Source organism: Dasypus novemcinctus, chromosome 1 (assembly GCF_030445035.2).
Source record: "Dasypus novemcinctus isolate mDasNov1 chromosome 1, mDasNov1.1.hap2, whole genome shotgun sequence".
NCBI lineage: Eukaryota > Metazoa > Chordata > Mammalia > Cingulata > Dasypodidae > Dasypus > Dasypus novemcinctus.
The window spans coordinates 24,363,939-24,652,296 of NC_080673.1; the positions used below are offsets into that span (position 1 = coordinate 24,363,939).

The 288,358-nt window shown below is 35.3% G+C and overlaps 1 protein-coding gene and 1 non-coding gene across 2 annotated transcripts; both read right to left on the bottom strand.

Moving 5' to 3' along the window:
• Window positions 1–34,124: 34,124 nt before the first annotated feature.
• On the bottom strand, window positions 34,125–241,522 carry TLL1 (tolloid like 1). Its single transcript, XM_058274933.2, has 21 exons — window positions 241,282–241,522; window positions 144,280–144,390; window positions 140,384–140,464; window positions 138,404–138,556; window positions 137,771–137,888; window positions 128,908–129,086; window positions 124,193–124,298; window positions 119,948–120,072; window positions 112,511–112,626; window positions 94,828–94,930; window positions 92,415–92,531; window positions 91,107–91,252; window positions 82,023–82,218; window positions 80,191–80,316; window positions 78,111–78,271; window positions 74,910–75,090; window positions 65,956–66,081; window positions 62,600–62,727; window positions 45,118–45,331; window positions 38,312–38,562; window positions 34,125–37,159 (listed from the first exon to the last, which is right to left on the bottom strand). The coding sequence occupies exons 1-21, from the start codon at window positions 241,448–241,450 to the stop codon at window positions 37,025–37,027; spliced, it is 3,042 nt and encodes a 1,013-aa protein (XP_058130916.1). The 5' UTR covers window positions 241,451–241,522; the 3' UTR covers window positions 34,125–37,024.
• Window positions 241,523–255,053: 13,531 nt separating this feature from the next.
• TRNAK-CUU (transfer RNA lysine (anticodon CUU)) lies at window positions 255,054–255,126 on the bottom strand. The gene has a single exon. It is a non-coding gene; the product is annotated as a tRNA-Lys (tRNA).
• Window positions 255,127–288,358: the final 33,232 nt, after the last annotated feature.

Sequence of the window (288,358 nt, forward strand, 5' to 3'; positions counted from 1 at the left end):
ATGTGCCATATGCACAGAGGACTTAAAATCAAACTATAACAAATATAATCATTTCTAAAGCAGACCATGTGAATTTTCTTCTCCCTCAGGAGTGGCGAGCTGAAAGAATGAAATTAATAATATAGAACCAATTTGAGGGACTTTCATATTATTCTCTAGAAGCTTTCTTCTTGGAGGGCTTATTTTCTTTAGGAAAAGGCCACTGAGAGGTGGCTACACATCATGTCCCTTCCTGTGTCCTACAAACTATTAACTGGTAGAAAATACAAACCTAATGATTTCTAATCTAATTAGCTGTCTCATAAATTGAAATAAAGTGGATGTTTTACACAACTCTGCGCCATCTAATATACTAATTATTTCTTATGAAACCCTTCCATGGGCAAATGGTAGTTTATTGGGTTATTTGGCCCTCATACCTAACTTTGCATCTAGAAAAACATTGATAAACTAAACTTATTTAGTATTTGAAATTTTGGAACATATCAAATTACTTACTACTGAAATCTACCCATGTGTCTAACCTCATGGTAGTGAATTGGTCCTGTTCTGGATTATAACCAGGTCTCTAGGCCATTATCACAGTATATGACCCTCTCATGTGCAGTTCCCCATATAATCTAGAAAAATGAACAGAAACGGGCAGAGTCATCTCCTTCAAAACTCAGAAAAACAGTTAAAGGCTTTTAGTAACTACACAAGTGCAGACTCAAGAAAACACAGCTTTAAAACAGCAAAAGAAGCATCAGGTGCCTTTGCTTGCCCTTCCCTCACCCACTTCCTGGAATTATGAGGAACAGCCTATGCTCCCATTGTAGATCCTTGACCATGTTCCAGAGGGAGCAGAGTAACCACATGTGCATACTTGGGGTGTCTGTATGTCAGTGCCACCCTAATAGATGCCAACCTGAAAGACTGAACCAGGATACTTGTCTCAAGCTACCCTTCCAAGAACTTGCCCTACAGACAGAAATAGCTTATAGATAGCTAAAGCAACATAAAACAATTAAGTAAAGTAGCCTGGGGCAAAAGATTACCTGCTTTATGTTATATAATAGATTACCTGTGGGAGGGAAAAGTTATATTTTATAGGTGGGGGGGGGGGCATTCAAATTCATATAGGTGGAAGAATCCCTAAGGATATGAGCAAACCCAGGAAGAGATGTCGGCTCAGAATAGACAGAGAGGACACTGGACTTCGCATTTGACCTGGGCTGATCTTGATTGGGTGGTTGAAATTTGAAGTAAAGCATCAGCAAAAACAGAACCAATTTTCAAACACTGTGAAAAGTGTTTTTTATTTCTTTTTGTTGTTTTTGTTAACAGTTGGTAATCAAGGAAATCTCTGCCTTGTATGTAGTTGGATACAAACTCAGGTAATGGTAAGCTCAGGATCTAAATCCCGGAAATAAACCTTTAAAATATTAAAAGAAGAGTGCAAGACAAAGTAACAGGAAATGATGGCCCATGCAAAGGAGTAAGATAAAATATGGGGAATATCAAGGAAAAAGACTAAACATATATGAAAAAAGACTTTAAATTTAAAAAGAAACGCTCACAGAGATAAAAGAAAATATGGAAAAGAACTAAAAGGTATCAGGAAAGCAACCAATGAACAATACAAGACAATCAATAAAGAGATAGAAATTTTTAAAAGTAACCAAACAGAAATTCTGGAGTTAAAAACCACAATAACAGAAATAAAATATTGCCCAGAGAGTTTTAGCAGATTGGAGCTGGCAGAAGAAAACATCTGTGATATTGAAGACAAGACAATTGAGAGGGTTTGAGCTGAGGAGCAGAAAGAAAAAAGAATTGACAATAGCAAACAGAGGCTGAGTGAAGTATTGAATACCATCAAGCATAACAATGTAAATATGGAAATCCCAGAAGGACAAGAAAGAAAGGGGCAGAAAGAATCCATAAAGAAATACTGGATGAAAAATTTGCCATTCAAATTTAAAAAGCAAAAAGAACCCAAACCAGGATAAACTCAAAGAGTACCATCCTCAGACACATAGTTGTCAAATTGTCAAATCAAGACAAGAAGAGCTCTCTGAAAGCTGCAAGAGAAAAACCAACATATTATATACAAAGGGGTTCCAATAAAATTAAGAGCCAATTTCTTATTAGAAACAAGGAGGCAAGGAGGCAGTATGATCAAATATTTAAAGTACTGAAAGAAAACAATTGCCAACCAAGAATTTTATATCTGCTGAGACTGTTTTTCAAACATGACAACAAGACTAAGCATTTCCACATAAACAGAAGCTGAGAGAATTTGTTATCACTAGACCTTCCTTATGATAAAAGGAGTCCTTCAGACTGAAAAGAAAGGTCACTAGACAGTGGATCAAAGCAACATAAAGAATAAAGACCTCCAGTAAATGTAACCATCTGGATCTATACAAATGTCAGTACTATTGTACTGTATTTTTGGTATGTAAATTCATTTCTCACAGGTTCTAAAAAGTAATGTATTAAAAGTAATGATAAATTGATGATGTTGGCCATGCAATGTATAAAGATATGATATGTTATAATCACCAAAAAATGTTGAGGAGGTAAAGGAGTATAGGAAAAATATATATGTATGCTATTGAAGTTAAGTCAATGTGAAATGAAACAGGCTTGTTATAGATTTAGAATGTTAATAGTAACAGTTAAAGATATCAAATACCTCGGAATAAATTTAAACAAAGATGCTTTGTAGAAAACTACAAAACATTATTAAAAGAAATCAAAGACAATTCTAAATAAATGGAAGGGCACTGGAAGACTACGTATTGTTAAGATGTCAATTCTACCTTAAGAGATTTACAGATTCAATGCAATGGCAATCAAGATTCCAAAATCCTTCTTTTTCAGAAAAGGAAAAGAAAAGTCAATTATCAAATTTATATGGAAGCTTTCTGAATTGCCAAAACCATCTTGAAAAAAAGGAACCAAGCCAGAAGACATGCATGTCTCAATATTAAAACCCATTACAAAACTGTGTGATACTAGCACAAGAACAGACACAGAGCCCAACAGAATCAAATTCAGAGTTCAGAACTACACTGTCACATATATGCCCAAATGATTTTAAGGAGTCATATTGACTCAATGAGGAAAAGGGAGGCATTCAATAAATGGTGCTGGGAAAAGTGGATATCCTTATGAAAAAGGGAGAATGTGGAGTCTAACACCATACACAAAAATTAACTCAAAATTGATTAAAAACAGAAATGTAAGAACCAAAACTATAAAACTGCTAGAAGAAAACACAGAGAAGCATCTCAGGGCCTTGTAGTAGGCCATGGTTTCTTAGGCTTTACAACAAAACATGAACAACAGAAGAAAAAAATAGATAATGGAACTTTATCAAAATTAACAATTTTTGTGCTTCAAAGTGCTGCATAATAAAAGTAAAAGGATGATCTGAAGAACTGGAAAAATATTTAGCAATCAAGTATCTGATAAAGGTTTCATATCCAGAATACATAAAGAAATCCTACAATTCAATAGTTAAAAGAAATAACCTAATTTAAGAATGGGCAAAAGACATGAAAAAACATTTCTCCAAAGATATACAAATGTCTGAAATGCACATGAAAAGATGTTCAACATCATTAGCCATTATGTAAATGCAAATCAAAACCAGTGAGATACCATTTCACAGTGGCTAAATGGCTACTATTTTTTTTAATGGAAAATAGCAAGTCTTGAGAGAATTATGGTAAAAAGAACACTTACTCATAGTTAATAGGACTATAAAATGTACAAATGCTCTAGAGAAGAATTCGATGGGTCCTCAGCATATTAAGAATAGAATTACTTTATGTCCCAGCAATTGCACTTCTGGATATATCCTAAAAACAATTGTAAGCAGGGACTCAAACAGATATTTGTACACCAATGTTCATGATCAAATTTTTCATAATTGCCAAAGGATGGAAACAATCCAATGTCCATCTACAGAAGAATGATTAAACAAAATATGCTATACACATACAATGGAGTATTATTTACCTGTAAAAGGGATGAAAATTTGATACATACCACAACATGGATGAATATTGAAGACATTGTGTTGTGTGGAATAAGTCAGACACAAAAGGACAAATACTGTATGATCTCACTGATAAGAAAAAAGTAGAATAAGCAAATTCATAGCATCACAATCTAGAATACAGGTTACTAGGGGTTGGGATGAGGGTAAAGAATAGGGACTTTAAGCTTATTTAGTACAGAATTTCTGTTTGAAATGATGGAAAGTTTTAGTGATCAATGGTGGTGATGGTAGCACAACATGCAAATGTAATTAAAACCACTAAAATATATATTTGAATATGGTTGTATAATATGCTACTAGAATAATTTTAAAAACCATAGGTCTGTACCATGCAAACAGTGAACCCTAATGTAAATTATGGACTACAGCTAACAATGTAATCCTAACAATATTTTTTAGTCAATATTAACAAAGTTACCACACAAATGTTAAGTGTTAATAACAGGGAAAACTCTGAGTGTGAGGGAGGTATATTAGAATTCTGAATTTTCTGCATAATTTTTCTATCATACAATAATAAAATTGTAGAAACTAAAAAAAAAGTTCTTTAAGAACTAGGCAATAAATATATACCAAACCCATTATAAAAACACAGGCAATAACATTCTGATCCAGGTTTGTAATAACTTTTCCCATAGATTTATGAGGTGGTTAACAGATGGGAATAATAATATTTCATAAAATTAAACTATACTGTTTTCCCACCCATTAATACAGTAGCTGTATGTTGCATGCATGCATGCATGCATATATATATCCTATCCTTTATGAAGCAATGACGCCAACTTAATTTAAAACTTTGAACCCTGGATCATATGAAATTAATTTTAACATGTAGTTATTTAAAACTTATGTAGAGCTCTGTGCCAATTTAATATTCTCAAGCAGTGTTCGAAGTATTTCCCCAATCTGGTCCTGCTGGCCAGCCCGCTGTCTCACAGAAGCTTTCCAGCCCACACAATTCCCCTACTTTCCTTAATGTCCTTTTTAACTACTTTCTCTTGAATAATAGCCTAGCATTTAGCCTCAGCATTTAATATTTCATCCTTTTGGAATGCCCTCTCTTCTATTTTCTACTGATTCAGTTCCCATTTATAATACAAAAACTTGCTCAAACCTCATGACCACCCAGGAGCAAAAAGATTGTTCCTTTATCTTCAGTCTCATCTCATTTATTATTCACATGACACAGTCCTACACCACCTGTTGTTTCTTTTTCTTTTTGTTGTATATAATCAGTTTTCTCATCATGATTTACCTTTTATTTTAAATATTTCAACCCATTTCACCAACTGCTTTGTATAATGTTAATGTCTTTAATTTGCTTCAGTTCTCTGAACTTGCAGATATTATTTTCCTAGTAAATACCTGTTGCAGGGACAGGAATTCTACCAATTTCTCATAAAATTTAAAAATTAATGTTTTTGTACATTGAAATAAAATTACTAGTTTAGCCAGCAGATGACTCAATCTGATATATTTTTAATTATTACATCACTTCTTCTGTGAGGTCAACTAAAGCATGTGTCACATCTACAAAATAATGCTCTATTTATTAGATTCACTATGTCTTTAAAGAATTTTTTAAAATGTGTGCCTCAAATTTGGAGAAGCATTTTGGAAGATGACACTTGTAAGAACACATCCAAATGGTTTGGGTAAGGATAGAGCTGATACTGTAACTCATACACTGGTGGTCATACCATTCAAAGAAAATGTCTCCAAATGAATTAAAGCCAAACTCCACTATAATTCTAGAAAATTGTTTCAATTTTAATGTTTCTTAGTAGAATGATAGTAAGAAAAATTAGTGTTCAAGTTGTATATGGGGAAGACAGTAAAACGTACCACTTATTCAGCTTTCAGAGTGGCAAATTGTTCAAAATAATGCCGCTAAATGAAATTTTTGGGGCACCATTAGTTTTACAGGAGAGTTTAATTTTAGTGTCCATAAAAATGGCAACATTTACTTATATACATAAATAAATATGGCAAAAATGATTCCAAATATATGTTTTCATTATTAATATTCATAATATTCATACTTACCTTTACTGAAGCCTTAGTATATCCCAAACACTGTACCTTATCTTTCATTAGACCCATTTTATAAATAACAGAACCGAGCCCTAAATAGTGGGTGTGGATTAAGGTACAGATTGTCTGACTCCAAACTATTTGTAGACAATAACCAAGCTCTGTGATAGACTGACAATTTCTCTTCATTAAATATTAAAAATTGATAATTAAAGTTATAGAGTCATTCAGAAGCTGAGATTAACACACAGTGCATCAATATTTTACTTTTTATTAATTGCCCAATATAATTTTCTTCCAATTAAAACTGTTCTAGATTTATTCACATCGTATTGTATGAGATAGTTATGTAATTATAACGAATTGTTTCACTTATACAATTAATATTTGTTGTAATCATTATGATTTTTCTTTGGCCAAAAAACTTATTTTATTGTTGAAGTGTGATAAAAATACTTTGTTCTCAGTAGACTTATATATTAACAGGTACTAACGGTCAAGAACACCAGGAAAAAATAACTGATTGGCATGTTCAAGTTTTAACTTCTGTTAAGTAGACATAAAAAGAGGATCTGAGAATATATGGGCTCTATACATTCACACATAGTCTGAATTAGTGTTAATTTCCATGGATGTCTACAAGAATCAAATTATTTTCCCCCTATCCAGCACAAAAATAGATAAATGTAAGGTTATATTTGGTTACTTCACAAAGTATAAGAAATTCTCACTCTCTTATAAATGAAAGAAATATTTTGAAATCTAATTATGACAATTTTATAAATAATTGTAGTAATAACAACAATCATTACAGTGGATTAGCCTTCTCTTGCTCTCATGAGAGATCTTTTAAGTTACATATCCAATGAAAGAAAAAGTAGAATCAAATTACTTTGGACTCTTCCAAGACCCAAATAACACCATTTTTTACATTTGATAATTTTCCCTGTCAGCAGCCTGTTCTATTGTTTCTTTTTGCATATGGAGTGGGCGAAGAAGTTTCCATTTTGGAAAATAGTCCAAAGTTAAAGAAGTGTTCTTACCACAATATTAATAATAGACAGAATTTTGTTAGCAGAGCACATATCTTCTCTTCTTTCCTTCTTACCCACTCTGGATTTTTTTTTTCCCTCTGTGGATCTTAAGTGAGTGGGAAAGGAAACGTGAGTGCAGAATAGAGGCAGACTCAGTGAAGTGACTGTGAAAGGTTTACTGAAGTCTCCAACTACAATAATGTCCTTGTCTATATCTCCTGGAATTTCTATGAGTTTCTGCTTCATGTATTTTGATACATTTTTGTTAGATACTAGATACATACACATTATGAATGGTTATATCTTCTTGGAGACTGATACCACCTTGATAACAGGTTTTGATATTTGCCAGAGTGTTCAGAAAACTTCAAATGAAGGATTTTGTTCAGTAAATATAAAACTATGACATGTAGGTCTAATATTAGAGAAGAAAGTGAGAATCTGATATTTACAAAACTGAAATCCATTATGTTTTGATATTGAGTGTGGAAACACAAGTAGACATTTGAAAATACTTTGGAATGATTGAAATAGATTTCATATCATGAAAGACTGAATATATTATATATTGCAAAATCTTAACATTTAAAAAGAACAATCAAGCAAAGAACTAACACAGCAAAGTGTAAAGAACTTTAAATTGAAAGCTGTGGAACCTTGGGCAAGTCACTTAAAAACATGGATTGTTTCTTCCCTTCTCTATAATGAAATGATTGAATTATCTATGAAGTCCCTTAAACCTGTAAAATTATATAATTCTAAAAAGAAATGCACTATTGAAAAAAATGTTCCTGATATAAGCACTTTAGCAAAAAGAGCCTTTTCTTATAAATTCTGAGAAGTGATAGAAATAATAGAAAACTGGAGTAATGAATGATGGAAATAGTTTCTTTAATCCAAGGGAAATAGTAAATAAAATTGAGCAAAATAAAAGATGACTTCTTGAAATATTTAGATATTGGTTCCACTATTAGAAGATTCTCTCTTATAATAGGAACATTTTACTATATAATATTGAAGCACCTAAAATATCATTCAATTTAAAATGATGTGTAAACTCACAGAGGTAAACTCTAGAGTATAGACTGCTAGGAAATTGAATGTGGTTGAGAATGGGAGCTAATGCTTAATGTATGTAGAATTTTAAATAAGGTTTATTGTAAATGTGTGGAAATGAATATAGTTTATGGTAATACATTATAGTGAGTATAACTAACACTGCCGATTTATAAACGTGAGTGTGGCTGAAAGGGGAGTCTGTGGATGTACTATTTCAATTGAAAGGAAACTAGAGATAATGTAAGGACTGCATAAAGGTGATTTTGGTTGTGGATAACAAGGTTTTTTGTCTATGAAGTGTTAATGGCTATGGTATATACATGGGAAAAGTACAACTAATGTAACTTATGGTTTATAGTTAATAATTTTGCAATATTTTTACAGCAATAGCAAATATTATATTCATTCTAAGGGACAAGAATGGAGGGGTAAAAAGGGGTATGGGGTTTTTCCTTTTGTAGTCATGAAAATGTTCTAAAATTGATTGAGATGATGATAGCACAAGTCTGTGATGAATATGAGCCACTGCGCCTACACTTTGAATGGGTTGTACAAAGCATGAAACTGTATCACACAATGAATCCTGTGGTGGAAGATGTTGGGATGTGGTTAACAGAACAAACATGAAAACATTTACTCATGAACTGTAACAAGTATTTAATACTAAAACAGGGTATCAAGAACCAGGTGAGCTGAGGAAAAACACACCAAATATAAGATATTGGCTAAAGTTAGTAGTATGTTTTAACAATGTTCTTTCATAGTTCGTAACAATTGTGTTACAACAATACCAGGTGTTGGTGGTGGTGTGATGTGAGGGATCCTATATGATGATGTGCATGTTAGTTTTATAAGTTCACAACTTTTACTATACACTTATTGTTTATGGATATTCATGTATGAATGAGAAACTTCAATTAAAAAGTTTACAAAATCATCAACAAATATTTATTGAACATCTACTTTGCCAAAAAGTATGTTTGGGGTCACTGTTTTAAGTACTTGGAATACAGTAGTGAAAAAAAAATCCCTGCCTTCAAGAATCCTACATTCTAACTTTACACATATACACAGACACATGTACACATATGCATAAATATATTTGGGGCACCATGAGGCTATGTACTAGAAAGATGTTGTAGTCAAACAAACAGTCCAACAATATCCAAAGAAATTAAATTATATAGATCTGTACATCCAAAATGCATCTTTAAATCCCCTGTAGCAGTTTGATATGGTTATGAATTCCAAAAATAGATATTGGATTATGTTTGTAATCTGGTCTGTACCTGGGCATGATAAAGTTATGATTAGGGCTTTGATTGGGTCACGTCATTAGGCGTTGAATCCCCACCCCTTGGTGGGTGGGGACTCACAGATAAAAGACATGACATGACAAAGGACAGAGTTGAGGGTTTCTGATGTTGGAGATTCGATGTTGAGGTTTGATGCTGAAGCCTTAAACTGGAACCCTAGGAAGTAAGCTCACAGAAGAAACAGAAGCAAGCCACAGGACGAGAGGAACTCTGAGTCCAGGAAGAAACAAGCCCTGGGAAGAAAAGAACCCTGAACCCAGAGAGAAGCAAGACCTTGGAAGGGAGGAACCCAGGAAGCCTGAACCCTCGCAGACATCGGCAGCCATCTTGCTCCAACACGTGAAAATAGACTTTAGTGAGGGAAGTAACTTATGCTTTATGGCCTGGTATCTGTAAGCTCCTACCCCAAATGAATACCCTTTATAAAAACCAACCAATTTCTGGTATTTTGCATCAGCACTCCTTTCCAATCTTCTTAAGCTTCAAAACTCTTCTAATCTTTCATTCTCCAAACCCTTCACCTTTGGTTCTCAATTTCATTTCATCCTAATTCCAAGCATAGGTTAATTTTTCTTTTTTCCTTTATCACCTCCATCTCACAGTCTATTTTAGGATAATGAATGTTTTGTAATGATGATGCTATATCATATCTTCTCTATTCCCAAGTTTCTTATGTAGATTCATCTATTGTTTGACTGGTATCTTTGCAAGAATATTTAGTAGGTGATATATTTATTGAGTTGCTTCATATTTCAGAATGTGCCTTATATTTAAGTAGAATTTGACTGACTAATATATTCTGTAGCCACTCAGGATATTGTATTCATTCATTCATTCACTCATTCATTCAACAAGTATTTTGTGCTATGTGCCAGGCACCATTACAGATGCTACAGATAAACCAGTGAACTTAGATTTCATTCCTGCTCTTATAGGAATCTTCCATAGAAGGACTACAGAAACTCAGCTCCATTCTCTTCTGACGTCGACGTGAAGATAGGTAAGGCCTAATTAATTTTTGCTCTTTCAAATTTCTTACTTTTTTCAGTTTAAATATTTGAATAATTACATTTTCACAGTTATGAATTTGATAGCTTTGACAAAATAGGATTTAGTGTGTGTGTGTCCTTTAAATTTGAAGATCAAATCATTCCTTCATTTCAGGGAAATGTTTCTGTGCTGTATCATTGCATGTTTTCCCTTTCATGTAGATTATCTATTTCAGAGACAATTATTCTTTCTGTGTGAGATTATTTTGTGTGATCTTCTCCACCTTTTCTTCTATTTCATCAATTTAATTGCAGCTGGGCCTATTCTCCTCTTTGAGGTTTTATTTTTTCTGTAGGCTGCTATTTTGATAGGATGGTATTTTGACATCATTTCTTGTTCCATTGCTGGCTCTTAATGTGGGGAACTTTCTCTGGAATTTCCAATTATTATAATAGAGTGTGGCAGAATTTTAGATTTTAAGGGACTCCATTTCCAATTCATATGAGATCTTTTAGTCTTCTGTGGCTACAACAGTTTGAGGACTATTACATTATACTCATTGTGAAAAATGAAAGAGGTGCTGAACTGGAGCTGTGTGATTATTGTTCATAGAATGGGGTTCTGCTTCCTCCTCTGCTACTGAAAAGTTTTCTTCCAAAACTTCTCTATCCTGTGACAGATTGTCCTGTTTCTGGGGCAGTGCATACATTGCAATTCGTGAAGCTTCTCTAGTCTGGATCCCTGAAAATAATACTTCTTTATAAAAAGGCAGCCATGCTTCCATAAAAAAAAGGCTACCCTATATGCTATTTTTTCAACGATATCTACAAAGCTAGCATTTCCATAATCTATCAAAATAGGAATTAGGTAAGTACAAATCTTAAGTTACCTCTTTCCAAACTTTGAACATTGTTAAAAATTCTTATATCCAGTCATCACAATGGCATAGGGCCAGCAATGGGGAGAGGAAACATGCAGGTTTCCTCTACTTGTATGCATAAATGCCATAGACTATGAATTAAATTTTTATCTAATACCTTTATCTAAATAAAATAACTCAAGTGAGACACTTAGAAATGAAAGCAGGAAGGCCTAAGCTTATAAAAAGAAATGAAAGCAGATACCTTTACTAGCTCTGACTTTATAGATATACATGTGAAGGTCATTAAATATGAGACTTCACCCTGCACTCACAGTCAGTATATTGGGGATCTAGACTATGCTTCAGAGCTCAAAAAAAAAAAAAAAAAAACAAACTCTAAAGAGATGCAGAATCAGGATACCCTTTCAATTTTACATTGGGTATTGTATGAATGCCACTGGGGAGCTCACCAAGTTTTCCTCATGTCCTGTGAATTAAGCTAGAGAGTGCCTTAGTGACCTAGAAGCTGCTAGAAATGGGAGTCACAAGAAGGGCCAACTCAGTGGAAAGCAGATACTGTGAGTTGTCACAACTATTGACAACTCAATAAAAAAATAAAGTAAGCTATTGAGAACCCTGCAGGCTTCTATAACCCTGCATCTGAGAAAAAGCAAGAGCTGATGTGTTAAACAGTTGGACGTGGCTCAACTGATAGAGCATCCATCTACCATATGGAGGGTCCAGGGTTCAATCCCCACGGCCTCCTGACTCATGTGGTAAGCCGGCCCACATGCAGTGCTGCCACGCACAAGGAGTGCTGTGCCACGCAGGGTGCCCCCGCATAGGGGTGCCCCATGTGCAAGGTGTGCGCCCCACAAGGAGAGCAGTCCTACAAAAAATAGTGCAACCTGCCCAGGAGTGGTGCCACACACACGGAGAGCTGACACATCAAGATGATGTAAAATAAAGAGATGCAGATTCCCAGTGGAGCCTAATAATGCAAGTAGACCCAGCACACACAGCGAATGGACACAGAGAGCAGACAACAGGGGGAAATAAATAAATAAAATAAATCTCAAAAAAAAAAAAAAAAGGCAGCCACCTAACTGGGAGACCCAAAGAAAGCAGAGCTGGCAGACTTATCAGCAGACTGGAGATACAGTAATGGAAGACAGGACATTGGAGAACTCCTGGAGGAGAAAACATAAATTGCTGATTTTTTTCAAAAAAAAAAACAAACCCTACTCTAGAGAGAAAACAAGATGTCTCTTCCAGGAAAACTGGATTTCAGGGCTTCATAAGTCTAGATTTAATCTCAACCATCAACAGAGATTTTAATTTTAAACTCATCCATTGTAAACTCATCCATTGTAAGCTTATGTAGTACAAAGTAAAATAATGTTACTTTTAATTAAAGCAGTCAAATAAATCTGCAGACCATCACAGAGCCCACCTCTGTGTCATTAACTCCAGGAAGTAACACAGTTTCCTCAGTTTTCAAACTAGGATATCATGTCTGCCTTTAGCCCATCTGATGCCTCAATCACATGGAGATTTCTATAATCAACAGGTGTAGAAGTGCCGCACTTCAGTTACTTGTCAAAAGATTCAACGATAAATAGGTTGTGATGCAGCACTTGCCTGAGGCTTATTTGAGAGGGTTGATGGATGACAGACGCAGTCTAAGATGATGTGAACTCATCATTCCTTGAGTTTCTCCAAACATTTTCCTTTTGTTAAGTCAAGTGTCAAGTTATAGAAAAAAGTAGACCTGGACCATTTTCTTAGTTCCCTGTAGAAAGAACTTCCTTGAGCTATCATTTAATGTTCTATCTTCCATCTTGCTCAGCGTCATAATTTAAAGAACTCCACTATAAAAAAGATTAATTTCTATTTTATAAAAAGATCTTGAATTGAAGACACTTGAGACAACATATTAAATTATAAGCAATCCATTTTTTCATCGGAAGCAGAGTTAATTAAATATTTGTTTCTCTAGATTAGATTCTATAATCTTATGTGTAAGAGCATAGACTCAGGAACCTAGTAGACTGGGTCCAAATTCCAGCTATTCCACTTACTGGTTGTGTGATATTAAGCAAGCAACCTCATGTGTGAAATGAGGCTAATGGTAGTACTGGCTCTATAAGGCAAGCGTTAAATAAGTTATTATATGTAAAAGGCTTAAATAGGTGGCACAGAGTAAGCAATTGAAAAAGGGCAGGGAAGACATGACAGTAGCTTGCACTCAGCAAGTAGCAATAGAGGTGAAGATCAGGAGAACAGATTTGAGAGAGAGTTTCAAGGTAATATTGGCAGGTTTGTTACTGAATTGAATATGGACTATAAAAGAGGAGGATTTCAAATGTAGCATCTATGTTTCAGCCTTAACTGCAGGAGTGATGGTATCATACAGAGATATAGTGTAACTGAAAGAGGACCACACTTGAGGGGTAAAATTCTGATTTTGATTTAGGCATATTGAGTTTTAGGTGCCTTCAAATACCTAGTTGACAGATAGATATTCAGGTCCAGACTGGCTGTATAAATCTGAAAGTCATCAGTTTACAGATGAGGATAAGTTTGACCAGGGAGAGAATTTCAAATAAAAAGAAAATGGAACAAGGACTAAGATCTAGAAACTTCTGAGACTATTATAACATTATCACACCAAGACACTAATTTATATTCTTTACACATGAACACACCCATCCCATTTAAGTCAACTCTTAAATATCCACAGGAATAGGAAGCAGACATGGTGGACTAGATTACCCTGAATTGAAAGAAGCAAGGCAGAACTTTTCAAAACATTTATAAAATGGGTTTAATATAAATGTATTTTGTTTGCGTGTGTCCTCTCAGAATTTCTTTCCTTTTTTTAAAATTTTTTGTCTTTATTTGTTTTTTTATGTTACATTAAAAATAATATGAGGTTCCCATATACCCCCACCCTCCTCACCACACTCCTACTCGCAAAACAACAACCTCCTCCATCATCATGAGACATTCATTGCATTTGGTGAATACATCTCTGAGCACCGCTGCACCTCATGGTCAATGGTCCACACCATAGCCCACACTTTCCCACAGTCCACCCAGTGGGCCATGGGAGGACAAACAATGTCCAGTAACTATCCCTGCAGCACCACCCAGGACAACTCCAACCCCTGAAAATGTCCCCACGTCACATCTCTTCCTCCCACTCTCTACCCCCAGCAGCCACCATGACCACTTTCTCCACATCAATGCCACATTTTCTTCTATTACTAATCATAATAGATCATGAATAGAATATCAGTAAGTACACTCTAATCCATACTCTATGCCTCCATCCTGTGGACCTTAGAATGGTTGTGTTCACTCCACATCTATATCAAGAGGGGGCTTAGATTCCACATGGATGCAGGATACAATTCTCCTGGTTCATTTGTAGGCACTCTTGGCTCCCTGGTGTGGTGGTTGACCTTCTTCACCTCCATGTTAGCTGAGTGGGGTAAGTCCCATAAACCAGAGTGTAGGAATTGCAAGTGTGTTGAGGCTCAGGGTCTGGCTATCACATGGTCAGTCCAGAGATTCAGGTCACCTGGGTATACATTAAACCCCAGCACCAGCTACAGTTCTGGTAAAAGTAATAGGAGAGGCTTGTGGACAAAGATCACATCTGAGTCCAGCTCCATCACACAGAAACACAAACTCCAAAATAGGGCCAACTGACATGGCACTGAACTCCATCTGCCATGACCATAGAACCTGTGGGTCTTTGTAGTCCTCAGAAGAACCAGTACTTGGGGTTGTATCTCCTTTATCTGTCTCTGGGACTCTGCTGAGGTGTGCATAAGGGCAACCCCTCTGATAACCTCCTGGCTCTTTTTGGAGACTCATAGCCATATAAACTCATTTGTCCTTTCCATTTCCCCTTTTTGTTCAGGTCAAAAGCATTTTTAACTCCTGGTATTATATGTAGATTGAGATATTCTGCTGGTCCATGTTGACCCTTTTATTCAAGGTCATTTTCTAGTTACATCATCAGCTGGTACTTGATAATTCCTCGGCACCAGGAAGGCTCATCCCCAGAAGTCATGTCCCATGCTGGGGGGAAGGCAACACATTTACATGCTGAGTTTGGCATCGAGACTGACCACATTTGAGCAACACAGAGGCTCTCAGGAGGTAACTCTTAGGCACCCTGCAGCTCTAGGCCTTGTTCTTATTTCAGGTGCACAGGCTTACAAGCATAGTCATTAGTGTCAAGGGTTCATTGTTGGACCTTCCTTTTTTGGTCTTTGCTGTTGCACTTGGGGGATTGTTGCTGTTCCTTTAGGGACTGTGATAGACCTCCCTTGGCTAGGAACTCAGCACTCCCTCAGTTGTTGTTTTTAATTGTAAAATACTAAGAAAATATCCAAACATTTTTGTGTACCCTGGATATATGCCATGGAGAAATCCCTGCCAACCATGTGTCCCCAGTCAATAACATCCCACACCACTATTCCACCCCTGCCATTACTGAACCTCTCTGTGATCCAAAACTTCTTCAAAAATGAGACCCAATATATTGCCAGGTTCCATTAATAGTAAAATGGGATATAGCGATGAGTTTAAAGGTTGGATATAGAATACATATTAATTTAGAAAAATTAAGGTAAAAATAAATTGGGGTATCAAAAAATTTAAAAATGCAAAACTTTGTTTTGATGTTTTGCCTTCCATCACTGCAATAAGTGTTGCCCTGTGTGCAAATTGGTAAGGCAACTTCTTGCATCTTTTCCTCAGTGTCTACGTCCTTTCTTTTTCTTTTTTTTTCCTAATTATTAAGCTTATCTTCACAAGTTTTAGATCACAGTAATATAAATGTATTTTAATAATTATTTCCAATATTGAGAAATTAAGAACACTGGATGATTATATGTAACACCATAAAAGAACATTTTACTGCCATTTTCTCTAATCCAGGTGACTTCACAATTGGTCAACCTGTAATGAAAGAATTATCTGATTACTCATAATTCGGCTTCTCCTAGTTTGTTATTCCCAAATACAAATTTTTTAAATAAAGTTTCTGATTTTATTAACCATTTTCTCAAACTTCATTTGCGTAAGCCTTTTAAATAAATGTGAAATGAGTTAATAACCTTACGTTCAATGCATCTATGGCTTTTTAATGCATGTAAATACCAGAAAAAAAGTTAGCACCACATTAAATGTATATCTCTAGGAAAAATAGCTAGATCTTTCTATGAAAGATTGTGGAAGACTGAGAATTAATGAAGTGGTTATTACTTTTTTTAAAATGCCACAGTTTTGCCACAAGTCAGAATGAATAATGTAATAGTATTTGTCTTATGAGATTGTTCTGATTAAATAAAATAATATATAAGATCATAAAATAGTACCTGTCACATGGAAGGGATTGAATAAATGTAAATATAAAAATTACATGATGAAGGATTTTTGCTGTGCTTCTCAGTAAACAAATGCCTACTTTTAAGGAAATATTTTCTTAAAAACTCTTATGCACTCAGATATTAATTTTAGAAAGAAAATAGTCAAGAAACAAGGTTGGCTCCAATTTATCAGTAGTGAAACTAGCTCTTGACTCTACTGAAAATAAAATACTAAGCCAAAAGTAAATAATCACAAGGTGCTTATATAAAATTTAAAATATATTTAGGGAAGCAGATATGGCTCAAGCATTTGGGTACTTGCCTACCAAGGGAAGTCCTAGGTTCAGTTCTTGATGCCTCCTAGGACTCAGAGAGCACAAACAATGAGATGGGGGTAAGAAATAAAGAAAATAAACATTTTAAAAAATTATAAATATATATATTTTTGAAGAACTGAATGAAATGCATGGTCCTTGATGAGATAATTAATTGGGGGAGAAAACCATCTATTACAGACAAGATGTTATAATAGGGATAACATTATTCAAAATATATAGGTAGATATATGGATATAGAGATAGAGAAATAGAGATAGAGGATAGTTAGATGATAGATAAATATATAGATAGATAGATGCCTGTATCTATTTTTTTCCTTTTTTTCCCCCTCAAGATCACTGCAATAAAGTGAATAGTGCAAGAAAGCCAACCACATGAATTTTTTTTATTTCCCAGAGCATATAAAAGTTATGTTTACACTATACTATTAATATTAAGTATGCAATAGCATTATGTAAAAAAAAGAATGTACATACCTTAATTAAAATTACTTTATTGCTAAAAAATGGCAACCATCATCTGAACCTTTACTGAGCTGTAATCTTTTACTGGTGGAGGGTTTTGCTTCATTGTTGATGGCTGCTGATTGATCAGAATGTTAATTAATGAAGGTTAGGATGGCTGTGGTAATTTCTTAAAATCAGACAACAGTGAAGTTTGCCAAACCAATAGACTTTCTTCCATGAAAAATTTCTCTGTATCATGTGATGCTGCTTGATAGCATTTTACAACAGTAGAAATTATTTAAAAATGAAGTAAATCCTCTCAAAACCTGCTGCTGTTTTATCAACTAAGTTTATGTAATATTCTCAATCCTTTGCTGTCATCTCAACAATGTTCACAGCATCTTCACCAGGAGCAGATTCCATCTCAAGAAACCACTTTCTTTGCTTATGTAGAAGAAGCAACTCCCCATCCATTCAAATTTTATCTTGGGATTGCAGCAATTCAGTCACATATTCGGGCTCCACTTCTTATCCCAGTTCTCTTGTTATTTCCACCACATCAGCAGGTTCTTCCTCCACTGAAGTCTTGAAACCATCAAAGTCAACCATGAGAGTTGGAATCAACATCTGCCAAACTCTTACTAATGTTGGTATTTTGGCCTCTTTCCATGACTCATGAAGAATGGTGTAGAATGGTGAAACCTTTCTACAAAAGATTTTCAATTGACTTTGCCCAGATTCATCTGAGGAATCAGTATTTATGGTAGCTATAGTCTTATGAAGTGTATTTTTTAAATAACAAGATCTATAAGTTGAAACTGTTCCTTGATTCATGGGCTGCAGAATGGATGTTGTGTTAGCCAGCATAAAAACAACATTCATTTTCCTGTACATCTCCATCAGAGATTTTGTGTGACTAAGTGCACTGTCAATGAGCAGTAATCTTTTGAAAGGAATCTTATTTTCTGAGCAATAGTTCTTAACAGTAGGTTTAAGCTTTTCAGTCAACTATGTTGTAAACAGATGTGCTGTATGCAGGATTCATTGTTACATTTATAGGGCACAAGCAGAAAAAACTTAGCATAATTCTTAAGGGCTCTAGGATTTCCAGGATATTAAATGAGCCTTGGCTTCAACTTCAACTCACAAACTGTATTAGTCCCTAACAAGAGAATCAGCCTGTTCTTTGAAGCTTTGAAGCTAGGCATTGACTTCTCCTCTTAGCTGAGAAAGTCCCAGATGGCATCATCTTCCAATGTAAGGCTGTTTCATCTTCATTGAAAATCTGTTGTTTCGTGTAGCCACTCTCATCATTTATCTTAGCGAGATTTCCTGGGTAGGTTGCTGTGGCTTGTACATCAACACTTGCTGCTTCACCTTGCACATTGATATTATGGTGACAGCATCATTCCTTTAACTTCATGAACCAACCTCTGTCAGTTTCAATTTTTCTTCTGCAGCTTCTTCACCTCTCTCTGCCTTCATAGATTTGAAGAAAATTAGGGTCTTACTTGGATTAGGCTTTGGATTAAAGGAAGGTTGTGACTGGTTTGACAACCTATCCAGACCACAGAAATTTCCCCCATATCAGCATTAAGGTTGTTTTGCTTTCTTATCATTTGTGTCTTCACTAGAATAGCACTTTCATTTCCTTCAAGAACTTTACATTTGCATTCAGAATGTGGAAATTGTTTGGTCCAAGAGGTCTAACTTTCAGCTTGTCTTAGCTTTCGACATGCTTTCCTCACAAAGCTTAATAATTTCTAGTATGTGATTTAAAGTGAGAGACCATCTACTCTTCCTTTCACTTGAATAGTTAGAGGTCATTGTAGGATTATTAATTGGCCTAATTTCAATAATGTTGTGTCTCAGGAGATAGGGAGGTCTAAGGAAAGGGAAAGAGATATGGGAATGGGTAGTTGATGGAGCAGTCAGAACACACACAACATTTATTACTTACGTTTGCCACTTTATATGGGTGTGTTTTGTGGCATCTCAAATCAATTACATTAGTAGCAGCAAAGATCACAAATTACAGATCACCACAACATATATTAATAATGAAATAGTTTAAAATACTGTGTTAATTACCAAAATGTGACACAGAGACAGGAGGTAATCACATGCTGTTGGAAAAATGGCACTGATAGACTTGCTAAATGCAGGGGTCCAACAAATCTTCAATTGGTAAAATGTACAGTATCTGTGAAGAGCATTAAAGCAAATTACAATCAAAAACAGTATGTCTATAATTCTCTAAGCAAAACCAACTCTTGTAATAAGAATTGGGGATTTTCAACACTGACCATATTAAATAAGAACATTGTGTCAATGTTAAATTTTCTGAAAGACATAATCACATTATGATCTTTGTAGACTATTCTTGCTTTAAGGCAATACATGCTGAACTATTTGGCATGAAGTGTCATGATATCTGCAACTTATTCTCAAATCACAGACACGCAAATAAAGACAAATCAAATATGGTAAAGTGTTACCAACTAGTGAATCAAACAATAAAGTAAAGTAAAATATAATAAAATGAAATGAATGGCATATTTACTTCATATTATGCCAATCAGTGATACCTATTGTTTTATGAAATCTTTTATTACATTTCAAATATTTCTTACAAGTCCATACCTTTATTCTTGGAATATAAGCTCTTGTCTATATGTTATGTTCCCTACTACAAAACAATACAAACAGTAAGATCTCAAGAAACACTCATTTATATTAATTATCATCTATTTCATCAATGTCCATTTAGAGATCACCTCAGGATTTTGTCAATGTATAAAAATCTAGAATATTGTAGGGGACCCTGCAGATGCCCTGTCCAGATCCCTGATCCCCTTGGATATCTTTTAATCATTCTGTTGGTCCATCCTCTTGCTTCTAAGTCCTTTAGCTTCTGATGGTTCATACCTTCAACCTCCATCCAGGAACTGACTGCCCTTGGGCTGTGAACACACTTTAATCACAAGCCACAAAGCCAGAAGTGCCTGGGAGTTTACCTTCACAACACCACCATGCTAGGATGGTCCTTAGTCAATGATTCACCAGCGGGCCATTAATGAATGTTTGCTCCCTTGACTCAGCTGAGACCCACTCTGAGATGTAATTTACATTCCATATCTTCCTAAAAATCATACCCATTACTTGTTCTCTTCCCCTTTCCTGCTCTGCTTACTCCACTCTCTTTCCCAGGTTTCTCCTGGGAGCATTTTATTAGTAAACCACTTGTACCCAAATTCTTGTCTCAGACTCTGCACCATTGTAAGATAAATATATTTCATTGCAGAATTTATTCTGAGACTTTTGTACTAAAATAAGCATTTTTATATTCCCTTAATAGGTTAAAATAAATACTCAGAAACCAATATTTTTCAAAACAGTATACCTATTTTGATTTTTCCTCTCTCACTTTAAGTTTTATTTTACCATAATGATGTCTCTCAAAGACACATAAGTTTAAATTCAAAAGTCTTAGGCATGGGGACTTCTTAAAAAGTTAATAGAGGGAGAAATTACACTAAAAAAACATGCAGAAGAGGTTAAAATGAATCCTTTTTACCCATTCGTCTTTCAAAATTTCCATACCTCATGGCAGCTTTCTTGTTTTCAACAACGCTTCTCCACCTCTGCCCTCACAAAATCAACTTACAATGATTCTGCTGTCTCAATACCCCTCCTTTCATTCCTCTCTTCTCACTTCCAGATATTTTCTAATTATGCATGCACACCCTCACTTTCATACCAAATATATATATATATACACAGTCATATGTAATATTCAAATACACTTTATTTAATTATATATACATACTTATTTTAATGCAGTGATTGTTTAGCTTAAATAACATAATATATACAATTTTCCAACCATAATAGCCTGGCATTATGTCTTCATCAAGAAAAATTTATGCCACTGATATTAAGAAAATATATAACTGAAATTAATTATTTTTCTCTGTTTCTTATACTTAATTCACAGAAAAAGAGCTGCCTACAGGAATACATAAAATAAAGTGAAACAAATAAAATAAAAAATGTTGAGAAAAAATAAAAGAAAATATGTAGAAAGGGGTATAAAACAGAGGAGGGAAAACTAATTTTACTATGGAAAAAGAAAGAACAGATGACTCTTGGACAGGGACGCACAAAAGTAAGATGTAAATAGTATGCATACTATGTTGGCGTCTGCCTAATTCCATTTTCCTAAGTCCCTCTTATGTACCAGGAAGAGCACTAGTGCAAAACACATTTCTCCTGCAGTCACATCATTTCAAAAAGTGTTGCTAAATCTTTCCTCTTAATTAAATTGGTATAACTCAGAAAAAGACACATAAAGAGAGAATAATAGCTTTTTAAAAATCATGCTAAAAAAGTGTTTACCACCCAGCATCTAAGATTAAAAATCATTTTTATCTTTAATAACTAGAAAAATAAGAATTGCATATTAAATAAAGTATTTTTACCACTTTTGAATTAAACCCTGGTTCATAATATCCTTCCCCTTAAAGGTTGCAGCAATGGGAAATAATATGACATTTATCAACGATAATTTTATAAAGCTTGGTAAAATAGTCTAAATATTTTGAAATTATTTGTAAAAGTAAAGTTTGATAGTTGCATTAAACCTACTTTTATCCTGGGTAGTCTCTTTCAAGGTCATATCTTTAAAATATCATTAAAAGATTGAAGAAATGCTAGGATTTATCTAGAAACAGCCAGCAAAAAACTCCCAACCAAACCATTGCCTGAAATTTGATCCCCTTTCTTGCTTCTTCTCTCAGCCCACCTATCCCAACCAAATAAATCCCCAGCTGCTCTTGCCATGGCTCTGATGTTTCTCAAGATTATGTTGCTTTTTTGCTATAGTAATTACACTGCTTATTTTTTTAGTGTTTTTTTTTTCAATATTAAAAACAGCTGGAGTGAAATGGTCTAACAAGAAACAGCAATTAGCTGCAAATCATGTAATAACATGCAGTGTTTCTCTTGTTTCTGTTTGGCTCAGAAACATCACAAGGAACATTATATGAAAAGGTGGAAAACTGGTAAGAAACACTAGGATGTTGGCATCTGTTCTAGATGGCAACAGCATGTGTATACTACCAAAATCTCTCTCATTTGTAAGTTCAAATAAGCAAATAGAATGGAAAATTTAAACAAAGCAAAACAACCACTATGACTCTTTCCAGGACCTATATTCTTGGTAAACATCTATGATCCCCAGATAGCTGTCAGCAATGCCTTCACACATCTTTTGATTTCATTTTCATTTTTTTCCCAGTTGTCTACAACAAGGGATGCCACGTCCAGTAACCTACAGTTGAAACACAGTTAATGCCCCAATGGAGATGAAAAGAAAAAGTCAGTTACTAAAAGTAAATCTAACCACTTCCAATTCAGTATTTCTTTTTATGTTGAAAGTTCTTTAGAAAATTTAAGGTGATATTACAATAGTGAAAACACAATTAAAAAAAAAAAAACAGGGAAACGGACTTTGGCCCAGTGGTTAGGGCGTCCGTCTACCACATGGGAGGTCCGCGGTTCAAGCCCCGGGCCTCCTTGACCCGTGTGGAGCTGGCCCTTGCGCAGAGCTGATGCGTGCAAGGAGTGCTGTGCTACACAGGGGTGTCCCCCGCGTAGGGGAGCCCCACGCGCAAGGAGTGCACCCATAAGGAGAGCCGCCCAGCGCGAAGGAGGGAGCAGCTTGCCGAGGAATGGCGCCGCCCACACTTCCCCTGCCGCTGACGACAACAGAAGCGGACAAAGAAACAAGACGCAGCAAAAAGACACAGAAAACAGACAACCGGGGAAGGGGAGGGGAATTAAATAAATAAAAATAAATCTTTAAAAAAAAAAAAACACAACAAACTTGTACCAATTACCCAAAAACACGTCTTATGTTTGAACATGTTGTTTTAAAAATCACTGAAATTCTTATTTTCCCACATTATGTTTTCTAATTTGTAAAAGAAAAAAATACTGGATAGATTAGATTGGAAAGGAAGCCAAGAGTGATACTTAAAGAAATCCACCCTGCTCATTTGGTTAATTTTTTAAAAACTTGTCTTATCTAGGAGATAAAAAATTGCAAGTATTTTTACTGATTTAATTTTGTTAATTTTTCAGCATCTTTCTACATGTATAAATGCTGTATATGAAAAAAATTAGAAAAAATTATAGCAATTAACCAAAATTGCTACTTGGAAGATTTATCCCACAAGAATATGTTTCTCTTTCTGAGCTATTCCAGATTTGAGATTATATTTTAATCTTGTCAAATAATTCATAAAATAAGCTTCACATGAACTGTAATTGACACAAACATGCTTGCTATTAAAGACAGTTTTATCGCTGAAAATCTTTTTTTCATGGTTTGCCACATCTTTATACCATTTCAATTCCTAATACTTTCCTCTCATGTGTCCAGAAAATTGAGAATTCCTCTAGGAATACAAATGAATAGATGTAGTTCTAAAATATCTAAAAAAATATTAACAACATATATTCATTTTCAGGTTTGCTGAAGGTTAAGTTAGAATAGAAATGGAATATTTGGGTAGGAATGACATCTTAACAATATTTAGTCATCCAATCCAGAACCACAGATTTTCCTTCTCTTTATTTAGGCCTTTTAAATTTTTTGGCAATATATTGTAGCTTCCAAGTACAGGTCCTTTACATCCTTGGCTAAAGTTATTCCTGGATTTTGGATTATTTTAGTTGCAATTCTAAATGGAATACTTACCTTGATTTCCTTTTCAGACTGTTCACTACTAGTGTATAGAAACACCTATTATATTTACATGTTGATCTGGTACCATGCCACTTGCTGAAATCATTTATTAGCTCTAGAATCTTTGTACATTTTCTGGGATTTTCAATATTGAATCAGATCATCTGCAAATAGGGAAAGTCTTACTTCTTTCTGTACAATAGGATGCCTTTTAAAATCTTTTTCTTGCCTAATTGCTCTAGTTAGAACTTATAATACAGTTTTAAATAGCAGTAGTGAGAGTGGACATATTTTTCTTGTTCCTAATCTTGGGCAGAAAGCTCCAGTCTTTCACCACTGAGTAAGATTTAACTGGGGATTTGATACATGTACTCTAACATGTTGAGAAAGTTTCCTTCTATTCTTCGTGTTCCAGGTGTTTTAATAAATAAGTGGTGCTGGATTTTGTCAAAGGCCTTTTCTGCATCAATTGAGATGACCATACACTTTTTCCTTTGTTTTGTTAATGTGGCTTATTATATCAATTGACTTTCTTATGTTGAACCACACATGCATTTCTAGGATAAATCCCATTTGCTCATGGTATAAAATTCTATTGAGATACAGTTGGATTTTGGTGTCCTAGTATTTTGTTGAGGATTTTTGTGTCTATATTCACAAGGGATATAGAGCTGTAATTCTTTCCTTGTGGTGTCTTTATCTGAGTAGATATTAGGATGATTCTGGCTTCATAAAATGTGTTAGGAAGTATTTCCACCCTCGCAATTTTGGAATAGTTTGGGCAGTATTGATGTTAATTCTTCTTTGAATGTTTGATAAAATTCTTCAATAAATCCATCTAGTCCTGTACATTTCTTTTTTGGGAGGTTTTTGAGTACTGATTTAATCTCTGTTATTGGTCTTCTGAGATTTTCTATTTCATCTTGGGTAAGTGTAGGCAGTTTATACGCTTCTAGGAACTTGTCCACTAGATTTTCTAATTTGTTAGTGTGCAGTTGTTCACACTATCCTCTTATAGTCCCTTTATGTCTGTGGGCATAAATAGTAATGACCCCCTTTGATTTCTGATTTTAATTATTTTAATACTCTCCTTTTTTCTTTATCAGTTTAGCTAATGTTTTATTGATCTTTTCAAAGAAATAACTTCTGGTTTCATTGATTTTCTCTATTGTGCTTCTATTCCCTATTTCATTTCTCTGTGTTCTAATTTGTTTTCTTCCTTCTGCTCACTTCAGGTTTAGTTTACTCTTCTTTTTCTAGAATCCAGTTGTGATGTTTGGACAGCTCTCTTTTTTTATCATTTAACCAGAAAGAGGTATAATTTTCCCTCTCAAAACTTGTATCCCATAAATTTTGGTATGCTGTGTTCTCATTTTCATTATTCTGATGCTATTTCCTATTTTCCCTAGTGACTTCTTCTTTGCCTTTTTGACTGTTTAAATGTATGTTTTTATTAACTTCTACATATTTCCAGTTCTCTCTTTATTTTTTATTTCTACCTTCATCCCATTGTTGTTGGAGATGAGACATTGTATGATTTCAATAAATTTATTGAGACCATTTTGTGACCTAATATATTGTCTATTCTAGGAATGTCCCAAGTGCATTAGGAAAGAATGTGTTTTCTGTTGCTGATGGCTGATGTGTTCTGTATATGTATATGAGGACTCAATGATTTACAGCATCATTTCCATCTTTTATTTCCTTACTGATCTTCCGTCTAGATATTCTATCCATTATTGAAAGTGATTTATGGGGCTCAGATTTTGCATTGAGAAGCTCTGAGCCCAGCTAATCATAAATAAATCATTTTCCCTTCACAAAAATTATTCCTGTGTCCTGGCCTTTCTGTACGCAAATAATTGAACCTCTCAACTTCTACAACATTCATGGGGGCTCATCTGGGATTGCAAATGAAGGCCAGAGATGGTAGTATTTTGCTGCCCCTTCCAGATCCTTGAGGAAGCCAGGAGGACTCAGGTGAACCCCAGTCTGGGTGCCCCTGGATTACATTTAATCCAGAAAAGCTTTGGGCTCCACTGGAATCTTCCCAACGAAAATCAAGGGCAATAGAAGGTCTGAAGAGAAAAAATTCTGGGAATGAAAAAAAACTCCAAACATGGAAGAAGAATGAACATCTTATTAACCATATGAAAACTTCATCCAGCTTCATACAGAATGCCAGATCCATCTTCCTCCATTCAAAATAAAATAAAGTTTTTACACCTTGTTAGATTGAACGTCCAAAATGCCCCAAGATGCAGCCTCCTTCTGTTTTCTCTCCAGCTTCTGCAAGTTTTGCTCTTTTCTCTTCTGGGCCCAGTGAGGGAGGCTCCCTCCTCCCTCCCTCCTTGCCTCCCTGGGGCAAGGAAAACACAGCTCCATGGGCACAGTGGCTCAGGAACCCTTACCAGGCCCCCCCAGATCCAGGCAGCGGGTACCAATTTTATGTGTATAGTATGTTACTAAAAACCGGTATTCACATTTAAAATATCCATATACACTAGAAACAAATATACTTAAATACTTACAATTAATGAAAGCACACACAAAATGTAGTAGAATCAGAAGATAAACTGATAATGTTAATATAAGTAGATATATACCATATTCAAGGATTGTAACATCTGATATTTTAAGGGGTCAATTCTCCATAAATTAATTGAAGGGGAGCTCAGATATCAAACCTGTAGACATTCATGGATTGAGATTGACATGTTCATCCATGAATTTCAATGGAAATACAAAGAAAGGAAAACAGCCAAGGCAATATTGATATAAGACCTGAAAGCCTGAAAGGACAGGGCAGAAGTTGACCCACAGTTTAAAAACAGTGCTCACACAATTGGAGGGTTACCCTGAAACACAAAAAGGAAACTTGGCCTCTACTTTGCACCATACATATAAACTTATTTTAGTTGTATAAGAGTCCTACATGTTAAACCTAAAACTCTAATGTTTTAGAAGTAATTTGAAAACTATCCTGGTCACCTAGTGAACTGCAATGATTTCTTAAACAGGAATCATAAACCAAAAATTATAAATTCATCAAACTTGGAACATACTTTCATCAAAAGATGAGATTTAGGAAAATGAAAACAAAAGCCAAAAAATAGATAAAAGTTTACAGGACTTACATCTTGAATTTAATAACAAGTTCTAAAATCCAATGATAAAAGAAAAATCATTGCAAAACAATGAAGAAAGTAAGATCTATGAATGGCCAATAGGCAAGTCTAAACATTTATAAGTCACAACCAGGTTATTTACACAATAGAAACCTGTGCATAGTTGGGAGTAAATAAATTTTCATACTGCTACATGAGTAAATCCTCAAAGAAAAATGTTGTTATGATATTGAAAAAGAAAAAATGAGTTCTTCACAAAGAACATATTTACATTCATTTAGAAACCCACTCACAAAGCCAGAGTTAAATAAGTCAAAGATAAGCATAAGATGAAACAAGAGGTCATATGATTTTTGTACTTAAGGATTATCCTCAGACTCCGTTGACTTAGGGTCCAGGGATGAGGTTTCTTAAAAATGTAAAGGAATTGAAGGTGTTGCCTTGAACACAGATGATGGAGCATCAACTAATCTGTAGCATAGAGAAGACTATTATTTTTTCCCACTTTTGGTAAAATCTCTGCAGAATTGGTTAAAAGATGTTTTGTAAGTCTTTGGAAATGAATGGAAATGTTGAGAGCATGTCATGCTGTTTGTGAGTAGCAGAGCTCTTATATGGGTATGATTTTTGCTGAAAGAAAAATCCCAAGGACATTTATATTAGTAGAAGGAAAGCTAAAATATATAATATGTGACTGTGTAACATAGTGGAACCTCATATAAGCTATGAATATGTGTAAATGCACATATAAGACAGTTTTTATAAAATGTAAGTACAAATAAGCTAGAGAGAAGGAAACAGAATAGCAGCTATGTACAGTAGGGGAAGCATAGATAGATTGACAGATGATGAATTTTGTTTGGTTGTTTGGCTGGTTTTTGGTTTTTAGTATTATTATTATTACTGGAATAATGAATATACTCTAAAAATGACTGAAGGGATGAATGTACAACATTGTGATTATATTGAATACCATTGGTTGCAAACTTTGGGTGGTTTTATGCTTTTCTAATATGTATCAATAAAATTGATTTGTTAAAAAAATTAAATTTTTAAAAAGTGATTTATGGAAGTCTTCTGCCATTAATGTAGAACTACTTTTTCTTTCAAATCTGTCAATACTTGCTTCACATATTTTAGAGCTCTGCTGTTATATGCACATGTATTTATAATTGTTTTAGCTTCTTATTTAACTGGCCCCTTTATCACTGTATAATGTTCTTTTACTCTCATAAAAATTTTTGGCTTAAAGCCTATTTTTTGTGGTATTAGAATATTACTTCAGTTCTTTTTTGGTTACTGTTCGCATGGAATATTTTTTTCCAACCTTTCACTTTTAACCTATTTTTGTCTTTAAATTTAAGATTAGTTTCCTGGGTCATGCTATTTTATCCATTCTGCCAATTTGGCCCTTTTGATCGGGCTGTTAAATCCATTTTACATTTAAAATAAGTACTGATAATGCAGGACTTCCTTCTGCCATTTTACTACTTGTTTTTTGTAGTTCTTATAACATTTCTGTCCATTGAGTCTTCCTACTTTCATTTAACTCAGTCTTTTTATCCTGAACAATTTTGAGTTCCTTTTCATTTCCTTTGGATTATGTTTTTCATTTATTTTTTTGTGGTTAACATGGGGCTTAAATTTAAGAACCTAAATCTATAACAACTTCAGTTGATTTAACACCAACTTAACTTCAATATCACAAAAATTTCTTTGTTCCTATACCACTGCGTCTCTCTACTTATTTTGTAAAAAATTACCTCATTTTACATTATTTCCAAAGCCATATTTATTTTTCATGAATTTGCATTTTAAATCCTGTAAGAAGTATAAAGTGGAATTACATTCTAAATATACATAGCACACCTTTACATAAGATCTTTAATTTCTTTATGCTGCTTTGATCTATCATCTAGTGTCTTTCTGTTCCTCTGAAGAACTTCCATTAGCATTGTTTATTTGGGAAGATCTAATGGTGGCAACCTCCCTTCAGCTTTTGTTTATCTAGGGACAATTTAATATCTCAGTCATGTTTTACTCACTTTCAAGAATATAGAATTCTTGGTTGGCAAATATTTTCTTCTAGCACCTTAATTATTTTTCCCTAATGCCTTCTTACCTCCATATTTTCTAATGAGAAATCAAAACTTAATCTTGTTGGGACTCCCTTGTCCATAGTATATTGCTTCTCTTATGCAGCTTTCAGGATTCTCTGTCTTTGGTATTCAAAAGTTGAATAATTATGTGTCTGAGCATGGTTCTCTTTGGGTTTATCCTGTTAGGGGTTAGTTGAATTTCTTCAGTGTGTATATTCAGGACTTTTGTTAAATCTGGAAAGTTTTCTGCAATCATTTCTTTGAATATTTCTTTTGCTCCTTTATCTCTTTCTTCTTCTTATGGGAATACTCTACTGCTAAATTGGCATGCTTGATAGTGTCCCACAGGTTCCTCAGGCTCTGTTCACTTTTCTTCACTCTTTCCTCTTTTAGTTCCTCAGCCTCAGTGACCTCAATAGTCTTATATTTCAGTTCAATGACTCTTTCTCCTACCAGTTCCAATCCACTGTTGAACCCTTCCAGGTAATTTTTTATTTCAGTTATTGTGTTCTTTAACTCTAGTATTCTGTTTGTTTCCTTTTTATAATTCTTATTGCTTTATTGAGATCTCAGTTTGTTCATTTATTGTTTTCCTGATATACTTTAGTTCTTTCTCTCTGTTTTCCTTTAGCTCTTTGAGCATATTTAAGATCATTTTTTATAGTCTTTGTCTGGTATATTCAATGTCTGCTTCTCTTTTTGACTAATTCTGATGTTTCATGTTTTTCCTTAGGAAAGACCATCATTTCCTGTTTCCTTATTTGTATTTTAATATCTTGGTGCACACTATACATTTTAATATTTTAATGAATAAACTCTGAAGTTTAGCCCCTGAGCTGTCTCTTTGTAATATATGTATCTAGTGATATGATATATATTTTTTGAGTCTAATAAAACAAACCAATGCAAAAAATCATCTTTCAAAGTCTTTGCAAATTGGCTCTGTGTTAGTGGTACTCTGCTATAGAATTTAGCTTTCCTTGCAAGATCAGTCTGGGGCAAAAGTGCTGGATCCTCTCTGGTCCTTCTGAGCATGCATACAGGAATCCGAATGCACCCACTTCTGCCCACGAAATAGATGTTGCCCTTTTAGGGATTCTTTATTGTACATCTAAAATCCAATAATTGTTTGCCGAAGGCCACTGAGAGTTGACTATTTATTAAGATTTAGCTGTCTGCAAGCTGCTTCTGCCTGTAGGGCAAGTTCTTAAATGACAAGTCAGAGAGGAGTGACCTGGTTCAGTCTTTCAGACTGCCATCAGCTAGATGGGTACAGATAGACATAGCCAGTATGTGTATAGGGTTTCTCTCATCCCTCAGGGAAAGCCAGGAAGTGAAAGCTGACTCCATGACAAGCTGGGGACAGGTATGTGAGGGGCCAGGAAGTGCATCATGAGATTTTCCTACTGTTTCTAAATTGAGTTTTCTTCATTTGGCACTTACCCAGTTATAGCAATCCACTAAATATTTTCTGGAATTCAGGGAAAGATGACTCTACCAGATGTTGCTAGTTGTTTAAAGGGTCTGTGGGAGAATGGAACCCTGGAGAGTGTCATGCTGTCATCTTGGTTGACTGGAATTCCCTAAACTAGCCCTTTGTAAGGGATTAAAAAATCTTTATTTTTTATTCAGTTAAAGCTCAAAGACAGTGTTATTTCAAACGATAGTTAAATCACCCTAATACCAAAGCCAGTTAAAGATACTACAAGAAAATTAAGTATCAGTTATGAATATAGATGCAAAAATCTTCAACAAACTTCTAGCAAACTAAATTCAACAGTACATTAAGAGTTATACACCATGATCAAGTGAGATGTATCTCATATATGCAAGCATGTTTCAGCATAAGAGTATCAATTAATGTAATATACCACATTAACAGAATGAAGGGCAAAACTTCATTTTGATCATCTCAATTGACGCATAAAAGGGATTTGACAAAATCCAACATTTCTTGACAAAAAAACACTAGAAAAATTGGAATAGAAGGAATTGTCCTCAACATGATAAAAAGCATGTATGAGAAAACCACTGCTAACATAAAAATGATAAAAAACTGAGCTCTTTCCCTCTAAAACTGGAACAAGGCAAGGATGCCCACTGTAACCACTGTTATTCTACATTATACTGGAAGTTCTATTCTGAGTAATTAGGCAAGAAAAATGAATCAAAAGCCTCCAAACTGGAAAGGAAGAAACAAAACTTTCACTATTCGCAGATGACAAGATCCTGAAAGTCCTAAAAAGTCCACTTGAGTTAATAAATTCACAAAAGCAGTGGGGTACAAGATCAACAAGAAAAAAATCTGTAGTGATTCCATACACTAGTAATGAACAATCTGAGCAGAAAATAAAGAAAAAATCAATTTACAATACCAACTAAGTCAGATATCTAGAAATATCTATAACCAAGGATGTAAATGCCTTATACATGGAAAATTACAAACCTTTGCTAAAAGAAATCAAAGATCTAAATAAATGAAGCACACCTTTGCTCACAGTTTGGAAGACTATATATTGTCAAATTGAATATTAAAAAACATCATGAAAAAAGAATAAAGAGGAAGGACTCACACTTCCCAAATTTAAAACTTATTACAAAGTTACATTGGTCAAAACAGCATGTTACTGGAACAAGGATAGATATATAGACCAGTGGAGTTGAATTGCATCAAAGGGCTTCATCAATAAAGTAAAAAGATGACCTACAGAATGGGAGAAATTTTGGAAACCACATATCTACAAAAGTTTAATTTTAAGACTCTATAAAGAAATCCCCACAACAAGAAAAGGACAAATAACCCATTCAAAGAGTGGTCAAAAAACTTGAGTAGGAGTTTCTCTAGAAAAGCTATACAAATGGCCAAAAAGCCCATGAAAAGATGCTCAACATTATTAGCCACCACCAGTGAAATGTAAGTCAAAACCACAATGAGATATCACTTTAAACCCACTAGAATGGCTACTCTTAAAAAAAAATAATGTGGAGAAACTAGAAACTCATGCATTGTGATGGGAATGTAAAATGGTATAACTGCTGTGGAAAAGTTTGGTAGTGCTTCATAATATTAAATACAGGATTACTAAATGAACCAGCAATCTTATTTCTGGGTATATACTCAAAATAATTGAAAGCAATGACTTGGACAGATATTTGCATACCAATGTTCATAGCAGCATTCTTCACAATTGCCAAAAGATGGAAGTAGCCCAAGTGCCCATTGGAGAGAGGAATGGATAAGCAAAATGTGGTGTATACAAACAATAGAATACTGTGCAGCCATGAAAGGAATGAGGTTCTGATGCACCCCACATGAATGAAGCTTGAAGATATAATCTTGAGAGCAGGGAAAAGGCAGAGAGATGGTAAAACCATTAGCTTGTATTCATATAGAAATAACACAATGCATTATTTACTCACTCCTCCCACTGTCGGTTTCTTAGGTTTTCTTTCTTCATTGGCTTCTTACCCAAATATACACCTTCCTACCTGACTTGTAAAGTAAGAAGCTCCTATTTATTTTATTAGTATTTATTTTAAATATTGGATAAGAGGGACTTTATAAATGCTGAGATGTGTGTATAACCCCCTTGGAATAATCCTACACCAGGTAAGACTTCATGGCAGGGCTAGCATCACAAGGACAGCTGGGATTTAGGTTGCAATATTGAGTGTGAGTAGGTGGGAGGGTGAAGGCTGATCAGTAAAAAAATTGGTTGTCAAAAGAAAAGTTTGGAGACAAATAATAATATTTCACAATGTATCAAAGTCAGCCTTTCCAACAAACGTTTCCTAAACTAATGACAAAATTTCTAAATTTTGCAACTATGAGAACTGAAAACCCATAAAGTAAATATTCAATGGTAACCATTTATGAAGCATTGAAAACTAAAAAGTTTCAATTTATTTACATAGCAGCATGTTTTCTTTCTGTAGATTTATATTGCATGCACTACTTTTGTAAACTAGAAGACATTAATATAATTCAAATATAAATCTCCTTTTGGAGGTAATTATTTTTCCTACATTTTTCTTCTCTGGCTGTATTTAACAAGTGATATCAAGATTAAAAAAAAAATTTAAAAACCTATGTTCATTATCACTAAAAAAAGTTTCAAATGCCTGCATTTTGATCATTGTAAGTAAAAGTTATTTTTAATGTTATGCACGTTTATTGTCCCACTTAATCTAAATGAGAATGTCGTGTTTCTTTTAAAAACATAACTTCTACATTGAAAAAAAAAGAAGTTCTTAGTTCCTTACAGAGATTTCCTCCATAAGACTTGGGTATTTAAAAAAAAAAAAAAAAAAAGAAGACCACAATTTGAAGTTGGTACTGTGAAGTTAAAGTTAGTCGTGCAGAGCAGCAATCCACCTAGTCCATGCTTGGGTTGTTTGGGGGCTTTGGTAAAACAATTGTTTCTCACACATTCATTTGATATTTCAGTTATAGTTATTATCTCCATAATAATCTAGATTTATTTCAGAAATTGATTTTTAAAATAATTTTAAATTATGTCACAAGGGAGCAGTTTTTGGTTTTTTTCTGAATATAGTCAATGAGGATATTACAGGGGAGTTAGAACTTCGGCAAACATAAAGTACAATCAATATGCTGATGTAGGGGTTGATAATAATTGTAAAAAATTAATTTAATAAAATGCCTAGCACAGTAACAATTGTTAATAAAAGAATGAAGCTATATTTTCATTTTCATTTAACAACATATATAAGGCAAATATAGAGTCAATATAAAACAAACATTAGGTAGTAAATTCCTATCTGATACATGATAAAATAAAAATTGAAGCCAAGGTTGTGACAGCATCTCTATATGCCTTCCAAAACCTTCTTACTTCAAATTTTCAGTTGGTTTGAGCACAGCTCACTGTGGTCTAATATGATTGCAATTGGAATATCCAGAATATTTTTGAAAATAGAATACCCTACATTTCCCCTTCCATGCCAGATAAAATAACTTAATGTATTTATTAAAATAAGAGGACCCTGGTTACTAATACCAAACCAGAGTAGTTTTTGTTGTTCCTTTAAATTTCTAGCAAGAACTATGGTTCTACAATTTATATTCTAACTCTCATATTGTTTCTAAAAGGAGAAATATATTTACCCTGAATGTTTTACTGTAATTCATCTTTAAGATTTAATTCATGTGGTAAAGTTTCATCATAAAAAATCTACTATTTATAAATATAAAGACTGCTTGCAGAACAAGCAGGGATTTCAATGTCAGATGAGTTGGAGTTCAACAGCCGACTCTACACGGCGACCCTAGATGGTACATAACCTCTTTGAACTTCAGTTCCTGAATGACAAAATGAGAACATTATCAAAGTTCTTAAACAGCAGCATGATGTTTAAAAAGAGCTAGTGCATGAACATAACCCAGAAGCCAGTACAATATAGGTGTTGAGTAAATGTCTGTTCTTCTTCTTTTCCCCATTCCTAGTATATTTTGGTTAATCACAATTAATGAAAAAATATGGAAGAAGTTACTGGGATAAATCAGCTCCACTAAAAAGCCATCTATATTGCAGGCAATAATTACACAGTTCCAAAGTAGCAATCAATGAAATCAAAAGATTGTTTTTTTAAAAAATAGTTACATTTTATAATTCATATGCAAGAAAATATTTTCAGGGGAACAATGACAGGAAAACAAATAAACCACATCTCTATTTATGGTTTAATTTCATTTAAAAAAGAAGAAAAATGCCCAATTTTATTAAATATGGAATGTTCATGGACAGGTAACAGAAATAATGCTACTTCATTTAGTAATCTAAATCAATGTCAAATAATATCAAAATAGAGTTTCTGCTAAGGAAAGAGCCTTTTATTTAATGGGTGAATAATAATTAGAAGTTCCCATTATTTGTCCATGAAACCATCTAAGAAAGCTGTTACTTCAAAGAGAAATCGAGAAGAGCTTGGCACATAAATTTTAACTTTTCAACAATCTACTATGTTTCATCTTCCTGTAGTTTCACTCATTCAGACAATCTTACATATACATATATTAATATTAAAAACAAACATGACTTTATAGCAGAAAATTCACTCTAAAATTACATTTTCTACAACAAAAGCAGGTCATCATATTTATACCCAAAGTTCTCAGTCATGGGAATGGATTTTTCCCATAAAGCTGATAATTAAAATACACTATCCTGTTGAACATTTCAATAAGACTATCTATAGGAGGACCTGTTTTGGTCATATGCAAGAATTCCAAGGCATTATAAGTAGTTGTTCCACAGGACAAGTGCTTCCACTGCAAGGATATACTCTGGATAGATTTAACAAATCTTTATTCTTCAAATGCCACCAGCCAGACATAGGGAGATATTCATAGTCTACAGGTTGTTGGCTCATTTTCTTGTTTAAAAAATGTTTATGGAATAGCACCATAGAAAGTCTTTCAAAAACAAATCCTTTTTCCCAAAATGCTCTTTCTTTTTTTAACTGAATCCCAATAGAAGAAATAAGGAGTTCTTATAATTTTTATAAGACCCACTTCTGGGTCATTTCATTTTTTTTTTTTAAATACAACATTAACCATGACAACAGCAACAATAACAACTATAACAACAGGTCCACAAAATCATCAAAAGAAAGACAATAGCAGCAGTGATAACTTGAGTATGAACCATCCAGGAGTTGTTTTGAAGAATCCTGCTCACACCTCTTGGGAGTTTTTCTATAAGGTCCATAAGACATCACAAGGCTTCTTTGATTTGGGCTGCAGTGGCAGCACTTCTACAGAAAGAGCTGTTTACCAATGAACTGGGCACTTTCTGATACTTAAATAAATGTTGTCTAGAGTTTAACTGCGATTATATAGACACTACTGACATTTCAAACTTGTCAAAATGTCAGTAAAATGAAGTCGTTTCAGGATCATTTGTGTTTCAAAGATGTTAAGCTGGGCTGCAAGTGAAAATAATGAAGCTGATATACTCCACTTTCTAAACTCCAGACAAACACATATTTAAAGTACAAACCACCCTTAAAAAGCTCCCATTTCATATCATCTTTATGGCTGTGGTTTGTACAGTATCCTAGATACAAAGCACTTAGACTAAGATACAAGTAGAGGGTTTTCCAGTTTGTGACCTGCGAGATCATTTTATTTCCGCCAAATCTTGAAAACTTGTCAACGTTTCACTCTGCAGTGTCACAGTCCCTGAATCACACTATCTGAACTGAGAGGCATCCATGTCAAACTATGAATGAAAGCTTTTAGAGTCTTCCTTGAAGCACATGATGTCTTTTCACCAACTTTATTAATACTGCCAAGCAAGAAATTCAATTATCTTAGTAATGATGATCTAGGTTAGCCAGAAACTTCTTTTAATACACAATTCTGGTCTTTCTTTCATTCTTTCATTTTTTTGGTTGTTCAAACTCATTATATAAAACATTTGTACTAATATCTTCAGTTTAAAAAAATACATCTTCTCCCCATTATGTGCATCTCTATAGTTCTGATGGAGATTTTGGTGTTATTTTTTGGTATGCATGGTCTCTGGATATCTTATGCTTTTGTATCTTATATGAAATCCTTTCTTGTTGATTGTGTCATCAGTGTGAAAATGAATTAAAACTGCATCCCCAATTGAATAGATCTCTTCTGGTGGCTGAAGGAAAAAAACACAAATAAACAAATAAACAAACAGTAAAATGTGTCACTTTTTATTCAGTATAATTCATGTTTGGTAAAACTTTTTCTTTATCAATCCTCCCAACAACCTTGCAAAATACATATGGTTGACTACTTCATTTTACAGTAGAAAAAATGTGTGCTTCTGGGAAGCAAACGACATGATAAGATCACAGGGCTAGTCAGTGATGTAGCTGGGTGATGAGCACACCATCAGTCAGTTGCCAAGCTCTGCATACTTTCCTCTCTAGAACTTGGTGTTTTTCCCAGATTTTTACAGGAAGTTCCTTCAATTTACAAATAAGTAAACTGAGATTCAGAGTTGGCAACGAATTATTACAGTTTGTTTCAGAAGCTGCTCTGAGGCAGAACCACTTCCAGAATCCAAATCATCCACTACCAAGGAAATTGGCATTTTATTTAAGAGGCTATTATTTGAATTATTTGAATGCAGACAGTAAAAAAAAACTTGGGACTAATGTCTTCTGAGCACAATATGTACTCAGTAGACTGATATTAATGCAGTGAGTTCTGGGTACAAAGCACTGAAAATATTTAGCTTTTCTTTTTGTTTCTCCTGGTGCCATCCTCTGCCTTGTGTCTGGCACCCTGTTCCAGGCCCAAATGACAGAATGTGCAATGGAATAGCATTCCTATGGCACCAGCAGAGCATAAACAGCAGTGGCTGGCCCTGCCACTCCCACCAAATATGTTTGATAAGAAGGTTATGTCAATTTGAATGGTGTGTATGTTCTTTTTTCCTTTATGGTTTAATTTAGGAAGGTTGTACCATTCTCAAAGATGTGTTTTAAGTAAATTGAGTTTAGATTATTAAATAGTCAAATATTTTTTGCACCAATAAAAGTGTGAATAAAAATATTAGAATATGGAAAATAACGAGACATTACAACTACTTATTTTACCATCCCATAGGATATTATGGAACAAATTCATTAGAGCTGGAGAAGTGGTAAGGAAGGAAGAGGTGTGCTATACTTTGTCAAGTTATTAAGACGTTACGACAATTTTTTAAACAAGTACTGTCAATTTGTATGTGTTACACTATCAATTATGAATCAATGGGCAGATTTTAATCACGTCTTTGGTATCCTACTAGCAATGTATTTACCCCTGATCCACAAAATCGACCAAGCCCCACAGCTGCTGAGTCGAGACCATCAAAGAGTTCAATGTAGTCATAGCCACAGTCAGCTTCTTCTTCCACTTCAAACGTCTGGAAGGATAACTCAAGGCGAGAGCCCCGTTCTGACACCAAGAGCCATTCACAGTCAACCTGTCCTGGGTAATTGTTATCACCAAACTGAGCATGTGAGTACAGATCTCTGGGTTTGGAGTCTGCTTTCAGTCGGCCACCACATTCTGTCCAGGAGAGAAAAACGAAACACAAGTAAGCTGAAGGAGCTTTAACAGAGCCAAGGCCAATTTCGACTGAGTCAAATCATTCTCTGACTTGTGCTTCCATCCCCATCATCAGATGTATTTTCTGTAATCGGGGGGAGAGAGAGTACACTGGTATTGGCATAGGTTCTGGGCACAGCCTGTCTAGGTTGGAATCTCAGTTTTGATATTTGCTAGCTCTGTGAGACTAAGATATTTCACCTTTCTGGAGACATGGTTTTCTCAATTGTAAAAAAATCCAGATGGTAATAGTAGTGCCTATCTCAGTGGGTTTTTAATATTTAATTAATACATGAATATTACTTAGAACAGTGCCTGCCACAGAGTAACTCTCAATAAATATTTTAAATTTTTATACCTAATATTATTTTTAGCCTCATAAATAAAGAAGTTAAGGTTTTAGCTATACTTTAATCTTAATAACTGAAGAACCCAGAATCCAAAGGAATAACTGAAAATTCAACAAAATATATAAGACTCCCATGCATGTATGTAGAAAAATAAATCTTTATTGAGACTACAACGAACACTATCACTTTCCATAGGATTCCTTAGCAATATTTACCTAACTGGAGTGGGAAACAAACACACCTCATTAATTAATGTTACCTTTGTAATTCCAGAACCTATTCAGTTGTATTTTATGATTTTGTTATAATAAAACAATTAAAGCTCTCTTTATAACTTCTCTTTCAGAGAGATATTATGGAACGCATGCTCCACCAGTCTTTCTTTAAAAAGCTAAAGAAACAGTTGTGTGCATAAAGATTTAAAGGTAGTGTAATTTAGAGAATAAAAAGTTTCAAAAAAGTTTCTCAGCATCAAGCTTCTATACTAACTAGAGATTAACCCAAGGCAGAGGAGGTGTGCAGTGCCGCACCAAACACGTGCAGACGTGTGAGAAAGAAAGAAAGAGTCAGACAGAGGCAGAGGGAGAAAGAATAGGATATGAAAAGTGTCAGAATGAGAAAGTAGGGTGACCATCCATCCCAGTTTTCCAAAGACCTAGAGGATTCCTGGGAAGTAGGAATTTCAGTGCTAAACCCAGGAAAGTCCTAGTAAAACCATTATAAGTTGAGAGGGGCTTAAAAGCCAAGATCCGGACAAGCTCAGCCACTGCTATTAAAACGCAATTTGGATGCTGTCGGGGTTGTCTGTGATTCTCTCTGAGGATGGATTAGGCAGCTGAAATTCTTACTTGGAGTTCTCAGTAAATTCGTACATGGTTTACCCATATTGGGATTTGATGATTTCAAACATTAAATGTTTCTAAATTTCCAGGTATGGAACCCCATTCAGGTGTGCCTGAACACATGGGGACTCAATCAAACATGCAGGCACTGCCAGAGACAACTGCTCTTTGAGAGACGTTAGTGTCACTGACAACTCAAAAACCTTCCAGCTAGGGTTCCAGTCCACAAACGCCTTCCTCGTTGGGCTGTTACACGATCGATTTAAATGTCCGTCTACCGGTGGGGTCTCTTGCATAATCATTAACCAAACCAGGTGCCAATCTTGCTAATGTATACGTGTGCGAAACCGCTTTGAACACTTAAAACCACTTCTGAAGCCTGGAATGAGGATCAGTTTGGGGGTGTCATGTCCTGGGCTCCACAGACCTGAAGCCAAGGTTCTCCCTTTACCACCATGCTGCTTCTCTTACCCCAGTAACTCCAGAAATTACTGTCCTGTCCCTGAGACAGGATTCCAGAACCAAATTGCCTGAGTCCAAATTCCAGCTCTGCCCTTCATCAGACATGAGACTTTGTCCCAATCACTTCATTTCTAAAAGAGGGAAAGTACATAATCCCACATCACAGGCTCTAGGTAAGGAGCAAATGAGTTAATATGTATAAAATGCATAGAAGGTGCCTGGCACATCGTAAAAGCCATATAACTGTGAGCTATCATCATTGTTGTTATTTTCCAGTGAGAACATCTAAATGCTGTAATCTATACTTCCAGGGATTCACTCAGGTATGAAATTAAAAACCAGAAATACTGAACACAATTTAAAACACTATTAGTCTGTTATCAGGAAGGAAGCATGGCATTTTTGAAAGCCAGGAAAATATTTTGTAAAAAATATTTCTAAAATTCAATACATTTATATCTCTATAGATATATAGATAGAGATAGAGATATACTCATGTAATCTCATTTACAGGTTAAAGAAAAACTCAGCCTATTCTCAAATCTTGATAAAATTAATTGAATTATTTTTGTTTCCAACTTTTAAAAAGTGGTCTATGAATTTACTACTTTCATTCCACCTCCCAGAAGAGCTGAAGGGGAAGAATATCACAGGGAAGAGGCACTTGCTTTTGTGAGCCTCCTTAGCAGAAACAAGGTAGCAAAACAAAGACCAAGATACAAGCGACAATTTTCAGCCAGCCCAAGACTGGAACAAGCATAAAACAGGAAATGAGGTATTTAAACTAAATGGGAAAAGGGATTTCCCAAAGCCTTTGTAAATCTGAAAACCACAGTAAGGTGTCATTATTAGAATTTATTGAAAATCTCTAGAAAATGGCACATATTCAAAAACAAATGACTTGAACTACAGTTGAGGACAAATTGAAATGTTTCAAAAAGTTCCACCATTTGGTTTATCTGTTTCGAGCACACTCTGCATTCCTATGGATCACTGCTCCAGCTAATGCATCTGGACTTAATACTTCAGTAATGAAAAAACTGAAGGCATTTAGTCCACAGGCTTAAATTTTTTTTTAAGGATGAACATTTGAATATTAGATGCATAAGAGGTATTTTAACATGCCCTCAGAAATTCCTTGAGCAGAAAATAATAGGCAGCACGAGGGCAATTGCTTATGAGTGTTTTGGGGAAGCTCTGTGGGTATTCTTTAAATGTGGTCAATATATCAACAGTTCCTTTAAAGTGATTTGTAAATATCCCTATTAATTTACCAAGTCAGAGAATTTAAAAAGCAATTGTTTAGCGTGTTAGTCATACTACTTTTAAATCAATCATCTGAAATTCAGTTGTTTGACTATATGAGCTTCCTGTGTGAAGAATTCTGGAAAAGAGAAAATGAAGCTGAACAAGAGTGTAACAGGGAAGGGAAGAAAAGTGTGGGGGCAACTTTCATGTCATGTGCTTATTTATTTCCTGGTAAAGTATTAAATCCCAGTAGTGGTGCTGTATGCTAACCTACAAATTATTTTAGTAGGCATTTTGAGTTAGATCAAAATCATTTTAAGTTGCTTAATAATATATCATTTGATTTTTAAATGGCATTGACAAATAGCATGATGCTTTATGTCACAAGAAAGTCCTTCAAGAGAAAATACAATGTTTCAAAAAAATAATTTGTCCTTGTTTCCCCTTACTTTCTGTACTCCAGCTGTATCCTTCTCAGGGAAAAGAAGGTTTGTTTGTTTTTTCCTGGAAAATTTGTTTCCTTCAATTAGTTTACTTAAAAGCAGAGTAATACCATTTTTTACCTGATGAAAATTAACTTGGGCTTAGAATTTGGACCAAATGAAAGAGGAAAAGAATGACTCTTTCTAATAAAGTCTAGTCTCTATGTAAATTTAATGTTATTTTAAGATTCTATACAGTTTCTTGAGAAAAAGTAACATGAAAGCTACCTTGGAACAATATTTCTAATCATCAGATTTCAAAATTACGGAATGAGAAGATTTTCTTATGGATACAATTAAAATTGCATGCAGAAATATAAAATTTAAGCAAATTAAAATTTCGTGCCCATCAATAATAGCAGGTATATTTTAGAAGGCAGAAATAATGGATAAATGCTTTGCATATATAGCAAAAGTTGATAGATGTGGTCCTTGATTTGGCGGTCTTTATGTACAGCAGCAGAAACTGAGAGGTAAACTGATGATCAGGAGCTTAACTTAGCCTGTCTTAGCTGCCAAAAGGTAGGAATTCCTTTTATTTTTCCATAAATTTCACAAATTCCTAGTTTTTCCCTACAGATCACTAATGCAATACAATATCTATCCAGGCAGGTATTTGATGAAATACTGAGGAATAAATAAACATGTTAAAGAGAAAGATTTAAGGAGAAAAAAATAGCAGGCATTAAATAGAATATTTCAGCATTTGTAGCTATTAGAAAACAATAGTATAAAGGAGTTAAACCCAGAAAATTCCAAGAGAGTCCATTAAAAGTGACCAGAATTTACATGTGAAGGAAAAACAGAATGAAACAAACAGGTATTATCTAAAATTTTGATAAAAGCAATTGAGCAGAAGTTGGGAAGACAGTGCTCTAATCTCAACCATCACTTTTTGTGCTACCTTGATTGTCATTTAAGTTTTTAATCTTGGATTCCTCATTTCTAAAATGAAAGAGGCTGAACTAAAGAATATCCAAGTCACATTTGGCCAACAAAATGTGACTGAGTTTACTTATCTGAATACCTATAGAACAGCTGAGAATAAAAACAGTCAAGTCACTTATACATTTTGAGCATAGACTTTGCTTAATGTTTATACAAGGAAGCATTTAATGTCTACCTTTTCTTCGATAAAGATAACATTTTGTATGAGTTTTCCTCCTAAGCTAGAATGTAAGAAAATGTATTATCATAGAAAGTATGTGACCTTAAGAGACAATCAGAATTAGGATAAAATCCAGACTTTGACTCTATTTTAGAAATCTTTGTTAATTACTTAATCCTCCAAATTCCAATTTCTTCATCTGTAAGGTAAAGACAAGAATCCCTACCTCACAGGGTTCTTTGGCTAATACAATGCATGTAAACTGTATGTAAACTATTGCAAGTACCTAAAATGCCTAGTGCAAGGTGAACCATGGGATCTCAATATGTGATTTCTATTATAATATAATTAGATCATAGAAGTGGAATCAATGGTCATATAAGTACTTTGAATAGGGTGCATAGGCAGAATCAGGCAAACTGGGAAGGCATGGAGTTTTATAGAAAATTATAAAACTGATATCCACAGAAATGAACAGGTGATAAAACTAATATCCACAGAAATGAACTGTTCCAAAGTTCTTAACTAGGTCGTGGCATACCTGAACTAAGAACCAAACTTGCTGACACCCTGTAGCATAATATAATGTTAATCCTTCCTCTCTTAAAGGGCAAAAAGATACACTGTAAAGTTAAATTTTATAAAAGTGAAAAAAAAGAATTTATATATATATAGTAATTTTGAAACACTGTATCATCAGTTATTTCAAAAGTTTTACAGCATATTTTCACACTGCATTCTTGCAGCCTGTGAAGCCAGGATATTAAAATACATATCACAAACTCTGTGCTATCAGAAAAGAATACTGACGGAGTAATAGGATTTCAGTTTTTTCCTTCATTGGATATTGACAGGAAATCAGAAAAAATATTTAAAGAATAAACATCAAATGGAAGAAAAATCCCTCCAAGGGTTTGCATGAAATTTCTATGGTTCATGAAAGATTTTTCTTAAAAGCATAACATTTTAATGAATTAGTAGAAATAATTAATTTTCATTATTGATAGGAGTATAAACATTAATGATATGGATAAGATCAATATCCTCACAATATCTGCTTTCTCACAAACACACTGCAGTATAGATCTAAGGCTCATAATATATACAAGAGTGAAGGATAATATTCAGCAATGAAATTGTTAAAATTCTGATTTCTAAAGCAAAATGAAACAAAAGAAAACAAAATAATCAGGATACCATAATAAAAATGCTTTACTAAAATTAATTTATGGAAGAATTCGTAGTTTGTTTTTTTTACTGTATTATACATTGTAAAGAGTTCTCCGTGTCTCAACAGTCTATGTATAGCATTGCCACTAGGTGTCACTGTAAGCTAAATGACTAGCAAATGGTAACTTCTGACCGAATGAAAAAAGGGCTATTCTCTAGACAGCTTATGGACCATAGTGTTAATATGGCTCTATTTTATAAACAATTTCACATATTTCTGCCTAAAATTTTCTATATTTTTCTAAATTAAAATGTATTTCTTAAAAAATCCCTGACTAGCTGACAACATTCTCTTTCAGAATGGGACTAGGGAAAAGAAAAGTGTTCCGTACCAAATAAGAGAAAGAAAAATGAGTTTCTGTAAACAGAGACAAATCTCAAACTTAATTTACAAAATATATTAATACAAAGGCTAGATAACCAGGAAAGGTATTAGATTAAACATATTTTTAAATACCAAGCTATAGATTTCTGGAAAAAGGTACATATAAATCAAATTGTTAACGTGAATATGTATTAAATTACATACATTTCTAGAGATCTACTTGATGATAATGCATGGATCATGAATAAGATCAGAACTTTTGGATTTCTTTTTAAATACTGAATAACAGCAAAGATACTTAGGTAAAATGCTGCATGATTCTGTAAATATTTCACACAGGGCTTAAATGAGATTTCACCTGTTATGCTTTGAGATTCATTTATGTTTCTGTTATTGGACCAAATGTACTCACTCACTGAAAGAGGAACCTATATCCTAGAAAAAAGAAGCATGGCCCTAATTTGCTGACCTGTAGAATGTGTGGCTTGAAAGCCTTTTCTTTGAACAGATGCATCAGAAACAAACCGAACAAACATTTTATTTCCAGTAGCCATAAGGGGATCTGGTAACTTGTTGCCACATAGTCGTCCAAGAATTGGCGATTTTTCTGTTTCTCCATCAAATACTTCCAAGTGATCATAAGCACATTCTTGATGTTGCTCAATCTCAAACTCACTAAAGGACTAGTAAAAAGAAAAAAATAAAATAAAAAACAAGCAAGGAAAAAAAACAATCAAAATGGGTTCTTTTCTTTGGGGCAGAAATTCATATCAATAGAATATATTCAGGGTTTACAAATCATTTAATCCATACAGCAAATTATTGAAAGGGTTGTGAAATCAATAGAATATATAAACTCTGGGGGAAAAAAAACATGATGAGGAAAACAATGTAATAGCTTCACTTGAAATTCTACTATTGCAACTTCAGAATTTAGACAGGTTATAATAGCAAAATGCTGTTTTATTCCAGAAGATACATCAGAAAATTTTAAACAATCGAATTAAAAGATTGAGTCCTTTTGGTGTTGATGATATTAATACTTTATTTCAACTCCAATATAAATTATTGAACATCAACCAACTTTGGGTACTTATATGAAGCATAAAACCACATAAATTATATTTTTGAAAAAAATTATTGTAGCTTAAGTAAGACAACGGGGATTTTCATTACATATTTCTTTATTTGTATCTTATAGGCCATATTGTTAGAGAAATACGACTTTAGACTAGATAATTTTAATTTACTTTTCCAATGGATAGGACACTACTAGTTGGAGCCTAATGTATCTTGCATAATATTTTATATGTGATTCTTGGCATATCTGTAAAATAAAAATTCATTAAATGTTAAACACAGTAAAGATCATATAAGAAGGTTTAATTGGGATGGGCTTCAAATATCATTGTACAAACTTAATAATTTCAGAAATTCCAGGTATTTGCCATTGCCAATTAATGTTCTACCCTTTTCCCAGAAAAACCATCATAAATTCAAGAAACAAATCATCACTCCCTCTTGACTATATAGAGCCAAGCTAAACATTTATTTAACAATAAGCCTGAAGAATATGAAATATTCTGCAACCTTTATTATTTTAAGATTCTTGCTGCACAAAATATTTGCACGTAAACATTTATATACCATGTTTTCTTTAATGCTATTTTGTGAAGTGATCATAATTCTAAGTTTAATTGAAGACACTCATTTTTAAGTTAGGAAAAATAAACAAGAATGGTTCTCTCTCAGTGCTGGTTACACTTATCTATCACACACTACCACACTAGACCACCACCTACTATCACTTCTGACTTTGGAGGAGTAAGTGAAGAAATGAAAGGAGCAATTTCCATTTATTAGGGAGTAGGAGAAAGGAATGAAAGCTACTTAAAGAAACCAAAGCAAAGAGAGAGGATTGATCTCTCTCATATCTCATTCCAATGTACCCTAGTTAAAAAGTATAAAGAAAAATGTTATACTAAATGAGTAGCTGAGAGCTATTATTAAAATCATTATGCCTAACAAGGGTTGTGCCTTTCATTTGACCAAAGATACTGGTCAGTGCAAAAGAGACTAAGCAGAACACTGGAAACAAACAACAGTACAGGGAAATATGGTGAACAAGGAGAATTTAGCAGAGTTTATTTATCCTGAAGCACAGTATGCAAGGATTTTGTCATTTGTTAATTTCTGTAACTAGTGGCAGAGAGTGGAATAAAGTATAAGTAGTGGTTGCGCTGCAGACATTTAAATGGATTGTCAGATGTCTGGATGTCTGTCCATCGATCTACCTGCCTACCTACCTCATGTTTATGGACAACCTCATGCATGAAAATGATGCACAAATGGCAAACCAAAACTGGTTTTCTTCTTCTCATGATAGGGAGTCAATCAGACCCTATAATGTTTGCACATAAACATCCTTAGTATCAGTTTGTCACTCTCTAGAGGAAAACCTGTAAGAGAAAATGGATTCAACTGCACCCAGAGTTGTTGAAATTCATTAGCTATGAAACCAAGTTACTGAATAATGAATAATGTTATTTCAAGAAAAAAAAAAGCTTCAGGAAAATAGCAATATCTGAAGACCACTGTAAGTGGGGTGATTAATTGTCTCTTTTGAATGTTTTGCATACATTCATCTATAAATATAAGGAGCAAGGAAACCCATAGTGTTGAGAGAAAATTGGAAGGAAGGTGGTAGTAGTAATATTGTAAAGTATATCCCATAAGCAAATGATAAAAATTGGATTTGGATTTAAAGGCCACACACATTCAGCCCATTGATTGGTCCATCGAAAAATAAGTGAATGAGATAAAGGTCTATCTCATCCAGAGATGCAGGATATCTGGAGTGGGTCACAACATCTGTTTAACAGAACAGAGCAACAGCACACAAAGTGAGGTCGGGCTGGCAGGCTGGGAGGATGAGAGGGCATTGCTGAAACCTGGTCTGGAGCCAACTGGTTCCAGCTTTTATCAAATTGCTAATGGAATCTCACTGAATCTATGAGTCAAATTAGGCAAAAGTCCTGTTGCTGACATATATTCAAGTAATGCAAAGAGCTCTCATTCATGAATGGATTAATGAATTTTCCTTCTGGAATCAGGATCATTTAGGTCAAGTGCAAAGATTGGGTGGTCCATTTCCAGAAATCAGCCTACCTCAAAACTCCACCACCCACAGGCGAAAGCGTCATTTACTCACAGGCTGCAATCTCCTAAGTCTGGCTGTTAGTATCACAGACATCCACATACAGATATCTTCATATACAGTTATTTTGCCACAATTAAAAAGAAAACCAAAACGTTTATTTTTTAGGGTACAGAAATGTATTATAGGAGACCAGTGGAAGTTGGCATAACCTTTTTCTATTTGTTAGGGTCCCCAATGAAAATGTGAAATGCACAATTTATTGCTTTAATCCGTAACACATGCTGAGCAATGAAGTTCTGTATCTAAATGATACAGAATGTGAAAATTTCCAGATGCCACAGAAATTACTCTGGAGGACACTTAGGTTTGTATGAAGTCACTCAGGCTCACAATGAGGACAAGTCAACTAGTGAAGTTGAGTGTATGGCTCTGTATGGAAGTCTAATTTATGCTGAAACACTGCTCCTCCTTTTTGGGCTGAGATTTTAGGCATTTAGGTATTAAAAACATTTAAATCTTATTCATTCCATGATTACATTTCTATGATTGCAGGGTTGCTAATCCAGGTTGTAGAAAGATCAAAAAAGAGCAAATTTCCTTGGGCTCTAGGCAGAAAACCGAATACATTTCTCACATAGTAAACTAAAAGATTAAGAAGTCCAAATCAAAGGAATAAAATTGAACTTATTATAGACTATGGAAATAATAACTGTGTATTTCTGGGACACTCAAGCAAGCCTAATCTGCCTGGATGGCCACTAGCCAGGCCCCCATATGCAGTCCTCTCATGTGATAAAAGAGCTGCTTTTATCAAAAAATGGGCATTGGCGAAAGGATAAGGCCACACAGAGTAACTACATATATTCATGAAGGACAAGATAACATAATAACACTTAATGCAGTCACAAATTTAGCCACAGTGAACATGTATACAAAGAAAATTAAAGACACTGATGCAATTTAAGCAACTGTGGGGTAAACCTTACAGCTTCCTCGTCCCAGCCATCTTTTACGTTTTCCTGTCTTTTACAAGAACTATCTATTTGGGTTCCTACAAGATATGTGAAAGATTAGAGGCCACTGGAAAAAATAGCAAAGTAGAATGCAAACTCTGGTCTTCTGATTAATAATCAAATTCCCTTTCCTTTCTGTGATTCCTTTTTAGTTGTGATCAAATATAATTTGTGGATTTATGATTAAGTAATATATGACATTTATAGTTGTTTTTGTTTTCCAAATATCCCATATATGAAACTATATGTTACTTTGCAACTATATGTTACTTTGAGAAACTTTAAGATATGATAAATCAAACAAAAGGGACATGAGCACATTAGCTGGTTGGTATCCTCCTATGTCTAGAACTTGATTTATTCTGTTTTTTATTTTGTTTTGATTTGTTAGTGAAGATTAGTTTTAAAAAAATGAAAAAATGCACCAAAATATAATGATTGCCTCAGTTTCTCAGAACCAAGAGACAGGATAAAGCTAGGAATACTAGACCTTGTCCTTAATCATTCAGTGCTTTAACAAATCTACAAAGTAGATTGTTTTTTTAAGCAGTTATTGACCAAGGTCCTTTGTACTTTAAAGCTATTATCACAGATCCAACACCTTATGATTTAAAGCACATATTTAATATATATGTGTATATAAACATGTATATTTTATACATATATGTATATATATATTCACACATACATTCTAAACAAGTGCATTAGTTTCCTATTGTTGCTGTAACAAACTACTGCAAACTTAAAGACTGAAAACAATACCACCTTACAACAGTGCCATGTAAGGTAACTGATTTACAGGTTTGGGAAATTAGGACATGGATATCATCAGTAAGGACTGAATATTTCTACCCTATTAATACTCATGATTTTTAAGGTAAATGAGCATGGATGCTTATAAATACATGATTTCAAACTCTTTTTCCATGATCTTCTTAGCTCAGGGATCAGCAAACTGTGGGTTAAATATGCTTGAAATCTGTTTTTGTAATTATAGTTCTATTATGGAACACCCTAGATTTTCATCAATGTACTGTCATGGCTGTTTTCATACTACAAGAACTTAGTCAAGCTATTTCAACAGAGACCACATGGACAACAAAGCCTATAACATCATTAGCTCCATTTTTAATTGTTAGGATTGAATTTAAAATTCATAATGCTATGCAAAAACTCCCACTGATCACTGTTGAATTATGCAATAAAATGGTATATAATTTTATCATTGCCATTATCATATTATTATTTTGCTACTATATAGTATCAATGTGTATTGGATTTAGTAAGTCACTATGCCGAGGGCTTTATATGTAAGATCATTATATACACACACGCGCACACAAATTCATGACTGAGTATTATCTCCAATTGCAAGATGAAGGAATAAATGATTTTAAGAAAGAAGTAATATTCCCAAAATAATATAGCTAATAAGTAGAAGTGTTAGGATATAGACTCTAGACTCTGAGTTCAAAATCTTTGTTCTTAATCTCTCTCTATTTTTCTTAACTATATATCTATTTTTACTTCATTATTTTTCATTTGCCTTCTTGATACTCTTATTTTCCATCTAAATTATTAAATCTGCACACACACTTCCATTATGGATCTCTTTCCTGGTTGAAAACAGCATAATGGAAATAACATGAATGTAAAGAGATAATACTAGGATCCAAAGGTGTTCAAATTCTTATTGACTTTATAATCTCACTGAGTCATGCTAAACTCCCTAGTACTGCTTTCTTATCTATCCGTGTTATTTATAATATCAAATTGATATGATACACATCGTGCCACTTTGAAACCATTAGGCACACATTAGCTCTTGTTGTTTAGCACAAGTAAGTTTGCTGCAATACAAGATGGTCCTACTCATGCTACATTTTACAAGTTGGAGGGGAGCAGTACTTTTAAGAAATGGAAAAATTTAGAGCATTCATATTTTATTTGTAGAATTACACATGAGATTAGGGTACATTTTGTTTTAATTTAAAAGTTACTCCCAGGATTTCTGCATCAAAACTCTCCAGGTTATTGAATTTATAGAAGAGTAGATTCCAGGATTTTATAAAGACCAGAATATATCAGAAAAGTTATAGGCAAGAATACAAAAAGTTCTCAAGAACTGTTATTCTCAGTTAAAAAAAATAAAGCTCCACTCCTTAACTCTCATATTTATAGTACCTAGCTTTATCATGAGAAAAAACTCACTGAGGAATTAAAAATAGTATATCTATTATGTAGCTGCGGTGGACTGAAATATGTACCTTAGTTTGGACATGTTCTTGGTCTTTGTCTGCATTCTGATAGGTGTGGACTCATCCTAAATATGATCTCCTCATGATGGTACTTCACTCAACAGTGGGGCATGGCCCACTGAATCGAGTTAGTCTCAATTCAGATCACTGGGGTCCTTAATAGGCAGAAGGAAACTCAGATGGAGAGAAACACCAGGAGAGGCGACCATGTGCATTGCCATGTGTCAGAAAAGCTAAGGATTGCCAGCAACCAGTCCCAGAATACCAGTTTTTGGGAAGAAAGCATTGCCTTTCTGACACCTCGATTTTGGACTTTTCCTAGCCTCAAAACTGTGAGCCAATAAATTACCATCAATTAAGCCAACCACCTGTATAGGATTTGTTCTAGCATCTGGGAAGCTAAAACAGTAGCATACACATAATTTAGGCCAGTATTATATTCAAATTATTGTTTCATATTTCTGAACACTATTTAAGATGCCATTTTTTAAAAATTACCTTTAAGATTTTCCCTTTTGAATACCAGCTGATATAATTCAACCTATTAGTATTTTGCTAAACACTCTGGACTTTACCTAGAGAGAACTCATCAAGAGATTACACACCTTACCTCATTTGTGTTATTTCTAATTCTTTGAATATGTGATGTCTCATATCTTTAAGTGCATGTGGAAAATAAAAGATGGCTGCACACTCCTTGCTATTGCAAGAGTAAATTGAGAAGTAAAGCCTCGTTCTCCTCCCATTGAGAAATAAAGTCTCGTCCTCCTCTCCCTGATTTCTGGCTAACCTTAGTAATTTGCTTTATCAGTAGAAAGTGGCAAACATAACGTTCAGAGACTTCTGAGGTTTCTTTCAGGCCCTCTTGTAACACTCTGTCTGCGAACCCTGGGCTGTCATGCAGAGTCTGGCTCCCCTGAGACCACCTAGCTAGTAGGACTACATGTAAAGTCTGGGTTTGACAGACCCAGCTGAGCCAAGTTTTAAAGCCATCTGCACCAAGGTGACAGACATACAATCAAGGACATTTTGACCCTCCTCATCAGACTATCCATTAGGTGAATATTACTGAGCAACTTCCACCAATGCCATGTGCAGCAGAAAAGCTGCCAGCAAAGCACTACTCAAATCCTGACCTACTGCCAAAAATGAGATATAATAAAATGGGGCTTGTTTAGGTCATGAGGTTTCATGTTAGTTTTTCACACAGCAATGGATAATTAGAAATAGTGCATAAATGAAAATAATTGCATTATTATGCCAAAAGTCTTACATCTATGTAAATCTGTAATAAACCACTACTGATGGTTCATTCCATTTATTATTATAAAATAATAATAGAGGTGAGTAATCACACAGTAAATTGAATATATGTAAGGTGAGTAAACACTATGAACAAGAATAATCGTTTTTCACAAAGAGCACTGATCTTATCACATTTCTTCTTACTCCATAATTACTAGATTATTTAAATAATCTTGAGATTATAATCTTACAGATAAACTAAATTAGCAGACAAAAAATGTTACCTCAGAAATAGTAATAAAAGGCATGCTTTGACCCATAAACTACTACTTCCATGTTACTCAACGCAAATGTATATCAAGTTAAAAAAACACTTAGAAAGAATATTAAGATGCCAAAAATGTACAAATTAAGTATTTTAATAGTCTCCTGAAATTGTTTTGAGAGACAGTTAACTATTCTTTACTTCTATATGCGTAGATGAAACATTTAGAAATATCTCCTTACTTTCCCACCCAGACTGAGGGAAGAGGGCTAGCATCTATGAGTAAAGAAAGCTTGATTGTATATGTAGGTGCACCAAATGCTTTCTTTGCCCTTCCTCTCTGCCCTGGCTCAAAAAGTACTGGTTTGTAACTAAGCATCTATCAATAGCAATTAGTCTAAGGGGATTAAAAGATTTAAGAATTTTCCACATGGTTGGGTTGAAGTTCTGCAATGAAAATTAAGGAACCCAAAGAACTTAGCCAAAATGCTCTTATTTTAAATAATGTGGCTTTCTGATGAAATTTCCTATTTAAAAATGCCAAAGTTTATACCTAAGTGATTGGGTGATTTAAACTGGTATACACAGCTGATGACCAAATATCCACTGTCTGATGCCTGCACTAAAGAGTGATTTCAGTTTTAAAGTAGTTAACATTAGTAAATAGTTAATAATAGGGAGAAAATTGCAGTAACCATGAAAAACCATAATGTCAAAATGTTAAGTGTTAAAAGAAGAACTAAAATATCACTTGGAGTTGATAGCTAATCTGTCATGAAACACTTTCTGCTGACTCTGACCTTAGAATGATATTGAATGTCAGCTTTTTTATGAATTTGATTAATGGGGTTGGAAAGTGCCAATCAATATTATGCTCTGAATTAGAAACATTGGAGGGTCAGTAACCTTCCAGGCAATCCTTACACATGCTAATGTTTGCGAAACCTGGCTTAGACCAAACTAAATTCCACAAAGATCATAACAGGCAAATATTTATTTAGTTTTGCTTCTGGAAATCACTTTTTAGAATACTAGCAAGTATGGCCTGTGCTGAACAGGCATGCTTTATGCCCTGATTCTCAAATAGAATATTGGCATAGAATATAAAGCCTGTAATTTATGAAGAAATAGACCATCCTAGAGTTAGAGCGGATGTTCAATAAGCTTAAAGGTTTGCAACTGAGAATTAATAAAATATTGTCACTTTTAACTTGGAATATATTGGGAGTTTTATTTCCTCTGGGAAGTAGATATTGACTGCTGGAAATAAAGCTACTCCTATGCTAAAAACTATTATATACTAAAAATTCAAAACTTTTACTGAAGCCTTCAAAGAGCTGAATTCACAAATCAACCAAGTATTCTGAAATCCACTGAATGCCTAGCTCGTCCTCTAGGTAGAAATAGGGCCCAAGCACTGGCTTACAATGAGGTAGAAGAGATGCTAGATAGAGGTTAAGGGGTTGCTGGAGGTAAATGGAAAAACCTGAAGTCATACTGAGACCCTTCCTTTCTGTAGAAAAAAGCCTTAAGTCTCTTGGGGAGGGTTTTGCAAACCCATATCACCCCCAGCACAAAGGTAGAAATTTATTGTAGCTAGGGTAACAGTAAAAGTAAACTTGCCTTCTACTGCTGGAGAAGAGGCAAGAAGAAGGAAAGAAAACTCTCCTGCAGAAGACTCATGAGAGATTTGAGGCCAAGACTGGTTGACTTGGAGAGGAGATGTAAGATCACTGAGAAAGCCCAACCCTAATTCCTAAACATATAGGAACTGTGTAAGATAGAGGCTGTTCTCCCACAACAGAGAGCCCTCTTCCCACATAACTAGACTATCAAGGACCAAGTAACAAGCACCCATGTTTTACAATGGAGGAAGGAAAAAGAGTGACGAGACATGCCTTCTGTTGTAGAGATGAGTAGGAAAGCTGAAGCTGAACAAAAGCACTGAAAGAATACCTCTAGCACAGTAATTTCTATTTAGTGGTGAACTGAATGTAACCATAATAGGAAAATACAAACTCAGCTTACTAACTGACCAGAGTCACTCAACTCCACTCTTACAGACCTTTACATACACACTAATAGTCTAGCAGTATAAAACATGGGCCTACTTCCAGACATAAAATCTTTACTGCTCTACACACAATGGCTGGCATTTAATTTAAAAAAAAACCCAAAAACATGACACACAACAAAAACAAGAAGAAATAACACACTATGAAGAGACAAAGCAATCAAAAGAACAGATTCAGACATGACCCTGGTATTGAAACTATAAAACAAAATTTCAATAAACTTTAGTGAAAAATGTAGACAGCATGCAAGAACAGATGGCTAATTTAAGCAATGTGATGAAAGCTATAATAAAGTCAAATGGGATTGATAGAAATAAGAAATGCCATAAACAGAGATAAAGAATGCCTTTGACAACGTCATCAGTAGACTCAAGAAATTCCAAGAAAGAATCACTGAATTTGAAGACAGATCGATATAAATTACTTAAATTCAAAACTTAAACACATAGAGAATAAAATAAATAAATAATTAAAAATAAAGAAGAACAGAGCATACAGAGGCAAATAATTGGGAGAAGGAACTTTGCAGGCTTATGGAAATGTTCTGCAACTTGATATACATTTACCAAACTGACAGAATTGGCTAAAGAGCAGAGCATTTCACTCAATGCAAATGATACCTCAAAAAACAAACAAACAAACAAAAAAAAAGAGTTGTAGGGCCTTATCAAACAATCCAGCATGGGTATAATTTGAATTCAAGATCCCATGGAAGAGAAGAGAGACAATAAGGCTGAAGAATTACTTGAAGAAACAACGGTTGAAAATTTTCAAAAATTAATGGCAGATCTTAGGATATAACAGAGATAACCAGCAGGATGGCAGCAGAGTAAGGAGCTCCTAGAGTCAGCTCATGCTACAGGGCAGCTAGTAATCACCCAGAGCTATCTAAAGCACCTGTTTGGGGGCTCCAGGAGAACAGAAGAGCATCCTGCAACATCCTTGAAGGAATGGAAGGAGGAGACTGCCCATCTGCAGAGAGGATCTGTAAGTAGAGCACTCCATGCTCCGGAGGCCAGGGCCCATTCTCCACTGGTGGCACAAACCACCTCTAGACCTATTCCGTGGCTGGAAGCTCCACTTCCCAAAAATGGTGGAGGAAGAGACGATTGGGCACCAACTTCAGCTACTGATTAGTAAATTCAGGAGGCTAAAGTAAAATCCTAAGAGCAGTTAAAGTTTGAACCTGTCCAAGTCAGAATGAGGTAGCAAACAGCCCTTTTAACTTCACCCCTAGCATGAGAGGAAGCAGAGTGGATGGAAAATCACAATACTGGTAGGGACTAGGCTTCTTCCCATCCATATCAGACTATAGCTCTAGCCTACGCTCCAGCCCCACCTCTGCCAGGGAGGAAGCTGGGGGGAACTGCCCAGCCTCTCCGGGATACAGGCCATGCCACAGAGGCCAGTGATCATCCTAGTTGGGCAGAGCAAGCCACCTCAGGAGCTATACTGTGGTGGGAATTGGAAGCTCTATTTCCCAAAAAGAGGGGAGGAAGAGAGAGTTTGTCATTGGTTTTACCTACTAATTAGTAAATTATGTTGGCTAAAGTATAACCCTAAAAATAGCTAAAGTTTGAACCTATCCAAGTCAGAAAAAGGTGGGTGGTTGTCATTTTGTCTCAACCCCCAGCATGAGGGGAAGTCAGGTTGACTGAAAATCACAGTGATGGTAGAGACTGGCTTCTTTCATGCATATTGGCCAACAGCCCTAGCCCAGGCTACAGCCCCACCTCTAGCAGAGATGAAGCTGGTGGGCCCCACATCACCATCTTCGGGTAATTGAAGGTAAATTTGGCAAGCACAAACTGAACAGTTGGAAGTCCACTGGGGCAACTGCAGTCATTTTGGACCCATATGGCATAGATTGCTGCACACACCTGCAGCTCCATCACCACTCCAGGCAGGAGAGAAAGGAGCTTGAAGCTTCATCAGTCTCTCTGGGTAACTACAGTCTGGGCCTGCATGACTTGGATTAGTATATACAGCTGTGGCTCTGTCTCAAACCCTGGCAAAGGAGAAAGTTGGGAGAAGCTTCATTGATCCCTGGGGCAATGAGGGCAGCTTGAGCCTCCACAGCTTATAGCACCAATTACATCCTTGGCTCCAACCATACAACCAGCAAGAGAAAAAGGGCAGGAAGACCTAAACTAAAGAGAAAAACTGCACCCAGAATAAATACTCTAATAAGCCAAATGCCAAGACACCAAAAAAAAAAAGAAAAAAAAAAAAAATTACAAACCACACCAAGAAACAGGAAGATATGGCCCAGCTAAAGGAACAAGATAAGCCTCCAGATAACATAAAGGAGTTGAGAAAACTAATCACAGAAGTTCAAACAAATCTCTTTGATAAATTCAATGAGACGGTGGAAGAGATTAAGAATATTAAAAAGACATTGGATGAGCACAAAGAAGAATTTGAAAGCATACACAGAAATATAGCAGGTTTTATGGGCATGAAAGGCACAATAAATGAAATTAAAAATACACTGGAATCATATAATAGCAGATTTGAGGAGAAAGAAGGAAGGATTGGTAAGCTTGAAGAAATGGCCTCTGAAAGCAAACATACAAAAGGACAGATAAAAAAAAGAATGAAAAATTGAACAAGGTCTCAGGGAACAAAACGACAGCAAGAGATACGCAAACATACATGTCCTGGGTATTCCAGAAGAGCAGGGAAAGAGGGCAGAAGGAATATTTGAAGAAATAATGGTAGAAAATTTCCCAATCCTATTTAGGGGCATAGATATCCATGTCCAAGAAGCACAATACGCTCCCATCTAAATAAATCTGAATAGACCAACTCTGAGACACAAACTAATCAGAATGTCAAATGCCAAAGACAGAGAATTCTGAGAGCAGCAAAAGAAAAGCAATGCATCACATATAAGAGATACCTAACAAGATTAAGTACTGATTTCTCATCAGAAACCATGATGGCAAGAAGACAGTGTTGTGATATATTTAAGATACTGCAAGAGAAAAACTTCCAAGAACAAAACAGTCAAGAATCTTATATCTGGCAAGACTGTCTTTCAAAAATGATGGCAAGTTTAGAATATTCACAGATAAACAGAAACTGAGAGAGCTTGTAACCAAGAGACTGGGTTTGCAGGAAATACTAAAGGGTGTGTTACAGCCTGAAAATAAAAGATAGGAGAGAGAGGCATGGAAGAGAGTCTAGAGATGAGGATTATATTAATAAAAGTAACTAAAAGTGTCAAAAGAGTCATGAAAAAATATGACAGATAAAACCCAAATATTCAGTAATAAAACTTAACCAATGATGTAAGAAACTTGTATTCAAGACTACAACTCATTGCTAAAAGAAATAAAAAAAGACCTGAATAACTGGAAGAATATTACATGCTCAAGGATTGAAAGACGAAATATCATTAAAATGTCAATTCTACTCAAATTGATACACAGATTCAATGCAATCCTGATAAAAATTCCACAAGCATTTTTTAAATAGAAAACATGATTATCAAATTTATTTGGGAGGGTAAGGGGTCCTGAATAGCCAGAAACATCTTAAAAAGGAATAGCAAAGTTGGAGGACTCTCATTTCTGGACTTTAAATAACATTACCTAGCTACAGTGGTAAAAACAGCATGGTACTGGCATAAAGACAGACACTTAGACCAATGAAACAGAACTGGCAGTTGAGAAACACCTTCACATCTATGGTCAAATGTTTTTTGACTAGCCTGTCAAACCTACCCAGCTCAGGCAGAACCATCCATTCAATAAATGGTGCTGAAAGGAGAGGATATCCATAGCCCAAAGAAGGAAAGAGGACCCCTATCTCACACCTTGTACAAAAATTAACTCACAATGAATCAAAAACCTATATAAAAGCAAGACCCATACAACTTCCAGAAGAAAATGTATAAAAATATCTTCAAGACCTGGTGGTAGGTGATGGATTCTGAAAGGTGATAAGAAGATGACTGAGATGGACTACTGATGTTTAATGCATATACAAGTTTTAATTAACTGTACTGTAAAAGTGTGGAAATGTATAGAGTTGATGGTAACACATTATAATGAGTAACAGCTGGTTTATAAATGGGAATGTGGCTGAAAATGGTATTCTAGGGATGTAAATTCCAATTGACAGGAAGCTAGAGAATAATTTAGGGACTAAATAGCCCAGTAAACCCAGAGGTAGAGGAGAATCGTGGTTGATGGTACAGATGCAAGTGCCCTTTGTGAGCTAGAGCAGATTTACATCACTATTGCAGGGTGGTGGGAATGTGGAGAAGCATGGGAAAGATACAACTGGTGTGACCTATGGACTATGGTTAACAGTAGCAATTTAATATTCATACATCTATGCCAAAGATGTACTGTGTTGATAATGAGGGAGTATGGAAAAAGTATGCCAAATGTACACTATGGACATGGTAATAATCTGATTATATTATCTCATAATCTGTAACAAATGTTCCACCACCAAGTGGTGTGTTGATAGAGGTTTGTTGTATGGGAATTCTGTACATGTGGATGATTGTTTTGTAAGTTTACAACTTCTTCCATAAAAATATATTTAAAGAATAACAACAGTGTGGGCTGGAGGAAAAATACACCAAATGTAAGATAAGCACAATAGTTGGTAGTAAGATTTTGACAATATTCTTTTATAATTTGTACCAAATGTCTCACAACAATGCAAGGTGTTGGTGGAGGGTTGATGTATGCGACCCTATATGATGTTATGCATGTTTGCTTTGTAAGTTCCCAACTTTTACTATACATTTATTGTTTATGTATAAATGATATGAAAAATAATAATAATAGGGTGGGTTGGAGAAAATACTTTGTTTTGTAGCAATATTGTGAGGATGCTCTTTAATCATTAGTTAAAAATGTTTCACAACAATGCAAGGTATTGATGGTAGGGTAAGGTATAAGAACCCTGTATGATGTTATGTATGCTTGTTTTATAGGTTCACAACTGTTTCTCTACACTTATTGTTTATGTATGTTTAGTGTGAATGATATACTTCAATAAATTTTAAAAAATGATAAAAAAATTAATGGCAGATGTCGTAACACAGATCTAAGAAGTATGGAAACTTCTGAGCAGAATAAATACCATAAAATTAAACACCCACACACACATGCACACGCATGCAGACACACGTTCTATTCAAATTGTTGACAACAAAAGGTAAAATGGAAATTTTGAAGGCAGCCAGAGAAAAATGAAACCTTACTTATGCAAGTAAGTAAAAAGGATAAAATTTACAACAGATTTTTCATCTGAAACTCTGCAAGCCAGAACTTAATGGAGTGAAATGTTTAAAGTGCAGAAAGAAAAACAAAACTTTCATAACTGAATTCATTATCCAATGAAAATACCTTTCTAAAGGGAAGGTGAAATAATGAAGTTTTCAGAAAAAGAAAAGCTGAGAGAATTACCAGCAGCCATGTACTGTAAAAATATATAAGGGAAAATCTTCAAGCAGAAGGAATATGACGCCAGAATGAAACCTGAGTCTACACAAATAAATGTCTTCAGGAAAATCCACTTTTTCAACTCAGTCAGTAAACTTAATTGCTGAAAATTGCAGACTCTATATCTCAGCCCTTAAGCGTCAAACAGAGAATGTCCCTTTCAGTCAGGACCTTGGACAGGACTGGAAAGCAATCAAGTTCCTACAGTTCTAGGATCTTAGCACCCAACATCCTTCAAAAGAGTTGCTGAAATGAATGGATGTCTCTGTCCGCAGAGTTACTTCCTGATGTATCATAAGCATGCCAAATGGAAGGAATCCATAATAGGAATATTACTGTCTTAATGAAAGTCTTTCATTTTATTTTTTAATACCATATGGCCTCTTTCCTGGACAAAAATACTGAAAATAAGGGTCCCAGAAGGGAATTTTTAAAAACAGTTCTATTCCTGGACTGGTCCCATTAGCTGTCCTGGACTACTAGTCTCATTCTCTAGTCAATTTCTTTGTTCTCTATCATGGTGCACACTGGTCTCTGTCATGGTCCTTTCTAGCTGGCATTACCCCTGCATCTGATATAGGATATTCTGCCCAGATTTCTTCTTTGTCAAAGTGTCAGCAGAAGTGGAGATAAATATGTTCAGATTTAGGAAATATACTTGAAGGTAGAGCCATAGATCTTACTGACAAATTGAATGTGAGGAGTGAAGGAAAGAGTGGCAATAATGATGACTCCAAGTTTTCTGCCTTAGGAACTGGAACAATGGAGTTGACAGTTACTGAGATGAGAAAGAGCATGTACCTGGTTATCATTTGTGTCGGTGAAGGTAGTGACGGTAGAGAATCACAATTTTCATTTTGGAAATAAAAGTTTGAAAGAGGCTCATAGATATATAAGAAGCAGTCATCTAAGTAAATGATAAAGATGTACATGGGAAATAACATCATATATATGTATGTGTGTATATATGTACAAGTAGCATTTCATAGTTCACCTTTCACAGTTTAATTCTCAATCTGATTTTAGTTTTTGCTTTCAAACTTAGAATTTGAAACAGAATTTTTATGGACAGTGTGGAGAAAAATAAATAGATATCTAAATGTAAATATTTGTTCAAGCTCTATTGTATTTTGTTAAATAGGATTTTGTATATTCAGTGATACAGAAGGCCTACCATCTTAAGGAAAAGAAGAGTCATTTCAAAGCCAGAGAAGAACATCAGGTTAGCTAGAATTCAAGGAAAGATTATGCTTCCGGGAAAAAAAATTTTTAGTTTGATGAGAGATTCTGGACCTGTGTCCAAAAGCCTTGAAAAGAATGGTGACTAATCAATAAAACTCTATTGATAGGGAAATGAAATCATTCTAAGGAGAAAATATCCAGTCCTAACAAAAGGTCCATCAAAACTTTGGAGGTAAGCAAAGACAGATTCATTTCCCACAACAAGTTATTCTTTCATTATTCCTGCTAACACTTAAATATAATTATAAAAATAATAACAAAAGTACAATGAGAAGGGATGATCTGATAAATCCCTGTTCTTCCGAGTCATGCACATTTGTAGTAAGTCTAACCACTGGACCTTTACTAAACTAAATAAGAACAAATAACTTACCTGCTGACATCTACCAGCATGCAAATTTAAAACTTATGAAGAGATATACTGTTTCATTTACCAGTTCCACATATTTGGAAACAACCCAACTATGGAAAAAGTAGTTTTTCTTTAGGGTAGTCAGTGTTAAATTTTCTATACTCTTTTAGATTTATTTCTTTAAATGATATTCTTCAAGTGCACATAACCAATGATAAAATTTAATATTTACTCTCAGGTGACCTGGCAAAGAATCAAAGACTATGGGAAGGATGACAAACATCATATTTGTATTGAAATTATGCACATGGAGAAACATGTGGCAGTAGACTAAGAACTGAGGATAACAGCAAGCCTATAAAAAAGGCAACTATGTCGTGCAGAAATAATATTCTATGAACTGCAAGACAAAATTCATTTTATTCCAGAAAATACATATGCTTTGTAATTGAGGCATGCATAATTGACACAACCAGTTCTTTGTTTAATTGAATGATCATTCTTTTGCTTTCCTGCTGAATTTCTGATTTATTTTTTGTTCCTTCATTTAGTCTCTCCCTTTAGAAGCATCATTACCAATATCATATTAGGAAGTGGAGCACACTGTGTTGCAGTAAGTTTTGTAATACATTTTAGAGCATGCAGGAAAAGAAAACTATGGCAGAACAATGCACTGCTACTATTACTATCATCTTGATCTAGGAAAGCAAGGATTTGTTTGGTGTAAGTGGGACAGCATGAGAAAAAAAAAATCTTTTTCAGCTGCCTACTAATTCAATTAAATTACATAAACATTCATTTTATTTCCATGTGCTAGCCATGACAGACATGGACAGTCAGCTTAAAAGGAAGAAGAAAGATGTGCTCACTTACTAATTTGATTCGGTGGCCTGGAGTGGCACTAATTTCCCATGTGCATTCCTTCCTGCTTGGGTACTTGTCTGGCCAGTTGGGACTGGTGATGATCCCACTTGGACTGTGGATCTTCTGTTCACACTCAGCTGTGCCAATAACGATAATATCAGTCAGTGTGGAAATCTAGCCTGGGAATGAGCCAGAAAGCAAGCAGCCTATTTACCCACTACCCTGTTGTAAGATTTTCCTGAATGCTAGCTAATCATCACTCCAGTCTCTGTTATATCCATCTGCTTTGGCAAATATGTTGCTGAGCATAATCAGGCAATGTTTGTTTTCTTGCTCAAGTAAAATTAAGCATTTACCATGAATCACAGAAATGTCTGAAAAATAAAGAACTCCCTACTTTAAACTGCTCTATCTGTAAACTGAGACTTTAACAGAGCAACATATATTGACAATCAAGGAAATCAACTGTTGGCATATGTAAAATATTTAATATAAGGCCACAAACAAAAATCAATGGACTGTGCCATTTTCAATTCATATTTTTAGTAACAGAAACATCATTTACAGTTAACCAAGATCATTATGCCATTTTATGAATCATATGCTTACATTTTCTCTCTCCCTTAGTCATCCTAACTTACAGCATATATTTCAACATCTAAACCATAATTTGATCAGCTAAAGTAAATGAACTCTAATTTCATTAAGTCAAAAAATGAAGCACTTAGAGGGAAAAGGATTGAACAGTTACTAGTTATGGAGATAGCTTCTGAATTAAATTCAAAGAATATCTCATTCAACTGACATGACACTTGGTTAGGTTTTTCACAATTAAGATAGCCTGGCCTTAAAAGGGCCAAGCCTACAGCCTTAATATCAAATGTCAAAACTACCTATTACCTTCAGGCTTTGTTTATGCTATATAATTTATTTAGGATGAAGCAACACCCTATGAATACTGCATTAGGCTAGGATTGTTCGTTTATCCTGTTCTATCATACAATAAATTATCTGTAATTTTCCAAAATCAGTGTCTGGGGTAATTCTTGACTATTTGGAAAACACACCTACTACAGTGCAGACCTGCCTAATAAAAATAATATGCCCATATTAATAATATTGTTTTTGTTGCTACTGCTATTGTATTCTTCATACTAGACTTCTTTTGTTAACAAAAGGCTTTTATTTTTTTAAATGTTACATTAAAAAAATATGAGGTCCCCATATACCCCACCACCACCCTCACCTCACTCCCCCCCTAACAACAACCTCCTCCATCATCATGAGACATTCATTGCACTTGGTGAATACATCTCTGAGCACTGCTGCACCTCATGGTCAATGGTCCACATTATAGTTTACACTATCCCCCAGTCCACCCAGTGGGCCATGGGAGGACATACAATGTCCAGTATCTGTCCCTGCAGTACCACCCAGGACAACTCCAAGTCCTGAAAATGCCCCCACATTACATCTCTTCTTCCCACTCCCTACTCTCAGCAGCTACCATGGCCACTTTCTCCACATCAATGCTACATTTTCTTTGATTACTAATCATAATAGTTCATGAATAGAATATCAGTAAGTCCACTCTAATCCATACTCTATTCCTCCATCCTGTGGACCCTGGAATGGTTGTGTCCACTCCACCTCTATATTGAGAGGGGGCTTAGATTCCACATGGATGATGGATGCAATTCTGCTTTCAGTTGTAGGCACTCTTGGCTCCCTGGTGTGTTGGTTGACCTTCTTCATACTAGACTTTTATCTTAATGGTGCTAGGCTTCCCTGGGGAGATGTGGATTTGTAACAGAGGAATACAAAAAAAAAGAGAAATTTAGCTCCTGTCAAAAATAAAAAAAGATCATATAGCAAGATAATAGCCTTAAACCTTAAACGTCTGTATCCTATCTTGATGGAGGTTTTCTGAATTCCATTATTCCTGTCCTTGCCTTGATAGATGAAATGTTGAGTCTGCAGGATCTGGCAAATAGCCTATGAGACAAAGCCAAGAGGCTTGCTGCTAAAATGTAGACAGTTCATATACTATAAGTTAGAAGGAAACCCAACCTTTCTTCTGGAAATTAAAAAATGAACTTTATAAAGGGACACCTGTATATTTTTCTTTCTAAAAGGAAGTTTCTTTTAAAATCATTTCTTGAAAATATTAACTACTGAGATGAACAGAGACTTAGGGGACCTAAACTATATTTTGGCTACATGAACAGTCTATGAAGTCTGCTTTGTTTTCTTCTGAATAACTTTCTACATCTCCCAAATAACTGAGCCTATTCCTCAGCTTATTGATTTAATAATATACCAGATTACAAATATCATAATTCTTATGGGCTCATGCTCATACTTGAAAGTAGAGAGAGAAAAAAATTCCTGCTTGTATTTGGTTCTTGGAAATGCCATTAACTCAATGAAAAAAAGTATTCAGGTATGTGACAATATTTGGGTCATAAACTGAATGGAACAAAGGTAAATTCAGGATATTTTGTACTATTCTAATGTGCATACAAAGAGTTATCTAACTGTTATCTAACTGTTGTTCTAGTCAGGTACCTACTAATCTTCATGCTCTGATGACCAAATTTATGAAATCTGCCTTATTATCCCCTTTCAAAACAGGCATAAATCCAATTTATTGGATTTAAGATTGGATTGGAGGAGACCCTCAAAGGGAGAAATAACAACTGGATAACTATTGCTTGTTCCTGTCTAGTTCACAGTGACTGAAGTGATTAAGATAATTGTTTTATAAACAATCTTGGAATTATGTAATGCCTTGGGGATAAAAACTGTTGGCCTACTACTGTGCTACTCTTAAGCTATGACTATGCTTCATTTGGTCAAAACTGTGACTTAAAATTATAAATGGCAATGGTCTATGCCATTTTCAAATGTCTTTCTTCTGGTAGGCATTTGAATTTAATACTACTGGTATTTAAAGCGACATCACTCATATAACACATATATGAGATATTTTTGGGAGGGAAATCTCACAAATGCAAAACATTTGGCAGAAGTTAAGTTAAATATAGACACTGTTGCAAGGTCTGTTCTTCAAGGACCTGGGGATAATGTGGTGTTTTTCTGTTAGCTAGATAGCATCTTAACTCCTTTGTCTCTTATATAAAGTTATTCTAATGCCACACATGTGTTGAAATGCAGGACCTTTAGGTAATATAACGGGTTCCCAGTAGTATGCCTGAATCTTTGAACATTCCACAGAATTCTTTTTTTTGACAGTCTACGATGATATCACTCACACATATGACTAACTCTACTAGGTAGCACTGCTTTACCCCAACTGCATAAAATCTAGATGTTATGAAGAAAAACACACTCTTCCTTCATACCTTCCTTGCAGTCATGTTTATTTTCATGTAGCACAAATCCATTACGACATTGACAAACGTAGCTTCCCATTGTGTTGACGCATTCATGTTGACACCCACCATTGTCCTTAGAACATTCATCTTTGTCTGGCAAGAGAATAACCCCAAAGTTTAGTAAGTAGCTTTAAAAACAAAGCATTCCAGAAGAGATTCATTTAGTTGAGGTCAAAGCTAGCACATGGTAAATTAAGTCACAGCCTTCACTTTTTCCAGCATAACACAGACAACCTATTGTGGCTTAGTTTTACCCATTCTTTGGTTAGCTTGGTGGCTTGTGTCATGGATTGAGTTTCCAAGACTCTGTGTTATGATTGCATATTGTACTCTTTTACTCCTATGCTGGAATAGGAGTTTGGGTAGGGGAAGGGAGATCAACTGGTCTTTTGGCAACTAATCCTAAACACTTATCAATTTTTTTAATTAATAAAAAGAGTGAGTAGTTTGAAGAAAGGCAAGGTATGGCGTTTATGTAGGGAGAAATACTTCAGTAAATTAACCATGGTATATAGACAGAGGCTAAACACAATTCCAAGATTTGTGAGTACTCAGATTTAAAAACCACTTAGTACGATGATTGTAGTGGATTTTTTTTTTAATTAGCTCTTTAATTGTGCTTACTGGTAATGAATCTGAACATTTCATAGCATTCCTAAACATGAAAAGGAATTAGTTGCTGGACTATCTTAAAGGAGATACTAAATTTATATATTTTATATAAATTACTCTGGCAGAACTGTTTATTAGTAAATAATCCCCTAAAAGGCCTTTTGATGTTGTAGAAGTAAAGCTGAGGTTAGAATAGGAAATAAGAGCTTTAAGAAATAGCCAACAATTTCAGTGCAGGGAAGAAAGCCAAACTAGATTAGCATGCAGTCAATCTAGTGAGAGGCATCTGCCAGCACACTGTGTCACTCAGTTGTCATTCCTTGGCTCGTTTATCCATTAAAGTCAAAACTGCCAGATTGCTCCTCCTGACACCCTTATATGATGGCACATCACTCAGACTTTCATCACTCCCACACTTAGAGAAGGAAAAGGACACATTACTATCATGTCAGACTTTAGGCTGATTCCAAAGTTTACCCTGTCAACTAATTTTTCTACTAAAAATTACTGAGCTCATGGTGGCATACAAAGCATGCTTTCCTTAAAAGTCAAATTAATTTTCATTCTACGGATATGTTTTAAGGAAGACATTTTATCAAAGAATCAAACAGTAATTTTTAAGGATGCATCTGTTGTTCCTCCTTAGGATATTTATTACATGACACAACACACTCATGTTTAATGTGGTAATCTCATACAGAACTTTTCAAATGCGTACAGACAACCCCAAAGTTTTAAAAAATCTAACAGAATCAGTATTTGTGTGGTTAATGTATTCTCTACCTGGGCTTGAAACTTCTTTTAATCTTTTAATACATACTATGGAGTGTCAGCAAGCACAAAAATTGTCATAAAAGAAAATTATTCTCTAAAAATGAATCAAGTGCAAAAACATATAACAACTCAGGGCAGTTTTAGGAATTAACCTTGTATAACTAATTGTAGACCAATTTATAATACATTTGGAAGCCCAGTTTCCTTTTTAACTATATCAATGATGAGTGTTAAGGTTTATGAGTTATGAACAGGTAGAGAAGGGGCGGGTGGAAAATCATACTTCTTACTACCACTACCATCATGTCAGTTAGCTGCACTTTTGAAATCATACCGTTTAGGAGAAAATTATTTAAATGTATTACCTTTAATGTGACTTTCCAGGGGCTCTGTATTTAAGAAGCTTTAGAAAACTACTTCCACCTGAGGAGCTACAGAGGTGCATCTTATCTTTTTGAAAAGGAAGGAACCAATTTAAATTTTCTGGTCTCAAAGATAGACATCCTTTCCTATGAAAATGGTTATATAATTATAGTTTGGTATACTTAAAATACTCTCTGATAGAGTGAGCTTCAGTTGTGTTATTGGGCAACCAGGCCTTTGAGAGTGGTTTGGAAACCTAAGGACTGTAAGCAGGAAAATGAGTTCACATTTGCAGTTGCCTGATATGCAGATGAACTGTTCACTGGCCAACCCTCTGGTGTCAGGGACTGTCTGCATCATCCTTTTATCTCTCTCTACTACATACAAGAAATATATAAAAATGTTAAAATACAATATGAACACAATTTAACACTGCTGAGTTTTTAAATCCATAGATGTTTTATAATGTACACATTTCTAATACATAAAATACTTTTAACATCTAAACCTTTTAGTAGAAATATTGCCAATAGCTTATATTTCTAGGTATAATTTTTTTTTTTTAATATTTGATGGAACACAATATGACCTGTGGGAATGGTTACTAAAGAGAGAGAAAATTAAGCATAATTCCAATCAAATTTTAGTAGTAGCTTTTTTATAGCAAATTATTCATGTTTCTATTGTGCTGGTAAAATAAGAAGAGGAAGAAGAGGAGAAGGCAGTAGAGGAAAAAGAATTTATACAGTTATCGTTAAGCTATCTACCTAGTGTTTACTTTCTCAACTGTTCAGTGTCTCCTGCCTCCATTCTAACATCTGACATTACCTAATTTAATCAAGGTCACATGAAAATTAAGAGTTAGCAAATGGCTGCTAGAATATATGTATGGAGCCAATCTAAATTTTACCTAAAATTCTAACTGGACTAACCAAAATAGTAACTAAAAGCACCAAAAAAAAAAAAAAAAAAAAAAAAGACATGTAGAAATGTGCTTTTCTATGTGAAATAGTCATTTGAATAGAAAAAATTCAGTAAATCCTCTGAATACTTAAAATGTACCAGTGTTTTACATCAAAAGCTTTACATTTAACTTAAAATTTCAAGTTTTCTCGGGAGTAGTGGAGAGAGCGTATTCTTTTAAAGTTACTTGTTGAATGAAGTAAATAGACTATTGCAATTTTGGACTACCTATGCAGACTGATAGAGCAACATCTTCAACATCTTACAAGATGAGCTTCTTATATATGACAATCATAAAACTAGGGGGTTAAAAGCTATTATCTAACATAAATGACCTCTATTTTTACTTCCCTTTCTTAGGTAATAAGCTCTATGGATATTTTAAACAAGGAAAATTCAAGAAATGATAGAGAAGGGAAAGGATACAGGGTTTCAAGTATTTCTCATAATGCCTGCACAATAAATTTAATAATTGACCATTCATCCAACAAATGATTTGAAATTTAGTAACATTTTTAGATTGTAGGCACGAAAGTAAATAATTTTGTTAGTGATGGAAGCAAATGATTTTTTGAGTAGAAATGAAAACATTTATTTTCTGCAGGTGGAAATTAGCTTCTCTTCCTTTGAATGGATTATTTGCTTTTCATTTCCTCATATTAGGGGAAGGAAAGGCCCATTATTGGGAAAATGGGGTCCCTTTTCCCATTCGAGGCCTGAAGTATACCTCTGAGGCTATCAAAAGGCGTCAGTCTATGAATAATACATACTGGATGGAACTGAAGAGGTAACCTGTATCAAAAACAAAAATGCTATCTTTGCAGAAACCTTTCTTATCTATCTGTAGGAAAAAGAAGTAAACTGGTCCATGCCCCAGAATTAAAAGAGAAACAGGATCTAAAATTAATACACATTTGTACATTCATGCCTATACACACTCCCATGCCTGTGTGCACACATCAAGCAGAGTCATAGGTCAAAACAAATTATTGAATAATGACCACCATCAGAAAGACACTAATAAACTCTACTGAAATCTACACAAAAATCAATTTGCTCTTTTCCTAAATATGCAATATAAAAATGCATTAATATATGAAAACTGGGAAACAGGATTTAAAACCATATAGGCAAGTTTTAATCTGGTACTATAGGTGATTAATCACACTAATAAAGTATCGTTTGAAAAAAATGTCAGACTGAATTTCCTCTACAAATATCTGAGACACTTGTATTAGTCAGCCAGAGGGGTGCTGATACTAAATACGAGAAATCAGTTGGTTTTTAGAAAGGCTATTTATTTGGGGTAGAAGCTTAGAGTTACCAGGCCATAAAGCATAAGTTACTTCCTTTCACCAAAGTCTTTTGCCTTGTGTTGGAGCAAGGTGGCTGCTGATATCTGCCAGAGTTCAGGCTTCCTGGGTTCCTCTCTTCCTGAGGTTCATTTCTCTCCAGGCTCAGCTCCCCTGTTTTCTCCACAAGGTCAGCTGTAGACTACAAGGCTCTCTAGGCTTTGCCGCTCTTCAAGAAGCAAGCTGTAGATTATCAGATGACTGGCCATGTTCTCTTCCCAGGGCTTCTGCCAAGTCTAAGGAGCTGTCTCTAATCCTCTGTGTTCTTATCCTGTGTGTTTGCTTCCTGGACTCCAGCTCATAATTCCAGCACCAAAACTCTAACTCTGTCCTTTGCCATTTCTTTTATCTGTGAGTTCCCACCCACCAAGGAGCAGGGACTCAACACCCTACTGACATGGCCCAATCACTGATATGGCCCAATCAAAGCCCTAATCATAATTGAATTATGCCCAAGTACAGACCAGTTTACAAACATAATCCAATATCTATTTTCAGAATTCATGAACCATATCAAACTTCCACGACACTCCATGAGAGAAATGATGTATAACAGAAACACTTTTAAATAAATATCTGTACATAGTGAGAAGAGGTTAAAATGGGGAGCTGATAATTAAGATTGCTAGTATCTAGAACTCAGAAAACTTGAGTTTTTATTTTTATTCACTTTTTCCACTGAGAAATCAGTTTATCAGTTATATTTAGAATGCAGCCCCATTTAATTAATCCCTAAGAAAGGTTTATTCTTCAAATTTTCCATTCTCACTATTGCAGAAGTTGCCATAATTGAAACTTTTTGTTAACACAGGACTGCCTAAAGAACATGGAATCCTACACTTAGCTCTCATTGCCTAAAATAATTTGTTATATTATTTCCAAATAAAAAAGACTACACTTAAACTTTTAAAAGCATGTAGTTTCCCAAATGTTGATATTTTTACTTTCATAACAGTTAAACTTTGTTCCAAGATGAATACAATTAACTTTGTTTCACCACTTAATATAAGTAAATTGAAGCATGTACACCTGCACAAAATTTTATTTTAATGTACAAACTAAGTTTGATTAACCATCATGTAAATTAAGCAATTATTACTATTTTAATGAACTCATTCATGCCAAGAAAATAATAGTAATATGTTGTTGGACAAGAAATATCCTAGAAAATATCATATTGCTCTATTCTAAATTAGTTACAAGTTTGAATAGACACCTAGTGTAGCAGTTGGATATGGTTTATATTCCAAAAATAGATTGTTTGTAAATTTGTGTAAGGTTTCACTTTTCCTTGATTAAATTATTAGGGCTTTGATTGGGCCATGTTAGTAGGGTGTTGAGTCCCCGCCCCTTGGTGGGGGGGAACCCAAAGAGAAAAGACATGGAAAAGGACAGAATTGGGAGTTTGTTGAGCTGGAGCCCAGGAAATAAGCACACAGAGGAGAAGAGGAGCTCAGACTGGAGAGAATCGAGCCCTAGGGAGGGAGATAGAGCCAGTACCTGGTAGTCTAAAGCTGGCCTTTTGGAGAGAACAGGGCAGCTCAGCCCAGAGAGAAACAAGCTCCTGGGAAGAGAGGAGCCCAGGAAGCCTGAACTCATGGCAGATGTAGGCAGTCATCTTGCTCCAACACATGGCAACAGACTTTGGTGAGGGAAGTAACTTATGCTTTATGGTCTGGTAACTGTATGTTTCTACCCCTAAATAAATATCCTTCATAAAAGCCAACAGATTTCTGGTATTTTGCATCAGTACCCCTTTGGTTAACAACAAACCTAGAGCTATATAATGTCCAAATAGCCTTACTTTGATATTTTTGTTCCCTTACTTCATTGTATTGCTCTGTAATATACCCTGGAATCAGCACAGTATATACCCCTTGGATTTTTTGGTGGAGCTTGTACATTTTCTGCTGTACAGTATAATAACTTTCAAAATTTCAAACTATGACCATTTTATGACTAATTTATATGATATTTAGTCCTAGTTGATATATAACATTTTCTTAATTTTATGAACATGGAAGTGACAGAGATAACTGATGGTAATTATTCTGCTTATAAATTTTCAGAGTTATTCTTCCAATTCCATTTCTTAAATTCAGAGTGCTTATTTAAAATTTGAGGGTATGTGCAAAAATAGCTAAAATTTCTATGTGAATATTTTATTAGATAACTATGTTTTAAAACTGTTTTATCTAATAAAATAACTTAATAATATTCATGGCAGCTATACTACTAATATTTATGCTACAATTTCCCATTGCACTACATTGTTCAGTTTACTTACCTTAAATAATCTACACTCCAACAATCTAGGCTAGGCTCTTTCAAATTGAAGTATTGTCACCCGATTGATTTATACATTTTTAAAAGCTTTGATGAATACTGAAAACAAACAAAAAGAAACTATTTCCTAAGATGACTTGTCCATGAATATTACTTTTAACAAAAAACCTTTTGAGATTTCTGCTATATTTTTTCAATTGTAATAAATTCTCTATAAGTGAAAAGCTGTATTTTCTGGCTATTTACGGTTTAATTTTCATCTTCTCATGATAAAGTCTGACCTCATCATCTACTGTTATTAAAGTTCAATGTTTCTTTTCTAGAAATTTCAACAAACTTTTGTTCTAATTTTAATGAACATAATAAACATTCTTTCCCTTAAGGAAGGAAAAAATACATTCTTTCAATAGATAACATGCTTTAATATTCAAAGCCTGTTTCTGAAATTTTTCTTTAATTTGCTGCTTATTAAACCACAGAACTTTAAGCTATAATGCCATTTGTATTTTGTTAAATTATATTCGACTGTTGCTAGGGGATAATTTTAAACCATCTTTCAAATAATATGTATATATTATAGCTGTTTCTATAGAGTTTGTGCTTTTATAATTATCTGGAACCTGCACTCATTTAAAATAAATCATATGAGGTTAACTATGCTGGTATTGAGCTTATTGCATTGAATATGAATATTCATTGGCTATGTGTATATACTCTTTTATACACATATTGACTATATAGTGTTTCAAATTTGATTATAAAATGTAATTTGATGACAATATTATGGCCAGCAGCATTCAGCAAGAGGATAGTTCTAAAGAGAGAAAGTCAACTTTCACACACACACACAAAAAACATGCAATTAGCTTTTATAGTTTCAGGGACTCACCAACATACACAGTTAATTACACCAAGAGACACTGCCAAACAGACATAGGAATAAAGACTATATACTCCCATGTGTTTGGGAATAACATCCTTTCTGTATGTACTTCAATAATGTAGTATAAGAATTACAGAGGCATGCCTTATATTTCAATATTATAAGTCTAAAGACACAAAATAAATAAACCGTATAGCTTATATAGAAAATTTTGAATTACTTAATATATCAGAAATTGATTTTCACTTAAATTTTCTGGGTAGCATTAAATTTAATCATACTTGGTATATGGTGCACATAGCACAAACCATTTTTTATATTTATTAAATGAAGTTTATGACTAAAGTAAAAAGGATTCTGATGTTTTGGTAGTGTGGTTATGCTTATTAACTTCATAATTTCAATTTTTAAAATCTATATTCAGGTGTTTCTATATAGTCTTATTTCTAGCTCACTAGTAGATCACCTAAAAGTTAGAAAACATATGATATTTATAAAAATAGTGAAGTCTGAGAAAGTCTACGTTTTATAAAATGGAATATTAAAGTGTTGCTTTGAATGAGATAAATCTTAAATGGATGCTTAAGAAGAATTTTCAAAAAGTAATTAAATAAGCTGAAATTCAGGGAAAAGGAAGGGAAGGAGAACAAGGGGCCAAGACCCATTGTATTTTGAATGTGCTTTGTGGATGACTTGGACCTCAATGGAGCACATGAACCATTAATTTAATTATACTGAAAATTCCAAATGCACCCTGGGCACTGTAAATCTCATTAATTTTAAACACATGGGAACTGGAATAAATGGACTTTGAATGAAATCAATCCAAATTACCTAATAATAAAATATAATTGGAATGCAGTTGCTTTAAATTGCTTTCCAGTTTGAAAAGCAGAATATATTGTTATACTAAGGTTTATAAGAATTTTATATATCTTTGAAGTTTCAGAGTTGTTTTATAATAAAGCAGTGGTTCTGAAGTTGAGAAAGTAATGCTGTTTCTCAATATTCTCTTAAAATTTTAAAATGTTTTTATCAAATTTCAGTCTAACGCAGAAATTATACTTCAAGGTGGTTAAACTAAACATTAAAATCTATACATAAATGTACCAACCATTAAGTATATCACTTAACATAGTGTCTGTAATAAAATTATAATTTCCTTATTTCTGGGTCTCTTATCAAAGCACTTTGGTTTTAATATCAATCAAATAGTAAGAATGAAACTATAACAATAAAAGGCAGATAAAGAGAGATATTTTGCTAAATAACAAGAAGAATGAAAAATATGTTTCTAAAATAAGGCCACATGTTCCTAAAGCAAAGATAAATTATTTTGAAAAATCTGTCACTTCCTGCAAGTTGGATATCAGTACTCCCACCTAGTTACAAAAAGTGAAGTCACTGAATGAAAATATAATTATTTTTGTGTTATTTTTACCTGACTTGATAATATTTTATTAAATCTTGTACAAAATCTAAGTGTTTAGGAGCTACTTTTCATTGGTATCCCTATTATTAATATACTAATTTTAAGTAAAAATTTGTTAAACGTCGGATACATGTTGATGCACTCTATATATCTCCGAGTTACATGTATAGAATACTGTGGAAAATAGATAAAAATATACTTTAAGCCAACCCTTGGAAATCTGTAAGATACATATAAAGCACGTGAATATTCATACCTGAGAAGAAATGGGCTTTGAAGCCCTTCTTGGAAACAGTATTGTCTGATTTGAATTCGATTCTCATATTGTTGAACTGGGATGTGATCACATCAGGCACTTCGATACCACAGAATTTTCCATGCAGTTTAGATTCAGAGGAAATGCCACTCCAGATCTCCACATAATCGTATTTGCAAACCTACAAAAGGAATAATTAATAAAGTCACCAGATTTGAAAATATCAATGGCCGACATTTATTTTTCTAAATATTTATCATGTTCATCCCTCTTTATTTCTGTGGCAGTCAAACTGGAACTGATAGGTAAAGCAAAAAAAAAAAAAAAAAAAATTGAGAAAATAATTCAAATATGGGTACAAGGTATGGAAAACTGATTAGGGAAGAATTTTGCTCTGAGTATCTCCAAGAAATGTATATACAAATGTATATGTGTTTGCATATATTTATACAAAGAGATAAGTAGAACAGAGATAGATGTTGTTGAGGAGCTGGTGCTGGCCATGAGAAAAGCAGCAGTGAAGTAATGCTCACAACAACTACATGAAATTGGTGTAATTACTCTGTGAAGCAAGTGTAAGCAATAGAAGCAACCCTTTCCATTGTAGAGATGAGAGATGTTTATATAACTTGTCCAAAATAGGGGAAAGTATGGGAATTCACAGCATGGAGTTTGGCTTAGTCTAATACTCTCTCCCAGAAAAACTATATTCTAATCAGGATGGCCCCATTTGTAATCAGGACAAACAGTAGATAATAAAAAGGATCCTCTAACCTTTCAAACTTATTTTAAAAAATTAATATTTCTTATTTCTTTGAATTCCTAGGTACTATGAAGTTACTCTGTAGAAGTGCTGCAATGAAAACAAATGGCAATGGTATTTCAAGGGATGGAGGCAAGAGTTTGGACTAAAATGGCATAAATTCATTCCTTTTATATTTAATGTACTAACACCACAAAAATGGAAGAAGTTAAGTGAATGCCAAATACTTTTATGCAATTTTATGGTCACTAACAGATGTTTCCATAATACACTTTTCCAATTTCCTGTAGAGCACGTTCTAGAGAACACATCTTACATGATTGATGTTACCACATAAATGTGTAATTAGCAAAGTTTAACAATGCGTATAATTGTACCCTGAGGCATGATCTATACTTTGCAATTTGTCACCTTAAATTACTTGTTCTCATTATATTAATTAGGAGATAAATAAGCAACATTTTGCTAGGAATAATGAAATAACTTTTCTATTTACTTTATTACAACTGCAATTTTTGTTTTGAGTGAGTACAGGAGAATATATCCAAGGCTAATGTTGCCTGCCATTGACCCTTTTTTTTTTTTTTGAATAACAATATAATGAATAAAATAGTGAAATTTTAAACTTACCCATGTTTTCTACATGTCAAGATTTTCTCATTTTTTAAAAGTTTATTTTAACCAGCTAAGTTATAAAACTATGAAAATAGAGAAAATTCTGTGACAACCTTGTGCACAGTAATACCATTATAAATTAAAGAGTCCTGGGATATGTGATAACTATCACATATGGGTGAAATGGATGAGAACCACTACCACAAGTATAATCCTTTTGGAACACAACCCTTATTTATGTAAAAACACCTAGCCTCGGTTTTCCTGAACACAATATCCTAGCCTTCTTAGCAACATCTATGAATAAGTGAACGACAATATCATACCTACCCCCACTTATAGCTTTAGCAAAAACTGAATATAGAAGACATTTTTCAACACTAATTTCATTTCAAATTACAGAATTGGTAGGGAAGTTGTCATTTTCAAAACATCTACCTAACATGAAAGCTTTTCTACAAAATACTACAGTAATTATTTTATTCACTTCAATCTCTCCCCCAAATTTGAGATAATTATTAAAGGAATGGTATTTCACGAGTAGAAAGTATATAAAATATAAAATGCAGCCTTTTTCCATCATTAAACTTATATGTGATATAAAGACTATCTCAAAAGACTAATGAGCTCCAAGATTCTACTACTGTCTGACAAATATAAATTTGTAAGATTTCAGTCTTTACTTGATTTTAAGGAAACTCAAAATCCAGCCACTTTTTTTTTTACTTCAAAGTCACTAGTAAGAGACTGAGAGAGGTGCTATAGGTAGAAAATGTTTTGGGTATGGAAGGAAGAATTATGAGAAAAAAGAAATGAGCGTTGTTGAAGATGAAAATGAAAGAGGTAAAAATAAAAAGGAAAGATACATATGCAAGGGGAAAATTATGGCATAGAGCCCACAAATATGAAGAATTGTTGCTCCCAGGGTACAGATATATCACAGTCTATTCTCTCACTTCTTCATAAATGTTCCATACAATTACATTAACAAAAATAATCTGAGTTAATTTAACATTTGAAAATTCTGAAACATGTTCATGTTAAAATAAATACAAATAAGGTGTTGGGAGAAAGGATGGAGGAGTTAGAAAAAAGAAAAGAAGGAAAGCTAAAACAAAACAAACATTTTTAATGTTTTCTCTGGAATTAAACCAATATTGGTCAGTCATAGTAAGGGCATATTTCTAAATGTTCTCATTTCAAAGTCTGCCATTCTTTATCAATAGGGGTGTGTGCCTAACACATAGGCATTTTCAAAATATGTTTCCTTTAACCATGGCCATGTCACCTGACAGAAGACTCTACATTTACCACAGTAAGTTATATGTCATTAACAAAAAATAGCTTCAAGTAAATGCACCTTTTATTGAGGTTTAAAATTGTTCTTTATGAACCATGAATACATTCAAAATGAAAAACTACTTATATAATGTAAATAAACCTATTTCCACAAGTAAAATATGCCAAGTTGCCCCAAATGGATATTTTTGTTATGACTTAACCAGTGGATTCCAGTTTACATTTTCAAGAAATTCTATGGGATAGGATGCTGACCGTAAATATTTCAGAGTTCCTTAATAAATCAAGAATGTTGTGTTTATTAAGTATGGTGAGAAAAACTGCTTCTGGGTAATTTCCAATCTTTCAGAAACAGTATGAAATATCTTCCAATCCCAACAAAATTCATAAGCAGTTATAGAAATGAACAGTAAAGAAAACATCTACCCTGTTTTAATGCTGAAATACATTCCTAAATTCCTTGTTTTAGTTTGCCTTCAGAGATTCCCAAAACATGATATAGGACAAATTATATTTTTACTTACTTCATTGCCTTCCAATTCAAAAAACTCAAACTTCATAGAAATTCTGTACTGAGTTGGGGCAACCACTTGCCACACACAGTTTTTGTTAGGAGGATACTCCTTGGGCCAGCCTGGAGTGGTTATGGTGCCGTTAAGTTTGGTAAGGAGTCCTCCACAAGCAGCTAGAAGGAAGGAAAAAGAAAAGGTTTTCCCTTATTAATTAAATCACCCCTTCTAAATGCCTTTCTTATGATGCTTAAACATCTCAGGATTAAATTTCAACCATGTTCCAGGTCTGAAAATGCAAGAAGTTGAAATCTCTGTGTTGTCTTTCATCATTTCTTATTCTCTACTTCAACTAAAATAAAAGTCAATCTCACTTTTGAAGGATTATTTTGTAGCCTTGGAGCCCAGCAATTATGACTGTACTACCACCTTTCAGATCGGTTTCAAGCTGGGCAAGCAATAAAAAGAAAGCAGCGCATGGTTTTCTTATATTTTAAATGGATATGGACTGTTGTGAGAATTAATGAAGATATTTTTAAAGCACTATAAAATCTGATGTGACAAAACTAAAATCAATTGTTTTTATCTTGAAATTCTTCTTTCAAAGGCAACCAACTCTATCACCTGAGCTAGCAGGCAAGATAAACTATGGTAATATATTAATTATTCCAAAAACCTCATTCTAACAACAGGGTTTAATCTTTTTACCTTTTAAATGTGAACCACTTAGAAGAGGTACTATTTGTTTTCTTTCTTCCATATTGGAGATTCTAAATTATGATGGAATTAGCAAAATGAGGGTATCCAAAAGCAAATAAAGTACAAAGACAATGTATTGTACACTCCTAGGGGGTGTACTCCTAGGGGGTCAAGAGTTACCTTAGTATTTTTACTTGAATTGCCTTTGTGTGTGTGTGTATACATATATGTGTCTGTGTGTTTATATGCATTGCTAATACATTTATAAATTTATAAAAACAGTATCTCACTTTCACTCTTTGTTAAATTATTTTGAAGCAAAATACATATTTCTAGTGCCACACAGAAATAATGGCCTTCTTAATTAATAATTGCCTGGTATATTAAGTCCTCTTTTTTTAAGCACTGCATTTTGTTTCTTAATTATGTTAATTTTATTCTAGTATAGGGAGAAGATTAAGTTTAATAGGTAGGATGTAAACTTGTGAAGTTCCAAGAGCCGAGTTCAAACTTTTAAATAGATTTAGAGCATCCCTGATTTTTAAATAGGTCTGCAAGCATGGGGGACTTACTTATTAAGCAAATAATTCTGCCACTTTTGCCATATATTACATCCTCTGCTACATACATAGCAGAAAACAAGGTACTTAGTTTCAAGAAGCTTATGCTTTGGTGGGAGACACTAAGAGTAAGCTAGTAAATATAAATACACAAATAAGGTTAAATTGTAACAAGTTCTATGAAGATGAATTAGGAAGAAATTTTAATAGAGGAATAAAGGAGAAATAGACTAGAGACAGTAAGATCAGTTAACTTGTTTTGTCTTTAATTTGAGGGTTGGCGCCTGTAATATGGGGGTGATAGGAGCTGAAAAAAGCCAACTCTAAATTTGGAAGAAATAGTCATAGAGCATGGTAACACAACATTTTACAAGACAGTTTCATCTTAGAATTAAAGAAGAAATATAGGTATACATAACAGAATGTCTTTGTTTAGTTCATCATTTCTTAATAAAACACATAGCTCCTGCTTTATGCCTGATTGTGCTCAATACTGGAGATAAAAGATGATGCAAATTAAGGCAAATTAGGACAGCTCACTTTAATAGATACATTGATTGACATGTGCATAAACGTGTAGATATGTACATATATACATATGTATGTGTCACATATATAAACAGAAAGAGGAAAGGACTGTTTCCATAACAAGGATACAGGCCAGGTTTGCCATTCGTTGAGACTATGACTTGAGTTTTACTAGATGAGGAAAAAAGTCATTGTAGAGTAAAGGGAAGAAAAGAGAGCAGAAAAGAGCATGAGAATATGGGAAAGAAAGAAAAAAATGGGGAAGGGAATTTCCAGGCAGGTAACAATGTGAGCAAGTCAAGTCACACCTTCACAACTCCTTTTGTCAGGTCCCAGCTCATAGCCTGGCTCACACGTGCACTGATAGCTGCCCAAAGTGTTGAGACAACGCTGCTCGCAGCCTCCACGGTCAGGTTTGGCACACTCGTCTTCCTCTAACAAAGATGGCAACAGTTACAGAACAGCCAGAAAATTTTGTTTCTATATACTGGATTGTAACATTTTTAGAAAACATGAAGTTAATGGCTGTGAATGAAACTGAACAAAGGTGAAACAGCAATTGATAAGCCCTTTGTGGATGGCATACAAGAATTTGTGTTGCTGCAGTCTAAGAATTGTAAAAAACCTAAGAGAAAGACTAGAAACCTACCACTTAGCTAACTGAGGATTGCCTTATTGTAGATATAATGTGTTTTTTTCTTAATTCAAGGTCAAATAGGGATTGTTAAAATTTAGGAGTTTCAGAATGAAACAGAAAAACAGAAAAACCATAGGTTTACTTGTTGATTTCATAGTATAGTTTGCTAGATATTTCCTGAAAAAAATCCTTTTAAAAAATGCTAATATTAATAGTGGTGAATAAAAGCTAAAAAGAAGTAAAACTCAGAACTGATGGTACCTATTTAATTTTATTATTTCTTATATGTACATTTGGATTCAAAAACATAATAATTGGACATTTTTATAAATATATATCCTATTTTAACTGTATATAGAAACATGAAAAATGTATATGATATATATATGAAAAATGTAAACTATCTTTTAATGTATGTGATGGTGTATTCCATAATCTCAATCTTCAAGAATAACTTAATAAGAGGTAAATGGTAAGATGCATCTCCTGACAAAAATGTGCATCTACAAAACATTAGGAGGTCTTCATCACCAAGTATATGAATATCACAAAAAAGAATCTTGATGGCATGTTTCATCTATATTTACACATACATAATGTGTAAAACTTGTAAATGTCTATTTTAATGAATGCATTTAATGCAAATTAGTATCAAGGAACTCTGCCTTTCAATTCATATGGTAAATACCAAGTAATTTTCAGGGTATTTTACGTATGCTTTTTCTCTTTAATTAAAAAAAATGTCTAAACATCCATGATTCTAAAGTTTTGAATATACTGAAAGTCTGAATATACTGTTTTTCCAAAAACAAATCATTGTAGAGAAAATTTGGTTGTCTCTTTCCACAGAATTTTTTTTCTCCATTGACAACATAAGTGCCTATGAATGTTCTAAAAGCATATATTAATATATTGTTTCTCTTTGCACTAAAATAACTTTCCTTTTACCTCAGCAATATATACTAAATATGGAGTATGAAAATAAACTAAAATTTAGTTATGTGATTCAAAATTACAGGTGATAATCAGTAATAATTCTGTCAGAAAAAAACGTATATTTTAGGCATCAGAATCTTCTGCTAAGAAGGCCATCAACTATTTCCAGTGGTAGAGAACACTATTCTGCAAGGGATCATTTAGAAATGCTGCCACGTGGAAAAAAACTGATGGACTACACATCAGTAAACCACTTTTTGTTTATGAATGTCTTGTTGAATATATGTATTACAAATATTTTCTGTCTTTAAATTCCTTTCTGGATTTTGCTATTTTGACTATTTCATTAAAAAAATAAAAGACGGTGGAGTATTCTAATGTTCCTACCATGTGCTACAAAGTTCCAAATTCCAGTATTTTACCAAAACCTTTTTAAATATCCATATAAAAAGTATATACTTCAACTTTCAATGCAATTTTACTCTGGTTTTCTCCTAACTCAAACCTAAATCGACATTTAATCCCTGACAAAGGAAAGCTCACACTTATACATTATTTTATATGTACCTTTGAAAAAATTAGCAGCAAACCCTGCCTTGTTAACAGTTCCATCAGAAGCAAACTTCATCCACAGGGCATTGGAGGTAGATTTGATATCATCAGGTTTATCATAACCACAGAAACGACCTATCAAAGGGCTAATTTCACTGGTTCCATCCCGAACTTCTAGATAATCATAGGCACAGTTGTCATGTCTTTCAATCTGCAGGAGAAGAAATATGTGAGTACATATGCCATTCCTAGATAAAAAACAATTTGTATGGAAATATTATTATGCATTCTCAGTGCTATAAGGTTGACATGTTAATATAAAAAATACATCAAATGAGAGCATTTCTCATGAGTGTATATAAGTGATATCTATACTGCACATGAACAAAGCATGTATTATTCTGCTAGAGAGAGAAAAGTAAAAAAATCTATAGAACAGTACAGCCACATGAATCAGGTTCAACAGATGTTAACTACCTTTCATTAAAAAAAAAGAAAAAATGCAAGTAATGATTCTTTAGTAAATAGAATAAAAAAAATACCTAGAGTTCATAATAAAAAAATATGGTCCAGGTAGCATAAGCAACGTATAATTTGCTCGGAACCATAGGCATAAAAATTGTTCACAGTTCATCTACAAAACCATTATTTTATTTAAAGAGAAGTTGGACTCAAATTCTACCAACACACATAGCATTATTTTAGGTTATATATCTCTTACTGAAAGGAAAATATGCTAATATGGGATTATATTTCTGTCTTGATTATGAATCTACCCATAATCAGTGTAATTATATGTAGAAAGCCATGTATTATAGAATCAGCACTGGCTTTCTCTTTTTCCAGATAATATAATTTTGTTTGGATAAGCCCTTTCACCTCAACTCACTCCGCTCACCTCCTATAACCCGAAGGAACTCAATTACTTTCCTTAACAACTAAATTCAAATATTAGGTCAGATTATTGGCCTATGAAACTTTATGGAACTATATATTTACAGATTTACATTTTGGCCCTGAAGATCCTCTGCAAACAACAGAACCTAAATTTAACTATAAATTGTTTAAAAAATTACAAGACCATTTCCAAAAAAAAATTCTTGCCTTTTTTTTTTTTGCAGAAACTAATACTAACTCTGAGGTCTTAAGAGGGTTAGCTGTTTATTAGATATTTAAAGCTAGAGAGCAAAAATATCTATAATCCTAAAATCATGAAAAAATCACATCTTATAAAACTATCTTTCAACATAAAATTTAATATTCATGGAATTATTCTGTTCAGAACTAATGTCAGGGAATACAATTGTTCCATGCAAATACAACCTAACTGCATGAAACTGCTGGCATTGTTGGTTGAAGAATTTTGTTTCCTGATTTATCAATGCATCAACAGAGATGGTCTTCAAAGCAGTTGCATAAGGGTGAACAGGATTAAAAGAAAGAAAAAAAAAAGACTTTAAAATACAGGTTTTGTTAGGACTTAGTACTACATTTGCTTCTTTTTCTCTAATCAAAAAATAGGATTCATTCATTCCTTCAACAAATATTCAGTATCAAGTCTAGGCTAGGTATGCTTGGGATGCATCATTGAGCAAAATCAACAAAAAGCCTTGTTCTTCTGAAGCTTATACTCTACTGGTGGAGAGACAGAAAAAGAACGATAAATGAAAATAATTACATCATAAAAAAGGATAAAGTAATACAGTCTGTGGTAAAATATAAAGTGAACCCAGATAAGAAGTATGAGAGTACAGGGTCGGGGATTCAGGTTGCAATTTTTAATTATACTGGTCAGTAGGGGCTCATTGAATATGACTCATAAATCCAGATTTTCTCTACAAAATTGATTCTTCTGAAGAACAGAATTATGGGAATTAATAGAAAATATTTAATGTAATGAATACCCCATTTTAACATATATTTTCAAGAATACCCCATTTTAACATGTATTTTAAACAGAGAGATTGTGAGGGGTGTTCGGCAGTGGCTCTGGTAACACAATTAGTCAGAGGGATGTCTAGCCCAATCTTACTAGCTATATATCTACCCTCTTGTTCCACTGTTTAATATATACCCTGCAAAACAGAATTCTCCATAAATATGACAACACTTCCAGGTGGACAAAACTGTTTTGAATCAAGCAAATGTAAAGCCATATCTAAAACTCATGTACAGCTTGATAAAGGAATAAGCAACACTGAACTAGTGACAAAACTGAAATGATCAGAGTCTCTGCAAGCCAACCTATCCTCACTTGCATAGAGCAGCAGGTAATGAACTGTTCCTAATTCATAACTCACACTGGAAGAGAGGAAGAATAAGGTAGATGAAGAAAGATGGCAGAACACATGAAGAAAAAAGTTCCTTTTAGTAAGTCAGTTAACGAAAAAAATTACATTCTTATTTCCTATCAGAAACCATGCTAGAATAAAGATTGTTAATTAAATAGGTTCTGTTTAATTTGAGTAGATAGCTTTTCTGCTTTTAAAAATAATAGTACTAACAATGAAGAAAACAAGAATTAATGGAAGCAAAACAAAACATTTGTACATTTCCTCAGTTATTAGAAGAACTAGGTAATGGATATTTCCCTGTACATAAAACTCTCTTTTTCTTTTAATAGATATACAACAGATCACTTCAAAGTTTAATTTTTAATAGAGTTTATTAGTAAAAATCAGGTGTTTAAATATTTTATCTGATACAAAAAGTATAACTTTTTCATGGATAAAATGCATAGAGGATCAATTTTAGGATTAATTTCACTAGTACATGTCTACAAATGATTACGTTATCCATATATTATTTTATTTATCTAATAATGCTATATTACTGGTATTGTGTAGAACACATTAATAGTGTTCGCTGTATTCTCACTTAGTAAATACAACAGCTGTTGAGTTGCTTAGAAAATAAATTTTCTATGAATTTATGATATTCAGAAATATATTGGCACTGCTCAGCATGATCCTAGACAGCTTATCAATGACCTGAATGGTCTTTGTTTCCATATTTTTCCAGTTAAATTGCATTAATCCTAATGGCAATTCTGCATGATGAATCTGCCATAATCGGTTAATTATATTGCTTCAAATACATTTATATAGAAGGACAAATGAAATTTCAGTTTTTTTAATTTTTAAAGATTTTTTGTCATCTGTGTAAACTTTCTTCTGCTATATCAAATTACTTCATCAATTAGTATATGGAATGGATAGAAATAAATATGTTAGAAACTGAAAGTAGATATAAAATCCATTGATGTTATGCCAGTAACCTTAAGCTCCATAAGAAATGAACACAAAAGTCAATGATTTATAAAAATAAAGAAAAAGCAGTTTCTTCTCTAGTTAAAGCAATGGACACAATTCAGAGAGCAGGGAGCTTCATGCACTATTACACCTATAATAAATTTGTTTTGATAGTGATGGTGCTGATTCATTACAGACTTCAAGGTAATCAGCGCAAACCACATACAAACATGGCAAGTTTATTGCAACGTAAACAAAGACTTTATATGTACACAGAAAAAAAATGAAAGTGGTAATCAGCTCTGAACATTTCTCAGGAAACTGATATATAAATGATTTTGGAAGTAGATCCAAATATACAAAGAAGAAGGAACAGACTAACCGGAGGGGTTGACTTTACTTTTCATTACTAAGTGGCAAGTAGAGAGGAATCATAGAAGAAGTGAATGCACTTTCTTTTGAACGAGAACTAAAGTCAATTAAACTGGCCCTCCTAAAGGCCATCAGTCAGTGCAGAGCTTTGTGGCAATGCGTGTGGTGAGCACTAGAGCCCTGGAGGGAAGCCAGGCCTGGGGGAGGCCAGCGGCCCCAGCTCGGGATACTTTCACATTCTTTGCCTTAATTTTTAACCAAATTTCCAAATAAGAATAACATGGCAAAAACATTTATTACAGTATCTAGTTGTTTACATAAGCTTTATGAACTCCAAAATTTCTAGATAATGGTTTCAATAAAAACTCTCCCATGACTATTAAAATGTACATTCAAAATTTAATGCATGCAAACAACCATATAAATGGTAGGTTTTTATATATCGTATAATTTAAAATTACATACACTTAGAACAATACCAAAGCTATGCTTTGCTCTGTGGACAATGTTAAAGAAGAGCACGATTAATAAAAAGAATAGAAATGGTCATATTATCATTTTTAAAAATTAATTTTAATAATGAGAAAAACACAGTATGGTCTATGAAATGATAAGAGCAAAAATTAATTTCTAATAAAAAGGGAGAAAAGCTTAATATTTAGAATATTTTAATTGTACTATGATTAACACATTTAATATTTCATTATTTAATATGATTTATTATTAACTTAATATAAATACATAGATAATTAAACTCCAAAAATGGCAAGAAAGAAAACAAATGTGTACAACCATGTAGAAATAACAAAACCTTTGGATCTTGGTAGGGTTTACTCTCATGGGGATAGTATATCAAATACTTTCTCTTCATTTTTTTAATTTGACATAATACTTTTTCATTCATTTATGTACTTAATAAGTATTTATTGGAAATCCAGTAGCATCAGGTAACATGCACTTGACAGTAAGTAAACAATAGTGAATAAGAGAGACATGTCCCTTGACAGGCAGATATATACTACTTAAACTACACAAAATATTCCAAATGAATATAGCTATGAAGGAAAAAATTGAATGCTATCGATGCCTCCTTTTACTACTAGAACCTGAACACAGACATGGACATGTACCGGCCATAGAAGAGGTTAAAATCACTGTGCCAGTTGGGGATTTTGTGATCTTGGGCAAGTTTACTTAAACAAGTTCTAATCTTTCAGAATACAATTATAGCCAAAACCATAATTCATGGATAACTTCCTAATTCTGAAGTCATTAAGCAGTATACATTCTCAGTCAAACACCCAAAAATAGAACATGACAAACAGAAAAAAGGTTAACAAATTAATATCTCCTTATCTTGTCTTCTTAGTTCATTGACAAAGACTAGACTACTTATCTTAAAATAACGTAAAATATTTAAGGGAATTAAAGGATTTCTTTTACTCAGGCAGTCCACCAAGTACCAAGATAAAAACCACTGGACGTAGTTTAAAATGTTGCAGCTTGCAGTGGTGATGGGTAAAGTTACTGATATCTCTGGTTTTCATAAGGAACCAAATCGGAATGTGTAGAAATGTTGACAAGTATCTCAAACTTAATCCCATTTGAATTAATGCATGTTGGTATTCCAATTTAAACATTTGTTATCTCCATGTTTATATCACTTCTTTTTTCTTTCTTGATATTTCTTTAGTGCTGTTACAATAAACATTTCCAGTCTTCCCATGTTTTCTCTTCTGTATTTCTGCATTACTGAAAGTTCTCAAACTAGTAGCACTAGAGCAGGGGTTCTTAACCTTTTTGGTTCCATGTACCCTTTTGCTGGGCAGGTGAAAACCATGGACCCCTTACTAAATACACACTCTACTCTGTATTATTTAATAAATGTATCACACCTGCACCAACACATCTCCACAAGAATAATGCTTTTATTTAATTCAATTCAAGTTCACATACCCGGGGATAAGAATTCCTGCACTAGAGGCTTCTTAACAGACAACAGTGTTGCTGAAATAGGCAACAGTCTCTCCAAAATGATTTCAGACATGATCTATATTCACATGCAAACTCAATTCAGTGTATTTGTATTAATAAGCAATACATCCAGTCATTGCTAAAGAAGGGAAATCTTCCAAATTGGTATGATTCCAGAATGTCAGGGAAGACTCTCTTACCCTCCAATAATTTCCCTTCCTGCTTCAAATGCCTGAAAGTCATAAACAAAGGCATTTACTCAGATTTTCTTTCTGTATTTACGTTAAAGTACAAGTAGCACTGGGTGAGGCAAAACCATCACTTAAATGCACAGAAAGGGATAAATGATGGGTAGTTAGTAAGGTATTTACAGTAGATTTCAACAGAATAATGGACATGTTTATCATAGGGCCCTTTTATCTGAGGAATGACAGAGTGTTATAAAGAATAAAAATGTTACAAAAGTAGAAAGTTTTTGAAAAAGAACAAAAACACATGAGTGAATAAGAACTGTGTGAGACAAACCATAAAATACTAAAAATGTGGAGTGCTTTTTTCTTTATACATTTTTAATATAAAATGCCAAAGGTGCATAGTGCAAACATATTATACCAACAAAAATATATCGATATAAACAGATAACTCAGTGACTACATTTAAAAAGCCACCTAATCACTGCTAGGCCAAGTAAAACAAAACAAAACAGTATACCTGATTCCAACACTGGTTTAGCACTTACTTGTATTTGGTAAACGGGAAAAGCTCAGTTTTCTTATCTAGAAGACTTAAATTGCATATAGGATACCTTTAAATTCCACATCCCTTCTGAATTTCTTGGAACCCAGGATCTCTAGTTTAACTTCAGCCACACAGCATAGTATACCAGGCCCTCCCTACCTAAACCATCCCTACCTATTCAGAATGGTCTCCCCGCATGTGGAATCTTACATACCTTTGATTTAAAAAAAAGGGTACCTTAATCTCCACCCTCCCAAAAACCATACACTTAAACATTTTCTTACAAATAATCCACCCATTCCTTCATCCCTTCGATTATCAAATATTAATTTAGCATCTATTGGTGCTCTTAGAGATATAGTGATCAATAACACTGGTAAGCTCCTTACTCTTTGGTGGTAAAAATTCTACTGAGGGAGAAGGTCTATAAACATGCAAACAAACAGATGCACAACATAAAATTTAGTAGTTATAAGTGCAGTGAGTGAAAATAAAGTCATGGTCTAGAGACTAACATAGATAGGAAAATATTTGAAGTAGAGCTATCAAGTAAGGACTTTACAAAGAGGTTATGAATAAGCAGAGACCTGAATGAAGTGAGACGGGCATCTAAGCAAAGTTACAGAGGTAGAAGAACATCGGCAGCAAACACCGTGATGTGGGAGCAAACCCACCGTTTTTGAGGAAAGGAAGTCGAGAGGGGCTGCTCAGAGGGTCTGAGGAGTCTGGGCAGCTTTCAATTCAAGAGCTCTGATAGATTGGCTGTGGGCTTTAAGAGAAAACGTGGAACTAGGGATACTCCTTATTTAAACAGTGACACCAAATACTGAAACAGGGGACACTGAAGAGGAAAAAGTGTAGTGCGTAAGACAAGGTTTGGGCCATTTTAAGTTGTGAGGCCTTTAGGTAATCAAATATGTCAAGCATATAAATGAAGGAGTCAGAAACATAAGGAAATAAAGCAAAATGATGTAAAATGGCACTAATTATTTCTCTAGATTTATTTTAATAACAGAAAGGGTAGAATCTAATGATATGAAAAATTTGTCAAATTATGACATGACTTTTCCCCATTCCAAATTTTAGTAGTCACTTATTCATTCAATCAAAAAATATTTATTAAATAACTAGTAAGTGAAAGATATGGTTTTAAGTACCTGAGAGGCAAATATTCCCTATTTGTCCTTACGCAATCCTATTTTAGAAGAATATCATAGTGAATATGTTGAAAAAAATATAAAACTGCAAAACCAACAAGATAAACCAGAAATTTTATGCTGGCTTAGATGTATGGAATGAATGTATTCTCTGATATCACTTCCACAAGAGGAGATTCCCTAAAAATTTAAATTACATGTTGAAAGACCTTTAAAATCTTAATTCTTATAATATCACAAAACACAGGTAGCACCACCATTGGGTATACTTTTTTCAATGAACCAGTTGTTTTGGTCTAAATAGTGGATAAAATCCTTCTATCCAATTACAGATTAGTGTTACCAATAAACTGGTCTATTTGAATAATGTTTGCGATCTCATTGGCTCATTGAAATGACAAAATTCAAATGTGAACTAATCAATAGCAGAACCAAAGTCTCTAAAAATGCAAAATGGTTAGCAGTATAAAATAAAACATGATCAAAGTAAAAAAATATATGTATATATTTTTCGTGATAAAAAGAAATGTATCTAGGAAATTAAGTTGTACATGAAAGGAGGCAGAGAAAAGAACCAAAGAAACACACTGCACAGACCTTCGGGAGGTCCCATGAGATTCTCTAGGCTTGTAAGTGATGCCTAAATTCCCCTGGTGCACTTCTGTGTGGACAAAAATGTTGCCACAATCACTGCACTCCGTGATATGCACACACTGACATGGAATGCGGCTCTCTACTGCCTTCTGACCACTTGGATGATAAATCAGCCTTCTCATCCTTAAAGAGGCAAATGATCACCAAAAATGGTCCCTGGATTTCTACCCTTGCCTAACCTACCACAATCATCTCCTTGTTCATGCCCACTTCACTTTGTGCTCTTAATTTCAAGACCAAGTCTTGGATTTAAATGTACTTAAAGTTTAAACCATCTCTTGCCTTCTCATCACTAACTCAGGCCCTCCTACCCTGCAAAAAAGACTCATTACTAATCTTGGTAGTTTGGGTCCCTCACTTTGATCCAGAATTCTGACTGACCTTTCGTTTATTCTGTCTCCACGTCTAATAAAGTCTGGTACTAATCTCCTCCCTGGCAAATATTTTTGTTGAGATTGAAAGCTCCAAAGAGCTCTTAAATCCTTGTTTGTGATATAAACAATTTTCTGTGTAACAGTAAAAAGGTTTTTAAAAAAATGGATTTTTCCCCTAACAACAAAAACAACGAAAAGACTGTCTATCTTTTAACCTCTTGGTTTAGATGAGAAATAAAAGTTCAATTATTTAAAGGAAACTTCAGGCAGTCTTGTGAAACAAGCCTGTGCATTTGTCAAAAGAAACTATTGTCAGTACTTCAAACATTCCAATTCAAATAGCACAGATAATGTAAACTCACTTTAATCTTCCTGGAAATGTCTGCAACCAGACAAAAAGAAAGGAAAAAAAAAAAAACAACTTTGCTCTTGATGTTACATTTTATAGGCAATCCTTTACTTCTTTGCTGATTAAAAGGCTGATTCTCTGTTTTCTTCGCTTATTTAATGAGGATTCTTTTAAATGCCAATGCCATTTATCGAGGATATGCTCAGTGAAGGTTGCCTGAAAGGCTTTACCTCAAAGGCCTGAAAGGTCAATCCAACATAGTAGTCCTCCGCCACTGTTATTTTCCACACACATTCTTTCATTGGTCTATAGTCATCAGGATAATTAGGAGACTGAATCTGTCCTTCATTTCTTCGTATCTCACCTCCGCAGATTGCTGAGGAGGGCAAAATAAATAAATAAACAAACCTCAACATGCGATTTCATTTCCATTTTCTTTTAAGGTCACATTGTAGTTCAGTTCATGTAGTTGAGCACAGGAACAGCCGGTTATAAAAATCAAAGCTGGCTGGTTGTCCTGTTGCAAATACTAGATAATAAAGAACCTAGTCACAACTGTAAATATCAGATCATGGCTAGCAAAGGAATATATGATTTTCAAGTCACTATTATTTCACATCTTTACACAAAAGCCTTTTCTTTTTTACTTTTAAAAACCTTGAAGGATTTTGTCGATCTATTTTATGTGAGTCTGCTCTGTGATTCCTTGAACTGTTCTGCCTACTGATATCTGATAAAACAGCTGATCAGGAAAGGAGCTTCACCAGCCACAGAACTCCCTGGACCTCTGGCAGTGAGCTAGTGTCATGTGCTCATCATCTCATCATCTGTGACTCCCTCCAAATAATTCACTTCACCTGCTATATAATCTTTAAAACAAAATGCTTCCGTTACTTGAACATTTAAGATCAGCAGATATCTGCTCTCTTCTAAATTACTTAAACACCTAGACAAGCAGAAGGAACACAGGGTCTCCTCCACTCACAACCAGGCAAGAAGGAGTTATAGTTAAGCCTGGAAACACAATGCCATTTTAAAAATTTTTTGATTCAGTTTAGAGAAGTATAGAAGCATTTAATAAATTCTTCTTTTAACACTGACTCTTTTAGAGAAAGCATGCTCCAGAAATGTATACATTACTTTCTGTGCAGTTTCTTATAACAGTTACTATTTCAGCAGTACAGGGAACAAATAGACACAAAATCAATACAAGGGAAAAATGACCATTTCTTCCTAAATTTTGGTATTGTAATGAAAAAACAAACTTAGGAATTCTTGCACCATTAGGGAACTTTTTCTTACACATCTCTAAGCACATTCATTGTTACTACATCACCAATACTTGGAAAATAGATTGTCTTGTAATTTAAATTTACTGAGGATTTTATTAATATCATCCTTTTAAATATTATAATATAGCTTCGGAAATCTTCATATTGTAAGGTACAGTTGCAATATCATTCTAATGGAATTTGGTGAAAGGACATTTCTATTAACAGATTCAAGATGAAGTAATCCTTAAAATTCATGTGACTTGCCTTCATAGACAGCTGCAAAACCTTTTCCCACCCAATTACTGCTGCTACGAAACTCAATCCACATTCTGCTGTCTGTAGAAGTGAGAATATCAGGCAATTTGTCCCCACAGAATCTACCTAAAAGAAATAAAAGAATAAAGCGAGACTTCTAAATATGACTCTGTGTACTAAACACTTTCCACATTAGCTACAAACTATATATATATAACCTGGTTTACCAGGTTCATATCTCTATCTTTAGGGACGACAGCCATGTCTGTGCCTTAATACTTATTTAATAAAGGAGATAAATAAAACAATCTCTTCTATGCATTTATAAGGTATTTGAACATTTCATTCTTGGATTAAATGACTGATAATAGCATTATTATTATCTGTAGAATTAAGAAACAGTTAGGTCAAAGAACATATTTGTAAAAGATCACATGACATTTCAAGGTGGGAAATACTATTCTCTGGGACATAGATAAAGGCACAAATCACCCTGGAAAAATAATTCAAATTGTCAGTCTTATCCTTAGCAGGAAAGAAACTTGGTTAAGGATGTACTCTCAGCCCAACATGAACTTTTTTGTCTTGTAAGTTCAAAGAAACCCCACAAGAAAATCCTCCAGCTACTCCAAGTGTCTTATAAAATTGCATGCATTCTATCTTGTCCATGTGGTTATAATCTGAAGTGTAGTAAGCAGAATAAGAAAGAGTATCAGAAGACTCGAGTATGAGTTCTTATTTTTCTAATTCTGTATTCACAGGCAAGTAGAACAGCAAAGGACTATAAAAATACATGTAGTCCATTCCTTTCTTCCCTCTACCTTCCACAGATATTTATTGCTTATGTACATTTGCCACTATGCTCTAAGCATTCACAGTATGACAAAATGGTTAACTGTGACACTGCATATCAAATTATTCTACAAGCAACAGTACATTTTCATTCTCTTGCTTGCTTGTTGCAATAATGTCATACATAGTTGTAGGACATGAAAAACAGCTGTCAAGTAAAACAAATGTATACTAATGGTGGTCAGGTAAAGAAATATCTTCCTGAACTGTAAGTGCATTAGGGGCATGTGGCATAGAGCAGTGCTAATTAAACTGTAATGGGCATATGAATTGCTTGGGGAATATTTGTGGGACCTGAGTTTCTAAAATACTAACAACCTTCCCAGTGATTCTGATGCTGCCATTCTGAGGGTCACACTTTGAGGAGCAAGAAGATCTGCTCAGCACATCAACTGAGCAAAAGTACTTTTAATATAAATGGAAAGTCACAATTTCAGAAAGTCACAATCTCAAAAAATCAATATAGAGCAGGTTCTTACGTGTTCACACAGCTCTCACCTTTAAGTAAAACCGATTGCAGCAGTTAACTGCATTGTGCAAGTTAATGGTGTGGTCTGTGGTTCACTGCTGGCAGCAGACTTTCACCAAGTCTGAACTGCAATTTATTACATGGATTACAAATGCCTTTTCTCAGCCACAAACGACTCTGAGAGGCAAAATGGTGACATCTAATGTAAAAGTTAATATACTTGACACACGAAGCCAGCTACTAAACATGTACCTAGCAGCTCACGCTCTATTACGTTAGCCAAAAAAAACCCCAACAAAACCAAAACAAACAATCCACAGTAATTTATCTGGTTTTCTCATCAAAGCTATGATTTTTAAATTAAGAATACAGAAACAGTTTAAAGAGCAGTAATTATAAGGATCATAAATGAGGAAACTATCTTCAATCATTATCAGATCCAAGGATCTACCTCCCAAGTTAAATTAATTTAAATTACTTTATTTATGTAAAATTGAGTACTTTTACTGTGACTAAAAAAAGAAAAAGAAATATAAATACAATGTTGGTGAGATGGTTAGGCTAATGTGTTAACTCGGCCAGGTAATTGTGCCCAGTTGTTTGGTCAAGCAAGTACTGGGTTAATTGTAATACAAGGACATTTATGGGCTTCAGTCATCTGTGAGTTTACTACACAGATGGCTGATTACATCTGCATCAACTAGGGAGATTGCCATCAGCAATGAGTGATGCTTTATTCAAACAGTTGAATGCCTTAAACAGGAAGTGATTTCAGCATTCAGAGAGAATTTCCCAGCTGTTTCTGTACAACCAATGTCTCCTGGAATTCATCAAGGACCTTCACTGAACTTTCATCGGAGCCCCTGGTTTGAAGTCTGCCTGCGGAACCTGGACTTGTGCATACCCATGGTCATGTGATAGACTCATAAAATCATACACTATTGACAGATACCTCATGTTGGTTCTGTTTCCCAAAAGAACCCTGACCAATATAGTTGGCCCCACATATTTGTAATTCTAAGATGATTCTTGAAAGAATCAATTGTTTTTAGATAGGACAGGAAATATTGTAGCAACATAAGTAGGTAAATAATCTCATACCAATGAGAGGTGATTTCCTCCAGTACCCATCTCTAACTTCAATGTAGTCATACCAGCACAAACTACTTTTGTATAGGTCCATTGTAGTAAAATTTAAAACAATCTGCAAAACAGAGCAAAACCACGTGATATTGAGCAAAAAATGACGAACTACTCCCGGCAATTTGATTCCTAGAGGCAAGGAACTCAGGATTGCAGTGAAAATGAATTTAAAACAAATTAGTTCTTTTTTCTATATTAGAATCATCCTGATAGTTTTTCTTAATAGCAAATGGTTCAAAGTAACATTTTCTCATTCTCCTATAATGTTAATAGTTGAACAAAGTAAATATTTTAGCAATTAACCAGGAGCTTCTGTAAAGTTAATTCAAACAATTGTGAAACAAACAGAATCTTTATTCAAATAGTTTGTTTTTATATTACTAAGATAAATACAACTTATACCATGGAAAATTCTGATTTTCCCAGAAATGCCTTTTTTAAAATAATTTATTTCAAAGACCAGTCAGACATCTATAATTATGTTAAAAATAACCACCATGTGCCATATTCCAAGAACATAATATCATTGTATATATTGAAATGTTTTAAATACAGCCCTAGAATTTGAATGTATCCATCTAAGTATAATCAAATACAGATGTAACTATGCTTCTCTAAATCCAAGAATATATATTCAAAGACCCTTAAAGTTAGAAGACTGTGACCATGATCCTTTATTCTGTATTTTGTTTTGAAATAACAATGCTTTTTCTTAAGATAATTCATGCATAATTCTAAGAAAATTAGCCTTCTTATTGTTTTGTAAATGGACTTTACTGTGCAAATAGCTAACTCTGTTTACTTGATTACAGCATAAGTAGAGCTAAACTAAGAAGAGAAATACACTTACCTCATGAAGTAAAATTCATTTAGGAAATAATATTTTACATTCAAAAATTCATTCTAACTCTATAATGCTTGAGATATCTAAAACTAAAACCCTTAAGGCTCATATGAACTTGTGCTTTACTCTGGAAACTAAAGCAGATTTCTGCCAAAAGCAACAAATTATTGAGTGATTGAAACACTAAACTACCATAGTTTATATCAATAATGAAAGAACTCCTTTGCAACAATACAAAAGGCTGATCATAAGAGAATTCTCTCAAGAAATCATACACACACACACACACACACACACATACACACAAAGGGAAACAAATTATAAGTAATCAATCCTGAATAAAGATTCCAGAAAAGGACAGCACCCATTCTGTGCTGGAAGCATATATTTTTTCCCCATTTCTTGGGCAAAATATTTAACCAAAAACTAAATACTTATAATGGCAAATCAGTCCTTAACCAGTTTACTCCTTCCCTGAGTAAAGATACAGTACAACTATAAATATTTCACATGCTATCTTGTATAGGCACCATAACAAAGTCATCAATAAAACTGTACCCCAAAGTTGGTTTTAATTGTCCTTCTTTTGATTACTATAAATTTGTATATAAATACTATAAATTGAGAATTTATCTATGCATAATGAAAATTAATTATTCCTTATAATGGCATCAAAATATATCATTAAGTCAATGAACTTCAACATATTTCAGTTTCTTAAGCATGCATTTTCTTGAGCTGAAATCCACCAAGAATAAGAAAATAGAGACACACATTTTTTAAAAAGTGTAAAACATTAAGTTGTGGCATAAATTGGTTTTGTTCAATAGAATTTTTAAAATTTATTTTTGTCTTCCTTATTTGCCTTTTCCTTCTTCCTTGTTTGACATTTCCTTTGCCTAATTTTATACTTCTAAATATTCTCCAAAAATGTTTGCAACATTTTCCAAATTATCCAAGGGCAAACCACTAATCCTTCTTTCCTCTCTTTCAATAATCTTCAATTTGTGATCATCAAAATGCTTTAGTTTCTAAACTATTTTATGAAGTCCCCAATATATATTCTCTCCTCCACTTCTGAATACCCATGCAACAACAGATTATCCATAGGATTCAACTGGGAAATAATTTCTACCTTTTTCTCTTGACTTTGTGCTTACTATAAGTCTGATACAAATGGGGGTTACTATCACTTTTTGATATTGTTTCATTCCATCTTTATATTCTTTATTTAGTAACCATGAGGATTTCAACTGTATATGATAATATGAGAAATTGTTTATTATATCAGAGACAGCAAAACTAGAACACAGACACAATGATCCCAAGTTTTGATTTGTGGCTTCCCTCTTGGATTTAAAGAGGAGTTTTATCATGGAATGCCCATAGTTTCAACTTCTTCCTAAAAGGGGAAAAAGTGGCTAAATTAGAATTATGTATATCATTAAAAGTTACCCAAAATTGAAAACAATGTTTAGATCGTCAACCAATAGTTAACATTGAAGCCTTCAACACAAATACACATACACACACTCACATTTACATACACATTTGGAAGGAGGATAACTATAAACAGAAAAGTTTCCTATCTTGTTTTTAATCTTCTATTTTAAATGTCAAGCACCATGGAGGATCAAAACTGGCCTGACTTTAATATAAAACACAGAATCCTTTACAAGCAGAAAATGTAATAAAGATAGGTCTCCAAAAATCAAATCATAGTCTTCTGACTGTAAAAATAAAATTCTGGCCATTGACTAAGATTGTTAGCAAAATTCATACTTGAATTACAAATCAAAAGCATTCGGAAAATACTTGGTTCCCTTATATTATCTTATTTTATGTAAACATGTGTTGCCTTTTGCCAAAAAAATAACAAAATGAAAACTACATAATATAATTATATAAATCTTTCATTTCTGATGTCAAATATATGTATTTACTTCAAATTTATCATAACTTACTTGAATCATGGAATTGAGGGAAATGTAAGGAACAGTTCTAAGATTTCCTGAAATCTGTTAGGAATCTTAGTTTCAATTCAGAAAAGTGGATAAGATAGCTGCTGAATTTGCTTACTAAGAACTATTTTGTAATGTGGCAAAGTAAATAATCTTGAAAAAAGGCAGACCAACATTTCAAGGAACTGAATGGTTGCAAGTCTCCAGAAAATATTATAATCAATGAATTTTTTTCAGCACAATTAAGACATTATTGCCTACCTAAAAAAGTTCTACAGCTCCATAGAACAGCTATTAGAATAACTTCATACCTTACTGTGTTGAGGACAGGAAAGACACAGACTATGACAATTAGACAGATGTTTTTGTCTCTTTAGAGAAAGAGATTAGAAGCAAAGCACCATGTTAAAATAGATTGCTGGCAGAAGGGTTCACAGTTTTGGCAGGGGAGGATCACTGGTGTGGGGTGTTGGTGATAGGGGAATATGTTGGGAGGGGTGCACTTGAGGCATGCCTCTAAGGCATATGAATATATTCAAGTGTTCATGGGGTGTTGTTTCAGTGTGTGGAGACCCACACAATACTGAAAGAATATTGAATTTCCATCCTAAGGAGTCCTGCTACATTCTCAAATAGAATGGCAGTGTCTAGTGAAGGAAGACAGACCATTATGACAGGCCCTTGATATTGATGATTGTATTTACAAGCCTTTTCTTATGAAATTGAAACTGAGCCTAGAATTAAATACTGCCTAAGAATTATCTCCTGAAAGCTGACTTGTTGCTCAAATGTGGCCATTCTCTAAACCAAACAGCATATATATGCACTACACCACCTCCCCTCCCCCATCATGGGACATGATTCCCAGGGATGAGCTTCCCTGGTACCAAGGGATTATTATCAAGCACCAACTAACAATGACTCTGGAAAAATACTTTAACTAAAGGGGAAATATTAAATACAAATGAGTTTTTCTGGCTAAAAGACTTCAAAGTGAACTGGGCAGTCAGTCCAGAGGATATGTTTACGCACGTCTCAGCAGGATCATATTAACTATTACAGTCAACAGTGCCTCAAACAGCAGGGATCCTGAGGGCTCTAGACATCTAGACACTATAAACAGGGCAGACAAGCTCAGGAATTAGGCACCCTGTCAGTGGACCTTATTTTGAAATTTATATTCCCCAGTGCAACAGAGTTTCTTATTTATAGTTTCCCTACATATGGCTCTTCTGCCTCTTTTATTTTATCCTATAATTAGCATTATATTTGTTAAATATATGGCCCAGAGACTTAAATCTTTGATCTATTCATGTGCCAGGTGAGCCCTGAATCTCAACAGAGTTGCAACACCTACTCTCCAGTTCATTGGACTCACCCAGGACAACTAACAAGGAGACAATGATGGAGAATGCCCATCCCAAGGAACAGTGAGCATCTCCAACTACAAGCAAGATACTTCCACCATCTGCCCCATAGAATCTAAGCCCCTTCTCAATTAAAAACAGAGTCATAATCACCATCCCAAGATCCTCAAGATTGGGGAATGAACAATGGACTAAAGAAGACTTATTATTATTCTATGTTAAACTTACTATTATTCTAGCAATGGAAGAATTATTATCATTGATATAAAGGCAGGGACCATCAGAAATTCTGAAGGGAGGGAAAGGGAAGAAAAAGTGTAACATGGGGGCATTTCTGGGACATTGGAATTGCCTGCATAACATTGCAATGACAGATACAGGTCATTATACACTGTCATAACCTATAAAATTGTAAGGTGCAGAATGTAAACTATAATGTAAACTATAGTCCACGGTTAGTAGCAATGCTTCAATATGTCTTCATCAATTGTAACAAATGTACCACACTAAAGAAAGATGTTGTTAATGTGGGAAAGTATGGGAGGGGTGGGGGTTGGCATATGGCAATCCCCTATATTTTTTATGTAACATTTATGCAATCTAAAGACTTTATTGAAAAAAAATAGTTGCTGGGCTACCATCCAGATGCTTGGGCAAGCTTCTTTTTGTAAATAAAGTTTACTGAAACACAGCTATACTTACTTATTTACAGTATTGTTTATGGCTACACTTAACGCTATAAAATGGTAGTGCTGAATATTTGCGACAAAGACTGTATGGACTGCAATCAAAAGATCTTATTAACTGTCTTTTCAAAAAAATTTGCTGATGTCTGGATTAGTTGATTCTTTTAAGGTTTTATTCAGATCTGAAGTTGTATAATATTAAAAGGGGAATAATTTCACCTTACCGTACAAGTAGAAGTTGAGACTCAGGAGGTCTGCATTCAAAGCCATGCTTCTAAATTTGCTAATTTGGTTAATGTTTCTGAGGTTGAATGCATTTTCTTGTTATAAAATACAGAGGTCATAATACCAGGCTTACATAATGTGTAGGAAAATATTCAGAAAACGTTAAAGCATTTAGACTCTCATGTATTATTATTTTCGAGGTATATAATCGGACATCCCTTACCACGTAACCCCTACAAATATAAAGTAAAGCAATAATCCTATTTACATAATGAGAAACCGAAAATTTAACCTTAATTTAAAGTTTCACTGGGAAGTCACCATGTTAAAACCAAGGATGACAAAATCCAAAGAATAGACAGGAAGGCTTGGAGCTTTGGTTTAAGTCCCTCCCTTACATTGACTAGTTGTGTGACCTCAGGCAGATCACTAATTCCATCAGGGCCTAATTATTCAACAAGTTAAAAATGGGAGTTGGATTATGCTATTGGAAGTCATCTTCTGCTTAAAACTTATATGAAAGTATCTGGATTTAGCCATTTTGACTTGTCTTAGCCAACCATTCATTCGGGTTGAAGAGTCAATGGCACACTTTTCATACCTCACTTTCCTTTAGCTCCACTCCACCCATATATCTATGCAATTTTCAGCTGATACAGGTAATACTCTGAAATGTATTTTAAAAAACGCCACCACCTTCCTTTTTCTCTGTCAATGCTTTCCCTACTCCCTTCCTGGGTATACTGCAATAGCTTTGTAAATATGCTTTCAGTTTTCAGTTTCATTCTTCTCCAATTCATCTTATACCCCATGGTTTCTTCAAACTCACTACAGCCTGGATCCCATTCTGGCATTGTGACTTCACACTTAACTCAGTATAAATTATTAGCCCGGGTATCAAAGTCTTTCAGGTTATAACCCTCCTTTGTTTTCTTATCTTTCCCTATCTCATACACATACCTTTGTCCTGCTCATCCTGAAATTCCTGCTGTCATGACCTGACAATCACCCCACAATCAGCTTCATTCCTCAGCCAAAGTGCTCATACTTCTACCTGAGTTCTACTTTCCCAGCCCTTGTTTCTTGTAACTCTTCATTTCTCTCAATGCCACATCAAATCTCTTCAGTCATGTGTGGATCTCCCAACAAAACCTTGGATCTCATGCTTCAATGAATCCATGACAAATTATACTTTGATTTCTACAGTTATTTTTGAGAGTTTGGCCTATAATGGGCCATGTTCATGTTATAAGTTCACAAGATTCTTGACAGCAAGAATTTCTTTCACACACCAGAAGATACTTTAATTTAATGGAAATAATGATTTACTATATATTAATTACTAGATTAAAATGATGCCTTGGTAGTATAAATGCTATATTGTAAATTACTCCATAGGTGAGTGGTTAAAAAGAAATTTTCCCAAAAATTAAAATCATCAAAGGATAGCTATTGAAAGGGTAATGTAGAAAATGAGAAAATATTAACTGTATTATTAATATAAGCAGCCTGCCCTTATTCAAAGGTTAATCAAGTTTTCGGGATTTTTGCAGGGCAGAAGTGCCTGGACATCGATTGGGGGGAAAGTGAACTTAACCAACAACAAGAAACTAGAATAAGAAGAAAAAAGTGACAAAGAGAAGATATAACACCTATGCAAAAATAACAGCTAATTAACCTCCAAGAGCAGACAAAGAACCTAAGGAACTGATTAAATCCGTCAAGATAAAGAGATGACCAGAAAGCAACAAAAATCTACAAACCAAACCAGTAATCAGGAAAACATGGCTGAATCCAATCAACAAACCAATAATCACGAAGGGGAGCAAAACTTGGCACAAGCAATGAAAGATCTCAGAACATTTATCACCGACAAATTTGACGAAGTAATGAAAGAGGTTAACAACATGAAGACATCACTTGGAGGGGAAATTGCAGACATACGAAAAAACATAACAGATATGATGGGAATGAACACCACAGTTCAAGAAATCAAAAATACACTTGCAGCAAATATCAGCAGACTAGAAGAGACAGAGCAGAGAATTAGTGATGTGGAAGACAGTACTTCAGAAATCAAGCAGATAGTAGAAGGGGTCAATAAGAAGATAGAAAAAATCCAATTAGGATTTAGGGACCTGAAGGACAATGCAAAACGCTCAAACATACGTATTATAGGCATTCCAGAAGGTGAAGAGAAGGGAAAGGGGTCAGAAGGAATGTTGCAGGAAATAATGGCTGAAAACTTCCCAAATCTACTGAAAGAGACAGATGTACATATCCAAGAAGCACAGCGCACTCCACAAGTCATAAACCCCAACAGGCCCACCCCAAGACATATACTTGTCAAATTATCCAATGCTCAAGACAAAGAGAAAATCCTAAAAGCAGCAAGAGAAAAGAAAACCATCACATACAAGGGAAGCTCAATTAGATTAAGTGCTGATTTCTCTTCTGAAACCATGGAGGCAAGAAGGCAGTGGTATGATATAGTCAAGGTACTAAAGGAAAGAAATTTCCAACCAAGAATACTCTATCCAGCTAAATTAGCATTCAAACATGATGGAGAGTTCAAAACATTCGCAGACAAACAGAAACTGAAAGAGTATACCAACAAGAAACCTCCCCTTCAAGAAATTCTAAAGGGAGTTCTACAGGAAGAAAGGAAAAAACAGGAAAGGCAGAGTTGGAGGAGAGTATAAGACCAACAACAATAACAAAAAAGACAAAAAAAATATACAAATGAAATATGACAAACACAAATCCAATCAAAATATGGCTAGCACAAATAATTCCTTGATAGTAATAACACTGAATGTCAATGGATTAAACTCACCTATCAAAAGATTCAGACTGGGACATTGGATAAGGAAATATGACCCATCCATATGCTGTCTACAAGAGACACATCTTAGACCCAGAGACGCATGGAGATTGAAAGTGAATGGCTGGAAAACAATCATACAAGCTAACAATAACCAGAAAAAGGCAGGAGTAGCTATATTAATATCAGACAAAATAGACTTTAAATGTGAAACAATTGTGAGAGACAAAGAAGGATACTACATTTTAGTCCAAGGGAAAATCTGTCAAGAAGATCGAACAATCATAAATATCTATGCCCCTAACAAGGGTGCCTCTAAATACGTCAGGCAAACGCTGGAAAAACTAAGTGAAAGAATAGATACATCTACAATTATAGTGGGGGATTTTAATACACCACTATCAACTCTGGACAGAACATCTCAAAAGAGAATCACCAAAGAAACAAAACATCTGAATAGTATATTAGAGGAGCTGGATCTAATAGATATATATAGATCGCTACACCCAAACACAGCAGGATATACATTTTTCTCAAGCGCACATGGATCATTCTCCAAGATAGATCATATGCTAGGCCACAAAGAAAGGCTGAATGAATTCAGAAAGATTGAAATCATACAAAACATTATCTCTGACCACAGTGGAGTCAAGCTGGAGATTTGCAAGGGACAGAAGCCCAGATTTCACACCACGATTTGGAAATTAAACAGCACACTCTTAGAAAAACAGTGGGTCAAAGAGGAAATCTCAAAAGAAATCAATGACTACCTTGAAACAAATGATAATGATAACACAACATACCAAAATTTATGGGATGCAGCAAAAGCAGTACTGAGAGGGAAGTTTATAGCCATAAATTCATATATCAAAAAAGAAGAAAGAGCAAAAATCGAAGAACTAACTGCACATTTGAAGGAATTAGAAAAACAACAACAAAATAACCCAACAGGAAGAAGAAGGAAGGAAATAACAAAGATAAGAGCAGAACTAAATGAAATAGAAAATAAGAAAGCACTTGAACAGATAAACAAGACCAAGAGCTGGTTTTTTGAGAAGATTAACAAAATTGGCAAACCTTTAGCAACACTAACAAAGAAAAAAAGAGAGAAGATGCAAATACACAAAATAAGAAATGAGAAAGGCGATATCACCACTGACCCAACAGAAATAAAGTCTATCATAAGAGGATATTTTGAAAAACTATATTCCAACAAAAATGACAATCTAGAGGAAATGGACAAATTCCTAGAAACACATAAGCAGCCCATATTGACGAAAGAAGAAATTGATGATCTTAACAAACCAATCACAAGCAGAGAGATAGAATCAGTTATCAAAAATCTCCCAACTAAGAAGAGCCCAGGGCCAGATGGCTTCACAGGTGAATTCTACAAAACATTCCGGAAAGAACTGACACCAATCCTGCTGAAACTATTCCAAAACATCGAAACGGAAAGAACATTACCCAACTCCTTCTATGATGCCAACATTACCCTAGTACCAAAGCCAAACAAAGACATCACAAGAAAGGAAAATTACAGACCAATTTCTCTGATGAACCTAGACGCAAAAATACTTAACAAAATACTTGCTAATCGTATTCAACAATACATTAAACGTATTATACACCACGACCAAGTGGGATTCATCCCAGGTATGCAAGGATGGTTCAACATAAGAAAATCAATCAACGTAATACACCATATAAACAGATTGAAGGAAAAAAATCACATGATTATATCTATTGATGCAGAAAAAGCATTTGACAAAATACAGCACCCTTTCTTGATAAAAACACTCCAAAAGATTGGAATACAAGGGAATTTTTTGAACATGATAAAGAGTATATATGAAAAACCTAAAGCCAATATTGTTTACAATGGAGAAATCCTAGACTCCTTCCCTCTAAACTCAGGAACAAGACAAGGATGCCCACTGTCTCCGCTCCTATTTAACATTGTCTTAGAAGTACTTGCACGAGCACTGAGGCAAGAACCAGAAATAAAAGGCATTCAAATTGGAAAGGAAGAAGTCAAAATTTCATTATTTGCAGATGACATGATCCTATACATAGAAAACCCTGAGAGATCTACAACGAAGATTCTAGAACACATAAATGAGTTTAGTAAAGTCGCAGGTTATAAGATCAATGCGCAAAAATCAGTAGCATTTCTGTACACCAATAATGAGCAAGATCAGGAGGAAATCAAGAAACAAATACCATTCACAATAGTAAATAAAATAATCAAATACTTAGGAATAAATTTAACTAAAGAGGTAAAGAACTTATACACCGAGAACTATACAAGATTGTTCAAGGAAATCAAAGAAGACCTGAATAAATGGAAGACTATTCCTTGTTCATGGATAGGAAGACTGAATATTATTAAGATGTCTATCCTACCAAAACTGATCTACACATTCAATGCAATCCCAATAAAAATCAATGCAGCCTTCTTTAAGGAACTAGAAAAACTAACTATGAAATTTATTTGGAAAGGAAAGAGACCCCGAATAGCCAAAGACATACTGAAAAAGAAAAACGAAATTGGAGGAATCACACTACCTGACTTCAAAACATACTACAAAGCTACGGTGGTGAAAACAGCATGGTATTGGCATAAGGAGAGACACATAGACCAATGGAATCGAATTGAAAGCTCTGATATAGAACCTCACATATACAGCCACATAATATTCGATAAAGCCACCAAACCCTCTCAACTGGGAGAGAGTTGCCTATTCAACAAATGGTGTCTGGAGAACTGGATAGCCATATGTAGAAGAATGAAAGAGGATTACCATCTCACACCTTATACAAAGATCAACTCAAGATGGATCAAAGACCTAAATATAAGAGCCAAGACCATAAAAACCCTAGAAAGCAGTGTAGGGAAACATCTACAGGACCTTGTAATAGGAAATGGATTTATGAATATCTCACCAAAAGCACGAGCAGCAAAAGAACTAATAGATAAATGGGACTACCTCAAAATTAAAGCCTTCTGCACCTCAAAGGAGTTTGTCAAGAAAGTAAAAAGGGAGCCCACACAGTGGGAGAAAATATTTGGCAATCATATATCTGATAAGAAACTTATAACGTGCATATATAAAGAACTTCTATATCTTGAAAATAAAAAGATAAACAACCCATTTAAAAAATGGGAAAAAGACTTAAACAGACACTTCTCCGAAGAAGAAATACAAATGGCAAAAAAGCACATGAAAAAATGTTCCAAATCTCTAGCTATCAGGGAAATGCAAATTAAAACCACAATGAGATACCATCTTACACCCATAAGATTGGCAGCTATGAAAAAAACAGAAGAATACAAGTGCTGGAGAGGATGTGAAGGAAGGGGAACACTCATCCACTGCTGGTGGGAATGCAGAAGGATCCAACCATTCTGGAGGACAGTATGGCGGTTTCTCAAAAAACTAGCCATAGATTTGCCATATGACCCAGCAATACCACTGCTGGGTATATACCCAGCAGAACTGAAAACAAGGACACAAACAGATATATGTACATCAATGTTCATAGCAGCATTGTTCACTATTGCCAAAAGTTGGAATCAACCCAAATGCCCATCAACAGATGAATGGATCAATAAAATGTGGTATATACACACAATGGAATACTACTCGGCTGTAAGAACAAACACACTACAAACACATGTGATAACATGGATGAATCTTGAGAACCTTATGTTGAGTGAAGCAACCCAAACATTGAAGGACAAATACTACATGACCTCAATGATATGAAATAAACAAGCTGCCTTAGATAGCAAGAGACTGAACGATAGGCTTACAGGAAATCGGAGGGTGGAGGAAGGATATGAGCCGATGTCTGCAGGGGTGGAATTTAAGATGAGATGGTGGTAAGTATGAACACAAAGAAGAGATAAAAGGGGGGCAAGGTGTTGCCTTTGGTTGGGGCTTTGCGGGTTTGAGGGTGGCTGGGGAGGGACAGATGGGTAACATTGCCCAAAAGTGGGGGGAGGGAGGGGTAGCATACGAACACAGGAGAGGGTCAGATGTTGGTGGAGAGTAAAATGCCGAGAAAATCATATCAAAATATAATAAAGAGGGTTACCTGTTTAGAATGCTCGGAGGGGAGGGTCTGATGCAGGACGGGCTCCTGGGGAAAGTCTAAATGCTCATTCTGCCAGAGTGGGTGTCACCATGGGGTAGAAACCCAAGTAGTGAGAGTGGGGGTGGACCCACATCCTGGGGAGGACTAATGCCACCAAATAGAGGGAACTGTATCCCTCGAGAGAAAGGGTGGCTCCCAGGGCATTGGGGCAGTTGAGCAAGTTAGGCCCTGAACACTATTCCATCTATCTCTGGAAGTGGCTCCTCAGGAAACGGAGGTTGGCTGTCACTGTGGGCACCAAGGTGGAAGGGAAAATGGACGTTAAATGTGTGGAACCAAGGTAAATGGGGGGTAAGAGAGGAGTTTCTTGAGAGTACACAAGGATGGATATAAAACATGTAATATTACACCATAACATATAGGAGATGACAGACTGATAATGTAAACCATAATGTAAAACATAGGATAACTAAGAATGTAAAGAACTGTGTATCCTAAAGTATGCACCATAATGTAAGCACAGATGTCACCTTGTTAGAAAGCTAATGTCTCAGACTCTGTACATCACGTTAAGTAAATATGATGTGAATAGGGTGTAAGAGTATCGCTGTGGAAGGAAAAAGGTTTTGTGGTGGATGTATGGGAGTGCTGTATATTATATATATGCATTGCTGTGGTCTAGGACTCCTGTGAAGAGAAGCTGAATAATTAGGGGGGGAAAAAAAAAAAAAAAAAAAAAAGGATGTAGAATTTTTTCAAGTCAGCATTCTTTATCTAAGTTCTTTATCTAACTTTATCCAAGTTCTTTATCTATCCTTTAAACCCATCGCTATATGCCATTCCCTAGTAAGGGACCATGACATTATATTGGGCTTCAAATTTCGGGGAGTTCTGGATCACAGAGTGTTTCAACAATGGCAATGGAGGGATACTGGTATGGGATACCAATGACAGGTGATATATGGCTGACAGGGAGCTGTACAGAACATATGTCCAGGGTGCATGGTAATGTTTGGATATACTCATAGTGGCAACAATTAAAAACCACAGCAGGGGGGGTACAGGGTTCCTGGCCAGTGGTGCTCTGTTGTGGTCCCTAGGGGAGCAGCGACAGTCTCCCAGGTACAGCAGCGGGGACCGGGAGGGAGTGAGGGTTCTACAGTGAGCCCCTGATGCTAATGACTATGCTTGTGAGCTGATAAGCCTAAAATAAGAACAAGGCCTAGAGCAACATTGTGCCTGGGAATTTCCTCCTGTCAGCCTTCATGTTACTCAAATGTGGCCAGTCTCGAAGCCAAACTCAGCATGTAAATGCAATGCCTTCCCCCCAGCGTGGGACATGACACCCGGGGATGAGCCTCCCTGGCACCGAGGGACCACTATCAACTACCAACTGATGATGCAACTGGAAAATGACCTTATATGGAAGGTTCAATGTGGATCAGCAGAATATCCCTGTCTACATAAAATAACATGACTTTAAAATGCTGTTTGACCTAAAGTAAGGGGGAAATGGAAAAGAGAAATGAGTTTATATGGCTACGAGTTTCTAAAAAAGAGTCTGGAGGCTGGCAGAAGGATTGCCCTCATGCACAACTGAGCAGAGTCAGAGAGACAGATAAAGCAGATACAACCCCCAGATATCGGTTCCTTCGAGGGCTAAAGAGACCCATGGGAATTATGGTCATGGCCAATGGGGTTAACTACCAGGTCAGATGGCCCCTTTTTGGAACTGGTGTTTATGTGTGATGAATCTGGACTCAGATGGGATCTTCCTTCATAAGACTTTCATGCTAATGTGCTGGAGGTGCAGTTAATATTGGGGTTTAAGATATATTTAGGGGATTTGAATCTCTGGACTGACAATGTGATAGCCAGGTCCTGAGCCTCAACAGACTCCAGCACCTACAATATGATGTATTGGACTTACCACACTCAGCTAAGATGGAGCTGAAGAAGGACAACCACCACACCATGGAGCCTAGAGTGATTACAACTGAAAGTGGGAGGATTGCATCCAACATCCATGTGGAATCTGAGCCTCCTCTTGACATAGAGGTGCAATGGACACAACCAATCCGATGTCCACATAGAAGAGGTGGCATTGGATTGGGAAAAGTGGACATGGTGGCTGATGGGTATGGGGAAAGGCAGGAAGAGATGAGAGGTGGAGGCGTCTTTGGGACATGGAGCTGCCCTGGATGGTGCTTCAGAGGCAATCACCGGACATTGTAAATCCTCACAGGGCCCACTGGATGGAATGGAGGAGAGTATGGGCCATGATGTGGACCATTGACTATGAGGTGCAGAGGTGCCCAAAGATGTACTTACCAAATCCAATGGATGTGTCATGATGATGGGAACGAGTGTTGCTGGGGGGGGGGGGGAGAGGTGGGGTGGGGGGGTGGGGTTGAATGGGACCTCACATATATATTTTTAATGTAATATTATTACAAAATCAATAAAAAAAAAAAGTAAAAAAATAAATAAATAAATAAAAAAACAAAAAAAAAAAAAAGGTTAATCAATTCTAAGGGATTAAAGAATCATTATCATATGCTTCTGCAGTTCAACACAGCTACATTGATACATTGTTGGCTGCATATTATGGGTTGTTACCAGCATAAACTGTGCAAAATCAAGAATGGCCTTAGATTTTATAAGAATCCATCTTTATTTTGGGAAACTCAATCCTAGATAGACATACATGTGAAATGATAACCTAATTTTGTAAAAGAATACTGTTTCCTAAAGAAACTAATATGTTTATTGTAGAAAACAGAGAAAAGAATGAAGTAAAAAAAAAAAAAAGAATGAAGTAAAAAAAAACAAAATTATTTTTAACCCTATCAGGTAGAAATAAACAATCATTTTGGTATACTTCCATAATTTTTTAAAAAATACATAATTTTAATATTAGATATTTTCCTACTTTTGATTTTTAACCTGCTTTTAAAATTTCACAAAACATTAAGCATTTCCTCAAGTCACTATTTGCTTTTTAGTTTTCAAAATGTATTTTCTTTCCAACTTCCCATATTATAAATAAATCTATCCTTATACACATTTCAGATAATTGCAGTAAAAGTACAGGCAGATTTTAAAAGATGTGGTATAGGTTACCAAATGTCATTCAGAAACGTTATTTCAATTTCTACTTCTAGGAGCTAGGTAGCCTCATGGTCACATGATATTATCATTGTGTTTCATCTTTGCCAACCAAGACTTATAATGTTGAATTAAAAAAAAAAAAACTATTAGTAACTATCTACATAGTCATGTGATCAGTTCAGTTATAACTTTTTATGTATAATAATTATTCATTAAACAAAAGCGCTCCATTCAAAGAGTGTTGGATTGTGATACTGCAACAGCCTGGACAGCTCCATGCCCATGCCATCTCCTAACAACACTCAAGGATCAAGGATATCAAACTTGCCTTTAACTACAAATCGCAGGCTGAGACTACCTGTCAAAGGCTAGCATCCGGGAATGAATCTAGAAAGTAACAAACTCATTGATTTCAGTTCTTAATAATGTTAAATTCCATAATCAAACAAACCAACTAAATCTGATAAAAGGAATTTGATGTCTTCCTTTACAATCCTTTTAAGTTTTTATTCCATTTCCTTGCCTTAATATGCTAGCTAGGACTTCCCCAAAAAGGTTAAAAGGAAGTGATGAGGGTGAACATCTGTGTTTGTCTCCTTCTGGCAAAGGAAATACTTCTGGGATTTGCTGAAATAGTGTGGTGGTTTGGAGCTCAGGAGCGCAGAAAAATATAAACTTGTTCTTAAACTTATTTCCATTCCTGTGGGTGTGTGAACCCATGGTAAGTAGGACATTTTGAGGAGGGTACTTCTGTTAAGGTGTAGCCAACTCAATCTGGACAGATCTTAATCCTATTATTGGAGACCTTTATAAGCAGAATGAAATTCAGACAGATAAAAGCCAGAGAGAGAGCAGCCAGATGCTAAAAGGAAGAGAAGGCAGAAGCCAGGATGGGGCACCACGTGCACTGCCATATTAGAGAGGAGCCCAGGACGAAGGATTGCCTGCAGTCAGCTCCAGAATGCCAGTCTTTTGGAAGAAAGCATGGCCTTGCTGTGGACTTTTCCTGGCTTCACAACCATGAGCCCATAAATTCACACTCTAAACCATCCCAACACATGGCATTTGCTTTAGAAACAAAGGAACAAAATAAATTGTTTTTGCTATAATTTTTTGTTTCCCTTTCCCAGACTAAGGAAGCATCTTTTCATTCCTAATTTGCTGAGGTTTCTTTGTTGCTGCTGCTGCTGTTGTTTAATTAATAAGATTTTTTCTTGATCTAATTGAGATAGTCATCTAATCTGTTAGTATGCTAAATTATATCAATTTTCTAATAACACTATTCTTGTATTCCTGAAATAAAAACAACTCCTTGATATGGTGTTGTGTATATGTATGTGTGTGTATGTATACATGCTTGTACTTGGCTTAATCATTTTGGGGGCATTTTTGGATCCCTATTCATTTGTGAGTCTGGTTACCTTTCTTATATTGTCCTTATCACTGGGTTAAAAGGTTTGTTAGCCACACAGTAGGAAAGCATCCTCCTTTTTTATTTCTTAGAAGAGTTTATAAAATATTTTAATTATTTCCTACTTGGTAAAGTAGGAAAATCTTACCTATGAAGATATCTGACCCTGGATTTTCTTTGTTGAAACAATTTTGACTAATAATTCAATTACAATAATTCAGTTTCTTTAATGGTTATAGGAATATTCAAGCCTTTTTTATGGAAGAATTTAGTGAGTAACATATTTATTGGAATTTCACTCAAATTTTTTAATTTATTGGCATAAATTAATTTAATTCTCATCTTGGTACCTAAATCATCTATGTTTATAATAAACTTTTATTCCAAGCACTAGATAACTGTATTTTCTCTATTATATTTTTATCTTTCTAAATATACCTTCTCATCTGTTTTTCTTGTTTTTTAAGAATAATTCAAATAATTGTTCATTCTTTGTATTATATAATTATTTTCATGTCAATAAATTCATATTTTATTTATTATCCCCTTTACATACCTTTCCATTTTTACCATCATTTTTCTATCTCTTCTATAAGGATATTTAAGCTCATTATAGTGCTGAACCAATGTTATTTCCTAATGGTAACATTTCAGACTGTCAATTTCCTTTAAATACTGCTTTAGTTGCCTCCTACAAGATTGATACATACCATTTTTGTTGTAATACAATTCAAAATAATTTATAGTTACCATTATACTTTCTTCTTAGCTGAAAAGGATAGTTAGACTTCATATTTCTTAATTTTAAACTTGATGGGAATTTTTCTAATTATCTTTGTGATGCTTAGTTTTACCTTAATTAAGTGCACTGGGTCTGAGAATACACTATGTACTGTTTCAACCATTTTATATCACTTTTTTAACTTTAAAATTAATAGCTATCAAATAAATCCTGGAGTCCAACTAATTGCCATTATAAATTTTCTGAAATTTTGAGTCTTATATTTAAATCATCAGATAAAAAGAAAAATAGAGAAGAGTGTATTTACAAGATGACTGAAGCTTTGTCCTTGAATGAGCCTAAAATGAAACCCTTGAGGGAATAAACTACCTTCTCTCCGGGGGTCACAGAAACTCTCCAGATGCAGTGTGTGTAAGAAGGGTAGCCGTTTGGAAATCCCGGGGAGGAAAGGTTGCCGTTGGAATCCTGTAGGGTTTCTCCACAGACTGAAAAGGGAAAACATATAGACACGTTTGATTTTTAAAAGGCAGGCAACTTACCCATAGTTGCTGAAAAGGAAGAAGAAGATCATTCTTTAATTTTAGGAAGTACACAGTTATCATTAAAAAAATCCTTGAGTAGTTTTAGTATCAGACAAGTGTATATAGCTGGTTTTTAAAAAAGGCCTTTCTTTTCTCTGTCAGTTTCTTTTCATGTTTTGCTTTGGGTTTTTTCACCAACATTTCAGTGTACTTAATTCTGTCCCGAGGACTAGGTATGAGGCAAGCTTCTGCGTAATCTGCTATCCATCACACTCTTCCCCATTCATTGTCAAGCAGTCAGGAACCATTTTAAAGTTCACTCATATTCCCACTCAGGCTGGAAATACCTAGGTGATGTGGGTCTGGGACGATATGACACATTCCATTAATATATTCAGTCTGAAGGGAGGCTAAATTTAATAACTGATACCATATCAATGTTTTAAAAAGAAATCTTAATAATAGCTAATAAGTAGTCAATTGAAGAAATACAAAAGTGCCATACACAATGAAAATTTTTCTCAAACTAAGCAAAAAAATGGAAGACAAAACTCAAGGTAATGTAAAGATCCAAACTTTCCAACAAGATGTAGACATTTATATCCCTTTTCTGTTGGTCATATGTAGAAATTTCTGGAAAAGAAGTTATTATATTTTCTTCTTACTGAATCTAATGTCTTGAAAGCAATTAACAGTCTTTGAAATAGCAAATTATCAATTATGTGGCCTTGGACTCTGTGTGATTTATATATCCAGGGCCTTTTCTGTACAGGCAGAGGCAAAGTGTAATTAGCTCGTTGTTTCAGCCGAGAGTGGTGGTTCCACAAGGTGTGGAATGAGGGCCAGATTAACCTAAATGGATCCAGTATCCTTAATTCGAGAATGGTTCCCTCAGTGCAGCCAGTTAGCTTTATAACCTTCACTCAACAATTGGAAAGCACAGTTTTCTCTGAAGGAGACTGCAATTGAAACTCGGATATTATCATGTTACAGAGCCATAGCTACCAGCAGGTGAACTCATCTCATCAAATCCTCAATAAATTATAAATGGTTCTGCATATCTGGAGTTCAATGGAAAAAGAAGATAACTTGAAAACACAAAAAAGAACTGTACAACAGTCTTATTTGATGTAAATATTTCTTTAGAGCACAGATAAGATGAAGGCACATGAGCTAAATTTAATGCAGGAGTAGGCAGTGTTTATTCTGATGATCAGGGAGATACAAGGAGTGTAGAACAAGACAAAAATGCTCAAGGTCAAAACACATAGTTAAACACCATTCTTTGACTCATCTAGGGCACTAGATAAATGTAACATTACAAGAAGCCAGATAAAAATTAAAATCTGTTAAGGATGTTATTATGCAAACAATATATTTCTAAATAAGATTCAGTTTAGATGCTAAATAATCATTTGGGAGCTGAGCATGTTTCAGTGAAAAAGTTATATTTCACAGAATTTTAAAAATAAATACTGTAATGATAAAAAAAAGGTCCTTGTACTAGATTTCAAGTGGAACTAAAACAAATATATTTAATCCACAAACTTATACAAACAATACTGTTCTAATTTAAAAGATAAAATGAAAGACTTTAAGACCTAAAACAGAATACTGCATATCATTTAAAAATTAAATAAACATATACTATAGCGTCTTGCTTATTAATGTAATAAGTGCAGATACCTATCATTAAGTTTCAGAGATAATTTGTGAATTTCCCTCAATAAATGTGGTAGTTCCAGGCTACTTGTCTTTTACTACAAAAATATCAGTATTCCTGGTCATTTGTTTATTTATGCTCAGTTAAGGCAAACTTTATTATTCAAAGACCTAAAGGAAAACTAGAAAGGAAAATATGGTACTACTATAACCAAGTTAAAATATGCAGTCTGTCCATTGACTCAGCAAGGTATGTGGGAAAAGAAGAGACGAGTTTGAGTTTTGGCATTGCCACTTAATAATTATGTCAACATAAGTAAGTCTCAAAATCTTCAGCCCCAGATTTCTCTTATGCAAAATAGCTATCTTATTAGCATATATCTCGTAAGGTTATTTTGTAAGGATCTAATGAAAATATGCTTATGAGTGAATTTTATCAGAACTATTTTATGAATGTTCTGTATATCTTTTTAATCCTTAACTACCTTCTCGCACAGGCAGGAGACTCTGTTCCTAAGAATTAGACAGCATCATTGAACTACAACTACTTCTTTCGTCATATATGAGGGGGGCAGGGAGATAAAGAGCTATAAAGAGGCAAATTTTTATTACTGTTTTTATCAAAATTACTCTAAAACAAAACATAACTAAGAAGTTAAAATTAAAAATCTTGATTATGTAATCTCACTTTTGAATTAGATAATCTTTCTTCTGGCATAGAAAACTGAGCTTGATTTGTACAAATGCCACTTAGCTTGTATGTTGGTGAGGACTGATTACAAATTTTTATCCTTTTCATAATATGGATAAATTCACAGCTGACTGAATTTTCATCTACAAATATTTTCCCCATCAATATGTGTGTAACATCCACTACATATCAAATGTTGAGAACTTTCCCTTCACGTTTTGTAGAAACATGATTTTAATTTTACCAGAGTTAAAGTAAACAAAGGTAGCTCTAAGTCTCTTTCCAAAGAATCCTGAACAAACTCTAGGGGAAGAAATACAATTAAATCTAATTACATTAGCAGTACCTAATAAATTAAAAGAAATGTATACTCAGGCAAACACTTTAAAAACATAACTTTAGAACTGTATGGAGCTTTTTAATGATGGGTAAACATTGTACAATAAATAATCGAGGTTTCTCATACAAATCTAATTTATATTTTATTTGGCATATATTAACAAAATAAATATAATACTGGATCACATATTATTTATCAGCCATAAAGTCCCATAAAAAGAACAGGTAATTTTATTATAAAGGAAATTAAAATAGACATATTTATTGTCTATTCATCTCCTGATAGGTGAAAACACATTTTTCTATATTCTTTAAAGAGGAGCAACAGTTTTTGTACCCTTCCTATTATTACCCTTCTTAGAAACTTGCGTTCTTGAACTTGGGGTTTTCATTCATCATAGACATAAATGCTACAAACTTGTATATCTCTAGGTGTGAATGAGGTCAGTATTCCTTTCAAGATTAAACAGTAAGGGGCAGTTTTATAAAATGCAGCTCTAATAGAGCTTTGGGCATAAACTGATCAGGAATAAGTATCTGTGGCCAAATCCATCTTTTTGGCTCTATTAACCAGAAATTTCTAACAAAAGAAAAAAAAAAAAAGGACAAACTCCAAAGGATTATTCCATCTTAAAACTTCCTTCTCTCAGAATTAAAGCCAAAACACAACCACATTTTACTTTACAAACTCATACTCTTTCTAGGTGATTCTCAGATAAAGTCATCTTATTTAGACTTTTATACATAGTTATGCATCTTTAATACTATCCCATTGGTATACTTGAAGTTATTGGTAAACCTATTGCATTAGTATAACTTAGCTTCATTTGGAAAGTATATTTATACTTCATTTGGTGGGACTATGTATACCACCATTGTCCTTATTCAGATAGAATAGCGTTTTGTATAGTATGGGAATGAAGAACTTTAAAAATATAATCATTGGTAAGGCTCTCCAGGTTAACAACTTCAGAGATAGAGGGTTAGGAAAAACTTTCACACAGATGCAGACACACACACACAGAGGCAAAAAGGAGAAAGACACAGAGAAAGAGAGAGACAAAAAAGAGAAGGAGGGGGCATTCATTGTTGAGCATTAAGACCAAGATTGGGGGTGGGGGGGGGAAAAGGGAGTCATCCACCATCATTTTACCACTTTGGGAGCTAAAACTTAAGGTATTTTTTATTTCAAAATATATATCTTTAGCTCTGCACACAAGTTATAAGCATAGATTTGCTTTCTATGCCACTTTAGAAATACAAGTATCTCTCTAGGTAAATAACAATGACAACCAAACTCTCTACAATCTTCAGAGAGGACCAAGCATTCTTTTTTAACTATAAAGTAAAAATTAAGTTGCTCAAACCTCATTCAATTGTTAAGAATTACATGTAGTCTCTAATATCACACAATTATTCAAGCACTAAAAAACAACTTGGTTACGCACAAGATCCCACCTGCTCTCTCCTACTTAGCACTCTTGTCCTGTCCTTGTGCAGCATTGCCAGCATCTGCACTGGATCACTCTGCCAGCATCATTCTCCAGGCCCCACCACTCTCTCCAGATTCTGTCCCATTTCTCTCCATCCCATTAAGGCAAAAATCCTCAGAAGTGCTGTCATTTTTTACTATAGCACTTTTTTCTTATTCCAATCCAGAATTCCAACCCACTTCATAAATCTCTCTACAGTAGCCTATGACTTCAATCTTGCTGAATTGAAAGTATACATTTCAATCCTCGTCTGCAGCAGCAATGACACTGTTGACAGGGCCCTCTGCCTTGTATTTTTTTCACTTGTATTTCTTAGACAACAATGGACTCAACTTCCTTTATTTCCTTGGCAGTCATTCCTCTATGTTTTCCTGAGTTCTTCTTCAATTCCTATAAATCACATTCATTCACCAAGTCTGGTAAGGTTTAGAGTCTCTTCTTCTCTGTCGTATGCTCTCAGATTCTTCCCCTTTGTTCTAGATCTGCTGCAAATCTCTCTGCTTATATCATCATCATCTCTCATCTGAATAAATACATTGTCTTCTTACTGGTCTCACTGCTTCCCCTTTGTACTACTCCCGTTTACTCCACACTGCAGTCAAGCATGTCTACTCATATCCTTTCAAAAGCCAAGAAACCTAATCTAGAACATTCTGCATTATGTCAGGTCTCTACTTACCTCTCTTTTCTTATCCCCACTTCAGTCCTTTTCTCCCTCACATGCTACGCTCCAGGTGTACTGAAATTCATTCAGTTCTTCCAAAGCAAAAAAGTCCTCCTGTGTCTGTGACTTTGTTCATACTATTCTTTGGCCTGATCACCTTCCCTGAATGACTGCCTCTTCTCTAACCTCTTCTGGGAAATCTGCTCTAGGAACTCAGATTAGGATGCAGCACCTCACCTATATACTTTTAATTTTTACCTTTTATTTTATTTTTTATAAACTTTATTCTTTACCTTTCCAACAAAAGACAAATCACATTGCATTTTATTTTCCTGTTTTCTCATCTATATTTTAATTCGATTATGAGCTCTATGATCAGAGACTGCATTCAGTTTGTTCTGCTTATTGCCCCAAAGGTGAGCAAAATGCCTGGTATGTAGCAATAACCTCATAAATGTTTATTGAAGAAATTCATTAAGTAATTAATGGCTTATTTGAAGTAATATAGGAAAAATATTTTGAATTAGTTAATGCATGGTTAGAAGAAAACAGGCAAGCTTTCAGAGGTTAATAGCTGTTATGATTGAAGAAGCATTTATTATTAAATGAATTTGCATTCTATATACAGGTTCTTAAAGTTTTAAAAAATATTTTTCTTAAAATATTATTACATATTGAAATCATTACAATATATAATGTATATTACATATTGAATATATTATAGTCATATTCCATATAATTACCTATTCATATCAATATTACATATTGAAATCAATAACATATTGGATCATTTCCCCTATCAATTTATTTAGTGAATTTCACATAGATGATGATGTATGAATGTGGTTTAATTATATTAAAGAAAGCAATAGCATGTTTGCTATTTCTAAATTTCAAGTAAGAATATGGTCCATTTATTTTACACAATTAAAATCTCAATTGGAAACTATACCTACTAATTGTCTTCTTGTTAATAACTGAAATGTTCAAGAGCAATAGGCTGATAATTAAATTACATGTCATAAATTTGAGTACTTTCTAATTGATTCCTACTGATTGCTACAATTCACTGTGCAAATGCATCTCCTGTGTGCTTCTAAATAAGAAATACATTACACATATATTCAGAGACAATCAAAATAGCTTTAAATGTAAACTTCTTATTTCCTTAATTGCTATCAATTCACATAATCTTTTCCCAAATTCTCAACTATGAAAGTGAAAAAGCATAATATTTTCAGTGCTGCTAGAAATTAGTCAAGGAGCACCAGGTCTTTTGTAATAGTGGCATCATTTGCTTAGAAATTGATCTTTCCTCTGGAAACTTGAATTAAAAAAATAAATTATTACCACATGTGTGTATTTTACATATATGCAAATAACATTCTTTTAAAGGCATTTATTCAAATATTATTCTAACCTAAATAAACATGCATGAAATGAGTGAATTGATGAATATTAAGTAGAAGTTTTAGTTCTCTTTAGAAACATGGGAAAATTAGATAAATAGATAGCTACTGATAAGCATATAAATGAAGGACATTTTAAAACTTAATCTCAATATCACATCATTAAAATGCAAAAGGTGTTATATACAGCTTTAGATTTCAATTGTTCTTACACGTACTTCTGAAAACCTGGGAGGCCAGGATTATAAGAAAACTAACTTCAAAATAAAATTGGAAAAAGCATCACTTAATATTTTTCCTTAGCAAATTTTATCTTAAGGAAGAGAAATACCTTCTCTACACAGAAGTTTCAAAAGAATCCATCAGTTTGAATCCATGACTTAGATGCTATGACCCATATTGAGTCATGAACTCCCTAGATATTTCCTGTAATCATTTGACTAAATTATTTTCCTTGCTTGCACTAGATTCTTGATCCGCTCAACAAAAGGGGTTTATACTCTATATACTTTATACTGTATATACTTTTTGAGAATAAATTAGCTAGTGTTCTCGGTACCCTAAAGGGAAAGTTTCCTGGACTGGCACTAGAGACCATAGTAAAACTAATTAATACACCTCCTTATAATTTACTACACATAAATGAATTTTAAACATAATTATCTACATAAAACTTCAATGATTAATGTACCCACCATATCCCTGATTTTTCTGCAAAAATTCTTAGAATAGCAGCCAAAGTTATTTTACCAAATGCAACCTTAGAATTTCGAACAATATTTTCCGAAGTTAATGCTAAAAAAGGTTTCTTTGCACAAGTAATTTTGGAAAAGATTTGTTAAGCAAAGTTAAACATGTTTCTTTGATATAGTTATTTCAAAGCTTTTTTTGATTAATGACTTTGACCTGTATATGTCACTTGCTAGCATGGAGAGAGACGAGTAAACAGTTGAGTAAACTGTAGCTCATTCATCTGAAAGAGCCCACTTGAATACAGTCATGGTTCTGAGTTTGTGTGGTACAATACCTGGACATCTATACAGCTTTCTTGCCTGTGCAATATCTCCTTTGCTTAAGCGGGTACGCTGACCGATTGCCGGACGTATGCCGTTGTCATCACGGGAAGGGAGAATGGTATCCAGAAACATCCCCCTGAAAAAAATCAGAAGCAAGCTGCACCTAAGTCATCAAATTAAGTCTCTTATATTCCTTCTAAAGATAGTTATTTTTTCAAACTCAAGTTAATCAAAGGGGAACTCTAACAGTGTTGAGCATCAAACAGCATGAGGTTTTCAAATCACTTTCATCAAAGTTGAAAAAAAAAGTATGTGTTAAATATGTGTGCCTAGCATAAATTCAATAATGACAACCACATTTTTCTAAGATATGTACAGTAAATGTTTTTCAAAAATCTGGATTAGTATGTAGTCCCCCAACAAGTATTTTCTTTGATCTCCCAAACAGACCAAGAATCTGTTAAGAGTACAAGTTTGTAAAACAATTCTTCTTCATGGAAGTCTGTACTTTAAGAACAAGCTACAGTAAATATATTTGAAGTTGCTAAAATTCTAAAGTCAAATGAAATATTGGTGAGGTAAATTTTTGAGTTATGCTGCTAATTTAACCTAAATATTCTTAGAAGTCTAAGAACTATATATAGCACATGTCCTAAAAAAAAAACAAAACAAAACAAGGAAAGGCACAGGATGTCAAAACTTAGGGCAGTTTAAAGCAAAATAATTGTTATACATTCATAAATTTAAAGATTTTTTTCATGGTAAATTAATATGCAAAAAACAAAGACTTAAGCAATGTCCCATAATTATAAGCTACAGATACTGAGTTATTTTGTCTTCAATGTTATAAGAGACTTGTTATTGTTCTTAAAATGAAAGACCAAAAATCATGAATATAGAGTACTAAAGATAGAGCCCAATTTTGCTATATATATATATACACCAAATATTAATGGCTCTAAAGGAAGTAGTGAACTTGAAATTTAAATGGACTAAGAAAATATTGCTAGTGATGGGAAGGACAGAATGGGTGAACGTGGATTTTCAAAAAAAAAGCTTCAAAAGTAGGTTTTATTATAACAGTATTTTTAAATTAAGAAATATAATTTTTAAAACCATTTAGATTGAGATGAATGATGGAACACTCCTCTTCAAAAGTTATAAAGAAATGAATTGTATTTAAATTACCAGGCAAAAGAATATTTTTCACTCTACTTTTCCTTCCTTTAGGGAATATTTACTAAATACTGTTCTAAGGCTGGATTTATAGCAGTAAATATACAAAAATCCTTCCCTTAATGAATTGCACATTCTAATAGGGGGAGAAAAACATTAAACAAAAAATGATAACTCAGACAGTGAAAAGTAGTAAGGAGAAAAATAATGGAGAGAAGATGGTTATTGATTGTGGGGTGATGGGTTAGCTTTTAAATAGGGAGATCAAAGAACAATTCACTTGGAATTTGACATTTTGGCTAAGCATGTTGGCAAGGAGGACAGAGTAACATAGATAGCTGGAAACAGAGAGTTCTCATGCAGAAAGAATTAGAAATACAGTGATCCAGAAATAGAAGCCCCAGCCAGCGCACCAGCCAGAGAATTTAACATTCACCATGAGAACAATTTGTTAAGCCCTTAGAAGATGGTACTCTGAGAGTGTCATGATCTGAGTTATTTATGACTGGCCTCCATAGCTTCCAGATAAGGAAGAAGGTGGTGGCTTTTAGATATAACCTGGGCAACTCATAGAGAGAGACTATCTAAGCATCTACAGAACTCTGTATATATACTGCCTGGGATAAAGTTTGGAAGTGGGAGAGAAACTATTTCTGGGATTGATCACCAAACTGAAGAATTGCACATACTTAATAAGATGTAGCTCCGTCTAGGCCATGTAGCTGAAAGCGGACGTTTATTGATAAGTTTGCATTAAATGAAGCCATTTCTCTCCTATTCAGCCTGAATCAACAGATATTTTACTTAGGTAAATCCAAATAGTGTCATGAATTATGCAGTACGCTCATTTTACCGGAGGAATTTTCTATTTCTACTTTTAAAAACAAATCTTTGAAAAAGTTTCATTTCTCTAGCTTTCAAAGGAAATTCAATTTTTAAAAAGGTCAAGGACATCTTGCAGTGGATATATTCAATCTCAAACAATAGCATGGTGAACTTTGGTGTGGTAACCTCCCTTCTACCCCAAAGGGGATAAGTCACCAACTCTTCTCTTCTTTCCTTGTGGCCAGGAAATGAACACCGCCCTCCCTCCCACATCCTAGTTATTAAACACTTCAAGCCCTTCTTGGACCTCCTTAGTGAGGCACTATCAATAGGCCAGAGACAGATCAAACTGCGGCCAATTTACTAATCTTCATTTGTTTTAGCTACATTAAAAGAGCAAATTAATTATGTTTTTAAGAAACTTGATAAAATTTTATAGCTCTTTTCATAATGTAAAATGGGCAGTCCCTGGTTTGCAAACAACCACATTATAAAAGTTTCCATAGGTGCAGTACTATTCTTTCCACAAGTGAGTTCCTAAATCTGCTGACCGACTACTTTGATGAAAACAATTGGAACATTTATAGACTTTGTGGGTTCAGATTAGAAGGAACTATAAAGTTCAAATGCTTTGGAAGATGAAACTGAGAGCTAGACCAATTATTTCACCTCCTGAATTCAGTCATTTCGATATGTGTACGAATTAATAAACATCCTCTTTAAAGATTCACAACAGCAAAATAATGTGAGCCGGCTCAATGAGACCACTATCCTTCTAACACCTGGATATGATCACATGTGCTATAGGGACATAAGTTCCCTTAGGAAAAATAAATGGGAGAAGTTTAAAAGATAAAAGAGGATAATATGTCAAAGGTGGTTGGCATGCAACACAAAGTTGAGTGTAGGGCAAGAGGAGCTGCAGCTGGCAAGAGAAGAGTTGTTACTGGGAAAGAAATATCTGCCATTTACAGAATAAGGGAAAATTTATATCTCAAACTTTGGTATAGACTCAGCATCCATCAATAATAAAAGAATAAATCACTTTCTATACTCTCTAGTACCTCTTGTGTTCCAAATAATCAAAACTCAGGTTAGTTTTGAATAATATAGTTCAGCAGCATAACAGAGGCTCCTTGCCTGAATTTGGGCACAAATACCTGCTTGCCACATATTTCTATGGAAAACTGAATTCATGCATTGACCTATAAATAAAGTTTTGTTACTCTTTATAATTAATTTCAGGTGAAATCTCTGGGTGTATTTCTATCAAAACTTAAATTCTCATTCTAGAAATTTTGTTTGGATAGTTACTATATTCGAATAAAGAAATAAACTATATATGATAACTTTAAGAGACAACTTTTAGAATACAGTTAACACTCATTTTTTTAAAATAGTAAAATTTGGTCTCAGAAAAAGCATACTTTAAAAATGTGTCATTTACACATTGCTCTCTACTTTTTACCAGGAATTTTTTAAAAACATGGGCCTTAACTGAAATATTTTCTCTTCTTAACACTACCTTTAGAAGCCAGATAGTAAGGGATTGTGAAATGGACAGAAAGTGGGCAAAAGGAATGAACTGAAGTGGGCATATGAGAGTAAAATAGGCAAAACTGGGAAAATGGTATGAATTCAATGGCTTAATGGTCCAAATTTCTTACCTGGGAACTATTTGCTTGCTCTCATCATCTTTAGAATGAAGTAGATCAAGACCCAAATTTATAACACTTTTAAAAAATAACATTTGTTATTAATTAAATAATTTTAATAGTTAAATATATTTCTAAATTATATGAAGTGAAATATCTTCCTAATATGTTCTTTAAGAATGAATTTAGTAATATCATAATTGAAACACAAGCAATGGAAAATACACAGTAGAAAGGTAAAGTTGCCTAGAGAGTAAAACATTCAAATTCAATAATTCAGTACCCTATTTGACTTAGGAAGGCCTACTTTCTATTAAGTAAGTCTGCGCCAATTAAACATGCTAATTGTTTTGGTAATAATTTTAATTGAATTTTTAGGTTTTAAAATATAAAATGGTTCAAAAAATCTATGCTACTAAATCATTATTTTGGATTTATATATTAATAGGAAATAGGAAAATATGTATTTCTCTACTTTACTCCTGCCATAAGACAGAAGTATTTGCAAGTGGTTCTAGTCCTAATGTAAACACAACTTTGTGACGAAACCACACAGAGGAAAATAATTAAAAGTCAAAAGGTATAACCTGAGACTCCAACCTTGAGAAGGTGTTCCTGGCATAGTGCATGATGCTGTCAAAATCATATCTTTCTCCAAGTGAGTTCACTTCTCCAGGCTCCATCTTCAGAAAATTGTACTCTTGACCTATGAATCAGGTATAAACACCACCTCAGAAGTCCTTTAACAGATTGAAAAGAGAGCAGAAGAGCCCTTCCGAGGCCTGTATCTTCTCTTTACTGAATGACTGATCATTGCGCCGAGTAGTGCTTAAATGGTAATACCCTGGCAAGTGCAACAGTATATATCCAGCGTCACTGCCTTTACTTTAATTTTGAAGTTAATTTACTCAAAGGGTAGACTACCAAAAACATACATTTGTATCTAAGTATACTCTTTTACCTTTTATGCATATTCTTTACCTTTTACATATGTATTTAACATGCTATTGCATTTTTTGGTACTGTACACATGATTATAAAAAGTTACATTTTTACCTTTTCCACCTTTCTCTTTTGACTATTTGTGACAGCACCAACAAAAATCAACTTACTATTTGCTTTTGATCCTTTACATAAAACACTGGAAAAGTATAAAAAACAGTATTAGCAGGTACACACAATTCTGCAGGCTTTAGCTTTGTGAGTTGTAACTTCTTTCAGAAAAATCACAGCAGCTTATCCTCTATTTTCATTCAAAAATGAAAAAGGCTCTTTACTTCTTTGATGAAAAAGAAGTTCTACTTTGATGGTAAAAAACTTAATTACTGTTCATTTCTTTCATACCTGCTATTTTAACTTCTGGACATTTTCATTTTTAATAGCTTTCTCAACTGCCAGTTTCTATCTGTATTTTAATACTATTCTTTGAAACTTGAAAAAAAAACCACAGATTTTAAATATGTAGTTCTATGTCAGTAGTTTCAGAAACAGAGAATTTCATCTGATACAGTTTAGGTTTCAGTGACTTAGTCTTTCCAATTTAAGTCCAAAGATGGTACAAATCATCTCATTTATATAACTTCAAAAGCTTTGAAATATCAAAAAATAAAAGTGAGCTACTAGAATTCCACATTCGAGTCCCAAAATGGAACTATTAACATTTATCTAGGAACTATTAACATACCTAGGATATTGTGTGTTATAGCCATTATCCAGCAATATCCTGTATTCTCTTCAACTACTGATACAAACAATTGCTAAAACTTTCAACATCAGAAGGAATTCTACTTATATTATAACATATCACATTATAAGATGAGATTTTCAAAAAGCTATGGACCTGATTTTATAGATATAAATCCATACCTGCTGAAGTTTTCAATTTAGAACAGGATATGGGAACATATTCTCCAATTAAACAAAAGGTTTTGTAAACATTTCTCAAAGTGGAAGGTGGTGGTTTAGAGCTGTGCATCACAGAAAAACATGTTCTTAAACGTAATCCATTCCTGTGGGTGTGAACCCATTGTAAACAGGTCTTTCTGATGAGGTTAGTCTGTTAAGGTGTGGCCCAACTCAAACAGAATATGTCTTAATCCTTTTCGGGATTCTTTTTTAAGCGAAATGAAATTCAGACAGATGAAGAAAAAGCTACTGAAAGCCAGAAGCAGAAAAGCAACAAGACCAGGAAGAGAACAGAGAGGCTGGGAGAGGCCACCATGTGCATTGCCATGTGACAGAGTCAAGGTCCAAGGATCTTCAGCAGCCAGTTACAGAATGCCAGTCTTGGGGAAAAAAGAACCACCCTGATGATGCCTTGATTTGGACTTTCTCTTAACCGCAACACTGTGAGCTAATATATTCTCGTCAATTTAACCAACCCATTGTAGGGCATTTGCTTGAGTAGGCCAGAAAACTGAAACAGAACATTAAGCCACCTTAGTAAACATTTCAAAGGGAACAGTAGAGAGTTTAACATGTATACAATACCATGTTCTGTGCTAGTTAAAAAGAGCATGAAGTCAACAAAATAACCAAATACAATTAATAAGAAAATGAAATAATAAGGATAGTTTAAAAAACAACATACGGCAAACAAGAGTCACATCCATCTGTCCCATGGGATCTAAGCCCCTCTCAATTAAAGGCAGAGTGGGCATCACCATCCCAGAATCTCAGGACTAGGGGATGAACGATGGAGTAGACGTGACTTAACTGTTATTCTACTACAGACTTATCGTGATTCAAGCAATGGAAGTAGTATTTTTATCACTGATGTGGAGGCAGTGGTCACCAGAGGTTCTGAGGAGAGGGAGAGGGAAAAATAGGTGTAATACGGGGACATTTTCAGGACTTGCGAATTGCACGGAATGACACTGCAATGACAGATACTGGCCAATATACCTATCATAACTTGCAAAATAGTGCGGGAGAGAGTGTAAACTATAATTCATGCTTATTGGCAATGCTTCAAAATGTGCTCATCAGTTGTAACAAATGTACCACACTAATGAAGGATGTTGTTAATGTGGGAAATGTGGGAGGGGTAGGGAATCCCCTATATATATATTTTTTTTTATCCCCCACCCCTTGCGGCTTTTTGTGTGCTGTCTGTTGTCTGTGTCCATTCACTGTGCATTCTTATGTGTCCGTATTTATTTATTTCATTTCCCTTTCCTCCTTGTGGCTTGCTTGCTGTCTGCTTTCTGTGTCCATTTGCTGTGGGCTCTTCTGTGTTCTCGCGTCTCCCTTCTTTTTTTCTGTTGTGTCACCTTGCTGAGTCAGCTCTCTGTGGCGTCTGTGGGCGGGTGGCATACCACAGCGTGCAGGCCAGCCTGCCTTCACAAGGAGGCCCTGGGACACAAACTGAGGGCCTCCCATATGGTAGATGGGAGCCCAGCTGATTGAGCCACAGCTGCTTCCCAATCCCCTATATTTTTTATGTAACGTTTATGTAATCTAAGTATCTTTAAAAAATTTTTTTATGTATATAAAATGTATATGTACCCTAAAATTTGTAAAAAATATTTTTTAAAAAAGAGCATGGACATAGTCCAAATAAAAGAAAATTAAATGTATTTCATTAACAAAGGGAAGCGAATCAGAGTTATTGAGCAAAAAGGGAACCCTAACAAAAAACAATATAAGCCCCCTTATTGATGGCATTGTCTAATATGGATTAAAATAATCCAATTCTGATATTAAAGTGTTTCCTACCAGAGTCATCAATTCTGCATATAAATGTGAAGCTAAATCTGCCCTTACTAGATGTCACCCAAATTTAGCACTTGATTTTAAGATTCTGAGCCAGGGCAAGTCAGTAATCTTTTGAAGATTAATCTACAACGTGAACACTTTGATACTAGAATTACTTGACTATTCAATTACTCAAGTAATCTTACCCAAAAAATCATTTTTTCATTGGCCTGAATGTTTAGTCAACAAAAGTATTACTAGCTATAATTTGCCTAGTAATTTAGGTATCATACATTTTTATACTATTTTTATATATTTTGCCTTGCTTTAGGTACTATTAATTTTAAACAGGCACCCATGTTTAAGACTAAAAACCATTCTTGAAAATTACTTTCTTTATAAGTTCTTTGTTGTTGTTCCACATAGTAAAACCTTTAGGAAATAGAGGAGACTAAATAACCCTGGTTAATGGCAAGCTCCTTCTCATTTACTTGATAGTTGAAATAATTTATTTGATCATCACTCATTTGCCCACCTAGAATATTTCTACTTTACTTCTACTTTATTTCTAAATTTCAGTGCCTTTGTATCATCTCTCTTGACTCACCAAGACTCATTTAATCACATATTGCTTGGCCTGTCCAGTATTCTCAACATTTGGCTATTACTTTTCTCTCTCATTGACAATTGTTTGTATATATGCTCATATCCCACAGGAGGCTTTGAGAGCAGGGACTGGATTTTCAGATCTGTATCTTTATCACCTAACAAATAATTAATACTAAATATGTGATGATCAAATCAACAGGTCAGTCCTACTTGTCACAGGACATTCTAAGGAATTCAATATTTCTAATTTAAAACTGACCATAAAAAAGGAAATAAGAATAAATTTTCACTTTGCTCATGCTTAAAACTCAAACTTCCTTAAATGAAATTTCCCTTTGGCAGGATTCTTGTTTTGTCATTGGCATTAAAAATGGATTGAATTTTATGAGTGTCGAAGTTAAACAAACAAAAAACTCTAGAATAAGGTTCTTATCACATATTAACTGTCAGAAAAAATTGTATTTTAATTATAAATTATATTTCAACAACTGACAACATTTCTTAATTTTTCTTTGGACTGTGTATTTAAGGAGAAAATCTCAAAAAACATTACATAGACTGTCCTAGAGAGTGACTCAACTCCCTGAAAATTTTTTCAGAAATTTTTCTTAGTTGAATATAGACTCCTATGGCAAATTCTGCACTCTTATCACTACAACATAATTCTAGAGTTAAGTACAGAAAATGCTTAAAGAAGAAACATTAAAAATATTAAGTTACGGTTCAAGAGCACATACTCGGGCTTGAAAAGCAGAAAATGGATTTAGAAATTTAAAAAATTGTTTTAAGGAAACAAGAAAACCTAAAAGACACATAAAAGCTTTCTTGCTCTAGGAAAAAATTAAAAGAATAAAGCCATCATGAGTAATTTTTAATCAAACAAAATGTTGATTCTACCATATCAGAAATCAATTTACACTTTTTAAAAAGTATTTAAGTGCTAAAAAGTATAAATACGATTTAAAGAAGTCAGTCGGCCTTTAAATCCAGTGCATTTTGAAGATTCTCACCTGGCTGGATGTTTTCTCTTATGATGGTTACATGGTTATCTCGATCTGGTCTTGTGTGTTCATGCCAAAAGCCTATGACATGGCCCAATTCATGAACTACAATTCCAAATTTATCGCAGTTCTTGCCAATAGAGATGGCCTGAGGTCCATTTCCTCGCCGACCTACATAGGAGCAGCATCTGGAATAAAATGGCAAGTTGAGATGCTGGTAGAAAGAATTATGCTTCATGAACTACAACATGGTGAAATTTTTGTAAAGAATTGTAATATCTATGAGGTTTATCACATTCAAAGGCATAACATCCTTTCACTACTAAATACACCTAATTTCGAGTATCCTAAGTTATGCAGAACAAAATTTTCAAAACGATTATTTCAAGTGCTTACTAATTACCCATTTATTAGGAGATAGACCTTAAATTATTTTAGAAATGTTCAGAACATAAATCAGAAAATAAAATAATTATGAAGATGACAATGTGCTTTTATATAAAGAGACAGAGTTAAACTCAAAAATTTGTGTTTATTTATCCTCACAATCCATGTAAATTATGTAGGTAACTACTGTGTCAGTGGAGTTATATGGCAATAATCCAATACTATTTCAATATTAAATATAAAACTAAGAGAATATATTTTACCTCCGAGAAAAAAGTGAAAATAACTTTATTTATGAAAGAAGTTTAATAAAAAAATGAATTACTTTTCACTTGTGGGAATATTTTTAAGGAAACAATTAGAAAGCAATGGAAATTATTTTCAAAAAATATATTACTGAAGGTTAATGGCTAACTGATGAAGGAAAATTGAAGGCCAAAAATTAGTTCAAAGAATTATCAGACTTATGTCAAATGGTTAGGCCAATATTTGAGTCTGATATTATATTGTCTCAAACAATCTCCTGGACTACCAAATAACTGGAAAGTAAAACATCCAGGAATGGCTTTCTGAAAACTGCCTCAACTTACTGTTATTAACACGTGCACTATGATGGTTTTCTACCAAAAATACCGAAGTTCCACGTGTTCATTTATCGTGTGTATGTGAATGTCCGTGGTCACTGGAGTGGGCGTGTGAGAGCGGGCATGCTGGCGCACCCACTTTAATATGCTTTAAATGGTAGAGTATTGCAGTGACTACATTTACAAACACAATTATAACTAAAACTTCAATAATTATAACTTACAGTAAAATAGCTTATTTATGGAACCACCCTCTTAGATAGCAATTAAAGTCTCCAAATACTTGCTCATTTATAGCTGGAATCATAGTGCAAAAGACACTACCAAACACCTTTAGTAATTTATTAAATTAATATAGAAAATTACCAAATTAATCATCCAAATGCTTAAAAGGAATTTCATTATTTCTATTTCCAGGGTAAGCATATTTAACAGACTTTTTGATTGTCCACATATTCAAATCTTTGTCCCCTCCACCCTTTCTTCAAAATAAACCTTTCTATTGCCTTTAAACTAGTAAGTATTTAAAACCCCATACTATGCCACTTAGATGAATTAATAAATCCTCATTATGTATAAGCAAAGTTACTTAGCTTAATAAATCAATGAACAGAAAGAAGAGAGAAGTAACCTGAATGGGAAAAATTGAGTGAATTTTACATTTAGCACCCAGGTAGGTAGTTAACGTTTTTAATAGTATGTTTTCATTCACACAAATTTTTTTTTTGTCACAAACCCAAATAGTAAAGTATTAGATGAAGAGAAACACAAAATCTGAAATTCTGCATAGATGTAAACCTAAATACTTGCTACCTTAAAGCAACAGTAGTGAAACTGAAATGTCTGATAATTATATAGCAACTAAATTACCAGCATTGAGTCATTCTTGCTTGTTATATTCAGAGAAGAAAATGCTTTGGAACTCAAAATTCAGGAGATAAACAATGTGGTCAAGACATTTAGTCAAAAACACCCTTCTCAGCATACTTTAACCCATAGAAATTTCCTATAAAAAGGTAGAGTTTCAAAATAGAAAGGAAGAATACATTTCACATTGTCTTGTTTGTATACCTATTATTTTACAATAGTCTTTTTAAAAAGAGGAAAATTTTGGTGAGTTTGACCCCTGACTAATCTAAGGGTCTTAGGAATAGAAGAATGCTAGGTACTCAGATGGATAAAGGAGCAAATACATATACAAATTCTAGGCTGGAATGACCAGGTAACATTTATAATTTATAAAAACATGGTTTATGCATGTCTAGACATTATTTATTTTCCACAGTTTCCCAGGTTTAATACCATTTTTTTGTACATGCTTTTGAATTTTTTCTAATTTGTGTGCTACTCAAAGCTTGGCTATTATATGGTCTATTTGCCCTCTCAAGAGAAATGTTCATCATCTAAGAAAATCTGACCTCTCCCTGAGCCATAAAGAGCCATCAGGTAATCCAAGGTCTGCTACTGATTACTTCTGCTTTGGATGGATGGGCCAAAGAATCTTTGAAACTTGCTTACAACCTCATCCATCAGGACATCCATAAAACTGGGATTAGTCCTACCTTTTCAACTGCTTCCAATTATTTACGTTAATTACAATATAAAGTATTATTTTCTATTTATCTACATTCATTCCTTTGGTGATCTCATACAATTCAATGACTTCAAATACCATTTTTATGCTGTGACCACCAGATTATATTTCTATCCCAAACTTCTCCCATGAACATCACCCTGAAGTATCCACCACCTTTCTTTACCTCTCCACTTGGATGACTAATAGGCATTTTAATTTAATATGTCCCCAATTTTGTTCTGCAAAAATGCTCTTCATCCCTCATCTCCTGCCTTTCCCATTCCAGTTAACAGCAACTCCTTTGCCAAATAATTTGCAGTTGTTCTTGAATCTGCCCTTTCTCTCTCAACAGCAATCTTGTTGGCTTTACTTTCAATATGTACTGAGAATCAATCTACTTCTCACCACCTCCAGTGTTGACATCCTGGTCCAACCCATCATCTCTCACATGGTTTATTGGAAAAATCTACTAACTGTTCCCTTTGTTTCTATTCTTGCTGCTCTACAATCTTTTCAAAACAGAGAGATAATTTGAAAACATGAGTCAAATTATGCCACTCTACTCGATATTCTCCAAAGGCTCTGTGGTAACTTGAGTCAGTTTAAAAACATTCATTACTCCTCTGGAGGAGATGATTCTTTTTCCCTCACACTCTGGTGCTGGACTTTGTCGTGTGAATTGCTCTGGACGGTGTCATGTGAGCACAACATGTATGTGTCATTTCTGGAAAGAACCTTTAAGAGAAAGCATTTGGTTGGCCATATTCTCTCTCTTCCATCTGCCACCAGAACTCTAATGTTCCAAAAGGGCTTCTCCAATAGACTGGATACCAGAGTGAAAATTCTGTGGAGCAGAGCCACAGTCAATGAGTGATGAACATGTAGAATGGGTAAGAAATAAATAGGTGTTGCTGTAAGTCACTGAGGGGTGGGGATCATTTGCTACCATGGCATCACTTGCCCAAGCTGAATGGTATCAGCTCTCTATCCTACCCAGAGGAAAATCTAAAGTCCTTACAAAAAACTCCAAGACACTAAATGACCTTCACACACAAATACCTTACCACAAGGATGTCATCTCTCATCACTCTTCCTTTCACTCACTCTACTCTGGACATCCTTGTCTCTGTGCTCTGCCTTGAAAATGACAGACATGCTCCTGCCTCAAAGGTGTTTTCACTATCTAGTCTCTCTACCAGGAACTTTGCTTTCCCAGATAGCCAGAGACGGGTTTTCTTCATCTTTTTCTGCTCAAATGCCCCCTCCATCTTGCTTACTTAGCTTTCTTCTTACTTCTTGAATTTATGTTCTATTAATAAACTATAAATTTCACTTAATGTTGTGTTTTTCTTTTTCACTTTCTGACTCCTTACCTTAGAATGTAAGTTTTGTGTGGGAAAAGGACTTATTTCTGATTTTCACTGCTATATCCCTAGCTACTCCAGGCTGGACAGAAAGCAGAGTTCAATAAATATTTGCTGAAAGAAGAGGTTTTATTTTGATAAGTGTGGTGTAGATGTAAGACCCCAAACAGGAAGCATACAAAGAAGTGGTGATAATTCTGGTGGTGAGGGATTAAACCGATTATTCCTAAGATTCATTCCTCAACCTAGCTCTCCATTTTTTCACTGGTGTGAGTGAATGAATTATCTCAAACCTCAGCCTAACTGAGCTGGTCTCTGTGGTTTGTAAAAAGAACTCCTGGAAGCAAAGCCTACTCTGGCTGACTATAACTTCCTTGCAGAGAGAAAATATCTTATGTTCAATTTTATATTCTTCATACTTAGCATAGTAAGTGACACAAATGAGTATTCAGTAAGTGTAGGAAGAATAAGCAACTAATATTGTAACCTAAAGAACCAAATAAACCAAAGTTAAATACAATTTTAAAAATAAAACCTGGAAAATAGTTAAATAAGTTAACTCTAAGTTTGTTGCTTGTCAATCATTAAAACTTGGAAGATGGGAGAAAACTAAGATCATTAAGAAATTACTAGAAGAATGAGAAAACTAGTGTTAAATAGAGGATACTCCATTGTATAATGTTACATAACAGACGAGGTAATAAATTCACTTCCACACATCTGTGACATATGAAGAATGATACCAAACCACCCCTGTTATAAAATGGTCTCACATTTTGCTAATAAAAATTTTACATTTTGCCTGTTAAATTTTAAAATGCCACCAAATACAAGGGATATTTATAGCTCAGTTCAAATTTTTTACTAATATGGGGAGGGGTGTTAAAGTGTAAGTCCCACTGAAGATGGATCAGAAATATTACAGACCTAGAAATGTGGTGCACATATACACAATATACATTCAAATACACAAATAACAAATGTATAATGAAAGTATAATTTAAGAACAGATATTTGCTGGTGCTAAATGAAAAAATTTTCTGATCCCTACCCTTTGCTTATTATATTTTCCCACCTACCAAAAGGCCTGGCATGGAATAGGTGTCCAAAAAATAGTTTTTGCATTAGAGCTAACTGTATCAGAATAAGGTGGGAAATACAATGTTCTAAATGATACAGGTAGTTCTGTATTTAACAGTCCCTCCTATAAATAACCACCATATGGAGTATTATTTTCTATCTATCTGCTATTTTAGCAGTACTTTTAAAAAAATTCACGAGAGTTACAATTTGCCTAACTTACTAGGCACACTAAACCATACTGATAAAAGTGATATTAAATAACCAGATGCATTTGTCTACCAGATTAAAGTTAGAAATAAAACTGTCAAATGCCATTATCAATTTCAATGGCATCACACCTTGCAGACAATGTAAAATGCCATAAACTATGTGTCTCAGCTCTTATGAAGTCTAAAAGGACTTTTAAATTCATGTCTTGATTGTATCTTCTGGTTGGCTCTCAGTGTTTTGCATACCACCAAGTATCAAGCTCATTAATAATTTAAATTATTTTTTTCTGATGTGGAAAAAGCAACATTACCATACCAAAACAAAAAATATATTTAAAATGAAATAATAATTTCGTGAAATTGTGGACAATAGAGCAATTGCTGACTACATTTTGAAGTCACAACATGACTGTCAATGATCAATCCTATAAAAATTATCATCCTTCCTATTACTGAAAAGCTAGCAGGGCAAACTTCTAAAAGTAAAATGAGAACCAAGACAAATTACAAAAAAGCAGCATTACTACTATGCTATTAAAAGTAATAAGGAGCAGATGTGGCTCAAGAAACTGAGCGCTTCCCACTTGGGAGGTCATGGGTTCAGTTTCTGGTGCCTCCTGAAAAAACAAAAACAAACAACAAGCAAAACAAACGATAAAACCAACTGTGGGAAGCCTATGTGGCTCAGTGGTTGAGCACTGACTTCCCACACACAAGGTCCAAGAATCAATCCCCAGCCCCTGGTATCTCAATAAATAAATAAGTTATATGTCATGACAGTCACAAATATATGTGTGTGTGTATGTGTGTGTATATATATATACACATAATACTGAGAACGGCCACATTAAGTTCCAGTATCACTGGGGGCAAGTTACATCTTTAAAATAGTGGAGTGGGGTGAGGTGTGAGATATATGGGAACCTCATATTTTTTAATGTAACATTTTTTGTGATCTATGCATCTTTTTTTAAAAAAGACAATAAAAAATAAACAAAATTTTAAAAAATGCCATGAATCCCTGAAAAAAAAAAGTGTATATATATCCTGTCATTAGCTACTTTTGGTTATCCTTTGGAAATTTTTATGACTCTATTTCTAACTTATCTTAGTTTATGAACTTTATTTCTTATTTGAGAATCAGAAATAAAGAATAAAGCAGGTGAAATGGAAAACTATGAAGAGAGCCAAGTTAATATGGGAAAATGAATATAATAAGGATTTGTGATAAATAAAAGTTGAGTAGTGCTTTGGATGTTTTTAGTTTACAAAACTGAAAGGTGGGAAGGAGGAAAGATGTACTGCTCTGAATCATAGAAATATATAAGCTGAGCTAAAACAAGTCCTATTCAATAACAAGAAGGAAGGAAGAACAGACTAAATTTGCACCTTTTAAATATTAAATAGATGTTAATAATAGGAATTAGAAGTATCTTAAATGTAACCAAAACTATTAAAGCCAAAATCAGGAATAATTTAGAAGAACACATTATTTGAATAAAACATAACTAAAAATTATGGAACTATCTGAAAATATCTAGGAAGGTAATAATAGATAAGTTTGCTTAATACCATTCAGATAGGACTAAAATTAAAATCCACTACTTTTAAAAAATTAACTTACATGTTCTGGGTAAATAAAGTAGAACAAAGCTGGTGCCATAATCTTGCCCTTCCAATGCATAGTGAAATAAACACAGTTCTATGTAATTTTCTCACATTGGGCATGAGAGTAAGAATTATTTCCTTCCAGAAAGAATTTAAGCATTTATTTTGATTGCCTTATATGAACTACACATCAGGATATTTAAATAATTCTAGCTGATTAAAGAAAATACTTTTTACAAAAGAATTTCAGTGAATTAATATAAAAGGAAAGAAAGAATAGAATTAGAAAATCACCATTTGCAATGCTCATCACTGAATAGTAAAACCATCAGGAGAAAAGTTGATAGATTATTTTATAATGAAAGCAACTGGCCACTTCCTCTTGGATCCACTGCTGAATTGTAGCATCACTAAAATGGGAGTCCCAGGCACAGGTACCTCCTGACATGGTGCCATGTAAAGTAGATAGTACAGCCTATGACGTATTCTTACGATAGCGGCCAAGCAGAATTTAATAAAATCTTTATATATAAATTCCAATTTATTCAAAACACAGGGATGAAAGGAGGAAATAAAATGCACAATGAGGAAGAAATCAGACAAATATAGAATATAGGAAAATCTTTAGGAGAACTGCCTTTCTTCAACAGATCAATACGACAGACAAAACAACAACAAAGTTATTTGGAGGTGGAGGTGGGAACAGATGGACTGTTCAAGGGTAAAAGAGACTTCAGAGACATAAAGATGAAAAGCCATGAATGGAGTTTATTTGGATCCTGATTCAAGCAAATCAACTATCAAGAAACATTTTTGAGATAATTGGGGAACACGTATATGGACTTGATATTAGAAAATATTAAGGAATATATTTAAACTTTAAAAGTTATGATAATAATTCTATAGTTATGTAAAAATAGCTTGCCTTTCAGAGAAAGTTATTAAACATTTGGAAGTACAATTATATGATGGCAGATATTTATTTTAAAACAGGATAGCAACTACTTCAATAATAAAGAAGAGTTTAAAAGAAGGAAGGGAAAGAGAAAAAATGGGGAAAAAAGCTATTGTACCAAAAAGTTGATAATTCTTGAATCTGACAGCCTGGTACAAGGGGGTTTGTAAGTAAAAACTTTCACAATAGAATGTACAACATTTTTTGGAGAACTGCTATTATTCTATCAAGGCTGGATTATGGGATTTGTGAAGAGATGTGGTAAGAGAAGAAGCTGAAAATGGAAGTTGTGGTAAGTTCATGGCATTCCTTAAATGCTGCATCAAGGAATTTGGATTTTATTCTCAGACCAGCATTTCCCAAAATAATGTATTCTTCACTTTGTGAGGGACAATACTGAGGGAATTCCATTTTTAAATAAGTTTTAAAAGTCTGTATTTTATATCCCTTTCAAAGGGATGGATATTATAAATGTTCATTAGTATAATGCTATAGAAATCCTATTGAAATTTAACATGATGTTTTCTCAACTTACAGGACATTTTCTTTTTGGGGGTGGATAATTTGCTATCTTTTGAGCAGCAAATCTAGAAAACAAACTGTAGGAGGAAACACTGAAGAATGATTTTTAAAAACTGATATCTTGCCCTATACTGTATTTTAAGAAAATAATATAGTGGCAGTGAATCAGTGAGTGAGAAAGAGAGCATTTGGTGAGATAAATAAAGATGTGAATGGAACAGACAGAATTCCAAAAGATAACAGCTATGATCATTAGAATAGATTTTGGAGAAAGGAGACCAGAATCAATGGGCAACTCTACTGAAATTTCTACCTGGGATAAGTGGGATGTTGGCAAACTCACTGTTCAAGAGAATACCAGAGAAAGTAGCTCTATGGTACAGGAAAAAACTTGTAGTAGATGCATGAAGGTCTGTAATCAAAGACTATATTACCTAAAAGTTCATCTTTTATTAGGTAAAATTAGGCTTTCTTAGGGGCAAAATGCTAAGCAAATATGAGGAAATGAATCTTATCTACGGTGTTTTAAACATTTAATGTTTTTATTCCCTTCTGAATCTAAGTCACTGCCGGGTCCTACTTACCCACATGGCCTGTACGTGAATACAATGTAGCTCTCTTCATCACTTCTTTCAATGAACGTCACACACGTGTGCTTTTCCCAGTGCCTCATGGCCTGCTTAAACATGGCTCGCTGGCTGCCTGGAAAATTGTATGAAGTTAATAAAACAATGTTGGCTCCCGGGAGGAGTGCTTCAGGCTGGCTCCTCTCTCCCTGCGCTGTTCAGAATGCCACCACTGCTATCAAACCAAAGAATGCCAGCCTATAGCATATGAAGGAGTCACTGTTAAGAACGGACGCTCATAACCAGACAGTTAAAGACTGTTATCTCTACAAATATGTGTGTACAAGGCTCTAAAGACGGGGCATACATTCTTCCTGTCCGTTGAGGAGAGATCACCCTCCCAGATTTAACGGGCCCATTTGAAACACAGTTTAAAATCCAAAACAAAATTTTAGATTCATAGGACACAAATTAAAGATATTTTTTTCCATTTCAAAAGTTATTCTAAACCAAAAACCTTGGTCAGGGGGATATTTTTAAAGTTGTATTTAATGCTACTATATTTTATACATTTATTCTATACAACTTATGTCTCATCTGCATGAAAGTTATTATTTCTTGATTTAAATTGTCCCTCTGGGAATATCTTACCAGTGAAGTTGCCTCCAATAACATAAGGAATAACGCCTCCAGGCCATATTCTTTGAGTTCTTGATGTAGCAGCTCTGGGAACTCGATTTTTCTCATTTTGCCCTGAGAATTTTAGAGGAACTTTTCCTTTAACTGTGTTATTTTGCTCCAAGCCTGCAGTGACATTTAAAATATTCTGTGAAACAGAAGTCCTTGGTCAAGGAATCATTTACCTCTTAAAGGTTAAAATATGTAAATGTCTTATTTACATATTTATACAGATATGCTTAAATTCAATATACATTTATATAGATATGCCTAAATTTAATATACATTAAATTCAATATAAAAATTTCACTCATATTACAAACCTGAAAAAAGCATTAAAATATTTAAGTATCTCATGTTAAAATAATATTTCTTAATGTTCTACGAGCAAATTTTTATGAATTTCTATATAATAGCCTACAACAGAGAAAAGCCACACAGGCTTGTAGGCCACTTGTGGTAGTTTTGAGGCTTTTGTGGATCCCAGAAATTTATGCTCCTAAATTGGTCTGTTCTTGTGGGTGTGAACCCATTGTGAACCTTTGATTAGATTAGATTCCGTTAAGGGCCATTTGATTAGATTATTCTAGTAATGCATAGTCCAGGATGAGCCTTTAATCCTTTTACTGGGGTCCTTTAAAAACTGAATCTGTGGAGGCCACAAAGACAGAGAAAAACTCCCACAGCCTCCTAGAGAGGAAATCGCAGAAGCCAGAAGCTGAAAACAACAGAGCCTGAAGGAGATGCAGAGACCAGAAGAAAGCGACATTTTGCCCCACCATGTGGCCTGATTGCCCACAGCAGCAGCTTGGAGGAGAATGCATCTCCTGATGATGTCTCATTAGGACTGGTTTTCTCAGTCTTGGAACTGTAAGCTTATAAATTAATAAATCCCCATTGTAAAAGTTGACCCACTTCTGATATATTGCCTTAGCAGCCTTTAGCTAACTGAAACAGCCACTAAAGTTGTTTTATATATTCTTATTCAGCAACATATGATAAAACAGATACAATTCAATAATGTCAAGTGATAATCAAAATTTTCTGACTCCTTCTAAATTCCTACTTCTTTAAATCAGGATTGATATTTTGTAGTACAGTCTGAAACTATGAATATTACACTATACAAATATGCAATGAAATATCATAGACAGGCATGATCACAAATATCTAAGTCAGGAAACAGATATAGAGATATGCATAACTATTTGGTCAAAAATGTTTTAATTATTTTTTAACTAATAAATCACTTTGGCAATTGACTTTAAGCAGATTTTATTTAAAACCTAATAGCCACAATATTTCCTTATTTAATTAAAATTTTATAACTCCATGTTTGATGAAAATACCTTATTGAGCTACCAAATTAACTTGAAATAAAAATCCCCAGTAAAGAATGGCAGGAAGAGATGAGATGTGGAGGCGCCTTTGGGACTTGGAGTTGCCCTGGATGGTGCTTCAGGGGCAATCACCGGACATTGTAAATCCTCCCAGGACCCACTGGATGGAATGGGGGAGAGTGTGGGCCATGATGTGGACCAATGACCATGAGGTGCAGAGATACCCAGAGATGTACTTACCAAATTAATGGATGTGTCATGATGATGGGAGTGAGTGTTGCTGGGGGGGGAGGGGTGCGGTGGGGGTGGTGGGGTCGAATGGGACCTCATATTGTTTTTTTAATGTAATATTTTTACAAAATCAATTAAAAAAAAAAAACCCCAGTAAAACAACACCAAATATATCTTAATAAGGAGATGCTTAAAATAAACTGAAAAACATTTCTATTTTCTCAAATTATGTTCTAAAACATTTACATGAAATATGAGCTCACAAAATAAAAACAAATAAAGGACTCTATCAGAGTATGTCTTCACATATTTTGCATCATAATGTACACTGGTTTAATAAACTGATCAAGGCAAGCATCTGCAACTTTAAACATTGGTATACCAGAGCCAATTCTTCTTATCCTCTCAATCAGTTGGTAGAGGGCCCCTCGTTTCTTTGACATACCATGGTCTCCAAATTCACCTTAAAGAATAAAATAAAATAATTTTCTTTAAATATCTTGTAAATAAACTATGCTTTTCCTCTCTTTGGAAATTACTATGTGTTTAAATGGTATTAGGCTGCTAGAGTTATGAACATCCTTGAATATGTGAAGAGGGTAAAAAATTCCACAGCAACAAATTTTGGTAACTCAAAAAAACAACAAAAAGGCTTGGGAGAGCAAAGAGATTCAGAGAGCAATCTAACATGACTTTATTTGGACATCATGACAATTGAGTCATCGATTGCTAATTTGAAACATTTTTCTTCACTGTGACCTTAACATCACATAGTGTTACATAGGATGACAGACAGCAAGCTGTTCTGCCCTGTTGACTGCATTCCAGCTATTTCCCTAATGCAAACTGAATACTTCAGATCTGAAAGCAGCAAATGGAAATTTTTAAAAAAATTAGTAGAGCAAATGTACAGGGCAAGCTCCGTTCTAAATTTTCTGTCAATTTTGAAATCTTTTTGAAAGCACATCAAATTTTATAATATATTCAACTAAGTATTGAAAATTAGTTCTCTATAATTCATTATCTAAGAGCACATAATCAGAAAAATATTGCAAAGTAAAAGTGTAAAGAATTTTACAGCTCAAAAGAGGAGGAAAAGAGCATAAGGAATTATTTCTCCTCACCATGTTACCAATAACAACTAGAAAAGGCAGATTCTTCTCCAGAGTCAAAAAGCAGGCCCTTTGACTAAAATCCAAGTCCTCTTACTCTCATTCTGGGGCTTTTAATAAAATGTTGCTCCCAAATTTTGTCCCCTGTTTTTCCTATTCTCCTTGAAATTTAATAGACAAATAATAAAGGGGTATCATCAAAGAAACAACCAATATAACCACTCATGACTCTTGAACAAGTGCAGATGAATTTGTACCACTAAGAGTGTGGCTTACGAATATGTGTGGGCCAGGACAACAAAGGAAGGCCAGAAATCTATGAAGACAACAATGTTCTTTCCAATATCTTCTTTTTTGTCTCTTTGAAATTAATACTCAAAGTTAATTAATGAGATTGAAGCTAATGAAAAAACAAAGTTATATAAAAACTATTGCCACAAAAGCCTCTTAAAGGAAAGAGCAAACAAATCCTTATAAGGCAAATAAATCAGAGTGCTTGTTCACTGACTAATAATCTGTTAATTATTTGTATTACATGGTCACATTTTTTGCTGTGTCCCTGAGAAAAATTTTTGAAATTTTTTCATTGAACATTTTAGAAAGATGAGGTAATATTTAAATGCATTCATTCCTAAACAGTTAAAAGGAATATTTCTAAAATATGGAAACTATAAGCTAGTAAGGACCATTATGTAACGGTTATATTTGATATTAGACCTAAAATGCATACAAATAGATTTACAAGGAGGCTAATTATGAGAAAAAAGGAAATATGTTAGTTAATATTAAGTTAATAATAAAGATAAGAGTAATTATATAATTGAAAAAACAAAGTTTGAAGCCTATCCAAGGCAAAAATATTTCTAATAATACAATTTAAGCAATTTTAGAAAATTTAGCAATTTTTAATAATTTTTATAGCAATTGTTATAAAATTCTGCGTAGGGGATTCATTGAAATAGAAAAAAGGGAAGATTCCTAAAATATGAGCTAATTTTTAACACATTCTAAAAACAAAGCAAAATTAAGCAAAATAAACATGGAAAAGACTATATATTTTGAAATAAGGAAATGTAAAATATAGAATATAGTAAAATCAGCATAAGCAAGTAATAAAAAGACAATAATATAAAATATACTTTTACAGTGTAATTCAATAAATAGTACAAGTTAATGCTGAACTTTCAAACTGTATAAACATTTCATATATATATTTAGAATAATTTATTTATTTACAGGTTATATTTTCTTCTATATATCTGAAATTACAATATTTTATATTCCAGCTGCTCTTATTTTAAAACGTATTGAAAAAGGAAATGGCGAAATGACTGCATGTCTTAAATCACAGAAAATGAATTCCCAAAATAATGGTGAGGGCAGAAATAAGAAATGACCTAAATAAAATTTGAAGCTAATGAAAATCTTAAACAAACTGAAAATGCAGCATATGGTAAATCTAGGGTTTTTCTGAGCAGTATCATTGCTTTCTCCCAAATATATTGTCTCCACAACAAGCTTCAGTGTGAGGCAGTACCTGGAGAGTCAACTAACAAACATATTGTATCAGAATATAAGGATTACACAACAAACCTATAGTGGTGCTTGTTTCAGTAAAGATTGCCAGTATATACAACAAAGGCCAATGTGTTTTCTTTTTAATATAATATATATTGCTATTTTAAATAAATTCCTTAGGTTTTATGATGCTATTATGCAGGCCATATTTTATATAATTTTTGATGTGATAATGACATTTTGGTTATATAATATAATGTCCTTATTCTTAGAAAGCTCATGCTAAATCACTTAAGGTTAATGTGTTATCTGAAATTAATTTCATAAAGTTCTGTTTTACATGCACACATATTCCTGTTTGTTCATGCACACACATGCACATACACCACATAAAATATATGGCAAATTGCTAATGATTGTTGATTTTTTTTTTTTTTTTTTGAGGTACCAGAATCAGGGATTGAGCCTCAGACCCCATATGTGGAAAGCTGGCACTCAATCACTGAGCCACATTGGCTGCCCTGAGATGGATTATTAATTTGTTTGTTGTTTTTTTTGTTTTTAGGAGGCACCAGGGACCAAACCCAGGACCTCCCATGTGGGAAGCAGGACCTCAAGCACTTGAGCCACATCCTCTAGCCTGACTGTTGAATTTAAGAGACTAAAAAGATTAAACTTTTCAATATATTTGAAATTTGTCATAATAAAAAGGTGATAGAAAGAAGGAATTAAACAAAGAGATATTAATTCACACTGACAACAATCTCAAATCTGTAATATATTTGCCTGCTTAATACCAGAAAGGAACCATTTGTTTTATTTCCAAAGGAATAGAAGAAGAAAATTTTTAAAATAATGGGAGGGAGGTGGATGCAATGAATTTAAAAGTATGATATCAAATATATTTTTTAGCTATCAGTACAAAAAGATATTTTAAGCTTGCAATTTTTCCTCAAAGTAAAGCAATAAAATCCTAACACGGTAATATGAAGTATTTTAAACTTTTAATAAAAATATCTTAAAATGAGAGCCAAACAGCATTTTAAATATTAGAAATCTCCGAATTCAATCATGTTCAAAACAACTAAAATTAAAACTGTCTTCTAAATTTTCCATAGAAACTCAATTTAGATAGATGATAGACACATAACATATAAGCATTTTCTAAATAAGGCTGTATATAATTACTTTAAGGATAAGTTACATTTTTAACTCAATATCTTAAATTAGAAGCACTTGAATAAAAGCTCAAGGGCATGAAATCTGGCCTTTCTCAGACCTGAATTCTGGTCCTGAGTTGACCCTTCTGACTGTGGCCATAAGCAAGCTATATAACCTTCTAAACTCTGATTTCCTGATTTGCAAATCATAATAATATTAGTTCCTATCATCAAGAGGATTCAAAGAATCAATATACGTTAAGCATTTAAAAGAGGTTGAAACATAATAAACATTATAATGTATTTATTAAATTAATCATCAAAATGAAAACTATTTCTGAAGCCTAAATTTCTAAACATGCTCACATGTGTGCAGGAAATCAGAGTTGATCAGTAAAACATTAAAAATGGCCTAAAGAGTGTTTATAGCATTTTAACAGTATATTTATTCCAAAATGATACATAAGTAATCAAATAATCAAGGATACCTGTGGTATGTCCAAGTTTTCCAAAGGGATTCTGGGTAAGGTCAATTGTTCTATCAATTTGAAAGATGTTTAAGTCTTCATCATCCAAGGCAATATCACCCCAAAACACAGCTAAAAAAGAAAATTGAATGAAATAACAATAGTTAAAAGAGTGAAATCAGTGCTAACAAAGCTAATTATAAAAATGTTGCTAAAATATGGAAATGAGGCCCTTAACGTGAAAGGCAGATATTTCAGAAAGTAATCATAAGTGAATTTATTAGACCTGTTACAGAAGAAAGATTTGCCATCTGTAAACAGGTATGAACTACTTTTGTTTGCTTTGATATTTGGAAAAGGGGAGATAGTAGTTTCCTTGAATGAGATAGATGGTCACAGATTTATAAGCGGAGGGAAGAAAGGAGACCCTAAGTAAAAAGAATTTATCAATCATGAGGTAATCTGCAAATAAGTGAAAATCTGATAAGAAGTCCTGCATTTACTGTGGTTGGTTGTGCCTAGTAGCCGGTTTTCACTGACAGAGTAGAAGAGAACAAACCCATATCTATCACAATCTTTTCAAACAAGATGCAATCAAGATTAAAGAATACTGATCTGTGCTGTTATTGCAATTCATTCATAACATTCTTAAACATTTATAATACACTTTCTCTAAAGTTGACTTTGCCTGTGAATCTCCACACATGTATTTGAAACTACCAGAGTAATATTTAAATCAACATTTCCTTAGACAACTATGTGCCAGGCCTTTTACCTTTAATAACAAAGAAGATGTGGTCCATATTTCCAGAAGCCTTAAAATCATTACCCTGAAACACTGGAAACTCTCTGACTCTGTCTTTCATATTTAGCCTATCGTTTATACTACTTAATAAAGGAAAGCCTTATACACCATGGTGAGATATGGGAAAGTTCATATTCAAAAAATATATGGATTTCTCTTTGAAGATCAGAAATACATATCAGCAAAATAATAAAATGGCCTCCTTGTTTTTGTCCAAAGTAGACTACCAGTTCCTTAGCACTATGAGATGCCAAAATACAGTAACCTTAAGAAACAGCAAATTTAGGAAGGAGAATAAATTATTCATAAGACAGTAAACCTTTGACAAATGCCTTGGAAATTACAGGATATTTATTTCTTGATATGGGTTATCCAGTTTCTTTTTTCAAATTCTCTTCAAATTTCTCTTCTTTAAAACCAAAAAGGGAAAGAAGAAAATACATTAAAATATAAGAAGTGACAAAATCCATGCCTTTTAATTCACTATCTTTTACTGATTCAAATCTTACATTCATAAATTTTAGCACTATAAAGCAGCTAGTTGATAAAATCAGCTAAATTATAAAACTTAGTCTTCAATCCTAAAAGCTATACAATGCTTTAGACTTTGATGAAAGATGTATCATATAAAATTGTTTACCCAGTTTAGTATTCTGGGACAAAACTGACATGAGATACAAACAGCTTAGACATATGTGCAAATCTACAAAGAAGAAAGTAAGAATTAGTTCAAGACGAATTATCAGCTCAATGTACAGAAAGAATCTCTCTCAACTCCACTTCTCTGTCAATGGAATGGATAGAGAGAAAAGACGGTAAACAATTTTTTTTTATTTCTACAGATTTATAATGTGCACAGAAACAAAGTAGTGAGTCTATAGAACACTTTAGAGTACTGGTTAAGAGGTTGGTCTAAAATTGAATCCACATTCTAATCAGCTTCAAACACATGCAGAAATCTCTGATGCCTCAATGCTCCCAAGTCAGACATCCTGAGAAATAGATGGCTTTTCTAAAATGAAGTATTTTGCCAATTACGTATAGGGCTTGTTGGTTTCCATAAAATAAATTTTACACTTTAAAGTAATTTTACACTTTAAAGCTACTTTAAGGTAAATCCAAGTTTACAGTTATTTGAAACTTTCTATGTGAGCATTTAATATGTCAATAGCTCTGCTTGTAGGCACAGGCTGGCAATGACCCAGACTCACTCTTTCCTAGTCCTGGGGAATGAGGCACAATCACACAATGCTTCTCAAACTGTAATTTACATCGGAATCCCAGCTCACAGCCGTTCTGGTTAAAATGAAGACTCTCATGTAGTAGTTCTGGAGTTGGGCCTCAAGTGCAACAGCTTAACAACTTCCCAACTACTACACAGGATTATTTTTATTGTCATAATCTTTATTCATATTTTTGCAAGAACAAATTCCTACTCCTTTCTGAAATCAGCTGGTTAACTTGAAAACAGGCGCTCAACAAAACCAAACAAAGGATAGTTCATCAGCACCACATTTTACGTACTGAAAGTCATAGGAGTAAAAAAAATGTTTCAGATTTTTATTTTCTTTTAACTTTTTTAAAAAACTGTTTATTTTAGAATACTTTTTAACTTACAGGACAGTTGCAAAAATAATACAAAACATATATGGAGAACTCCAACTTAGCCCCCACTCAGAGACCCAAACCTACCAACTTTTAACATTTTGCCATGTTTGCCATATTGTTCCCTATCATTCTTTCTCTCTCTCTCTCTCTCTCTCTCTCTCTCTCTCTCTCTCTCTCATCTACCCATCTATCCATCCATCTGCCATCTAACTGTCTGCCCATCTCTGTTTGTCTATTTTCTAAACATATTAGAATAGGTGGTATAATTCATGATTCTTAAACAAGTTACCTCCATGTACATTTCCTAAGAACAAGGATATACAGTTAAATAACCACTTCAGGTACAGTTATCAAATTCAAGAAATTTAGCATGGCTATAAACTTTGCAGTCTATATACCTGATTTTTTCACATTTCCAAATAATGCTCTTTTGGGCATTTTTTTCCTCCATTATTAGATTAATTCCAGGATCATGTATTACATTTAATTGCCATTGTCTCTTTAGTTTCCCTATTTTTCTCTCTCTTTTTTTTTTAAGTTTAATTGTGGAATATATATACAACATAACTTCCTAATCACTCTCAAGCATACCATTCAGTGGGATAATCACATTCAAAATGTAGTACTACCCTCCTAACCATCTGTTTTCCAAATTTTCCAAAACCCCAAACACCTGCATCCATTATGCATTAGCTCCCCCTTCTCCCTCCATCTGCATCTCAGTAAACTGTACTCTACTTTCTGTCTCTAAAAAGTTTAAGGTTTTAGCTAGCTCACACAAGTGGTATTATACAATATCTATCCCTTTGTGTCTGACTTATTTTTCTGGCAATGACTTTTCACATGCAAAAGGAGTCATGCCTTGAAAAATTATATCAAACACCCTCCAAGGATATATTACTCCACATATGCTTTTATTCTAGTTTTTGTTTTGTTTTTTTTATAATTTAAATGTAGCTGACATTCTTTTATATCCAGTAGTGTATACTATTTGAAGTACTTGTATTAGTCAGCCAGAGGTGTTGATACAAAGTACCAGAAATCTGTTGGCTTTTATAAAGGGTAATTATTTAGGGTAAAGGCTTACAGTCACAAGGCCCTAAAGAGTCCAAATCAAGGTACCATGAGAGGTACCTTCTCACCCAAGTCAGCTGCCATGTGTTGAAGTAAGATGGTGGCCCTGGTCTCTCTTCTGTCTTCCTCTTAAGTCTCCATGGGCCCAGCTTCTTCTGATCTCAGCTACTGGATGGCATAGGGTTTGTTTCTTTACAGGCTTCCTCAGTTCATCTGCATCTCTTCAGCTGCAGACTGTCAGGCAAATGGCTGGTCTCTCTTCCCGAGGCAGGATCAAAGTTCTCTCCTCTGCCATGTCTAAGGAGTTGTCTTTCTTCCTGTGCCTTCTGTGCATCTTCTTCAGATACTGTCCATTTATATCAGCCCACTGAGGGTGTATTAGTCAGCCAAAGGGGTGCTGATGCAAAATACCAGAAATGGGTTGGTTTTTATAAAGGGTATTTATTTGGGGTAGGAGCTTACAGATACCAGGCCATAAACCATAAGTTACTTCCCTTACCAACGTCTATTTCCATGTGTTGGAACAAGACTCAAGACTGCAGCCGACGTCTGCAAAGGTTTAGGCTTCCTGGGTTCCTCCCTTCCAAGGTCTTGCTTCTCTCTGGGTTCAGGGTTCTTTTCTTCCCAGGGCTTGCTTCTTCCTGGGTTCAGAGTTCCTCTCTTCTTGGGACTTGCTTCTGTTTCCTCTGTGAGCTTACTTCCTGGGGCTCCAGCTTAAGGCTTCAGCATCAATCTCCAACATCAAAACTCCAACGTCAAAAATCCTCAACTCTGTCCTTTGCCATGCCTTATCTGTGAGTCCCCACCCGTGTTGGGTGGGGACTCAACACCCTCATGACATGGCCCAATCAAAGCCCTAATCATAACTTAATCATACCCAGGTACAGATCAGATTGTAAGCATAATCCAATATCTATTTTTGGAATTCATAACCATATCAAACTGCTACAGAGGGCTAAGGACTTAACCTAAGTTGCACCCTACTGATGTGGTCAAATCAAAGTCCTAATCTCAACCTAATTTAATCAAAGACATCTCAGCTGAGTCTATTACAATCAAAGGGGATCATGCCCAAAGGAGCATACCAGTTTACAAAAATAATCTCTCTTTTTGGAATTCATAAATAATCGCAAACTGCCACAGTACTTAAGGAAAATGCTTCCCCATTTCTCTAAATACCACACTGATATGCTCAGGAAACATTACTGAGTTAAAAGATTAGTTATCATATGATTTATGGGAACTGAAGAGATAGCTCTAAGATTCAATAGTAGCCAAGAGCATTTGCTTTTTACACATTTCCCACATAAAATTTAAACTTTTCTACTTTTATTGCTATTTGATTTAGGGAGAAAGAATGATGTCATATGAATATCTGACAAGGCTGTTTTGACTGCTCTAGACTACAATGATGGCATAATGAAAATTTCCTCAAATAAGGGCAAGAGAAAAACTCACAAGCCAACTATATTTACATGATTGACAACCATTAAGCAAACTTGAAAGGAAAGGTAACATGTTTCAAAAGTTTTAAAATTCACATTTTGGAGACAGTGTTGTATCACTCAAACAACGGAGTAATTTTCCAGGGTATTTCATGTGCAAAAAATAAAATTTTCCCCATAATAACACTGCATGAAGGTTAATATAAATTCTAAGTTTGGGAAACAATTATTTAAAATTTTAAAAGCTTTGATGCAATATAGAAATAAATAGAAACGTAATTTTTCATAGATCCTGAGAAATACTCTTCAAAGCACTTATGGATAGCCTATAGAGTACATTTCATCTTTAAATATCTAATAAAAAAAGAAAAACTTTATAGTCTAATTATTTTGGTGTTTATAAGAAAGTATAACACACAAGTTTTTATTTAAAATATTTTAGAATTTTTTTTGAAACCTGCATTTCCATAGACAACCACATAAACTCAACAAAATCATCTAACCTATCATTTTAAAAGAGTGATTGTAAGGAATCATTAACATGACTTAAATAAAATTGTTTAATTCATCTTTCTCTCATAAGTCAGATTGAAAGACACACCTAGGTAACAAGACTCACTAAAATATAATCCCTTTATTTACCAAGTACAGATTTATTGGGGGTGGAGGCTGGTAGGGGGAAGTTAGATATTATCTATGTCACTGATTATGAAAAAAATAAATCTAAAAAACTCCAAATTTAGAGCACAGAACTGCTTTTAGAGCCAAACACAGCCTTTTCAATCATGAAATAAACTCAATACAAAACTCAAATGTGAAATCTGAAATGCAAAACAAGCACATATTAATACCTATGTATTCATGATTATACATATATACACCATGCCAGAATAAGGAATTTTTCTTCTGAATATGGAGATATTTGAAAATAAAGTCACTTTTCATGATAATATGTGTGTCAAGATGAAAGTAGATTGAACAACAGATTCTGAATACAGTGTACAAACAAGTCTTGTAAATTTTTTTCTGTTTTAATGTTATTTTACTGTATAATATAAAAATTTTCCCATAACAAAAGATCCATTTAAATACCAAATCAATCTGCATTTATAGCCTTCAATGCATATGGACAGGATTTCTCAGTACATTTTTAAAATATCACCCATACCACAAATATTCATTTTGAACTCTTTGTGTCATAGGGGAGAAGCACTGACAGAAAATACTATGATCAAGAAACATAAAAATAAATACCAAAACATTTTTAGTATATGGCCTAATATTTTCTCTTGTATGCTTTAAGAAAATGATTTATAGTAAGCCATAAGTTTTTGAAAACTGCCATTTTTACACTACTTAAATCATAAATCTATAATAATCTATAATAAACCACGATCAAGATCATACGAACCAACATCATACATATTGTAACTACAGAGAAAACACTTGTTTGCTCTTCTCTTAGCCCTGTAATTGTTTACATTTGTGGGTAGTGTCAGAGTCAGCCCTGGTCCTTCTTTTTCAATTAAGTTGGTTTGTTTTTTAAATATTAATACTAACTCTTGAGTAAATCTTGTTCTCTTCCTGGAAGGATGACTGTTCATGCAAACTTTCTACTTTCTATATTCTAGCTATATTTTTCCCATTGGCTGGTCTTCAGTCTAACAGAAGGATCTTTCCCCCAACTTTTTCCAATTTTTATGTGGTCTGCTTTTATGATAGGTCAAAAGAGGAAAATGTTGCATTCCAACCTTCCCAGTTATTATTCATCTTCGTAAAAGATTTCCTTTGGAACACAACTCAATGACTGGAGTCTTTTTTTCTTTGGTTAATATCCCCTACCACACAACCCACAGAACAACATGTACTCAGCAAAATGAGTTTTATGAAATTTTAAAAACTCATTGCTATCCTGAAAACCTGTCTTGACATACTAATTCCTATTTCTTCTCTCCATAGTCTTATGGGCCTTAAACAACTAGGAGAATAATTAAATAAAATTTTATTCATATCAAAACAGGAAAAATTGAAGCATCTGCGAAATATCCCTAGTCATTTTACTTTCAACATTTTAAAGTTTTACTTTCAAACTTCCATAAACTGTCAGTAACTTAGAGGTGAGTTAAATGCATGCTTAATATCAATAAAACTCTTTTACCTATATTATCCCATTTGAGCCTTAGAAAGTTTTATGATACTGCTGATGTAATTCACTTTCTAACAAATTTCTCACTCTCTTATTGCCTAATCCGTATTACACCACTCTTTACTTGTTATGGCAGAGTTTGTTAGCACTGACTTCTGGTCATTTCTTAGAGTTATACAATTCATAGTCAAATTGGAAGCCTCATCTGTCCAAAAGTTTCAATTTGTGAGCATGCTAGTGACCCATCTTAACCATCACAGGCAAGTCCCCTATGGGAAATGATGGGATAGATGTTACCTATGACGAGAAATGGGGATGATACACTTTATTGAAAAATCTAAGTACAAAGGAAGTTTTACTAAAGGAAAATGGAATTCATCATCATCATTTATACCCTGGTAGGGACAAAACACAGACCAATCTGTTTATGCTCTTGTTGCATTTCATCATTATTAAGTCTTTTATGAAATTTTAGGTCTGATTGGTAAAATTTTGTGAAAGGCTCATATGCATTAATTCACATTAATAAAGTACTAGAGGCTAACAAAACAAACTAGCATCGTAAAAAATGAAAGGTTGTGGTAGCATTCATAAGGAGATGTGCTTATATAAATATATGTGTATGTGTCCATAAATACACACATATATATACACATACACTTATAAATGTATACTGATATTTTAGTATGTATCAAAGGTATATAATAAAATTTAAAAATATAAGCATAAAATGTAATCAACAAAATCTAATTCTAAAATATAAAATCAAAGTATTTAAAAATAAATCAAACTTTTGTGGAATGGTGTGAATCTTGTAAACCTTTAAACTCATACACTACTTCATAGGTCAAAACTACACCACAGTTTCAAGTTAAACAAGCAAGAAAAAAACAAATTTCTATCAATTTAATGGTGACTAATAGGTTCTATGAATAATAAGATTTTTATGAAGTTTAAGAAAAGTGAGATGTAACTTATCTGACTTAAATAATATGTAATAAACATTAATTCCAAAATTTTACTTCCTACATGGATATAACAAAATAGAGTTCAAAAAAATATAAGGCAGGGAAAATGTCATTCATAATTTATTACAAATAAAATAACATTAAAACACACATAAATATATGTATATATGTACATATTCATTCATTGAATATATTTGTGTATAAATCAATGTGTGTGTACAAAATAACATTATATAATATTATTTTGGGTGCCTGCAACGCTATGCCTGAAATTTGACTTCTTTGATTTGAAATATCCACCTAGCCTTAAAAGTAACAAAAATTTTACCAATAACCATGAATTATCAATCACCTCTCAAATTAGAAATTTACTTTCCCAAAATCAAGTTTATGCTTAATTGCAAATGGGAAAACTGACATTACAACAACTTTAGAATTTGCTTTGAGATTACTTGTTCAATGGTGGTTAGCTGGGAAGAAGACTTGGCCCAGTGGATAGGGCATCTGTCTACCACATGGGAGTTCCGCAGTTCAAACCCGGGCCTCCCTCACCCATGTGGAGTTGGCCCATGCGCAGTGCTGATGCACGCAAGGAGTGCCCTGCCACGCAGGGGTGTCCCCCGCGTAGGGGAGCCCCACACGCAAGGAGTGAGCCTCGTAAGGAGAGCCACCCAGCGCGAAAGGAAGTACAGCCTGCCCAGGAATGGCACCGCACACATGGAGAGCTGATGCAGCAAGATGACGTAACAAAAAAGATTCCCATGCCACTTTCAACAACAGAAGCAGACAAAGAACACACAGCAAAGGGACACAGAGAACAGACAATGGGGGGTGCGGGGGCTGGAGGAGGTGGGGGAGTGGGGGGGCGGGGGGGTTGGGGGGGTGGAGGGGAGAGAAATAAAATAAATCTTTAAAAAAAAATAGTGGTTAGCTTGGTGGGCAATGATGAACTGCTACACAGGCACTCTCAAATTTAGCCAAGTTATTTCAGATCTTTTTAAAAATCCTGATCACTCAGTTGTATTTGGGATAACACAAATGACTCTTTCTTATACAAAAATATCAAGATGTAAACATTGGCACATATTTTACCTTTAATTTTTAAATGGTTGCAAACATCCAATTTTAAATTATTATGTTACAAAAATATAAAAATCATCATATACAAGGTGAAAAATATCAAAGAGCTCATTTCTTTAAAGTAAAAAGCACAAATCCATATGAAAAAAGACCAACAACCTAAAAGAATGATCAAAGGACACAACCACTTCACAGAAAATATATCACATTTTTAAAAGTTTCAATATCATTCTGTATTTAAGGAATTACATATTAAGTACCATGAGGTACCATTTTTCAGCTATGAGGTTGGAAAATACTAAGTCACTGCTAACATCCAGTATTGGTGGGATACCAGGAAAAGATCAATTTTCATATGTGAAAAGGTATTTATGCAAATATATTTATTGCATCATCTTATACTAGATCCAATTAAAATGAATCTAAAGTTCAATCAATAAAAGATTGGTTAAATAAAATGTGGATGTATATGTAATGGAAAATACTGTGGGTAAATTGTCTTCTGTGATCTACCCCTAAATACTTCCCTGGCCTCCTATAAATCCAAATCCCACTCATCTCTGTTCCAGACACACTTTATTTTAAATTTCTAACTGAGAAGAAGACAAAAAAAAAAAATCCATATATACATACAGATAAATAGAATGACAGATATACATAAACATATACATACGATGTAAATATTATGAGATTTGTTATAAGAATTGGCTCACACTACTGTGGGGATGGGCAAGTCCAAATTCCTGAAAGCAGATGAGATCTCAGATGAAAGGTTGTAATCAATTCCCCAGGAAAAGCTGGTTGGCTGAAGTAGAGATGGAAATTCTTCCTTTTGACTGCTGAAATCATGACTTTTCCCTTAAGACCATCAACTGATTGGTTGAGATGTCTCTCATATTCTAAGGCCATCTCCTTACTGATTATAGATGTAATCAGTCATAGATGCAAGCAAGTGACTAATGATTTAAATCTACATACAAAATACCCACATGTAACAATCAGGCCAGTGCTTGCTTGACCAAATAACTGGACATCATAATGTAGCCAAGTTGACATATTAACCTAACCATCACAGTCCACCATTGTCAACTTGGCACCCATATGTTTCTACTTAAACCACACTTTATATATAAATAAAAACAATAAAGTCTTATTTTTGCCAAACAATTCTCAACTGTACTGCATACAACCAGAAGCAAACTCCTTCCCTATAAAAATATATAATTCCTTGGATAATATGAACTCTTAAACTGATATCCTATTACTTAAATACTATGACAAGAAACTAATACAATATGTTATATGATAAGGGGATAAGATAGAGAAGAAAACAAAAACTATTTGTTTTGTGTATATATACAAACATATTCACAACACAACAAGGAAGAAATATTCATAACCATTCCATTCCTCATTTTTATAGTCATGTAGTTGTAGCTCCCATTTATCACTACCCTCTTCCACTACCCATCCCATATTCCCTTTATCCCCAGCAAGCATCTCAGCTGGTCGTGTCTTTGCCAGGTAGGGTGACCCAAACCTTCATTCCTGAAGTCTCTAGGACATTTGTAGTCCTGCCTGGTTTGGGTTGTTGCAATTTTCCATTGAGTTTAATCACAGAGCACAGTAGTATTAAGAAATGCTCTACAGGATCTCCTGTACTCCAGGCAAACAAAGTTTGGCCTGTTCTATACTGTAACTCTAACTACATGTAATCTTGAGTGTCCCTGAAAGACAGTCCATACATTTTTCTCTGAGACTATAACAGCCATTTACTTGCTATTTCACAAGGGACCTTTAATAAAATTCAGAAAGAATATGACCTAGGGAATCATTGATGCTTCTAAGGAGAAGCTTCAAATGTAGTATTTACTTTTGCTCTTAATGTCTGACCTTTGTAGAGTTAGAAACTCAGTCTTGCCAGTGTCTCAAAATCCATTACTCTTCAAAATGCAGACATCCCTGAGAAAACTCATAAGAGATTGCCATAATGGGGTTCACAATAATAAACAGAACTGTGAAGGGAACTGAACACTCAGATTGTCTGCCCAGCATACGCTCAATACAATAAATACATGGGGGAAAAATTTTTGCTTTCAGATTTTTCTGTTGAGCATGAAATCTTAATAACGAGTTTTACTTACATGATTCCACTATTTAATGGCATCAGTGCATTAAGTCTTTGAACAGGCTTATTTGTCTCTGGAATTATCTATTTTCCTGGCTTTTATATATAAAACCTAAACTCTCTCAGTTCTAACTGACACATCCTTTCTTTCCATGTTAATATATTCAATCAACCAGACTGACTTTCTTCCTTTATTTAGAAATCAGGATATATTTCAACTATACAGAAAATCACATTTACTACCAGCTTAAAAATCTGAATCTTTTCAAAATTTGCTTGAGATGTCTATTTTCAGGATAGCATTTAACAAACTGTAAAATTCCTTATAATTCCTGTGGCCCTTATTTTCTCTCCAAAGTAGTGATTTTCACAAATGTAACATGTGTCATTTCCATATATGCTTCTATTCTTCTGTAACTCATATATGTATTCCTAGAAAATTATAGTATTTCTCTTTATACGTGATTTTAAATTTTATATAAATATCATCACTTAATATATTCTTTTGCAACTTGATTATTTTGCTCAATATTGATATTTATTTATGACAAACTTGGCTGTAATTTTTTTTAGCTTCTAAATTATCCATTTGTCTGTAACACTTATTTATAAACTTTTCTATTATAAGTAGACATTTATGTGGCATCAAATTTTCCACCAATGCAAACAATGCTCTATTAAACACCATATACTGAGTAAAACTTTTCCTAGGATATCTAGGAGTTCGATCATTTAGGTAATAAGCTATAAACGTATTTACCTGTTTTTGATATTGCCTAAATTTTGGATAACAGGTGGTAGTAGCAGCATCAACGGCAACATCATAATTGAATAGTCTCTATTCGTCCCATAAAAACACAGAACAACCAAACTAGGACCTCTGGACAATATGTGGCACAAAACTCAGCAATAAGCTATCACCAAGAAGCCCTAAACACAATGTGAATGGGGGAAAACAACATCTTCTGCTGCTACCATGACAGCTACAAGAACCACATAGCAGATGTGCAAGTAAAAAGAAGGAAGCTGTTTTAGTTTACCAGATGCTAAAGCACATACTACATAATGGGTTGGATTAAACAATGGAAATTTATTTGCTCATGGTTTTGAGGTTAGAGAAAGCCAAAAATTGAGGCATCGCCGCAATAATGCTTTCTCCCTGAAAGTATGCTGGGACTGGCTGCCAGCGAACTTTGGTCCTTGGCTTTTCTGAAACATGGCATCGTACTTGGCGGCATCTTCTCCTTTCTGTTCCCGATTTTGTTGACTTCCAGCCTCTGTTGCTCCCCGTGGCTTCTTTCTCTAAGTCTGAATTTCATTCTGCTTAGAAAGGATTCCAATAATCCAGATTAAAGCCCAACTTGATACAGTTGGGTATACCTTACCTAAAGTATCATCTTCAATAGATCCTCTTTACAATGGGGCCACCCCTACCAGAATGCAGACCAAGACCATGTCTAAACTGGGGTACACATTTCAATCCACCATGGAAGGCAACTAGGTTTCTGATGGCTCTGGAAACAAAGGAATGCCCAAAACAGCTAAGAGATACTAACGGAAACACAGAGCAGAGCAATCTGAGAACAAATGCTAAAATTGAGAGGGTTACCCAGAATCCAAGTTTCAAGTTAGGGAAAAGAAACAAATGAACCAAATGCATATATGTGGTGGCATAGCCCTGCAGAGAGGAACTATCCCAAGTTATTTGAAAAAAATCACACACAATATGACTGCATATCCATGTTAGGATACACCCTAAAAGCAGAAGAATTTTTAAAGTAGCAATAAACTACTGAGTAATCATATTCTTGGGGTAGAAGGTGGTAATGTTTTCTAAGATTGTGTGCATATTATGAGACACAATATAATGAGCAAAAGCACTATTATCGCAGGAAATCAGATTTTCAGTGTAGTGGAGATGGGATATAGATGTGAGTTTTAGGAGGTTCAGCAAAAACTTAGAATTCCAAATTCATATTAGAATTATCAGTATAAATTTATGAAGAATTTCCTCACTAAAAATTATAGACATATTTCCTATCTCTGACTAATGAAAAAGCCTAGAAAAATGAATGTCCAGTGCATTTGTAATAAAAAGCACTAGCATCCAGAAAAACTTCCCAGTAAAGAGAATCAGAGTTCTTCAGGAAAAAAATGACTGATCTAGATCTGAGGCAGGAAATGAATGCAACGAGCCTTGGATGTATTGTAATACCAGAAAGCAAGGAAACTACCAAAAATTAAAGCATTATGTTAAACATTTCAGGAACAATTTAAAAAGCCAGCCAAAACTGGGATAAATGGAACATCAAAAGTATAACAACTACAATGGATTGAAACACAATATATGTGCCAATCAAGGTTCTACTAATCTCATAAATCATTTGGCAGCATTATTTCTTTTCTAGTCTATGAACCATTTGTATAAGAATGGAATTATTTGTTCCTTAAATAGTTGGTAGAAATACCTTATAAATGTATATTGTCATGGTAATAGACAGTAGATTATTTTCTATATAGTAGCCTAAATGTCCGTGCCTATACTGCCCTAAATATGGAGAGGAATGGAGGCAAAGTTAACACTAATAGAGTCTTCTCCGTGGTGGGTTTTTCTTTAAGATTTATTTCTTTATTTCTCTCCCCTTCCCCCCAACCCTGGTAGTCTGTTCTCTGTGTCTATTTGCTGCATCTTCTTTGTCCGCTTCTGTTGTTGTCAGTGGCACGGGAATCTGTGTTTCTTTTTGTTGCGTCATCTTGTTATGTCAGCTCTCCGTGTGTGTGGCACCATTCCTGGGCAGATTGCACTTTCTTTCACGCTGGGCAGCTCTCCTTACGGGGCGCACTCCTTGTGCGTGGGGCTCCCCTATGCAGGGGACACCCCTGCGTGGCACGGCACTCCTTGCGTGCATCAGCACTGCGCATGGGCCAGCTCCACACGGGTCAAGGAGGCCCAGGATTTGAACCAAGGACCTCCCATGTGGTAGATGGACGCCCTAACCACTGGGCCAAGTCCGCCGCCCTCTGTGGTGTTTTTAAAGGATGATTTGATGTGTTTCCCAGATATCCCCTCAAGACTGTAGAATTTATTACCCACTACTGAGAAGGTTTTTGATGGAAAGACCTCAGCTTTCAGACCTCTTGGCTGAAGAGCTCAGTTATCCAAAGCCAAACCCACTTCCAATATGTAGCCTGCATTCGACAACTGGTCAAGGAGAGGCAGTAGAAAGGTATGACCACCTCAACCCTATTTGGGACATCTCTGATGGGTCATCCTAGCATCAGAGTTCTGCATTTGACTGAGCTCTTCATGGCAGCTAAATTGTAGCCCAATATCTCCTTCTGTCCAATCCTGCTTCCTTCCCTACCCTTTCACGAGTGGTGATCCCAGGTATCCTCACTGATATATGCCCCCAAATGCTAATATCCACCTCAAAGTCTACTTCCTGAGGAACTGAACGTGTGACAGTCGGGACCAATAGTGACAAATAAATAGGCACTAGAACGAGACTTTGTCAATGGAGATTTTTGGCTGACAATGAAAATTCCATCAGTGGTGGAATTCCATCTATTAGGTAGAGCATTAATAGCCTCTGGAATAAGGTAAGAAAGTAATTGTTAAATCTTTCTCCAGTTCTGAAAGTAAACTGGTAAAAAGGGAATGCTAATGTGATGTATCAGGTATTTGTGCAATTTAGGGGAAATAGGAATTCTAAGGATATAAGCTATGGCTGCTGCCTGGGCACTATGGGCTCTTTGTACTGAGGGACCAATGGGCATGTTAAAGAATTACCATCCTGCCAGGGATAACTGACCCCTATCATCAGAGAAGCTGAAGCTGTTGTTATACAACAGGGGAACGGAGGAATATACTCGGCAGAAAGTAATCTCCTTGGGTACCTATGGTATTTCCTGAACCAACATTGCTTGTAAACAGAGCAGTCATGGCCTAAGAAGGGCACGGGAAGCAGTGATATAGAGCACTAAGGGATATGGTTGTAAGTCATACCACTAGGTAAGACCACCACACTAGGAAGGGGAACGAAATACTACCAAACCACAGAGTGTGACCCTGGGAAAGAAAAACAGTGCTCATGACTTCCAATTCCTATTGCACATGATACATATTTTTTGATCATCAGAGAAACAATTCAATTTTATATTTGCCATTTATTCTTCAAAATTGAATAATTATAATCACTTAAATAATGTACTAATTACATTTTTAAGAAGCATACGCTAGAAGAGGAAATTAGGTCAAAAAGTAAGGGTAATATTCTTGGAGTCTGGTTGCACATGATAAAAAGAATAATGTCTATTTTAAATGCCACCATTCTTGTGTCTCCTATGGAAAAAAAAAAAGGTTTAAATCCAACCTCCTCCCACAGCTTTTACCCACTAGGAGAGAATAGAGATTGAAGATTAAAAGTAATATTCCCTAATATACTTCAAATGTGCAAAACATCTTGCCTACTTAAGAATATTATATTTAGAAATATTTCAGTTAAGCATTGTAGTGGATTCATTTTGGATCATTTCCAAATGTGTTTGTTCTTCTTTCATACATTTAGAAATCAAAGAGAGGAAGGCTGCTTAATGAAACATCAATATTTACAATATCTTAAAATTATGTTATGTCCAAATCAGAGCATCTCTATTATGCACAAAAATATAGAATAAATATGAAAGTTATCTGATCACTTACAAATATTAATAGGCAGAATCAGAAACTAAGAAATTGTAGATTTTATATTTTAATTTAAAAATTTGTCTTCTCTGGTCTTATAAAACTCATTAGAAGTTCAATATTGGGTGAGTGAATGTAGCTGTTTATAACTTAGTAATGAGACTTATTTGGGATCTTTCTTAGCTTTTGTAATTGATGTTAATGAATTTCCTTAGAGTTATACCGGTTGAAAATTTGTGTGGGAATTGTTGAGTCCTGTAAAATTATACATATAACATTTCACAGAATAAGAATCTAGCTGGGAATAACAACTTACAAACTTTAGATGATAAGAATGTGTCCTAGTGATAATAAAATAAACAAAGCAAGATTCTTCAAAGGATCTGTTAATGTTTTTAACATTTTAATATGAAAAAGACCATCCAAGCACAGTAATTAATTATTCTGGACTTGTGTTGTATTGTTTATTTCCATGACATCAAGAATGCCACATGTCCATGAAAGGGATAGAAAAGCATATCCCAAGTAATTTGTGTTAGGTCATCTCTAAAATAATAAGAAAAACATAACCAATCTATGACATTTTTTCTATTCTAACCTAAATTCATTTTTGGAAAGAGAGGACATTTCTGTATATTTTCTCGGAAATTGATTAGAGCCAGAATTTTTTAATTTGGTGCTCATTTGAATACATAAAGCACATAAAGAATATTATTTTAAAAATATGCACATGTAAATAGTTGTGATGTTTATGTACTCTACTTCAAATAAAAGTTATAAGACAATCATGATGCTCAATGGCTTACAGTCATGAACTTTACCTAAATTAATGCCCACTGAGGGAAGCGGACTTGGCCCAGTGGTTAGGGCGTCCGTCTATCACATGGGAGGTTGGTGGTTCAAACCTCGGGCCTCCTTGACCCGTGCGGAGCTGGCCCATGCACAGTACTGGTGTGCGCAAGGAGTGCACTGCCATGAAGGGGGTGGCCGCGCATAGGGGAGCCCCACGTGCAAGGAGTGTGCCCCATAAGGAGAGCTGCCCAGTGCAAAAGAAAGTGCAGCCTGCCCAGGAATGGCGCCGCACACTCGGAGAGCTGACACAACAAGATGATGCAGCAAAAAGAAACACAGATTCCTGGTACTGCTGATAAGGACAGAAGCGGTCACAGAGGAACACACAGCAAATGGACACAGAAAGTAGACAACTAGGGGGTGGGGGGAGAAAGAAGGGGAGAGATATAAATAAAAAATAAATCTTAAAAAAAAAATGTCCACTGAAACAAGATAATAAAGGTAAAACTACATATGAAATGTTAAGGTAGAAAAATTAAGCATTTCAATGTATTTAAACACAAACACACCGGGAAATGGCAGAAGGTATTTGGCCAAACTTCAAGGTACAAATTAAAATTTTTAAACTGAACTCAGGCTTCCTGGACTAGAATACAATTTAATATTAGCATGGCAAAATTTCCAAGTTCAAAGCAAGGTCCCATGGTTATCAGATATCTCTCATAAAATATTGGAAATGAATGAGAAACTAAAATAATATTACTTAAAATACCCAGAGGTATAAACTTAAGAGAGAAAGAAGTTTTCAAAATATGTTTTGAATTTTGCTAAACACAAAATATCTCAATGTGAAATTTAATTTTGCCAAGCTCAAAATACTTCCAGGTTCTCCACGGCTTAACACATACACATTTATATTCCTTATTTTCAGCACCCAGACAAGAGAAAAAGTTGCTTTCCAAAATACAATCAATATTTCTGTGATGCATAGTATTACAGTTCTCTATATAGATCATTGCAACTATTGCTACAGTCACACAGAGGGAGAAGCTCTTTAATTTAAAGACATACTATTATAATAATTTTGAATTGCACTGTTTGAAAAGTGACACTTTAATATACAACATTAAGATTTTAATCTTACCCCTTCAACAAAATTAACAAAACAAAACTCATCCTTTCTCCCTTATAGGCCTTAAATATGACTAAACTGGCTTAAACTACTTATCTTATAAATAATATGACAACTTTTCTTGGGGCGAGAGCCAATAAATACCTCCTTGTTCATGTTAACCTCCATGTAGTTATTAAGCCTGATTTGGAAAAAAAAAAAAAAAAGGTCCTCTAACACATGCCAAAAAAGTAAGGGATGAACCTGAAATTTACAATCTTTTCCTCTATTGAGTTCACCAAAAAGCCTCGCTTTTCATCGGCCCCTTGCTTAGTCTATATTCCTATTCAGACCACTGATGAATCAGAAATTCGCAGAATTTAAGCTGAGCATGCAAACAGTGGTCTTTGAAATTCTTTAGCCTAGAGGCAGCAGTTCACTATAGCAGAAATGTGACGTCCTTTAGGAGTATTACCAAGGTGCTATTTCTTCAAGACCAGGCCAAACAAACTCAGAAACGATGTGGAAAGTATTATACATGCAGTTATTTCTCATAACTCTGAAGCTGGTGTACGCCTTTCACAAGTAACAAATTCAGTGTAGAAAAGATTATTTTCTAAGTTAGAAAGGGTTGGAATTCAAGCCCCGGCATTTTATCATACTACCAAATGAGCCTTATATAGAAAGCAGCCTCATTGAAACTAAAGGATAAATTCAACATAAATTCATTCATTGCCTTTAAAATTGTTTTCCTTTCCAGTGAAAAATCCTAATTTAGCTTTGTCATTTCTCTATTCTGTGTACCATATTTCGTGTGAATCATCACATTCTCTTGACTCTGTCCTTTACAAACCCCTAGTTACTTTTCTGTCTTTCTAAAGTTTCTGTCAGCCTGCACACTAGACTCTCAACATCTCCTAGCTAAACTAAGCTGGTATGCCCCTACACCAGATTAATCTTTCTGGAATACTTGTAATACCTCCTTCTGCTCAAAACCTTAAATGGACAGCTCCATTTTCCCTGATACTGTTTTCCAACATGTGGACCTTCAATCACATGCATTAGAATTAACTGGGGAGTTAGAAAGAAAAAGTATATATCGATATATGGGATTCACTTCCAATCCATTGGACCATATTTTCTGAAGATAGGACTCAGAAATCCGCATTTTTAACCACCCACCTGGGTGGTTCTTACATGCCAGAAAGTTGAGAAACCCTATCCTTCAAAGTCTGGCTACATACTTTATTCCAGTCTTGTAAACTTTCTCATCATTGCACGACCACAGTCTTGTTATAACTCTTTGTCTTCCTTCAGGCTGTTTGCTGTTGCTCCTTCATTGATCATCCCTATACTTTTTTACCAAGTTCAAATCCATGTCCTTCATGCTATCACTCTAAATACTGTGATGCTTCTTCACAGTCCAGGTAAAGGAGCATTCCACATCAAATTCCTAGGGGGCAGTACAATAAAATACAACTGTCCCCAACTTCATGACGAGTGGATAGTTTATACTCTTTTCCAGTGACTCACAATTGGCAATACGAACACCAATAATGGAAACTGCAGGGTTGCATATCTATACTGACTGTCTCTTCCCCTGATCACATGGGCTCACTTCCTTAGCTACCAGTGTACTTACCTAAAAACCTTTGCTCTGGAAAGTGGATGTGGCTTGGGCACCCGCCTACCATATGGGAGGTCCCAGGTTTGGGTTCCAGTGCCTTCTAAAAGAAGACAAGCGGATGCCACCTCCCACCACAAGCTACACTAGCCCCCACCCCCAACAAGCAGAGGTCACAAGCCTGCAGACATCACAGCCCAAGGGAAGTGACTATGGCGCAGTCCACTGGGCACTTCCCTCTCTTGTGGGAGGTCCTGGGTTCGGTCAAGGTGCCTCCTGGAGAAGTCCAGCACACAGACAGAGGAGTGGACTACCTGGGGTAAAGGGGGGATAAATAAATACATTTTTTTTAAAAAAAAAGGTTTGCTCTGTCCTCTTTTAGTTCTAGATGTCAACCTGTTGTGGGTTAGTAAAACTGATAAGGAAGGCTTACTAAAAGTCCTATGCTAAGAAAATACCAATAAATCAATAGGGCTCTCCCAGAAATTCCAAGAAATAAAATATCTCATTTGATACAGGATTTTGTGATACAGATATGTGCTGGAGGATTGAGTACTTCATTACCTTCAGGCTCAAATCTTGTTCTATAGGGTTGAAATAGTTCTAAATATGACCTCGGAGCAAATGGGTGCTCATAAATATTTTGTAAAAAGAGTTTTATTATGTAGGGTCTTTTCAAGGGAAAGTTAATCTCATCAGACTTCATATAAGCATTTCTAGAAAGAAATAACTTGAACCTTTTCTGAGTCTAAACACTATCCCAATTCAGTATGTTTACATTTAGATTTTTATTAATCTAATTAGTATAGAAAAAAGTAACGGACTGAGTAAAAATGTAATTTTAGAAAACTCAATGATTAGACATGAACACCCAGATAACATCAATCAACATGGTTTCCATGTATTAAAAATGAAAGACATAAATGTGCAAAATTATGCAAGAATAATTTAGAGGGACTTATTTATACTTTTTTAAAAAAGATTTTTTTTTATTTATTTATTTCTCTCCCCTGCTCCCCCCCATCCTGGTTGTCTGTTCTCTGTGTCTATTTGCTGCGTCTTCTTTGTCCGCTTCTGTTGTTGTCAGCGGCATGGGAATCTGTGTTTCTTTTTGTTGAGTTATCTTGTGTCAGCTCTCCATGTGGGTGACACCATTCCTGGGCAGGCTGCACTTTCTTTCGCACTGGGCGGATCTCCTTATGGGGCGCACTCCTTGCGAGTGGGGCTCCCCTACACGGGGGACACCCCTGCATGGCAGGGCACTCCTTGCGTGCATCAGCACTGCGCATGGGCCAGCTCCACACGGGTCAAGGAGGCCCAGGGTTTGAACCGCAGACCTCCCATGTGGTAGACGGATGCCCTATCCACTGGGCCAAGTCTGCCACCTTATTTATACTTTATATGATCACACTTTTTCAGAGTATCTGACTTAATACCCACACCATAACCCTTTGAGATAGGGATTACAACAACATATAGAGAGACTGGAAATAAGAGAGATTTAGTGATTCACCCAGAAGAACAACTAAGAAGCATCAAGGCCAAGCCAGTGTCTAAATGTGGATAGTAAATTTAAAATCCAGTGCTCTTGGGTGCAATGTGTCCAAACAAACACACACATACAGAGTAACACACATAGAGATCTTGCATTATTTGATGCCTTATAGCCTGTATATCACAATTTTGTTCTCATAATATGGTATTCACAGGCACCCCATAAAAAGTTTACTGTGAGTAACAAGCAGCAAAGTTAATATAATGCATGTATTGTTACAACCACCTACTAAGTAATTCAGTTATAATCCCCAGATTTTAAAAACCCATGAATGAACTGAGGTTTAGAGAAAGTTAACCAACAAATCACAGAACAGATTCAAACCCTGACAGTCTGATTGCAGAGAACAGATATTTAACCATGATTACTTTCCTAATATCTTTCTTTTATAGCACAATTAATTTTTTAAAAATTTATTTCTCTGCCCTTCCTCACCATTGTCTGCTCTCTGTGTCCATTCACTGTGTGTTCTTCTGCGTCCACTTGCATCATGAGGTGGCATTGGGAAATCGTGACTCTTTTTTGTTGCATCATCTTGCTGCATCAGCTCTCCGTGTGTGCAGCACCACTCCTTGGCAGGCTGCACTTTTTCCATGCAGGGCGGCTCTCCTTATGGGGCACACTCTGCATGACACAGCACTCCTTGCGTGCGGCAGCACTGTGCCTGGGCCAACTTATCCCATGGGTCAGGAGGTCCTGGGGATCGAACCCTGGACCCTCCATACGGCAGGTGGATGCTCTATCAGTTGAGCCGCATCTGCTTCCCACAATTAATTTTAATGTATATGCTAAGATATGTCTCCCCACTTGGTAGTAAAATCCTAATAGGATTCTACCATATTCAGATTAAAATCTTGAGATGCTAGCACAGTGTCTGTCATATAGAAGTTTCACAATAAGTGGTAATGACACCGCTACTCTGGCAAAGATATAATTTAACATGTGCTATTTCAGTAATTGTTGATTTTTAATAAAGTTCTGCTGTACTGGTACCTCCTTCTTCCATTTCTCCCAACCACACTTTTCACTTCAAGTTTCATGCCTAAACCAAGGACTGCTGTGAATCTGCAAACCTCGAGCCCATCACCAGAGATTCATCTTAATCTATCTGTTGTACAGTTTCTTATCTATTGAGCTTTTACTTCTTCTCCTATTATATGATAAATTGCAGATAATTGCTATTCTTGGTCTAAGAATAATTTTAAATATTTTTTCCTTTACCTATATTATTCTCTCTTTCTCATATATAATTCTTCAACCCTCACTGTTATATCTTAATATTTCAGACTCAAAATTCAACCTTCCCTGAGCTGTAAGAAGAATTTCCATTTACCCTGAAAAAGAAACCATGATAAATGACAAAAGAACGATTATACCAACATGAGAAGTAACTATAATCTAAATATTTACTCATTTCTTTTCTGAAATATTAAATCTTTTCTGAAATATTAAATCTTTAAAATCTAGAATCTTGGATCCAGCCATCTTCCCTTCTTTTGCTATCATGCCTCTCATACTTTCCTTGGCTATTTTATTTTCTCAGAACTTTTATTAATCTGGTGACCATAATTTTTTCAATTATCTTTTTATTAATCTACCAATATTTTTCAGATACTTAACAAGTCTTCCTCTTGGGGAACCCATTTGCTCTATTTAAGTGCATTTATCCCTTCTACTCTTCTCAAATGTATAGGAATTCTGAACATCCCAAGAAATAGTAATTTTTTACTATTTTTCACTCAAAGTCATTCTTCATATTTTGCCCTTCCCAATATACTTTGACATCCCCCATTGTTGTTGAGTAACATTCTGGAACCCTTTACAACATTCTAACACAAATATGATAAGTTAATGTTAGAAAGAAGCCTATTATTTGAGGAGTTAAGTTAAAAAAGGTCCCAAATATGATATAATGAAAACAAAATTTTAGTTTAAAAGTAAAAACAATAAGAGGGAATTCAAATTATGAATTCTAGTAACAGAGCAAAGTTTGAAATAGAGGGATAAATGAGGTGAGCACCAGCATTTGACAACAAAGATCATCTCAAAGAAAATAAAAATATAAAGAAATATTATTACTCTTGATTATAGGAGATTTATTTGACCATGGATATCGCTTAGGCTTAGAATCTCACAATTCTCCAATGGACTTCATTTCAATCACAAAATGCTAGTAGCATCCTATCACCCCATCTCAGAAACACCCTCTCTATACTAAAAGTTAGAAAAAAGGGAAATTTAATGAAATTCAAGCATGTTTTACTGTTAAATACAGAGAAGTATAATAAATGACACTGTGTCCTTGACTAAACTGGAATTCACTGTCTCGATTTGTACAAAAAAATATGACAAAGAACAAATGGATGACCTATGCCAAAGGTGTTTTTTTCTGCAGAATAAATACCACTGCAGTTAACATCTCTGCAAATGAAAAGCAACAACAACAAAACCAGCCGGGCGCTGCAGCATGAGGTGATTTATAAATAGATGCTCCACAGAGAGAACACAGCCATGGAGAGGTAGGTAGACATTAGCTCCTGGAGCTGCAGTGTTGGCAGAGTTAACCAGACTCCAGATGGAGATGGGAAGCACGGAGGGGCCCCAGTACACGAGAAGCACAAGCTGTCCATCTGGCAGTACCTCATGATTCCTAAAAACTGCAGGGTGGGCATGAACCTGGATAATATCAATAAACAACAAAGGACAAATACTCTCACAGTCACTTAGGCCTGCCTCCCACAATTTGATCCTCCATTACTCAAAGACGTGGTCTGGTGTCAAGATGTGAAAGTCAATCACTCTTTCATTGTGACATCCTGGTAATCATGATGTCAAACCTACCAGTTCTAGTTATATATCCTGACTAGACACCAACTGCATTTAACATTTTATTTTGACCTTCCTTTTGATTTTATGTCTTTAGGCATGTTATGTCTATTTGAGAGATGTACCAAAAAAGATAATAATTGAATCTATCAACATTTTAATTACATACATGTAAGTTAGTGAAGTTGAAATTTGAAGCAAAAATATGAGTGATGAAATCTATATATTATCTCATGTTACAGTTTTCTTTTCTACCTCATTCTTGCTTTTTACTTAAATATGCTATATCCACTATAATGTAAAAGACAAAATAGGCTACTGTTCCTTTAAAGTAATGGATCCTTTTATCTTCTGAAGATATTGATTTTTCTCCCTAATGGCATGAATTAAGGTGAGTTAACATAGGTAATGAGGCAGAGTGTCAATGCTATGTGCCTTCCATTGACTACTAATATATTTGACCATAAAAACAGAAACCACATATGTGCTTAGAAGGCACTCAATATCCTGAAGCGATGGGCCTTCATTTTTTTATTTCTTTGTATTTTCAAACCCATCAACTTATCCATTTTCATCTATCTTTATAAGAAATCTGTGAGACACAAGGCCATTATTAAGGGAGGAATTCCAGGTATTAAACTGATGAACAATATCTAAAACCCAGACTTTTTTAGTTCCTTGTCCAGTGATCTACCATCTCTACCACCCCATTATTCAAATCATTATTTAAAATAGTCAAATTAGTGTACAATTTAGAATTCACTTTCAACTGAGTTTTTTTTCAAAACCATAGTATAGTATCATTTAAATGTCCTGAGGTTTTTTCAAAATCTTACATTTAAAAGTTATACCTGAACCATACAATTTCATAATTTCAAAAAGCCAACAATATAAAGAAAATAACTGTGAAGTATTTTAGGAATTTAGTATAACCTTTTTGGTATTTTTCACATTTCGAGGATAATCACTTCACATTTTTCTTGTCTTGGTCAAAATGATCGAGTACATTAAAATAATCTGATGAGCAGGAAATTCTCCATGTTTGATTATATGAGAAATTTTGTGCTACAGGTACTATTTCTAACTTTAAAACTTAATCTTTTCTTTCTATTTGTTCAGATATACCTAGACATAACATATTCAATTTTTTTCTTAAGTGCAACAGTGAGCACAACGCTAGACAACGTACAGTACAAAGTAGATCAACAGTGCTCCAGGAATGTGCTCTTTACCATCAACAACATGGCTATAAAAAGAACGAAAATGTATCAGTATTTGACTTGGAGTCAACCTACTTTCTGCAGCACAGCAAGGTGATTGTATTTTATCATCTAAAGAAGCCTCACTTCACTATCCAACACATAACTGGTTAGGGAGCTTATGGTAGCATTCAGTGCTAGAAGTGGAACTGTCTTTGCCATCAGTATAACCAAAACCCGAAGTCATAAAAAAATCAATCAACATTCTTCTCTTCTACGTATCCATGTATGCCCTGCATCACTAGGCTAATTCATGTAAAATACCCTCTTTGACATGACATGTTGTCCTCTTGAGACTCCTCTCCTTCAAAAACCACCAAGACCTGCTTGAAAACAGCAGCTAAAACCTCGTATTAATTGTCCATGGGCCAACTCTCACTAAAACAGACCTTATGTCAGGGGCACCCTTCCAACAGACTGAATCTGGGATTCCTTTTTATGCAAACAACCTTCTTCTGTCACCACAACATAGTGGGTGACGTGCTGTCACTCATTATTTTGATGGCTCCCAGGTCCTGCCCTAAATCCCAGGCATCCTATCTTAGCCTACGCTCCTCACTGGCCATCCCCCTTCCCACAAGTTTGGCTTTTAATCCCTATATCTGCAGCTTCTATTAAGGTCTTGCTTCAAACCAGACTGACAATCTAGAACAGCAAAAGTACTACCCATTTAACATGATAAACGGTCACCAAAGCAGCATAATCACCCACTTAATGACAAGTGGTTCTTTAATTCAGGATCAACCAAAATTGAATGAGCTTCACTTATTTCAATTCAGTCATGTGGAGTACGAGCCACTATCCTCAGGTTTCCAAGCCATTCCTGTTTCCCCATTCCTCTTCCCCAATTCTAATTGTACATTAACTCAGTATTCTTCCACTAAGATTTACTGTGTCCTCTAGCTGGGGCCACCTGAGATGTGGTCATTTTTCATGTTAAACCAAATTCCTCTATAAAGAACATTTTTAGGGAGTGTGAGGGGAAATACAGTGTGAATTTTCTCTGGCCTTCATCTTACTTGATAGTGTTAAGTTTTACCATACCTAGAAAATAATAAAGAAATATTTATGTCAACTTTAACCAACTTTGCGAATTGAAATGTATATCATATTTTTCAATATAGATACATTTTCTAAATTTATAATAGCTCTGTCTGAAATTTAATGCATGCTGAAATATTTTGAGAGGATGGACTATTAAAAGTAACATCAGCTAGTTTATGTAAAATTACTTTCATGCCATGGGGAGTAAATGACAAAATTAGATCAGGCAAGGTCATTATATATAAACTAAAAATGAGTTAGTGTCCCCTTCTCTTCTATTCTGGAAGAGACTGTGTGGAACTGGCATTAATTCTTAAATGTATGGTAGAATTTGACAGGAAATACATCTGGGCCTAAAGTTTTCTTTCTTGGAAGGTTTTTAACAAGGAATTTAATTTTTTTTTTTAATAGACTGAGGTAATTTAAGTTATCATTCATTCCTGAGAAAGTTTTGGTAGCTTGTGTGTTTCACAGAATTTACACATTTAATCTAAGCTGTCAATTTTATGTGCATGTAGCTTTTCTGTAGTTTTCTCTTTTCATGTTTCTATGGTCAGTAATGACATCCCCTCTTTCATTCCTCATTTCTGTTATTTGTGTGTTCTCTCTTTTTCCCTTGGTCAGTTTGGCTAGAAAATTACCAATTTTATTGCTTGGTTGTTTTTTCATTTGTTTGTTTCTAAAGAGCCAGTTTTTGGTTTCATTGATTTTTCCCTAATGTTTTTCTCTTTTCAATTTAAGTGACTTCTGCTTTGACCTATATCATTTCCTTCCTCCTGCTTGCTTTTTAAGGTTTAGTTTCCTCTTCTGTTTTCTAGATTACAAAGGTAAAAGCTTAAATTATTGATTTAAGAACTCGTTTTCTTTTCTAATATAAGATTTTAATGCTATAAACACCTCCCACCAGAACTGCTTTAGTGGTGTCACAGAAGTTTTGGTATGTTGTAAATTTATTTTCTTTTAGTCCAAAACATTTTCCTAATTTCCTTTGATATTTCTTATTTGACCAGTGGGTTATTTGGTGGTCTGTCATTGAATTTCAAATATTTGTGGATTTTCCATATAGCCTTCCATTACCAATTTTGGTTTAATTCCATTTATCAAGGAACACAGTTTGCATAATTTTAATATTTTCAATTTAATATGATTCACTTTGTGACCCACAATGTGCTCTGTCTTGGTAACTGGTGTAGGTCTGCCAGGAAAGTATGTGCTTTTTGCTGTTGTTGGATAGAATGTACTTTAAATATCAGTTAGGTCAAGTTAACTGATGGCATTGATCAAGTTTTCTATACATATTTGCTAATTTCCAATCTATTTGTTCTACCAATTAATGCAAAAGGAATGTTGAAGTTTACAAATATAACTGGGTTTTTTTAATTTCCCTGTTCAAGCCTCGGTTTTTCTTCAGATATTTTGAAGCTCGGCAATTAAGGACATGCACATTTACTAGGTGCTGGTCAGCTCACCCTTTTATTATTAAATAATTTTCTTCTTTATCCCAGGTGATTTTCCTTATTCTGAAATCTGCCTTGTCTGATATCAATATAGATACACCAGCGTTTGTTTTGATTTGTGTTTGTGTGCCATATCTTTTTCCATCTTTTTGTTTTTAATCTACTTACATAATTAGGGTTCAAGGGAGTGAACTGTAGACCATATAGAGTTGGCTTTTGCTTTTATAGCCAATCTGACAATCTATACTTTTCAATGCATGGTTATGTCATTTACATTTAATGTAATTATGATATGGTTGGATTTATGACTATTGTTTTATTAACACTTTTAAGTTTGTCCTTTCTGTTTGATTGTATTAGTGTTTAATTACCGCTGTCACAAATTTCCACAGGTAGAAAAAAAATACCTACTTATTATTTTAGTTTCTATACTTCAGGAGTCTAGGTACAAAGTAGTTCAGCTGGTTCCTCTACTTAGAACTTCGGGAGGACAAAAATCAAGATGTCAGCAGGGCTACATTTCTTTCTGAAGACTCTGAGAAAGAATTAGCTTTCAAGCTCTTTCAGGTTAATGGCAGAATTCATCTCCTTGCAGCCGTACAGCTGAGGTTCCGATTTCCTTGCTGGGTTTCAGGTGAGAGCTTCAAAAATGCCACTTGAATTTCTTATCCTCTGCCCTTCTCCAACAGGTGGTTCAGTCCTTCTGGCACTTCGAATATCTCTGACTGCTGTTTTGTCTTTCTTTTCTGTTTTTAAGGACTTAAGTGATCACATTGGGCCCACACAGATAATCCAGGATAATCTCTCTAATTTAAGATCATCTTATTATATCTAACTCATTGGTAAAGTTCCTTTACAGCAGTACATGGATTGGTGTTTGAATTCCAAGAAAACAAGAATCTTTGGGGGACATCTTTAGAAATCTAGCATAGTCTGCCTTCCAGCTCCCAAAGATTGAAATCCCTCCCATATGCAAAATGTTCTCAAAACTCTCATCTCATTTCAGCATCATCTCAAATCTAAGTATCTCATCTGCTCAAAAGTTCAAGATCTCATCATCTAAGTCAAGGGTGGATGAGTAATTCATTAAGTACATCTCCTATGCACAATTTCTATTTGTGGACCTGTGAAACTAAAAAAAACAAGTTATCTGCTCCCAACATAACATGATGAGGTACACAGAGGATATCAATAATAAATATTCCAATTGCAACAGAGGAAAAATTTTAAGTAAATAGAATCATTGATCTAAAGCAGTTCAAAATCCAGGCAGGAAAACAATATTAGGTCACAAGGTCTCAGAATAATCCTTTCCAGCTCTTGATTCTGCCCTCTGAGCTCTTAGTTCCACACTTTGAGGTATGGTCCTGCCCTCAAGACGTCTTTTCTTCTTCGCGAAAGGTGGCAAGTGTTTGTGTTCGATTAATTTTATAAGCAGATTTATCTGCTAGTAAATTTGGGGGGATCAAAGAACTTTTTCTCACGTCATACTTTTTTTGCCTCTTTTGGTCCAAGCTGAGAGAATTTCTGCTGGTATAAATTTCTCAGGAATCTTGTGGGCCTGAGTGAACCTTACAGGGATTCATTCCATTAAACAAGAAGCTCATCTACACATATTACATACATAATTCCTTCCCTATTTCTGACTTGCTGAGATGAATGACAAGCTTTACCTTCTTATAGGTCCCCTAGTTTAAATAAGGGGACATGTGAGTCATATCCTTAATCTCTTCAGAGAACCATTTAAGTGTTTGAATACTCTGAGCTTTTGACCTGTCTGAGGGTTCAGAGAGGAGTTGTAGAGTCACACTCTGCTTTTTCACTAGAGTACCCTTTCCTCATCCTGAATCTCCTAAATGTAAAGTCTTTTGCAACCTGGGTAGGCTGAGAATTCCCCAAATCACTGGGTTCTGTTTCTTTTGTGTTTAACAGGTTATTCCTCAATTCATTTCTCTCCTTTCACATTTTACTTAAGTAGTAAGAAGAAACAAGGCAACACCTTTCACATTTTGCTTTAGTGACCTCCTCAACTAAATATCCATGTTCATCACCCAGAGGATCTGCTAGACATGTAACTGCAGGATACAATTTTGCCAAACTTTCTGCCACTATTTAGCAAGGATGACTGTTCCTCCAGTCCAATAACATGATCTTCGCTTCATTCCAGGCCCTCAAGAGCAGCATCCTTACTGTCCATATTTCACTGATAGTTCAAGGAAATCTACGCTTCCTCTATTATGCACCTCAAAATTATTCCTGTCTCTGCCCACTGCCTAATTCCAAAGGCACTTCGACATTTTCAAGTATTTGTTACAGCAGTACTCCATTTTTAGGTACCAAAATCTGTATCAGTGTGCTACTGCTACCATAAGAAATCACCACAAAATTAGTGGCTTAAACCAGTGTCATTTATTTGGTTTTTTTTTTAAGATTTCCCTTTTTTATTTATTTCTCTCTCCTCCCCCCAGTTGTCTGCTCTCTGTGTCTATTCGTTGTGTGTCCTTCTGTGATTGCTTCTATTCTTATCAGCAGCACCAGGAATCTGTGTTTTTGTTTTGTTTTGTTTTTAAGATTGATTTATTTATTTATTTCTCTCCCTTCCCTCCCCACCCCGGTTGTCTGTTCTCTGTGTCCACTTGCTGCACCTTCCTTGTCCTCTTCTGCTGTTGTCAGCAGCATGGGAATTTGAGTTTCTTTTTGTTGCATCTTGTGTCAGCTCTCTGTGCGTACGGCACCATTCCTGCGCAGGCTGCTCTTTCTTTTGCGCTGGGCGGCTCTTCTTATGGGGCGCACTCCTTGCGCGTGGGGCTCCCCTACATGGGGGACACCCCTGTGTGGCAGGGCACTCCTTGCACGCATCAGCACTGCTCGTGGGCCAGCTCTGCAGGGGTCAAGGAGGCCCAGGGTTTGAACTGCGGACCTCCCATGTGGTAGGCGGGCACCCTAACCATTGGGCCAAGTCTGCTTCCCATCAATGCCATTTATTATTTTAGCATTACCATGAATCAGAAATCTAGGCACAGTGTGGCTCAACCTGTTGCTTTGCTTAGGATCTCACAAGGCCAAAATCAAGGTGGCAGCAGGTCTGCATTCCTTTCTGAAGGCTCTGGGGAAGGATGTTCCTCCAAACTCATTCAAGTTATTGGCAGTTTTTCATTCTTCTGGCTGTATGTAGAGTTGAGGTCCTTTTTTCCTTATTGGCTGTCAGCCAGGAGCCTCTCTAAGCTCCTTACTGTCAACTGCATTGTTGATACCTTGCCTTCCAGCAGCCGTAGGTAGAGTCCTTTCATACTTAAAAACTCCCTGACTTCCCCTTCTGCAGTATCTCTATGACTGACTTTCCTGCCTCCTTCTTCTGCTTTTAAGTGTGATTGCACTGAGTACACCTGAACAATCTGGGATACTCTTCCTATTTTAAGGTCACCTGTTTAGCAAACTTAATCTGCAAAGTCCCTTCACAACAGTATCTGGATTGGTGTTTGACTGAATCACTTTAGGATGGAAATCTTGAAGGGTCATCTTCAGAATTTGCCTACCACACTTACGTTCCTATGTTTTACTCTTCCGGCCTTCTTTTGAGGTGTTTGGATATTGTTTATATATATATCTTCATGTAATATTTTGTCGTTGTTCTACTATTTTCAATACATAGTCTAAAATTTAAACAATCTGCTTTGAATTAATCATTTTACTAGTTCAAGTAAAAAAAGAGTCCCTTCACCTTCCACCTTTATGTTATATGTTAGCACATTGAAAATCCTATTAATTATCTTAGCTTTCTTCTGAATTACCAACCATTCCCTCTCTACTAGGTGATCTCTACTAAGAATCACCTAGTAGAGAATGAATGGTCCTTTTTCTTAAAGGCCTTCTCTGACCTGAAATGTCTAGGGCTATTATACCATTCTCTACTTGCCATTCAGAGCAATTTTTTCAGTCATCCATACATGCTGCCTGTATTTCCTCCTCTCCCCTTTAACAAAACACCTGTCTAAGTTCTGGCCCCAGAACATCACTAAAACTTCTCTTGACAAGATTAGAAATATCTCAGGCTGTTTAACCCAGTCTCTTATAGCATCAGACAAGACTGTTCACTCTTAGCTTCAGTAACACTTCACAATCCTAATTTTCCTCCTACATTGTTGACTATTCCTAAGTATATTTGTTCACTTGGTTAAAAAAAATTGCTTCATGATGTTGGACTCCTTCCCTGGACTCTATTAATAGTCTTTCTTAAGTGATTATAACCAGTTCTATATATTTAAATAATAGTTACATATTGAAGACTGGCAAATTCATTTCTCTAGTTGAAACCTCTCTTCTGCATTTCAAACTCACATATCCACTACCTCACTGACATCTTGATTTGGATTTCTCACACAGCTTCAATACAGCACATTCTAAACCTTTTGATCCACCATCCGAACCTTGAAAATTACACATCTGTAGAAACTGTATCAATATTATCATCTTTAAATTCCAATATTCTTTTTTTTCCTATATCTACTGCCAAGCACTGGAGTCCAAGTCACTGTCTTCGCCCCTGGAGGTTTAAGCCTCCTAATTGTTCTTCGCAGTTTTGCTCCTCTGCACATCCAATCCAGTCTGCTAGTGCAGCAAGTCTGAGGTCTCCTTAAAATTTAGACCTTGTCAGTCCCCTGCATAAAACCTTACAATTACTTCTCTACATATTAAAAAAAAAAAAAAATCCAATTTTCTAAATCGGGTCTTTCAATCTCTGCCAAATTTTATAAGTTCATCTCATGCTTGCCCTGCCACTCATTGTTTCCCAGTTACAGTGGTCTTCCTTCAGTTTAGGATACACATCAAGCCCCTTCCTACCTCAGGGACTTTGCACAAGCTGCCCCCTATGTGTGAAAAAATGTATTTTTTATCATTCATTCCTTTGGGTTCTTTTTTTTTTAATATTTCCTGAGCATTTATTATATGCTACTCTCTGTGATAAATACAGGAGCTCTTGTTAAACAACACAAATAAATTCCAGGTCTTCAAAGTCTACATTTATGGTAGAGAAGACAAGCAATAAAAAAGTAAACAAACATAATAATTATAAACCTGCATATTTATAATCAAGGAAATAATACTATCATGATATACCAAATGGTCGTGGGTAGTTTGGAGTGGTGAAGAAAGCTTCTCTGAGAGGTTACGTTTAAATGGAGGCCTGAATGATAACAATGAGCCACCTTAGTAAATGAGTCAAGCACATTCAAAGCAAAGAGAACATATGTAAAGGCCCTGAGTCAGTGAGAGGGTCATGTGCTGGAAGAATTGAAATATGGTCATGGGGACTTAGCATTTTGAGTCAGAAGATAAAGGCCTGTGAAAACCCGGAAAACAAATCAAGGTCAAATCAAACAGAGCCTTGACAGACCAAGTGAGGAGTGTGTCGTATCAAGTGTATTTTACATCTTTTGGAGTTATTTAAGTAATAAGGTGACAAATTTGATGTGCCAAAATAATTTTAATGTGGTATATTTAAAAACATTTCTCCCTAAGACATGGCCTAAAATCAACCATTGAGATTACCAATAATAAGAGTATCTCCAAGTACTGAATGCTTCCAAAGGGATATTCTAATATTTTCTTATGACGTTTCCCCAGAAGACAGCTTATCCTCAAAGAGATGAGCCAATAAATACTGAAACAAGAATTTATATATACATATGAGCATAAAGAAGACATTTCCCCAAGGAAGGTGGAATAGCTAAACCTAAGATATTATGATGGGCAGAAGCCAAACTATATTGTGCACATGTAGCAGCAATAAAAAAAAATTACTATAAATGTTCAATTCTCAATAAAATATTCATAAAAAATGTCAGATATAAAAAAGAACACCAATCTACTTTAGCAGCTTTATTTACATAGTGCATAAATTTTTAAATGGCTTTCCCTAATAACCACAGCTAAAACTCCAATTCATTGTTTACTTAATACTTCCTCACATAAATATTTTAAAGGTTCAGTTTTTAAGGAAAAAAGCAGTTTTCTTCTAAAGAAAACTTCCTCATTATGTGCATTTAATGTACTCTTAAGAGAAGTCATATTAATAGTACCCAAAAAAGCCAAAAAATTTACAATACTACCAAGAGGGAATAACATGTGATCTTTTAAAGTTTGAAACTCCCCAAACTCTTAAGGAGATATGTAAAGGCATAAATAAAACTAAAAGTTGAATGCACTCAACTAATGATTTTTTTATTATCCAGGAAGTGATTTCTAAGAAACTTAATATTTTGCTTCTTTGTATGATAGCTTGAAATCTATTATTTTGAGAAGGGGGTCTTAAATGATTAAGAAATTAGAATGGAAAGAAGCCAATTCCATTAAGCAATTTTTCTATTCACATGAGTTAGCAATCCTTATATGCTGAGTATAGTAAATGAATAATGGAGTTAATCATGTAGTGCAATTAATTTCGGTTTGAGGTAACCAGATCAATAGTGCATATTTAAAAAGCAATGAAGGGAATTTGAATATCTTATTCATACCTTTGAATTTGAAATTTAATTTGAAAAATTAAAGCAATTTTTCTTCTCTTTCTAACCATCGCTGGAAATACTCTTATTATTTGAAATATCTTTCTGATATGAAAATAAACAGTGCTTAAGGAGGTCTAGGACCAGCAAATACACTACATATTTGGTGTTCTGAGAAAGTCTATATATATAATCTAGGACACTAATAATAATCACAAGAATAGCTCTCACTTACTAAGTGTCCTATAAGCAAAGTGGAAGGTAGTCTACTAGGCTCTGATGATACAGACAATGTAATTTCTGCTCTCAGCCCAATCACGGAGACAGACAAATAAAGCAATAACTATAATGCAATCTGTAAAGATAAAATATAAGGAAAGACTGTCATGAGAATCGAAGTAAATTGTTTTTAATTCAGCCTCAGATGGACAGAAAATGAAGTCTTTCTGTTACAAATGATGCTTCATTCATTCCAATGTTACACAGATATGAAATGGCTAGATAGCTTTCAGCAACTGCAATTGCCAATATTTTTATGGCTCAGAGGATCAGACTTGTGGAGAGAAATATCCAAAATTGGAACAGGAATGGATATCATCAGATTTCCTCGATGAAGAAACTATTACATGGTATCTCAGGAAAGCTATTTAATCTTTTGCTGGGCTCCCATTTCCTCATTTGTAAAGAGGGTTAATAATACCTACAGTTTGTGTGAGAATTAAATCGTTTAACACTGAAAATTTTTTAAAATAAATTTATTGAAAAGTTATAAAATTTATAAATTTATTTAAAATTTCATGACAAGAACATATTACTCTCTCAAATGTGTGCTATTATTAACTAACAGAAGAGTAACTGGACACAGATCATACAGTTAGTGAAGGCCTTTCAATTAATAAGATTTGCTAAATGAAAGAATTAAGAAAGGGAAGGAAAATTTAATAAATAACATCAGAAAATTTCACCAAACTGAAGAACCAGACTCTCTAGATGGAAATGGCTCACCTATTGCTTAGCTCAAGAATGCAGACTTACACTGAAGCATTTATTCATGAAATTTCAGAACATTGGAAATAAAATCAAAAACCTAAAAGCTCATTGAAAAGAGCCAGAGTAAAGGAAAACATACAATGAAAGAGGAATCAGAATGGCTTCTGACTTTTTACATATTAGATGTTTAAAAAAAGCAGTGGGGCAATTCTTCCACATATGTAAAGAAAATTTTATCAATATTATTATTTTATCCATTTTAATTATTAATCAAATATCCAAAATATCCAACAAATTAACTCCTATGCAAAGCATTCAGTATCAATATCAGATCTGTCTTTGATATGTATGCTCATTCAAAATGGAAGTACATAATATCAAAGAGGAAGAACTGGGATCAATGAAACAGGGAATCCAACATAGGAGAATGGTAAAGAGAACTTCCAGCAAATAATGGCAAAAGGAAGTTTCAGGATGACAAATGCACAGCAAATCAAGAGAGCAATGAATTTATTTAGTCCAAGGGGATTCAGGGCTCCGGCAGGGATGTCTCCTGAAAAGGAGGAGAAAATGGTACAGACACCTTATCTGATAGGATTTACTATGGCAAACTGCATCAAACAGTGCTTAATTGAGCTGTAAGAAGCGTGCAGAAGTTTAGAGATTCAAAAACAATTAGACATAAAAAGATCATTGCTAATTCTGGGGAAAACAAAATCTTGTATAAAAATTAATCATAGCAAGCAGGTGTAGCTCACTGGTTCAGCTCCTGCTTTGCATCTACAAGGTCCCAGGTTCAATCCCCAGTACCTCCTGAAAAGAAAATTAAGTTAATTTTAGACTACTACTTGAGACAGAATTTGAAAAATATACAAATAGCAATAATAATGAGAAAGCATAATACTGGATATTTAAAAATTATGACCTAATTATGGCAAAGATGAGAGCAGAGGGTTGGCTGAGAGTCAATAAATAATACCCAAACTTGAAGGCTCAAGAAAAAGAACAGTTTGCAAATTACTTAAAATATGGAAGATACTATCCAGAAAAATCACTTAAAAAATACTGAAGTTTATTATGTTTAGAGGATGGAGCTGGGGTGGAGATTAAGGGATGGAAATGATGTAGGCATAGGCTTTTCACTATTTGCTGTTACAACACAATTTAATTTTCTCAAGTATTTACAACATCAAATTTAAAAAATTTCTTAAAATCATAAGATTATATAGTTGGAACGCAATTGTCAATTGTGGGTATACAGGTCAACTAGACTTTAAATAAAAATTTAAAGAGTGGTTGAGCATAAAGACGCAGTAAATATAATCTATTATTTCAAGTCCTTTAGTGGTAGGGGAACTTAAGTATTTATTAGTATTAAGGAAAAACAATATTTGCTTTGATGTATTTTCAGATATAAAGGGAAACAATAGAGAGAGCGAAAATGAATAATAAATAAATAAAATATTTAGATGGGAGAATGAGATGGGGCCAAGGTGGAGAAATCATGCCTAAAAAGTAGGATAGGATCTGGTCTTCCGATAAGTTAAAAAGAAATATACAATGGGGAAAAAGAAATTTGCTTTGAAATGAAAGGCAGGGAACTGAAGCTATTCAAACCAGATGACCTTGACAGCTCAGTAAAATTTAAAGTGGCATGGGGATTAAGTGTATAAATAGTATGGAGCAGGTTTGGAATAATCATTATAAGCACTGCAACAGCAAAGCAATAAAAAGAGATTATGGAGCAACCTTAAAGCTTAATTGAAATTAGAGACAATGAAATTTGAGTTAACACATTTTGCAATTTCTTAATGTTATTCTATTAAGCATTCCACAATCTGGGAACAAGAACAGGGAAACCAAATAGTAGAGGGAGTCTCAAGAGTCAAGGATTTGTACTGTGGATTGTGCTAGAGCCACAGTGTTAGCATAGCTGGCAATAGTCTTCCAAGTGGATGAGAAGGTAAGTGATGCCAAATGGAAGCTGAGCTACAGAAGGATAGAGAATTAAATACTTTTTCAAGTACAGGGTCAAGAGAAAGGAGAAATGATTTAGGGGAGAATTTTCTCTCAAATGTGAAAAGATCTATTAAAGAGATAATAGATGCAATGTTACAAGTAATGAAACCATCAAAATCAACAACTTTCAGAACATAAATATTCCTCAAACATATGTTCCTATGTCAACTAAAATATCACCAAAAGACAAATGTTACCCATATTCTTCCAAACACACACATGTACACACACACACAAATTTAAAGAATGAATCTAAGGATTCTGGGGAGACAGGAGTGGCAACAGCATAATTTTTGGATCTTCCTGAAAGCCCACAAAAATACAAGAGAAATTGGATAGAAAATCAAAAGCCCACAGATAACCTTCATTAGAAACTCAGTGGCAAAGTACCGCTTTGAAACTCTCAAAGGCAAGCAGATGAAGAGCCAAGAGATAGAAGACTATATAATGGTAGTGTTTTGCGGTCACCCCTCGGGCTGAAGTGTGGTTTGCTGGCCTGGCGGGGGAGCGGCCGCGGCAGGCCAAGCCGCTGCCCCCATAATAGGGTGGCTGGTCGGACTCACCGCCACCCCTGAAGGGAGCTCGGCATGGGCGCAGAGTGCCCTCGGGTCTCCCCTTCTCGGCAGATAGCGCCACACGATGCCTTATGAGGCAACACCCTTCTTCTTCTTTCTCCCTGCGCAGGCGCAGGGCCCAGTAACTGCTTGTGACAACCAATCAGAACATGGCACTACTTCGACCAATCAGCCTTCCCTATAAAACTGTAGCCACTTCCTCAATAAAGTTGGACCTGCGTGTTTACCTCGTCTCATCGGTAGTTCTTCTGCCGTGCGCCCTCCAGTCCTGGGAGCCCCCGACAAGGGCCTGGCCTCCCTTGTCCCCAGTTCGTCGCCTGCTTCTCCGGGCGACCCCTTCGTCGTCGGCTTCGCCGGGCGACCCCATCTGCTGAACCGCGCAACCCCTGTGAGACCGACCCCTCGTCTGCTGCCGGACCGACCCCTCATCCCAAGCCGGACCGACCCCTCGTCCAAAGCTGGACCGACCCCTCGTCCGCAGCCAGACCCCACTGCCACCGACCGAGCAAGCCGCCACAGTGTTTGTGCAGGAAGAACCAGAGATGAGCAAAAGAATGTTTGACAGAAAGGAGAACAAGAGAATCCTCAAATAACCAACAGGTATCCACTGGGGAATGTCATTTTCTCCAACGGAGAAAAGCAGCTGAACGAGAGTGATTTGTTCACTCCTACAGGCATGAATGAAAGGGTCCTAGCAATACTGAGGAGTCTAGAGCAGCTCCTGTGAACTCTTAAAATTGATCAGGTATAGCAAGTATCCTTTCAAGACAGGGTCTCAACCTGAGGAGAACTCTCAGTCAGAAAGCAAAACTGACAAGATAATGAAAACAAACACAAGGAATAGAGAAGTAGGTACAGTGGAAGACAGGAATAGAGCCAGGAAATCTCAAAAAGCAAATCACTATATTTTTTTAACATTATGTGCAAACAGCAGAGGTAGGTGTTCTGTGAACTCAGGGAAGCTATCTGTACCAGACCTCCTTCTAAAGTTCATGAAAACTAAAGTCACATAAAACTGAGCATTTGAAAAGCTTTGAGGTCAAATCTCATACGTTATTGAGAAAAAAGTTAATAAAGAGCAAAATAACATCCCTGAAGACAATGAAAGCATGCTAGAATAACTTGGTTGAAAAGACAGATAAAAATTGCAACATGTCATTTCAAAATGAACTAAAGTCAGAAAAATTGAGAAACAATGGGAAATAATTCAAGAAAATATTAGAAATAAAATTTAAAATAATTTTTAAAATGAAGACTGAAATAGAAAAATATCCAAGACTGAATAAAAGAAAAGAATACCACATACAAAATGAAAGGAAAAAAGAAAGAATATGTTTAAAATTTTAAAAGAATTTAATAGGGGGCCCACCTGAAAGAAGATGGGTGGTGAGTGAGAAACTTCAGGGTTCTGTCACCCCACAAACGTTTTGAACAACCAGCAAGAACTGGCAGAAAGCAACAGAAAACAGTTAAAAGATAAAATAAGAGGGCAAGCACTGAATCAAGAAAAGGCTACTTAAAAACAGCAGGGACTCCTGGCCCCTGGCTGGCCCCTTCTCTAACCCTCACCAGGTTGCTGCAAGCCAGCCTACATTCCCACTGGGGATCCCTATTCCTGGCCCCAGAGGGAGCAGAGTAACCATTGTGCACATTTGGGGAACATGTATAACTGGCCCAATTTTTCTAATTGTGGCCTAAAGAACTTGCTGTCCCAGTACTTGCCCCAAATGTAGAAAGTGGCTCACCGAGCTCTCTTACGGAATGTTGTGGGAAGGGAGTCAGATGGGTGCCTGGGGCAAAAGACTTCTGGCTGTAGGGCATGCAGTGCAGTGCCTGGGACCATGAGGCAACGGTTTTCTAGGGAAGAGGGGACATTTGAACTGTGTAAAAGAGGAAATCCTAGGACCAAATGTGCATGCCTAAGACAAGGTGCATGTGCAGAAAGGACAATGGAGGCCCCCACACTTTGGCTTGGAGGTATTCTATAAACCCATAGATATAAACCCTGAAGGAAGAACTCATACAGGTCAATCTACAAAGACTAGGAGAGGTGTTTTATTTTTTCCTCCTATTTTTTTGTTACTTCCTACCATTCAAAGAAAATTCTGTCATTACACTAGTGGGATACAGTTTAAGGAATGACACCTCAGAGTCTAAATTCCATTGATAACACATTAAAATACCCAGCCTCAAATAAAGATTTAAAAACATACAAAGAAATAGCAAAGCAATCACCAGGCAATGGAGAAGATAAAAGCATGAGAAACCAACAGTGAAGAGGATCAGACTTAGGACATTCCAGACAAAGATTTTTAAAAGATGGTACAGGAACAGTGAAGCACAAAGAGAATATCGATAGAGAGATGGAAATTATGAAAAGGAACCAAATACTGAAGACCTCAGTAACAGAAATTAAATATCACCTAGAGAGGTTCAGTGACAGATTGGAGCTGGAAGAAGAATCAGTGAATTTGACGATAACACAGCTGAAATCATCCATTATATGGAAAAGAAAGAAAAAATAATGAAGAAATGTGAACAGAGCCTGAGGAACCTGTGCAGCACAATCAAGTATAACAATATACTCATTGTGGGCATCCCAAAAGAAAAAGAAGACAGGAAGAAGCAGAGAGAATATTCAAATAAATAATGCTTGAAAACTTCCTAAATTTAACAGAAGACATGAATATACACATCCAAGATGCTCAGTTAATTCCAAACAGGATAAACCCAAATGGACCCATGTCACACTATGTTATAATCAAGCATTAAATGTCAAATATAAACACAGAATTCTGAAAGACGCAAGAGGGAAACCACATGTCATATACAAAGGAGCCTTATGAGATTAAGTGCTAATTTCTCCTCAGATATCATGGAGGCAAGAAGGCAATGGGAAGACATTTTAAGTGCTGAAAGTAAAAACTGCTAAACAAATCCTATATTTGGCAAAACTCTTTCAAAAATGATGGAGAGGGACGCAGATGTGGTTCAGGCAGTTGGAACTGGTTTTGGTTCCCAGTGCCTCCTAAAGAAGATGAGCAAGACAGCAACCTGAGCAACAAGCTGGTGTGGCAAGCTGATGCAAACAGATGACACAAAGAGATGACACAATGAGATGATGCAATGAGGAGATGCAACGAGGAGACACAACAAGGAGACACAATCATCAGGGAGCAGATGTGACTCAAGTAATTGGGTGCCTCCTTTGCAAATGTTCCCTGGTACCTCCTAAAAAAGAAGACAAGCAAACATAGAGAGCACACAATGAACAATAACAGAGAGGAGGCAGTGAGTGTAAACAAGGGTGGGGAGAAACAAATAAATCTTTAAAAAAATAAGAGGGAAAAGCAGATGTGACTCAAGCAATTGGGCTCCTGTCTACAATATAAGAGGCAAAGGGTTCAATTCCCAGGGCCTCCTGGTGAAGGCAAGCTGGCCTCCGCAGTGAGCTGGCCTGAGCAGAGAGCTGGCCCAAGTGGAATGCTAACTCATGTGGCATGCTGGCCCACATGGAGAGCTGGCACAGCAAGATAAAGTAACAAAAGATAAAGTAACACAGAGACAGTAAGAGATGCAGCCAACCAGGGAGATGAGGTGGTGCAAGAGATTGAGGCCTCTCTCCCACTCCAGAAGTTCCCAAGATTGGTTCCCAGTGCCACCTAAAGAGAAGACAAGCAGACACAGAAGAACACACAGCAAATGGACACAGAATGCAGACAGGTAGTGCAGAAACAATGGGGGGTGGGGAATAAATAAATCTTAAAAAAAAAGAGAGAGAGATTTAGGCATTCCCAAATAAACAAAAGCAAGTAAATTCATCACCACTAGACTGGTCCTACAAGATATGTTAAAGGGAGTTATTCAGGATGAAAGGAAAGGACAATAAACAATTAACTGAAGTCACATGAAGAAATGGAGATCTCCAATGAAGATAAAGACATGGGTAAATATAAATACAAGTACTATTGTATTTTTTGGTGTAACTCCATTTTTTATTTCCTGAAAGCCAAATGCATAAAATGTAATTATAAGTCAATGGTTTGGGCCTCATAATGAATAATATCCAATTAATGATAGAAGCTATATAAGGGGGGGGGACAGAGGGGTAAAGGAACATAAGTAATACGTGCTTTTAAAGATGTTAGGCAAACAAAGGAGAATGTTATAGATTTAAGATGTTAAAATTAAGCACCAGGGTAAATATCAGAAATTATCACAGAATGTACAAATTCAGAGAGAAAGAAAGTAGAATAGAGGTTACCAGGGATGGAGGAAGGAACAACAAGGACTCAACACAAAATTAGGCTGGAGTTTCTGTTTGGGGTGAATGGAAAGTGCTAGTAATGCATGGTGGAAAGGGCACTGCAGCACTGAAGGTGACTTAATGCCATTGAATGGTATGCATGGAAGGTATTGGGATGGGAAGATTTATTTCATGTATGTGTTTCAACAAATAGAAAGAAAAGAAAGAAAGTGCTCAAAAGGGACATTACTGAGCCATAAGAAAAACTGAAATGTAGGATGTAAGCTTCTACCAATGTTAAATTTCTTGAACTTGATAATTGTATAAAAGGTGATCATGTAAGTGAATACTCTTGTTTGTAGGAAATGTACATGGAATTATTATGTATTCAAGGGCTATGATATGTATAAGCTGCCCTCAAATGTTCATAAATAAAGAGAGAGAGGGAGAGAGAATGATAGGGAAAGATGGCAAAATGTTAAAATTGGTGGATCTGGGCATCAGGGGTGGGAGTTCTCTGTATGGGGTCTGTATTATTTTTGCAGTTGTCCTATAAGTTTAAAATTATTTCAAATTAAATGTTAAAAAGAATCAAAGAAAAATATGAAAAGATTCAAGAGAAAGTGAAAAATATTAAAGATAGGGAAAGACCCAATGTATGGATTATAGGAATCCATAACTACCAACACCAATATATAATGAAATAAAATTCTGAACTTAAACAGAAAAAAGAAAAACCCTTTGGTCATTTAGATTAAAGGGCCATGTGACACATAAGGGAAATACTAGTTCTTCTAGTAAATAGGCCTATAGACAGCAACCAACCCTGAGCTCTGAGCAGATATGACCAGACATGGTATTGAAACACCATTTAATCATGGGAAAACAAGGGTTTCTTGAAGAAATGGTGGGTTCTAAGTATAAAGCAGGAAAAATACAAGATGTGACTGAAGTATTTTGTCATAGATAAGATAGTAAGAAAGCCTTCAAAAGCTACTAGGTTCATGTTAAAAGTACTTAGAAGACCGAAAAACAAAAAAAAACCCATGCTGGAAAATATGGGACAATTTGAACAATAACAAAAATTAAAATTTCATTAGATTATGAAATCCATACCAAAATACATCATAATTAAACTTCTGAAAAGGAAAAACTAAAAGTAAAGATATCTTGAAAGAAGCCAAAGAGAAATGATACATATGATTTATAACTTAAAGAGGAACACCAATTTAAATGACAGCAGATTAATCTAAAACCATGGAGGACAGAAAGAAGTGGCCCAACATTTTACAAGCGCTCAAAAGAAAGGACTGTCAATTGCAAATTTTATGTCTTATAAAACTATATTTCAGGAATAAAATGGAAATAAAACATTCTCAGATGAAAGAAAACTAAATGAAGCTGTCACTAGGAGACTCACCCTTAAAGAATGTTAAAGAAGTTCTTCATAAAGAAGGAAATGATGAAAAGAGGAATCTTGGAGCATTAAGGAGGAAGAAAGAATGACAGAAAAACAGAAATATGGGAAGATACAATAGACTATCATCTTCATGAGTTTTATAGCTCATATTTGGAAACAAAAATCATAACACCATCTGATACTCAAGACTGATATTTTAAAGTAGTAAGGTAAAAGGACTTACATGGAAGAAAGGTTTTCACACTTCATTCAATATAAGTAGACTGTGGCAAGTCAGCTATATATATATGTTAATATCCAGTGTAAACTCTAAGAAAATTATAAAAGTAAATATAATTAAAAAAATAATAAATGAAGCAAAATAACATAAGGGAAATAAAGTAAGATTATTATCAGACTTTGACAGCAATCATGTATTTCGGGAAAAAAAAAATGGAGAGTATATTTAAGATCCTCAAAAAATGAAAATGTGAATCACAGATTTCATGTCCAGCAATACTGACCTTTATATAAAGGATACAAAAAGTGAATATATAAGAACTCAAGAAATAAAGTTTCTAATAGCCCTTCTTGCAGAATGTACTAGAGAATAACTTAAGACAATCAAAATGACTAGGGAAATGGATATGGTTCAACCAATTGGGCTCCCATCTACCATATAGGAGGTCCATGGTTCAATGCCCAGGGCCTCTTGGTGAAGGCAAGCTGGCCCACGCAGAGTACCAGCCCATGCTGGAATGCTGCCCCGTGCAGGAGTGCCCCCCTGAGCACAGAAAAGCCACCCTGTGCCGGAGTGCCAGCCAATACTGCAGCTGGTGCAGCAAGATGCACAACAAGAGAAACAGAGGAGGGGAAGATAAGAAGACATAGCAGAACAGGGAGTTGATGTGATGCAAGAGAGTAATCGCCTCTCTCCCACTCCAAAGGTCCCAGGATCAGTTCCTGGAGCCACCTAATGAGAATACAAGCAGACACAGAAGAACACACAGTGAATGGGCACAAAGGAGGAGACAACGGGGGAACAGGGGTAGGGGGAGAAATAAATAAAATAAATCTTAAAAAAAAATGGCTGGAGAGACATAAACAAAAATACTTATGTAAAGTACTAAATAGTTACTTGCAGAACGAGAACCCCCTATATTTTTCATGTAACATTTATGTAATCTAAAGTTTAAAATAAATTAATTAATCAATTAAATATAGAGAGAAGGAGATATTTCCTAGATTACAAGAGACTTCAAGGACATTTTAAAGATTTAAATTGGCCAGACTAAATTGTTTTCTAGAAATGCACTCTTGGCTGATAAACACACAGAGAAAAGTGACTATTATAAAATGCAGAGTAGTGGCTACATTTGGAGGACAGGAGGGGCCCAAGGCTAAGGGCATAGGGAGTAGCTTCTAGGGCAAGCAGAAAGGTTCTATTTCTTGATTTAGGTGGTGATTAAAAGGGTATTCACCTTTTATTCACTAAGCTGTATATTTGTTCTGTCTGGTTTCCCAGATCTAAGTTTTATTTTATAACGCAAATCTCTAAAAAGGTTAAAGATGTATCATATGCACTGAGTTTGTTCTACATGACATTTGAATGCCAGACAGGGCAATATTTACTCTTTCAGCCTAACTTCTTCAATGTGTTTCTAAGTTAAGCACTAAACATTATTTATTTCTCACAAAATTTTCAGCCATAGAAGTATTTCTAACTTGATCTACTTACAGAAGTTCAGTATCCAGCAAAAGGTGCTGACATTAGGCACACCTTAATTTTAACCCCAACCACACTTCTTTTTAGTTTTGTGACTTAACTGCTTCTTTCCTCTCTTATTTTCAGTTTCCTTATCTATACAATGGGAGTAATTCCTGGATATTATTGTTTCCAAAGCTAGACATCTTACATATAAGGTGCCTGGAAATAGTTCAGGTACTCAAGAAATGTTTGCTGTCGTTTTGACCACAGAGATTCTTTTCCAAAATTCAGTATTTACCTTAACAAAATAACAAGCCCCAAAATACTAATGCTTCCCAGCAGCATTCTATAACAACGGAAATACAGAACTTTGGTTACTTTGATTTGGAGTAATTAATGTTAACATATTACTCCATTTATCATAATTAGCGTTCAGGTGTTTTGAACCAATAAGAAATATGACAGGTACCTTTTCATTATGGAATCCTGCACCCACTGTGACAGTGGCTTAAAATGGACTAAATTCCTTGAGGCCACTAGCAAAGGAATAAGGCCACCAGGAGACCTGGCTTCCAGTGATCCAGGTAGTCTGTAGAAATTAAATCAACCAACATGATTAAGAATATATCCTGCCATAACCCACTGAATGTAACATTTTTTGTATGATGTATATATCTTCAAAAAAAATACAATTTACAAAAATGATGGGGTGGGGGTAGGGAGTGGGCTATATGGGAGCCTCTTAAGTTTTCTATGGTTTTTTAGTATTTTTTAATGTAACGTTCTTTGTGGTCTATTAACTTTAATTTTAAAAAGTGTAAAGAAAAAAAAGGCATCTCGTGTAGAACACAGAGAAAATAAGTGTTCCTTTGCCTCTTGACTTTTCTTTCCCTCAAGATGAACCTATTCCTCACTGCTCTCAGTTCACTGGGATAGGTCTCCTAAAGCTGGATGCGAGGTCCTTGTGTCTAATTTATAAGTACCTCTGCCTGTACTTTCCAAAAGGCACTTAAATGAATCACAGCCTGATACAGGGGGCTCATCCTCTAGTTGCAGGTATTAATGCAGGCACTTTGAGTTGCAGTTCAGAGATTCCAGAAATGATATTCTGAAATCATTATATTTTTTTAAATTTTCTTTAGCTATAAAGGGTGCTTCCCAGTGGATATTCTGCACTTATAAAGGGAGGACTAAGAACACCAAAGAATGAGGCAGATATGACCTTGGGGAATGTCCAGCAACACCGGAAGGAGAAATAAAAGCCCATAGATATTTGAAGGATAGGAAGAACAGTAAGGGAATCAGTCAGTGAGAATGCTCTGACTCCCATACTATGGGTTGAAAAAACAAAGGGTACAAGAAAAGAAAACGTGCTGAAAGGACCACTAAATGCAAAGACCACAGGGGAATCTACTAGGGAAGTGCCCTTAAATGGAGCTGCTCCAATGTGGGGCAGCCACATCATAATTAAATGACAACCAAAAATAGAAAAGAAATAAAAAATAAAGGGGAAAAAACAACAAAGCAAAAAAATAATAATAAAGAGAAAAAAGAAAAGAAATAAACAAAAAATAAAGAAAAAATTAAAAATTAAATGACAGTGCTCCATTTTATATAGAAAAGGAATTCAAGTTAGCACTCCCAAGCCTTCCTCAACTCCCTTGGAACATGGAAGGCATTCAGGATATTTCCCTGCGCCTTGCAGAAGATGTATAAAGTTGTTGAAGGGTCTTGAAATTTAAAGCTGAAAGACAGATTGCCATGACATAATGGAAAACGGACTTCATGATTTGCAACAGCAGTGAGAGTCCATGAGGTCAGCATCAGCAGGGGACAAGTTACCATGCTCAGAGTTCCACAGTGAAATAATGGCGAGCACAAAGCCAGAACAGTGCCTCACAGCAGGAGCCAGGAGCACTGAGGCCTCGTTTCCCTCAAGCCATGAGGTCACCAAGCTGTTCCTCCCCACCATGCACCCAGATAACATCTCAGGGGGTACGTGGAGGGGGAAGGGGTCAGACAGGGAATGGAACTTACTGAATAATTACACAAAATGAGACTGAGATAACATGACTTGGTGCTTTAATTACACATCCTGACAATTACCACAAATGCCAGCGTGAAATGAAGGCTTGAAACGTGAGAGAGGGATAAGAAAAATGCTGGGTTTTTTTTAATACATACGACTGCATAAAATTGTGATATCTTAAAAGAATATTTTGAGAAAGTTCATATCCTTGAAACTGTGTTAACATGCTAATCAGAAGTCAGTGCTAGTACTCAGGTAGCACAGATGTCTCACTGTATAGTTCATAAGAGAGGTATTATATTTAACTAACATTTACATTGCAGTGAAATTCATTAAACTTACTGGCTCAGAGGAATTTAAATTCTCAAATCAATTCACACAAAGTGGAAATCTTTTTTCACAAAGTCACTCTACCAATTTTAAGAGCTAATTTTTTTTCTGACAAGGACTACCACTTTTTAATAATAACAGACTAAAACAAATTCTAAATTTTAAAATTTTAACATCAGAGCATTCAATTAAAAACAGTACTGAATTCCCATTCTTAGCCTTTATTTCTAGCTTCATCACTGAGCTCTATCTTCAGAAATATGAATGGATACTGCAAATGCTGGCCAGCATCCCCGAGATACAACAGATTTATGTTTTCTTTATTTATCAATCCACCCATTACTTTGATATAAATAGCTATACAGAGAGAACTTTAAAAAGACAGTGATAATCAGGGATGGGGAAAACTTTTTCTTATAATAATTACTCTCAATAATCAAAAATCAAAGGAGAATCTCACATTATAAAAGAAACAATCTGGAAGAGATTATGTTACAAGAAGCAAGTGAAATAACATTTCCAAAGGTAAAAGCATATGACAATATGTCAGTAGCTAAAACCAAAGTGCTGTAGTTTCAAAACAAAAAAAGGGGGGGGGGGGGATGTGGGTGGCTTCTTGTGAGTGTGGACTGCCTAACTAATTCTGGTTGTTGCTGGTGTCATTCTCTTTCTTCTCACCTCTTTCTGTTTTATTTCTAGAGCTTCTCCAAGCCAGGTTTCAGAGCACATGGGTTTAAGTGGTGTGAAATAGTTGAATGCAAACATCTCTTCACTACCTAAGCCCACACTATCCAACCCTCATCTGGCTTTCATGCAAGCCAATGTCCCAATTGGGGCTTCTACTTGCAGCCAAACTTCACCAATCACTTGTCTTAGAGGAATTAAGTCCAACATTCCTACTGATTAACTTGGCATACCTTTTGATTTATTTCTAATAGCCATTTAGGGACTGTGTCCTCTGCTCCCAGGTCTATTTGTTAGTTAGCCAGCCACCTGCTAAGAACTTGTCTTGCTCTGGAACCACTACCACTTTGTGTCATTGTGGTATGTCTGAATGCATCACGACTAGAGAATCACTCCATGCAAGAGATGAAGTCACTTGCTGAAATCTGCAATATGGCCACCCTCGAGTATGTTAACTTTAAAGAAGAGATAAATAAAACCAATAGAAACAAAACTGTAAAAATTGGGGGTCATTATGCACAGAAGTATAAGAACTGGAACTACCATTCATTTGTATCAAAAAACCATGAAAAAAAATTATAAGTGTCATTTTATTAGCTGTTTTTCTTACAAGTTTGAATTTTTCAGAAGCACTTACAAATGAAAAAGCAGTCATCTGCAGAGAGACGAAGACCCTGAAACAACAAACATGACTTACCAAACCCCTATGGCAGCTGGGAAGGGCCCTCAAGATATTAAGTTGTAGTAAAACCAGTGGATCACTGCAGCTGAGAGGGGAACAAACATGTTCCTCCCTTTCAGCAGTTACAAACGAAAAGGGAGGGGGATCGAAGGGCTTTTCTTCAGTAAATTTGACCAGCAGAGCTCACTTTGAATCTCAACTCTGATCAGACTGAAAACAGTGATTAAAAGAAACACCTTCATAAAAAGGTGTTCTGATAGGCACCATCTTCTGGCCAGTCTAGAAAATGCATCGTCAAAAACAGCTTTTGGTCTTTGATGTATCCTAACTCCTGGGAGAAAATCTGTGCCCCATTAATGAGTCCCTGGCATGGTTTTGATAATTTAAGCTGGGAAATATTAAAGACTTAGAATAAGTTGCAAAAAATATCAAAGAAGAGCTGTGAAAAAAACAGGAGAGAGAAATCGGCCATCAGAGTAAATGCACCCATATATCCAAATGCCTAGACATCAGAAAAAAATTACAAGCCATACTATGAAATAGAAAGAGATGGTCCAGCTAAAGGAAAAGCCAAACATCCTGAAAAAATACAGATTCTAGATAATTAATCAATGATAGTCACAAAACTCTTCCTAAAACAATTTTAAGGAACTGAAAGAAACTATGGCTGAAAAAATAAAGACTATTAAGAAGACACTGGGCAAGCGTAAAGAACAATTTGAAAGTGTACAAAGAAAAGTAACAGACCTTATAGGAATGAAAGACCTGATGGATGAGATTAAAAATACATTAGAGGGGTGGTGGACTTAGCCCAGTGGTTAGGGCATCCGTCTACCATATGGGAGCTCTGCGGTTCAAACCCTGGGCCTCCTTGACCCGTGTGCAGCTGGCCCATGCGCAGTGCTAATGCGCGCAAAGAGTGCCATGCCACGCAGGGGTGTCTCCCAATTAGGGGAGCCCCACGTGCAAGGAGTGTGCCTCGTAAGGAAAGCCACCCAGCGCAACAGAAAGTGCAGCCTGCCTAGGAATGGTGCCGCACACACAGATAACTGACACAACAAGATGACGCAACAAAAAAAGAAACACAGATTCCCGTGCGCTGACAACAACAGAAGCAGACAAAGAAGATGCAGCAAATAAACACAGAGAACAGACAACCGGGCTGAGGTGGGAAAGGGGAGAGAAATAAATAAATAAAAATAAATCTTTAAAAAAAAATACATTAGAGGTGTGAAAGAACAGATTTGAATTGCTCAAAGACAGAATGAGTGATTCTGAAGACAGAACATCTGAACTGGAAAAGACAGAACAGAATAAGAAGAGAATGGAGAAAATGGAACAGAGTCTCAGGGAATGACAACACAAAATATACAAACATATGCATTATCAGTGGCCCAGAAGGAGAAGAGAATGTAAAAGGAGCAGAAAGAATACTTGAGGAAATAATGTCATAAATAGCAATATCTAAGAAGGACAATGCACACCAAACAGAATAAATCAGAACAGATCTACACTGAGACACCTACTACTCAGAATAACAAATACCAGAAATAAAGAGAGGATTCTGAAAGCAGCAAGAGAAAAGCATAAAAGGGAACATTGATAAGAGTAAGTGCTGACCTCTCATCAGAAAGCCATGAAGGAGAGAAGAAAGTGGTATCGTATATTTAAGGTACAGAGAGAAAAACTGCCAGCCAAGAATTCTGTATCCAACAATGCTGTCCTTCAAAAATGAAGGTGAGTTTAAAGTTTTCACAGACAAACAAAAATTGAGAGAATATATTACCAAAAGGCCAGAATTACAAGAGATAGTAAAAGGAGCACATCAGTCTGAAAGGAAAAAACAGGCTGAGAGACTTGGAGAAGAGTGTAGAAATGAAGATTTTTAGGAAGGGGAAATTTAAGGATAAAAAGACAGACAAAAGTAAAATAAGAAAACAGAAAGCCAAAGGACAAAATGGATGAAGTAAGTAATCCTTTACAGTAATAACACTGAATGTTAATGGCTTGAACTCCCAAATCAAAAGACAATAGACTGATAAAATGGATAAAAGAATATTAGTCATCTATATGTTATCTAAAAGAGGCTCACCTCAGATATAAGGACACAGGCAAGTTAAAAGTGAAAGGTTAGTAAAAGATATCCCACGCCAACAATAACCAAAAAAGAGCTGAAGAAGTGATACTAATATTGGCAAAATAAATTTTAAATGCAAAACTTCTATATGGAATGAAGGAGGTCATTATACATTAATAAAAGGGGCAATTCACCAAGAAGAAATAACTCTACAAAATATTTATGCACCTAACCTGAGTGCCTCAAAATACATGAGGCACATACTGGTAAAACCGAAGGGAGAAATACATGTCTCTACCAATGAGTTGGAAACTTCAATACATCACTCTTAGTATTGGATAGAATATCTTCTCAGAGGATACATAAACAGAGAGCTTGAATAATATGATAAATTACCTGACCTAACAAACTTCTATAGAGTATTGCACCCCAGTACAGAAGGATATACATTCTTTCCAAGGCTCATGAATCATTCTCTAAAATAGACTATATGTTGGGTCACAAGACAAGTCTCAATAAATTTTTAAAAACTGAAATTATACAAAACACTTTCTTTGATCATATGGAATGAAACTGGAAAACAATAATGGATAGAAAAAGGGAAAATTCATAAATGTATGGAGATTTAACAACACATTCTTAAAAATTCAGAGGGTCAAAGAATAAACTGGAAGAGAATTCAGCAAATATCTTGAGACAAATGAAAATGAGAACACAATATATCAAAATTTATGGGATACAGCAAAGGCAGTGCTGAGAGGGAAATTTATAACCCTCAATGTTCACATTAAAAAAGAATAGCTAAAATTGAAGATCTAAATGCACACATGGAGGAACTAGAAAAAGAACAGCAAACTAATCATGAACCAAGCTAAAGGAAAGAAATAGTAAAGATCAGGGCAGAAATAAATGGAATCAGAACAAACACAATAGAGAGAATCAAAATAACCAAAAGCTGGTTCTTGAGAAGATCAACAAAATCAAGAAACCCTTAGCTAGACTGACAAAGAAAAAAGAAGATGCAAATAAATAAAATCAGAAATGAGAGGGGGGGATATTACCAATGACCCCACAGAAATAAGAGAGGTCATAAAAGGATACTATGAACAACAGTAGGCAAAAAACTAGACAAGGTAGATGAGATGGAGAAATTCCTAGAAACATACAAACCTCGTACACTGACACCAGAAGACATAGAAGACCTCAAGAAAAAATCACAAAAGGAAGAGATTGAAACAGTCATAAACATAAAAACCTCCCACAGATGAAAAGCCTAGGACCAGATGGTTTCACAGGTAAATTGTATCAATGATTCAAAGGTAATTTAATACCAATCTTGCTAAAGTTCTTCCAAAAAATTTTTCAGGAAAGAATGTTAACAAACTCATTCTATGAAGTCGCCATCATCCTAATACCAAAACAAGACAAAGATACTACAAAGAAAGAAAATTACAGGGAAGTGGATTTGGCCCAATGGATAGGGTGTCTACCTACCACACAGGAGGTCCAAGGTTCAAACCCAGGGCCTCCTGACCTGTGTGATGCCCGCACACAGTGCTAATGAGCACAAGGAGTGCCGTGCCACGTGGGGGTGTCCCCAGGCATAGGGGAGACCCACGTGCAAGGAGTGCGCCCCATAAGGAGAGCTGCCCTGTGCAAAAAAAGTGCAGCCTGCCCAGGAATGGCACCACACACATGGAGAGCTGATGCAGCAAGAGAATGCAAAAAACCAAACACAGATTCTGGGTGCCACTGACAAGAATACAAGCAGACACAGAAGAACACAAAGCGAATGGACACAGAGAGCAGACAACTGGGGTGGCGGGGGAAGAGGAGAGAAATAAATTTAAAAAATAAAAATAAATAAATCTAAAAAAAAGAAAGAAAGAAAATTACAGACCAATATCTGTAATGAATATAGATGCAAAATCCTTAACAAAACACTTGCAAACCAAATCCAAAAGCACATTAAAAGAATTATACACCACAATCAAGTGGGTTTTATCCCAGCTATGCAAGGGTGGTTCAACACAAGAAAATCAATTAGCATAATAAGCCACACTGATAAACTGAAGAAGAAAAGTCAGATGATCCTCTCAACTTATGAAGAAAAGGCATTTGACAAAATATAGCACCCTTTCTTCATAATAACACTCCTAAAGATAAAAATAGAAGGAAGCTTTCTCAATATGGCTAAGTGCATATATAAAAAACATTCAGCCAGCATTGTACTCAATGGTGAAAACCTGAAGCCTTATGCTTAGATCAGGAACAAGATAAGGATGCCTACTGTCACCATTATTATTCCATATTGTGCTAGAAGTTCTATCTAGAGCAATTAGACTGGATAAAAAAATAAAAGGCACCCAAATAGGGTAGGAAGAAGTAAAATCCTATTTCCTGATTATATGATCCTATATCTAGAAAAACCAAAAAAATTTCACCACAAAGGTACTAGAATTAATAAATGAGTTCAGCAAAATGACAAGACACAAGATTAATATGCAAAAATCTATAGTGTTTCTATATACTACTGATGAGCAATCTGACAAGGAAATCAGAAAAAAAATTCCATTTATAATAGTGACTAAAACAATCAAATATTTAGGAATAAACATAACCAAGGACATAAAGGACCTTTATTCAGAAAACTACAAAATATTGCTAAAAGAAATCGAAGAAGACAAATAAGTGGAAGGACATTCCATGTTCATAGATGGAAGATTAAATATTGTTAAGATGTCAGTTCTACCCAAACTGATTTACACATTCAACACAATCCCAATAAAAAATCCCAAAAGCCTTTTTTTGCAGAAACCAAAAAGCCAATAATCAAATTTATTTGGAAAGGTAAGGGGCCCAAATAGTCAAAAAGAAAAGTCTTAATAAAGAAAACTGAAGTTGGAGGAGTCCATTTCCTGACTTTAAAGCATATGACTTAACTACAGGGGTGAAAACAGCATGGTACTCACATAAAGACAGACAGATTGATCAATAGAACCAAAAAGAGAACTCAGAACAGACTCTCACATCTAGAGTCAAGTGATTTTTGACAAGGCTGTTAAGCCACCCAGCTGGGTCAGAAAAGTCTATTCAACAAATGGTGCTGGGACAACTGAATAGCCATATCCAAAAGAAATAAAGATGACCCCTATCTCGCACCTTATGCAAAAACTTAACTCAAAATGGATCAAGGGCCTACATATAAAAGGAACAACCATAAAAATCATAGAAGAAAATGCAGGAAAACATCTTCAAGATTTTGTGGTATGAGGTAGCTTCTTAAACCTTACACCCAAAGCACAAGAAACCAAAGAAAAAATATAAAAATGGGACTGTCTCACAAGTGAACACTTTTCCACTTCAAAGTACTTTGTGAAAAGGGTAAAGATGCAGCCGACTCAAGGGGAGAAAATATTTGTGGATCACATATCTGATAAGAGTTGAATATGCATGACATATAAAGAAATGATACAACTCACAAATAAAAAGACAAACTATCTGATTAAAAAATGGGCAAAAGACAAATATACCAAGAAGAAATACAAATAGCAAAGAAACACATGAAAAAATGTTCATATCATTAGCAATTTGGGAAACACAAATCAGAACTACAATGAGATATCATTTCACTTATTAGACTGCTATTAAAAAGTCAGGAATCTGTAATGTCGGAGAGCATGTGGAGAGATAAGAATGCTCATTCACTGTTGGTGGGCATATAGAATAGCACAGCTACTGTGGAGGACTGTTTGGCAGTTCAAAAGGAATTTGAATATAGACTTGCCATGTGACCTGGAAAATACCATTGCTAGGTATAGACCCAGAAGAACTGAGAGCAGTGACACCGAGGTTCATAGCAGCCAAAAGTTGGAAATAACCCAGGTGTCCATCAACTAATGAATGGATAAACAAATTGTGGAGTATACACACGATGGAATATTATGCAGCAGTAAGAAGAAATGAAGTCGTGAAGCATATGACAACATGGATGAACCTGGAGGACATTATGTTGAGTGAAGCACCCCAGACACCAACGGACAAATACTTTTCAATTGTGCTGTTATGAACTAAATATTATGTAAACTCGTGGAATTAATAATTAGAAGATAGGGCCTCAGAAAATAGAATGAGGGTAGAAATGGAAAACTGGGGATTACTCTCACAGAACTGGCTAAAAGGTTGTCTGTAAATCTTTGAAAATGAATGGAAATGGTGAGAGAACTTCATGCTGTTTGTGACTTGCAGAGCTATTATATGGGTAGGACAGTGGTTGAAAGGGAAAGTCTAAGGACAATTTATTACCAGAATGAAAGCTAAAAAATGTAACATGAGACCATATAACATAGTGAAACCTCATGTAAAATACAAATACGATGATTTTGCATATATGACTGTTTTTACAAACTGTAAACATAAATAAACTAGAAAGAAGGAAACAGAATAGCAACTATGCACAGCCACAGAAGTTTAGAGAGACTGGGAGATGATGAATTTGGTTGGTTTGTTGGATTTTGTTTTTTAGTATTATTATTATTTTTACTAATGGAATAATGAAAATGCTCTAAAAATGACTGGATTGATGAATTATAATGAATAAATGCACGTCTATGTGACTATACCAAATACCATTGACTATACACTTTGGATAGATTTATGCTTTATTAATGACATCAATAAAATTGATTTGTTAAAGAAAATATTCACAAGTAAGTATTCAATGGCTCTGTCAGCCAACTCAAGTAAAAAAAAAAAAGTCACTTGTAAAATAGGAATAATAATTGTCCTACACAAAGGGTTGTTTGTGGAAAAAATTTTTTAAAAGACTTAGAAAAGTGACTGACTGATACATAATAAGCACCTTATAAGTACTTATTCTTTTTATTGTTATTTATTCATTTCCTTAAATACCGATAGAATACAATTTAACATCACTTTATAGTCATTATACTTACTATGTGTATGTCTTTTCTAAAGTGCTTATAGAGCACAATAAACTTCCTCTTTTTACATATTATTTTGACATTTGAATTTAAAAAAAAACTTATTGGATACTTTGAAGATAACAAAATGAAAATAAAGTACTTAGGATTACTACTTCTTCAAAAGAAAAGAATTTCATTTAGGTAGGTGAACAACATCCCCAGCAGAAATGATCTAATTACAGAAATTAGTTTCTGTTTAAAAAATTATTTCCTGAAAGCAGGAATCAGCAAAACTTTTCTATAAAGAGCCTGATGATATGTATTTTATTTTGGTCTTTATAAGCTAAAAAGTTTCTTGCAACTACTTAACTCTGACATGGAAGCACAAAAGCATCCACAGATTATATGAAAATGAATGAATATGGCTGTATTTCAGTAGAACTTTACCAGCTTTAGCTCTAAAGCATGCAGTAAATCACTATTCACTTAGAAAACAAAATCTGATAGAGGATAATGAAAGAATATAAATGTATCACCTATTGCATATGAAAGGTATTTAAGAATTCAAAACATTTTAATTTCTCATATCATAGTTAAGATTGCTGATGCAAAATTCTTCATTATAGTCTCTGTTACTACCACTGACGGTCCACAGGTACCAAAGGGGAACATGGCCACAGAAGCATTTCTTTGTGCCTCTTTGCCTCCCACACCCAGCTGAACTCCAGTGACTTCGGGGAATACACCTAGCCCCTACTTTCTGAACATTCCCCTTTAGTTCCATCCAGATCAGAAAGTATTGGCTTAATGTAGTGGCCAAATTAGCAAAGCTTTACTGATTCAACTGCAGCCAAGTCTGCTCTTTTCTGGGATATTTAGTATATTAAGTGAGGTTGTGAAAAATTCATACTGAACAGTTAATCAACAAATTTTACTTTCTAGTGGGAAAAAGAAAGGGAGTTGCCAAATGTCAGAATACTTAATGTCTAATCATACAAATGGAGAGCTAACTGATACCAAGTGGAAAAACTTATTCGTGTTATAGAAACTTTTTCTTCTCAAATATTCCACAGACATTACTTCATAAGTCCCGAGCAATACACAGCAGGTATTATTAGCTTTATTTCTAGAAAGAGAAGGTCAGACATCAAGTAATAAATTGTCACAGAAAGTTAGCTGCTTGGCTGGAAATAGAAGATAAATTTCCTGAACTCTCATCAAGTCACTGTACTATGTACTATATAACTTCTTTATATTTCTGGATATTTCCAAAGGAAAGCAAAAGAAGGAGTTATTCCACTTAAACTCCCTTCTCCTGAAAAAAAATCAGATGTGATGAGTGGTAACTTATGCAAAATTCATCTACTTCTTTACATGCAATAGAAAGAAGAATTTCCTGAGAATATTTGTACTATCTTTTATGATATAATCTGAGGGAAGATACTAACCTCCACAGCTAGAAAAGATAACTGAGTTTGAGGGTGGCTTAGGCCACTAGCTGAGCAGCATTTGATCACCCTAAACAGAAAAAAAAACGGAGCTGCCTGTTGTCAGTTTAGGCCAGAGCATTGCCATTATCTATCATCACATTTTTTTACTTATTAATACTTTAGAAGAATGGATTGGTGGGACACTCAGTTTATCTGAATTTGTGAATTAAATCATCAGTAGTTTTAACTGATGAAATCCATTGCCCCAAGGAGGTTATTAATATTTAAAATTACCTCAAGGGAAGTTGATGGGGAAAAAGATCTCCACTTTTCCTTTTTCAATTGGTTTTCTTGTACCTGATGTTTGTGTCTCACAAGTTGTGTGGTGTCAATCAAAACATTAATAATAAAGCAGCATATCAGCATAATTAAGAAAAGTAAAACAGGAAAAGCAGAATCCTCAAGGAATCCCCAGACTGTAATTGAGGCTGTTTGTGTTTGTGGTTCATATATTGGAAATGAATGAAGAGCTAAAGTGTAAGATCAGGGCTTAGATGGTAAGTAACACAACTGAATATTTTTTACCCCCCTCCCCCCCACTCACTCCCCTCCCCTTTCCCTGCCCCGCGGTTTTTGCTGTCTGTGTCCATTCACTGTGTGATCTTCTGTATCTATTTCTCTTTTTTGTTTTCTCTTCTCTCTATCCTGGGACCTCTGATGTGGAGAGAGGTTCCCTGTCAATTGCACCACCTTGGCTCCTAGTCTCTGCTGTGTTTCACCTTGACTCTCCCCTTTGTCTCTCTCTTGTTGTGTCATCATCTTGCTGCGTGACTCACTTGCATGGGTACCGGCTCACTGTGGGGACACTCAGTTTGCTGCAAGGGCACTCGGCTCACCATGTGGGCACTGGCTCACTGCGCAGGCCCTTGGCTCACCACGCAGGCACTCACATGGTCACTCAGCTCACCACGTGTATACTCAGCTTGCCACACACCCACGTGGGCACTCGGCTCACCAGGTGGGCACTCGGCTTGCCACACACCCACGTGGGCACTCGGCTCACCAGGTGGGCACTCGGCTCACCAGGTGGGCACTCGGCTTGCCACACACCCACGTGGGCACTCGGCTCACCAGGTGGGCACTCGGCTTGCCACACACCCACGTGGGCACTCGGCTCACCAGGTGGGCACTCGGCTTGCCACACACCCACGTGGGCACTCGGCTCACCAGGTGGGCACTCGGCTTGCCACACACCCACGTGGGCACTCGGCTCACCAGGTGGGCACTCGGCTTGCCACACACCCACGTGGGCACTCGGCTCACCAGGTGGGCACTCGGCTTGCCACACACCCACGTGGGCACTCGGCTCACCAGGTGGGCACTCGGCTTGCCACACACCCACGTGGGCACTCGGCTCACCAGGTGGGCACTCGGCTTGCCACACACCCACGTGGGCACTCGGCTTACCAGGTGGGCACTCGGCTCACCAGGTGGGCACTCGGCTTGCCACACAGGCACTGGCTTGTTGCACAGGTATGCTTTCTCTTCCTTCTTTTTCACTAGGAGGTCCCAGGGATCAAACCTGGGTCCTCCTATATGGTAGGCAGAGGCCTTATCACTTGAGTCACATCCGTTCACTGAATATTTATATTTTGTCTCTGTAAGATTCTCTTGGAAATTTTTGACATTTTAAAGCAATTACTGAAGACTGTTTTTACTCAGTGGTCTTCCTGTTCCAACCATACTTAACGTTCTCAAACATATCAGAGTTTTCCATAATTTGAAGCTTTTGCCTATGCCATTCCTTTTGCCTGAGAGCTCTAGATTCTTCTCCTTCCAAGTCCTCCCTCTCCTTCGGTAGCCAGGTCAGATTGTCCTTCCTTTCTGTGGACTTACCCAACTCTTCATATCATAGATGGGGGCCATCCTCTCCTGTTCTGCTGCAGAAATTAAACCACACTTTTATTAGAACCCTTATCACAATGCATTGTCATTTTTGTTTGTATGAGGGCCTCCCCAACTAAGCTGCAGGTTTTTGGAAATAAAGAACTACGTTTTCTGGGTCGTTTCACTGCTAACACCTAGCACAGAGGGCATATGCTCAAGTCAGGTTGAAGGAATGGTTTAGACCGATTATTCTGACTCTGTTGGGCTAGAAGAAACCTTAGGTCACATTTAGGTCTGACTTTTAGAGATAAAGATATAAAAGATATAAAAGTGGTCTGTCCAAAGTCATACAGCTACCATGCAGGTCTCCTGACTACCTTTCCACTCTGCACAATCCCACACCTTGAGAAACGTCTCTGAAAAGATTCGATTTGGCACACAACAGAGAGCCACTTACTAATGTCAACTCCAAGTTACATATGCCTGTTAAAGAGGAGGGGAAAGACAAAAGGAAAGGAATAGGAGAAGAGATCAGGGAAAAATCAAACTGTAAAACCTCAAGTCAGGCTTTCCTCAACCTCAACCCTACTAACATTTTGGACTGGATAATTTTTATTAGGGTGGGGGGGGCAGCTAACCTGTGCATTGGAGAATGTTTACCAGCATCCATGGCCTGTACTACTAAATGCCAGAAGCACCCCTCCCCCAGATATAACAATTAAAACTGTCTCCAGATATTGCCAAACAGCCTATGGGGACAAAAATCACTTCTGGTAGAGTTGAGCAACCTCAGAGGAGGTAAACTTCTACATTACTTCAAGCAAAGTAGCAATAAATTAGCATATATAGTACACTGGCTTCAAGCCAATACTCTCATAATAACTTGAAACCAGAACCTGAAATGCTTAATCCTCTTACATTTTTATTAATCCATTTGATTAAAACCAATGATGTTGTCATTTGATCTATAGCTGCTAACGCAACAGCTAGAGGCATAAAAAATAAAAAAGTTAAACCTTCCAGTTTTAAGGGAATTATACACTCAGTCTTAATAATTTTTACTTTAGCTTTACTTTAAGCTTACTTTAAGTTCTTTCCTCAGTATGAAACACAAAAATGTCCAATTCGTTACTCCTTCAAAACAGAGTTGAAATAAAAATCAGTAAAAGAGTAAATGAAGATGCTTCAAAGTTTTAGTATATATCTCCCAAAAGCCACTTCTTCCTTCAAGATATGCAAAGGTCTCTAATTGAAATTTTGATACATTTTTTAAGCTTTTGTTTTAAGCTTTTGTTTTTTAATTCCTAAAGGTTAGCTCCAGCATGGAAAATTCTTCTCTAATTTCTAACTATGTAGCATATCAAATTCATATTTCAAGACTGTAATATCAAATATAAATTGTCAATGGCCAAAGTACTTTTTATTTTTGACAAAGACGCTGTGGTTGATTTAAAATAAAAAAGGAAAGAAAAAAAGAAAGAAGATTACATAACCTTAGCATGTTCCACTCACCTAGTACAGTAAAACTTTGTCATTACTCAGGAAATAGGGTCCAAAATTGCAATAGTTCAATTGCACAAATGCAAGGTCCCATAATTACAAAGTTAATGAAATGACTGAATAGGCCAGTACAGCTGCCTAGCTAGGAGTTCCTTGGGTCTGGCCTCTAGCTCATGACTTTGGTATGGCACCTGTAGTTGGCAGTTGTCTACTCTAGCTTAAATATCAATGATGATAATACATGGCACTGATCCCCACAGTGATTGTCTAGGACCACAGCAGGGATCCATGAATCTCTGGTGATTTCATCACTAGACTGTATAAATTAGAACCCCCAAAATACTCAAGAGGCAGAGCATACTGCCTAGAGGAACCTGCACCAAATCTTGATGTGTATTTCCATCTTTCTCTCCCATTTCTCAGTTAGTTCTGTTATTTCCCATATTTCCCATTAAATTCTTTTTACTGGCCTAACTAAACTGGCTTGTTCTTAAATTCATTTATGCAACATAGCCACGAAGCTAGAGGAATTCAACACTTCCCGGTCCTCATTGGGTAAACATTGCCTGGAGAATGGTAAGTGAGTGGTGCTCCCCAACCCCTGCCAGATATGGGTGAGCTTTAAGGCCTGTCTGTGCCTTCTTTTGATTCTGCCATTTTAAAGGGGGGTCAATGGGTTGGGGGTTCCTGGATAAGCAACCAAAGGACATAAACCATCCACCCAGACTTCCAGCTCCCTCTCTGGAGGTGGCAGGGGCGAGTCTCCACATTGTGTAGATCCAAGGAACTTCTGGGGGGTGGGTGAAACCGCCCTTGAGAGCTGACTGGGCACATGGCATAAGTAGAGCAGGAGTGGCTAGGAGTTTACCAGAGCCTCCCTAAGTTCAGAATGGCTATGCCCTGTTGTATTCTTTTCTTAGACCGCTAGTTAACTCCTTTTAATTAAAAGGGCTTTGATCTTCCAACTACGGCTGCCCCATTCATGGTCTGTGAGAAGCTTTAGAATGCCTAAGAAACTGAAAATGCATTTGCTAGGGAGGCAGGAGCCCCTCCCTCAGCAGTGCCCTGAGGCTTTGCTCCGTCTTCCCCCAGAAGAGGTCTGGAGATTGTCTAGGGGGAAGGGGATCCCTGAGGGTGTTTGCTAGTAAGTCACTGGACAACTGTCCCTAGTTCTTCTATGGGCTTTTAGTGTTTGGTTTCACTGAGGAACTTGGTCCCTGGGAGCAGCCACGGGGTGAGCTCACTCATAGCCAGCTCCTAAGACTGCTGGGAAGTAGGCAGAAACATTTAAAGGTTCCTGGCAAGCAATCCCTTCAATCAGATCTAGCAGTGGGACGTGCCCTGACTGACAAATGCATCATCCTTCCCTAGGATAATGGGTAGCTCTTAAATTGGGACAACCTGTCTAGTCTAATCTTTTCCTGCCACACCACATGGCTGCAGTACGGCCAAGAGTGGACTTTGTATGGGACCCTGAATTCCAGTTGGACCTGGGAAGGAAGGAGAGAATAGACAGATCTGATAGCCAGAGACCATATGGTCATGACTCCTTAAAGTAGAGGTTTTTAACAAGAGGTCGTGGGACAGAAAGGTTGATAACCCCTGTCTTAAAGGGATGAGGAAACGCACTCTAATTACTAAACCTCTCTCCTATAGAACAAGGAACCTCCTTATTATGATTAAAAGGTTCCTGGCTTTCCTAGGCCCCTATTTCCTTGTAACACTCGAATTCCTCCAGCAAAAAAAGGCTTGCAAGGTTTTACCCTTTGTGGCAAGTAACTAATGGGATGCAGCCCCCAGAGCAGCCCCAACTTGTGTCACGTCAGGGCCAGGGTTTCTCTAGACCCTTTAGCTCCGTTCCTAGCAGCTGGCAGGGGATTCTCCTGGAAGAACGAAGCTGGAGGGTCCTGCATAAAGTTTCTGCCATGGACAGACACTGGGAGCTTTGCATCCAGGTGATTCTAAAGTCAAGTCTTTCCCTAAGGTAAGCTAAGTGCATAAAATTTTCTCCTGTTCTAACCTGTTGTTGCTTTAGCTTTGTTAGCCTGCTTGTGCCTAGGAACTTGTAAATCAGATTTGGGGTTCGCCTGTTACAAGTTGGATAATGGTGGAAGGTAACCTAAAAAAAAAAATGAGTCTTTAAATGTCAATACCATCTTGCAATTAAATCTGATGTATATAACGAAATCACAAGTGGAATTAATTCAACTGCGGAAAAAGCAGAAAACGTAGCAAAGTTGTTACTAATAAAATTGTTTTAGTTGCTTAATGAATGGAGGTGCTCAAATTGTTAAGTGGAAACTTACTAGAAAGTGTAAGAGTTAAGATCATTATATAGATGCATTTATCAAACAGAAGGATAGTAAATGAAATTATTATAACTGGGTGAGTGTAGCCTAGACTTCAGCTATTGTAATGGTAATCTTAAACTATAGTTACCTTTGATTATGGTTATTCTATAACTAGCTTCACCTAGCCCTTAAACGTCAGCTATTGTGATGGTAATTATAAACTGAGTTTGCCTTTGTTTATAGTTACCTCAGGTCTAGCCTCACCCCTTGCCTTTGCTTATAGTTATTTCATGACAACTTCTGCCCCCTATGACTTGTGAGAAAGCAATCTTGAAACACCCGGGTCTCCTGTCCTTGCACTGGTATTAGTGACTCCTCGCTCCAAGTGTGGACTAAATTGCTGCCCGGTGGAATTCTCTACCCGCGGGTTGACTGCCCACTCTTCCAGCCCAGCGGCCACTGGAGTCCTGTTATCTTCGAAGACTAGGGAGGTGGGCCTCCCACCTTGAGTACTGAGATTCCTAAAAACATCAATTCATGAGAGAAACCAGTTTCCCTGAGGTTTCAACAACCTCAGTGAGTATATACTGGAATTAGTCTTGCTCATCCAAGGTCTGCCAAAGTCAAATGGGAAATAAGCAAAGCTCTGAATTAAAGGAATATGTTGTAAATTGACCTTAAAGCATTGTGGACATTTTGATTGTAAGCCAAAAATTACAGAATGAAAACCTTGTGCAAAACTGCGTAGTCACAGTGCAAATTAGATTAATTAGAAATAGCCTTCAAAGAAATCTTTTAAATGTTATTTTATAGTTAAACTTGTTTTGTAAAACAATGAAAGTTTTAAGTAACTTTAGTAAGTTGTGTTTCTTTGTCCAATTATTTGTGTCTACCTATTTGCTCAGTGTATTTCTTAATACATTGGGATGATGATATCAAATTAACAAATAAAAATTCTTAAAAGAGTTCTATTCAATTGTAAAATTAAATATGCATTTATATATGTGAATGTGCCCAAATTAGGCTAAGCAGGATGGAAAGGTCATATCGAAATCTGAATATAGGAATTATTGCAAAAGGGAAAAATATTTCCCTAAACTCTTTGACCTACCCAGTCCCCAGGGCCTTCTCTTTGCAAGAGCTCTGAGGGGCTAGGTGTGGCAGATTAAAACAATATCTTCTAGGCTGGGGAGTTAAGAATCATAGTTTGTCCTGTAATTCCCCAATGTAAACCTTTCAACAACCTTAAAATAAGGGTGGTTAATAATTCTATTATCAAATTTCAATAAGTAAAATTCTTAAAAGGTATGGAAAGATCTTTTCTAAATTATAATTAAAACAAATTGCTATATATTCCAGAACCTAAGTCAGTATGCTTTTAAGATTATTCACAGTTTTAGAACCTTATTAAAGAGCTTTTAAGCCTCCTGTAAAGGAAGGAAAAAGAACATTCCTTGTGTAAATAATAAAGGCTTCAATTTTATTTAGCTTGGGTGTTATCTCCCTGGTTTATAAAATACCCAGTAAATAAATTAACATTAAAGGTATTAAATCTTTAAAATGATGAAGTTGTCCATTTGTGTTTAATGAAATTAAGTGAAAGAAGGAAAAGTAGATCTGCCCTCTCTTAAAAGGATAAAATAAAGTTCATCAGTTGCTAACTGTAATTTAATAAGCTTATTTTAAGATAGAGTAACCAGCCTATTTGGTTATGGTTAATTATAAGGAGTTTTCTTCTAAACTGAAGCATTTAAATGGCTAATTCCAGGAAGCCATTTATTTAAAACTTAAGTGGTATTAATAACAAAAAGTAACTCCATAACAGAGAAACCTGTCAGAGGCCCCCTCAACCTGCATGTGAAAGTGGTTGTTAGGAAAGATAATCTTGATGCCATTGGGAATCTTGGATTTTCATAAAATAATTGAAAAAGTAATTTTTCCTCTGCTGCTTAAGTAAAATACCTGTTAATTAATATCACCATGGTAAAAATGTAGAAGTGAAAAAGTATAATATTAAAATAGTTAAGTTCATTTGATATGTTATAAGCTGCATTCTCAGTGCTTAGAAAGTATATAAAAATCAAAAGAGATAGACTTCAGTATTATCAAACTCTCCTGTACATTCAAACCAGGCCTACAATACACTGCATTTTGCCTCTCCATTTGAGTTTTTGGCTAGGTTGGTAACTGACTCAAAAACAATAAAAGTATCTACTACATCTCTGGTTGTGCTCCTGAAGTGCATGGAGAGTATGATGCAGTTTCAAACTCCTGCCGCCACCAGCGATGGCTCCATATAGCTGGATGCACAACGGACATTGCCTCCAAACTGGCACCATTTCATAGTGATGAAGGGTGCTATGCACCAGGCCAGTGAAATATTGGAATCTACTTCCTAGCCTCTCTCTAAGGTGAACGGTGCTGCAGCATGCTGGCTGTGTGAAGGGCATATTAAGTGGAGCAAAAGTTACCAAAGCAATGTAAGTAGAACTTAAACACAACTGGCATTGTGGCCTATTCCCACAGAGAGGTAAAATTTATGGTACTGCAAACCTGGAGCTTAGATCTAGTAATTGCAGCTCCAAGAGAAACTTATGCATTGGTTAGAACGTTAATTAGTATTAAGTACTGTACATATATGCCTGATGATTATGATGATATCTTCTCTGTTCTAGATCACATGCAGAGGGATACTGAATATGTTAAAAGTCCTGATAAACTTCATTTTCTAAGTTGTTAATGAATGTGCTTAACCCAGGTCTCCCTCCTAGCCCTTATTCCAGAACAAGTCCCATTCATCCCTGGGGAGAACAGGCAAACCAAACCCACATGCCATCCTGCCAGCGCTAAGCATTTTCCCACAAGAAGGTAAACAGCAAACTAGGTGGCTAGGACCCACTTCAGCTTAGTCTCTTCAAGATGGTCTATGGATAACCTTTCCTCATCCAGGACCTAGAAACTAGACTCTGATCAATACCTGGCAGGAAAAAAGGCCTCACTCTCAATTTGAACCAAAACGGAAGGGACCTTACCCTGTGTTTCTGATCACTCCGCAGCTGTTAAAGTTAAAGGAATTGCCAGCTGGGTGCATTTACTCAAGTGAAGCCGGCTGCCCAAGGAAGTGCCAGCCCCACCAGAAGCACCTGATGGGAAGTACGAGTGCCAGCCATTGGACAGCCTGAAACACCCCTTCAAGAGACAAAGCTAAGTGGTGTCTATGTCAAAGCCAGCTGTTCCCTCTAACTCAGCCCAAACACCTGTTGCTAGGGGGAAGGCAAGCCAGACATCCCTTAAGAAATCTTGTCTGTTTTCATTTCCTGTAGTTTCTCCCTACACAATAACTAAAAGGGCAATTCTCATTCCCCTTTTAGCTGTCTTAAACATAACCACCACCATGGAAATCTGGGATTGGCAATTTATACCAAACCCCATTATCTATTACAATCTCTCCCTAGAGCTAACTAATAGCATTGAAGAAACTAGCCATGCCTCACATGTCCTAAGACAGCAGACCTTCTTACTACTGTGATACTGCAAAATCACAGAGCCCTAAACATGCGAACAGCAGCACAGGGAGGGGGGACATGCCTATTTCTCAAGGAAAAAAAATGCTGTTTCTTTATAAATCACTCCAGAATAGTTCTAGACAGCATTCAAAACCTGCAAGATGAGGCTCACCAACTTCAGGGAGATGCAGCCTCTGGAAGTACCTAGACATTCTCATTCTTCTGGTCCAGTGTGTCATAGCTGGCCCCTTTTTTGGGACCACTTATCACCATCTTCTTTATCCTTTTAGTGGGGCCATCTATCTTCAAAATTCTAACTGTTTATTTCTTCCAGAATCAACACCTTCCAACAAGATGCTAGTCATGTGGGGATTTCATCCAGTTCTAACCACAGTGTCAGACCCATCTTCCCTCAACCTCAAAAGCTAGCCAGAGAGGTTTACACTCTGTCAGGCAGGAAGCAATTACCACCCTAACCAGGGGGAAGTAATTACAGAAGAATGATCATCACCCTTCAGCACTCCCTAGAGAATAAGGGCATGAACTCTCTGAGGGGGAAGTTGAGACAAGTTAGTCAGGGAAACAATAAGAAAATGAGCTAAAACATGGTCAACAGACAACATGGCTGACAGACAACATGGCCGCAAGACTTTGCTGAGACCTTGAGTGTAACCTTGAGCTTCCAGTTCCTCTTTTTAGGACCTCCCCTTGGCCCCCGATATTCCAAACAGGCCTCACCATTGGCCTTCACCTAAGCTGTCTGAAAATCTGTGTGCTACCAAATATCAAGGGTAGCAAAACACAATTATTGCCACCAAGTCTTTGATCCATGCTAGAATTTAAAATTTTAATTTTTTATCTGTAAATAACCTTGCATTATTTTCCAGCCCTGAAGTCATAAAAAATCTGCCTCTAACTATCATAGAAATAGTTATTATATAATGGATTCACTTTTCTAATAATATCACATGACTTTGAGTATTTCTTTCTTTGCAACTTTAAAAATTCACAAATAAAAATGTTGATAATCTGCTAATCCTAAAGTCAACAATTTCTGATTCTTGACTGAGACTGAAAAAAGTCCCGATTATATTTTTGGGACTTGATGATTAATAGCATCACCATTATGAGGGAAGAATTACTACTTTCCCATAGTTCTCTTGTTTGGAGGCTGGGTACTGCATATGATTGTTCTGTTTTCACAGGCATAAAGGTTCCTGAGATGGGGGAACCCAATCCTAAAATCTTATGTGGGAGGACAGAAAACAAAGAAGAAAAGGAAAAAGAAAGACATGGGAAGAAAATAAGGGAAGAAAAAGGATGATTACAATAAAGAAATGAAAGAGAATAGTGGAGAAAAAAACAACCCCAATTTTCTGCCTTATGGTAATTACATAATGGTAAACAATGGTCATGCAAATATTGAGTTTTCTAAAACACTCTTTCAACTACAGGTTTTAAAAGCAAACCATCAATAACAAAAACTTACAACAAGCATTTCATGCTAATAAGCTTAAATAGTTTTAAAACAGATACTCCTCTTTAAGTGTGTGCTGTTTAATCTATTTATGCCAAGATAAATGAGTTCCTTACCTCTGTTAACCATTCACTTTTGGCCCTTTTCTTCCTTCCCAATTTTCTTGGCATAGGTCAAGTGGTGTGCATAATTACCCTGGGTTTCAAAGCCCCAGTCAGCTCTTCTGAAATCAGCCCTGACAACCACAAGGATCCTAGCAAATGAGTTTTCCCTGTCTTTCTCATCAACAGTCTTCCTCTTATTTCCAATCTAAAAATTTCCTTTTATTCTCTCCCCTTTATGCAATTTAGGTTTCTCTGTATTTCTTCTCAAACTAGGTTTGCTTATTTTTTGTGAATTACTTTGCTCTGTTTTTGCTCTTCTGTGTTAATTCTAAATGCAACGTGTGGTGGTGTGGTTTAATTTTTTATTGTAAATGGAAGTGACAGATATAGCTAAAGAATTTAAACCACAGAACGATCTCAGCTGAAGTGTGATTATACAACCCTATCCACACAATCAGCTGGCTTTATTATTCACTGGGGACAAAAGGCTGGTATTCTTTTCTGGTCCAACAGATTAGAACTTCACTCACTGTCTTACTACAAAGCATCCAAGGAAAGATGTCAAAAATCTTTTGCACAAAACCTGCCAGTATATTGAAGTGATCTAAAAACTGATAAAGAAGGGTGTATAAGGTCTAAAAGTTAAGGTGAGAAAATAAACTAGGAAAATGCTACCAACCTTGGAAAGTAGGTAAGGGGGGAAGAAACAGGACGGAGAAAGGGAAAGAAAGAAAGGGAGAAGTTGGAGAAAGGAGAAGTAGGAGGAATGGGGATAGCTTAATTCCAGGATATGCCATGGTGACTGAAGCAGCTTTTCATAAAAATTTCTATGTTGCTATTTCAAGTGTTTTAGCCCATATGTATTAATTTGTTTCTTGCTTTCTGAACTTAACACTATATAAAGAAGAACTTACTCTAGTGTTGCTAGGCGAAATACCCAGATTATTTATAATTATTCATTCTATGTATTGTATCAAATAGATTAACAAATTTTCTATAACTTGTTAGAATGAACAAAGTATGTTCACATATATAATCTCATTTGATCCTCACAACAACCCCATGGGAGAACATAAATGTCACTTTAGGAAGCAGAGGAAAAGGAACTTAAATTGTATCTAAGTTTTTAATTATATGTTTCATGCTTTTTCTAATACTCGCTATTTCAATATGTTATAGGATGAGAACAATTTAGAATAGTAGAGATACATAAAAGATTAATTCATAAGATACTATTTCAAATTCGTTTATCTAAGTTAGAGCTGGGTCATACGATTAAAATAAAAGAAACTAATGTGAATATTTATTTACTGTAGAATTTTGTTTCCCTTCTACATAATCAATTACCATAATTTTACACAAATGTTCTAAAGCTCAATTGTTCAAGAGAATTTATCTTCTCATGATCTTCAGATGACTTTATCATATAATTTATAAACATTTAGAACAACTATTAGATTCTTGGAACTTGATAAGAATAAAACTTGATGGTATTATAATACCTTTTATTTTCTTATCACTTCCTCCTCTCTTCCTGTCCTTAAGAAAATTCCATCCTAATACAAGCATGATGCTATACCTTCATTATTTTTCCCTGAAGGAAAACCTCAACCCCAATCCTCTGCAATTTATCATAAATTAATATATTTACCATTATTTCTGCTATCCATTTGTATGCACACCAGATATATGCTGATACAATTTAATGAACTGTTAATCTTTAGGAATTACTACATTGTAGGGAATTCCTGAAGTGACATCATTCAAAAGAAATAACACTGTACCAAGCAGCAATGCTCAATAACAATGTTCTAAGCAAAATTAAAATTATTCTCAAAGATACAATAATTTTTTTCACTTTCACCCATTTATGTGTTTATGAAAAAAAAATAAAACTCGGCTTTATAGAGAAAAAGAAAAAATTTAATTAAACTCTCTAAATTCTCTCTAAATTACAATTAACATGAATTTTCAAAGTAACTCCAATTTGCTCAAAGTAATATTTTCACAAAATTGAAAACATTGATGGGTAATCCTAAGGAAACAAAAAAATTGAGTGCATCATATCTTTGAAGTATTATTGTCTTCTGAAATCAATAAGAATTTACTCTCAGACATTCTTGTTAAGTTCTATTTTAAGTCAATGGCAATAATTTGGGGTATGTTGATGACATAAAACGCACAATGGAAATACCATTTATAAGATTGACTTCATATAGACCTAAATCACTGAAGGGATTTAGCCCCCCAAATTAGGAAGTCACTTACATTGACTCTGACCTCCCATCATGAGAAGTCCAGGTGCTTCTTCTTGAACTTCAAGGGCTCGGGCAGCCCAGGCATTGCCCCAACACTGCTTAGAGCAGTGGTCAGTCTGGAAGTAAAGAAGCACAGTAGTATCCCAGAGTGAGTGCTTTAAACAAGGCCTTCAAGAGGCACTAACACTGCATCCATGTTTGGCCACATGGTATTTGAGATCATAACATTATCCCACCAAAGCAAGTAATGGTGAGGAAAGCATAAAATACTCTGTACTGATCCAAAGGATATAACATAAAAGGGTTGTAATACATTTTCCCATTTTGCCATTCATTTGGAATTTAGCTTTGATGATGTGATATTATTATAACTGCATGTAAAAAAAAATCTGGAATACACAGAAAGTCAATTAATTGCATATAGTATATGAAATATATGGATTATATTGTTGGCTATATATAGGAGCCAAGTCATAAGAATTAACATCATAAAATACGTTAAATTAGTTTAAATGAGGGAAAGAGTTTTAATTACAGAATATATTTAGTTATTTTTTCTATCATCTTTTTAAAAAGAAACTAATATCACGCCCCATAGTTTAAACTAATACATGTATATTCCATTATTATTGAATAAAGTAGAATGATTTAATTAATACATAACGTATAAAATTTAGAGTAAGCAACCAACTAGCATTGCCACTATGCTTTCTCCTTGCCACCAGGGAACTCTATTATAGAGCAGTGTGCTGAGCCCAGTTCAGGGATATTGGGATGATGACAAGGTCTTCACTCACCCCACAGTGTTTCAGGAAATGCAAATACGTGACATCGCTAAGGTTCATCTTCCAAAATAAGGCTTGACTGCACATGATTAGTCTATCCCAGGGACTTTGGGCACTCATACAAATTCATAACATAGAATAAAAACTGAAAGAATCAAAAGGAGACAGTGTGGGGAAGTGGAAAAACTCCTGGTGTAAGAGGAGAACAAGATTATGTTTCAATTTCTAAAGGTAAATAACTGCAACTTCAGGAAAATCTAATGTGGTTCTTAGTTCCTCTCTAAATGGTGGTAGTGAAACCAAATGAATGTTTCTTACTCTGACATCAATGGTCAATTACCAAAGAGGTTCTTAAAATCTACAAATACTCAAGCTCTTTTCCCAGAGGTTCTGATTTCATGGGTCTGAGATAGGATCAAAAGTTAGTACTTTTTAAAAGCTCCCCAAAATAATTGTAATGTGCAGCCATTAAAATCCACTAATTTAAAATCCACAAATTATAAGTCTAAATGATCTTAAGTCTTCCTCCCACCCCTCCAAATTCTATGACTCTGTACCATAAGCATATTCTGTCACTCTTAGAAACTATGAAATATCACATTACAGAAAAAAAGGACTTCATATTATGGATAAAGAACACATTACCGCGGGGTGGGGGGGGGGGTATATAGGGACCTCATATTTTTTGAATGTAACATTAAAAAAATAAAGCCAAAAAAAAAAAAAAACAAAACCACCTTACCCAACTACTGAATTAAAGTAATACAACCTTGACATTTTTCTCTTCAAACAATTATACTATCATCTTAAATGTATATGTGAGATGGGGGAAAGGGACATATATTTATCCAGTAATTTTTCAGCTAGTATTTTTATTACTCGGACATCTCAAATGTAAATGTAAAGACAAGAGCAAAACTGCTTCCTTGACTGTTTTTTTTTGTTTGTTCTAGATCCTGTTCTTGCAATGACTAATACCACTCTCCCTGAGCCATACTTTCCTCATTTATAAAATGACAGTGCTGAGCCAAATAAATGAGTTTTAACCCCAATGAAATAATATGAAAAATTTCAAACATAGGGCAAAGTTGAAAGAACCATAACAGTGATTATCCATATACCCTCTACTTTCTACCGTTAAAACTTATTTGCTTCATTGTGTATCCATCCTATTGCTATTCACCAATTTCCCTTATTTTTGATGCATTTCAAAAAGTCACAAATGTCAGTACACTTCACACAAAATACTTCAGCAGGCTACAATGAACTTGAGTTCAGTACTTCTTTGCAGATTTTTAAAAAATATAAATTAAATTAAAAATTCACTGAGTTTTAACAATGCATGTACTCAAACCCCTTTCAAAATGTAAAAATTTAAGAATTGAAAACAGATTCAAACAGACACTAGTGTTCATAGCAGCACTATTCACAATAGCCAAAAGGTGGAAACAACCCAAGTACCTGTTACCAAGTGAATAGATAAACAAAATGCAGTAAATAAATACATATAACATTATTCAGCCACAGAAGGTAATGAAGTTCTGATACATACTACAACATGGACGGCCCTTAAAACATCATGCTGGGGAAGCGGATTTGGCTCAATGAATAGAGCATCCACCTACCACATGGGAGGTCCAGGGTTCAAACCCGGGGCCTCCTGACCCGTGTGATGAGCTGGCCCACACACAGTGCTGATGCATGCAAGGAGTGCCCTGCCACACAGGGGTGCCGCCCGCATAGGGGAGCCCCACACGCAAGGAGTGTGCCCCGTAAGGAGAGCCGCCCAGCGCGAAAGAAAGTGCAGCCTGCCCAGGAGTGGCGCCACATACACGGAGTGCTGATGCAGCAAGATGACACGACAAAAAAAGAGACACAGATTCCCAGTGCCACTGACAAGTATACAAGCAGACACAGAAGAACACACAGCGAATGAAAGGAGAGAACAGACAACAGGGATGGGGGGGCAGGGAAGGAGAAATAAATAAATAAAAATAAATAAATAAAATTTTAAAAATCTTTTAAAAAAATGTCATGCTAAGCGAAATAAACAACAAAAGGACAAATATTGTATGATTCTACTTATATGAACTACCAAGATAAGCAAATTCAGCGAGACAGAAAGTAGATTAGAGTTTAACAGGGGTTGGGGGTACAGGAGAATGGGAAGATGCCGAATTATTCATTAAAAGGTACAGAAGTTTCTGTTTGAGGTGATGAAAAAAAATTTAATAATGGATAGTGGTGATGGTAGCACAGCATTGTATGTGCAATTAATGCCACTTAAAAATGGTCAAAATGGTAAATTTTATGATACACATGTCACCATAATAAAACTTTTTAGAAAGAAAATATTATATGCATGAGCTGTTTTACTTGTTTCTGATATAACAAAAGCCAAGATGTAAATCAGGTAAAAGCAGAGTGACTCTATTTAAAGCAAGTAAGGGGGAAAGTCCACAGCGGGCTCTTGCACCTTGCCTATGGGATTCCAAGGGCCTGGAGGTTGTCACAGGACAAGCGGAAAAATCATCCCAGTCAATGTAAGAGTAGCTCAACAGGGCCAACGCCTCTGTCTACAGATGAAGGTAGAAGCCTCCCTGACCTTCTCTGCCTTTCATCAAACGTGAACCAACACTTATTTCTCAACGCTTAAAAGTTTCACTGGTAAAGTATAATGGGTTTAATTATTTGTTTATTGCGCTTAAGGCAACCCTTTATATGCACCTCAGATACTATTTTCAGCATGACTCTGAAAGGCAATCAATGTTTTTCCAAAATAGAGCCAAGCTCTAGTTGCAAACTGAAATGCACTCCCATACCATCTGGCCAGTTCCCAAATACAATACCTATTTGAGGTGATATTAACTGTAACAAGCAAAGGTGTGTCTATACATGGAGAAGTGAGAATTCCTGCTGAGGTAGAACAGTCTCTCACACATTTGTGTTTTCTCTCTCTCTCACTTGCTCATGCTTTCTTTCTATCTCTCTCAGTTTAACCCTAACAAAGTTGTACCTTTTGAGTAACCAAATGTCCTACGGGGAGACATGCAATGGTTTAGCTTGCTCCTCGCTCACTGTGTCACATTAGGCAAGTCTCCCAGCCTCTCTTGGCCTTAGTTTTCTAATTGTAATATTAGAAGAGAAGTGATGAAAAAAATGCTTAACATTATAACATCCAATCACATTAACAGTTAACGCAAAATCTGCATCAAGAAAGCCATCTTCTACTAGAGAATTAAGGAACTTTCAAAGAAAGATCTAAATCTGTAGACCCTCAGACCCCTCAATCAGTTTAAACATCCAATCCTAATCACAAAATTCAACATAACTGCATAAAGATACTTAATCCTGTCCTCGATATTTATATAGTTATTTCTGAATAGCTGATAGTTGTTTCTCTGGCACTTTTTCTCCCTCTTCTTCTTCTCCTCCTCCCCCCTCCTCCTCCTCCTTTTTCTTCCCCTTTTTCCTCTCCTTCTCCTCTTCCTCCTCCTCCTTCTTCTTCTCCTCCTTCTACTTCTTCCCCTTCTTCTCTTCTTCTTTCTCCTTCTCCTCCTCCTCCCCCCCTCCTTTTTCTTCTTTTCAGACCATCTTCTTTAGAGGGAAATTTTAGTTCAGCTATTATTATTTAACACTTTTCCTAGAATTTCAAAAGTATTGATATCACTTACAATACAGTACATTCTTATGAAAGAGAGCCCAACCTTCAATGAGCTGCTCCTCTCCTCCCTTGATACTTCAAGCTGTTTATGTTTTAGTCACAATACTGATCATTAGTATTGCTATAATAAAGATACATAAAGATGCATGCCAAAGTAAACTCAAGCAAACCAAAATTAGTACACTGCATAAAAAATTTGGGTGGGAATAGTTCATACCATAAGCATATTTATCTATCAAGACTGTTCGGAGAAAATTTTCCTTGGCTTCTTGGATTTCTGCACATCTTATGAGAAGTAATAATGTCCTTTGTTCTCTCAAACTCTCTCACAAGAAACAATGAACTGGCTTAAATAGCATATCTTCAGATAAATTTCAAATCCGAGTTTTCTACTGATTTGATAGTAGTACAAATTTTATTTCATAGAATCAAAAAATATAAATGTGTAGAAAAAAATTTTGGAAAAAAGAATATACATTCAAGAATTCTCCAACATTGGATAAGCATAACATTTTTTCATAGAACTTATCATTCTCTGGGGTAGCAATACACAAACCCTATGAACATTTTTCCACATGGTAACAGATAAAAACCAAGTAAAATGAAATGAAAAAAAAGAAAAAAAAACGAGCTGAAAAAATAATAAAATTATTTTAATGAATATAAAATAAATCAATATCCCTTAAAAGAGTTTTAAAATCATTTCTTATTGGTGTTATAAGCAACTAAAGAGGGTGACAAATGGGAGAATTATAGACACTGAACTACACTGACATTTTAAAGTTTTGGAACCTCTCCAGCATATACTCTAAATAATTATATAAACTAAATTATATGTGTTTTACACAGTACTTCAATTTAAATGGTTACTATGAGACAGTTATTTTGCATGACTGCAAATTATGGGTAAAATGCAGGAGGGAAAGGCTCATTAATATGGGATTCTGTTTTGAAACACAGTATGAATATATTTTCAACTAGAATTTATACCTGAGCAGGATCAACTTTGCTCTGAATTTCTCAGGCATAAATTATGTACCATTTGATTCACATTAACTAATTCTTTGTAATTGAGCCATAGTTCAAAAAGTAATCTACTTCTGTCTCTGAGAGAAATACAGGGTGTCAAACAAGAACATTCAGTTTGGAAAAGGCTCTTTACACACAATAAAAATAGCAGTCAGTAACTTAAGGATATAAATCATGTTTCTCTCCAGCACCTAATAGAGTTCTTTAGCATTTAGAAGACACACTAAATGTTCACTAAGTTAATTAACATAGATAACTTGAGAAACTGAAATTACTTATTTCAGAAAATGTCTGGAATAATCATAACACTACACAGTTCATTTGGCATGAAGATGTTTTAAATATTTGTTTATGAGCTTCAATGCATAATTAAAATGTTTTATATTTAATTAAAGAAAGAAGAAAGAAAAAGTACTCAATCCAAAAGTATCTTTTTCATTATGTGGTAAAATAAGCTCCTCTATGGGGAACATAATTCTAAATGTAATTTATTTTTACTATGATGTGCTTACACAACTATAAGTGTATATATAAATTTTTCAGGAGTTCAGAATGCATTCTTGTTATATAATTCTCTCACTGATAAAATTTCTAGTCAAGGCACCATAATAGAATGGCATCTAACTCCCTAACTTCCAACAGCTGGGGAAAAATCCAGACCACTGAACCTGGGGAAAATCTACTTGGTACCTGCTTCAGGTAAAGACAGTGCATGGGTAAAGATTCCCTAGCTGGCTATGCATGAAAGCACTCTTTTCTAAATAGATTTCCAGGTTCTCCTCTGTATTAGTCAGTCAAAGGGGTGCTGATGCAAAATACCAGAAATTGGTTGTTTTTCATAAAGGGCATTTATTTGGGGTAGGAGCTTACAGATACCAGACCATAAAGCATAATTTACTTCCCTCACCAAAGTCTATTTGGAGCAAGATGGCTGCCAACATCTGCGATGGTTCAGGCTTCCTGGGTTCCTACATTCCTGGGGCTTGCTTTTCTCTGGGTTCAAGGTTCCTTTCTTCCTGGGGCTGACTTCTTTTTACTCTGTAAGCTTACTTCCCAGAGCTCTAGCTTAAGTCTTCAGCATCAAACTCCAACATCAAAACTCCAACATCAGAAACCCTCAACTCTGTTCTCTGCCATGCCTTTTATCTGAGTCCCTACCCACTAAGGGAGGGGAACTCAATGCCCTAATCATAAGTCAATCATGCCCAGGTACAGATCAGATTACAAGCATAATCCAATATTTCTTTTTGGAATTCATCAATAACTAAACTGCCACATTGTCCAAGCAACTGTTTTTGCACTTCCGGTCTATACTTCAGAATCTGAAATTTTTAAAATTTCTTCAGTTGATTCTCTTACTCTGAAAGTTTTGAGGGCTGTTCATGATGGTAACAGAAACTGAGCAGGGAACCAGAATGGTAAACAAACCTAATCAAGTTTTGGAATGAGAAGTAGGAGGCAAGGAAGGAGTGGGTCATATCTAGGAGGGCTCCACGGCTGAGAGTTAAGACAGAAATTGAAGTGCGAGAGACACTGAGACACTAATCTTAACTGTGATTTCACCAATGCTGCATATTAGGGTATTTCAGTTACTTGACTTTCTTGAACGTATTTGTACAGATTCTCTTTTAAACTGTAGACCAAATAGGGCTTTGATCGAGAATTTGTTGCTCTATGCTGGATTACAAAGTCAGAAGTGATTTTTGGGGACTCTGATCAAGCTCCCTAATTTTATAGATTGAGAAACCAATACTCAGAGATCAAATGGATATGAACCACACTGTTCTACCAATGTCTAGAAATTGCTTATTGAATTTTCCCCACTTTTATTTTTTGATGAAACCAAAGAAAGTAATGTGTGCTCATCATAAACAAACAATACTGAAAAGAAAAATTAAAGTCTTCGTTTATTCCTCCATACCCAGGCTGCTACCAAGAAGTATCTCCCTGATACACATGTCCTACCAGACCTCTTTAATACAGGAAAGTCATGCTCTCAGAAACAAACCACGTCTTGACAAATTGGTTTCAAGGCTTCAGAAAATCAAACAGCTGGACTGACATCCAAATTCCCAATTCTCATTTAGTGTTCTTTGCATCACACTGTGATTTTTTTAATCTCATGTTTCTATGTTCTAAATAGCTCTGTTTTCCTTAACATCAATTAATTTTCTTTCCTTTCTTTCATTCCCTAATTGTTTCCTGCTTGTAAAACATATCGCTCTAAAAATTTAACATTATCTTTGACAGCAGGCTTTTCAGGCACTATTGCAAAAGACATTAACAACAACAAAAACGAAAAACTTTGAAACTTGTAAATCCATGGGCAACTCTGAGCCTCTGATTTCATTTTCCTCACATTAAAAATTAGAATAATGACTCCCTATTACTCAGTTCTCAGTCTGTCATGGTGGGAACTAAACCAACATTACCTAGTCCAATTTTTAAAATTGCATTAAAGTTTATAGTGATTTCTTTAAAAAAACAAAACACTATAGCATTTCAGAATGGGCTTTTCTTACACAACAAAATGCCTAACATACTATTAGGCCTGTAGTGTGGTCTAGAAAAAACTCTGTAGGTTGCTTTTAAGCTATATTCAACTTACTTTAACGGTTTTTCCCACATTCAGTAGTCTCCTTTCAGAATAAAAACAACTGCATCTGTATCAATCTCCCAACTGGTTCCTCCTCATCTTGAGGATTTCAAAATACTGGAATGCTCCTGAACTGAGTTCTTGGACCTCTTCTCTTCTTTGTCTACAATCATTCCTGTAGTCATCTTGTCCAGTCAAATAGTATAAACCATAAATATTCTGATGACTTCTAAATCTTATCTCCCGATTGGATTCCTCTCTTAAAATCTAAAATCAGGAATACAACTGCCCACTTGACACCATTTAGATGTGTAATTAGTATCTCGACTCCACATGTCCAAAACTCAACTTCTGACCTTCTCATCTCTCAGTGTTTGTACAATATTAAGCAATATAAAAGGATTCAGAGCTAGAAGAATGGGACCTGAGCAGAACCTCCCTTACCAGTTTTGTAGCAAACCATTTAACCCCGCAAATCTCAAATTACTTTTAATTGGGAATAACAATACTACTTGCACTAGCCGGTTCTTATAAAACCAGTTTAGATATATGAAAGTGCTCTGAAATATATCAACTACCAAAGAAATATTTAGTACTAATTATAATTTGATTTTCAATTTACCCACAACCCAACTCACACTCTTTAGTGAGGCATTACCATGGTGAACTAGTAAAAGAATATCTCTTCCTTTTCAAGACCTATAATACTGTTTATTGGAAAGATTTATTAATATGCATCTACTGATATTGTTCTGAGCAAATACTTAAATACTGCAAGACTACTTAAGTTATAGCACATGTTTATAAACTTTCATGTGAAACTTACCTTATGCTGCATTTTAATGCAATCATTTGTATACTTATTCTGTTACTCCTGACCAGACTGTAATTTCTTTGCAAGACAAGCTACTCTCTACAACACACTGTATAATTTTTCACATATTCCACAGGTGCCTAATAAAAGAAAATACACATTTTTACAGCTCACGTGGCTATAGGAGGCAATTAACAGGGACTGCTTTAACATCTCATGATGAAAGTAACTCATGCTTCCCATATTGAAAGAAATATATATTATGGCCCTACACAGGAAAGATTATTATGATTTGAGTCCAAAAAATGGATAAAATTACGTCGTAATGCTCTTTTATTAAAGTAAACCTATGACATACTCTTATTAGATATTGGTCCATCCATGCTAACCTCGGTTCACAAGTATAATCTTCATAAGGAAAAACAGTCACAAAATTGCCTCTTCAAAAGTTTATACTTTTTTGAGATCACTGATATATGCATGTCAAAATCCAAATCGAAATAGGAGAAAAATAAGCAAGCTGTCAAAATCTCTTGAGCCTGTTTTGTTTCACATGTTTTAGTGCAAACTTAATTAGTGACATAAAAGCTTACTAATTTCTCGACTACAATGATGTAGAAAATATAAAACAGACTTAAGGAAACTTAGTGTTATGAAACTGAAATTTTTGGAAATGATTTTGATTCCTTGGTGGATCAGATCCATGGCTATGAAAATGGACAACAGCAAAAAAAAAAAAAAAAAAAAAAACCTAGAAAAAAATGGAGAAGCTAAAAAGGAGCCTAAGTTTTATACTCAACTTCTACCCCACAAAATTACCATAGTGATATAACACTATTTTTAAAATGCAGCTTACTAAAGGTGAATACAACTAAATAAAACAATAGTTTGACTAATCATGCAATTATTTTTTAATGCATGAGCCTGATTTAAAACCAATTAAAACTTTCTTCTTTCTTTCATTTTAAACATTTCCTTGCATTTCACCAAAATTAGTTGGCTGTCTACTACAAATTTATCATGTATTCCATGTGCTAGATTTTTATAAAGATTCTGTATTTCTTCAATTTATTCAATTGGGGCAGCAATTTACTACATCATTAAAAGCTCAGACTTTGGAGTCAAGCAATCTTTATTTGGATTCTGAATCTACCACTTCTTAGCTCTGTGACTTAGGTAAATTATTTAACCGCTCTATGCCTCAGTTTCCCTTCAAAGTTTTATTTTATGTCAATCTTAACCTAATTTTACATCTATAAAAGTAGAAGTGTGTGTGTATGCTTCAATCCAGGGAGAGAGGGAATGCAAGCACCACATACTAGCAAACAGCAAGACAAATAAGCAAGGGAAAGACGACAATGTAAACATAGCCCAGGAAAAAAAAACTGAAGGAAAAGTACAGAAAGTCACAATAAATAGGGAGAATTTACTATACCAAATCCTTTATGAAATTAGACATATAAGACCAGACAGAAGGAAAGTTAAATATGAATATCTTTAATCTGAAGACCAGAAATGTTTAAATTTCATTCATTTGAAATCCAACATAAATTGAATAGTAATTTTAACAGCTTTATAGAGGTAAAACCGACATACAATAAACTGCACCCTATTTAAAGTGTACAACTTGATTAGTTTTGTACAGCTCCATGAAACCACTGTCAAAATCAAGATAATGAACATATCCATCACCAGCAAAATTTCCTCATGCACATTTCCAATCCCTTCCTATATTCTCCCCCTACCCCAGGCTGACCTGCAGATATCTGGCTTTTTTCACTTAGCATAATTATTTTTAGTTTCATCCACAAGGTTCATTGTGTTAATCAGTCGTTCCCTTGTATTATTAAGTAGCATTCTATTGCACAGCTATACCACAATTTGATTTTCCATTCGCTACTTGATGGGCATTTGGATTGTTTCAAGTTTGGGCCTATAAAAAATAAAGCTGCAATTAACATCCGTGTAAAAGTTTCATAGGGATAGAAATTTTTGTTTTTCTTGGGTAAATACCTAGGAGTGAAATGGGAGGATCACATGTTAGGTGTATGTTTACACTTTTAAGGACCTGACATATAGTTTTCCAAAGTCATTTTACTATTTTACATTACCTCCAGCACGCTGTGAGCATTCCAGTTGCTCCACTAAAACTTGGTAAGAGCAAACTTTTTGAGGAATACTTGTCAAGTATTTTGTGAAATGCCCTTCAATTTGGGTTTATTTGATGGTAATTCTATTTAATTTAAGATACCCTAATAGCTGTCTTAAATTAAGGTGTCTTAAACTCAAGAAGAAACAGTCCTATATATATTAGAGAAATCAAATATATATAGCATGTATTTATAATTACAAGGTATAATTATATACATAAAATAGAAATACATATACATATGTGTGTATATATGTGTGTGATAATTACATTGACTAGTTTTTATATGCTAATCTGTTAAACTAACCTTTCAGTTCAGGGAAAAAAAATGCACTTGATCAAGATGTATTGTCACTTTTTTTTATCTTTGGAATCAATTTTTTGTTTATAAATAAAATTTTGTTTATAACTTTTGCATCAATGTTCATAATCACCATGGGTCATTCGTTTTCTGTTTTCTTAATATCTGGTTCTGGTGTCAGTGTAAGGGTGACCACAGCAAACAAGCTGGAAAGTATCTTCTCTTTAATTTTCTGGAAGAGTTTGTGTAGAATTGATATTACTTCTTCCTTTAAAAATTTACCAGTGAAGTCATCAGGGACTGGAGTATTTTTGTGGGAAGGTATTTAAATGAAAATTTATTTTCTATAATAGACATAGCTCTGTTTCTTCTTGAGTGAGCTTAGTTTTTGTCTTTCAAGGAATTTGTCCATTTGATCAAAGTTGTCGAATCTATTGCAAAAAAGTTGCTCATAATGTCCATTTATTGTCCTTTTACCATCTGTAGAGATTTTATCTTTTTTAGTCACAATAATGGTCATTTGTGTCTTTTATCTTTTTTCAGTTTGTCTACAGATTCAATTTTATTGGTATTCTCAAAAAACCCTTATTGGATTCATTGACTTTGTAATGTTTTTCTGTTTCCAAGCTGATTCATTTCTGTTCTAAATTTATTATTTCATTTCTGAACTCCTAGTGCCCTGTATTAGTCAGCCAAAGGGGTGCTGAGGCAAAATACCAGAAATCGGTTGGTTTTTATAAAGGATATTTATTTGGGGTAGGAACTTACAGATACCAGGCCATTCCACGTGTTAGAGCAAGATGGCTGCTGATGTCTCTGAGAGTTCAGGCTTCCTGGGTTCCTCTGGGCTCAGTGCCTCTGTTTTCTCCACAAGGTCAGCTGTAGACTATGAAACTCTCTAGACTTTGCCTCTCCCCACAAGGTCAGCTGTAGACTATCAGGTGAGCAGCTCTCTCTCTCTTCTGGGGTTTCTGTCCTGTCTAAGGAGGCATCTCTATTCCTCTGTGTTCTTCTCCTGGCTCAGATCCTCTCTTCCAGGGGCTTGCTTCTCTTTCCTCTGCATGCTGACTTCCTGGGAATCCAGCTTAAAGCCTTCAGCATCAAATACCAATATCAAAACTCCAACATCAGAAACCCTCAACTCTGCCCTTTGCCATGCCTTTGATCTGTGAGTCCCCACCCACCAACGGGTGGGGACACAATGCCCTAATGACATAGCCTAATCAAAACACCAATCATAACTCAATCATGCCCAGGTATAGACCAGATTACAAACATAATCCAATATCTATTTTTGGAATTCAAAACCATATCAAACTGCTACATGCTCTTAGATACCCAACAAAAGCAATAAGAGATCCTTTCAAATTCATTCAAACAATAATTCTAAACTTCCACAAACTGTTTCACAGTATGTATGAGATTAACATAACCTTGGTACCAAAACTCAATAAGAACATTAAAAAAAAGGAGTTTTAGGCCAAATGAATCAATGAACATAGAAATAAAAATCCCAAATAAAATATCAATAAAATGAATTCAGCTATGAAAAACAATAATAGATGATGCAAAACTGGTTGCATTTCAGGAACATAAAAGTGGATTTTAAAAAAGTATTCATATGAATTCCTTAAACTGGTAAAAAAAAATAAAATAAATCTGTGTTTTAAAGAAGACACCAACTAATAAAATTGATAAATCATTGAAAGCATTCTCTTTAAAATCAGGAACAGAGCAAGGGAGCCCTAAGTCTTCACTTCCATGCAACACTGGAAGTCCCTGACAGCACATTAAGGCTAGAAAAATTAAATAGCATAAAAAACATTGAGATCATAAAGGAAAAAATAAAACTATATACTGTATTTGAAGATGAACTTATTGCCTATGTGAAGTATATACAGATTATTCTTAAAATAAATGAAAGATTTTCAAGGATGTTGGATAAAATGTGAAAATATTTTTAAAATCTTATGCATTGTTCCACAATAGCAGCAAGCTTTTTAAAACAGCAATTTATAAAAGGATATATTTGTGTCATTAAAAAAATACAAAGCTACCTCCTGAGAACCTCTTTGTTGCTCAGATGTGGCCTCCTTCTAAGCCAAACTTAGGCTATAAATGCATTACCTTTCCCCAATGTGGGACATGACTCCCACGGATGAGCCTCCCTGGAACTGAGGGATTATTAGCAAGAACCAACAGGCAATGCAACTGGAAAAAGACATTAACCAAAAAGGGGAAAGGGGAAAGACAAATGAGTTTATATGGCTAAGAGACTTCAAATTAGTAGGGAGGTCTTCCAGAGGTTACATTTATGTAATGTCTCAGCAGGGTCTCATTGACTGCCAAAGTAAATATTGCCTCAAATAGCAGGCGTCCTGAGGGCTCTGGAGATATACAGACACTATAGGTAGGGAAGACAGCTCAGGAATTTGGCACCCTGCCAGTAGGCCCTACTTTGAAATTTATGCTCCCCAGGATGACAGAGTTGGACTCAGTTGTGGCTTCCCTACACATGGCTCTTCTGTCCCTTCTATTTAAACCTATGGTTAGTACTCAAGTTAACAATTGTTTGTCCAAGAGACTTAAATCTTTGGGCTGTCCATGTGCCAGCTGGGCCCTGGATCTCAACAGCATTGGAATACCTAGTCTTCAGTTCATTGGACTCACCTAAGACAACTAACAAGGAGATGATCATAGACAATGACCATCTCAAGGAACAGAGAGAGTCTACCACTGCGAGCAAGATAGTCCCATTCATCTGCCCTATGGCAGATGGGATAGAAGCCCCCTCTTAATTAGAGGCAGAGTGGGCATCACCATCCCAGAATCCTCAGGATTGGGGAATGAACGATGGACTAAAGTAGACTTACTGTTATTCTACTATAGATTTATTGTGATTCTAGCAATGGAAGAACTGTTATCACTGATGTGGAGACAGTGGCACCTGGAAGTTCTGAAGGGAGGAAGGGGGGGAAAAATGTGTAATACAGGGCCATTTTTAGGACTTGGGAATTGTCCTGAATGACACTGCAATGACAGATAAAGGCTATTATATATCTTGCCATAACCTACATAATTGCGTGAGAGAGAATGTAAACTACAATGTAAATTATAATCCATGCTTAGTGACAATGCTCCAAAATATGCTCATCAATTTTAACAAAAGTACCACACTAATGAAGCATGTTGTTAATGTGGAAAAAAGTGGGAGAGACAGGGAGCAGTGCATATGAGAAGCCCCCATATTTTTATGTAATATTTATGTAATCTAAGTATTTTTTTAAAAAAAGAATGTTATTTAAAAAATACTAGGATAATGAATAAATTTATCAATATAGGCAAAAAAATTTATAGATGAAAATATTAAAACTGTATTGAACAGTATTAAAGAAAGCCTAAACAAATGTGGCTATACATCACGTTTATGTATTGTAAGATTTAATATAAAAATGATAGTCTATGTTAACGTACAGACTCAATACAATTCCAATCAAAATCTAAAAAATGGGACTTGACAAGCTAATTTCAAAGATGATATGGAATACAAAACTCCAAGTACATCCAACATATGCCTAAAGAACAACTGGGATATGTGTGATACCAAATATAAAGAATTATGTGAAACTTGACAGGCTCTTGAAACCAAGTTCATTTGCTTTACAAACAAAAATTCGGTTTTCTAAAATTCTATGTTTTTTCTTTGCTCTTCTGTGTCACTGTTTTCCAGGCACTCAAGTATGGAACCATGGGAATGCATCTTTAACTGTGCCATTTCTTTTACTCTCCTGGTTTACTCCCCAACACCATCGAAATGGTGATTGGTCTCTTAAATACAATCTACTACTTCTAAAACTACTGACACAGTCCAAATACAAACATTTATAATCTCTACTGTTATTATAACCCTTAACCTGTCCCCCTGCTCCCACCTGCTCCATATTTCTTCCACTAACTCTTTCATACCATCTGCTTCATCATCATATATCTTTATAAAATACGGTCATAATCAAGCCAACATTCTGCTTTAAATTTTCAGTAAGTCCCCTTCCCATTGCCCAAAGTCATCCCTCTCCCCCACTTAGTAGAGCAATAAAGATCCTTTACACTGTCACCTTCCAGAATCATTTCTAGTCAAAGCACTTAAGTTCAGAAGCATTAAGTATGTAGAACAAGATAATATAAACACAGAAGAGCCAAGAATTGCAACTAGGCCTCCTGATCCAATATCTAGTGCTCTTTAAATTAAACTACACTACCCAAACTATGCTATTAATTTATGTTGTAGTTCATTCTTAGCTATTATAAAAGCCCAACACGGAAAACTTCATTTTGGCTATGATTTGGATGAGAATTTTAAGACTCTTCATTAAAGTTACAAAGAAATTATTATACATAAAATAAGCTAACATAAGAAAAGTAATAGTTTCTTACTAGACAATTCAGATAAAGTGAAGGTTTGTGAAGTTGAATTTTATGGAGATAATTAACACTGTATACTTAATTTAACTAGAAGAATGTTTTCAAAGATATATAAAAGTGATTAACTGCAAAAGAATGTATCTTTTAAATGTGTTGTATATTTAGTAAAATGCTTTGCAAGGGAAAACGGGTCCTGTAACTTCTTTGCATATAGGTCTTATTTTCTTCATTACAAATATTGACCTTGAACTTGAAAGAACTGGCTCCTCTTCATCCTCTGACCATGTTCTACTCAACCAACATACAAATCATCTCTCCTGAGAAACACATTCAGTGGAGCAGGTTTCAATTCTGATGGTAATGAAACATAAACTTTGTTATGCCACATTGATTATGCCACATAACTTATGCCTCGTTTGGCAGATTTTTTTACTGATGAACTGAGATAGAGAAAGAAGGGTGAGAAATTGTGCATAAATTGTTTTCAAAGTTAATTTTGGTGACATAAAGCTATGGAGCTACAGCCTAGTGGCTGCCGAGAGTGGCTATAACCTTTAGAAACCTGAGGGCTTGGCATGAGCAACGACAAGATAAGTATAAACATCTTCCTTTTCCTCGACATGAGTCACCAGGATTATGAAAATGTTATGATTTGAGCAGCCTAGAGATTCCCAGACCTTTCATTTACAAGGAGGGGAATCTGAGGCTAAATAAAAACAAGGGATGACCCAGTGTTACCCACACAAATACAGCAACAAAGCCAGTACTGGAATTTACATTTCTTGACTACTAATCCAGTTAGTTTTCCAATTACTACATCACTACCCAGGTAGCATTATCTAAAGAAAGCAAAACTTAGAGTTACTTTTCCAAACCATAGAATTATGCAAATCAAACAAAGTATAGACATTCATTTCATTGATTGTATCATTTGTTTTTGTTTCCTCTGACCTGTAAACTCAAAAAAGTGTACCATGCAACTGTGCATGTTAAGGATAAGGTTTTACTTGGAGAACAGAAATTTACTCAAAATGGACAATATGAAAAATGAGAAGTTGAAATTTTAAAATCAATCCATTGAGAAAAAAATAAATTGAAATCCCGATTGCTAATTCAGACTACTTCCAAATAATTGCATAAATAATTATTGATTACTTTCAATTCCAGTCCACTGCTAAGTAATGAAGTATGCAAAGTACTTACTTAAAAGTTGTTATGGTCCCCACAGGCTTTATTCTTCGCATGTCATAAGTAAAGAAACTTCCAGGAACAAATTGAAACAATACACATTCTGATGATCATAATAGATAATAGTATCCAATTTCAAATGCCACACTGAAATAACTTTACAAGATTAATTTATAGACAACTATTTATACATAAATTATTATCTATCTAAAAAATGGTAAAGACTATACCAGGTCAGACATTGTCTTATTTCATACTTCTGTAATTTCAAGGATAAATCCATGCTTGGTTCATGGTAGGTGTTCAATGAATGTTTAATGAATAAATGAATATCTGTAGCATAGAGACATGTGCTCCTACTTAGCTCTGTGTAAACATTAGTTTGTGAGTATGTAAGCACTTCAAGTTAATCCAGATGGCAAATAAAATCTGTACTAGAAATTACAGAAAGATTATAGCCAAGATTCTATTCACACATTAGTCAATGTGACTTGAAAATTGTCATTATATTATGCAGTATATTAGTTATATGTGCAAATACTCAGGAGAGCAACAGATACATGTTATTTATATTGATTATCTCTAGTGTCTTTCTAAACAGTTATAGTTGGACATTTTATTTGCTCAATTGCAAGGTTTAGAGAACTTTAGATATTAATACATTTTTTACATGTGGCAAGAAAAAATGACCTTCATCTCATAAGTGTTTTTATAAAGATCATTTTCCTACAAGCAATTTAGTTGCAATAAAAAAAATCCAATACCTCCTATATATAAACACAATTATGAATAAAAATAATCTGGAGTTTACTATGTTCCAGAAAAGTGGTGCACACTTAACACTCATTTAATTCCTGCAATAACACCATGGGGATCATAATATTATCTCCATTTCATAGATCAGGAAACTGAATAGTAAGGGTGCTAAAGAACTTGCCAAAATCTGTACATGGTTATTACATAGTGGGTTCAGTATGAGAACTCATGTTCATCACATTCCAAACTCCAAGTTTTTAATGGATATACTATTCTGCCACCCTAAAACTTTAAGAAATAATTTTAAAGTCAACATCAATTTGCAAAAATATACCTATACTGGGAAAAAAAAAATCAAATTCCATGGAGTCCAGAGTACTAGATTCAAATTCTGAATCTATCATTGGGTGACATAAGGTTAAGTTACCTTAAAATACTTAACTATAAATGTCATTCAATATAAAAATAAGATGTATTATAGAATACTTGTTTATGAATCATATAGGTTTGTGTATTATGCCTAATTTCCCCACTACATTCCATTATATCCATTCCAGGTCCATTCTTATAAATATTTCAGTCCTAGAGCACACTGAATGTAAATCCTATAATCAATTTCTTTCCCTGCTTTCAGTCATTATTTCTCCGAGCAAGCTGCTCGTCGATTTCTTTCTACCCTAAACACAAGGCCCCCGATTATGTCAGCATGTCCTTACTCACTCCTAATGGCAAATACATTTATACCTATCCTGGAGACTGCCAGTTAGCCACACTCCACACATGTCCAGGTAAATACTGGTGCTCCTGGGACTGAAAAAAAATAAATATGAAAGAAAAACTTCATCTTGATATTAGGTTTAGCAAAGGAGGAGGCAAGGAAGGGAAATCCATTAACCAGATTCTGTTCTTTGCCACTTTTATAGCACAAGTACCAGCCGGAGCGCTTGTCCCACAAAACATGATAAATTGCTAAAAAGTACTGTGTTTTCTCCAAACAAATTTGTAATATAGTTAATATTACCTATAATAAACATTTCAAATGTGCCAGACCTCCTACAGTTGGAAATACACTGGAGTTCCAAGGGGTTTTTTTTGGTTCTTTACCCCTAAAAGTTTTCAAGTATTTGGTCTTAGGACTTACAGACAAGTTGGGATTGAAAAGAATGAAGTAATTTAAGTAAATTCATGTGGCATATTTGTTTTCTTAAAGGTATTCACACATCATTATATAATAATGTACACTAAAAACCACTTTCTTTGAATGGCTATTCTTCACACTCTTTGTGGACTCATAATCACAAATTCAATGAACACTCATAAAGCCAGCCTAGAGAGGCAAGCAACTTAACCTGTACTATGCAAATTGTCAGAGCTGGTGCCAAGGAATGGGACACAAATGACTGAATTCTACTCAGATCTGATTCAACCCTTGCCTTAATTAACATGGAATGGGGCAATACCAGAAGTCTCCCCTGCATTATTTAGCACACAAACATTTCTAAAACCCTACTAAAATCAGTCCTATGCATTTTCATTTGTTTCCCACACCACTGGGGTATATACATTTGTAACTCTCCTCTTAGAGAATACTTTCCTGAAACAGAGCAGGACGTACAGTGCTGGCCTTAGTCTGATAACATAATTCATGACTTATTAGGTACTTGAATGTTGATGGCAAGATATATTCTCACCAATGAAAATCACAAGGATAGATTCCCAGGGCACAATGCCATCATTTCAATTGCCAGTCATACTGAGCTTGTAAGGGCTGGACAGCCAGAGCAGAGAATTCAAAAAAGGAGGGCATTTGGAATACAGAAACCTGAGTTCAAGGTCTCCTCATTTAACATCTGTGATAACAGCACAGTTACTTAAACTTTCTGAGTCTGTTTCCTCTTGTATCCAAAAGTGGTAATAATAATGTTCCTTGATCAGTTATGGCGAAGATGACAGATTTTGTTTAATCTTTTAATGTAAAAATATGAACAATGTTATTAACACTATGGCATGAAGCAATGAAGACCTTTCCTAGGTATGTGAGGTATGTGGGATCCAAGAACTTATTCTCTTGAAACTTCTCCATTTGGTTATTTTCTAGTTTTTCATGATGATCCCTAAGGTATATTAAAGATTTTAACTTCAATCAAAGGAGGTATACATAATTGTCTTAAAGCACAATAATCTAAGTACAAAACACAAAATACCATACACCCTTCAACCACCAGGACTTTGGGTTTAAAGACCAGCATAGAAGAACGGAGTCCATACTTTCAGTATGGGCAATTAACTGAGCAGACGCTACTCTGAGCATTATCCTAAGAAACACTTCAAATCCATTCACGGCCAAAGGAGGAACCTCAGAAGATAATGATATCAGAATCAAGGCAGGGGCCACTAGATGTGTCAGCGGTCTACTCTCCACAGGCTGATAATTTCAGACGGGTGAGAAACAACGTCCGGAATGAAGGAACCATCTTCCTCCCTTCTCCACCTCTGCCTACCTCATCACCCTAATTAAATGTCACCAATAGGAACTTCAGCAACACAGAAAACATCAAATGCTGACAACAAATCCTGTGGTTTTCGCCTCCCTCTCACAATGTCACTGCTATATGTAAATAGTGCAGTGTGTTAAAAACTGGCAGTCTTTTTGAAAAATTGAATTGAATGCTTTCAGAAGCATAATAATCTATAAAAGGAGATTTTGTTGAGGAAAAAGAATATATGTGGAGGCACTTCTTACTTAATGTATGGTTTTGAGTTTTTATAACTATTATCATCCGAGGAAATAGTATCATTATTTTTAAAAAATATATAATCAATAGCAAATGTTGATTTTTAGGTTAAACTATAAACACGAATTGCAGGAAAAGAGTTGAGGAGGGCAAAAACTTCCTTGGTTCACTTTCTGGATTTCAATTAACACCTAATTTACAATACTTATTAGTACAAATATATAGTTGAGCTATTTGGAACAGCTTGACATGATTAGTACACATTTTGTAAGAAGCTGCTAAAGCAAGCATTCCGTTAAGCTGCCTATAAGGTCTCAAAATCTAATAGTCAAGATACCATTTTTTCAGAGATGACAATAGCAAGGACTAAATAACCAAACAAGAGTCCCTTCTCCTGCTTTCTGGGAAAAAATAGATTCATTGTAAGTCAATCCATGGCTTTAAGTCTACAAAAGACTAAAATAAAAAAATAAAAAATATTTTTTTTATTTTTAGTCTTTAAGATTTTAAGTCTTTGTAGATTTTAAGTCTTTGTAGACTTAAAGTGTTATTATTCAAAAGATAACTAAAGGAAATAAACCACTAAAGCCATATTGCTAAATCAGTCTGCTGCATCCAGGATTGGTGAGAGGATGCTCCACTCCTTAATTTAGGGAGGATAAATCCATGAATGATTTCAGGTCTTGGCATATAAAAGAAAAAAAAAATTCTGTAAGAGGCCGCAAAACTCTCCTACTAGAAGAAATGCTACCTCTCCAGGAATTTTGACAGGCACCTGACCTGACCGAACCCAGGTCTAGCTCTGACATCAGCATCCTAGAGGGGGCATTCCTCTGGTCCAGGAAAGCAGCAAAGCCTTCCCCCACCCAACTCTCCAGACACCAGATGGTCCCAGCAGGACGTAGAATGCTTCATTTTAAATGGAATATTTGCCTCTGTCTTTTCTAAGCAAAAGTAGGAAAGTTTAGGGAGGGTCCAAGTTTGAAATATTTAAGCAGCTGGACCTAAGGTACTATTAAGAACAAGAGATAATATTCTGAAAGTGAAAAGAATAATAGTAGCAAACCACCAGCATTTGATACTATCAACTTGAGGGCTAACATCTTTAGAGTAAACTTTTATTTCAGAATCTCACTGATTGAGAAGCCTAAGGAATTATTAATGTGACTAATAGTCAAAAGAAGGCTTAAAAAGAAAATTGGGGTAACTACAGCAAGTGAGTCTAATTTTCACATCAGAGAAAGTTGCTTAGATGCACCAATTAGGTTTCATGCAAATAAACTGAGGAAGACAACATGGTTTCTATGGAAGAAATGAGACATAACATATATTAGACTTTTGTAGTAAAGTAAGCCATCATGAGGGCAAGAGTATAAGTGGCAAAATTTAGACTAACATCTCCAAAAAGCTCCTACACATTTTTAATTGTTTCACCATGGATTAAGAAGGCCTAAAAACAGCATGTGAGCATCTATCTGAATAGAAAGTATAAGGGTATCATGCACTAATATAGAGACTACTTAAAAGAAAGAACTCCAGGTAGATTTTGAATTAATGACATCATCCTCTTCAAAGACAAGAAATGGAAAAGCATCAGGAATTACACATAAACAACTAACCAACCAACAAAAGACGCTTTAGAATTGACTCAATCTGATGAACTATACTTAATACACCCTATTCATGCCTAATAACAATAACTGCCATTTGTGGGCCAAAAATGGATGTGAGTAATTATTACTGGTAAATGATGAAGAGTAAGTATCCAGAGTATAAAGCCTTATCCACCTCTTTTGCAAATACTATGTTTTATCCTCTTCTGGGAGGGTACCAGAAGGAAGAGAAAAAAAAAAATTCAAGAAAGACTTAAGGAATAAAAAACTCAAACAGAAAAAACTTGTGTTAGTAGAAGCATCTCTATAGAATGCATTTTTTTAAGTGAGGGCTTGGCAGTCTAGAAAAGTGCTCATCAAAAATTACATGGTTGGATATTTAAAATTATGATAGAATAAAGAAGACATAGAGTTGAACACAAAATTCGAAAATGTCATACCTAGGAGGATGCCAGTGTAGCTAAGAATTTGCAACTTGAGGACAAAAAGAATGATAGAATTTTACTCAGAGATTATAACCTTATGAAAATTATCCCAAGATTTAGTATCCTAGGACACTAGGTCAGTAATTATGAAAAAAGCAGAAAGAAGCATCCTCAGAATGCCAAAATCCTATTTCTATTCAAACAAGTACATATGCTGTTTGAAAGGCAAATTTAACCTTGCAAGTCATTGACCTTTAATGATACTCGGCTTTTTTTTCCCAGGAAGAGGAGTCATTTATTCAAGAGATTCGAGGTAGAGAGTCTTTTTTTAGGATGCTCACATGTCTACAGAGGATAAGGATAGTCTTCTGGACGAATATTTTACTTCCTCACGCTTACAAGCCTCTGCCCATCATTCAATATACTAATTTCATTAATCTTCCTTATCAGTTATTTTATTTTCAATTGCCTAAGCTTCCCTGTTTTTCCCTTAAATACAAAAGAGGAAGGAGTGAGGGAGGGAGGGAGGAAAGAGGGAAAAGAAAAACTTATTCATACAGTTAGTTCATTTATCAGGTCTCTGCTTTTCTAAGTAGTCACTACACAAACCTGCTGGAAAATTAAAATGCACACTGAAATTACCCAAGCTTTTTTCACAGCTATTAATACTCAGATTAATACTTATTGATGTAGTGCAATTATACAGGGCACTTCAGTCTGTTCTGGAGTTCCTGCAGCATCAGCTTCCCAGTCTCCCTTGGAACTCTTCTGAAGGACAGCAAGTGAGAAAAAAAAACCAACTGCATGTTCAGATGACCATTTTCTGTGCTGGAGAAAGACCACCAGACAGTCCTTTGAATTATCTGCATCTCTGTCTGTATTGATTTATATAGAAAGATAAGTTACCTATATTCTTTCCTGATGGATTCGCTCATATAAATATACCTGAAGCTATACTGTACTAACTTACCTATTTGCACTTAAAGCCAAATATCTTTCTGAATCTCAAAAGAGCAGGGAATTTGATTAAATTAACACAAGGTGTCTTTTCCGCCCTGTAGGTCCATTAAGTTTGAAGTCATACCTGATATGTTTACAAATTTTATTCTATTTCACAAACATTAAAGACAGCACAATTGTTAAGGAAAAATCAAGAATGTTTGTCCTTGGGATAACATGCATTTGCTCTTGTTTAGAAAAGAAGTTTGTACCTGGAAGCGGAATATAAATATTAAGAGTTTATAAATACTGAGAAGATATCAAGCACATACTAGATACCTAACAGTGGCAATCCATCTCTGCGATAGACATTAAACCAGTTATTGTCACTGTCCCCAAGGACTTTATGTTTTACTTGGTTTTGGAAAAGAAGAAACTAAGTTCTTAGTCATTTCACCTATATCAGATATAAAGAAAGCTGTACCTCTACTAGCCTGGACTCCAGGTAAACCTAGGTTATTTCTATTTGCATTTTAAGGGAAGCCTCTACAAGGCCAGCTAAGAATGCAGAGTAGCAGTTAAATACAGCCTGACTTTGAAGCCAGGAGACTTGGAATTAAATTCTGGCTAACCTCAGCAAAGGCATTTAACGTGGCTGAGCATTTGTTTTCCTATCTGTGTAATGGGAAGATTAACAAATCCCACCCTATTCGGCAGTTGTGAGCATCAGCTGAATTAATATACTCAAAACTGCTTTGAAATCATAAAGGTATGTTAGTTATTCTGGTATCAAGCCACTAGGTAATTTGAGGAATATTAGGGCCCAGTTAGAGGCATTCAGAAAGGATTCCTTCTTTCATGTGCCATGCTCCTGATGCGACTCTTTGGAAAGGGCAGATCAAAGGTGCCAAGCGTGTGGCGTGCCCCCTCTCTTGAGCTTTTGCATAGCTATCTGTAACAGACCTGGTTTTCGCCTTTCTTATTTCAGTGACCTCTTTTGACTTTTGCTTGGGATTTCAATGGACTATTTAAATTTTTCCTGTTATTACCACTTTTGTTTTATGCAATGCCAAAAGGAAGGCAAACTTTAGCCAGGATGGCAAATTAAAGCTTTCCATTTAACTAAATTAAAGGGGGGGGGAACGGGCGGTAGATTGTTTAAAACTAATCTCATATTTTGTGTGCATGCCTCAGCCTTCCACTTGAGCATTCTTACATCTCTCTCAGCAGATGCTCACACCCATAAACATAGCAAGCATGCACAGGTGTTCCTCTTCTACTGTAAACTAGGGAAGAACAAGATTAGAGCAATAATCTCTTCAAAGTTGCTGTTTTAACTTCAACAGCTATATTAAAAAACAAGCCAGTTTCAAAAGAAAATAGTGTTTTTTTCCCCTTACCCTAGATGTTTATTTGCTAAGGAACATAAATATTTTTGCTCGAGGTGTATATAAATATACATGGTGCAAAGAGTTAAATTTTAAAGTTTGAAATATTCTTATATAGGAAAAAAATTTATGTTCACAGAACAATCTTCTGGGAAGCAATAAAATATCTAACACAGTTAGCCTGAAGAACAAACTTCTAAAAATGTATTACCTAGTCTTGCAAAACTTAAAATGTTCTCACATTAAAAGTTAAGAGTTTTTAAAGGCTGAAAATTTTAATTTGTACAGAAAACTATGCCTATTTTTTCTGAAATTGAACTAATACATGCAGTCTCTGCTTTTTTTTTTTTTTTATGACGGTAGCTAGCTGAATCTTTCACACAAAAGAGCATCGAAATGTTTTCCTAGATAATCTTCAGAAATGTTAATATTTCACTTTTATCTTACCACAAACAAGAAGGTACACACCCAAACATCGTAGCTATTACTCAGTCACCATAACAGAACAGTGTTTCTGTTCTCCAAACCATCTGGGAAGACCCAAAAACCTTTGATGGAAAAAAGATTGAGTACTAAAGGTGATAGGACAGCACTCAAAGAATTCTGACTTCCAGACAGACAAGTTTCTGCTCTGATACTGAGTTTTGAATATCTGCAATATGAGTACACCAAGAATGATCTGATAACATGAACACAACACATACCCTCTTTGTCAGGTCAATGAGTCATCAACGGTGAAAATTAACGAGGGAATTTCCAGCATTTCCCTTCACTTTTGTACCTTTCTCCTTCCTTGAGACCCAAGAGGGGCCGAATAAGGTTTATCTAGTTAAGGAAGTAAAGAAACTCCGCTCACGAGGCGGCCAGCCCAGTTAGGATCTGGAAAGGTGTAGACACATTTGATACTCTGCTCACTCCCTTCCTCCACGCTTCGCTAAAGGCCACGCCTCTTTAGATGGGACACATTTCCAGAAGTGCCTTCAGTTTACCAACAATTAATAAGCCTGTCCCAACAAACCCTTCCCACGTAAGTCTTGCAAGCCATCCCCGCAAAAGGCCAGGGGCCCCCGGAACCCCGCCCGGACTCTGGGCGGCGCTGGGCGTCCCCGGGCGCCGCGCTCACGTGGTCGCCGGCCCCCGCACGTGCGCCTCGGGCTCCGGCGGCTGGAGGGAAGTGCCGCCGGCGACCCGAGCGGGGACAGCGGCGGAGCAGGGCGCGAGGAGGGCAAGGGAAGGACCCGGGGTACTCGCGGACACCGCGAGGAAAAGCTGACCTTCAGAGGCAATGCGGATACAACCGGGGGTGTTCGCAGAAGGAAGGCACGAGTTTGAATGGGGTAGCAACTTGGAGGGGTTTCTTGTGTATTTGTTTTTTAGGTTTCTTTTAAATGGGTAAATACATGAGAATCCACACAGTGGGCGAGCTTCCAAGGTTGTCAACCTTTCCTTGTAGTCTGGAATCCACACCTAAAGTTCCTGGGCAAGAGAAGGAGCAAAGGTATCCCAGGGAGCGGTGCCATCTCCCGCCACCTTTTGGCGAACCCTGTCCGCTCCGTCTCAGCTGAGTGCTGGGCACCTGCACCCTGGAACAAAGCAGAGGGGTCTCCTGCGGATGCACAAAGTCCTCTGAATTTTGGCATCTGAAACCTATGGCCGCCAGCTGTTTAATAACTTGTTTAGCGTTGTTGAGGGAGGGAAAAAGGAGATCAGAACTCCAGGCCGTTTTTCCCAAACTGAGATGACGGGAGCTTGGCATTGCATTCCATTAGCACCGAACTTCAGTCAACTCCAGCCAGCCGCGGCGGCTGCCCTTTGGGGAGCGAGGGACTGAGAGAGTGGGAGGGTGAGAAGGAGGGGAGGAGGAGGAGAAGAGGGAGGGGCGGCGGAGCTGGTGAGGGAGAGGAGGAAACAGGTGAGCTCCCACCGCCACCCCTCGGAAACCCAGCGCGGCGGCCCCCGGCACGCCAGGGTCCCAACCTGGAGAGGCACTTACCGGCTTTGCACGGGTCCTTGTAATCTATCGTCTCCGCTTTATCCTCTGGGTTCCCATCGAAAGTGTAATCATAATCGAAGCCAGCGCAGACCCACAGCTCCCCGTAAAAAACAATCCCCGAGGCCACCAGCCACCAGAGCATCCTCGGGGAAAGCGTTTCCAACCCCATCCTCCTCCCCCGCAGGAAAAGGAGGGGACGCGCCCGGGAGGTGAGGAGTCGGCGATCGGGGTGGATGGACGGAGCGAGCGGGACCGATGCTCCGCTCCCCCCTGGGAGAGCCTCCTCGGCGGGACCGGAGTGGGGTGTTCAGGTGTCCGGAGACATGCAGATGGCTTCGGGACAGGAGGAAAGGCAAGAACTGCCCGTTACCCCCGGTTGCGGGGAGAAGTTGGCCAAGGGCCCGCGGGTGGGCGGAGGGCAGGTGAGGAGCTCGGCCCCGGCGGGCGCGGAGGGGCGGCTGCCCGCGGAGGAGCTGGCGGCGCGGGGCTCGCCGGCGCGCGGGTCGTCCTTCTAGCCGCCCAACTTCCCGCGGCCGCGGCTCCCGGGGCCGCGCCCCGCGGGCTCAGCTGCCGCCCGAGCTCCGGCCCCCGCGCCGCGTCCGAGCGGATGCCAGGACCCGGCAGCCGAGCGCGAGCCGCCGCCGCCGCCGCCGCCGCCGCCGCTCGGGGAGGATGAATCCGGTCTGCACATCAGCACATCTGAATTGAAAGGGGAGACCGTGGAAGGGGGTGGGGGGCAGTCATTTCTACGCCGGGAGCCCTTAAAAAGCCTGCAGAAACCAGCAAAACAACTAACTGCAAGGAGAGCAAAAGTGTGAGGATTTGGGATGCACGGTTTGTTCCCCCACCATCCCCCACCCCGCTGGCTTTTACCCTCTTCCTAACTTGAAAAAAAAAAAAAATCTTCGCAGCATCTAACCCAATCACTAGCATCCTGCTTACTTATTCATACAATCAGGGTCAGGATCCGGGCCGCAACCTCCTCTCTGACTTCTTTTGATAGCCTTATGCAAACAAACAGAGGAGCGCGCTGACAATTCCATTTATATTTTACTAAAGATAAAAATGAATATATTATGTATCCGCGTCCACGAACAGCAATTACTAGATGAGGTACGTGTCACTTGAGAGTGCCAGACCGGGGGTGGCGCGAGGGATCGTGATTATTTAGCTGCAACTCTCTCCTCCCCCTCCCCCTCCCCCAAATAAACAGCGGGTGTGTGTCTTTCCTTTACTGCAGTTTAACCTTAGTGCAACCCAGGAGAGAGGTGCCCTGAGTCCCCGTAATTTAACTAAGGAAATCTTTCGACTACTTTAAAAGTCCCCTAACTAAGTTCTGCCAAGAACCAAGAACCTCAGAGCAGCAATTAAAAAAAAAAAAAACACATCTAAAATCAAATTACAGATTGCAGCAGCAGGAAACGCTTAGACCTTGCTGATGGGCTGGCCCTATGGCTCACGTGGGCTCAGGAAGGGAAGTTGGAAGGAATACTCAGGAAGCAAATTTTTTGTGACAGTTCTGGTGTCCATGCCCAGAGTTGCTCAGTATCACTCGGCTTCAGTCGTTTCACTCCTTCGGAGGTGCGTGTGTAAAACCTGGCAGCGGGAGAGAAAGGTAAACCACATGCCAGCTGAGCAGACTCAAGACAAACACAGGTTGTGGGAAATTGGGGGGGGGGGGGGGGGAGCAAAGGAAATCTCAGCAAAACCCCTGTTGTGAGCAATTCCGAGGTTTTCCCACATCTGCAAGTAGTTTTCAAAATAGGTGAGACTTGACTTTTCCTCCCCCCCCAAGCTTCCAAGAGACTGGCGATTGAGAGCCCTCCCTTTTCCAACTAAATCTTTAACTGTCACTTAAGCAGGGACTTGTAAAGAAAGCTCCTCTTGCCTTTACGTCTTTATTTGACATTTAAATGCTCCCTCAACACGCAGTTTAAACGAGAAGGGAGTAAGAAAGCAGAGAGGAAACTGAAGGAATAAACACAAACACCTTTGACAGGTAGAGTCAGTCTTTGGTGGGGAAACTGGACTCGGTTTTATGATGTTCTGTAAAGAAAAGTGAGAAACTAGTCTTGAAGAAGTATCAACTATTTACAGCATAACTAAAGGGAAAAGGACAGGAGAATTGGATAGAAAATGAACCGAGTCAATGTTCCTGGCAAAACTGGGGCTTTCTCAGATGCCGGTTGCAGTGCTGAAGCCTCACTTTCTGTAGCTCTCAAACTTTTAACCCGATGGCATAGAGTATAAAGCAGAATCGAAAAGAACATGTTCAGTAAGCAGGTAGAGACATTTGGTTTTGAAATCTTTTGCTGAGTCATTCTCAAATTCCTTTACCCATCCAAAAAAAAAAAAAAAGCTTACATAATTAATAATGGTGTTGCTGTAGTGCAAGGCTAAACAAGAATGTGTCCTGCTCAGCCCATCTGAAAGCCAAAAACAGGTAAATATCCTTTAGACAATCCCTGCTCTTGAGCTGCCTGCAGTGTCCCCACACCAGGCATTTAAAGTGACCCTCATTACTCCTAAATGCCTGTGAACATCTTCTTAAGACAATTTTATCAAATATAAATTTGCAAGAGTTTGTACAGGAGTTTGCGTAAACATCACTAACTTTGCAGGACTGAATATGTTTTGTTCAATAGACCCAAGAAAAAAGGTTCCATATAGAGACATCCACCTCATGTCTCATGGTATCTATTATGTTTTCCTTTCAGAATTTATCATTGCTTAGTTTTACAATTTTAAAAAGTTGTAATCCAGGGAGTTAGAATGATTAACATAGTATAACCTCAAATAAAAATATAGCCAAAAGCTTGCAGAGAATAGTATTTACATCACAATATCCTAGGCCCCAACCCCTGGTTTATTTTAAATACTATTTTGAAATATTTATTAACTATAGCTCTAAATTTATAAAAATAAAATACCTGCCTTTGAATGTCATTTATTTGTGTAGTTGCTATGATTACAAACTAAAAATAGTTTTTGTCTTGATCATGGTAAAACAGATTTGCAGGAATCTGCATGTGAGATGGGAACTGAGTGTTCTGGCATAGCCCGGTCACAGAAGGGTGCAGTCTGTGAATCCAGTCTCCTTAGGAAGATTAACAGAGAAAAGGGGAGCAAGGCATGCATGTCAAGTGGCAATTGCCTGTGATCAGCACTGGTCCTGAAGCAAAGTCTCCCAGCAATCCCAAAGCCTAAGGCCACCCAAGATAGCTGGAAGAAGGGGCACACTGTACACCAATTCCTGTATCACATTTGTTATGACAGTAATTAAAAGAAACTTGCCTTGTAAACCAACTAGAAATGTCCATTTTTAATCTAGTCAATTTGTAATATGCTAGATTTGATTTTTATGACATGAAGTGATAAACATATTTCGCCAATGCCCCTTGTAAAAACAATAATAATTCAGAAATATATGGAATAAAATGTCTTCCTTTTATCCTCTCCCCCAATCTCACTTCTTCCTCTAAGGTAGAAACTGTTAAACTGTTAACCAAATAGTGTGCATATAGGTTGACGCATATGAAATGTCATATCTGTATGTCAAAGCAGACAAAATATGGCCATTCCGTATGGTACAGCCTATAACTTCAAGACTTTTAAAAATCCTGCTGCTTTGTATTAATGCTGTGATTCTTCTAATATATATCTGGGTCAAATACTTTTGAATGAAGAGATGATTCTCTGACCTTCTAAAGACTTGACTTCCACATCTTCCTTTCTTTTTTTTCATCTTGCATTGCATAATATTTTTATATCACATTTCATTATATGTCACCACTGCGGGATACCTCCAACTTTTGCTAATTAGAAGAGCAATCCATTCCATCAAAACTGTCCTTATTGCTGTTTTCTAAATAACAAACACAGTGTCAGAAACAGAATGAAAAAGGTGAGCAAAGAAAATATCTGCTTCGTAACAAAAATGTTAATGAAGAGAGCTTTGTTTGCTTGTTTGTTTGTTTGTTTAAAAAAAGGAGAGCCAGACCTCCTGGGGGCGGGGGGCAGGAGGAGCTTTCCTTCTGCAGTGGATTCTGGTCCCAGTAGGGGCTACTGAGCTAAGAGTTTGTGGTAATTTCCTGGAGGTTTACTCTGTCTGTACTGTGCACTCACTGGGGGGGGTGGGGGAGGGGGCGACAAGGACATCCTTTGTTTTTATCATTTTTAGTTACTTCAGATGATATAGCTTCCCCTTTCACCTCATCCTGGCATGAGTCTCTACAGGCTTCATAGGGCTTTATTTTATCATCTTTCCACCTTAGGCTGTGTCTCAGCCCTGAGCAATTCTACCTAGCATCTTCTAATTCTAGTTTAGTGCTCCAAAGTTTGATACATAAACCACTGATGATAGTATATGAGATAATTTTAGGTAATACAGTGAGAAGCAATTTTTAAAATTTTTAATAGTTATGTGTATGTGTATATACATTAGAAAAATAAATTAACACATTTAGAATTGCATGTATATTTTTTATAACGATGCTTAAGTATAAAACTTGCACTACAGAATTAAGTAAACAGTAAAAGTGGCAATGAAGGTGATACTGTTAACTGAAGTTTGATAAAAATCCATCTAATTCAATTCCTATACCCCATCCCCACCACACACTGTCTGTGAGCAATTACCCTTTTTGTCCCTTCCATCATACCTATGCCACAATCTCTCCCTTCCGTTATGTACTTATCACACAGTCTCATTTCCAGTTCAAAATACAGAAAGGGCTATGTTTGGACACAGAAACTGCATCTACTATTAGCAATTTTGGTTTGTTTCCCTGTTTAAGCATTACTGTTATATAAGTTTCCATAAGATCAGATGACTTGCTTGTTCCAAAACCATTTATTGTTGCCTAAAGACATCTGGAAATGATTGTATTCATTCAGGGGTCAGATTTACCAAAGTGAAATGGGGGGAATGGAAACCAGAAAGAAGGTGACCTTCCCATTTCCAGCCTGGTGGGACTCATAGTTTGAGTCCACTAATAGATATTTGATTGTGTAACCTCTGTTCCTCTACCAATCCCACATCCTTTTCTCCTAAAGATCTACCCAAGGAGGCACAGAGCATGGGGCTTGCAAATAGTTTCTGATTCAAATCTTGTCCCTCTACTTATTAGGTTGGTAACTTGGACTCATTTTTTTAAACTTGCTCTGTCCTCAGCTTCCTCATCCATAACCAGGGATAATTTAAAGGATAATAATGTTTCACAGAGTTACTGTAAGAATTAAATTAGTTAATATAGTACATAGTGAATTTTTGGTAACTGCTTTCTATTATCATCTTAAATGTGTTATAAAAAGGCACACGGCAAGCCCATCTGAATACATTACCTGAAAAGAGCCTTTTCCTCCTTCACATTGACCTGAATGGGGTAACTACTAGGCAGAGCAACCCAGTCAAGGTTATTCTGGAGAAGGGCACTGACAACCCTGTCCAGAGCACAGGATTCAGCAGCAGAAAGAACAGAGTTTTAAATCTCACTCCACCATTTAGTAGCTGTTTTGCCTTGAGCAAGTTACTTCCTTATGCTTCACTTTCCTGATTTTTTAAACAGGAATGAAATATATTCCTAATAGGGATGAACTGAGAATTAGTTAAGATAATGCATGTAATATACTTCCTGGAAGGTTTAAGCACCTATAAATGTTGATTAGTGTTATTAATTGGCATTTTCCCAGTGAGTTATGGGAAAACCTGTACATCATTAGCATTTCCATTGGCAAGCAGGAAATTCAGCATACGCATACACATACGTATGCACACAGAGTACACACAGAGCACAGAGCATACACACACATAAACAGCTTATACACACACAGCAGACACACAAAACTGGTTACAAATAAAACCCAAAGAGTTTTATTTGAAAATTTCACTAATACAAAAGCTATCAAAGTAAAATAAAGATTTAGGTGACTTTGCTGAGGTTGTTCATAAATTTGTCTATAATATGCTTGTCACTGAAATCTAGAATGCCTCTCAACTGGCCATTTTCTGTCCACTAATTTACCTAACATAGTACTGTGTTCATAGTTTCCTATTTCGACCATTAGATAGGTCTCCCAATTTTTCCTATGCAATGATAAAATGATATTCCTACTTCCTTTAAACTACTTACTTGATGAAGATTAAAGATAAACACTGAAACTTTCCATAAATCATATATGTATAAATACTTCCAATGCAAAGAGAAGGACTTAGTTTAAAAAATAAAACAGTACCAGCTTCCTGTGAGAAAGGAATGGCAGAACTCCGTAAGGAAGGATTATCCAGGTCAATCGCTTGCCAATGAGTTTTATGATCTTCTACTATATTGAAGGTAGGGAATAGCAGTTGGAATGAGTGGGTAATTCCTGAAGCTGTTACTGTCACTTCCTAACCTCAGACCCTCCACTTGCTCCTTCAGCTGTCAGCTCTTGGCACCTACAGTTCTGCCAAAACTGCTGACAAACACAGGATGAACAACCTCGTATCTGAGAGTCGCCCAGAGACTCTAGCCTCAGCAGAAGCCCATTCTTCCTTCCAGTTTTGGTAGAAGCCTCACTTTTTTATTGTATCCTTCTGTCTCCCCAGTTTATGTTCTAGACAGCTATTACTCTAATCTACTTTGCTTTCAAGTTATTTATCTCATAAATGATAGAAGCCACTAATGTTTCATGCATAAGTCCCACAAAATACTTCACGCATACTAGGTGCAAAATAATATTTAACTGACAAAAATAGAATTGAGTCCATTGTAGTAACCTAAATAATATTCTAATATTCCATCACAGAAAACATTTAATACCAGAATAATAGTGAAAATTCAAGATCTAGACACTTCATATAAAGGGTTAGAGACAAAAAATGTGTTTGAAGCCTTGTTGCTTTTTGTTGTGGTTGTTAAATGTCAGATTTGTTAGATGTCTTTTGACATAGCCTTTCTTAGCTCCATTTTTCTCACCTTTAAAATAAATTACCTACCTCATATGGTTATTTTGCGATGCAAGACATGTCAAGTACTTAAATCACTTGGAATGACAAGGGCCCATTGGCTATAAAGTCCTCACACCTTCAAGTAATGAACTTATGAGAGAATGAACAATCACATCAGAGGCTCTGAAAGGAAACTTGAGAAAAGTGTTTTGTGAAATGCTTGGAAAAATGGGATTTTTACTTCCTAGGGGAAAAGAATTTGAAGGGAGACTGCAAAAGGAGATGTCTTATATTAATAATAATGGGACTCATTTACTTCAGGATTCCTTCTCTCCTTTCTATATCCCACCTGCAAAAAACTTAATGTCCAAATAGTGGTAATACTCCATTTCTATCTTAATTAATTTATCTCCTCAAAATAAACTTCTGAAAGCCTATATTTACCAAAGCAAACTTCTTATAGTAATCAGTAAATAAAAATACAATGTGGGAAGCAGATGTGGCTCAAGTGATAAGGCCTCCACCTATCATATGGGAGGACCCAGGTTTGATCACTGGTGAAAAAGAAGAGAAAGCGTGCCTGCCCGGTGAACCAAGTGCCCACTTGAGTGCCCGCGTGGTGGGCCAGTGCCTGCGCAATTGAGTCATGCAGCAAGATGAAGACGCAAGAAAGAGAGACAAAGGGAGCGTCAAGGTGAAGCGCAGGCAGACCAGGAACTGAGGCAGCACAATTGACAGGGATCCTCTCTCCACATCAGAGAACCACAGGATCAAATCCCAGGGAATCCTGGAGGAGAAAGATGAGAAGAGAAGACAAAGAAGAGAAATAGATACAGAAGATCATACAGCAAATGGACACAGACAGCAAAAAAAATAAACAACAGATGGTGCAGGAGTGGAGAAAAATAAAATCTTTAAAAAGGAAAACCAGTGTGCTTGAAATGAGTTAAATTTTTAAAAATTGACATTGCTTACTAACTTCTTCAATACATTGTTGGGTAATTGGATGATACATATTTAAAACTTGTGTGACTTCATTTTTTATGATGCATTGTAAAATTACCAAGTTATTTTATAACCTATTTAACTCTATTCCAATTATTCAGCTGCAGTAGAATACTAGTTTTTTCTGTGAGTATTTCTTAACTCTCCATTTTGCTATGTGTGTGGTTCTGGGGGCAGGCCAAATTTATTTTGAATTCTGTACTGGGCTTTCAGGTGGCAATAATGAATGACCTTGGACTTATCTCCAGGCATTACAGCTCACTTTGGGTCATTTTTCCAACCACTAAAGCAATAGTTTTGCACTATAAAACCAACCTCCAATCAATATGAAGCATCTGAAGTGCATTTATATATATATATATTGCTTTTCATCTTAAAGCACTTTAACAACATTAACTAATGGTCCCTAAAATAGGTCAATATGGTTTGCTCAAGGCTAGCAAAACCAACTTTAAAAACCTGAGCTGAAGTTGCTGTAACTCATAGGGGCAATTTCCTTACAATTCTTCCTCACCTCCTGGGGAAGCTTCCATTCAGATTTATTCTGTCTGACAACCAAAACAAACAAACAAACAAAAAAGCAAACAAACCAATTTGTAAACAGAGCAGAGCCCAGTCGGGCCAGAGACATCAGCTATTTTAGTGGATTCCGAATGTCTCACAGTTCAGGAGAGCACTGTAATAGCCACGTTCCTTTTGCCAGGGTATAGAGGAGAGCTGCGGTGTAAGCCAGCGACTCAGACAAGGTTGTGAAAGCACCCCTTATCTTCAGCTATCATGCTGTTTCAGATGAAAATAGGTATATGATGTTTTTCAGTCTTTTTCTAGAGGGAAAGTGCTGACATCTCTGGATAATTCATTAGTTTTCTACTTTAGTTTACAAGTATTTAATAGATGGTTATACCTAGTACTTTCTAAATTATTACCACAGCTCGGAAGTCACGACTGTTTGTGAACTGAGGTCACAGTTCATTTGTTAAGTCTGCACCTCATATCTCACTTCTTACTATAATGTACTTCAGTGGCACACAAAGACAGAGGGTTGCTATCTTATTCTTTCTCTCTCTCACCACCCTTCAGAAATTAAAAAAAAAAAGCCTGTTCATTCATTGTGGTTCCAACATCAACATTAAAAGTAATTAAATCCTTTAACTGGAACCATTTCTAAGAACAGCTCCCTTTTAAAAATAAAACACTTTAATAATTTAAAAAAGAAATAACAAAAGATTTAACTAGATAACCTGTAAAACTGAGTTGGTTCTCCTTTGTTTTCTTGCTCTAAAATAATTGCTTTGAGAAATGGAAATGGTCATGCCTTTGGCTTTAAAATCAGCACAAAATTTATAGCTTACTCATTTGAAATCATCAGACCACATGTAGAGAACCTAAACTCTTTGCTCTTAATTACTTAGTAAAACAGGAAAGCAATTATTAGAGCAATTAATTCAGTACCAAGGCAGACCTTTTATAGCCATTTTATTCTAATAATCCAGTATATAAATGCCTTAGTTCACAAGACATGCTCCCCAAGGATAAATAAAATTATCGTGAAATAAGAGGCACCGAAAAATTAAAACATGTGCCAGTTGATGACAATAACAGTACAAAGAGTATAATGTCAAAGTAGGCCAGTTTCTTTCTACCCCAGAATATTAATTTGCTCCTAATTAATTCAGCATTTACTGCTTTGACCTCAGTACCTCAGTTATCCTTTTTTATAAATTACCTCTCAGAATAATAAACAACAAAATCAATATGATGATAAATTTCAATTTAGCTAAATAGAACATTTATATAGCAAAATTAGTGGTTTCTTCTTTTCTATGTCAATTATTTGAGGCCAAAGAGATGACCTTTTGGATCTGTAAAATTATCTGTGGGTTTTACATTTCTATCAAAGATGAAAACTGTTTTCCCCCTGATTTTCATAATTTATTTTTCCATAAGAGTAACACTTTAACCAAGTTGCTTATCTCAGGGTAAGTGTTCAGAATGATTTCTTCATTTGAAAGGTTTCCTGAAGATTTTCAGATAGCAGGTTTGTACTACAATTATGAGAGATGTTGTATACATGTTTTAAGCATCATTTTGTTTTATTAATATTCTGGTTAATGTGTGGGGAAAACCTTGAAAGTATGTCCTCCCCATCAAAGTTCTAGAATTGAATGTACTTTGATGTATACATATATGATGAAAGCCGAAAATTAATATTACCAAAGGAAAACTAGTATTTGCACATGGAGCCGACTAAAGTATACTAAGTATGTGAAAGTGAAATGTTTTGGGTAAAGGACAGGACCATCTTACCTCCTTGATTAGCAATAAGGTTAACTAAAATCATAAAGAAATACTGATTTTCTAAATGTTGTATAAGTGTTGAATTTTTAACATTGAATGTGATAATAAATGACTCTAACATTTCATAAAAGGGGGGAAATGATAATAAATTAATTCATCAGATTAGCTTAACTGTGTTGAAGCATTTGCTCTGGAGAATGTTTTACCCATCCTTCAGATCCTGGTTTTCTACTAGGACTTCAAAGACTACTTAGCATTGAAGCTCTTAATTTCAAAGACTGAAAGAGTACAGGAGTCAGGCCACTAATTGGCCCTAGTGTGTTACAGGATGGAGGTCTAATTGGCCGTCTCTCTGATGCATTACCAAAACTGTACAAAGAGGACACTTTATGCAGACTGTGGTTGGCAGTGGTGTCCCTGTTGGCTGGCCAGTATTTTGACATCCTGCGACCTCTAGTGAGAACCAGAAGTTGTCAGCCAACATAAATTTCCTTGTTCAGACTGAGTTCCTATAGGAACTGCAGAGAAAGCCAGAAAAAAAACCTCAGAAGGGCTCATAGAATATTTTTTCTTTTTCTATGCCGTAGCATTACTTCAGATTTGGGAGAATGAAAATATCTAAACATATATACCTTTAGAAAAATTGCCTCAAATTTTCTAGAAATTCCATTACAGTTATTAGAGAATCTTGAATTACTTTACTGAAGGAAATAAAAATACATAAGTACACAAAAAGAAAAGCAGTGGAATGCCCGATGACAAATATTAATTGTTTCAAAGGAAAAAAGAAAGTAATGTGCTTCTATATATTTAAATAATTAATTAAAAGTGGACAGTCTTTGACAATTATTGACAATATTTTTGCAAAGTACATACTCAAATTTTAAAATAGAATAATTAAACTCTATTTTGATTAATATTAAAAAGCAATGTTATTATCTGAAATTAAGATGAAATTAAGATATTTACTGCGTTTAAATGTAAAATATAACACATAAATTAGTACATAAAGAGACTCTCATGACCTTAACTCTCAAAGCACATAGTATAGTAACTGGCATGCAACTTATTCTGAAAAAGATGATTGTAATAACTATACTTTTTTTAATGATGCTTAGTTGATTGAGGTAAATGTATATTAACAGTATGATATAGGCATAGAAAGATGAATGACATGGTTAGTGCCCCAGGAGAATAAAAAGTCTAATAAGGTACATCACAGGCATAACTTGATAGATTGTAATAAGCACCTTATATGACAAACAAATGTAGAATTATTTGATGTTCTATAAAAAAATTATCACCTCCGCTTTATGAAATGAAAGGAGAAAATTGATAGATTACATGTATTAGACTAAATAGTGAATATAAGGGAGAAGGAAAAAGAGGAATAATAAGCACCTTTCTGATTCCTTTGATGATCTCCAAATTCGGTCCATCCTTTTTACACTTAGTATACATTACGGTATTTACTTAATCTGTAATATAAATATAGAATATATTATATTTTAATCTTGCCTTGGAAAGTAATCATATTTCTTTCCATGCTTCAAATATATTTAATAATTTTCTGTATTGTAATATGCCTATTGATAATAATAGTGTACACATTAATGTATTATTTTGATGAGGATATTTGGAAAAATAATACTTATTTAAAGTGAATTTTTATACTTAAACAATTTTTTTTTTCAGGACTGTAGTTGCTATGGAAATCATAAATTTAATCCTCATTTCAAAAACTTGGAACACTCCATACCTATGATTTAGTGATATAACACTTAAGGATATTCCAAAAAACATATGTTGAACCAGAAATGCTTCCAGATTACAGAGTTCAGTTGACCAAGGTTGTGGCATCAGATGTTCCAAGTTTCCTTTCCCTCACAACTAGCAAAATCTGGCAGAGGCATCTTCCTCAGAACTCAGAATATAGTTAAAAGTTTGCGGTAACAGGGTGAGTACCAAAACAAGAAGACAAAACTTAAAACCATGGGAGAAAACTTTTGGCACACTCACTAGCCCTTCCCCTCTCTCCTCACTGGTCCTGTGTGGTATTGGCTTATAATCCCATTGTGAGTTCATGGCCCAGTTCCAGAGGGACAGAGTAACTCCTTAAATGCATATATGTTTATGTCAGTACCACTCTATCAGGTAGAAGCTTGAAGAACTGAACCAGGACACTTGGCACTGACTCACCCTCCCAGAACTTGCCCTGTAGGCAGGAGCAGCTTGCTCACAGCTGAAGTAGTATAGGAAAAAACTATATCAAAGATTCCTGGGGCAAAGGATTACCAGTTTCAAAACATACACTAGATCACCAAGGAGTGGTAAAACTCTATTACATAAGGATTAGAGGGGGCATTCAGATTCCTGTAAATGGGGGAATCCCTCAGTTCACAAATGCATGCGCTGGACAAGACATAGGTGCGGTCACCCCTCGGGCTGAAGTGTGGTTTGCTGGCCTGGCAGGGGAGCGGCCACGGTAGGCCTAATTCCGCTGCCCCCATAATAGGGTGGTTGGTCGGGCCCACCGCCACCCCTGAAGGAAGCTCGGCATGGGCGCAGAGTGCCCTCGGGTCTCCCCTTCTCGGCAGCCATGCTTCCGCGGCCGCCCCTCCTCCCAGATGGCGCCACCCGATGCCTTGTGGGGCGGCACCCTTCTTCTTTCTCCCTGCGCAGGCGCAGGGCAGAAAGTTCCAGTCTGCCCTTTTCCCCTCCCCCAACAGCAGCAACAGCCAGGTGTGGGCGGAAAAATCCAGCCCGCCCTTTTCCCTTCCCCCAACAGCAGCAACAGCCAGGCGTGGGCGGAAAAATCCAGCCCGCCCTTTTCCCTTCCCCCAACAGCAGCAACAGCCAGGCGTGGGCGGAAAAATCCAGTCTGCCCTCCACCCCAGCAGCAGCAGCCACCAATCCCTAAACCCTGCCCCTTCCCCCAGCAACAGCGACAGCCAATCCCTAACCACCACCCCTCCCCCGTCCAGTACCGCCCACTGACCTTTCGCCGGCAACCAATCAGAACAGGGCATGGCTTCGACCAATCAGCCTTCCCCAGCCCCTATAAAACTACTGCCTCTCCCTCAGTAAAGTGGACTTGCGTGTTTACCTTGTCCCCGCGGTGGTTCTTCTGCCGTGCGCCCTCCAGTCCTGAGAGCCCCCGACAAGGGCCTGGCCTCCCTTGTCCCCAGTTCGTCGCCTGCTTCTCCGGGCGACCCCTTCGTCGCCGGCTTCGCCGGGCGACCCCTTCGTCGCCGGCTTCTCCGGGCGACCCCTTCGTCGCCGGCTTCGCCGGGCGACCCCTTCGTCGCCGGCTTCGCCGGGCGACCCCGTCAGCCGAACCGCGCCACCCCTTGTGAGACCGATCCCTCGTCTGCTGCCGGACCGACCCCTCGTCCCAAGTGGGACCGACCCCTCGTCTCAAGCGGGACCGACCCCTCGTCCAGAGCTGGACCGACCCCTCGTCCGCAGCCAGACCCCACCTCTACCGACCGAGCAAGCCGCAGCAGTTGGCGCCCAACGTGGGGCAAGGCAACCCCACCACAGCCCAACGTGGGGCTCGAACCCACGACCCTGAGATTAAGAGTCTCATGCTCTACCGACTGAGCTAGCCGGGCAATAGGCCCTGAAAATACGGAGATGACCACACAGCTTTTGGCTGATCTTGGTAAGAGGGCTAAACTCTAAAGCAGAGATAATCTGTGAATACTGTGAAAGGCAGATTTTTTTGTTGTTGTTAGTTTTGTTGTTTTATTAGCTCCTGTCAAGGAAGTATCTGCCATCTCACTAACTGGATATAAATAAGAGAAAAGACAGCCCAGGGGCTAAACCTCAGAGTTAATATATTAAAATGTTAAGATTTATAGTGTGAAACAAAATATAAGAAGACAAAGAAACGAGATAAAACTTAAAACTATCATGAAGAAGACTACACTTTGGATGTACAAGACAAGACTTTAGACAAAAATTATATTTAATATGTATATAGAGCTAAAAGAAGGCAGGAAGAAAGAACTAAAGGATTCAAGAAAATGATGAGTGAACAATATGAGAATGTCAATAAATAGATAGAAAATTTAAAAGGAACCCAATGGAAATACTGGAATTGAAGATCACACAATTAAAATTAAAAATTTCCTCTAGGATTTCAACAGCAAATTAGAGATGTAGGAAGAAAGAATCAGTGAACTCAAAGATAAGAAAATTGATTTTATTCAGACTGAGGAGCAAATAGAATGAAAAAAAAAGTGAATAGAGTCTAAGAGATATGAGAGATACCAGGAAGCATATGAATAAGCACATTTGGGAGTCCCAGAAAGATAAGAAAGAGCAAAAAGGGAAAAATGGTTATTCAAAAAAATAATGGCAGAAAACTCCCCAAATTTAAGAAAAGGTATGAATATACACATTTAAGAATCACAATGAACTCCATATAGGATGAAAGAGTAGAAGCCCCAAAATATTGTATAAAAACTGTTGAATGCCAAGGATCAGGAGAGAGTTCTGAAAGCTGCAAAAGAATACAACATGTTATGTACATGGGAGGCAATAAGATTAAATACCAATTTTTCATTAAAACTAAGAGAAGCCAGAAGGCAATGAGATGAAATATTAAAGTGCTGAAAGGAAATAATTGCCAAGCAATGATTTTATATCTGGAGAGGTTGCATTTCAAAAATGAGGGAGAGATTACAATATCTTCAATTGAACAAATGCTGAGAAACTTCACCACTGGACCTGCCCTACAAGCAATGTTAGAAGGAGGTCTTCAGAGTGAAGCAAAAGGACAAGCAATGTTAGAAGGAGGTCTTCAGAGTGAAGCAAAAGGACACTAGACAGTGAATCAAAGTGACAGGAAGAAATAAGGACATCAGTAAAGGTAACCACATAGGTTAATTATAAACATTAATACTATTTTATTCTATGTTAGGAATGTAACAAAACTTTTCACGTGTTATAGATATTAAAATGTAAATGCATAAAAAACAATGATAAATCAATGTTTTTTGACATACAATGTATAAAAATATAATATGTAACAAGTACAATAAAAAGATAGGGAGACAAATGGGTTTAGGAACAATGTTTGTGTGCGCTATTGAAGTTAAGTTGGTGTCTAACCAAATATACCTATATTGATTTAGGATATTAAATTTCAGGGCCATTGTAATCACAAAATTATCTGAAAAATATATGTAGAAATAGATGAGAAGGGACTCAAAATGGTATACTTCAAAAAGTTTAAAATTATGAAATTAGGAAATGTTGGAAGAATTGAGGGACAAAAGGAGATAAGAGCTGCAAGACCAAATAGAAATAGTAAAAAGGCAGAAGAAAATATTACATTATTAGTAATTACTTTAAATATATGGATTAAAATCTCCATTCAAAAAGATTTGAGGTGCAGAATGGATTTTTTTAAAAATGACCCAACCATATGCTATTTATGAGAGATTCACCTTAAATTCAAAGACAATGTAGGTTGAAGTGAAAGGATGGAAAAAATATCTCATGCACACAGTAACCAAAAGAGAGCTGGGTAGTTATACTAATATCAGATATGATAGACTTTAACTCAGAAATTGTTACTAGGGACAAGGAAGGTCACTATATACTAATAAAGGGGTCAATTCAACAAAAAGTTATAGCAATTATAAAGACATATGCATTTAACAGCAGTATGCCAAATTTATGAAGCAAATATTAATGTATTTGAAGGGAGAAATGGATGGTTCTATATTAATAGTAGGAGACTGCAATGCACCATTTTCAATTATGGGCAGAAAATTTAGGAGAAAGATAAATAAAGAAATGGAAAACTTGACTAAGTCTATAAGCCAACTAAACGTAAAAGCAACAGAGGCAACAGTTCACCCAATAACAGCAAATTACACATTTTTCTCCAGTGCACATGGTTCATTCTCTAGAAGACACCATATGTTAGGTCACAAAACAAGTCACAGTAAATTTAAAAGTATTGAAATCATACCTGTAGTCAGTGTATCTTCTCTGACTACAATGGAAAGAAGTGAGAAATCAGTAACAGAGGAGGAACAGAAAAATTCACAAATATGCAGAAATTAAGCAACATACTTTTAAATAACCAGTGAATCAAAGGAGAATCCCATGGGAAATTACAAAATATCTTGAGATATTGGGAACAACAACATACCCAAACTCATGGGTTGCAGCAAATGAAGTGCTGAGAGAGATTTTAATAGCTCTAAATGCTCCCTTTAAAAATTAAATGATCTCAAACCAGACACATAATTTCACACCAAAAGGAACTTGATAAAGAAGAGCAAACTAATCCAAAGTGAACAGAAAGAAGTAAATAACAAAGATTATGAAATAGAAAATTTAAAATAAAACTAGAGAAAGTCAACAAAACCAAAAGTTAATTATTTGAAATTATCAATAAAATCTACAAACTATTAGCTAGACAGAGATAGAATGCAAATTACTAAAATCAGAAATGAAAAGGTGATATTATTACTGACCCCACTGAAATAAAACAGGACTATAAGAGGAAAGTAGAAACAGGTGTATGCTAATAAATTAGATAACCTAGATGAAATGGACAAATTCTTTTAAAAAAACACACAACTACACTGAATCAAGAAGAAATAGAAAATCTCAACTAACTAATAACTAGTAATGTTAAGACCAAGATAAGAATGACCACTATCACCACTGTTATTCAACATTGTACAAGAAGTTCTTGCCAGAGCAATTAGGCAAGTGAAAAGAAATAACAAGTATACAAATTGGACAGGAAGAAATAAAAGTTTCCCTATTTCCAGATGACATAGTCCTAAATGTAGAATATCCTGAAAAATCCTCAACAAAGCAACTAGAGGTAATAAAACAAAAAAGTGACAGGGTACAAGATCAGCACACTAAAATCAGAGGGGTTTCTGTACATTAGTAATGCATAATCTGAAGAGGAAATAAAGAAAAAACTCCATTTATAATAACTGAAAGAAAAATAGGAATAAATTTAACCAAGGAGGAACATGGAAATCTACAAAACAATGCTGAAAATTTTAAAAGACCTAAATAAATGGATACACATCTGTATTTATGAATTTTAAGACTAAATAATGTTGAGATGCCAGTTCTACCCAAAGTGATTTATATGTTTGACACAATCCCAATAAAAATTCATACACTTGCAGAAATGGAAAGTGAATCATCAGACTTATATAGAAGGCAATGAGCTCTAAATAGCCAAAACATCTTGAAAAAGAGAAGCAAAGTTGGAGGATTCACACACCAATTTTAAAACTTATTGCAAAGCTATAGTAAACAAAGCATGATAGTACTGGCATAAGAACAGACGCATGGACCAACAGAATCAAGTGAAGAGTTCAGAAATAATCTTTCACAGCTACGGCCAAATTATTTTTATAGAGATGTCAGTTCTACTCTTCAGGGAAAGAATAGGATCTTCAACAAATGGTGCTGGAAGAACTGATTATCTATACGCAAACAAATGAAAGTGGACCCCTACCTCATACCATATACAATAACTAACTAAAAGTGGATCAAACACCTAAATATAAGAACCAAAACTATAAAACTCCTAGAAAAAAACATAGGGAAACATCTTCAGGATCCTGTGTGGGGCTGTGATTTCTCAACATCCACAACATCCACAACATCCACAACAAAAGACAAAATAGATAAATGGTATTGCATCAAAAACCTTTTTGTGCACCAAAGCAGCATAAAAGTAAAAAGACATCCTAGAGAATAGGGGAAAATATTTGGAAATCACATCTCATAAGGGGTTAATACCCAGAATATATATAGAAATCCTACAATTCAACAAAAAAAGATAGACAAACTATTTTTTAATGGGTAAAGACTTGAATAGAAGATATACAAATGAACAAAAGCATGTGAAAATATTCTCAACAACATTAGCCATTGGTTTTGCAAATCAAAACCACAATTAAGTACCATTTCACACCCACTAGAATAGCAATTATTTTTTTTAAAGTGGAAAATAGCAAGTGTTGTAGAGGATATGGAGATACAGAAACACTCATTCATTTTTGGTAGGAATGTGCATTGGTATACCACTGTGGGAAATAATTGTGTGGTTCTTCAGAAAGTTAAGTATAGAATTATTGATGATCTAACAATCCTACTTCTCGGTATATACCCAAAAGAATTGAAAGCAGATATTTGCACACTGATGTTCATAGTGGCACTATTCACAATTGCCAAAAGTTGGAAGCAATCCAAGTGTCCATCAGCAAATGAATGGAGAAAGAAACTGTGGTAAATATAGACAATGGAATATTACTTAGCCATAAAAAGGAATGAAGTTCTGATAAGTGCTACAATGTGGTAGAACCTTGAAGACATCATGTTGAGTGAAATAAGCCAGACACAAAAGTACAACTATTGTGTAAATTCACTTATGTAAAATAATTAGAATATACAAGTTCATAGAGTCAGAAATTAGAATAGAGGTTACATGTGAGTGGGATGGTTATGGTGGCACAGGGAATGGGGAGTTTGTGTTTCTTGGGTAAAGAGCTTCTGTTTGGGGTAATGGAAAAGTTTTGGTGATGGATGGTGTTGATAGTAACACAACATTGTGAATATGATTAACACCACTGTGTTATGTATTTGAAAGAGGTTAAAATGGGACAGTTCAGGTTATAAAAATGTAACCAGAATAAAAAATTTAAAACATCATAAATTTGTAAACAAGAAAGAGTGAAACCTACTGTAACCTATGCACTATAGTTTTTAATATAAGTGTAATAAGATTATTTCATGAGTTGTTACAAAGGTACCACACTATGCTAACTGTTAATAATAGGGAAAATTGCATGTATAGGGGTGTATTTATGGAAACTCTATTTTCTGCATGATTTTTTTCTTAAACCTACAACTTCTCTATTTAAAAAAATGAGAAAAAAATGCTTCTTGAAAAAATGTTTAGATTTTTTGATCAAATGGTTCTTATCTTAAATATTTATAATTATGTATTATACATTTACATATGTAATCAGTTTGTATTATATTGCATTAAGAAGTCCCAGAGTAAAGAAATATATTTAATTGAACTGAATCCAATCTTGTTTAAAACAATCTCTTTAACTTCCATTCCAGGGAATATTCTTTGAGAAACATGCCTATAGATATTTATACAAAGCATTGCTTATACTCACACACATGACATAATATATGTAATGTTGTACTATGATTAGATAACTAAGCAATTTTAGATAGTTCTCTGTATTATTATTACAATTAGTCTACATGTAATTTTCCTTATATTTATGTAGGGAGTGATTCTCATTATTTCCTAAAGATGTCATTGTATAAACTCTATCCATATAATGACAAAATATCTGATTGACTTTATCAATAATGCAAATAATTAATTGATTAAATTTGGCCATATTGTAACTATTTGCTTTGATTATCTTTTTTTTCCTTCATCTTCGTTTTGTTTATGTAGACAGTCAATTTAGTCTAGTTATTCTAATCCCTAAAATATTCTTATGAGTCCTGACTCCTAAAATTCTGTATTTAATGTATACACAAATATTATGAGAAAAAAATAGACATTTAAAATGATTTTCATTTTTTTTTCATCATACATAGAAGTGCAGTACTAATTTGAAAAGTAATTGAAAAGTAATTTCAATTAATCAACCAGTATAATTCAACTAAACACAATGTATGGAATGAGGAGACATCTAGTCAGGAAACTGATAATAATTTTTTTAAAAATCAGCTGTTTGAATTGTTTAGTGAAACTTTGTTAGCATGGATCATGTGGTAGGGTGAATTATGTACCCAGTTAATATTAATATTAATGCGTATCCCTGTGGGTGTGAACTCATTTCTAAATAGGACCCTTTGAGTATGTATTAGTGGTTAAGGTGTGGACTCATTTGTGAATAGGATCTTCTAAAATTCTATTTAGGTGTTGCCCAACGAAATTAAGGTGGGCCTTACTCTGTGTTACTGGAGTCTTTTATAATTAGATGAAATTTGGAGGTGGAAGTCAATGGAAGAGCAATCACGAAGAAAGAGAAATTGCCATGCAATGGGAGATGATACACAAGCCAAAGAACTCTAGGGATGTGGCAAGCTACCCCAGAAGGCTATAGACTTTGACTACAGACAATGCCTTGATGATAGACTTCTGCCCTTCCAAACTATGAACCAATAATTTCCTGTTACTAAGGCCACCCATTGTGTGGTGTTTGTCATAACAGCCCTGACAAACTAAGACCAATCATCAGAATACAGCAATTAAAGTTATTACACTAAAGGTAAATAAAAAGGGGTTTGGTTTTGTGAGATATGAGTATGATTAAGCATTTTTTTTTATCTTCATCGTTTCATTAATAAGGAGGCCTTCACTATGTTATTTAACTAATCTGTTTTAATCTATGTATCTTTCTGAACACTGGAAGAACAACTGATTTTGGTTGTTGGAATTAGATGAGATCAAAAGTTCCTAGACAGAACATTTTAGGAGTAATGCTTCCATAACTTGTTGATCTGCCTTTTATATGTTGTTTTTTTTTTATTTTTTGAATATGAAATCAAGTTTGAATTTTAAAAATGATTATAGATAAGTGTCTAACTCATTTTTTATAATAATTGTAACCTTGTGGTTACCTTGTAGATACTTAAGCGTGACAGGTAGACAATAAGAATCTTAGTTATCTTTACCTTCTTTGGTTTTAGCCTACATTTTTCTCTCAAAGTTTCTGACTTAGGATTTAGACGATTGAGCCTCAGTTGTCACAATTTCTATATTACATATATAAATGTTCTAAAGTAACTGAGGTACATTAAAGCCCAACAGTTGGTAGTAATGTTGTTTAGCTATGTCTTCACATACAAAAATATCATGGTAAAGTCATTTTCCTCCAGTATAATGGATGGAGGTGAAACAAGCAACAGTATCTTCATGTTCACTTAGCCATCATCTTATACCATCAATAGACTTGGTCAATCAGAACTTCTCTGATTACTCAGAGAAAAATTGGTAATGGGCTTAATGCTATTAAATGATTATGTTAGGATTTGTTGTTTGCGTTGTTTTATTGTACTATGAAGAACACAACCCACAAAGTAAACCAACACTTTGAAGCAAATTTAAATTTATATTATTTCTAATTCAACTCAACCAGTGCTGTGTTATGCACTCCACGGAATAAAATGAAAACGGCATGGTCTTTGACCTCACTCAAAGTATGCTTCTGTAAAGTAGAAATAGTCACCTAGGTGATGATTATTTGGTTGCCAGGGAAATCCAAAATTGCTACATCACTAGAACATGATAACTAAAGAAGAGAAGTATGTCTTTTGAACTTTGTTCAGTATTTTCTCATTCTATTTTATTCTCCCTCTCATGAGCACAATGCTGAATGGAACATGCCTCAATAATTACTTCGTTAGTAATTAAAGAATAGTTAGGGAAGCAGACATGGCTCAAGTGATAAGGCCTCCATCTACCATATGGGAGGACCTGGGTTTGATTCCTGGGACCTCCTGGTGAAAAAGAAGAAGAGAAAGCCCATGGCTGCATGGTAAGTCAGTGCCCCGTGGGGAGCTGAGTGCCCATGCAGCAAGCCAAGTGCCTGCATGGTGAGCTGAGAGCCTGCACAAGTGCCCACGTGGCGAGCCAAGTGCCTGCACAAGTGCCCATGTGATAAGCTGAGTGCCTGTGCAGCAAGCCAGTGCCCATGTGGTGGTCCGAGTGCCTGTGCAGCAACCAAGTGCCCATGTAGTGAGCCAGTGCCCACACAAGTGAGTTACAAAGCAAGAATATGACACAACAAAAAAAGAGCTGAAGGGGAGAGTCAAGGTGAAGTGCAGCAGAGACCAAGAACTGAGGTGGCCCAACCTCAGAGGTCCCCAAGATCAAATCCCAGTGAATGCTAGAGGAGAAAGATGAGAAGACAAAAAGAGAGAAATAGATACAGAGGACCACAGAGTGAATGGACACAGACAGTGAAAACAGCAGGATGGGGGAGGGGGAGGGGAAGAAAGAAAAGAATAGTCAGTGAATATTAATTTATAATTCATAAGTCACGTGGTAGATAGCCTTTCTCCCTTTTCAAATACTTTTCTCATCTGCTATGTTGGTTAGCTGAACTCCAGTGTACACTCAACTTGACAGTGTCAAAAGGATGGGGTAAAAATTTGCGTCCATCAACTTATTAAGCAGTAACCATCCATAAACATTAGCTATTTTGCTTTATCATATATGTAGTCTGCTACAAGATAAATCAAATACTCAGTTTCCTTTGGATACTTAAATCATATTTTTTTATTTCTTAAAAGTATGCTATCTTCTATTTTTATGAAGATTTCTGAGTGTTGAATACTTTGGAGACAAGCAGTATGCAACCTAAATAATTAAAGATGTCTAATTTCATTTCACTGTTTTTTTTCAGATTATTTCCATCCTTTGTAATAGGATGGTACTCTGCCTTCCTGAGACACTTGATACTTTCATTGATATTCAGGTTTTCATCATATCTTGAAGGAAATTTGATCACTTACTTTTCCTTAGACAATTTAATATTGTTGATAGTATTTTCAAATTATAATCATGGATGCCTACATACATACTGTTTTATCATAATTTTTTGTTCTGTGATTGTAGAGCTCAATGCCTTTTTCATTCTCAATTTTATGCATTTCCAATTTTTCTTTTATTTACCTTATAATAATAATCAAAAACTTTTCCTAATTGTTTATTTACATATTTTTCTTTAATTTCTTCTTCCTTTTGTGTTCATTTCATTGATTTTTAAAGCATTTTAAAACCCTCAGATATTTTTTTTTCTTTAGGATTGAAAATATTCATGATGATAAAGCTTAGCAGTTAAAGTTCCACTGCAGAAACCAAAACTATTCTTTCTAGATTAAGCAGAAAGAGATTTGATGGAATTGTATGTTTAAGAGTTTTGGAAAGACTGGGAAAAGCACTCCTCATATTGATTCTCCAAGAACCCGGAAGACCACAAAACTGGCCTGCCCTGGGAGATAGCACTTTTGATGCACTCAGGAAAGTTGGAAATGAGGAGATGTCACTGGAAATTTTGACATGATAGAGGATGATAGCACTAGTAGACAAGACACTTAATCAGTGATTACAAATACACTACCTGTGTTTAAAATGTTGGAGGAAAAAAATATCAAGGTGAGGAGAAAATGGAAGATAAATAGCCAAATCAACATAAACATTAACAATACAATGTCAGAATGAAAATATACCAGATAGGATTAACAGTACATTAGACAATGCATAAGAAAAGGTAAGTGAACTTGAAGGCATAACTATGGATACTATCAAAGTGAAACAAAGAAGATAAAAGACTGGAAAAATGAACAGAGTATTAATAAGCCATGGCACAGCGTCAAAGAGCCTAACATTGTTTACTTGGAGTGCCAAAAGGGAAGGACAAAGATGGAGGACAGAAAAAAAATTGAAGACATAATGGTGAAATTTTTCCAAATTTGTTGAAAACCGTATTGCTCTCCCAAAGAGAAAGCGAAAAAATAAACTAAAACCAAACAAAAACAAACAAAAAAACCCTTAGTTATTGGAGGAAACTAGGGTAACAATCTCTTCTTTTGAAAAGAGAAGGAAGAACTTTAAGCATTTTGCTCTACATGTTTTATAAGCTCTCTTTCAAGGTAACCAAGCAGCCTTTATTGATTAAAGTAGTTTCTTCTTTGCATGTGTATCCTAACTATTTCAAGAAGAATAAATCATATAACAAGAAAATCATTTTGTAATTTCTAATAATTCAAATAACTATCATCCAATAAATGCTAAGATTATTGAGAGGAAGATTGAAGGGAAACTTTAAAATTCATAGATCAGGCTGCCTGCTGGTCAATATTGGCATCACTGTAAGTAGGACAACTATACCTTATGTGCCTCCTGGTGTGATGCAATATGAGGTATATATATATCCACCAATAAAGCATTCTTGTCAAAATTAAGTTGAACTTGAATCTAGTCAAGCATTGGATCTTTCTGTTTAGAGGAAGTATAGGCATAGAAAAATCAGTTAAATGATAGCAGAAGGAAGCAATCAGAAAAATCTAGAAGGTGAGACATTGAGCAAGATAATTGATCTGATTCCTGTCTATGACACAAGTCAAAGGCATAAAAAAAATAATAGTAAAAGTGCATAGGAATAATCTAGATTAAAAGAAACAAGAGATATAACAACCAAATGCATGTTTGTGTATTATTTGGATACTAATTTAAAAACTGCAAAAGCACATTTGGAAGATTATCGGGGTCATTTGAATGTGGATGGTGTTTTAGAGGGTACTGAAGCAGCATAGTATATTTGTTTAACTGTTATAATGAAAAATGATTTATAGCTATGTGAAAACAACCTTTGTCTTTAAAATTACATAAGGAAGTAATTAAGGGTGTGGTGACATGATGTCAGATGTTTCCTTTAAAATACTACATTGAAAAGACAAAAAATTAAAAAGGAATAGATAAAATAAGGGTTATAAAAGATTTATAATTTTTGAACTTGAGAGATGAGTAAAAGATTCTTTTCTTTCTACTTTCCTTTATTGTGGAAAATCTTCATTTAAAAAGTTAAAATATTCTATCTTAAACATTAAAATTTCTTTGAAAATATCTAAACAGCTACATAATATTCAACCTTATGGAGCAGTATAATTTCTTTAACTATTTCTTAATTTTTAGACCTTTAGAATTTTTCCCAATTTTTTGATTTTATGAAAAATGCTTCAATGAAATTTTTACTTACATTTATATCATAGGATATTTTTGTATTGTTTCCCTACAATACATTCTTTAGGATAATTCAATAAGAATAAATTTTACAGTCAACTCAAATTCAAAAGGTATGGTTGTTAAACCCACATTTCTTGTCAAAAAAAATGGTTTAACCATTTTAATATCCCATTAGTATTTTACAAGAATGCTTATCTTACCACATATCTACCCAATAGTGAATATAATTTACTATTAATTTTTTTGCATTAACTAAATTTATTTGACTAAATTCTAGTGATGTTGAACAATTTTTTTTCTTTTATTTAAGAACCATTTACATTAATTCTTCTGGGACTAGACCTTTTATAATCCTTGCCTAGTTTTCAACTGGACATTTTGGCATTGTACTTAGGAATTTATAATATTTTTCTAAATTGTTGCAAGTATTTTCTCCTAGCTTGTCATTTTCTTTTTAATTTGTGTGATGTATTTGTGAGATATAGAAATTTCTATTTTCTTAGGTCTTATTCTGATCACTCTTTGTGGTCTCATTTTACTTTATGAACCCTTCATTCATATCTAAAGATCAGGTGATAGGTATGCATGTGTATTTGCTAATCTTTATCTATAATTTTCTCAATTTTATCAACTGGGAAATCAGTTTCCTAACCTCATTTATTTATTTATTTGTTTGTTTGTTTGTTTGTTTATTCCCCCCCACACACCCCCAACTCAGGTTGTCTGTTCTCTGTGTTCATTTGCTGCATCTTCTTTTTTTTTCTTTTGTCCGCTTCTGTTGTCAGCAGCATGGGAATCTGGGTCTCTTTTTGTTGTGTCATTTTGTTGTGTCAGCTCTCCGTGTGTGCAGCACCATTCCTGGGCAAGCTGCACTTTCTTTTGTGCTGGGCGGCTCTCCTTATGGGAAGCACTCCTTGCGCGTGGGGCTCCCCTACTCAGGGACACCCCTGCGTGGCACCGCACTCTTGCGCGCATCAGCACTGCGCATGGGCCAGCTCCACACGGGTCAAGGAGGCCGGGGGTTTGAACCCCGGACCTCCCATGTGGTAGACGGACGCCCTAACCAGTGGGCCAAGTCCATTTCCCCCTAACCTCATTTTATTGACAAGTTTTCCTTTCACAAATAGTTTGTGATACTAGAGTTATTTCTAAACTGCACATTCTATTTTTTTAAGTATCTGGTTCATGTAATAATAGAACTACTTTTTTCTAATGATTTGGCTCCATATTATATATGCTTAATTTGGCATATAATGTATACTAGGAAATATACATTTACAAGATATATAATTATTTGATAGCACTATTCTCATTAGTCTTTTTCATGATGCTTTTAGCTATTTTTGTCCATGAACTTCTAACAAATTTAAGAAAATAAACCTCCCATGGGGAGTTTTTAGGTTTTCTTTTTTTATTATATAAAATATACAAATTAATTAGGAGATGATTGGCAAATCTTTTTATTCAGGAACATAATGTTTATTTATTCAGTGATCTTCATTGTCTCTCAGTAGTTTATAATTTTTCTTTGTAAAGCTACTGAACTTTCATTGTTACGGTTATTCTTATATTTTTAATTGCAAATAGAACAGGATATTTACTTTGTAAAAGAATTGCTTATAGAATATTGAGCTTCAAATTACAATCTATAGACTGTTCATCATTTTAGGAGGCTGATTTCTTTGCAGGATGACTAGGAACTCAATAAGTATTTGCTTAATTAACCATCTGATTTTTGCCTTCCTTTGATTAATGCTCATTAGAGAGGATAGTGAATTTGGCTTATATAAACAAAATTGGCTTATATTCATGTTGTGCATTAATTTTTTGTGACTAGTTTTTCTGCAACATGGAGGTGAAGAGGCAAAAAAGAAAATTCTTGACAAGAGTAAACTTGTTCTTTTCTCTGGCCAAAAGTCACATGTTCTGAAACACTTAGTATTCCCAGAAAGAGCAAAATATTTCTCCTTCTTCACTAGAAACACACCACATAAATATAGGGAGAAAAAAATGTTTCTTTTTAAAAATTGTGATTATCTTTCACACATGTCATCACTTGGCATTAGCAGAAGATGGGTGCAAAGTAATGGGGCTGTTAAGATTGGGTCCAGCTTTGACAATTGAAATATTGAAGGTCAAATAATAATGTTACAACAATAAAGTTTATTGAAAGGACAATAAATGAAAAATTCTATTATAAATTAAATATCCTTTTTAAATGCAGCACATCAAATTCCAAATTTTTTTTGCATATCAAGTATTTTAAGGTATTAAAATCAATCAATAAAGTAAATGCCAATTATATCAAATATTTGCATACACTCTCTGTAGGTGTCAGCATTGCTTTGCAATAATATGTACAGAACTGTTTTCATCATGTCATAGGATATAATTTTCATGGTGAATTCAGAATTAAATTTCTTAGAAGGGCTGTTCTAAGATTTTAAAATGTCTTTTGGATTATTCTTCATTTTTTTAATGAAAATTTGTGACTGAATTTCAATTTGGGAAAAATGTGTATTTGTGCTTCTGCTTTAAGCATGGAGAGGTACTTTCAAATTTTTGCATAGCATTCTCTGAGTTTAAAAACAAGATGCTTTGAAATACCTGCCATAACATTCATAGAACCTAATTCTATTTGACATACTTAGAAATGATATTCCATTATTTGTTTTTGGGAAGACAGTTAACACAACATTCTCTGAAGTGATTTGGATCATGGACAGCATTGCTTCACTGGGTGCATTATATTGCTCTTATGGTTACAGGAAATACAGTGTTTAAAATATGATGCACAAGAGACTATGCCCTAACAAAGTCCTTTCTATCAATGTTATAGAAACTGCCACAGCTTACAGAAAGATACATAAAATTGCATAGCAGGAAGTGGTTAAGACTAAATATGCATAGTCCTTTTATGGGATAGTTAATAGAATTCAATCCAGGGGACATTTATCAAAAAGGAGAGATGTTTATAAAATGCATGTTTACAACCAAGTGGGTATCCATTTGGGGGTAAATTTTCTGATTCTCTATATTTCCATAAAGATTTTATTGATATTATATTCAAAATTTGAGATTCAGAGACACCTAAGATCCTGCAGTGGTAGGATCTTCTCTAGTAAACCTGTAGTTCTGGGATTGCACCTATAAGCAACCCTGCTAAGGGCAGCTTCTGTTTTAGGTACATATTCAATTACTATACAATTCTCATTCTCCACAGTATGGTAACAAATAAGCACATGTTAGAATTAGAGATGATAATGCTTACAAGAGACCAAAATCACTTTAAGGTTCAAGTACGCTGTCAGAAAACAAAGATAATGTGTATTCATAATTGAAAATGACAAAATCAATAGTGCTGCAGAGAAAATAGGGGTCTTAGAAGGCATACAGCATGGTGTAAGTATTCAAGGTAGAATTCATTTCAAGACAAAGAAATACAACAAACCTTTTGGTTCACTCACTTTCTTTAAATGGAATTCTAGTAACTGGTGAAGTTACTACCTTTCTTCTTTTATTTGTAAGTAAGTGATAATATTTTAGTAAATACTATGAATTTTTTTCTTTTGTAAATGTTGTCAAAATAATTTTATAACTATTTCGCAGCTCCTTTTTAGGTACTCATTCTTTGGAACATCTGACGTAGGGTAGTTCAGGTGTGAAAAAAATCAAGAGTAGTTTCTTTTTAAATACTGCACAACATATGGAATCTCACTTGTAACTGGCAGAGATGTCTTTGCAAACAAAAAATATCAGAAATTCCATCCAAATTTTTACTGAACATGAATCCATACAAACCAACTTTATTTTTTCATGTAAAAGTGAAATAAAAATACATGCTGACACACATCACTTAGAGTGCCAGTATGTAATAGTGATTGCCAACATAAAGATATTTTGAGGAAAACTCTTAGGTACACTCCCTTGTGTCCAAATTCCAAACCAAAAATTTCCCTCCAGTCTTCTCTTACATAATGTTGATTTTTTAATGCATTTCATTGAAAGCCGAATCTCTGATACAGTTACAATGTAAAGAGGAAGATAACCTTCTAGATATTAAAGGTCAAATAACAGCTATTTGAAGGAAAATGGAAAAGAATTATGTCAGAAGTAGAAAGGACCTAAATTAATTCAGTTCTTTCATTTTTATAAGTGAGAAAACTAAAGTCCAGAAAGGCTTAACCATTCATCTGCAGTTACATAGAGCTAGTTCACTAAGCCAGCTTGTTGTTCTTATTTCAATATTCCTTTCACAGATCCGTACAATTTATAGATCAGTTTTGGACTTGGAATATCAAAGATTATGTCACTGGATACAACTGGTTCAGTTGTTTTATCTAATTTATTCAATTAAAACTGAAAGTAAATGTATGTATTTACTAGGTGTCCTGTAGATCAAACTAAGCCAATTTTGGAAATTTTGACATTTTAACAATATGTCATAGTTTCACATCAAAGCAACCTTAAATATTAAGATGAGCAATTGGAAGAATAACTAAATTTAGCCTAACTTACTAGCCTTATGTGTATTGTATTTTCAACAATGCCCTGCAGGAACTCAAAACAAAAACTACATTCTAGGAATACTGCAATTATAGACCTGTATTCAGACTAAAGCTTTATATCATATTTTCAATTTATCTATTAGACATCATTTCTGATATTTAATAGAATGTCATTATTGTCTATAGACTACAACCTTTTAAAAAGCATCATGATTATAACTTGGGTGAAACTTCATTGCTCTCTCCTCCTGACAACTTTCAGCGTTGACCAAATGTCCAAGTTGAACTGTTTTGTTTTGTTTTTTTCAGATTATGTCACAAGTAATTAGAAGCTACTTACTATTAAGGGTCCCCTAGGGTGCTCAGAGTTAAGGGTCTCCAAAGAAGCATAAAAAATAGGATATATAATATGTTATATATTATATATTATTACATAGCTTATTTCTTTTAAATCTATATCTAAATATAGGTTTATTTTAAGGAATTGGTTCACGAGATTGTAGGGCTGACAAAACTGGAAGTAGTTGTATAGGCAGGCAGACTTAAAATTCAGGCAGAAGTCTTGGGTCCAAAATCTACAAAGCAGACTGACAGGCTGTAAACACAGACAGGAATTCATGTTGTGTCTTGAGGAAGAATTTCTTCTTCCCCAGGTAACCTCAGTTTTTGCTCTTAAGGCTGCCAACTGAGTAGATGAAATCAATGCACATTTTCAAGGGTAATTTCCTTTACCTAGAATCAATTGATTGTAGATGTTAAACCACATCTACAAAATACCTTCACACATTTGATTAAATAACTGGGTACTACAGCCTACCAAAGTAGACACATGTGACAGTTTGAATTTCTTTTATGAATCCCAAAAAGTAAAGGATTATGTTCTTAAACTAACCTAATCCTATGGCTGTAGCACCCTTTGATTGCATTAGATTCATTTGGATCACTTGATTAGATTGCTTTTGATTGAGCTACATCAGTGAGGCATGACTCAGGTTGAGTCTCCACCCTCTTCCTGGGTCTGATATAAACAGAGACACACAGAGGGAGAGACACAGAAGAAAAGGAAGCCATCATTTTTGACCCTGCCATGTGAGAAAGGATTTGAGGATCACTTAAGTAAGAGGGCCCTAGGAGGTTAGGCCCATGGAGCAGTTCAAGGCTAAGGAGCAAGCTCTGCCATTTTGCACCACGTGACAGGACGATAAGATCAGCAGTTGCTGACTTTCGTGAGAAAGCTTCTCTCATGGTGCCTTAAATTGGACATTTCACAGCCTCAGAACTGTAAGCTTTTACCCTAACAAATTTCCCATTTTAAAAGCCACCCTATTTCTGTCACTTTGCTTCAGCAGCCCCATGGCAAACATAAGACTTAACCATCAGGAGTACATAGTAATGAATGCTTTATGATAATAATTTTGGTTTCCAAGAACTACAGGTGTACATGCTTAAGGGCATATAGATATATGTCCTTAAAACTTATAGGTATGTGGGTTAAAGTGACTTTGCACTCTACTACTTTCCCCTAGTCAATCCTCGTTTATTCTTATTGCTCTGGGATATAATATCATCCCTGTCAATCTCAAAACTATCACATTTTAAGTGATAATTTATATGATTAATGTGACAATAATGCAAAAAAGAAAATATGTACAGTCCTCCTGCCATAAAAAAAAAAGACAAAAGAGGGCAGAGTTTCTGCTTGGACTTTTCTATTCATCACATTGCTGCTCTAATTTTAAATGAAATTCCTTATTACTTCGCTTAACAGCATCATCATTATTCATAAGCACAGTGAGGTTGGTTTGGGGATCAATATGTCATTTATTTCACAAAGGTTTCAGTTTAACCACAAGAATGGATACATTGGATTGCAAGGTCAATGTTGCTAATAATCTTTATCTTCTCTCTCTAAAAAGTTCTGACTCTTCTCCAAAAATCTGTATGCTCTGGTTTTTGACCATCCTTCAGTACCACAGAACACAAAGCTGTTCTGCTTTTTTCCCTTTTTCCTTATCATTAAAGAACATCTAAGAGAATTCTGAATTGAAAAGAGCTTTCAAACATTTACCAGAATCTTCAGATAGAACAGTTCACAGAAAACAGTCATTGTAGCCCATCTACATAAGCCCCTGTGTCTGTAATATTTTAAAATTAGTAATATATTAATTTTATATATCCTCTGCTTGAACTTATAATCTTAAATCCTTTGAGATTTAATGATGATCAAGTTGATAGTAAAGAATCATTCATAAAACCATATTTAATTGCATACTGTTTTACTGGCAGTATAGGAGAAAAAGTGATCTCTGCTGCTGCTGGATACAACCACGGGCAATACATATAATACTGAGTTCTAGAAAAGAGGTACTGTTGTCTCCTGTGTGACAATATTGCCACCAAAGATCTTGTGTGTGACGATGTGTGTGTTTTGTGTGTGTATGGGTGGAGTGGCTGTGTGTGGCTGTGTGAGCACAGGAAAAAGAGAGAAAGAGAAACCAGCTTTTAACCACACTCATATCTGTGGAATGGCTCTTGCCAACCTGACCACCATGGCAGCTCCCAGGGCAAGAAATGATTCAAGTGGAAAAAATGAGTTTTCCTTCCTGAACTGGAAGACACAAAGCTTAAAGCAAAGGAAATTAACTCAGTTATAATGTTAAAGTAACTCATAACAATATTCGCATAGTCCAGGTATAAATGTCCTTGGATAAGAAAAAAAGGAATCCTAATGTACTTTTTCTGCTAATTAAGAAAATTCATAATTAAAGCACTTCATTTGACTGATACCATACTAATTCAACCCCAAAACCCAACTAGAGACGTATTATTTTTCAAAGTTCAATTTAAAACATATGTAAATAAATTTATGGCAATTAATACTGTATTAGGAACAAAATATCAGGTCTCTATGAAGTCAATACAAATGCAATTAAGTCATATACTAGAGACCATATGAATAAATGAAAACTAGGGGTGAAGAGTGGAGATGAACCCACAGGGCTTCCTTGAGATGGGTCTCAAGGAAATAATTTGGGATTCAGCCTCCCTGAGTTCAGAGAAAAGAAGGAAGAAAGTTAAAAACAAAACAAAGAAATATTTCATTGAATGGCTATGGTCTGCCCTCTATTTTTTGGCACACAAGTTATGGCATCAGGCAAATTAACTGGCATTGTTCAAGGGTAAAATTTTTTTAGGTAGTTGACCAATATGAGCCCCACCCCACTTTCATTACTTCTCAATTCTGATTAAAATTGTTTTAAACTGTAAACTGAATCATGAAAATTAATACTAATATTAAAGAGCCAATTCTAATCTAAGAAAAATGCCCAAATTAACTAAGGCACAGAATACTAAGATGCAATTATTTCAGCAATATGTAAGAGATATTTGAATAGGAGCTACACAGTTAAATGATCTTGATAATTTAATTAAAGCAATAATTATTTTTTTTAATAATTAAAAAAATACTTACCCACTCCATCTTCCCTATCAGTCCCTCGTGGTCTCCTTAGAAATCAGGGAATCCTGACATACTTGGGTGCAATGAATGCTAGCCTTCACCTTAAACTCCTGAAATCAAGTGGATAGAGCTTCTCCCAGGATATACCCCTTTCTTATGGTCTCTGAGCCTCCCAGCAATGGGCCTAGGGTCTCTCCCAGTCCGCAGGGAGAAAGCCTAGCATCATTTATTTCTTCCTCTAAGACCCTAACAGATTCTGATACTTGCTGATTTTCCAGAGCCCTAAGGGATGAACCACTTCTTGGCTCAGGCAGGGTAAGTACATGTGGAATTGGAAGTTAAGAAGATGGCCCTGTTCCCAGAACTCTCCTCTAAGCAAGGAGAAAACTTAAATTTAAAAAACTTTAAGCCTGTTTTTTAGACAGTTGGGCAATATTTGTTGTATATATTCCATATTTCTGTGTGCCCTAAACAACAGTGCTGAAAATAAAATGAAGAGTATTTTCTTGATAGACTATTAAGTAAATATTAAAGAATTTATCCTGATATTTCAAGGAAGTAGGGATTTTTCTCATCATATAAACTTTGATCATATTCAAATATATATCAATATGCATTGTCATATTAATTGTGTATGTATATTAATGTGTATATTGCATTGTATGTATATAAATATATTTTATGTGCATTAATATATATTGACAAAAATAATGTTCCAGAATTTGTTGTAACTTAGACTAATTAAGAAAAACAATCTTGTTATCAGTAAACTTAATAAATAAGAAAAATCTATTCTCTTCTTAGTAAGATGAGACACAAATCGAAATTTTCAACAAGGTAGTTGCTTTTCTTTCACCTTTTAATTTTCATTTAGCCCATTTTTAAAATGTCGGGCCTCTTAAAATTACTGTACTCAGCTCTCAAATATATGGTTAAGTTCTTACTATAAAAAATGTCTAGGTCTAATTAATATAGTTAATATCAAATATTAATCCATCTCTACAACTTATGAATTTTTAAAAATTGTGGTGGAAATGAATTTTTTTGGCAATCAGAACTGACTGATTATTTTTTAGAAGAATTAATACTAATTAATGACGGTTCCAAAGTTGGCAAATTTAGTGCCAGGAGCTTTTGACCTCGTTAAAGATGATGACTAATTCATTGTGTGTGTGTGTGTGTGTGTATTTATAGTGTTTTGATAAAATCAAAACATTTTAAAAATTGCTACTTTTATTTGTATATGAAACGCAGATAAGATTTTAAATTGATAAAAAAATATTTGAGGCTCTTGAAGAAGGGCAAAGGGTGACCATTCTAAATTAATTGAATTTCTTTTGGAAAAAGAATTTTCTGATTAGTCATCATTAATTTGAATTTGTTGTTAGTGAATATCATTTTGTTTATTAAATTTTGTGCATGTGTCTGTGAATTTCTTTAATATATCAGATATTCTGCTTGATGAATACTGTGGGGTAAACAAGAAATTTTCCCAAAATCTTGTCTCTTAAATCAATATTATTTATTGAATAACATTTCCTTTCCCCAGAGATAGGTAAAACCCCCTTCAGATCGTTGCATTTTTAGGTGTGTACAAGATTCTCTGTCCATGATTTCTTCTGTTTCTACTGCATTGTCTCCTATTAGTTTCTCTACCTGTGCAGAAGGAAGTTAAGGATTATAGCTTTGGCAGGTCTGAGAATCTGAGGGGCTAGTTTTCTTGTTTACATTTGTTACTTACTCTTCTTTGTAAACATTGGACATATGTTTAACTGAAGTACAAATAATTTTTGTATTATAAATATGGGATAAATAAACGTCTTTTCAATATTCAGAAATACACCAGGCCTCTTCTTTAGTTCTCAATAAAGTTTCCAGACTTAAATGCATTACCTATGGTTGTTCTTAGACATTTACATGCTATCAAGAGTGATAGCGTTCCACCTTGGGTTTTTTTTTTTTTAAAGACCATGTGAGATTCACAGATAATGCAAAAACAAAAGGGTAGGTAGAAAAAAACCTTTTATACCAATGTGTACATTTTGGAGTAAAACCATAAAAAAAAGTCAGTCAAGAAACTACCATCCATAATGATTGACAACTGACTTCACCTAAATCATTGGAATGAAAAATGCATATTTAGGCAAAGGATTTACCAAAAGCATCTTTAGCATGTTCTGGTTTCAGATCCTTTTCACCAACTATTACATTAAATAAATAATTTAGGAGCAGCTATGTGTTGAACGTATAAACTCATAGATATATCATACATTTAAGGAAGCTTCTTATACAATAGTTAGTCAATCCTTTATCTTAAGCATTTTTAAATGAATGAGTCTCATATTTTTCTTCTATAGGCATAAAATATTTGTTTCCAATTAGATGTTTGTGAAATTGCTTTGTATACTATTTGTTATTTAAAATGTAATGACATTTTTCTTATACTTTTCTCAAATAGAAAAGGAAACTACCTGTTTCTTGTCGATTATTAATTTTTAAATATAATCATTATTATAATATTATATAATGTTCATAGGATGAGTTGTTCTATTACAATTGGCGTATATTAGCTAGACATATTAAGAAATAAACATGCTTAATTTATAAATCAATGCACAATAACTATACACCAAGAACAGAGCTATGATGTATAATCAACTTTTAAGTATTTCCTTTTAAGGAAAGATAGTATTTAGAAAAGAAATTTATAAATAAGACCATGTATTCAGTACACAATCAAAAACTGACTACTAATGATGAATCCATATCATATGACTCAAGGCATGGGAACCTCATACTGAACAGGTTGAATTGCTGAAAGAATGTTTTTCTTTTCTTCTCTTATCTGACATACATTTCAGGCCTTTTAAGGAATAATAGGAAGCCTAACTGTTTTTTTTTTTTTTTTGCATATGGGGAGGCAGACGTTTTTTGTAAGTTACAGAACATACAAACTGACTAATATAGCTCTTCAGCCTGGTATCTTGAAACTTTGTGTGCTTGTGTGTGTGTGTGTGTGGTAAGAAGACTGTTATCAAGAAAAGCTGTATAGTTGACATAGAGAGGTCAACTAGTTATTCTTCAGGCAGTATTCACCAACTTTCCATTACTCCTCCAGAATTTTGGAGAAGATATTTTTATTTTGAGATTAATGGTTACATTTTGGTCCAGGAAGATCTAATAACAAAACATGATACAAATCAAGGTACCTCTCTGTAGCAGTTTGATATTGTTTATGAATTCCAAAAAAATAGATATTGGATTGTGTTTGTAAACTGGTCTGTTGTTCTGGGTGTATTAGATTGTATTGCCTTCAGAGGTTTCACTTTTACTTTATTAAATTATGATTAGGGCTTTGTTTGGGCCATGTCAATAGGATGTTGAGTCCCCACCCCATTGGTGGGCAGGTACTCACAGAGAAAATGACGTGGCAGAGGGAGAGAGTTGGAGTTTTTGATGTTGGAGCCTCGGGAAGTAAACACACATAGAAGCAGATACATGAAGAAAGACAGAAGGCTCCATTAGACATGGCAGAAGCCCAAGAAGAAAGATGAGCTGTTACACCTGATAGTTTATAGCTGGCCTTGTGGAGAGAGCAGAGAAACTGAGCCCAGAGAGAAATGAGCCCTGGGAGAGAGATGAGATTTATCCCAGCCTAAGGCTGGGATTGGAAGAAACTGTGGACCACAGAGCCTTAAGAGGAAGAGGAGGCCTGAACTCTTGCAGACATCGGCAGCCGTCTTGCTCCAACACATGGCAACAGACTTTGGTGAGGGAAGTAACTTACACTTTATGACTTTGTGACTGTAATCTTCTACCCCAAATAAATACCCTTTATAAAAGCCAACAGATTTCTGGTACTTTGTATCAGCACCCTTTGGCTGACAAATACAATCTCTTTTAAAGAGAACAGCGTATTTGAAAATATATTGAATACATATCTTTATTTTTTCCTCAGGAAGTCAAACCTACAAATGACTGAAGCTAGTAGACAAATTCCTCCAGTATATTTGGCCCCAGATAACATGAAAATACTAAGATTTTCCTGTGAATACATCCAGTGATGAAACTAACTTTTCATGAAGGAGACACAAGTCAGGAATGAGAGAAGACAAATGACAAAGGTTACAGAATTTAACACTTAAAAAATCTTAAATACTACTTACATTTACTCTTCCCCATTCCCACTCACAAAAACATATTTTTAATTGAATTTTATCTAATATTATAGAGGACTGATTAATATGATAAAAGGAAACCTCTGATTATTTCCCAAATGTGCCTAAAAGTGCAGATAGAGATGAAACCCAATAGCGTACTTTTCCTATTGGGAAGGGAAGCAATTAATCTAAAAGCATTTTTAATCTTAATATTTTGGTAAATGTTAAATTTTACCAAATGTTAAATGTAATTTCTTTAAAACCATAGTCTTGAGTCTTCACTGTTTAAAAAAGATACTTTAGATCAGACCTAGATAAATGATATGAGGTAATTAATGTTATTTCACTTTATGATTTAACTATTGACTGTCTCTTACTAGGAAAAAAAAGTTTAAATAATGATGGCAGTAATTCACACAGAGTACAGTCTATCAATCAATAGCAGGTGATCTTTATTAAGTGTGAGCTATTTGCTTTTGGGTTGAATGTATTGACCAAGATCTGTTTTTATAAAATCTAGTGCTTAATTTCAAGCTTATTTGTTACTGTTTTCTGTAAATTACTATTCCTATTTTAATAGTTTACATAGATAGATAAATAATAGATAGATAGTAGAGAGATGGTATTTTTGGAATTACTCAAAGAGATACGGCATTAAATTTATTATGGAGTATAAGATTTGAGAGTTCCTAAATTGCCCACCAAGTGGAATACAATTTTGAAAATGCCTCTTCTCTTGATTGTACTTATGTGTCAGAATGCTAGCTGAAAGATAAGAAAGCAGAGGGAGAAATAAGTATAATAGCAAATTCTGAGCTTAGGACTTCTAAATAAATAAAATTTTGGCATATTCTTAGCTTAAACACTGAAATCTGAGAAAAAAATATACTCAGGTCCTTTTTGTCCTACTGCATGTTCTTAAAATAGAACAAGGTTTTCTGTTATCATTTTATAATCAAGTGATATGATATCATGTTTGATATTCTAAAGCCCCAAATTTAACACTCCAGGGACAGAAAGCATTTTTGTGTACAGGATGAGAATAAACAAGGAATAATAAATCTCAGATATTTGCCTTCAAAGGAAAGAAATTTCCAGAGTATTTAATTTCTTTTGATCATCTTTCATTAATCTGGCCCCACTGGAAAGATAAAGTATCACAATGGTACAAATCAGAATTCTCCAAATATATATTTTTTGTTCTTTATCTGTTGGTGTATTGTTTCAGTGTCAAACTTTTATGCACAGGACCATATCAAATCTTTGAGAACCACAGTAGTCTGTGCCATTCTATCTGAAAATATATAACCTTAATTTCAGAATCCAAGCTTGCTTGTATATTTGCCCATGTTGCATAGAAACACTGTTCCATAAAGTTACAATAAGATGTTTTCCTTTCCACCAAGGGCATGTAGTATCTTTGAGTTCTATATCAAAACAATGCATCTATAAAATTCTGTACTTAGTCTTAATATTTCCAATACATTTTTGCTAAGAGAGAGAGAAAACATTTTACATCTAAAATAAAATTTAAGTACTTTTATTATTAGAGCATAGCTTTTTTTAAACTTAAAAAAAATATGCATCCCAGACAATGGTGTCTGTCAGAGAGATATTGAGCTGTCCTCCTGTCTCCTGTAAATCCTGGATAGAATTTCCCTAGCTGCTATAAATATTTCAGAAATCCTTGTACTAAAATAACTCCAAGACAGATGGGATTGTTAATTATTTTTAACCAGTTAAAACAGATCATGTTTACTTAATTATGGCCCTTTACTTCATCATGGACACAACCCTAATAATAATTTCAATAATAATAACAACAGCTATAATTTATTAAGTGCTTAGACACTGTGATAAATCTTTAGAAATAAAATCTCATTTAATCTACACAACCACACCATGAGGTGTGTACTAAAATTTTCCCATTTTCTAGATAAGAAACCTGAGATATACAGAGGTGGAGAAACAGTCCAGGTCATATGGCTATAAATAGCTAAATCATGATCCAATCCTGCCCAGTTCCAGACCCTGCACTCTCAATTACACCCCTGTACTGTCTATGTTCCTTTTTGAAAGAAGGTTTTAAATTAGTCTACAGTCAAAAATTATCCAAACAATTATCTGCTAAGTGAGGTCAGATGCACTAAGATTTGTCCATATCGCCTTTGAATGGGCATGAAAGGACAGGAGAACTTTAGGCAAATTTTTATAGCTAAATATAATTCAAAGTGGGCTTTTGTAGAAGAGGAAGAAAGAAATTTCTATTTGCAATAGAGAAGCTCTTCCAGTACAACCACCTTAAATTCCAGTTTGCAGATGCTGCCAGGCGTTTGTGTGTGTGTTTAGGCTACTCAGTGAGCAGCCAACCTCAGAGACTTGGCTCCAATGCATCCTGGGCTGCCAATGGAGACCTGGACAGAAAATGAACTCCATTAATTGGAGTGCAGAGTCAAACATGATTTTATTCCTAGGGCCAGAAACGAGTCAGAAAACATGCATGATGTCTTTCACTTTAAAGAGAAAGAATGCACAGAAACTAAAATCTGATATTCAGAGAATTGTTTAAATTTAATTGAGAAATATTTCAAAAGTACCCATGTATGAAAGTTACTTAAATAATGATTGCATTGTACTAATGCATTAATATGTAACAAATAAAAATCTGTTTTAATTTGTTATAATCAAGTTTAAATCAAAGGAGGACAAGAATGGGAGGCAAGAAGATACGTAAGAATGGAATCTGCTGGGGTGTCAACAAAAAAACTGGGAATTCTAAGTAAAAGAAAACCGTTCTTGAAATGAAGGAATGCTTCTATGGTATTCAGAGAAGAAGCCGGGCGACAATAAGGCCTGGAGATGCCAAATACTACGAATACGAAACCAAAAACTAATTATAAATATATCCATCAAAGTTCTTATTTTTTTCCAAGCAGAAAAGTTTGATTTGTTTTTGAAATAACAATATTAAAAGAAATTGTACCCATACTTTGCTGTTGCTCCTTGCATAGCACTATCTGTTTATTGTGTAATTCAGAATAATGAAGAACTAGGTAAGAGAACTCTGAGGATATCGAATGCCTTGGAGGACACCAGGCCTGCTGCTAACGGCCCAGACACTGTATTGCCCAGGAATGGCGTTTCCGTATGAGAGGGTTTTTGCTTCCGGGAGAAAAAGAGAGACGGTGTCTGTGAATTGTTAGGTTCTAATAGAAGGCGCTGGTCCTGGTTTGCAATGAGCATATGGTACATGAGAGGGTTATTTGTGTGTCTGAGTAGCTCTGAGAATATTAGGACAAGTCCCAACCACGATTAAAGATATATATTGTAAGTTCATTTTATCCCTCAGTAGTTTAACCTACATTCTCTAACACCCTAATGTTTCTTGTGATTATTGCTTCCCAACTTGATTTGTCAAAATGAAAGCAATTTTCTTTTAAAAAATTATTTCACCCACTAAAAGTTTCACTTGATAAATACAGAGGAAAAACAATTGTTCAGTATCAATAATTCAGTAACAATTATCAATAGTGTCATGATTCATGTTTAATTATCAATCTTCACACAAATATAAAGAAATAGTTGAGTTTTAACAGGGAAACTTGATTCGATGGACATACATGATATTATGAGTTCAGTCTTCCTTAGAATGGCAACTAACCAGAGGCTCTACAAGATTGTCAATAAAGCATCTACTCTTACAGGGTCTGCTGGAGTGAGAAATCTGACACCCTCTTTCTGTCTGAGAGATAATTGGGTTTAAAATAAAAACAGCTCAAGACAGCTAAAATGCCACTCTCTGTGAGTGCACTTTTCTCTGACAGGGAAGGAAGAGTAGTCAGAGCTTTAGAGAGTCCTTGTGTGACCTTAACCTGTTGATGATCCATTTAATTCACCTACAGTTGAATTACTAGTCAGAACTAAAGTAAATCCCAGGTTAGTATTAGTAGAGTAGGCTTTCTTTCCCTTTGGTTGTCTTTTGGGGGGAAAGGGATAGAGGTGAAGTCAGAATTTTGTGAAATGCCCATTTAAAAGGAAAACTGCATAAATGGGATTTCAATCTATTGTTAGTGCTTCATGCTCACGAATTTTTTCTTTTTTAACAAAGATTGAGTAAAAGGCTAACACAGGCCTATATATTTAGAATCTATTTTATTTATAAGGGAAGGTCAGATAGGACATCAGCGTTATCAGATATGTTGCCTTTTAAATTTATTTATTTTTGCTGCCCCTTCTAGTTCCTTACACTCATCAGGTGCATTAATCAAGGAGCAAAATTTCTTATTCACAAAAAGGTTTGCAGCAGGATTTCCAGATGATCCAGAATAATCATCTGAATTATATAGACCAGATTTATTTAGCACAAAGTTAGCTGGATATTTGGCATTGATCTTCTAGTAATAGATTGAATTACCTTAAAAATTAAAGCATACTTTTCCAGCACAAATTTACTAGGCAACTCAATTTCCTGAGTCTTTTAAATTGTACGGGAAAAAAGGTAATTATCAGTTTTTTGATTAGGCAAGCAAGAAGAAAGATAACTTCTACTTGAGCATGTACCACATACTATGTATACCAGGCACTGTGTTAAGTGCTTTACGTACCATATTTGATTTAATCCTTAAAAATAGAAACCCATAAGCCTAAATGTCTCTATTTTATAGATGAACTAAGGCTTAGTGAGAAGGTTCACACAGGGCCCCACTTTTTAAAATTCATAGAACTCCTATTAAAATCCAGTTCTGATGGAGTTCAAACCTTCTCTTCACTGCGTCAACCCCAAAGAAACAACTGTGTGCTGTTAATAGGCCCCTGTGAGGTAAGATGCTATAATTATGGCTCTATAGAACAACCGTTAAGTATGTGAATGAGGTTTTCTGCATTTTAATCCTAGACGTGAGCTAAATTTGTGACTTAAAATGATTCAGTCTCTTTGGTTATATGGGAATGTAAGTAATGTTATATGCTCACAATGTTATTGCTGCTTTTTGTAACATTGTTAGATTTATAAGCAGAGTTGAAGGGTCACTACAATACTGTTTTATTTTGTTTTTTGGACATAGATCATTTCTGCCACTGGTTTCACCTTATACATTTAAAATGAGATTCCTCTAAGACTTTTATTTATTTTTCTTGTTGTTGCTGTAGTTTTTGTGTTCTTTTTACTCTTTTTAATGCAGTGTAATTATAACTACTTTTTATATATCATTATGCCAGATAATGATATAGAACCTAGATAATGATATAGAACCTAGTCCCAAAGAATCTATCTTTTCACACTTAATTGCCCCATTAGAAATGCTTGATAATACACATGTATATGAACAAAGTAGCTTTCTCTCTAGGATAATTGTGTCTCTAATTTTTGAAATCACTGTTTTACTTCTCTCTCCCACTACATTTTGTAGTTTTCCTCTCCACTTCTCTTCTCTTCTTTGCTCACTCTCCCTGACTCTTCTTCTCCTTCACTTTATCCATCTTTTCTCCCTCCCTGCCTCCCTCTCTCCCCCTCTCTCTCCCTTCTTTCTTCCCTTCTCCTCCTCCTTCTTCTCCTCTCTGTACTTTCTCCCTTATTTTTCTCTTTACTCTCTCCTTCCTTACCTCTTTACAAGTGAGATAGTATTTTACAACCCTGTCTTTTTTTTTCACTTAACACCTGCCATTGGCCAGGAATTGTCCTGGTGCTAGGCATGCTCTGCACTGGCTCAGTTCATACTTCCCCTCTTCTGAGATTATTAAGCCCCTCTCCCTTTGAATCCTGAGGTGGAAATCTCCCATGACTTCTCCAATATCCTACTGACAGTAATAATCTCTGTGCACTTCTCTGGTAAGTGTATAGGTAAAATCAAATAATATTATTTATTAAAAATGAAGTTGGAGGAAGAATGATGCAGGCTCCATCATGGAGAAGATTAGCACAGGATTACAGTTTTCTGGTAGAATACTTTAAAAATGGATTTGTTAAATGTGGATAAGCAAAAATTGACTATTACCAATAAAATCCAAGTTTCTCAGACTTCAAAATCATTTACTATGAAGAGCAATATAATATATGTGAAGTGTGTTATTCACAGGATCCAGAGACCTGGTTCAGCTCCCTTACTAACTTAAGCACTGGGTAAGGGATTCATCTCTTTGATTCTGAGTTTCTGCTATCTATTAAAATCAATAAATTATGAATTAGACCGCCTCTAGTGTCCTTTTGCTTCTAAATTTCCATGAGGTGAGGAATTTATATGCCTTCGAGGAAGTAAATCTTGGTGTTTTTATCCACTTGTATCTTTATGAACCACCTTATCTTTAAAGATCACCAATGTTTAAGTATACTAGATTTAGTGAAGTTATTTTCTCTTAGTCATATTAACTGTCTGGCTGTGGTAGGTAAGGTTTTTGTTTTGCTTGGGTTTTGTTCCTGTTGCCTCATACTGTGCCTTGAAAACAATACAGTAGTTTGAATGAAGTGAGATGAGGATAAATATTGTCCTCACAGCGATGGTAGCCAAAGTTCAGCAAGTAGAGAGTGGGATAATGGCCCATTTCCTCTTGTGTATAAGCATGGGTGGTAGCCAAAGGTACTCTGTTGAATTTTGCTTCCTGTATACACTATGCATCATTGTGTGTGCTACTCAGGCCAAATTTTAGAGCGTATGCCAAGTGGAATTTCACATCACCTTTGGAGGAAGGGAAAGACAACAAAGTAACTTACTTCCTCTTTTCATCCCATTTCCACCCTTTACCAAAAGAGAGAGAAGACGCCTATATAAGCATTTTCAATGGAATAAAACTCTGGTTTTCCAAGAAGATGGATCAAATATCAACAATGATTATTTTTGCCACGTGAACCAGCAAGAGCTCCAGGCAGTTAAAATCAATGCTAATTAACGTGACCGAGGGAGCATGCTTTCCTGCCCTCTACTGACAGAAAGACTCGTTAGGACTAATTTCCCAGCTTCTAGTTATCTTGCCATCTTACAACATACCTGTAAACAGAACCTTGTGTACTCCCAGATATACTGCCAACTCTTAGATAATGCCTAGGGATTTATGAGGTGAAAAAGAACTCACAATTTCAATGGAAAGGGGACTGGGAAGGAACTAAGCATAACTACAGAATCATGTCAGGAAAATGTCAGTGCAGGAAAAAGATAGAGGGGAGCCAGCAAAGGAAAAGGAGTTCCAGACAGTTGCAGAGGTTAAGAATCATTGTTTAAAAGAGCTTTGGCATGCTTGGAGCCAGTGAATAAGTGAACTAGAGAATGAGCTTGTCATTCCAACTAACGATAGGGGCTGGGTTAGTAATTCTCTGTGCCTCAATTTCCTCATCTTTCAAATAGTATCTACAGGAGAAGAGGGGGTCATTATGAAGATTAAAAAAAGGAACGCAAGGCATTTAGCATTACACATAATAAGAATTCCAGAAATATTAGCTCTTATTGTTGTTAATGTGGTAATAATAAAGGATAAGCAATTACTCTGTGAGGAATTTAAGGAAAATCATAGTCATTTGAAACTAGAAAAGTGGGATAATGTGGAGAATTAAGGAATATAATAATTGTCTAACAAATCAGTTTTACTGATAGATATTAATAAAGCATCAATCCATCTGAAGTGTACAATCAATGGTATTTGGTATAATCACATTTATGCATTCATCCCTTAAATCATTTTTAGAGCATTTTCATTATTCCAACAATAATAATAACTTAAAAAAACGAAAAAAAAAATTCATCTTCTCTCAATCTCTCTATGTTTTCCCCTGTGCACAGCAGGAATATAAACGTTTTAAATTACAGAGGTAGCATGGAGGTATATCCTAGGTTGAAATGATAAGATGTAAAGACCTCAAATCTACCAACCTAATATTTTTAATTGAGCATTTAAAAAGAATGCTAAACAGGTGTCAGAGCAACTAAAGAGAAATAACTATGGAGGCAGTGTCCAAACAAAGGAGAACAGGGAAATCCTGAAAACTTTTATTAGTATGTGTAACTTCCTTCCCAATTATATTCATGGAAGATGTATTAGTATGAGAATGTGTAAACAGCTTGATATGCTCCAAATTTGACCAATCACACATAAACATTTTTTAAAACCAGATCACCAACTATCTTTGCCAGGGATATAAGGATCTCTGTAAGCAATTTTCAATAGCTAGGGAGATACAATTCTTTAACAGACTCAATTGGCTACTTTCCATGGTATTATATCCTCTCTATGGTGAGTAGAGGGATTATCTCATTTAAATGAACTGAACGTGCATCTCATTATGAGATGAATCTCTAATGTGCAGTAATTAGTTATTTGGTAAGTCAAATTTTGTCTTTCATGAGAGTTTTAAATGTCTATTGAAAAAATCAGTGCCGGAAATATATTCGCACAGAGAACTTTATGAGTAGAAACATCTTAGAACACATACATGTATACATAATTCTAGTTACATATATACATATCATAATACTAGTTGTTTTTTTTCTGCTGTTGAAAATAAAAATGTAAAGGTTGGAAAGGAGCTAATAATAAGTAGTGGAAATTAAGGCATTGTGAATCTGTGCTCTATTATAGCTGCTGAAATAAATAATTGTGAAAATGTACTGATAATGGAGTTCAGCTAACTTGTTATGCTTGGAAGGAAGCTTAAAGAAGACTTTGAATAGGAAAGTGAGCTATAATCTATATTTTTATGAAGTCATGGTTTGTTGACAGATCCCTGGATGCCTTTTATAATGTTATTTTAAATACTACAGGCTTTTTGCTTTTTTAATAGAGCTAGTTACTAGATTTGTAGTCATACTGATATATTCACTTCATGGCTGATTAGATTTTGGACTTCCTCAAATTTTTGTTTTCCTAAATGTAAATTGTACCTTCTTCCTGATGTAAAATGTTGTCATTTAATTCTTTATTGTATTCATAGTATAATATTTATCTATTCACAGTGTAATAAGTAATAAGTAAGAAAGGTCCTCACAGACTCTAATTGCAGTTGACTCTTATAGAAAAAAAGAATCACATTAGAAAAGTTTTTTTTTTTCCATTTAGGGAATGATAGGAAAATGTTACCTGTGTATGCTTAAAATTTACCAGACAAGATAGAAAACATTAATTTATAAAATACTGCTCCATCCAATTCTGAGAATGTGTGAAAGACAGTGAAGTCTTTCATTTATTAACATGATCATTACTATTCTTTGTGTTTAACAAAAAAAAAAAAAAATGTGTTTTAAAGCTAAATATTTATGCCCATCACAGAATCCAACTATAAACTTGAGCTGAGCTATAAAGAGTGTCTTGAATATACTTACTAAGATAATAAGATGGTTCAATGAATCAGACTAATAGATTCAGGAAAGAAATTGTTATAACAAAAAGAATTCCTCTGTTATTCCCTTGTATACCCTGCTCATTCTCTCATATAAGAAATCTTCATAGAAGTGTAAAATATTTGAAGAATACTTCAACATTCACAATCATTTTATCCTGAAAACATATTCTACAAGAGCAAAAGTCTCTAGCTCTGGTATTATAGGTGCAAAATACTTATAACAGATATTTATTTCTATACTTTTAAAAATTGTTTTCTAGAGGGGATAGAAAACAAATGAGTGGTCCACATATTATCAAAATGGTAAACTAGTGATTGGCAAATGCAATGTAGCTAGAGAAAAATCATTTGACATCTAGATCATCAATGAGGGATAAATCAGATTAAAGATCTAGAAGTATGTAATGAAAGATGAAGAATAGTTAGATGCTACCAGAGGGATGAGAATAGCCTAATTCTATTTAAATTTAGCTGAAAAGATAAGCAGTATTTGAATTAAATTCACAAATAATAAATTAAAAGATGTTGAAAACCCCAAAGTCAGCAGCTTATTTTCTTCCCCAACTAAGTTTGTGGAAAGATTTAAATGTCTGTTTCGATAATACATATAT

Coding starts and splice junctions, on each gene's coding strand:
- TLL1 (XM_058274933.2), bottom strand. CDS start 241,450: ATGGGGTTGGAAACGCTTTCCCCGAGGATGCTCTGGTGGCTGGTGGCC. Junction 82,219..91,106: donor TGACCTTTCAGGCCTTTGAG/GTAAAGCCTTTC, acceptor CTTCTCCTGCAG/ATTGAAAGACATGACAACTG. Junction 38,563..45,117: donor TCAAGCCACACATTCTACAG/GTCAGCAAATTA, acceptor TCTCCTGGACAG/AATGTGGTGGCCGACTGAAA.